The 219,968-nt window shown below is 39.3% G+C and overlaps 13 protein-coding genes across 21 annotated transcripts; 7 read left to right on the forward strand and 6 right to left on the reverse strand.

Moving 5' to 3' along the window:
* The first annotated feature begins 12,017 nt into the window (after positions 1-12,017).
* oxtrb (oxytocin receptor b) lies at positions 12,018-16,904 on the forward strand. The gene is made up of 2 exons (XM_068593996.1): positions 12,018-12,939; positions 16,536-16,904. The coding sequence occupies exons 1-2, from the start codon at positions 12,018-12,020 to the stop codon at positions 16,796-16,798; spliced, it is 1,185 nt and encodes a 394-aa protein (XP_068450097.1). The 3' UTR covers positions 16,799-16,904.
* Positions 16,905-18,557: 1,653 nt separating this feature from the next.
* On the reverse strand, positions 18,558-22,124 carry cav4a (caveolin 4a). Its single transcript, XM_068594560.1, has 3 exons — positions 21,804-22,124; positions 21,375-21,562; positions 18,558-20,419 (listed from the first exon to the last, which is right to left on the reverse strand). Exons 1-3 carry the CDS (start codon positions 22,029-22,031, stop codon positions 20,269-20,271), a joined length of 567 nt encoding a protein of 188 aa, XP_068450661.1. The 5' UTR covers positions 22,032-22,124; the 3' UTR covers positions 18,558-20,268.
* Positions 22,125-27,318: 5,194 nt separating this feature from the next.
* si:ch211-213o11.11 (probable G-protein coupled receptor) lies at positions 27,319-29,222 on the reverse strand. The gene has a single exon (XM_068594885.1). It carries the CDS (start codon positions 29,218-29,220, stop codon positions 27,940-27,942), a length of 1,281 nt encoding a protein of 426 aa, XP_068450986.1. The 5' UTR covers positions 29,221-29,222; the 3' UTR covers positions 27,319-27,939.
* Positions 29,223-32,309: 3,087 nt separating this feature from the next.
* LOC137795989 (uncharacterized) lies at positions 32,310-40,363 on the reverse strand. Of its 3 annotated transcripts, none has more exons than XM_068593611.1 (6): positions 40,193-40,363; positions 34,774-34,947; positions 34,518-34,674; positions 33,570-33,745; positions 33,163-33,391; positions 32,310-33,056 (listed from the first exon to the last, which is right to left on the reverse strand). In XM_068593611.1, exons 2-6 carry the CDS (start codon positions 34,930-34,932, stop codon positions 32,854-32,856), a joined length of 924 nt encoding a protein of 307 aa, XP_068449712.1. In that variant the 5' UTR covers positions 34,933-34,947; positions 40,193-40,363; the 3' UTR covers positions 32,310-32,853. The 3 variants fall into 3 exon arrangements, with proteins under 3 accessions (XP_068449712.1, XP_068449710.1, XP_068449711.1); XM_068593609.1 differs by lacking the exon at positions 40,193-40,363 and adding an exon at positions 35,240-35,460; XM_068593610.1 differs by lacking the exon at positions 40,193-40,363 and adding an exon at positions 35,029-35,108.
* rrp9 (ribosomal RNA processing 9, U3 small nucleolar RNA binding protein) lies at positions 35,724-41,793 on the forward strand. Of its 2 annotated transcripts, none has more exons than XM_068593607.1 (15): positions 35,724-35,909; positions 36,037-36,131; positions 36,252-36,364; positions 36,466-36,533; positions 37,282-37,323; positions 37,414-37,540; positions 37,671-37,795; positions 37,890-37,982; positions 38,108-38,208; positions 38,297-38,431; positions 40,220-40,282; positions 40,383-40,540; positions 40,779-40,858; positions 41,001-41,074; positions 41,606-41,793. In XM_068593607.1, the coding sequence occupies exons 1-15, from the start codon at positions 35,826-35,828 to the stop codon at positions 41,706-41,708; spliced, it is 1,461 nt and encodes a 486-aa protein (XP_068449708.1). In that variant the 5' UTR covers positions 35,724-35,825; the 3' UTR covers positions 41,709-41,793. The 2 variants fall into 2 exon arrangements, with proteins under 2 accessions (XP_068449708.1, XP_068449709.1); XM_068593608.1 differs by having other exon boundaries at positions 40,383-40,528; positions 41,606-41,792.
* A 1,099-nt stretch (positions 41,794-42,892) lies between these two features.
* Positions 42,893-66,136, reverse strand: grm2b (glutamate receptor, metabotropic 2b). Of its 3 annotated transcripts, XM_068593604.1 has the most exons (7): positions 65,715-66,136; positions 63,788-63,917; positions 61,343-61,970; positions 49,381-50,218; positions 47,786-48,849; positions 44,862-45,054; positions 42,893-43,711 (listed from the first exon to the last, which is right to left on the reverse strand). In XM_068593604.1, the coding sequence occupies exons 3-7, from the start codon at positions 61,850-61,852 to the stop codon at positions 43,638-43,640; spliced, it is 2,679 nt and encodes an 892-aa protein (XP_068449705.1). In that variant the 5' UTR covers positions 61,853-61,970; positions 63,788-63,917; positions 65,715-66,136; the 3' UTR covers positions 42,893-43,637. The 3 variants fall into 3 exon arrangements, with proteins under 3 accessions (XP_068449705.1, XP_068449706.1, XP_068449707.1); XM_068593605.1 differs by lacking the exon at positions 63,788-63,917; XM_068593606.1 differs by lacking the exons at positions 61,343-61,970; positions 63,788-63,917; positions 65,715-66,136 and having other exon boundaries at positions 49,381-49,853; positions 49,949-50,112.
* Positions 66,137-69,159: 3,023 nt separating this feature from the next.
* Positions 69,160-103,860, reverse strand: LOC137796455 (testis-expressed protein 264 homolog). Of its 2 annotated transcripts, none has more exons than XM_068594392.1 (4): positions 103,454-103,860; positions 97,001-97,222; positions 79,224-79,386; positions 69,160-71,593 (listed from the first exon to the last, which is right to left on the reverse strand). In XM_068594392.1, exons 1-4 carry the CDS (start codon positions 103,703-103,705, stop codon positions 71,319-71,321), a joined length of 912 nt encoding a protein of 303 aa, XP_068450493.1. In that variant the 5' UTR covers positions 103,706-103,860; the 3' UTR covers positions 69,160-71,318. The 2 variants fall into 2 exon arrangements, with proteins under 2 accessions (XP_068450493.1, XP_068450492.1); XM_068594391.1 differs by having other exon boundaries at positions 69,160-71,599.
* Positions 103,861-106,717: 2,857 nt separating this feature from the next.
* Positions 106,718-108,217, forward strand: brk1 (BRICK1 subunit of SCAR/WAVE actin nucleating complex). The gene is made up of 3 exons (XM_068594393.1): positions 106,718-106,973; positions 107,528-107,610; positions 107,700-108,217. The coding sequence occupies exons 1-3, from the start codon at positions 106,856-106,858 to the stop codon at positions 107,724-107,726; spliced, it is 228 nt and encodes a 75-aa protein (XP_068450494.1). The 5' UTR covers positions 106,718-106,855; the 3' UTR covers positions 107,727-108,217.
* Positions 108,218-109,091: 874 nt separating this feature from the next.
* rbm5 (RNA binding motif protein 5) lies at positions 109,092-118,179 on the forward strand. Its single transcript, XM_068594061.1, has 25 exons — positions 109,092-109,220; positions 109,417-109,471; positions 110,411-110,588; positions 110,707-110,865; positions 111,019-111,088; positions 111,512-111,585; positions 112,312-112,395; positions 112,686-112,746; positions 113,080-113,145; positions 113,241-113,401; positions 113,619-113,716; positions 113,835-113,922; positions 114,010-114,078; positions 114,247-114,313; positions 114,940-115,034; positions 115,139-115,280; positions 115,759-115,847; positions 115,946-116,131; positions 116,306-116,446; positions 116,535-116,621; positions 116,723-116,908; positions 117,021-117,095; positions 117,188-117,297; positions 117,431-117,560; positions 117,680-118,179. Exons 2-25 carry the CDS (start codon positions 109,455-109,457, stop codon positions 117,803-117,805), a joined length of 2,559 nt encoding a protein of 852 aa, XP_068450162.1. The 5' UTR covers positions 109,092-109,220; positions 109,417-109,454; the 3' UTR covers positions 117,806-118,179.
* Positions 118,180-122,280: 4,101 nt separating this feature from the next.
* On the forward strand, positions 122,281-146,202 carry slc38a3b (solute carrier family 38 member 3b). Of its 2 annotated transcripts, XM_068594119.1 has the most exons (17): positions 122,281-122,481; positions 132,078-132,250; positions 132,591-132,611; positions 132,775-132,856; positions 132,954-133,069; positions 135,152-135,225; positions 135,673-135,765; positions 136,619-136,700; positions 139,382-139,464; positions 140,265-140,323; positions 140,649-140,822; positions 140,956-141,035; positions 141,122-141,222; positions 142,164-142,288; positions 142,385-142,529; positions 143,677-143,780; positions 143,926-146,202. In XM_068594119.1, exons 2-17 carry the CDS (start codon positions 132,147-132,149, stop codon positions 144,028-144,030), a joined length of 1,548 nt encoding a protein of 515 aa, XP_068450220.1. In that variant the 5' UTR covers positions 122,281-122,481; positions 132,078-132,146; the 3' UTR covers positions 144,031-146,202. The 2 variants fall into 2 exon arrangements, with proteins under 2 accessions (XP_068450220.1, XP_068450221.1); XM_068594120.1 differs by lacking the exon at positions 132,591-132,611.
* Positions 146,203-147,838: 1,636 nt separating this feature from the next.
* LOC137796231 (guanine nucleotide-binding protein G(i) subunit alpha-2) lies at positions 147,839-182,794 on the forward strand. The gene is made up of 9 exons (XM_068594033.1): positions 147,839-148,586; positions 172,047-172,089; positions 174,014-174,155; positions 177,551-177,711; positions 179,513-179,641; positions 181,220-181,349; positions 181,778-181,931; positions 182,070-182,262; positions 182,524-182,794. The coding sequence occupies exons 1-8, from the start codon at positions 148,469-148,471 to the stop codon at positions 182,258-182,260; spliced, it is 1,068 nt and encodes a 355-aa protein (XP_068450134.1). The 5' UTR covers positions 147,839-148,468; the 3' UTR covers positions 182,261-182,262; positions 182,524-182,794.
* Positions 182,795-185,491: 2,697 nt separating this feature from the next.
* On the forward strand, positions 185,492-187,873 carry LOC137796444 (PAK4-inhibitor inka2-like). Of its 2 annotated transcripts, XM_068594378.1 has the most exons (3): positions 185,492-185,579; positions 185,680-185,732; positions 186,853-187,873. In XM_068594378.1, exons 2-3 carry the CDS (start codon positions 185,730-185,732, stop codon positions 187,780-187,782), a joined length of 933 nt encoding a protein of 310 aa, XP_068450479.1. In that variant the 5' UTR covers positions 185,492-185,579; positions 185,680-185,729; the 3' UTR covers positions 187,783-187,873. The 2 variants fall into 2 exon arrangements, with proteins under 2 accessions (XP_068450479.1, XP_068450478.1); XM_068594377.1 differs by having other exon boundaries at positions 185,492-185,732.
* Positions 187,874-188,331: 458 nt separating this feature from the next.
* Positions 188,332-219,303, reverse strand: uba7 (ubiquitin-like modifier activating enzyme 7). Its single transcript, XM_068594191.1, has 24 exons — positions 219,257-219,303; positions 219,003-219,171; positions 218,259-218,393; positions 217,568-217,674; positions 217,385-217,475; positions 216,925-217,057; positions 216,729-216,826; positions 216,490-216,639; positions 216,137-216,301; positions 215,880-215,984; positions 215,311-215,391; positions 214,675-214,830; positions 213,778-213,943; positions 213,443-213,639; positions 212,991-213,055; positions 211,406-211,616; positions 209,404-209,478; positions 207,983-208,181; positions 207,808-207,899; positions 205,698-205,790; positions 204,461-204,652; positions 192,201-192,302; positions 190,820-190,902; positions 188,332-189,340 (listed from the first exon to the last, which is right to left on the reverse strand). Exons 1-24 carry the CDS (start codon positions 219,301-219,303, stop codon positions 189,208-189,210), a joined length of 3,045 nt encoding a protein of 1,014 aa, XP_068450292.1. The 3' UTR covers positions 188,332-189,207.
* Between the last annotated feature and the right edge of the window lie 665 nt (positions 219,304-219,968).

Raw genomic sequence — 219,968 nt, forward strand, 5'->3', positions numbered from 1 at the left:
AAAAGGAGAATATGAGTGAGAATGACTTTAACCTTATAGCACCAAGCCCTGTTTTTTGAAACTTCGAATGCTTAATATACCCATATTAAATGCCGATTACCTCCTCAACCACATCGCCTATTTGCATAATTTTAAAAAAGGTGTAATATACAAAAAAACCTCTGGGAACATAGATGAGTTAATATATCTGTTACTTGTATATCGGTTTATGAAGGTGCACAGAAAAGGAAAAGGATATATATATTTTGCACCAAAAAAAATCATAAAAAAGTTGTATTTTCCTATTGTAACTATTTGATTTAATATATAAAATAGCTCTATATGTTAAGACTATATGCGAAGTTTGGCTTTGAGTGAAGTTAATAATTTTGAATAATTAAGTTGGAATGCAAACTGTAAGAGCCATAACAGCCTTCATTAAGATGTGTTTTAGTGATTCATAAAAATGTTTGTAAATGCTCCTTCAATTACGTTGCTGACTACGTCATTGCCTGTAGTCTGTAGATCAAGACAGTTTTTTGACCGTTGAGCCAAGTAGAGCATTTTGAATGACCTTTATGATTTTGTTTTTGTCAAGTAAACGTTTTGAAAAGGAGTTCCTTAGTCGGGGTAATATTTACCCTTTTTTCAGTAAATTAACCTGACTTGTTTTAAGTATTTTTGGGACAGTATAAATGTCTAAAACATTATTTACATATTATGCTACAACTGAGGAATGTGAAAAAGTCCAGTGCAGCAGCCATCATATCTCCTTGTCAGTATTAGCTTGTAACCAGTCCAGTTTAGATTGAGAAATATACTTATTCACTTTCTTTCCGAGAGTAATTTGCTAAGATCTAAATAATATCATCTTGTATGGAGCTAGAGTCTGAAGCCGGGTAGCCGAGCTTAGCCTAATGAAGTGAAACAGTCTGCCTCCGCCTGACAACACTTCTAAAGCTCATGAAGCTCGGTATCTCATTTGTTTCCATGGACTTATGTACTTAAGTACTTATGTACTTATGAAATATTTCTTGACAAACAACATTTCATGCCAATATGTAGTATGTCTGTGTTGACCAACAACCTCACAGTGAAGGCAAAGCTCTGAGACTTTACTATGACCTGCTCTTCTGAGGAAATAGTTCCAACACATACAGTAACTCCCCATAAATCCATGTTGTTTTTACATTTCTGTTTATGTACTGATGAAACAGAGTATTCCTGAATTAATGAGCTTTAAAATGTGTTGATATTGTAGCTAAAATGTTCTCAAAAAAAGAATGGTGTATTACACAAAATGTAAAAAAAAAGAAATTAAATACAAATCGTTTGTGTTTCCATTTCACCACGTCAGTCATTTGCTATAAAAGGTCAAGGTTTTGTGACAAATGGTGAAAGAAAAGTGCTTTTTTTTTCTTGTTTCATAACGACCTGAGAGTGTTTAAGTGGTGCTATGACTTCAAATTATAGCTGCAGCAGAGGCGTACACTTTGTGAAAGCAAAATGATCAGATTATAGAGCAGACGCACTGTCTTCTGAACATTAAGACTTGTGCTAACAGCTTGGGAGATGGAAGCACTTGGCTTACTTACCAAAGGTGATTTTAAAAGGAAATGAAGGGTTAATAAAAGTTCGTTGAGCGCGCGTGCGTGCGTGCGTGAATAGATTGTGTCAATAACAAGTTGTAAGTTAAATGTAAATTAAATCAGCCCTGCCATGGTCCCTCCAGCCCCTGTGTTGTGAGAAGTGCAAAACATTCAGGTGTCTGTTTCCAATCAGAGGGACATGATGTGGTGATTCATTCCTCTCCAATCTGCTCTCTTATGTAATATTACCAGCAACAACTGTAAGGTGCTGAGGTCACTGTCATGAAATGTAGAGGTCTAAAGCTCTCAGAAAACAAGGATTTTGACCCAAGAAGAAGAAGGAGGAGAGAAATAATAATGAATGACCAGAGGCAGGCGTTAAAGTGCCAAAATACCCCTGGCAGGTCCCAGAAATTAATAACTCATTCAGTGAGTCTCAGGTTTCATCACTGGTGAAACTAATGTACTTATGAAAAAAAAAACAGGATATATGTATCCTGGAGGTGAGAGGGAGATAGATTTAGTTATAAAAAGAAAAGTCTCCTCTGTGTCAAACTTAAAAAATGTTTGAGCTATTTTTGAACTGAATATTCTTGCCTCATGCTTAAGAAACAGATTATGTGATAGGCCACTCTACTCTTGCAGAGTGCGCAGTCCCCTGTTTTTTATGTACCAAAAAATATATGGTACTGCACTTATCAATATTTTTATACTAAACCTGCAACAGCTGATTTATTGTCGACAGTGGAAGTTGTAAAGACAACATGAACATATTAAAGTTGATAGTGAACTTGTGAGCAAACAGTTACTTACAGATCCGGCAGTTTCAAACCAAGATTGTCATTGATCAACCTGGCAAATGTAAGTTTTCACACTTTTTTTTTAGCTCTGTTGTTTGTCTCTATACCATCTAATTGCCCTTATCATTTTCAGACACAATAGGCTGTTTTTAGTAGAAAAGCCCTGATGAATCTACTGTGTGCAACCACATGCTGTGAGGCAAAGGTCATGTGTCTCTTAAAAAGGACTTAATGTGATACTTCCTTTTTTGATGTGTTTAGGGACGAGCGGTTTTCTCTGAAGACAACATGGTGCTAGGGGTAGGAATCAGTCTTCATTTCAACATGTATGTAAACATATTCACTGGGAGCATACACAGGGTTTTTAATTCACATTTAGCAACTTGTATTTTCTTACTGCTCTCCCTTGACTTTCATCTCATCTGTTAAACATGTAAGTGGAATTTCTGTTCTTCAAGTATAATGTCCAGAGGATCTGTTGTGCAAAAGACTAGGAGTAGAACAAATTAAGACTTTGATGTTGATAATTTATTAAATAAAAAAATAGCTTGAAGCCTTGTTCTTATACACATTGAACGCTTCTCCAGTATCAATTTCATGGATCTCATCTGTCACTGTCTAATATGAGCTACAGATGTGGGATCTCTTTCCCACATTTGATATGCGTTATACATGAAACACTGCAGCAGGGGATTGTTTATTTGCTTAGCCTTTTCTCTTCCTGTGGGCAAGAAGCGGGCAGCCACAGTGGACAGTTAAAAAAAGATTGACGGTTAACAATCGCTGGGGATGATGGAATGTTTTTAGACATGCACACACGCAACCACTGTTTACTTTGTTTTCCTGACCTCGTCTAAGGATAACACTCAGCTGTTGATTACATGTTGCATGTTTGAATAACTAGCTTCTTAAATCAACTTCAATTTGCTGTGCACACTATTTGCTGGGCATTGTCAGTCCAACATTTTGGTCTTCACTGAATTATCTCAACAACTACTAAATGGATTGCTGTGGCATTTGGTTGCGTCTCTACAGGTGCTCTCGTGCACCGGCAAGTCTTTGGGTGTGCTCAAATGGCTGATGGCTGATATACAATGTTCAGACAGAAAGCAGTTGTCTGTCTGTTATTATAGTTCCTTTCACTTATTGTAGAATTGTAATTCTCACCCAAGGCTACTATAACACCGTCCCTGCAGACGCCTCAGTGAAACAAATCAAATGTTGCATAATTGTGGGCCAGCTAGTGAGCCTTTTGGCATGTGCAGACCAGATTATATTGTGCATGACTCGTGACCACTCTTCTTTCAACTCTCCTTGGTGCTAATTAGCAAATATATTAGCATGCTAACACACTAAACTAGGAGGATGAACATTTTAGACAATATACCTGCTAAACATCAGCATTGTGAGCATGTTAGCATGCTGTCGTTAGTGAACATGACTGTAGACTCATATATGTCTTTGTGTTGGAAAGGTTGACCGTCCAGACAGAAAATATGTGGATAACTCAAAAAGGTGCAGTGCAATGTAAAGCCATTCACTTTACGTAGTTTCAGAAATAAACATCAAATTACAGCATTACAACAAACAACACTTCATCCTACCTGGCACTAAAATATTTAGAATCCGTTACCTGGAATTGAAGTTTTCCTTATTATATGCATCCATATATTAACTTCTGTGCTGTTTAGTGCAACTGGGAAGCCATGATTGACTCACATAAGACCAACAGTCACATGACTAAAACTCTGTGAAACTTCAACTGAACTAAAGCTGGCTGCTGAACACATTGCATTGAGGAGAGGACAGGAGAGATTGTAAGAGGTTGTAAAAAATGTAAATAGTTTGATATGTATAGCACGTGTAGCCTTGCATGTGTAACATTGGTAACATGTGTGGGTACTTGAAACACTGTTTCCATCGTTTTACAATTTGTGTAAACATTTTTTTTTTTTTTGTATTTATGGAATTGTAACTGTTTTACTGCAAAAAAACAACATTTGAGTTCTCACCACTTTTTGCTATGATTGTGCCGTTTCCATAAATGTGGCAGGACACCCAGAAGCTGCTTGGGGTTCAGAGGGTTTGCGTTTGATGGGGGAGTAAAGTTTTTACTCTCTTCATTTAAGAGCAGATCAAATGAGGAATATTTATCTTAACTCTTGTGGTTGTGATGCGCCTGAGAGCTTTGGGGTGCTGTTTAGTGTCTACATTTGTTTGCGCAGATCTAAAGAGACAGAACCGTAGAAACTGATTATATTTGTTTATTTATCGAGATGATCACCAGTCAACAGCAATCTGCTGGGAAGAGACCAAGTGAAAAATACGACACAAGGAACTAAAAATATCTTGCGAATGTTCTTTTCGGTAAAAGGAGAGCATGCTAACTGAAGAATGTTGTGTAAATCACATAAGTCAGTTGATTTGATATGCTTAACTCTTCAATCCAGTATTGTTACCCTCAGGCAAACCTTGAGTTAATAACTGGGCGCCTTAAGAAAGACAACATCTTAAGCAATATGTTCACTTTAAATATGTATATCTATTGTTTCCATTGAATGTCTGTGACGAACCTCAACCTGTGTAATCTTGGGGGAATATTTGACTTATCCTTGTCGTTTCACCCCCATGTTAAGCAGCTGTGTAGAACTTGTTTCTTCCACCTAAGAAACATCAGCAAACTGAGATCTGTATTATTAACAGCTGAAGTTGAGATGATTATACACACGTTATCTCTTATTGATTATTGTAATGCATTTTTCTCTTCATTGAGTAAATCTGTGATTAACCGTTTGCAGGTAATCCTCCAGAATACTGCTGCCAGAATACTGCTGCCAGAATACTGACGAGGACAAAGACTGTCTCACATCCCCCCCATACTCAGATATCATCACTGGCTCCATGTACACAACAGGATCCATTTTAAAAATCCTCATTCTGTGAGTCTGCAGGAGTCTGACTGTATATTCACAGTCAGACTCCTGTGGCTGAACTAGTTGGTCTTTATCTATCAACATGCAATCTCAGGTCCAACCAGTTAAATTTTCTGTCCGTCCCACACACTCTCCTTAAGACACATGATGACCGAGCATTTGAGGCAGTAGTACCAAATCTATGGAAAGGTCTGTCTGCTCCCCTGTTCGCTTATTCTGTGACGTTATTTAGAAACCAACTAAAGACATACCAGTTCTGGCCAGCCAGTCATGGGGGCAAACCATGTCTCTTCAGGTGTTTCTCTTTATAGCAACCACCAGCTCAAGTGTGGCTCATCAGCTGATGAACAGCCTGAAAGACCAAACACAAAGCAAACAGGACCCAGACCCCTAGTGGGAGGGAGGGGCCGTCACACTATACTTTGGATTCACTACAATCCTAATATTCGCTATTGCAAATACAGTTACCCCTCCCCCCAAATTCACCATCGGGTCTAATTGAGGTGAATATAAGTATTCGATGCTCCTGTAAAGTTTCCAATTAACTGTGAATCAGGTGATATATGGTACAAACCAATAACACGTATTAACCTGTTATGTACAATACATATTCCCTGTCATCTCAAGTAAAGTGGTTTATCTTACTGAGGTTTTGGTTTGAGATGAATCATTACATAAAACTACAATACTAGTTTCTACAGCTACTGGATGGGTTGGATAACATTTGGTTCATGTTTTTATGGATAAAGATTATCTTGCAGACCCGAGATCCCTCATTCAAATTCCTGGGCAGCTCAGTCAATAGCTCATAGATCTCCATTGCAAAAGGAAAATCCTCCTCTAACACGTATTGCCTGGGGATTTCTTTAAGAATTCAAATGCAGTCTCCATCTTGTTTCCATTTTACATGCTCCCAGTGTGATCTGTAAACACAGTATCCTCTTTCCTTAGTACAATACACAGATGTGACTGAAACAAGTGAGCAGCCAAGAAATGTCTCAATGATGTGCACTGCTGAATGTGACAGTACTAAAGTATGCCCCCGCTAAACTGAATAATCCGGTTTGAATTATTTTATAATGAAATGCGCTAAATATGAAGCCAAATTCCAGAAGTTTTGTTGTAATACAAAATCTGATGAAAAGCACAATCTTGCTCTCTTGTTATGAAGGACTTTAAATAAAATCCTAATACATGTTCTGCTTTTATTTTTCAGCAAAATCTGGGTTCAACCTTCAACTATTAGGTAGATGCAGCAGTACATACAATTGACTAAATAAACTATTATGCCACCCCACATTACAACACAAAGAACATTACAAACAATACAAATTCATTATTTTATAGCAGGGCTCTCAAGTGTCACGCATTGAGCGTGACTGTCATGCATTTTGGTCTTAAATCACGCCCTCCCGCCTCACATCGTATTTCTCACGCTGAAAAAAACTCCAGACTATTTAATGTGCCGCAGCGCGCAGACATGAGCTGGTCGCGCGCTGCCCTCACCACGGAGGAATCAAGAGCGCAGTTTAATTTGGTGATTCAACCCCACTCTTGCAGTTGGCTGCCCAAGGCTATTCACATGCACTGTGCTTACCACATTTCATGGAAGAGGGTACAGCAACCTATTCCTTTCTGCACCTGCAACACATCTTACCCTGGCTCAGCCCCATCTGGTATAGATTAAAGGGTGTAAATTAGGCCGTGTCTTCATACTGGATACTGTTTCCCTCTGCCCTTCTCTTATGGTGATGTCACTGCTTTATACAATCTGCAACCATCAATATCTAACTAATAGGGTCACATGAAGTAGCACACCTTGGTGAGTGAAGGAAATAGTGAGAAGTTGCTGTGATAAATTACTTTCCTAAGCAGGTAACAAGTCAGGCCTGCGTAAGAACATGTGGCTTTAAGTAATGGTGAGACATGACATACAATTAAATACAAGTACACTTATGAACCACTTTATGCTCGAACATGGTGTTCGTTATGGCCAAACCGTGGCTAGCACAGAAGTCCAACAACAGAACACCGTTCGGGTTTAGATCGGGCAAGCCGTTCCTCCCAATCACCCCCCGCCAGGTTTCTCTGTCATTACCCACGTGACCGTTGAAGTCTCCCAGGAGAACTATGGAGTCGGCAGGAGCCGCCCTCTCCAGGACCCCTCCAACCAACCGAATACAAGAAGGCCGGATACTCCGAGCTGCTGTTAAGTGCATAAGCACAAACAACAGTCAGAGCCTTACTCCCCGCAACCCGGAGGCACAGGGAGGCGACCCTCTCGCTCACAAGAAAAAACTCCAACGTAGCGGCGCTCAGACGGGGCTCGTGAGTATCACCACTCCGGGAGGGTGCCCCGGTTTCCCTTGTCCGGGCAAGGTGGCTAAAGTCCTTGTGCTGCACTCCATCAAGGTTTTTTGAACCACTCTTAGTCTGTTTGCCTTGGGAGACTCTACTAGGGGCTGACGCCCCGGACAACATAGCTCCCAGGATCACTGAGCCACTCAAACTCCTCCACCACGTTAAGGTGGCGATTCACGTAGGAGAAAAAAAAATGGGATCATTAAAAGTCTAAATTAAAAATTATGATTTTTTTTTCCCACCACATACGTGACACATGTTCATCAAATCGAGCAATGGCGAGTTGATTCTCCCTCCAAACCCTTTTCTTGCTTGTCAATGCTTTTCCATTACTTGAGCTTAGCTGCAGATGTCACACACGCCGTGTATCCTCTAAGAATAAAGCACAAGCCTCGTGGCTTACACTGGTATATTATACATTATCTTTAAATCATGTCCATATGACCACTGCACCTTAAAGAGATTCTGTACAAGATGAAACCGGCCCTCTCATGAATAGTCATTTGATTACAGTGTGTTAAAACCAACACTAAAAATATGAAAATATTGACATTTCATAGCATGAATAACATTAACATTTAGATGGCAGTTCCTTGGCCTTGGTAGCCTGCTGTGCATGATGCCTCACTAGGGAGCTGCATCATTAGAAAATACAAACCATCAAGGATGAAGTATTCCTTAATAGGCTACTATTATTGTTCTTATTGTCTATTGTAACAATAAAAAAGGTCATCATGATCATGATTTATGTAGAGAGTATAGTAGTTTTGTCACAGTTGCCTGCATGGCAGATGGACCAAAATACAGAAGCATCAGGAAGACAAACAGGAACTGAAAATATGATCCTGTGATGTTGTGGATATTTACTACATTATTGCTACTCAGCAATAGCAATTAGATAATGTATAAATAAAGTGGTTTAATTAATCTTGTCAGCTCAGTTTGCTTTGGCTCTTCATTGTTGAATTTCTGACAGAGTAGCTGCACAGTGCATGTTCACCCACTTCAGTGGGCAATACAGGGGTCATTTCAAATAGAAATCAGCATCCCGTATTATCAAAAGTCTTACCAGGTGTAGCCAAATCACCAAAGACTAAAATCCCAAGAAGTATACCTTGAAAGAGAGTGTAATTATATTGTGTTTACTTTGTGGACTACAACTTTTTTAATTATCATTTACAGGTATATTGTATAATGGAAAAAAAAAACATACACCAGAGAGAAAATGTACCAACTGTATAACCATCCTTAAATATTTCATAAAGGCACATTTAAGTGAAAAGGGATTGTTTTCAGAGAAGTTTGTTTTGGTTTGCAGCATTCAGATAAACCCAGTCTTAGTCACGCGAACATGATTTAGTTCTGCATGATTTCTAACCCTTCCACCACCACGCACATGCTTTAGGTTATGGATAAGAGAGTGACTGCTGGTTTATACCTGTGTGTGAGTGCACAGAAAGCACAGGGCAGCTGTACCAACACATCGTCTGTTATCTTTGTAGTGCACTGACCCTCATGCGCTCAGGCATTCCCACAGCAGGAGACCTCTACACTTACATCATTGAGTCAAACTACTGTCACAACACGCCAACTTGATCTTAAAATATACTCATGAACAGTTTAAGTGGAGATGCCAAGTGCACTTGAATAGATGTCATACAGAGTGTATGTGTAGCCGGGGTCCTTTCTCTGTTTATTTACATGCCAGTCTCAACGCTGAAGAGCCTTCATTGTGTCACTCATCTGTTTTATGTCAAGGTATTTGTATAAAAAACAGATATTATAGACCATATATTTTCCAGTTCTATGTCACAGATTATATGTCTTAGTCTGCTCGTGTAATGTCGCTGTGCTGCTAGTGTTGGAGTTACGGTAAAATAACCAAGAGTGCATGGCCAAATAACAACCTACAAAGTCAGTAAATTATTACCCTTCATTCTGATCTTGAAACATTTCTGTAGCTGACTCTCTTTTACTAACCGCTTCTCTTCAACACATACACACACATTCTTTGCACTTAACGTTGCACAAACTCATTTTATTACACACTTAAACAATGTACGTCGTCGTGCGCCCTCTCACGCTGGGTCATGTCCACCATTAATTAAGACTCTCACGGTGTTCCTCTCTCTATATGTCACTAGATGAGGGAGATGAGGGAGAATTAGCAACAGGTGACAGCAATTAACCTGTTCCCCCCTAAACCACTCCCACAAATCTGAGCACAGACCACGCCCCCTACTACAGTTTCACTGGTGGCTTTTCTAAAAGATCTTTGTATCAGTAAAAGACGGTCAACATGTCTGCAGTACTCCTTTTTTCACTTTTCGATCACTTAGTGAATCTTTAGTTCCACATGTCCTGGGCAAGTCCCACAGATAAAGACTTCCTCATTGGTGCCCAAGCCATCTCAACTCCATCTTGACTTCAGCGGGTCGATTTTCTTTTATTCTTAGGGAACATATTGAAATTGATACAGTGCCACTTAATTGAAAAATACAGTAATGACCAATATTTGTCACAAGACACTTTTCAGTGATCACTTTTGCATAGTAAAAAAAAAAAAAAAAAGATTTAATCTGGCATTAAAATGCTTTCACTCATGGTATGAGTGTTGCATAGGCAAAGTAAAACTATTTAAATCGAGCAAATAGTTTCACTTGAGAACCAGGGCTGAGAATACAGTCCATCACTTGCAGGGTCATGTGGTATGAATTACAAGGTGTTACTGTAGTTATATTATCTAAGCCACAGATGGATAGCTGATGGCAAGATCCCAGGATATCTGCGGGTTATGCACTCAATTATTCACTGTGGACATCAAGACGTTTTAGCCTTTAGTCTTTCCACTGGGATCTTTGAAAAAAAGAACGATTATTCAACGAGAACAAACCCCTCTTAATGCACAAACTCTTGTATTACTTAAATAATGTCTTCTTGGTCATGTAGTCAGGACTGTGTGTATGTGCTTCACATCAGGGCACAAAGCCGGAGACCGCTGGATGATATTCAATAAAAGAGTTCTCGTTGTCCGCCATTGGGTTCATTTAGATCATATCGAGCACAAATTCAACAAGGCATCCGTTCTTAACAAGGACTATTCAGCTGAACAAATAGCATCGGCACATGTTCAACTAAGTGTGGATAATCCCAAAGGAACAAACATTTTTACTGCACATGTGATGTTCACATGTTCATGTTATGGTTGAGAACAATAATCCATCTTAAGCAAAGGTCACCTGGCTCTATGTTGATGAGCATAACAATAAACATGTTTCCATTTAATAAGGAGGTATTTTCATAATTATGATGTATTTACATTATCTCCATTTCAGAACATATGCAAGGAAGGTTTTTCTGTTCAGAAGACGTTATTGTGAAAATGTTATGATAAACAATGACAATATTACTTTAGATAGAGCAAATAAATGAAGGATTTCATTAAAAAACAAACATATATCTGACATTTAAACAAAAAATAATATTGTGGATAACTATTTTGAATTAGTATAAAACTTTCTGTGAGATTCTCTTCTTCATGACTTTCAGGGAGCTTTTTTGATTTCACCTGTAATGGTCCCCTGATTAATCCGTTTACAGCACAGCATCACAGTCTTATATTCATCCAAAGCACACTGTTCCAGATAACATCATTTCCATTGGGGGAATGGGGCAAAGAAAGCTCTTTGGAAAACAAGAGACGCTTTTATATAGTTCAGAGTGGAGTGTTCCTTTCTTTTGATTCACTTCAAATAATGTAAATGCAAACATATTAACTCACTGCGCAAAACAAGATAGCATTACCCTATATGCTGTTAAGTACAGGGAGAGAGAGACTCGGGTGGGTGGAGGGGAAGAGAGAGAGAGTTGCGGTGTGCTCAGACTCAAGCCCGGACAGTTTCCTTTAGAAGATAATAAGATGAGGGGAGGGAGTTGCTGACATTTGGTATAAGGTATCCTTTCGAGCTTCTGCAAACCATATCAATGTGTCCGCAGCGAGTGGTGAGGAGTGCGGTGCTCCAGGATCCCCAAATCACAGCAAGGATCTTTAGAAAGGTAGGCTTCGTGTTTAACACAATCATGTGTGTGTGGCTATGAGGTCAGATCTTCTTCTTTTTTTATTGTAATAGTTAAGGGGTTTAAGTTTTCAATTAAAGTGTTCCAATATGTTCCTCTGCAGAGAGAGCGCTACCCTTTGGATTACACCGCAATTTACCCTGAGGGCAACTCACAAAAGCAACCTTAACCGAGTGGGCTGGCAGTAAACTGTAAGGGGAAACTACACCAGCGGACAGCGGTCCTGTTCTGGTTGTGATGTGATCACTGGCTGCGCTAAAGTGGCGCTTTTGCGCACGATGGAGGCCTTTTTACGCGAGCAGAAAAGTTGTGAGCTGAATGTTTCGTGGAGCAACGCAATGACAAATGACAGCCATTTAGGAAACACCACAGTGAATCCTCTGAAACGAAATGAAGAAGTGGCCAAAGTTGAAGTTACCGTCCTAGCCCTGGTGCTGCTGCTCGCTCTGACCGGCAACCTCTGCGTCATGTGGGCCATCCCCACCTCGAAGCACAGCCAATCCAGGATGTATTACTTCATGAAGCACCTGAGCATCGCGGACCTGGTCGTTGCAATCTTTCAGATCTTGCCGCAACTCATTTGGGATATCACATTTCGCTTCTACGGGCCGGATTTTCTGTGCAGGCTGGTCAAATACCTCCAGGTCGTGGGTATGTTTGCTTCTACCTACATGCTGGTATTGATGTCCATCGACAGGTGCTTGGCAATCTGCCAGCCACTTCGTTCCTTGCACAAGAGAAAGGATCGTTTCTATGTGGTCGCCTCGTGGACGCTCAGTCTAGTATTCAGCATCCCTCAAGTGTACATATTTTCTCTGAGGGATGTCGGTAACGGCGTGTATGACTGCTGGGGGGACTTCATACAGCCGTGGGGAGCCAAAGCATACATCACATGGATGAGTCTCAGCATTTACATTTTCCCAGTGGCAATTTTAAGTATATGCTATGGTTTGATTTGTTTTAAAATATGGCAGAATTTCAATTTAAAAACCAGAAAGGACCAATTCCTGGCTGTGACTCAAAGGCCCTCCAAAGACGCGCAGCATCTCTGTCGTGTGAGCAGCGTGAGGCTCATTTCAAGAGCAAAGATTCGCACTGTGAAAATGACATTTGTAGTGGTCCTTGCCTACATTGTGTGCTGGACACCCTTCTTCTTTGTCCAGATGTGGTCTGCATGGGATCCCGCGGCACCAAGAGAAGGTAAAGGCATACTCATTGTTCTTTACCAATACTCAACAGATGCTGTTCATGATTTAATGAAAATATTACCCACACACAACAATGTGCCATGTACTCAGTAACACAAGGAGTTCATATGTGTTTATATTGATACATGTATTGTCTATTAACTCAGTTTTTAAAATTGCATGCAAAGATTATTCTTCTATATGTCAGACAATATCTCTGGGAAATGCAGAAGCAACCCATTTCACTTTCAAGGCAGCACAATGGCACGACGCCACTAGAGTGGGCACAGATGAATGGGAGTGTCATTTACAGCGGTTATCAGTTCGGAGCCAGTCCTCAGAGCCACTGGGAGAGTAAATGTACCAGGACATCAAAGAGTTGCTCCCTCTGTTCCCAATGGTGGTTTATATGATTTCCACTTACAGTAACTGCGTTCTGATTTACCCCTCATATCTTTTGAGTTTGCCTTTAAAGGGGACAAGAGCAGCGGAGCTGAACTACTCCATAACCGTTCAAGTGGTGTTATCTGAGCCAAATAGCACAAGGATTCATTTAGAGCAGACAGAGATTTAGATATCTCTTAAATAGGACAGACTTAGTCTAGGCAATCGACCGTCAGCTTCCTCAAAACACATTGAAGTCAATAATGCCCTCATAGTGTTTGGATGGATGACTCAATGCTGTTTCTTATCATCATTTAATATTAGGCTGTGTGGGACTATTAAACATGCTATTTTTCAAAGCCTTCAAAAGCCAAGTCCTTGAAATACAAATTTGTGTTAATTTCCCATTCATACTGAAATAAATAGATTGCTCTTTGAAATAGTGACTTCCTTGGAGGTGTTTTGTGAAAACCTTGTATTTCCCAAAGGTAAAACTGCTCTTCATCATAATTTTTAGCAATGTCAAAACCTTTATAACCCACTGTTTGTTTGTTGTTTTGAGGTTTATTCCGTTTAAGAAGAAGGAAGATCCTCAGATCAACTGATAAAGGAAATTATTTTAGTTTAAAACTTAGAAATCACCAAATTTGGACACAAGTCATTTTCATTAGACTGTAATAAATTGGTTTCTGTATTATTGTTCCTTTTATTACTGACAGTCAATACGATGTTGCTGAATTTTAAAGCATTGCACAATTTAAAACTATCAATGATAAGAACAAATCATTGAAGTAAACAAGAAGCAACAAATGGGATAAAAAAAAATAAGAGAGGGAAGAAGGAAAGACGGTATCAATTTGAGATATCTCAATATGATTTAAGGATTTGGAGCAGTTTCATGTAAAGTGAATAATAATGAAATAAAAGTGTCAAAGAGTGGTTCAAAGAAAACTTTTTAGAGAAAAGTTTGTGTCCCTACATGGTAACTAATATTAAAATGTTGCTGGCTTTCTGCTTATCTTTATTTTATTGCTTTCTCTTTGGAGTAATGCCCTCAGGTTAGGACTCTGTAGGTGACTCTGCTGAGGACGGCTCAAACAAGAAACTACATTTTGCACACATGGAATGTTTGTTTAACTTATTATACTCTTGAGTTCTCTTTGTGTGTATTATTCATCAGACAAATAATGGCAATATCACCAAAGTCCTCATTTTGAAAGCAACAGTACCTCGTTCTCATTTTTCCAACATCAATCTGAAAATAACTGCATATCATGATATTACAGAAAAGCGGCCAATATTAATGTTTTTCTTTAATTTTTGGCAGCACAATAAAGTGGCGTCAGAGTATGGTATCAGAGCAAAAAGAAATAAGTTTAAATGCTCATTTTGTGGTATTTAGAGAACTGTGCTCCCCATTGCACCAACTATATATATATATATATATATATATATATATATATATATATATATATATATATATATATATATATATATATATATATATATTCACAAATCTGAACAGGGTGTTTAACTTATCTGTTGAACACTTTTTGACTTGTCATTTGGTTGAAAGGTTGCTCAGCACACCTCTCAATCTCCTCGCAAAGGACTTAGAGTCAGAGGACCATGAAATGTAACAGGTCTGCAGTTTCACTTGAGGAGAGGACAAGACACTAAATCTCTCATCCTATTAAGGATTGGAGAAAAATAGAAAGACATGTAAGTCTTCAATTTTCCACTGTTCTAATAGCGTGCTCCATCAATGTGTTCTGTGCCTTTAAAGATAGGACATTTAATCACATGAATGGACAAGAAGAATCTGCTATATTTTTCCATCCAGGAGAGGCCTCTTCTAATTGAAGCCATCCATCATGTTCGTTTCAGGCATCTTAAAATCCCTCAATCCTCCATATTTTTCCAGGGAAAATCCCAAATGTTTTTGGTGTTGTCTGAAAGGCTTGTCAGTTCATATTTTTCTTTGTAAATAATGTGCTATATAGAGTAGCTGTCGTGAACAAGGACTGGTATTTAGTAAAAATGTAATCCAGAGTCCATAGCTGTCCAGTGGAGGTGTTTGTCTTGTTACATCTTATTGAGGTGTAATGTAGTTACGTTAATACATTTTTAACAAGAGCTTAAAGCCGTGCTAGTGGATTTGCCTGTTAGCACGCTAACACATGTTAATTGACACTAAACATTAAATGCAGCGATGGCTGGGGTTATAAACCAAAATATTGGACAAATTAAAATATTGGCGTGATAATGCTGCTAGATGAAAGGTTAGGGGGTCAAAGTTATTGTTATTCATCTTCAGGTGGGACCATAAAGGTAAAATCAAATATTTGTTAAGACCATTTCCATGGCCAAAATGCTAAAACTCTAAAAAGTACAAACATATATGTACACAGGCACACACACACACACACACACACACACACACACACACACACACACACACACACACACACACACTAAATTTGGACGTAAGCCCACAACCAGGTGATTATATCTTACTGGAATGCAGAAAAAGTGTTACTTTAGGGGCTTTTTCAAGATACTCTTATTCATTTATCTTCTAAATTGCTCATCCTGTTCATGGTAGCAGGGAGTTGGAGCTATCCCAGCATGCACTGGTTGAGAGGTAGAGTACACCCTGGCCATGTTGTCATAGACAAGGTTTATTTAAAGGATAAGACTGTAAGTATGATATATTCTTCTCCTTGCATGAAAGGACCAAAAGCAACGTCAGGGTTTTCTAACTTTTCTACCCTGCCTGTCCCACCACAGCCCAAACCCCAAGAATGACTTCTTTTTTTTTTAAATGACTCAGTTTTTTTGTTTATTCATGAGGAATTTTAAGAATATGTATATTTGCTGCACGGTGGTGGAGTGACTCGCACTGTCGCCTCACAGCAAGATTGGCCCGAGCCCAGGCGGTCTTTGCACGTTCTCCCTGTGGTAGCGTGGGTTCCCTCTGGGTTCTCCGGCTTCCTCCCACAGTCCAAAGACATGCAGTTTAGGTTAATTGGAGGCTCTAAATTGCCTGTAGGTGTGGTTGTCTGTCTTTATATGTGCCCTGAGATAAACTGGCGACATGTCCAGGGTGAACCCTGCCTTCACCAAATGTCTGCTGGGACCCTAAATAGGATAAGCGGTTTGGATAATGGAATGGAATATGTATATTCACCAAAAAAATAATTTGTTCTTCCTCTCTGTCCTTAGACGTTGCATTCATTATCGCCATGTTGCTGGCCAGTCTCAACAGCTGTTGTAACCCCTGGATCTACATGTTTTTTGCTGGTCACTTGTTTCTTGACCTGAAGCAGTGCTTCTTCTGCTGCTGTAGACGGTACCTTCCAGCCTCCCCGTGCAGCTGTGATCAACAGTGCAGGCACAAGAGCAAGTCTTCTACTTGTGTTATCAACAACACCAGCAGCCAGAGGAGCCTCACACACACGTCCAGCACAGGGGGACTTGGACTCTGAAGGGCCAGCTGAAAGCCATCCAGGTTTCCTCTCGTCGTGCAATCATGCAAGTCTCCCATTTCAGGCATTTAATCATCTGCAGCGGCTCTGCAGTGGCCCATAGCTACTATTCTTTTCTTCTTGTATTAGATAGATAATAAAAAAAACTCCCTTGGATTTTACAATATACCACTTACATTTTGGACTCCCTACAGCTGCAAATCATTTATCTGGCTTTATCATTTCAAGATGTATTCTGTCAGTGAGCATTTTAAAAGTTGTTTGTTAGACTTCCTAATTTGACCTGAAAAGACAAGTCACTATCACAATAAGTATATCAATGCTGTACAAGGACATTCTTTTGAAAAAATAGGTCCATTTTATTGCCTTTTAGGAGAGGTAGGGTTACACAACTATATATGCTCTGTGAAAATGGCTATTAATTGAGTTACTATAATGCTTGTTTACCCCTTGAAAACAAAATTAGTATGGGTTAAAAGCTTCTTTTTTAATTTAAATGTATAGACGGTTTGGAAAGTGGAAAGGAACATCATATGGGTGGTTTGATCAAAATGTTGATATACATGAATGATGTTAAGGTCATTTATACAATACCCCTCTTTTCAGCAGATATAACTTTGTTTGTCCTTTATGATGTAATATAACATCACTCTGTATATGGTTTACACTGCTCCCTGTGTGTGTCCACATGTTTTATTAACTCCATCTCTTCTAGCTGGTTGGTGTTTTAGGGTAATCATTGCGTCTGGCTTTTAGGCAATTTGAAGCTTACTTAATCGTGGTGGGATAAACCTTGAATAATGGTTCCCCCTTGTGGTTACTTTTTAATCAGTCCAACAATTGGGTTTGTTTCTCTGTCCAGTTTATTTTGATGTACATTTAAAGCGATATGTCAACTGTTTATACTCACCACATGGAGAACATCAGTGTCTAAATCAGATAATGTGCATTTTGGGGCTCATTAAGTGTGTTTAAATTATTCTTTAACTGTAGATATGCTGGAAGGCTGTCAACAAAACACTGTGGTTTAAGAAAACATCCAAAGGGAGCAGCTTAAAGGTGAAAGATGGGAACTCATTTTCACATACAGTTTTAATAAGTGTCACTAGAATCCAACATTTGGCACAACCACAAAATGTACTGATGTTGAAATCTGTTTGTAACTATTATTAAGTACAAGGAAACATTCTTATTGTACTTAAAACTATATTTATTTAAAGTTGAGCTTTAATGAATGGTTAGATCATTTTTAGATTTGTTTCATTGTGGAAAAATTAACATCATCATTGTAATTCACCGTATTAGATACCTAATCAGGAAAAATACATTACAAAAATTGAGACAACAATTACAACAATTATTGTTATACCTTTGCTGCCTTTCATGGATCTTCAAGTTGTCAGTGAAATGCCCATAAACTGGCCTTCATACCCAATAAAGCAGCTGTACAACACTTATGTTACATCTTCTTCATGCTGCTGTATATCTTCAGACTGTGCATGCCAGCAGACTCTGAAACACATCTTACAAGCTGACCTAAGCTGAGCATACAGAGCAGGTACTTACTTTCTTTATTTGCTGTTTGGTTACACAGACTTAAAGGTGCAGTTCTCACAAATCAGTCAACATGTTTTCCCTTTTACTCCAGGCAGTAGCTGTAATTGTAGTACACATGCTGTGTGTGTATAGGTGCTAGACATCATTGTGAGAAGTGCATTACACAATAAATATTTAAATTATATTGAACACTGCTCATCGGATGACTGTGGATTATTATAACAGACATTGTTTCTGGAATTAGATATAAAAGCTTGGTGTTTCCTAATGCTTTGAGTTTCATTACAAAATCCCATGTATGTCTGTTGTATAAGGGTGGTGCAAGATGTCTAAGCAACAGGGAGCTTAAACCCTCTGCAAATAAAACAAAAGTAAAAAAAAACTGACCGGTTAGATGTTGTCTTAAAGCACAAAAATCCCAGTAACTATCAAAACACTTAAACGATCCCGCAGCCTTTAGGTGCAATATGTAAGATTTGGCCAAATAGAAATAAAGGTCAGCGATTCACCTCAATAATGGATCCATACGATCTAAATTTGTATTGGTTATGAAAAATGCAACCAACAGCAGGGCAAAAATACACTAAATTCATCCAAACTATTGACGCTGATCCTATCAAAATAACACAAAATGTCTCCGGCAGAGACATATTAGTGTCTATTTTGCATCTTCATAGACCAGCTTTCATTCATCTGAAATATTACATCACAATTGTATTTCAATTAATGCACTTCTATGGTTTTAAGGTAAGCAGATCATTTGCACGTTGACCACTTCCTCATTCATTTGCTTGGGCTCCCTGTTGGAGGGGTCGATCCCTGTTGGTGAGGTTGATCTCCGTAGCTCTCCTGTTGCAGCTGAGATATTGAAGCAAGAGAAACCACGATGACAGGTCGGGTGTGCAGCTGCAGTCAGAGCCACGGAGGGGAGAGGAGTGGCAGTTTATAAACTGAAATGCCACTCAGGATCCAGGAATGCCAGCAAACAGCTGCCATCAATGATACCTCGAACTGCTAAAGATATAGAAGGCACTGCGGGTAGTAGAGGGACCCACTCATACACACTATAGCATTGTATATTTGTTTGTACAAGTATGACTTAAACTGCGACTTAAAGCTTACTTCTAAAAAAGGGAAGCAGCTTCCTTTTGCACACTGCCCTATGTAAATAAGTGCATGATTTATACTGTTATCATCCAGGATGTTTAATTTCCATCCACATCCACGAAGTGACAAAGTCCTAAATACTCAAAAATGTTGCCAATATGAAGTTATACATTCAGAAAGTGTGTTTGCTTTCAAGCTTAAATAAGTAACTTTCTTTAATTCATATGTGATTCTCGTAGTTTTAAACTAGCTTGAACTCTAAACTGCAGTTTAATAAATATAAACCCAGCTCAGTAGGCCCAGTAGGCCATACAGATGATACAACAATTAATTTGTATGACAAACTATTGTGAAATTATTTAAAATTAAAGAAATTTTACAAAGTTGTAACCCCACTATCAGGTATAAGTGTGAGAACAACACTGGTCACATTTTAGTTGTCTTTAAGTCAATCATTGTAACAGAAGTTTAAGGGACTCTGTTTTCCTACGCTGGTCTCAGATATCAAAAACTCTGATCCTTTTTGTTTCACAGACCTGATATTATGAGGATAAAGCATAGAATAACATCACCTTCCTTTACTGTGTCCAAGTTATGGTTTGAACATATCACAAGCTATAGTCATTCAAAAGGACCATCAGATGCTGTTGGACTTTGACCAAAGGCACCTTAACTGTGGAAAACATGTAATTATAAAAATGTTGTTTTGAATTAAATATTAAAGAACAAAATATCAATGCCCACTTTGGCTCAGTCCACTAACACCAGTGCACATAATGAACAGTCCCAGTCTGGAGGTGCCGGTCTCATTCTTTGGCCAGGTGAACGCTGAAGCCTCCATAGCATCTCCCAGCACTCGTGAGGAAAGGCCGCACAATGATATCCAGCACAATGTTCCATAGGCTCTGCAGCCAGCGTGCCCCGATGAGGACAAACTGGCTACAAGGACCAACAATCCTGTCATAGAAAGAAACACAACAATTATTAAGATTAAAGTATTCAACTTCCCCCAAAACCCCAGGTGGCTTTATACTAATAACTTGATTATTTCTAAACTTCTAGGTTTAATCAATATAAAACCTTCTTTGTTATTTCTAGCCAATTCACAGTTCCTCTTTTTCCACGGCAGAGCATCCTACCATCATGTCCTTTATACTTTGTTGTCATATATATTTTTTATAATATGATCTGAATTTCATTACCAATCGTTAAATGAACATTACACTTTATTTATGATATTCTAATGTTTTCCCAAACTACTCAGTTACTCAACTTTGTATTGTTTCATTACTGTTTTGTTTGTATCTAACCAGTTAGTATTGCTGATTTTAAAACACACGTTAAAGCACACTTAAGAATTACTACTTTACCATAGTTTTTCCAAATGAATCTTCTTAAATCAATAATTCCTTTACCCTCCTTGCATGCTGATGTGTCCCCCTGTTGCTCGCTCAGATTTCTCTTTATCAATCACATACTTGAAACTAATCAAGGGTGTTTTTTCCCCACAATTTAGTTTTGCCCTGCCATAAAGCTGGACGACTCACAAGAGACAGATTCAGAACGGTTAAGTTTAGAGCAGCTGGGAGACATCCTGTCTTAACTTGAGGGTCAAGCTAAACAAATACTGGATCCTGCAAATATCGCCAATATCGTCTCTTGCTAAACTAAGATGGTGAACATGGTAAGCCTTATGCCTTCTTAACATCAGCACATTAGCTTGCTGTTAGAGAGTGTGAGGGCCGTAGCACAACTGCATATAGCCCCTTGACTTGTTTACAGACGTGAGTGCAACAAATACACTTTGATAAACCTTCAAGTTATTAGATGAAGGCACCCGATAAGATGGAGAAGGTGAGAATATGTTGGTCCTTTATATGTGTGGAAGCAACCAGGCAATAGCTAAACCTACCAGATGTGGAAGCAGCTGAGGATGGCAAAGAGGAGACCAGAGATAATTGAAACGGGAATGGCCAGAAGCACGGTCACTACTCTGTAGATCCAAACCCTAGACACCTCAAACAGGGCATGACTCCAGATCCACACTCTGTCCCCACTGCGCAATGACACCGGCTCGGCAATCACATCCTCAAACGTCACCTGGAGATACAAAGACAAAGTGGTGCTGATGCTACAGAGGTGAAATAACAATTTGTGTTGCTGTTGGACTTGATTCACCATCCAAAAATGTATTTCATCCACCGGAGGGCAGTGCAATCACCCAAACAGTCTCTTGATTCTACACTGTAATGATTTAGTCAGCTAATTCACTGCATGTGACAAAAGCACAAATGATCCATGAAACAAAGTTGGTTAGAGCTCCTGCATGAGAATGCAATACCTTGAGACAGTCGTTGATACTGCGAGGGTCCCGGACATTTATCAGAGGCTTGGTATCGCTGATTTCGACCATTGTGGACGTGTGAATGTCTTCCTCTTCTTCCAGAGAAGGATGGGCCCTCCAGAGAGTTTCCGGTTCCTCACCATTATCAAAATCATCAGGGTCACTAGAGTCCTCCAAGTCAATCTCTACTTCCTCTGAATCTTTCCCTTGTATCATGGTGTTCATCCAAAGACGTGAAGAAAACACAATCCAGAGAGCAGAGTGCCTGTCACCAGCGTACAGCTCAGACTGAGGCCGCTGACCGGACCCCTCGGCTGGGACGTGTGGTTATATTGGGAACATTACAGTGCCCTGGATGGTATTTGCAGATGGTCTTTCGAGATCATTTTCCTGTGCTGTGGGAGGGATAGGAAGGATAGGGTGGGATATAAATACAGTACACATGGAGATAGCTTTGTATACACCGATACACCCTAGTGGGAATGGCATCACACAGACACATGCACGGGCAACATGAGACAAATCTGCTTGCATGAGAGTAAAGATCGAGTAAAAGTTTAGATATTTAGTTATATAGGGATACTCGCATTACAATCCGATGCTTACCAAGAAGTCACAGCAAAGAGGAAATGAATTATCTTCTTTAGAGTAACTACAACGATGCAAGGCGATCAATTTTCTCAAGAAACAGAAGGCACTGAACTTTATATTGTTTGCTTTTTTTTAAAATACTGACCCATTGGAGTTTTTTATATTTTCTTTGGACCCTTCCCTTGACTAAGAAAAAAATATCAACACCGTCCTCTGATAATCTCAATATGACACTGCTAAATTATCACAGAAAGCATTTCAAGTGATAGGTCCTGATTTCTAAATATTACAGAAATTCTAAATGTTTACGCTAATATTTGTCACTGTCACTTATATATTGTATATCTAACTTTCTTTTTTTGTTTAGACATTTAACTTTAAATGGTGTTGCTTTTCTGTAGAGATGCAGAATAAAGTGAAGGTATGAGCCACTGAAGGCTTGTGAAAAATAACATGCTCTCTGTAGATGAACATTACATAAAACATTGGTAACAATTTATAATAACTGCACGCTATGAAGCATTAGTTATTACCTAATTTACAAACGGTGAGTCCATCCTTTATAAAGTGTGGAACAATACTTTATAAATGATTAATGAAGTGTTTACTCATACTCAACTAATGCTTCATAGCGTGCAGTTATTATAAAATGTTACCAAAACGTTCAATCACTAACAACTAAAATCCATCTCTTAACTGTTTCTCAAGACTGACATCTGATCCTATTGATTTTAAAAAGAAAGATCAAATCATTTTAAAGCTAGATTCCTAGTTTTCCTAGACTTCCTAGACTTTTCATCCTGTCCCCTATTAAACAGTTCAGTGATCAACATTGAGGATCCTTTATTGCTTTTTGCCCGTTCAAGTTCACCAACAGCATTAATCAGATGTATTGCATGTTATCATCCTCCTCTAGACCAAGTATGAAGAGCATTCTCAGGTCGTTGCACTCTGTCTGGTGTAAAGCATGTTTCGCAACATGCTTTTAAGAAGAAAAAAATAACTTTCACCTCTCACAACCTTTGGACCCATTAACCAGTCATCCTCTGTGCTATTAATAGCTCAGCTATGAATCCTCAGAGTTAGACCTTATCGCTCAGCGACCCACCAGACCTTCATCACAAGGCCATCTCACACTGCTTTTCTCATCATCTTCTTCACCACACAATGACCCAGTACAGCAGCTGGCAATGGGACAACCTGATAAAATAATGTAAACATACAAAGTAACTATCCATCTGCAAAACTCAAGTATCCTTCAAAACTTAAATGATGTTGATTGATTATATGCTACATTCATTTTAAAATGTATGGCTCCAAGAGTTTTACCTATACTACTAAGAGAGGCAAAAACATGGAAATATTGAATATGTTAAAAAGAGAACAATTACTGTGCATCACACAAGACACACAAATACGTCACGGACATCTGTTCAGACTTGAGCATAAGTGAGCTACTACGCTCCTCGGTCTATAGCTACGATGAGCACAATCTCCATGGTAATGACAATGTCTGCCTGCTGGAGAAAGACAGAGAGAGAACACAATGTATTGATGACAGAGAGTTTCCTGAGTCTGAGCCGGAGACGATGGTATGCTAATGGACTGCACACCTCACCAGATGGGGTTTGTTTGTGGTCGTGGCTGCACAGGTGAGGTGAGCGGAGAGAGAGTGTGTGTATCGGAGTGAATTATTATATGAGTCCCAATGTGTGTGTGTGTGTGTGTGTGTGTGTGTGTGTGTGTGTGTGTGTGTGTGTGTGTGTGTAAGTAGAAAGAGAGGTGAATAAAAAATAATAATTTTCTAGCTCATACCCTGTGGTTCAGGATTATTCCAAAATGTCCAATTTATTGGGATTAATATATTTATCCAGATAAGGACAGTCTGAAAAAATCTTCAGATCAACTACGATTACATTTTTTATGAAATATATTAACACTTGTGTTTTTTTGTCTTTCATAATAATAATAATGTTGCAGCCCCTGAAGAAGCCTATAAATAGTTGAAACAAGCAACAGTAAGAAATAAAACCTTATTGAATTTTGGAAGAATACGTTCTTCATGCAGCACCCCATTTCTCATATTATGAAGATGATTTAGAAGACAGCTTTTTCATCAACATGTGTGGGCAGTGACCCTCACGTGACCTCAACACATATTGTGACAATTAATCAAAATGACTATGAGGGCACTTCATTTAAGATAAAATACGCATGCAATGTTTATTAATTTTATTATTAATTGTATAGTATATGACAGGTATAGATATTCATATGATTACATTATTACATTATATATGATGACATGAATTTAACTCCAACCACAGATCAAGCCCTCTGTTCAGACAGAAGCAGCTTATTTGGGGCATGAAGGAGGTCAGACAGCGTTCCTGCTCAGCACCTGTCAGTCCAGCTGCTTACAGTACAATAGGTCAGACTGATTATTTGTCATGTCTATTTAACAACGCAATCGCCTATTCAGTGCTTCCCATCTAACGCCACAAAAGAGAAGAAAAAAAACTGTGAGGAAAAATATTTTTTACAGTGCTTTATCTGCACAAAATACCCCTCAAATGAGCTTCTTATCTAACTAAGAACTCTTGCTGTAAGGAGTTTTTTTTCACAGGGCCTTTAATATGCACACACGTCTCATCGTGGCTGTGGGCCCTTAATTGGTTTGTGGGACCTGAGTACACTGAGTACACAGAGTACATGGAGTACACTGCGTACACTGCACTGCATGAAGCTCTATGAAGACGGCTGTAAGCTGTCATGTTATATGTGTGTGTGCCGTTTTGAGGGAAGTCGTGCTGCGACTGTTTAAAGGACGGTCTGATGAAATAATGTGCTTCCCTCGGTTCGACAGCACCATCAATCACACCTCGTCCCTTTGATTCTTCAGGAGTGTTCGCTCTTAATCACTGTCAAACAGACAGAGTACAGCACACAGAAGAACATTGGGTCTTTTCAGATTCACCATTAAGGACAGTTAACTAACGAACTACACTCGGCTTAGCCCAAGTCATGAATTTTCATTTTCTATAGAGTGGCCTCGTGTTTGATCTACAATGAATCTGCTTTGCAAAAGAGGTGTACGGCTGATTTGATTGTCTTGATTTAATGAAAGCATCCAGTGAGATAGGAGGTCCTTCACTTGAATTTGTAATTTGTGAAGACGGCTCAGGCTTGAGACATGAAACAGTATGTATCTTTAATATCACTGAATACATCATATTCAAAAGATTAGTAACTTAAGCGTCAGAGTTTTTAAGTACAGTGTTTGTTTCTCTTTCTGATAAAAGAAAGGACCAAAACTTCATTAATGTGATTGAGTATGTCTTGGCAGCTTTTTGAGTTTATGGATTTTTTTACGGTTTAAAACTGTTATTTGTATTTTTGCACCACTTAACCCACTTAAATGCCCCATAGTGTCTTTAATGGTGCAAAAGTAATCCACACTGTCTCATTGAAGCTGGAATATTTGCACTGAATACAATATTTAAAACCAAAAATGATGTTTAATGGCTGCACCACTCCATTAAATAAAAATAGTCTACATGTTGTTCGTATCCTTTGAGACAAAATTAAATTACCTTGGTTTTATCAAACATAAGGTTTTAGTAAGTAATACACACCAATCCCAGAAAAAGACATTGGTACAACTGTCTCTTTTTTAGGCATGGTAAGTTTTATTGTGCTTTTGTAATATGATTGATATATATATATATATATATATATATATATATATATATATATATATATATATATATATATATATATATATATATATATATATATATGCAAGATATATTTGGTATTTTTGCAAAGTTTTGGAACTCCTTAAAACAATTAAAAATGAAGCTCTGTGTGTGTGTGTTTGTTTGTTTGTGTGTTTGTTTGTGTGTGTGTTTTTGTTTGTGTGTGTGTGTGTGCGCATGTGTGCATGCATGCGTGCATGATGTATTTTTTGCAAGCCCTTCAGTGTAGTCTTATATAGTTGACACTGTCGTTGGTTTTCCCCTCTTTACTGACATCAAAGCAGGGTTATTCATACATGTTTCCTGATTTATGTTTATATCTTTTGATGATGTTTACAGGGTTGATTACAATTTAGCTCAGCATGCACTCTTTAGTGTCCATCCGATGATATCCCTTAAATCTAATCTGTGAAAAGCTGCAAAATATTTATCACAGATTCATCAACACTTCGTCATCTTGAAGAATATTAATGATCAAATATAGTTTAACAAAAAAAAAACACACCATTATTTAATGTTCACAGTGTTTGACAGGTTGTCTTCAAATATGTATATTTAGAAATGTAAATAGTGGTTGATGTGAGAGGGTATTGGAGCCAACCCCTTCACCTGTTATGAAATGAAATCTTAGTCACAGGCTTTTCATAAATGGACACACAGACCCAGAGAGTCTGCACAGTAACAAAATGTCAAATACACACAGAGGTTTTGGATTGCTCATGCAAATGTCTTCTTTTCGTGATTTTTTTTGTGAACAGAGAGAGATAAGAGCTTGAGAAAACTTTGAAATATTGACAGGACACGTGAGTTTTAATGTGAAGGCTGACTGTTGAACTCATGGCTACGGGACAGTCAGATCACAAGGCTGCCCACGCAAGAGTAATGATTATAAATGAACAACGTGTAGTGAATCATTTTCTGCTGTTGGATAATACAAAGTTATTGATGAAAATAACCACATTCATGAGACGGACTGGCTAGTCAACTTCCTTGCCCACACTTCATTTGTTTAGATGACCTGTTCTATGCACAATTATTATGTACTGTCTTATAAAATGCTTACTTGCTAAGATCTGCATACATGATGAAAGTAACCAGTATTTATTTGCACATTTAAAGCAAAAAGAAACAATACATGATTGAACAAAACGGGATGTGTCTCTTCTGAAAGTACAATAAATAAATTTCACACAAATTCCTCCAACATAAACACAACATAACAACACATAAAACGTTGTACAAAGAATATTGCTGCTTTGTTGATAACTCATATAAAAACAGGTAGTCTTAAGAACTTAATTGCAAAATGAATGATAGTTAACTCCCATCCTCATTATAAATCCTTCATTTCTGAGAAAGCATTTACCTGTAGATCTATATATATATTGTCATGAATTACTTTTCAAGTATTATCTGAAATTGATGTTCATTACTTTTCATTAAAAAAAAAGATGAATAATGGTGTTTTAAAAAACTTGGTTTTAGTAGCTAGTAATAACAAAGTGTTCCTCATATGATTAGTAACTTACCTGTTCTAGTTTAACCACAAATACAATTAAAAAAAGAATGAAAGAAACAGTGTCCATAGCTTTCAATGTTGTTTCTGAGTGTAATCTCTATAAAAGGAAAAAAGCGTGTCAAGTTTCATAAACAATTAATTTCTTAACACTGTATCAAATACAGTTACAGACATACTGCAGTCATTGAGTACTGGATCACTGTTTATTGTGTAGCTGTGATAGTCCTGCAGGCTACTGATGCTGTGGCACAACAGTGAGGTATATCTAACTGAACTCTTCAGGGATCTGTCCTGGTAACTTGAAACCAGTCTGCCCAGTTTGATCCAGAGTGCTTCGAGGACTGGATGTGGCAAAGCTTGCACGTGTCTCAACTGTGCAGCTGGTCCGATGGAGGAACTGCAGGAAGTTCTCATTGCCTGAGCCTTCATGGCTGGAGACAGCCAGCTCCACTGAGCGAGCTGAGTAGCAACGCCTGAGCTTACAAAGTTCCTCCCTGATCTGCCGGTTAAGAAGCCCATAAAAAAATGGGTTGATAGCAAAGGAGGAGTATGCCAGCCAGATGACTGTTTCCTCCAGGTCATCAGGAGCTTTGGATGTCGCATCTAGCAACAGATATAGGTGAAAGGCAAAGTAAGGCATCCAGCAGATCAGAAACTGGCCAACAATAACCACCAGCGTGAGAGCTGCTTTACCTCCCCCAAAAGGCCGGTCACGCATGATCCTACGTGGGGCGTTGCGGGTTGTGATGATGGTAGTCTGGCTGTTGATGGAGTCAGAGCGGTGCTTAACTTGACTGTTTGTCCACAAGGGCAGGGGTCCATGCTGGCGGGCTGCCACGCGGGCCACCTTGTACACATTACAGTAGACGGCAAAAATCACAACAGCAGGTAGGCAAAAACAAGAAACACTAAAAAACACAGAGAAGACTCGTCTGTGGCCACTTTGGCTCCAGTACAGCGAGCAGTCTGCGGCACTGATGGAGCTCAGGCTGCCGTAGGGCGGCCACCCAAACACGGTGGACATCCCTAGCACGGCAGAGGCCACCCACACCACCACAATCACGGCTGCAGTCAGTTTCAGTGTCATCTTGACCTCATAGCGCATGGGGTGGACAATGTAGTAGTAGCGCTCCACACTGATGGCTGTGATGGTGAAGATGGAGGCAGCCATGAGGATTACATTGAGGAAGACGTAGACCTGGCACTCCAGTACCGTGAACACCACACCAGCAAAGTACTGCGAGCTGGACACAATCCCAAGAGGCATGAGCAAGATGGCAGACAGCAGGTCCACTGCACACAGGTGGCACACAAAGGCAAATTTCCTGAGATGGGGGGCTTTTATGACAACAACCAGAACAGCCGTGTTGGCTAGAAGTGCCAGAATATTCAGGGTCACCATGAAAAATATCCCTGCCAGGTCCTTGAAGTGTGTCTGCGGGTTGGGAAGGGTGCCAAGCTGTCTGCTGGGAGCTGAAGGCATCGGAGCCCAAACAGCAATGCTGTCATTGTACTGAGGGTTCAGAAATGAACTGTTTTCCTCCATGATTCATAGTGAAGGTTTTAGAGTAAAAATACACGTCTGTATTCCAGACTCCCCCATTGTTCAGCAATAAGACAGAAGAATCCTTTCTGCATCAATTGAAATACTCTTTACTCCTGTGTTGGGGAAAATAAAGTCCATTAAAACATTAACAGTAATGGCCAATCATGTTCAATAAAGACTACATTGAATCTTTAAACCTGCAGTAATTCGAGGAAACCAGCAGTTAACGCAACGCTAATATATTACCTTTTGAGTTTATGTGGTTAACATGTAAAAGGAACAGGTGTACATAATTGAATACAGTTAAGAAATATTACAGGCAGCACTGAGTCCCCATTTTATTCCTAAAAATGTATCCAACAAAAAGCGCTTGGGGAAATGATTGGTAAATATAAACTTCCAGAAATCCTCACTGCAGCCTCATAACCTTCAAGAGAACACGCACGCGCACACACACACACACACACACACACACACACACACACACACACACACACACACACACACACACACACACACACCATCAACTTATTGTAAAGTTAATCAATGACTATTTGGGAGACTATTTAAGAAGGGATGCTTTCTAATGAGGGAAGGACATAATCAATCGGAATAATTCATGGAGGACACCCTGTCTCTCCTCCACCCGTCCCCATCCCTTTGAAATGAAAGATAATGAGTGTGCTTGTTTTATCCCAGCTGCGGGGAAGTGGCTGCATTGATTAGTATGAGTTCAGTGTCACCCTGCACCGCACCATCAAAGAGAAAACCCCTTACCAAGGCAGGTTTGACCCATGGTCACTGCAGTTTAGAAAGAAACAACCAGAAAGCATTGCATAAATATATAGTATGTGTTTACTGCACATTTTAGTCAAACAAAATGCAGAATGCAGAAACTGAATTTCAAACATGATCTCCAAATTGTTGATTTTGCAGCTGTTCTTCCCTCTGTAGCATCTTTAATGTACCTCTTCATATGTGTATCTACCATCCTGTGCTTCTGATCCTCATCAAGTTTCAAACGTATGACTGTGGAGGAAGCTGTGTCCTAAATACATGTTCTCACTCCCTGCCAGTGATCCACTGATGCTGTAATCTTCTCTGGTGGAAAGCTATTGGCATGCAACGTTTGCAGTGAGATTCATCCCCAGGAAGCACGAGTACATGTACATTCTCGTGCATATTATGTAAGGGTGCCCTCATTTTTCATCATATTGAACCACCAGTTGCACAACTGCTTTCAACCCACGTTTTGCTCCTGAAGAGGATGATCACTTAGCCACTCGTCATTTTCAGTTTATTTAGTTCCCTAAAACCTTTTCTAATAATTAATTCAACGGAGAAACATGCTTTGGATTTAGTCTAGGCTGCAGTTCTTCTCTGGTACTATATACATTATAATGAGGATGAGGGAATTATGCAGTCTTTTAATCCCTCATAAATCCATGTTACAGAGTGCAGAGAAACCCCATAATCCCACCCGTTGTTAATAATGTCAATAACCAATTGTAATGCAACATAATTATACATTCAAAATAATGACCTTTTTTTAAAAATAAAAACCTATATTATGTATTGAATATCTAAACATTTTTTATGACAACAAACATTAACCAAATTAGTTTCAGATGTAATTTAAATTAAAGATATTGAAATGTGTATTGTATTTACTGTCTGACAGAGACATACACAAAAATCATATTTGTGAATTGCAGTAGATTTCCATTACTGTATTCAGCATTATGTTGATTTGATGGTGATATTGTGATAGTAGAGTCCATCATATTAAACGATATTTAGCAATAGACCACATGCAAACACAATGTGAGAAATGATTTAAGGCTTGTCTGCAAAAACATGCAGCTCCATCCGTATGTGACGACTTTGTTTGTCCGTTTTGTCATTTGTAATGCTATGAATTCAAGTTCAAAACCAGCAGAAATCATTTCATATATTTTTGGATACTACTGATATATGTTATAAATTACCCCAGAGGGTACCAAAGATCTCAGGGCTCTTGAATTAACCTAATAGATTACATTTTCACAATTTTGTAAAACTCATTAGTCTAAATTTCACCAGACTGTAATTTGTCAGGACAAATCAATTTGTAACATTTACCTTAAATTTGGTTGACTCTTAAAAAACTTCTGTCTTTTCCATTACAGAAAAACATGCAAACAAGAGCCTATACTGTATTTTTTACTTGATCATCAAATGCACTATTTGTATTAGCATTTGTATTCCTTGCAACGCCATAACTATTGAATGGCAAAAGAACAACTCTTACATTTTGAAAACTGGCTGTAGTTCCTCCAACAAGTTTTCTGAGTTTTGTAAAGTTAAAGTACTTCCAAATCATGGCGATGACTCTTCCCTGAATCCTTTAAAAGCATCAAACTCAGCATTCAGGTGTCGTCTTTAGGTGTACAAAAGGAGACGTTGGAAAACTGTGAAAAAAAATGGTAGCTTTCCCCAAAGAGACCAACATACAAGCCATAATGGACCCCAGGGAGTCTCACACTGACAGAGGTGATGTGCTGCGTCCACTGAGACAACACAGCTGGTTGAGCAAAAGGAGGGGGGAGGAGCCAGCTATTGGTGATTGTTCAAATCACATTTTTCAAGACAACATGACTCTATAAAACTGAGCCTGCTAACATTAAGCATCTCTCACACACACCCACACACACACACCCTTTCATCAGTCAGTATGTGGCAGTGTCTGTCACACACTGTCCACTATGCGTCCGTCTTTACAGATGTTCCTCTATTCTCCCCTTTAGGGTTTGAGAGAATACATATAGTATTGGACGAACTTGTTCCGTCTATTCACACATTTACAACTATTGTATTATCTTCTTGAAATTTAGTTAATTTCATTCGTTGATATTCTTTTTGTAAAGAAACAGAAACCTTTCATTCTTAACAGCTGTAGTCTTTTGAGTTGATCGTTGCTCGCAGAGAAGCCTAAACGGGGCTCAGTGCTGACATCTCTTGGTTGCTGAGAAAACAAAATTCCAAACGAGAACAGAGCACACCTCACTGAGCTGATGCTGGAAAGGGTCTAAGTTAAGATAACGGAAAAATAGCGGTTCCAAAAGTTTATTGTCCCTTATGTAGTTCATTACAAACAGACAAGTGACAGAATTTCGGAAACAAGATAAAATATCACTTACAGCAAAAAACTATTCTAGAAGCACAGGTTAGCTTAGAGTACAGTTTGGTATGAACAGCACCCTTGTTATTTTTAAAATGTCCTACTTTTAAAAACACACAAAGGCCAGCTGACTGAAAAGTTGAACCAGTACAAATGTTTGACAAAGGCCAACATCACGGAAGATTTAGACACAGCCACTTACTACCTTGAAATAAATAAAAACACTCGGTAGTTTTGACCCACAAACGATTACACGCAACATATTATAGTGCTGTCCAGAGTATTGTTTGTCACCAGATTCAACTTTACAGCTGGAACAAATAAAAATAACTCTGAAAAGTGTTAAAATAGCTACCTTCAAGCACTAGATTTCCATACTGAATAAACTACAGGTGGATTAAAAAGGCAACCTGTCACATTTCTATCAGAGAATGAAAAACCGGTGACCAACAGATGAAGGCAGACTCAAAAGATTATAACTGAGAATCATTTTCCATTGCTCCATTTTCATTCAGGAGTGAAGCTTCTTGGCAAAAGCTTTGATCAAGCAAAGCTTTGTTTTCAGCTTTACCCATACCCAGTCTCTTCTTTAATAGCTTGTCCTCATTATTCAACTTTGTACGGATTGCAATTTTTATTTGGCTGCTTTCAACGCCGAACTTGACCGCCACGTGAGCTGGAAAAAGAAGCATAAAAAAAATGTGATTTCCCATATTCAAATTCATAAACAACACAACATCTACCAAGAAGGTGTGTGTGATACTAAATGTTCTTTATCTCACCAATTAAACTTCTCAAGATCTCGGGTGGGAGTTGAGGCTTGTGGCAATCTTCTCCAGTGAAGGTGTTCCTTCGGCCCTGCAGAGAGTGTGTGGCCAACGTTTCTCTGTCAAAAAGTATCATCAGCAAAGCCGACGTGTACTTTTTGTAGTCTGCAATCTCGGCGATGCGCATGTAAAGGTTTCTTGGCACTCGAAGATGCTCCGAGAGATACAAGAAATTGTGATCGTCCTGCGAGAAAAATCAAAATGAGAATGTTAGCTTTAAATACACTTGTGAAATTGTCAAATCCTATTAGCAAAAAATGCTTGAAGCAAGAGCTATGAAATATTGTATCATTAGCTACTCCTATGAGAACAAAATTTGAGCAATTATTTTTTGTTAGAAGACATAGAATAGGAGCACTGACCTCTGGCATATTGAGTTCTTCTCTCATCTCTTCCCCGGCCTCACCCAGGAAAGAGACGGCTTCATCGTGAGAGGTCTGTGGCACTGCTGCGGCCTCGCCTCCTTGGAGGACATGATCCAGAGTGACTCGCAGTTCATGTGCTGTGTGCCTCATCTGCATCATGAGAGTGTTCATCTCTGTAGAAAGTGCAAACAGGGCAAGTTTATCCATAAAAACAGTATGAGATGGCATGTTTACAGGGCAATAGCTAGGATGTTAACAGACACCACGAGTCCCAACTAAGAAACTTTTGACATGCCAACAGCCAAACACATTAAAGTATCTAAGAAGAATCAAAATAGTTTTACTTTAGCTTTTTAATTCAACTGCTTATTACGCAGATTGTTTAATTTCTCTACATTGTGGGCCTGATGCTTCCTCAACACTGATTTACAGGTATATAAAAATTAACCATTTACCTTTTTTTTTTAACAGATCTGTAATTTTCTAATAATTTCCTAGGAGGTTTTCTGAAAGAAATTATGCTATTTGCTACAAATGTAAATGGCCTTGGAAGAAACATTCAATTTAAAAACACAGATAGTCATATTTCTACTGGAGATTGAATTCTCAAAATTTGCTGATTTACTCGCCTGTCGACAGATTTGTTTTCATGATTTACCTTGCACAAACTCAAAACTCTGAAAGCAATTCCATTACAAGTTAACTATTTAAATTTAGTACCAAAGTCATTTGTTCTTTTCTTGAAAATTATTCAGAAATTTCAAATGTGACAATTACAGCATTACCTGTAATGTCTTATTCTATCTAAAACACATCAGAATCCAACTTAAAGAGCTAACATGTGTGACATGTCCTGCCGAGTCACATACAGTAGTCGGACTGTGTTGTTTTGGTAGGCGTTTCCTTTTTAGCATATGAATTAATAAGTCATCTTCTTCCACCCACCTTTCATCTCCCTCAGTTCTCTCTCGGCCAGAATCCTACATCTGCGTTCATACTTGAGTTGTGCCTGCAGCTGCTCAATTTTCATGAGGAGACTGATAGTGTCTGTTCTAATGTCTGGGCTTGTAATATTTTCTTCATCAAAGTCAATGTTTTCATGCTGCCAAATGAGAAGAAATCACAGAAACAACTCTTAATGTGTAGAAAATAAAACAGTTGTGTTCATGCACATTTGCATAAATCAAATAGCATATATCACCTCGTTGTTGGGAAAAGGGGAGTAGCTGGACTCCTCAGCCAACCTGTACTTATCCTCCACTGGATCGCTGCCAAACTCCTGTGCCTCTGTGCCGATTTTTATCATCTTGACTGGTGGTGGTGTTGTTGGAGTCGCCCCTGCGTCTCTCTTGGGTGGCATGGGGGTGAGAAGAATCTGTGGAGTAGAGATTTGATCAGTTGACACACCGCGCACAAGCCCTTTCAGCACAAGATGGAGTCAAACTTTGAGACAAACTTTTTCATTCGATCGGCGTGGTTTTTCCGTCCATTTTGAAGACAAAAATGAAAAGTTAGTTCACATCGCATCCCCCTCCCCCTTCCTCCTCAACCCCTCCTACTAGCTTCTAGATTGCCTCCAGCTGGAAATACTAAGTGATATCGTCAATACATTATCAAATACCTAATACACGTGATATTGTACGCGAGACGGTTGAGATGGGGCTCACCTGGCCGGTCAGCTCTACTTCACGGATAAACTGTAGCCACAAACACAGAGGACAGAGACAGCGCAGTAAATGCAAATACTGCGTAGTAGAGGAAGTAGTAGTACTACTGCAGTAGTACAGTACATAGATCCCGATACATTTACGGCTATTTTTCCACAGCCGCGCTAAAGTTTCCCGGTTAAATATGTGTGAAATGCTGCACCTTTATTTATGTTTTACTGTGTGTGGTACACAGGCGTGCAATATTATCGCGTTGTGAAATTTATATTTTTACAATTATATGCGGAACAAAGGTGCGAAAACGCACTCCCCGAGGGAAGTATTTTACCACTGAACAGTTTCCTGCTCATCGTAAATTCGAGATTTACCCAATGGGAATCGAGGGTTTCCACAGGAGGCGGGACATTCAGAACGAACTGTGAAAATCAGCCAATCAGCGTCCGTCTTCAACATGACTCCAGCTCCATAGTTTGGTTGCAGTGAATCCATGTGGGTCCAATGTTGACTTGCTCACTGAGAAAGTTGAGCAGTTGAACTATCTACAGTTAGCGTTTACGTCGAAACACCACGCGTGCTTATTTCAACAATGTCTTCGACTTTCTTTATTAAAAAAAAAGAAAACCCCAAATTTGCCCAAAAGGGAAAAAACACAGCGCCGCTCAAACGAAAGGTAAGTAAACTTAGCAAGTAAGCTAAGTCATGTACTGTTAGCTAACATGTGACGCTACCTGTTCCTATCTGCTGCTTTAACTAGCCAGTTTCATTACAACCTTTCCATTTGCTTTCTCCTTCTGCAGGGCGATGGGGACTCGGGCGCAAAGAGTAAGGTACGAGCCAAGAAACCCAACCCGAGACACAACGAAGAGATCTCCAGCGACTCAGAAACAGAGAGGTAATGAAATTTCTCATGTGCTCACTTTGGCATGATGATCACTTATATAGTCCCCCTTTGAAAGTGCGTAACTAACACAGCAAGTCGTAAATATGTGTGACTTTGTTTGTTGTTGTTCAGTCCTGTAGTGCCGAGGAAAAGACAGTCAAAAGAAGAGCCTGATTATGACGAAACGCCACAGGAGAAGAAACTCAGATTAGCCAAACGCTACCTCGAACAACTAAAGGCACAAGGTACACTTGTATTACCAAACACTATATCTAAGTAATTTAACATACTGTCTTTGCCTGTATGTATGTATGTATGTATTTATTGTGTGGTCTGATTTCATCAGAGGAAGATAAAGCAGAAGATGACAACTTTGAGACTGATCTGATTGCTGGAAGACTTCAAGAAGAAGTGGTGAGATCCTATTCTGTATTAAAGCAGACAGGAGTTTGATTACTGGTGAAATGGCCCTGATGATCCCAACCAACCAAATGTCGGGCAAATAATGTCTGTGTGTGTGGCATGATGTGGGAAGTGTTTACAAGGCTGTGGGTTAGTCTAATGTTTCATTAAAAAATAGCTAAAAACTGTTTGACAATCACTTATGACTGGCTTCTCTCAGTTATAAGAATGATCCAGTCTTTGTTGTACCTTGTCTTTCTGATGGTTTCCATCATATTTTGCCAAAATCAGCATGCTTTGTGACTCAAAACGTTCCTTGTTAGTCGCAGTGTATCGCCTGTGTGAAGTAGCATCGAACACGGCCCTGAGATGACGGCCTTCCCTTCTTTCAACCCTTGAATAAAATCCAGATTTTAGCGTTTGTCCCGCAGTGATTCTGCGTTTGACAACGCAAGCCAATCAAAATACATGACATTGTCCTAATATGTGGTACACGCGACAAGGAATAATATGATGGGCAGTCCTGCATAAAACTGTACCTATGGTCACCCCAGACATTACTCCCTCTCAGTAATTTCAGTTTGATCATAAATCACCCTTTTCAGTTTCCTCAACTGAATCCGAACTAAACTTGTGTCTTTGATCTGCAATTATGATTATTAATATGCTTAAATACGTTAGATCAATTGCCATACACTAGTATTACCTCATACTATTGATCTTATTGTATGTGAGATGTTTTTGTTCTTCTTCCCCTCAGCTTGAACAAAAAGGAAAGCTTCAGCGGCTTATTGCCAAAGATGTAAGTATGGACATTTACATTCCTTTAATCGTCACGGCATGTCTTTTTACGTGAACATGACTGCTATTTTCTTTGTCTTTTTTGTTTTAGATCATGCCACCGGATGCTTCAGAGATTCGAGTGTTAAGAGGACACAAACTTCCAATTACCTGTCTGGTCATTAGCTCTGATGACAAGTACATATATTCTGCTGCCAAAGACTGCTCCATCATTAAATGTTAGTAGACATCAAAATTCTTTCTTTTGATACTTCAGTGAAGTATGTCTAAAACTGAAGATAAATGAAGTTGTCTTGTTTCTGAGGATAATATGGCGGACTCAATTCAGTATTTTTCTTATTTATTCAGGGGATGTTGCAACTGGGAAGAAACTACACACAATACCTGGTGGAAGGAAAGGTACAGACAATCGGCATGTTGGACACACAGCCCACATCCTGTGTATGGCCATTTCCTCAGATGGAAAATACCTAGTGAGTAGTACTCTCTCAACATATCCTGCTCCGCCAGCAGTTTGCCGAAGTGCAACTTAATGTTTTAAGAATCCTCTTTCTCAACATCTTTCAGGCCACTGGAGATGTGAACAGACTGATCATGATCTGGGAGGCAGAAACGCTTAAACATCTCTATAAGTTCACAGGACACAAAGGCCCTGTGTCGGTATGTTCTGCCTCTTGCTCTTTGTTACATGGAATACAAAATGTTATTCTCATCTTATCAGTCATGAAGATCCTGTCCTCCGAGTTTCCTCCTATAAAACACATTAAATGTTGTTTTCTTCTCAGGGTCTTTCTTTCAGAAAGGGAACTCATGATCTGTACAGCGCCTCTCACGATCGCTCGGTAAAGGTATGGAATGTGGACGAGAACGCATATGTGGAAACTCTGTGAGTAACTAATCAGACAATAGTTTTATCTCGCTGCCAAACACTAGAATTTGTTTTTGAACTTAACTGTTATTGTGCTTCGCTACAGCTTTGGGCATCAGGATGCTATAACAGGACTGGACAGCCTGAGCCGCGAGCTCTGTGTGACGGCCGGCGGAAGGGACCGCTCGGTGAGGGTGTGGAAGATAGCCGAGGAATCTCAGCTGGTGTTCCACGGTCACGAGTGAGTCCGTCCGTCTTTCCTCGGTTTTCTCAGTTTGCGTTAATCTATGATCAGAAGCCTATAAAAAAAGTTTTACTTTCCCTTAATGAAAACTAGCAGCGCACACAGCTCCACATCTAATGGTATATCAGATACAAAATAGTGGCAAGGATTAAATGGAACTGGATGAAGCCGTTATTTGCCCGAGGGGGATTTGCTTTGCACAAAGAGCATAAACGAATAAAGAGATGTATGTCAAGGGCAAGTTCAATAAAGATCAGAGGATAACTATATTACAAATCAAAAATATATACCACAACCAAGACTTTGAACAATAGCATTGTAAAATTAGTTTTGTATAAGAGCTTATATCACAATAAACGGTAAACAGGTAGAATTTGAATTTACCGCAATAATCAACAATTGATTTACGGTAAACTGAGCACAGAAAAATTACAGCAACAACACTCACTAAGCACTCTCAGACAATCTATTGAGTCTGTTATATAGAGCAGGCGTTCTCAACCTTTTATAACTGATTGTACCCCATGTGAACTAGTTTTCATTAAGTACCCCCTAACCAGCGCAAAGGTTGAAAGACTGTGACTTCAGTCTTTGATATAATATTTAAAATTCAGTTTTTGAACTTACACTTGTATTTCATTATATATTTATTAGGGCTGTGAAATGATTAAAATTTTTAATCAGATTAATCACAGGTTTCTGTGGATTAATCATGATTAATCGCATATTACCGATATTCTCGGTATATTTTTGTAAAAACATAAAGATTTATGATAAAAGACGAATATATACATTGTCATTTATACATTGGGGTGCTGTTGTAAACAATGCAACTATAGGCCGTAACGTGAACCGCGTTATCGTTTCATCCCGCTCCACCGTCGTGCATCTACACGATCTTTAGCTCATAAAAAAAGTTGTTTTGGAATCACTGCCAGATGCATTTTTAAGTCTCGAAAAGAGGACATGTCCGGGAAAAAGAGGCCGTCTGCTCACCCAGGTAATTCTCATTACTCACAGAAGTCCAGTGATCCCCTGTCAGCGCCACATGATCCGTAGCAGCCAAGTCACTTTCCGTTTTGTTCTTTTCAGCTTTATACAGTTGGTGGATTTGTGTAATGATTGTGTGTCTTTGCGGTGCTTTGATGCTTAGGTCCCCCGTTGCCACTCGCAAAACTTTGGTGAACCCCTCATCCTCAACAATATTCATTCCGCAACTGTGCTGCTCACCTTGTCACAGGCAGACTTAGTGAGGGGTCTTTGTTGTTCAGTGAGGCTGGTTTGACGCATTCCACCTGAACGCCCCTCGCCGACCAACATGCTGCGCGTTGAGATGTTAAGGCTGGTTGTGATGGTGAAACAACAACGTCTTCCCAAGTCAACATCTGACATCTGACTGCATGAGAGTGGAAATAGTTCAATGGGTATATTAGAAGCTCTTTCTGCGCATGCGTTAAAAAAATTAACGCATTAATCCTGTAATTTAATCATAACGCGTTATCTTTCACGACTCTAATATTTATTAAATATTTCAAAGGATTTTTTAATGGATGCATATTTTTATTTATCTATTTATTTTTCGATCTCGCGTACCCCCTGGAGTGCCTTCACGTGTACACCATTTGAGAACCACTGATATGAAGGGAAGTGAATGAGTTGACGGTGAAGATGAAACTGGTTTCAGTTACCTGTGATAATAGTAGTTGCTACTAGCAACAGGACACTCCACGGAGCCCTCAGGAAGAAGAGTCCCCTCACCTGTCACTATATTCTGTCGTCCTAAAGGGGTTCAATCGATTGCATCCAGCTCATCAACGAGGAGCACATGATCACGGGAGCCGATGACGGGTAAGACGGACGTCGCTCTTTACAGTCACCTTGTCTCGGTTTCACAGTGTTGTTCCACATTTATTCATGGTTCTCCTCTGTGTTCTCCGTGCGACCTCAGCTCCGTGTCTCTGTGGAGCGTCAACAAGAAGAGGCCTCTCAGCACGGTGAAAAAGGCTCACGGTTGCCATGGTGACGCGGGTCTGGAGCAGCCTCACTGGGTCTCTTCAGTAGCAGCGCTGCACAACTCGGATACCGTCGCCTCAGGTGCCTTTGGCTGTGAGAGTCCAGCTTTTTATTGTCACACATACATTTTGTGCACAGGACACATTAAATGTGTCTTTTTTTTCTCGTTTATCTTTTATGAATGCAAATGTAATCGTTAACATAAAATGCCATGTTCTGAAGTGCCCAAGACACTTATGATGACAGTTGATGCATTTGTGTTCATCTCAACTGCTCTTTAGATGTTCTGTTGTCTGCAGGGATGTAAAGTTACGTCTGTTCTTCTCTACAGGTTCACACAACTCGCATGTGCAGCTGTGGAAGTGTGGCCAGTATTACCGTGGACTGGAGCCTCTGTTCAGCGTACCGGTGGTGAGCTCTTTCGTTGTCCTCTTTTGGAAATAATCACGGTTAAATAAGATGTGTTTTTGGAGAGTAAACATCATGTACATTGCATTCCTGTCGACTACAATGGCCGTCTCAAAACGTAGCGTCTCTGCTCTTTCTCTCTCAGGCTGGTTTCGTCAACAGTCTGAAGTTTTCAAACTCTGGTCTGTTCTTGGTTGCAGGAGTTGGACAGGAGCACAGGTACATGAAATGTCCACTAGATGGGAGTGTTCATCCCTCTCTCATCCTCTGTCCCAATGACGGTAGCTTTAGATGACGTTAGCTGATTAAAAGGAGCTCAACAGTTGGTCGCATTGGGAAATGCATTTTTAGATGTCCAGAAAAATATGTTTAATATTTATGATGCAAAGTGGATAATTAGAAAAACTAGCAAATACCGTAAATGTGGTTTGACTCTAATTTGCTGGGTTTTAAAAAAGAACTTTCATCACAACCAAAGCTGACGATCTGAACTTAACCTGAAGGCTAAAATGTCTCCAGTCATAACTAGCCTCATTAGCCAGAGTTGATGCTTCATCGAAACTCGACACTTCAAATCAATGTCTGTGATCAAATCTGAGTTTAAAATGATCCCACACAAACATTTTTAAATATCATGTGGCATTTGTTCTGATTTCAAGGTCTGACACTGATTCACTTGTTTCACAAAGGTTTGAGGTGCTGCTACCTGGATGATGTTATCGGTTACTTAAGTATTTTTTTTTTCTGCAGGTTGGGACGATGGTGGAGATTAAAAGAGGCCAAGAATGCAATCTATATTATTCCTCTTAAAAGGAAACTTCCAGATCCAGAGGAAGTCCAGATACCTGAATAGTGAACTGTTAAGTGTCTTATTTTGTAAATTAAAGGTTTATAAATTGCCTTTGTGTCATGTTATTGTTTTTCTTTTGAGAAAAAAAATTGAAAAGCCCAAGAGTGATTTGTTTTAGGTTGTGTAAAAGCTGTAACTGCTTTAGTGAAGGAGTTTGCAGTGTGGGCAAGGTGAGCTGAATGACACGGGCCACCCAGGAGAAAAGGCTGTATTGTAGGCGTCGTCCTGTCGGCCTCACCAAGACTCACCTCTTCCCATCGCGTGATCCAAACTTGTGTTTGTTTTATTTTTTTATTCATAGAATTCTGCTGAAAGTTCCTTTTGTCAAGTCATCTGCTGGTAAAAGTTAACATCACTTAAATAAATTTAAAAAAGTGTACAGCAATGGGTTAACATTGTCATGGTAACTGCTTCTGTATAGGATTGTCAGCTTGTCACAGCCAACCATTAAATTACAAATAACTACAGGAGAATATTTTCTCTGGTAACCTGCAGAACAATTTAAATCTTGCAAAGTGTTATTGACAAATTAATCGTCACATTTGCAATTCAAAGCAATGTGACGAGCAGTACAGCTGGACTGAAAATGGTCTCTTACATTTGACTAAAACTTAAATCCTGTTATTGGAAGTAATGAATCACTAGCATAACCCAGCTAACAATGTTTTATTCGAGGTCATGATTAACATACAGCAGATTTAGTTTCGCACTTCCTCATTCCAGCAGGTGTCGGCTTTTGGAGAAGTGCTACTGTCCTTTTCACTGGTTCATCATTGTGTCCTGTTACTGTACATGTATATATTCAATTGTACATGTTTGGAGGGAATGACATGATTCTACCTTAGCCACCTTTACGGTTAAACATTTTGACAATTAGCTTTCATTTGGTAATTAAAGTTCTCCTGGATGAGCTGCAGGTTTACTTAAATTGAGGTACATTTAACCCGTAAAAACAGTCCGAGGGTTGTTTACAGGTGGTTATTTAGTATCAGGAAACCAATTGGAATAAAAGATGAAAATGTGGGTGAATACATCTTATCGGCATAGCACATATTCAACTCGCGGCGACAGCAATAGTTGTCGCTTTGAGGTCTGAGCACCAAATACAAGTCTGTTATAGACTTAAATGTCATGCTGCACCCATTGAAGAAAAACAATAACTCAAACTTAACATCTTCAGCTGTTTTATTTATATATTTTTATTTTACCCATTGGATGCAACACTATAAGCTGATTCAACTGAATACATTTAAAGGGTTAATTTGGTTTTGAAAGGGAGAGAAAATCAAAAGCTGGTATTTAGTTGGATAATAGTGTCAAGAATTGCATGAGTGAACCCAAACAAAAGGTGTTTAATCTTTTAATATATATAAAAAACTTTATTTCCATAAACAACAGGAAAGCACACACAGTTATACCAGTCTACAATAATACACCTTTATATTGTCTATTTGCCTACTTTTCATCACGTTCACAAAGGTTAGTCACATATTTTGTAGAACAGAAGGGCTACATTTAATTCACAGCTTTTTTTTTAATAAATGTCTACAACATTTGGATATATTCACAGCACTTTAAGGACAAGATAAGAACAGCCTTTTGTTTTAACACTAATGCTTTACAACCAACCATTTGACAACAAGACTCTTTAGGACAAGGCACAGTGCATTTAATCACATCTACATCTGTAAACCAAGGAGATCACAGATTAATAAATCTATACAAAAAGGCTTTACAATTGATACATACTGCTCGCTGTAGAAACATCATTTAGCTTTCACAGTTAAGAATGACCCTTGCCGCTCTCAGTCAGTCAACCAGACAGAGTTATCTCTGCAGCATGTGGGATAGCATGGGGGCTCTGTTTGATGGACGGGTGAGTAATGATGGGATGGTCTCTTGTGCTTGGAGAAGAAGAGCTTTTTTTTTTTTTCACAAAGAGGACGTTGTAGAGTCCACCACCTCACGACCATTGCAGACTGCTGGCACGTAGTTAGAGGCTGACCCTGGGAGAGGAAACAGGGATGTATGCCAGGAAGAATTATTTCAGGGTTGGCGAAAGTATGGAAATGATCAACAAATGTCTTGTTAGGGTACAAAAATGTCAGCTTGCATGCTCTCAGTTAAAGTGACTAGTAACTACACGTATCGTTTTGTGCTTTAGTACAATTTTGAGTGCTTCTCATTTTATGTTACTTTATACCAGTCTTTATGTTACTTCATACGAGTCCTCTCATCACTACACATACACTGTATTTGACAGCTGCTTTGCTGGTTAAGACTTACAAGGCATACAATTAGCTGATAAGATATGACACCGTGTAACAAAATATTCTTCTCGCCAGTGGGTTGGACTGATCTGCTACAATTAGGATGAGCGGTAAGAAAGTCGCCCTCTCTATTGAAACTTTATATGGGACAACAGTAAAATGATGCATACACATGAATGCATCAGTAACAATAATTCAGTATATTATATAACAATCACAGAGGCACTTTGTCTGCATAACACATACTTTTGTACTTTTACATTGTTGTATTTCTACTTTTACTAAAGAAAAATGTCTGAATCCATCCTAAAATCGTTACATCAAAACATTTTCAGATGTCTAAGATGTCTTTATCCAAGGTTAAGCAACAACAGTTAAACAAGCAATTACCCTTTTAGTGCAAAGTTGTAGTTTGAACTAAAAACAATTTGAGCCTTCATAGCTCCAAAAAAGGTACACTCAGTACACTGTCAACTTTTTGTGTCTTTGCTTATCCATAAATATTTGACTGAATTAGTCATTAGTTTAATAAGGAGCTTTAGATAAGACTTATCCAACATGAATATAAATCTAAATTACTGAATTTGAATTGCTAAGCCACACTGATGGATGAAAAAAAGCGCATTTCATATTTTCTGCTTTACATTTTTTTAAGTTTGAGGTACAAAAAAAGTGTATTTCAAGTTGCAATTCTTTGTTGATTGCCTTGTAATTACTTGTATCATATTTTAGAAACGTAAACTGTATTACAGAGCAGCTAAAGTCCCTACCCCCGAAATGATATCACATAGTCAACATTTGTTATAAAATTTCAGAAACATTCATCAACACAGATAGCTTCATGCTTGTGTTCAGACTTCTTGCTTGGTATAGAGGATACTAGTACCTTTAGAATAGCTGGAGCTCGGAGCAGAGGCAGAAGCAGACACGGTGGCACTGAAGCGGTTGGCTGTGACTCTCAGCGAGGCCACGTTCTTCTGGGGCTGAAACAGGATGATATGAACTTTGGGGGCAAAGAGGCAGCCGAGAACCACCGAACCACTCAGACTGACGGAGATGCACATGGTGGTGGTCTGCACCTGTGAGGAGACGGGAAAGTGATGACGAGGAATTCATCAGCCTGCACTTGGATTTCAACCTTTGTCTTCAAAAGGACTAATGAAGTTTGTTCAAAGGCCACCTGGCCTTGGTACACACAAACACACACTCACACGCACGCACGCACGCACACACACTCACACCTGTTACTTCACGACAGCTTTTGATCCAATCAGTTCACTCTCAGTTTCATTCGTTTCTGGCGATCCTCAAATATTGAATCCAATAAGTAGAATTCCCTCTTGCTGCTATGTTGAAATCATACAACCAATCACTACCAACCAATCATGACCTCCATATCAAATATACACTGCACACCTGACGCTGTCATCATCGTTTTATGTCAGCTCATGTGCTTGAACGGTACTTGGTCGCTTTTAAATTAGCTAAATTTAGAGGACTTGTGCTTTGAATTTGTACGAATCCGTCGCATTATAAACAAAAACATGAACCAATTGCGCCTGTTTCAGACATAATAATATTCTAGTATCATTAGCCACACTACTATTTTCAGGTGTGTGTGTGTGTGTGCGTGCGTGGAGTTTTCAATTATGAATGTTATCTATATGCACTAATATATGAGGGCATGAAGAAGAACGTAGAGTATGCACAGCTGGCTGTCCTGGAAAGTCAGGGCCTTGTTAGTCATATTTCAGCTGCTAATGTGAGCTGACTGCTGGGGTCATCTTCCAGAGCAGCCTCTCTTCCCACCCCACTGGTTACCCCTGCAGTCCAGGAACTTCTATTTGCAGAACCACAGCATGAAGTGAATCCCTTCTAAACATACCGCCCAACAACAACACTGCAGAAATATGCAAACTCCTCATCAATTTAAACTCTAGCCTCAAAAAAATAGATGGTGAAAACACTGCCAAGACTGTGAGTAATATTACTACACTTGTCTTTTGCCTGCAGCTCCTTATCTCTATCAGCCATGAAGCTGTTTCCATTTAATAGTTATTTATACAAATAATTATCACCAGTAGGACGAACTGCAGTGTTCTTACTTTAAAACTGACAGCAAAGAGAAGGACGTTACACAATTAACTGTATTCAATTCTCAGTGCCTTTTAAAATATTGTATTGTATTGATATTATTTGTTTTATGTCTTTATTTTATATATATATATCTTCATTGTTTTGAAAAGATAGTTTCATTTTAATTTGGGTATAACTGCATATAAGCAAATATTTTCACACTTTCCTTGTCTTTTATGATTCAGTATTTTAATTTACTGCAATTTTTCTTTTGAGAATCTATGTAAAAATTAATAATATATGAATAAGTGTAGAACTAATCAAAATATGGTGCATATACATGAGGAATAAACTATTTCTACAGTGATAATGTTCACCATTGATCAAATAAGAAAATGAAATGGGTTTAGGTGAAGGAACATAAGGTAATATCTGTATCCATCTGTTAAACCTTGAGTTCATCATGATTCACTGGGCAACGAGGCTAGTTTCTCATGAGAATATTTATGTGCTATCCAAACCTAATTTGAAATGTGATGACAGCCATTATTATTGGTGTCACACAGAAGCAAAGCATCAGAGTTTCTGTTGCAGTTGCAAACCTCTCATTCTTTCAATCACTGCTGCTTCTTCATTACGACCTGTATATTTTACGACGCGAAGCCGATGTCATGAATCCCACTGAGGATCGGGAAAGGTAAAGGTTTTCGGTTCATGGTTTGGTTGTCGGGAAAGCTGATCACGACAGACATGAAAAGCCTGAGGTATCCCATGATGATACACCGCTTGTGTGATCTAGACTCCCCCCCCATCTGTTTGCAAAACAGAGACCTTGTTGCACACCATGACCAAATGCTGTGGCAGTATCCGCGAGTCTGCCGAAGGCACCGGCACCCATAACTTACATGGTCCATCAGCCTTGTGGCTGTTGTTTTGTCTTATTTGTCTTTATCCAGCATGAATAAATAGATTAATTTGTCCTCGCAGCTATACATTTTATACTTGGGGAAAATAAAATGTATATTCAAATTTTTGGCCTGTCAGGGCATTTCAAACATGTTCAGTAATAGTTATGCATATTCAGCCCATTTATTAAATGAGATGCAGGGTAAATGCACCCATTAGCTTTTGTATTAAAGCTGAAGGGTGCAAAACTTTATTTTCTTGTCACAACTCTGCAGCAGTTATGTCATATTTCCCCAAACTGTTACAGGAGGTAGTGCCACTAAATGAGCCAGCACTCCATGTCCCTGCTGACAATTATTTTTACTACAGGCCAAAACACTTCTTGGTGAGTTCACCATGGCGTCAGTTGGGATTGTATCATATTATAACAACAACTTTAATAAATCTCCACAATTTCTTGTTTACACTTGAAATGTGTCATTAAACATTTAGTAATGCCATGGTTCTATGACTCAGTTTGACTGTCATCAATTATTTCTATCTGTATATTTGAGCCTGATCTGTCTCCAATGTCTTTGTTCTTGTCTTGAAAGATCCTTCAGCACACATGAAATGAAAGCTCGCTCTTTCATGAGTCTGGGTGACGGTGATCAAATGGAATGTGAAAGTGACACCTTCTTCTTTAGGAATGATAAACACACTGGGGATAGTCATTTATAGACGTCGTGTACATTATTCCATAACAGTGGCTTTAAGAAGACACAAGAAATATGAATCATAATGATACTCTTACTCAGATGACACAAAAACATGTTCAGAGATAGTTACCCTGTAGTCACTGGCAGTGACATAGAAGATGGGCTGAAAAGCGAGCCAGATGATGCAGGTGGTGTACATTGTGAACCCGATGAATTTGGCTTCGTTGAAGTTTTCTGGGCACTTTCGCGTCTTGAATGCGTAGACGGTGCAGAGGATGATGAGGATGCAGTTGTAGGTGAGTGACAAGAGCATGCTGGAATCCCTGCTGCTGCACTTGAGGGTGACCACGTCTCTCCTCTCTGGGCCCACCTCTTTTCGAACCCCCGGCACCTCCACCAGCAGCCATATAACAGCCACCAGCAGCTGGCAGGAGATAAGAGCGCCGCATATCGCTACCTGGGAGGCAGGACTGATGAAGCGCGGCCGTTGGGCTCCATCCTTCACCCCGCTGAAGATTCGAGCGATACGGTTGGTCTTGGTGAGAAGAGCCGAGTAACACACTGCGAAGGAGGTGCCCAGGCCGAGTCTACGCAGGGTGCAAACAGCAGTGGATGGTTTGGCGATGTAGATGAAAGTCATGAGGTAGCACATCAGCACTCCCAACAAGAGGATGTAAGAGAGTTCACGTCCACTTGCTTTAACCACAGGCGTCTCATTGTGCTTGAAGAACAGGCCCACTACCGACAGAGTACACATTATACCAAGGCAGGAGATGGTGACCGGCCCAATGGCCCACGCATCCTCCCACCGGATATATTCTTCAGGCAGATCATAGCAGCCAGTTAAGTTTGCCAGGGGCCACTGACCGAAGCTACAGTCCGCACAGGTGAATGCATCCTGCAGGTACTGGTAGGGCTGACAGGGGATGCAGATCCAGCAGCACACATCTCCAGGCTGCATGCTCTTCACCTCGTTCTTCCTGCAGGGGTCACTGCACTGGGAGGTGGGTGGTATGAGGTCCGGCCACGGTACCAGGCTGGTGTTCAGGGTCAGGTTTTGGTCCCAGTAGCCGACCTTTCTGTACACAAACTTTCCCTCTTCTTTGTGGTAATGAAAAATGTTGTAGCGACTGATGCTGTCACCGAAAGAGTCAAAGCGCACCATGTTCTGTGTGTCTACAGGTCTGAATGGAGCTGGTAGGAAAAAATACATAAAAGAGGATGACAGAAAACAAAAAGAGGATACCATTTATGTTGTTACAAGATTGTGCTGGAAATTAATCAGAGTTTGGAGTTTTGTATATATTTACAGAGATATGTATGCTAAAAACATCCACATGTCAATGTTCTGAAATGAAATACACTGCATGGCTGTGAATACTCAACATACTGGTCTCCTGCCATTTAAGCTTAATGTGAGTATTATTTTATCCAGTCAATATCCACTATTCTCAGAATAATATGTTCCCCTCACAATGAGTCATCCACGCTAAGCCATTAATTATATTTGCTCATTGATTACTTAACAGGCCCTGTTCGGTGCTGCAGAGGGAATCATTTAATGTCTTAATCAAGTGACATGAACATTTGCAACCCCCCATTTGCCAATGAATTTAAATAAATGTTCAGCTATTTACAAACTATTTCTCAAGAAAGGGGCATATAAAACACAAGCATTCTCTTGATAGTAAAATGTTTGTATGAGTTTTCTTTCTTTATGTTTACCTTCAAATTTGGTCTTCAAGATGAACTCCTTGTAGAACCGTTTGCCGTTACCTGGTTTCATGGCATCACAGACCTTGGATATGTTGGAGCATACAGCTTGTCTCATGTTGTGCAAAGCGTAAGCCATGGCATAGACTGCATTGACCACAAACATGATCTTGGACTCCTGCTCAAAAGTTCCGTCTCGGAGGCTGTGTTCACTACAGCCTGGTTCCTGAAGGCTGCAGCCAAAGCGATGCTCCCAGAACTCTTTGAACCACGGGTTCCTCGTGTTGGTGTACGGGTTCAGCTTGGTGAAGTAGTCTTCAAACTCTCTAATCGGGTAAGAGGCCAGCTCGATGGTAAAAGCCATGTCTGCTGCCGTCTCGCTGCCCCTCACCACACTCTCCTGCGCTCCCCATCCATCGCTGGCCACCCAGATGAAGGTGGCGTTCATGCGAGCAGCAGACACCAGAAGCTCACGGGCGTCTTCACTGCGAGTAAACAGGATGACCACCTTGGCGTTGGACTTCTGCTGCAGAGCGCGGATCACATTATCATAGCCCTGGCGGTTCATGGTGCGGCTTACCTTGGCTGAAGTGGCGATGCAGACTTGGCGAGTGCGGGCCTCCTGCTGGAAGGCGTCAATGCCAGTCTCACCATAGTCGCCCTCTGATGCTACTGTCGACACGTAAGTCCAGTTGAAGTAACGCAGGATCTCTGCCATGGCCTTGGCCTGGTAGAAGTCAGGGGGTACAGTGCGGGCAAAGTAATCATAGCGGGTCTTGTCGCTGAGCTTTGAACTGGTGGAGGCATAGCTGATCTGAGGGATCTGGAACAATCTCAGGAGGTTAGCCACCTGGTGAAAGAGAGGAAAAATATTGCATGAAGTCACCAACAATCGGATACAGTGTCATAGTAAGGTTGAACATAAACCATGGCCAAGAATCAAGAATCAATTGAAGGATTTTGTTGCTTCATGGTAATAATTACATAACACACATTATTATTATATTTACAATTTATATATATATATATATATATATATATATATACATATATATATATATATATACATACATACATACATACATACATACATACACACACACATATATATATATACATATATATATATATATATATATATATATATATATATATATATATATATATACATACATACATACATATACATATACATATATACACATATACACACATATATACACACATATACACAGTAGCAGATTATTGTGCAGCTGGCAAGTATAATAATTGATAATTGAATGTTAAAACATTCATGTGGTGTAAATGGCATGACAATAGCCAACAATTGTGAGTGCAGTAAGGCCATATTTTAATAATAATCTCAGAATGTACTGTGATTGTGATAAACGCCTTAAAGATTGACTTCTTCAACAAAATGCCGCAATGCTACATTTCAAATCCCTCAAGTCTTGTTAAACCTTTTTGCTCCTCAGCTTGTAGATATCCATCTGCTTGTAGGTGAAGTGGAGCCATGAAAGGGCAGAACTGCTGTCTGATGTGCTTCAGCTCTGTGGCGTAGACTCGCGGTGGAAACAGCGACAATTCAATGTTCCTCAATCTCAAACTGTTCACTCTGTCAGGGATCCACATCACAAGGAGCTCATACAACAAATCCCCTCTCAGAGACTGTCAGATAACAATAGCAACAATGGCACAGAGATAAGAATTTTATCAGCGTGTTTCTCCTGTTTCTTCGGGTTAAAGCCATTCTGTCAAGTCATTAAAGTCTCATGACAGATTCTGCCAGAAGTTATGAGGCCCACCTACAGCCACCCAGACATCCATATTGATTTCATTCTGGAGATGATACTTGGTGGTGCTGAGTTCAACAGGGTTGGATGATAATCTTTGACTGAAAACTCAGCGAGGCATCCGTGTTAGACACGGACCTGCAGAAATGATAGTGTTAGAGTAACATAAATTCATGGCAATTATTTTCCCACACGGCATTGCAGAGCTAACTATAACAGAGAGCTGGTGAAAAATGTCATTTTTCAGGATTCCTCATGAGACGCCGTGATGATTAGTGAATACCCATGAGCTTCACTATGACTACCTCCTCCCTCGGGGATCATTGTTTGCCTGGAGGCTTCCCAAACAATGGCATCCCCATGGATGTAATTGGAACCTTCCACAGTCACACTAAGTCGCATTAAAAGTATCATTCTTGGTAACAGCTTTTTCGAAAAATAAGTATTTTCTGTGATATTATTGGAGCTCAATTTTCTGCATGTAGTGCCCTGAACATGTAACTTAACAATATTGTTTAGTCACTCTAGTGACAATGTCTCTGTTGGTCCATAATTATGGTCAAGATTTATCTGAAAATAACATTTTGGACAGATGTGGTACATTCATGTCCCCCCAAAGGTGAATTGTAATAATTTGGGAGTTCCCATGAATTTTCATCTAGCGCTACCTACAGGTACATTATTGATTCTTTTTAGTCTAATGACCAAACCAATGATTTCTTTCAGCTTCATATGTATTCTCTAAATTAGTTAGCTAGCTAAAATGCTAAACTTTCAAATATTCATCTTATCAAAGTTTAATATATAGTATAATATGATACATAAGGTATGACATATTGTATAGTTAAATAATTAGAAAAAAAAACAAAGGTACACTATTATATTCAACCGTAATTACAAAAGCTGGTCATTGCAATGGCCAGCCTTATTATAAAGTGAAGCATATTTAAGCATGTATTACTGAACTGAGGCAAACAGAGGAGACTACTTGGCGTTGACTATGCAACGCAAACACACTCAGAAATTACTGACATTAACCCTGATCTGTGAGCGGCCATGTGTTTACCCTCCTTCAGCTAAAACACCCTACAGACGAGAGCCAGCAGGAAACACAGGCGCACTACAAGTTCTTGAGGGGATGAATGAAGTAAATATGATGTATTTAGACAAGCACACTGCACCCGGCAGTAGTCCTATCCACTGTTCATAGTACAAATATAGGGCAGAGGTCTCGTCAAATTACCCACTGAGAGATAGATTTCCCTTGTACATGTACGGGGAGCAGGACTAGAGCCCTGCATTTACTGATTAATTTATGTTGCCTGGGATATATATAGTATTTTGTATACAGCAGAGTACGAGCAGCCACAGCAAGTCAGTCAGTCACACTTGCATAGTAATAAGGTAGTTTCTTTCTACAGGATTTTTAGACAGGCTTTTGGCCTTCATCAGTAGATCCTTTCAGGACGTTACTGGAGTGTGTGACAGTAACCGTCTGTTTGTCGTCATTTGGTATTTCCCTCTTTCCATCGACAAGTGAGATAAGTGCACAACACACAGTATGGGCTCAGGCGTATCATACTGGACAACGCCAAAAACTCCAAACTTGCATTTTATCTCTTAATTAGTCCCTCCATTGCAGATGGTACGGTGTGCAAGCTTTGCAGACATGTTGACTGACACTAATTCATTCAAGACACCCATTAAGCTAAATCAAAGCCAATACAACGCTAGAACAGTAGACTTGACTGGAACCTGAACACATCAAGGCACAGCCCTCTTTAGCTTGTTTGGATCACAACTGCAGGATGTGGAGGCACCAATTAGGTGCTCTTCATGGTCCACTGGTTTAAAATCCAAAAGAGGTTCCCAAATATAGCATGCTGTATCTTCGACCACAGTATCTACCATAATTCATGCCACAGTTTCCCTGTATAATAAGGTCTGATTGGATTTTAAGGCACCCTTCTTGCATATATTTCCATATTAACTACATAAAGTAATATGTTTTATATCATTACTCCAAATAATGTGTGTTGGTAATTTCCAGTGACTCTGTGAGATAAAGTATTTACAATTACATATAAGGAATGGCACAATATGCAAATCATTGCATTAATTTGATGAATTATCTCATTAGCATTACAGGTTATCGATAATATCCCAACGATATGAAAGATGTGAAGTTTCCTTATAAAGTAGAAGTTATGAATGCCTCCTTTCCTCCAGGGTTCCTTTGTAGTGTCATGAGCCAGTTTGCTAAGGTTTCCCCACACAGACAATACAAAACATGTCTTTATTTTATTAAATTATATTTAGGAATATGTATGCAAAGATCACACTGCATTGTAACTCTTGATCAGTTATATTCTATCATATATTTAATTGTATTGTATGTGTCTTTTAAAATGTGTATTCTGTGCTCATCTTAAATCTCATTTTGAGACATGTGACATGTGTATTGTGCGAGCAATATTGATGGCATCCCTAAGTTTAGAAACCAATTTTAGTCCAGTTTGCAACTGCTGAACATTCAGCGATGAGACATACTAAGTGAAGTAGCCTTTTATAAATGAAGGAAATTAGCATATTCACATATTCAGGACGAGGGAGAAGTAATGTAGTTTTAAGAATTTTCACATTTTCTCGCATACCAGACACAAATTATGATTCAAAGCAGCATTTTCTTCAATATCTTAAACATGACTGGAGGGGATCTTTAAGTAAAAAGATGCATTTATTCGTGCTACCAAGAAAACATTCATGAGGATCCCATTTATAGTTCCCTGAGCTTTCTTCCTCATTTTTAGCACCGGATTTACACTTCTCTATGTCCCCTCTGTGACACAATCCTCCAAGAGATGTTTTACATGAAGAACAGCCCCTGCATGAACAATATATACTGTGTGCTTCATGCTTACAGGGTGCCGTGTTTCAGTCTAGTCACATATGAGGTTGCACTTTCCAGTGAATCTTTACAGCAATATCTAAACATGTCAAAGAAGGTGGACTGCATTGCACTCTGCTATTCCAATTTCAAAGTGAATGACATAGGACCGTGATAATCGTGATATTTGTGTCAATATCTCTTCAGTCAGTATTGTTGTAATATAAGAAATATACTACATGCAAATACACTTCCCCGTCTTTAGATCTTAAAACGTATGAATCCAAAAGCTGAAGCTGAGTCTGAAGGTATAATGAGTACAAGAAGCACCACAAAGAGCAATATTGTAGGATTCCAGCCATGAAGGAAAGATATGAGACAGCTGGAACATGGGCAATCTCTTACTCATGTGTCTGTCATGATCTTTTCAACATGGAAAGTCCATCTGTATGTCCCTGAGGCCCCTGTCAAGCTGAGCCCTCCAGTAGATACAGTATATGGCATGCCGAGTGAAAGTTCAGGATGTACGCTGCACCAGTCCTGCCACTTACCAAAGCTTCAGAAATGCAAGTTATGCATAATGGATATGACACACATTGCTACTAAGTTTGGTATACTGTATTTTAATTGTATGACTGAAATTTGATTGCTAAAAATGAACAGCAAAAACTGAATTACAAAAATAAATGCCCTGTGTGAATAATATTGCATAATTACTTCCTATGCTGTTCATATGCAACGACAATGCAAACAAATAGTAAATCAACCTGTACTTGCACAGCACTCTTCTAGACTTTCAACCACTCAAACCGCTTGGGGTTAAGTATCTTGCCCAAGGACACGTGGACTAGCAGAGCCGGGGATCGAACCGCCAATCCTCTGATTGAAGGACGACCCTGTTCTACCACTGAACAGTTGCTCCTGTACAACGTACATTGACCAAAGCTGGACCACAACACGCCTTTATTGATGACTACCGAAGACAAATTCATTGAAGTCGACTGCAGTTGAAATGGAGTTTCACAATCTCAATGTTTGTTCTCAGTGTAGCTTTTTCAAAATGCCATTTCATTCCAAAAATAAACACAGATGTTGGACAAACAGCAGCCCAAATTATCTGTGCCAAGCTTGTGTTAGGTCCAATTTAGGAACAATCTAGTTCAATTTCTGAAGATGAGATATTATTTCTGTAGAAGGGAAATCACACAAAAATGCAGTCAGGAGGGAAATAATTTATATGATTCTTGTAAAAACTGAATTATAAAAAAGTATAATAATATGAAAATACATCTTGATCTTAAAAGTGAAAAAATGATCTTGAGAGAAGAAATATTTCTATGAAACATAGTTGATCCAAGGATGGACATTTTTGTCCTAATTTTGAAACTGTAATATCATCTGAGCTATTGTTTGATGAAAGCGAGGGATAGCACATTTCTTTATTTAAGTAAACTCGACATGTGCTGCCTTTGCAGACACTCCCCCACCCCCATCCTCCACACACACACACACACACACACACACACACACACACACACACACACCAAACGTCTGAACAAATAACATGATCTTCAAATGCACAAGTACAAACAGATATGTTTCATACATAAGCTCATACTGCATATATTCATGCTTGTGTGTCAGAGCTGGTACTTAATATTATAGCCTATATAGCTGGGATTGCAGCAGCAAGAAGAAATGTGTTGAGCTGCGTGCATTTGCTGTTTGAGGAGAAGACAATTCTTCGCATTAAACTTACATCTATTATTTCCTCCCACCAGGGAAACAATGCTCGGCACAAGAGCGACCTTTCAAACAACTCGCAAGTACAAGGATACATCTTGAGAAAAGTGTTCCACTTTATCATCTGCTTAGCTTGAAACATTAAAATATCACACCTAGCCTCTAGCTAGCTATGAAATAAACTTGATAAATGCAATAATTTGTCATTCTTATTGAGACTGGACTGCAGTGCTTCTGTCACACACCGTTCTAAAAAGCAGCCACACGTTCAGAGGAACTGATCATTTATGTCTGTGATACCGTGTGAAAAAAAAACAACAGCTTTAAGACAATCAAGATGAAGGGAAGTGCTTCGAGAAATCGATAGGCTCACAATATTATTGACCATGTGGGTCCTGACTCTAACCAACCTTCAAGTCATTATAAGGTTTCCGTTCACTTTGAATGACATTCTGGTGTGCTTATTAGGGAGCTGTTTTTACTGAATGTGCTAACATTTTCTGTTAAAAAACAACAATCTATAAGTGAAGAAGAAGAAGGAGGAGGAGGAGGAGGAGAAGAAGAACAACAACAACAAAAAGAAAGAAAAAAGAAGGGGATTCAGCTATAATATCACATGATAAACAAGACCCTTTTGAAGTTAACACCAAAGCAGGACTTTTTTTTTTCAGCCGATGCAATCTGTGAAGACGGAAACAAAATAAAGATAGAGCCCTCTCCGGTTTTCTGTAAGACACATAAACAGACTTAATAAACCGCAGCAAACCAAAAATATTAAACATCAATATATTGCAGGACAGATATGAACTCTTATAACCTCACATTGTAAAGGGCCTTCCCAGCAACCTCAGCAGTCATTTGACAGTTTGTCTAATGGTCTCAAAGGATTTAGTGATTTTGGAGTGTATGTTTTAGAATATTATATTTTGTGGATACTAGGACCTCAATAACTATCATCTGAAGGCAGAAAGGCTCATACAGTATGTATAGAGATAGGCAGTCCTGCAACGATTTCATAGTTCTTTGGTGATTATAAGCACAAATACTATACTTGATTTGTCCTTTTTGTGTGCGTGCGTGTTGAATAATTTAAGGATGTGTGCAATAGTTTCAGTGTTGCTCTGAGCTTAAAGTTATTTGCATAAAGTCCACGTTGAATATAAAGTTGTAATTATGCCTCGAAGCAGATTTCAGCTTTTTTTTTTTTACCATGTGAGTGTGAAAGTATAATGGCTTGTGAATTTGAAAACAATGTTATTTTTGCAGAAGTGTGGGTATAGTTCAGAATGTTTTTATTGTTCTTTTTTTTCAGTATGGCTACGTGGCTAGGTTAAATTCATAACGGTACAACGTGTAGGCTGTTAGGACTGAGTCATCTTTCATCATCGTCCATTCTATATAGCTAACATCCCAGATGGCAATGAAGACTGTTTTTTTTATTTTTTAAATGACAGTGAGAAGACCACAGGGACGACAATACACACCAGAATGAGTAAGAAGATGATGAAAGCCTACAAATATTGCCAGGCTAATTATAAAAGAATCCTTTTGTGGCTGAGGAGAAACTGGCTGTTCTCCCACCATCTTTCCCACATCTCGTCCTTGGCCCCAGTCGCAGGCAGCGTCCGCCTCCTCTCCACACGCAGGTGGACACGTCCTCGCCAGCCAATGGAGATGCACCCCACAGATGGGAAAAGCAGCTACTCTCAAAGTCACATCCCTGGCACTTGTCTTGCTCAGTTTTAAAACGCTCCTCCATCCCCACAAAGTGCTTCTCTGGGATAAATAGGGACTGTGTAAATCAGTGACCTCTCAAAAAAATCCCACCACGGGCTTCTCGACGCTCTCACGGCTCGATTAATTAAAGAGCCCAGAAAGTGAAGGGCGCCAACAAAGAGGCTGTTGAGCAAAGTGACAGTAGAGGTATGTATTCAAATTCATACAAAAACACTTAAAAGCAGTGCCTGTAAGACTCATTCAGAGTGAGACACACACACACACACAGACACACACACAGTCCTTTTCATGCCTCTTAAATACATGCTGTTCTTTTCTCAAAGCCTTGGAACTAACGTTACAGCTGGAAAAGCTCTGTATTATCCACTTCTTTCAAAGTGAAGAAGCCCTGTGTTAACAGGCTTTAAATGATTCCGGCATGGTAAGGTGGGCATCCTCTGTCCAGTCTGACCGACTGTTTTGTCTACGAACGTGATCTCCATTCAGCTTCAGCACGCTGACGTGAAGCACTCATTACTGCAGATTCCTGGCAAACTTCTCAAAGGTTGGCTCCTATTTTGATGTTGTTTTAGCAGACGTTAACAAGGAAACTACTGTCAAAGAGGCTGCAGCATTTACCTTATTCAAACAATCAGGGCTTCCCCTATATATATATATATAACTTACTGTGTGGTATTAGATATCAAATACAAATATAATTTGCATACTTTAAAAGGATAATGATGATTTTTTTTTTTAAAGAAAATTTAATTTGAGACTGAGAAAAAAAAGCCCATTTGCTTTCTTTCCAAAGGTTGTTGGGGAGAATATACTGTTATATCTGTATATTAATGTCTATGGGACAGCTAGAGCTGTAAGATAGCTAGCTTAGCTAGTTCAGTACATAACCCCCTACAACAACAATACATTTTTTTCCTGAGGCTTTTGTATGAATTAAACACACTTTAACATGTATGAAATATTGTTATTTTTATTAATTGTCTTGCTAAGCTAGGCTAACAGTCCTCTGGCTGTAGTTTAATTTAACTGACAAACATGAGTTTGGCATCTATCTTCTCATCTAACTCCATTTGGAAAACAATGGTTTTCCTAAAGTATTCTTTCAAAATGAGAGCTATCTATATGATTTGAAGGTAACGTGAATTCATATGCTCACATTCATATACATTATGCTAAAAAAAGAAAGTGTATTTGAGTTACAGGAAATAGGGGAACAATTTTACAGTGAGTGATACAAAATAATTGTATTACACAGCCACAAAAAAAATCAAGTATAAACTGTCTGATAAATAACTAGTATTTCAGCATTAGTGTGACACAAGGACAAACTGCCTGAAAGCTTGTAAGAAGTGTATAGAAATAATGAGCTGTGGCTTCAGCCTCTCCGTCTATGGTTTTTGAACATTTGTCATATTGTTTTCCATTTGGATTAATTGGGATCAACTGCTCGTTATCGCTCTTTTATCATATATTATTTTTGAACTAAAATACATTGCGTCTGCCAAAACTCTCAGCCAAGCCCCCCCACCCCCCACCCCCTTCCTCCCGCCTCTCTCTGTTATGCTAAGTTTATCATTAAATCAATCTCCACTCTTTCGGGAAACACTGGAATCCATTTGTCAGCGTCATTATATCTTTATAATGATGACCAAACATGAGTGTTTGATATGTATCCATTAACTGAACATGTTTAACATCTATCACAATGCCATCTTCATACAGTGTCATTTACCATGAATGTAAGCAGTGACTTAGTCAGCAGGAGTTCCAGGTGTAATATAAAATATTCATGTATGCTTAATGTATGTCATGTGTGAAAATTTCCAACATTAGTCATGCCGTGTGTGTAATTGTTGCACGCAGCACATGTTTGAATCAGCTCTGACCTTTTCAATGGATGCAAATCAGGGAAGTGTTTCCCATGATGTATGTTGCCAAAACAAACATGATATCCTTTGTGTTCTTATAAGTGTTATTGGGGAGGAGAAGGATTGTCTAGATCTGTCGTGAATTTTTCCTTTTGGGCAGTATTTGGGAGTTATTTAAACATAATCCTCACTCTTTAACAAACTTTTTAACGTGATGAAATTGTAACATTTGAACGAGCCACTCTGAAGTGTCCCTCAGTGTGACGTCATATTAAATAAGGGAGCAGGGTCATTGTCATTACCAGTCAACCTCACAAGTAGATTTACCAGAGATGGGTGTGGAGCACTAGAAACCAAGTGTTGTTTTTTTTGTGGAATTGAAAAATCTTTGGTGGAAAAGATGTCCATTATAGACTAAACAATTTAAACCAAATCATGAACTTTGAGTAGTGACCAAAAGACTGAGATTGCAATGAGCCCTTGTAAGGTGTCTGGGCTTAGTTTAGAGATAAACTGAGGACCCTTGACATTCAGGGAGAGCTCACAGTAGAGGGGCCAGTTGAGGTAGTTCAAGCATCGGCTCAGGATGCATTCTGGACGCCTTTCTTTGAAGGTTTTTCGAGCACGTCAAACCCAGAAGGAGGATTGTACATCTAATCTGGCTGTGGAATGCCTCGGAGTCCCCCAGGAAGAGTTGGAAAACGTTGCTGGGGAGAGGGATGTCTGGAATACTCTGCTATGTCTGCTGCCCCCATGACCCAACTCTGACTAAGCGGAAGTCAATGGATGGAACATCTGTGTTTTTGCAAGATCTAAATCAGCATTAGCCTCCCGTCTTTTCAGTTAAGATGTAATAATGTTTTGCATACCATTAATTTCCATTCGCTATAATAATAAACAACTCAATCAATTGCTACAAGCATGAAAATAATACGAGGTCATCACAGTAATGTGCACTGCCGCTACATGAACGCAAATGAAGTCTGTGTGAATAAAGCATTAAGTACGGCCACGCACCCTGCTAACACAAATTATCTTTACATGCGTACTGTTCCAAAGTTTTGCTACATTTTAAAAGATAGAGCTTAATCTATGTGTTTCTGAATAATACCTACATACTTTGTCTCAACAACAGTCAGTGCATCATGTTAATTATGGCGTGTGAGTGCAATCAGAATAAATTAATTATGCTCAGATGCATCGCTTTTGGCAACCCTTTATACGCATGTGTTGTGTGCGTGTGCGTGTGGGTGCATGTGTGCGTGTGTGTGTGTGTGCGTGTGTGTGTTAAAGGTCAGTTTTGTTTACCAGGCGTAAATGAAGTCACTGACAAAGTGATGGACGTCGCATGTAAATTTTGATGCTTCAAACAGAATCATCCCGGGTGGGATTTTATTTTAGCCAAAATTCAAACCGCTGGCTCGGTAAAATCAGAGATGCAAGGCAAGTTCAGTAATAATCTGTTCTAGTGGAAGTGTGATGTGCGAGTAAGTGAGATTGCTAATCAAGTTTGTATGTCCATCCCAAAGTATCAGAACTAAACTATGGATCAATTAAGAGTCAGAAAAAGTTATTCCAGTTGCAAAATACCTCAAATTGAAAACTTATTGAAATATTTGCATTGACAAAAAAGCAGTTTAAAAGTACAAGTAAATATATTAACCATTGAGACTTTGGTTTGGTGAGTTTATAAAGAAAACAGCAATGTGACACCTACCTATTAAGCTCAAATCAAAACAAAGACAATCCAACCCTACTGACCAGGCTGGTCTCACCAAATGGTGAAATTACAGATAAGTTGGAAGTAATTTAGCGTGCTACATGGATCCTGCAAATGCCAACGTTTTTTAAAAGTATTTCTTTACGCATAACCTCTGCATTGCAACTACAATTATTGCAAGGGAAAAGGTTGTGTATATTTCTCTTAAGATAATTTGATAATTTACCTGAATGGAAACGTCACTGTATGATCCTCCGATGACGCCAGAGATGGCCAGTGGAACCTCATTTTGAACGGGTCTGGAGCCATCAGGGCAGATGAAGCCTGGGTCGTGTACCTTGGTGAGGGATGCCCTGACAAAATCAAGGGACTGCTCCAGTGCATATGTGTCCTTCGAGCAAGTGTCTAGAATGTGGGCCCCCAGCTGGAGTCCTGGAAGGATGCGGTCACTGGAGTTAATCTCATCAAGTGCCAGCAGCATGGCTTCCAGTCTCTGAATCCCTCTCTCCTTGTTGATCTTACCACAGTCCTCCATCCCCTCACCTTTATGGTGTACCGGGAACAAGCCCCCAATCACCAAGTCCCCGTCCATGATGATCTCACGTTTGGTCGCGGCTGGTAATCTGGAGATGTTGGGCAGGACTCCCGGTATCAGCAGCTCCAGCAGGAGCACGAGCAGAGGCCAGCGATGGGCATAATTAGCCAACAACCTGGGGCAGAGCAGTACCCCCAGCATGGCAGGATCAGGTAGCAGGGTTCAGCTGGCGGATGGCGAGAGGAGTAGAGGTTCACAGAGTCTGCAGGCCGATTGCTGTCAAGTCTTCTCTCAGTGGGTGCAGCATGTTTGATATTTCCTGAGTGAATGCAAGGAAACACTAATTACCCAGTTAATCAAGCATGAAGTGCATTTGACAAATATATCTCTCTCTCTCTCTCTATCTTTTCAGGGTTAACAGTATCCATGAGCAAAACATAAATACATGTAAATGAATAAAGAATAAAACAGAGCTACAAAACAGAATAACATGACTGTATGTCTTAAAGTGTCCATGACTGACGCTCACTAACAGCAACCTTCTTTTTGCCTTTTTGTCTCAAATTTTCATTAGTGCCGTTACCCTTTCAGAGTTTCGCCCGGAGGTTTATTCAAACACATGAAACACAGTCACCCCAAGGCATAAAACAGTACAAAAGCAGCCAGTTTATATTGAAACTTTCTTTGCAAGCGGTTTATTACTGCTTTCTTATCGATTTTTGCCATTTTTTCCTCAGCCTAATGCGATCTATAGAAATGTTACAGACAGATAATGCTATCACAGTATAGAAGTGTATAAACCCGGGACTCATACTGTGTAGTCAGGAGGCTGAAATTGGGCTTATGAGTTTACGTGAAACTGCTCTACTCAGACAGGCGCTCTGTGCAGTGTGAAATATAATCACTGCAGTTTTATCTGAAAGACAAAGACTGCCTGGTGACCACATCAAACATTTATAAATATTTAAGGCACTTCTCAAGTGAAACGTAATTTCTAAGCTCACAACCGAGATATCACATAGATGGCGGTTCTCCTCAATGGCTGGGGTTGCCATGGAAACATGGTGGGTAAAAAAAAAAAAAAAAAAGGGTTGTACTGCAGCGAAGTGGGCAGCGAGACGTGTATGCTAATAAAGATTCCTATCATGTGGAGGTTACAGGTCCAGGCCTCACCAGGAGCTGTTATGATGTCTGATTAGGGAGGTGGGCAGCTTCAATCACAGCGCTCTCAGAGAGGGGAAACCAGTCCTGTTTCTTTCAAACTCAATCGTTCATCACATTCGTCAAACACACAAGTTCAGAAAACAGACCGATTTAAACTGTCTTTTACACACAATAGACTTTTAATGACTCATCACTGAAAGCATGTTCGGGACTATCATTGACGTCGCCTTCTCGCAGAATATATAAGTTACACTATTTCACAAGGATGGAAAAAAGGGCATGAAATTCAACTTTTTAACATCCAAGTTCAGATTTCATGCTGGTAACTGAGCTCGGCTGTAGTTTATAGTCTATATTAATCCCATATTAATAAGTGAACAGCATCTATCTTCTATCTTATTAGTGACTTATTATATTGGGACGCAGTGTTGCCACTGACATTGCAACATTACATAAAAATGTGTCACTTGTAAACCCCCCCACCCTCCTCTTCATAAATATTACATCAGTTTGTGGGCGGGAAACCTTATGGTGCAATGATGGATCCACTACGCTCCATCCAGCGGAGAGGATTACATGCCGTAATGTGTGAACTCATAATGTAAAATTCGTCTCAGACCCGATGTGTGTCTTGGACAGTACAGGTGCAGGTGTTTGATCGTGCTACCCCACATTTTGCCCTATTATTAGAACCAAGGTGAGGAAGTAACTTGAAGAGTTCAATATTAAGAGTCTAATTGTTCCTCCGTACTGTCTGCTGGAGCAGATGGGGGCTTATGGTCGCAAAGACTCGGTCACAGTTTGAGTTAATGGTGCAATAAGGAACAGCCAATTAGGCAAGGAAGTGCAAACGAGTGAAGCTGGAGGTACAGGAGAACCTCTCAGTACCGTTAAGGTCTGAAGTGGACCAATATTTGAAAAACACTTATTAAACAGGAGCAGTGATATCTGCTCACATCAGGCTCTGCTTACTTGCAAAGTAGCTCGTATCGGGCCTCGATCACATCATTAAAACCATCTTGATGTAGAAACGGCTGTCACGCTCACACTCAGCCACTGAGAGAGCCACTCGCTCCCCAGATGTCTGAGCACAATATTCCCACTGAAAAACAAGTTCAAAAAGAAAAAGCAGTCAGCTTTGAACCGTCAGCTAATGCATTGCAGCTTCCGCACGGGACAGAGAGGATTTCGCCAACAAGATGGTTTGAGAATACCTTTCCTTATCGTCTTATCCAAATATAGCTAACGTGTGGCTTTCAATAATGGGGATTTCCACATACAACTGTGTTATGTTTACAATGCTATTTGTGTTTAGGAAATGATACACTGATAGTGTGGAAATCCATCTATTTGGTGTATTATTTATTAGTATGATTTATAATATTGTTATTTATGATCCTTTTAGTAACATCACCTTAAGCATTTAGGCTTTTCCCTCAGGTTTGTTTGGCACAATGTGGAATACTTGATTGTACATGGCATTCAATTTAGTGTCCAATCCGCCACACGTGAATCATGAAGCCTGTTATAATAACAGCTTAAACACAGCACTCGTCCCATGAGATGTATCGAAAATGTTGTTTTCCAATATTTATTTCACTAACATTGATGGGATAGTAATTTATGGCTGTAGTAATTTTTGTGCTCATTAGGGCAAACTCCACAAGATGGATTATGGACAAAGTCTTATCTTTTCCCCCATGATTTTCTTTTTGTGGAATATGACAACACATTTCCACATTATCCAGCTAGGCAGTCAGAAGAACCCGGACAACATTGAACATTAATGATCCTCTGAAGGAGTGGAACTAGCTGTTCAAAGCAAAATAACCTATATTACTGCTGATGAATCACAAAAGAAGAGAAAAACAGCAGTCACCATAATCTCACTAATGATTGTCATCACTTTATCATCTCCAGTGGGGACACAGTTTATCCCTCCACCTGGACTTGTCAGCTGAAGGAATTAGGATCCCTCTGTGGGGGCCAGCAGACGGTTAGATTGTAAATTTGAACATAGATCAAGTGCATCATTTCATCAAAATAGCACAGGGGAAATCAGTCAGCCTTTATATCTCTCTGAAACTACACAGGATTTTATATGATAATATCTCAACTGGATGTTTATGAGGACACCTAATGTGTCTAAATCTCATACTGAGACAAAGTGCAGATGTGAGATTGAGCCTGGTTACAACAGGTTGCCTGACTGTTGGTGGCACCATCCAATAATACGATGATAATCACATGGATGCGGACATGGTTGTGGTGTTACAGTCGCTCATAATCAATACATTACTGTTCTCTTGCAAGAGAGAGAAATCCAGCGGCTGCACCACATCCTGTCTGATTCATTGATAACTATTTGATTCCTGCAATCAAATTTGTCAAATACCCAAAATCAGTGTTTAGGAAATACTTCCATGACTCTGAAAACAACCCAGTTACTTTCACAGCAGGGCACAGTCACGCTGTTTAGGAAGCAGTCTAAAAACAAAAGCTCTGGTTAGTTTGAGAACAGCAAGTGTGATATAAGACAATGAAATACATTTTTTGTGATTCTGCTGAATAGTCTGTCATATCGAGAGGGAGACAACTTTGCATATTTATCCCTACGCAGACACACTCAGGTGTTTGGAGGTCTAATTATAAAGTGTGATGCTCCACACTATGAGAGCAAGTTATAGCAGGTGTTGAGCCCTGGAGAAAATGTCATGAACTGATCTGGATTGAATGGCAGTTAAGACTGTTGCAGGATACCTGATAAAATAAAAAATACAAGCGCACCTCGGACAGTAAAATGCAAAGACAAGTTCTTTCCATGACAGAATATATAAGCCAGGTGGAGGAACACACACCACTGTGTTAAAATCAAAGATATCAGGGGCTCGTTTCTTACCTGGTTGTAGCACTAGATGTTTTTTTTTGCCAGATCTATCTGCAGGTCTCTTTTTCACGAGCCGCGCGACAGCGTGCAGAGCTTCATGAGACGAGCGCAGTCCAGATGTGCTGCACTTTGAGCATGTTTGCCAGGCGGGCGGCTTGGATCTGTCCTTGGTTCTGAAGTGTTGTTCACATCGGCAAGTCGGACAAACTCCACTCGGTGCTCTCCAACTTGTGTCTGCCGGTCACCGTGCGTACAGCAAGCCTACACACCGGAGCAAGCACAGCCCACCGCCCATGTGCGCGTGTGTCCACTCGCATCGACGGTTATGATGCGCTACGGATTTTTGCCCGCTGGACTCACAGTCAAGCGAATCTCAACGAATCTGTGATCACACTTACAATATATATATAATTATTAATCGTTTCTCTTCGGTAAGTGAATTAAATCAACTTCAAAACAATAAGTGTTGAGGGATCCTCGCGCAGTCTCTCTCTCTCTCTCTCTCTCTCTCTCTCTCTCTCTCTCTCTCTCTCTCTCTCTCTCTCTCTCTCTCTCTCTCTCTCTCTCTCATGAGTCGACGCTGCGCTCTCGCGTCTCCTCTCTGTGCTTCAAGCGTTTGTTTGCAAGACGAAATAAAGAAATGCATTTGTGCTGTTGGGTAGGGTTTATGCAGGAGCAAAGTATAAAAACAATGATGAAAATTAAATGATCAAAGTCACAAATCCTGTTTCCAGCTTCTCACGTGGTCTTGTTTTAAATTACCTGTTAATTGTATTGTGGGACAAAGCCTGTGTGTAACTTTTCATGATATGTCCCCCTCATGTACAAACCGTCCCAGATAGACAAAGCAAGGCGCTGCAGCTCTCCAGCTATATTTAAAAAGAGGAGAAAAGAGAAATAGGCAACTTGTCCCCCCCTCTGTGAAGGCTGGCCAGCTCTTCATTCACCTCCATCTCATTAAAACTGAATCTCACTCCAGATGAGTGGCACAGCACTTCACAAACTAAAGGGGGGCCTTGCACGGTTTGTTTTCCACTGAAAAGGCTACAGCACCCCCCACAAACAGAAAACTCCCAAAAGCAAACGAGGTCACATTGAATCATGCTGTTCGGTTCATATGATGAAGGCATGCTTGAGCTCAAGGTCGAATCAACACAGAAAAGGGATCCGTAATAACATGTGGTCGCAAACAACCCTGAGCTAATGCAAACACAATACACATCAGGTGTTTCATCTTCCAAAATAAATGAGGGTTACTGTATTGATTTAGATATTAACTATTTAAAACAATGCCAGCAGTGGAGAACTTCAATGTCGTTGGTAATTAAGATGAACTTTGCTCCTCTGTCGCAAAGCGTTCTGCAAAGACACCCTTTCATGCAACAAACTGTGCACTTTTTTCCCCCTCATCCCCCAAACAATATTACATCAGCAACATTCCTTTTGCATAATTAGTGAGGAGTGCAGAAAAGGTCTGCTGCACCAGTTTGAGTTGTTGAGTCCAGCTCAGCACACTGCGCTCAACCAGTCACAATTAAATCTGGAAATATTCAGAACTTATTCAACTTCAACGCTCACTTGTTTCTGTCATCTTCACAGCTTTTCCCCACCACGCCGCCACACCCTCCTCTCACCTACACATACATAACACATCTCATCCTTGTCAAATGTTTTATTTCTGCACGAACAATAGATACTTTGCAGTTAGGGGTTGGGAAAAGAAGAACTTTTTCTGTGTACAGTGGCAATTAAAATGACGAGTGGGTCCTGCTTGTTGCATAATTCTCTCAGCTAACACAAAGGGACCAATTTCCTCCTGAAATAGAATTGCAGTTTATATTACAATAGTTGAGGGCATGTGGGTGGGATGTAGGGTTTAGATAGCAACATGCCAATTAATGTCGAGTGAGATTATAGAGGACAGAAGCAAAGCTTTTTTTTTAGCCAGTGGTCAAACTGCTGCTCTCTTTGTGGGTTTCTGAAGATGCAATGTTAATGAACAATGTCAAACAAATCAGTTTAAAATCATCAATTTAGTTGATCTTTTTTTGTTGGTATTCACCAATATGGAAACATACAGAAAACAATAAAAAAATTCAAACTAAAAATACGGCTTTGCCAAGTAAATAATCTCTGTTTAGCTTCAACTTCCCTAAAAACTATGCACTAGTCTAGTAAATTTATATTCCGTATTTATATATTACAGTTCCACTTGGATCATTAACTTATTTTCTGTATTGGTACCTTGTACTATCGCACTTCCGGTTACATGCTAAACTGCATTTCGTTGCTCTGTACTTGTACATATGTAATGACAATAAAATTGAAAATAATCTACTCTAATCTAAAACTTCCCACCCCAAAGGTTCATCCTTCAAGGATAAATCTATTTGTTTTTTTATACATAATTTGATTCTTATTTTTATACATTGTTACAAAAACACTGCACTGATTAAAGTAATTGCAGGGAACACGGCAAAATGGCTAAAACAAAGTGGCAAGAACCTCGAGCAGTCAGACTACAGATACAAGCCAAACCTTGTAACCAAGCCAAACGTTTGGTCAGATCCCTGAAACTACTCTTTTTGGAGTACAAACACAGAGTGGCTGCACTTTTAATATTGTAAATAATCGGCTACTTCATTACAGCAGGATAACCGTGTCCACAAATAGAATGTGTACAGTAAGTCAAAGTTAAACCCTTCAATGTCACTGCAGCCCCAGATGTCAACTACTTGTGTAATAGTTGACATCTGATCACAGAGAGTGATTATTGTCAACAGGAACACTGATCCTAAACTATGGCAAGTTGCAATAAAGCAGAATTACTTTTTAACAGTATAAAACAGTGTCACACCAGCGACTGTCACATCGATGATATTTAAGTCGAGCTATGTTGAGATTCCTTGGAGCCAACAAATAATTCACAGATCAACATGGCAACATGTGTAGACATAAAGAGAGGAGTACACACACTGCTCCCAGAAGGTGCTGTAATTATACAAACAGGCAGCGTCTCAGGGCCTAACTCTGCTATTTAAGCACATTCATCATGTTTAACTTTATCCTCTGGCAATTTAACCCTCTTTAGAGCTATCAGCATTTAGATTAAAAATGTAAACACCCACTATACATCATCTTATTTGTAGAACATTAGTCAGGTAACAGCTCAGCATTCTGACTTTTAAGCTGCAACTCCAATCAATGACTGAATGACGCTGTAACAGGCTTTTCTCCATATTTCCATGCAGAATAAGAATATACAGTATCTTAACAAGAGATTGTCAAGAAAAATGACTCAAATGAGAAGTCAGGCAGCACAAGATCTCCAGTATTGGAATATCCTTTTCCTTAGAGACTCAATCTGGCTGTATACATTTAATGTCAATCATTACTTAAAACTGAATAGCAATGTAATTCCATAGTTATAGTGAAGTAAAACCTCATTAGTGTGGTTAGTTATATCAAGCACACAACAGTAAAGTCACGGTCAGACATAAGCCTTTGTCTCCATGTAACACTCATTTCTGTCCTAGGGAAAATCTGTAGAATCTTGAAAGAGCACATTTTAACTCAAAATATAACAGCTATTTACTTGAAACTGGCATATAAGCATTTTCTCACACTCGATAGCACAAGCACATCCCTTTGAGCCGCGTGCACCCTCAAAGTGAGCGCTGCTCTCTGCGACAAGCTCAGTGTGATCTCTTGTTTGTTGTAAAATAAAGGATATGGATATGACTGGACACATATTAAAGCCTGTGTGGGTCATTAGGTGGTATTTCAGGCTTCAGCTGCCATATTTATTTCAGAGGGAAAGAGAGAAAATAATGAAAAGAGAAAAACAAACAGAAACTAGAGACCGTCCTGCAATGGGATCAAACACCAGCCGAGATGCCAAATGGGTCCAGAGGCATGAAGTGAAAGGCCCTTTTCCCACTTCCTTCTGTTTTTCTTGGATCATTGGATCACACCCATCTACACATTTGACTACATTCCAGTGAAGTTTTGTAATTGGATCTTGCAAAGTTGTGACAAAATCTGTCCACAAATAGACAGACTGCTAGGCAAATTTGAACACCTGGCAAAGGCCTCTGTGGTAGTTCCCACTACAGTCGGCGTCTCCAGGACCACATTTTGCCATGGCACACACATACTCACAAGGTGAAAACCATACCAGCATCGCTGTTGCAGCTGGTAATTAGCTTGTGCAAAGAGACAGCAGATGGGAGAAAGGCTGAGAAACTAAAATAACAATATGACGGCTGCACTGAAAATGAAGACGCTAGGAATGGATGTGTGAGGAAAATTTGAGGAAGTAAAAGGCCAGATGTAAATGAGAGGTAGAGTAACAGAGCTATGTTTTCACTAACAGTGAAATAAATGTTAGTTGTCACTTGCATTGTCTTGTTTCTCCTTGATGATCATGGCAGCAGCCTGATCACTCACAATGTGCAAGTCCTCAATCTCAAGAGTACTTGTGAGTACTACACAAAGAAGGTTATTTCATTCACGCCTTCCTCTTTGGAAATAAAGTACATTTTATATCAAAATGTGTGCATTAGCAACAGAGCTATGTCAACACGTAGCCTTGTAGAAATACACTTAAAATTTCTTTCAAAGCACACACACTTTCAGTCAAACACAATATTAAAGACAACAGTCTAGATCATTTTGTGAATTCTATGTGCTCATAGTAATGTAAACGGGTTAACGAATGAAACTAAGACCCTTTGTAAAAAAGTTAAAAACTAAAAACAGAATTCAATCTTTTTGTCAAACAATCCTCGAGTACAGCAAATTAAAGACATGTCAAGTAAAACACTTCTTTCATAACATTTACTCTGTTCAGTCATCTTGTATTCAACATTTTTGACAAACATCATCACTTCTGTAAAAATGTTTCAAAAAACTCAGGTTACCTGAATAAGTTCTGAAGATTTAAAGTGGTTTGTTTTCTGTCAGCACAAACTAGCACTTTTGAATAGTTTCACTTTAAAAATGTGATTAAAAGATTAAACAATAAGTCTGGTTATAATATATATTCCTGTCTTATTACCAACAGCTCAAATGGAAAGACCGAAATTGTGTGCATGAGTAGCCCGATACCACATATTCACCATGGACCTCCTGTGTTGCTCAATAACCTGTAGAAACACGTCAGTGAGACACTGTTGCACTGGCTAACATGTTCCTTCTCTACAATGCACGATAGTTTTTTCGGAGTTGGCCCTTCATACATCGCCGTGCTCCTTACTAAAGTACCAAATGCAGAATAATCCACTATTTAATCTTCTTTGTATAACATTTGCTAAAAAAGCTACAGTGATCAGCTGTTTTAGAAAGCTTTTTTTTTAAGAATGACTCCTTCGATCCATGAGCGATTCTTCTATACGGTAAAATGGGCTCTCAAGTCAGAACGTATTGAGAACCACAGCGTTATTTTTGGTCTTTTCATTAAAATTGTTCACAATGACAGCAATATAGAACATTACCTTCCCTTTAACATTTCCTCATTTGGACGTGAACCCATCCTGAAACTAACTATAACAATTTTAACTTCTCACTTTCAATCCTTTAATCTATTTTTCCCACTTATTGTCTCTCACTGAAGTGCTACTCCTCTCCTCCAACAGCACCACACCACTCCTGAAACTCCGGGCCCTTCTTGTTGGAGTCTCTGGGAAGCCGCTCTTCTCTCTCTGCCTGCTGTCCACCAGTCTGCTCCCAGTCCAGCTCTTTAAGCGAGGTTCCCCTGGAGCTTCTCCCTCTGTACTTCCTATCCCCTTGATCCTGGATAGCCACAGAGCGGACAGAGGACCCCGCCAGGGACGTCTCTCTGCTGTCCGACAGGAGAACCCCGCTTCCCGAGCTGCATTCACTGTTTGAGTCTGCACCTAGAGCGGTGATAAAACAAAAGGGAGGGATGGACAGATGGTGAGAGGAGTTCTATAAACAAACACCACATGAGAAACTCTAGGCTGCCCAAAAATACAGTGCTGGGATTCAACCAAAATTTCCATGACGGCAGTTGAGCTGCACTATGACTTCAGCTCAAGAAAACTATCACCTCTTCCACAATTTGTGCCTCATTTTAAAATAGACTCATCAATTATTTGGAAATCATATGCCTGGAGGAAAATGTATTCATACATGTATGAATATATCTTCCAATTAATTGTCAGTATCTCAACTTGTTCCAAATATGCGTTAGAGAGGTTGTTCAAATAGTTTGAGGACGTACAAAGTGTGGAGTCTACAGCCACGATTGTGACTAACATGCTTACAAAGACAATGTTAAGATACTTAAATCATGTTCATGTTTTGTTAAGCAGTTAAACTTGCACACGTTTGCTGATTGGCTTCTAACCGTACAGTTGAGACCGCATGGGATGTCATCATTTATGCACAGGTTACGTAAAGAGCTGAATAAGTTAAAGCTTTGACTTGATGATGGCACGAGATGAAAAGTCAGGGGCCCACCAACGTTATTACAAGTCATTTGAAAGAAGACAAAGAGGTCTGTCCCAACACTTATTTAAAATCATCAATTCATGGCAATTCGACCCAGAGTTGATGCGACGTTTCACTAAAATACAATTTGTAAAGCCATGACTAAAGAGAGCACTGGTTCAGCCCAAATGAACTGGTGTTTGCACACACTGTACAAGGTCCCTTAGCTGCATTGTCTGGTGACTGGAAAGAAGCAGAACCTCCTAAAAACTTGATTGAGTACAGTGCAGGCTTTACACAGCTGGAGAACTGGCTGGGGAGAATGTGGGCTTGGCTCAAGTCAAAAGGAAACATTTGTATGAGCATCGCATTTTCAGTCCTGGAGACCAAGTGCCCGCCTTGCTCCTTATGGTTAGTTCACCTTTTCAGGCAAAGTTCACAGGTCCGCTTACAGCGTTAAAACAAATCTCAAAGCAGAATTACATAATTTTAACGCCTCAGCGTAGGAATTCTAAATCAGCTTTGTTATGTAAACCTAAGCCGTGTAATGTGCGCACCTCTGAGCCACTTTCCTTCTCTGTGCGGCCAGAAGGTGGTCAGGTTCATGCAGCTTGTGTTGCTGGCCGAGTGCACCAAAGCTGTTGGCTCGTGAGGAAGACTCATTGGGTACTCCCTGCTGCACGGCCGGCTGAGCAATTGGGAGACTTTCCTTAATCTAGATAAGCTGTAGTGGTGCCGTGCAGAGCTGGTTCAGTTGATATAGAGGAGTCAGTGCTCATTTAGTGACGTGTCTCACTTCAATGAGCACGATATTGATGTGGAGATGTCAGGGATTTCTGGGTGGACCTGCGTAGTTTCTTTATAGCTGCGTTGTTTTTGTGTTAGGGGTGTTGTCAATATCAACCACAACCAACTTACATTCCATTATTTGCATTATTGTTTTGTCCACCCATGTAACATCTTGTATTTCTCACACCGCACACAGCGCTCATGCAGACACCCACATACACCCTAGTTGTTTTGGGGTTTATTGCCACCTGCGTTATTTACAATATATTACTTTATTGTTTGCGTTGAATCTGCGTCTCCTCTCTTTTGTCATGGCTCCAGAGCCAGGTCGTGACAGTCAACCTCATGGGGTCAGAGGATCCCCAAAATCTGTTGAAATTATACTCTGTATACACATCCAATAGTTATGTTGAGATCTTTGTATATATTCTGATCAGTCTAAGATTAACAGAAAGATAACATATGTCCAGAAGATATTTTGAACTTTTGCAGTGACACTTAGGTCTTCACTTCTATCAGTTTTGTTGCATAACGTATGTTTACTGGATTATAGTTTTTAAATGTAAATCAAATAAATAAAAAATACCAAACACAAAGATCATAAAGATATTATGTCTTTACATGTTTTTATTTGCAAATCTTTACTTGCATGTTTCTTAAACATTTTTCCTCACGCTGCACTCCATTGTTATATTTTCTTCAATGTCGTTTGTATTGAAATAAGAGATACACGTTGTGTAGAATCTTTGCATCTTGGACATTTTATTCAGTTTTCGATAAGTAAATGAGGAACTAGAAAATTAGTCTGAAGTTCAACTCCAAAAATGTGGTAGATAGGAACTACTTCATTATTATTTCACAGGAAATAGTTAAAGAACTATGGCATGAGCAGCAACACCTTTTGCTGCATCCCGAAGTCGGAACTCAAAATAGGTTACGGTGTTAATTAGAAACCCCTGTACACTAAAAGTCTTCTGCTCTCTAATTGGAGGGATTCAACGAGGCAGCTCGACCACTTGACTCCTATGTTTTTAAGTTTTTACCTTGTAGGTTAATAATAAGATTAATAATAGGATTAATTTCATCCCTGTGCCATGTGTTACCCTCTTTGTCTTTGTGTGGCTGTAAGTGTTTCTACATAACACTGCTCTCAAATCAATATCTCCTAACACTAAGCCAGACTGTCATGAAGTGCAGACCTGGTGATGACTCACATAAGAACTAACCCTTCATATGAAAGAGGTGACAGATGCCAGAAGGTGGTTAATCGTCATGTCAGGGGTATAATACATGGTCAGGTGACGTATGGTACAGGTAGCGGTTGGAGATCCGTGCAGTGAACAGACAGGTCGACAAACTAAATCTTCTTGTCGCTGAACATGAAAGCACAAAGCTTTAATTTAAAATCTGCAGTATATAGTAACAAGTTATCACTGTTCTAAATCAACACCTATCAATCATCAAACACATTTCCTCTGAAATCAACATTTAACCATGGGCATTTGAACACTGGCTGTGACGTAAACGAGGTGAAGAAAAACAGAACAAATGCAGCAAAAGCTGCCGACTTGGTCAGCGTGAGAAATTCTTGACTCAAAACAGCAAAGCAAAACATTTATTTTATTCCTCATTAAACAAAACCTAAAGGTAGTTAACATGTTAAATGGCACACTTCTGAGCTCAAGTTAAGGGACTTCCGACACGCAAAATACAAAAACAGGGAATTGCGTTACGGAGCAAAATGCAAATATTACAGAACATTAATTAGTCTGACATTTTAATCAGGAGCAACTCTAATCATTTATGAGGAAACACTATATGTTTAAGCCTGCTGCTGTAATTCACTTAGTCAAAACAGAGAAGACCTAAAGGCTCATGTTGTCGCAAAAGATGAGAGATATTGCAGTGGCAATCAGTTCATGTTGACAGAATATGAGACTGATGTTGGTATGGAGCACACATGCGCGTGAACAAGAAATAATTTAATTTAATTGCATGTTAACTGCAAAGCTTATTGAAAGATGCATTATTTATTTCAGACTCAACCATTACAGGGGACGATGACATTTTCCACCTTGTGCGAAGAGAAGTTGCAGACATGAGAAAAAAGACAAACCATATAAGTCAGCGCGTCACAAATTGTAGAATTAACTCCGAAATATCTTTATATAATGCATTTTACATTAAAATGGGATCTTTGACTGAAGCCACAACTTCTCGTTGGTAGTTCTACACCCACTCCATGAGCTTTTAATTGATGGAGCCAAGAGATAAATGAAGTAAAATATTTCAAAATATGTATACTGAGATCCGATAGAGCACTGAGTTTAGTCTCGTGTTGGTTTTCCCCTGCTGGTTGAACGCCTCATGCAAGTAGCAAGATTTAATCAGTCAGTGGGGAAGAAAAATACCATTTGGATTGGAAGAGACACATTAGGAATAACAGCTTCATTTTCAGAGGCAAGAACTGTCGCTGCATTTGAGGAGTTGAGCGGTGCCTTCAGGCATCGCCCTCTACACGCATCTGAGTGACAATTTATTCTTCACTGGAATGAGACTGAGAAAGATGCTGCAAACTCAAACTTATTTTACAGAAAGACAATTAGCATATTCAGGCTTAAATCATCCATTACAACTAAGACAACTTTTGAGGAATAGTTTGGCATTTTGGTAAGTAGGAAGCTTAAAGCATAAAGATTTTAAGATTTAAAAAAGTTTAAAAAAATCTGCCTCGCAGCACTTTCAAAGCGCACTAATTGCCATGTTATCATCAATCGGTCAGTTTCTGCCTGTTGCCTGGCAACCTCACGGTAAGTACAACACTAGTCACTGCACCAGAAAAAAATAATAACGCTGTCATTTCGTCAACGTTAGTAATAGATAATATGTTAATATTGCACATATTATCAGTGTGCAAATTTTAAAAAAAAGTAAAACATATTTTGCCAAATAGTGAGCTGTAGAGGAACAGGCAGGCAGATGTTTGAGTATGAACAGTTATGCTCAAATAAGATTATGGCTATTGGCTCTATCTTGATACTCAACAGACAGATAAGAATGATAATCCCACGAACAAGCGCATTTCTCAAAATGTCGATGTTTAAATACGGTGTCATTTAAATGGTCAACATTCAGAGATCTAAAATACTTGTGTGTTATTATCAGGAAGATTTGTGACATGCCTTAGAGTTCTGATTTCACTCAGCGAAGGCTTTGACAAAACTTGACATTTTACATTGACCTTCCCCGTGAAGCAAAAGAGAAACCTTTAAGAAAAACATAACTAAAAACTAAATATTGCACTTCATCTACTCAAAGACTTGTGCGGTTCCCCAGAGTGAACCATGTGAGAGAATGACTGCTTGTCTGACAGAGAGACGAGGCGGGGGTTGATCCGGTCACTGAGACGGGGTCGGATGGGTGGGTTGAGGGAAACTGGACCAAAGACGCCTCCAGTGTCCTGAATGCTCCACTGATGTGGTTGAGTTGATCCCAGTGTGACAGGAGCATGGCTGCCTCTCCTATTATCATTCACAGTCATGGACCCGCATGTCATTCCCACTCTGCACTGCACCAATGACACATGAAAAGCAGTGGAATATTGTCAACAACTCTCTGTTACAATCTGTTTTGTAGCTAAAAGTGAAGATCCAAATATACTTTTAGGGTACTGTTTGTGTGACGCGAGGCGTGAAGTGTCAGACAAATATATTGAAAGTAAGTAATTCTTGTAACACCTGTTGAGGTAACTGAGTGGCTTTTTGTGTTTTGTCAGTGCAAAAATCATTTACTTTGTGCGAATACATCCATCACGGTGCTCCTCAGTGCAAACGCCAAACAGTGGAGGTTCACCCACGCTTCACTGCATTATCTCCAACTGTTTATTCATACTCTGAACATAGAGACAGTTTTTTTTTACAACCTTTTCAAAAGCAAAGTACTAGTAATATAATCCGCAGTAGCAAAATAATCAGATGCAACCTTTTAAGATCCATTAATAATTTAGTTCAGAAAATGAAATAAATTAACTTGCAGAGCTACAGGATGTCGAAGATCTGCAATACTAGCTAATATTTGGCCTTTCTACTTGATAAATTAGATATAAACATGATTGATTTATTAAAATGGTCACCAATTCATTTTCTGTTTATTAGATATAATATGGCCTCTACCAAAAAGCTGGAGTAATTTAGTACTATGAGGCTGTTATCATCAATGAAGCCTATTTTCACACTGCATGTCAACCCCTTAGCCGCGCTTCATCTCCCATCAGCCAGGATTGTCTCTTGAAAACATTTGTTCACAAGCTTTTATGTCTCGCTCTTATCCTCCTCTGTGAGGATACATTAGTGTCAAGTTGATTGTGCATCTTCAACATTGAACATACGTTTCCATGTCCGTATAGCGGTGGCCAGCCACTTTCACTAGAAGCTGTTGTGTCCAATGCTTTTCATTAACACCTAGGAAGGTGTCAATCACAGTTTGCTTCTGCAGGGCTGCTCATAAACAAAACAGCATGCAAACGAGGTCCAACTCCTCTGGGTCCCACCCAAGCGGCAACTCCCACAGCCAAACGCTGAGCCCAAACACAGGAGCCGTAACATGGCAATCAAAAACAATAATACGTCAAAAGCTTTTCTTGTTTTTAATAACAGATTTCACTTATCTGTTTGCTAATCTTGTGGCTATTAAAAGGCTTGAAGCAGCACTAATCATTATTTAGCGTGTGTAATCACTATCTGCACCACAAGAGAACGGGTTAATGATGACAACGCAAAGACACCCATCAAAATTTGCAGCTTTTTTTTTGCAACTGGTTGCAATTATCCATGTCACAAAGTATACAAGCACTTGTATCCTCGATGTCAATGTGTCGGTTGGGAGAGGTAAGACTCAGCCTGAGCCAAAGGGTTTTATAGGAGGGTCCTGCCAGAGATTCCGGTTGAGATAGAGAAAAGTAAAATATGAGGGAAGAAATTGTTTGTTTATCAGTTTATACAAAACATAATTTTTCGTTAATCTTTTTCTTGTTTTTCTGTCTCTTATATTTTCAAAAATGACATGTCGGGGAGCTGTATTCATTTATTTTTCATGTCACAACTGTCATTGCTTACTGTCACTGCGTCTCAAAATAAATGAGTTTGTGCAGACACCTCTTATGAATGTGCTTCAGTTACCACCAACTCTCTGCAGATGTTAATAGTTCCACTGTGACTGAGTGTGGCTAATAGCCCAGATCTTTGTGAATCAGACTGTTTTTGCAGAGAAACAGACACATTTTTGCACCGGATGGGAGGCATATTCTCTAATCAATAGCACAGTAGCGCCAAGACGCTATTTGCTAGACAGCCCATTTAGAGGAACATTTCCAAATTACATGGTTTCTTTTTGTGGTATCTGTGCAGGTTTAGTGGCCGCAAAAGCCACGCATCCTTTTTGTGAATTTGACCATAGGTGTAATGTTAAAGCGGTCACTCATTGAGACAAATTCACAGAAAATAATCACCTGACTGTAGTTGCGATTTGCTCTACTGAGAGTTTTAGTGTTCATCAACCCATTGTACACTACCAGCTCAGCACTGCAGGCAGATACAGTTAATAGCTGGGAAACATAGTGGAGCGTTAGATGCTAAAGACACAGATATTTCACTCAACTCACTCCATTGCTGCCCCCTCACTCTGGAACTCCCTCCTCAGCACCTCAGACGATATCCATTACTCACCACTTTCAAAACAGCATTTAAAACTCATTTATTTAAATCTGCTTTTAACTTGTGATGCTAATTCAGTTTTTGTTTTTTTTACCGTTATATCATCTCTCTTTTTCAAATTGTTGTCAATTCTATTGTTTGTTTTTACTTTGTAAAGTCCCCTGAGAACCTTGTAAAGCACTAGACAATTTATTTTAATTCTTATTATTATAAGACTGTAAACGTAAACTATTGTCATTCATGCTTTTTTACATTGCTCTTCAGTTTCTGACCCTTGATTGTAGAAGGAAAATAGGATTGTATTGTACCAGGATATCCGAGGCTGAATGTGAAAGGAAATCTAATAATCATGAATGTGGCACTGCAGATATCTTTTTAAACATGTTTTATGTGGATGGAGAACATAAACAAAGAGACATCAAGACTAAGCTTAATTTGCAATCATCAAGTTATAATAATGGTTATGTAAGGAAACTAAATGTCCCCCATTTACCATCAGGATGCAAACTTATCTTAACAGGGCTTTGAAACCCACAAGGTTCAAGTACAAAATAATGTCTGTTCTCACCTGAGGCTTCAGAGTCACTGTGCATTTCCTCTTGTTCTAGCCTCCTTTCTGCCGGCCGGACTTCAGGCACATAGAAATCTCCCTGGCGGGCCAAGGGGACCATGAACTGGATCAGACCCTCTCTGTAGATCTCAAGGAACGGGTGAGCACACAGCCGTCTTTCCTACAAGAGACAATTTAAGTTGGCGAGAATAAAAAGCAAGTTTATGAATCACAACAAATGTAGCACACAACATTGACGTTCACTTTTTCTTCGATGTGTGAGTGTTTAGTAACATGACCAGCCAGATGGTTTGCTACACAGAAGCATCTGCGTCAGCCAGTTGAGAGGAGAGCAAAAACACATTTTCCATCAAGGAAAGCCTTCAGTGTCGTTTTTCTTTAAATAAAAAAATACTTTGCAGCTCTGATAAAACGGATGCTTTTGCTGCATCTACGTTAACCTCTTTCGGAGCCACCATTATTGCTGAAAACAAACTTGTCCCATTGTTGTCAGCGGCTCCTCACAGGACGCTGCTGGTCTGGACACAAACGCATTAAATTGAAGCCTGACGGGATGGATTTTTGTGTGATCTCATAATCCGGCATTTCTTTTGTGATCTTATAACATTGCAACGATCCCACTGCCGTGCAACGTCAAGGGTTGATAAGTAATTTAACAGCACAATTTAGTCAAATTAAAACATGTTCGTTCTCATCTAACTCTGAAGGTGCATCGCCATCACTGTAAAGTAAAAAAAAAAAGAAAAAGTGGGCAATATGCTCTATGCATTTGAATACACACACACACACACACACACACACACACACACACACACACAGTGGAGAGAGAAAGAGAGAAAACACCATAGTCAGATACAAGCACAGACTCGTCAATAATCCCACAAGTGTGTTTCCTTTCAACGAGTGAAAATTACTTGATTTCTTTCATATGTGGGAACCTCAGCGCTCCACCCGCTGAACTACCATCAATCTCCTTCTCCTGTCTTCACATCATCACACATGTGATGCAAGACATCTGTCTTCATGAATGTTCAAGCCTCCACGCGCTATGCTGCCTCTGTTTAAAATGCTGCTCTTCTTCCGTTACTTGCCTCACTCTTCAAGAAGTGGGAAGTCTCACATGACAGACACCAATCCACTTCTCCAACTCATTAACCTTTCATACACTGTGCTTTGTTATTCCGGTCATGCACATCCGATGTCTGTTACTTTCACCCTTTTGGCTTATACTAAATGTCAAGCAATACTGGAAACACATAGCAGCATCTCAATGTTATCAATGAGGTAAATTGTTTATGTTTGTCAGTTTTCATGAGTACTTATGCAACACATTTATTGTGATTTAATGCAATTCAACAAATAAATAAACTACATGTTAGACTAAACCACAAGCAATAGTATTTTCTTATAGAGAAAAGGACAAAGGATTCAGAATGAGTCATGACAAAGAACACAGCAGTTGATCTCGTTTAAACTAATGCTAGTGCTTTAACTCTATAGATGGAAAAACATATTGTGTACATTACTCTCATCCAGGTCCGCTTTAAACTTGTACGTTTGGATTTATTAGGCGTATGCTAGTCTTGTTACTATTCCTTTTCTGAAAGCTTTTACGATCAATTACTTAAAATATAGGCTATAAATGCTGTTGAGTCCAAAAGCTTTTTGGAGAAATTCCACCCTCGGATTAAAGTTATGTAAGTCATATCAACATTCAATAACATCACAAACTTCCCCGCTGAAAAGTTTTTGACAAATAGTTTTAATGGCATCTAATAGTTGAAATGGAAGTAAAAATTAAGAGGTTCTTGGAAAACATTCTCACCTATAAAAGGGGGCCCTGGCTCTAAAAGGTTTAAGAACCATTTTCTATTTTTTTTTAACAGGGTATGGCACGTGTAAATTAAATTGAGGCTTGGTATGAAAACCTCTGTATTCACACATTGCACTATTCCTTCATCTCCGAACCCCGTTTCATCGCCGGCTTGAACCAGCCTAAGTACAAAGACCATAAATCATTTCTTACACTATGTCAAATTCATGTCATCTCTCCTGGAGTTGAAACTGCTCAGATTATGTTCGTTTCTAGTCAGACCCCGGGAGTACGGAGTCCCTGTGCCCCTCACTGACGTTCCAGTGGAAGTGGTGACAGGTAGGTTACCGTTTAGAGGAACAACAGGAACGCTGCACACAAAGGAGCTCTTAATCAGGCTTGCAGAGTGAACAGACACACATAAGGTACATTCTTTATAGGCGACAGCTGACTTCTTTTTAAACTCCAGCCTATCATTTCGCTCACCATCTGTCTCTTAGCCCAATTATGACAGCACCGACGTTCCTCTCGCTGTCGTCTGCAACATTGTCAGTTTCAGTGATTTCAGCAGCATCAATTATTGGTGCACTTTTCCTACAGGAACATCTGTGTAGCCTCATTGGGTTGCTTCATCATCTATTGCTACACATTGCATATTGATGCACACACATGCATACCGACAAACACACACACACACACACACACACACACACACAAGTTTCATTTTGCAGTTCAGACCATTAATAAATGATCAAATGTGAAAATGAAGCCTCGTGCAGACACACTGTCGGTACAACAACTATAGAGGGGTTCCACATTAATATTTAACTGGCAAATTCTGATTTGTCCGAATGCTTTTTGCTTTAATTTACTTCATAGAATGGATAGAAAATACATGTTATTTAGTTAGTTGGTTATTAAAGTTGCACAACCAAGGATTGGAAAGTAACTAAGAAAAACAATAGGCCTACTGTAGAATAAGATGTGTGATGTTTGGTCGACTCAACAGTCTAATGACACGATTAAAAGATTCAAGAACAAAAGCATTACTCAAAGGGTGGGCTTTAAAAGCACTAAACTGGAATTCATAACAAAAACTGTTGCTTTGCCTTGGAGTGTTTTTGAGTTCCTGGCTCAAGGTCTAATGTCATCAGGACATTATTATTTACATTGTGGTAAATGGAAACATTGTGACAAAATTGTGTTTAAAATGGAAATGAACATCAGGTTGTTCAAAAAGTCAACATGAACCTCAGCAATTATGTGACAGAGCAGTGCAATGATGGGACTTAATGTAAATGGCAAAACTCAAAATGTAAATAAAACTTGTCGTAAGCCAAAACAACTCATCCGGGCCTACTGCTCAGCCACCACTGTCTTGTTCAAGTTAATTCAATTTATTTGAATAGCCCAATATCACAAAACACAAATCTGTCTAAGATGATTTAACAATCTGTACAGCATAAGACATCCGATTCGAGGGTCCAAGGACAAAGGATGATGGATACCCTGCTTGTAGTTTGGATATATGCCATTTGTTTGCCCTATCATTGCCTTTGATGCTCTTCTTTTGTTAAAACTAAAAAAAGGTCCCGATTCAATTTGTACAATCTACATTTGTAAATGTGTTAATTTAGTTCAGCTTACATTACTTTCCTGTCCACACAAACTTGTTTTTGGATTTGTGACTCATGCACTTATACTTTTAGTTTTCTTCACTTATGAAAACAGATGTGTTCTTTCAGAAAACCCTTCAGGCTTCTACTCAAAGCTGAATGAATCATCAACCTTGGATCTGATTTTGTAATTTCAAGGTTTTATTGTTTTTTACCCAACAATTGAACAGCCACTCAAATGAATCACGCCTCAAATGAAGTCCTTGTAAAAACAGAAATGAAAGTTTTGAATATTCTTTTCATGACAATATACGAGTGCATTCTGAATGTCCGTCAACGGCTCTCAACCCAGTGGAGAGGAGCCAGCGGCTCACAGCTAACGGTGCTAACACAGCTAAGAGTGCTAACAATGTTTTAGTGCGAGCTACTCTTCCATGACAAAACATAGGACAGCTGTACAGAGTGACAGCAGTGAGCTAGCTCGTGGGGGCATGCTCACACACACTAACATGCATTAAAATCATGTACACCAAGCAAAGCAACAAACAAAGTAAGGAGAAAATCGGATAACAACACACAGAGGTAGAGCGACTTCATTCTCTTGTCAGGCAGACTTAACAGCTATTCTCTAGTAAAGCAGACATTACTTAAAGCAAATAGTTGTTTGCTGCTATAATGATGTTCACAATGTTAAATAAAGAACCCTTAATGATTAAGAAAAACTGTGTTATTGCACTTATTCAGACCAAAAGTGATGGCCAGACAAGTGAACGAAGAATAAAGGATTGCTAAATGCTAATTGCTTATGAATGGATTCATATTCAGTGAAAGGTTTCACTCTCCTAGAGGTTGCTCTTAGCATTACATGTTCTTAGAGCTTTAGAGAAGTTAATAAAAATGAAATTGTTTTATAAGAAGACACTTTTATTTATCATTAAATATGAATCAAGAACATAACCAACAGATAGTTATTTGGCATTCAACAACCACAACTTGACTGCTGCAGCTATCCAATAACTAAAACACTCAAAGTCAAGACTATTTGCAGTCCTGGCTCCTAAATCGTGGAATAAGCTTCCCATTGACATCGAACAGCAGGAAGTCTCTACATCTTCTGCCGCAAACTAAAAACACATCTTTTCCGACTATACTTTTAAATAAAGAAAGTAGCCCTTGGTAGCACTTACTTATAGCACTTTGTAGTTTTGCTTTCTTAAATAAATTGTACTTGCTTGATTCTTGTTGTTCTGAGTTTGTACTCATGGTTGAATGCACTTATTGTAAGTCGCTTTGGATAAAAGCGTCAGCTAAATGAAATGTTGATGATGTTCTTGAGTTGGTCTGAGAGATCAAGAGTTTGGGAGTTGCGTTAGGCTTTAGGAAATTGTGATGGTTAAAACAAAACTAAATATTTTCTGACATTTCATACACCAAACATTCAATTGATTAATTCAATGATTAACAGATTAATAGATACATTTACGTTTTGTACACCCACACATGGAGTCTTTGCCACTAAATATCTGATGTCCTTTATCACTTAGCATCACTGCGAGGGGAATTGAACAACAACCGAACCCAGTGAGCCTTGCTATACGCTGAGGTCAGTTTCTCTGTGTCTTATAGACAGAAATCCTCAGACAGAGGGCAGACAAATAATTAGACCCACAGTGGAATCGCTGAGACAAACTGTGCACAGTGGACTTTTGTAATTGGGTATGGGGATTGAGGACAGTGTTGTTATAGATTTTTGTTTGATTTTCTCCGTATTTTCCTCCTGCAGTATCAGGGCCTTGGAAGACCAGGGGAGCACTTAAGGCAGTCCAGAGCATTGTAAGGTCATTTCTGTCTTCACATCCTCCACGGCATAGAAATGGCAATATATTTGGAACGAAAAATATTATCATGTTTCTCAGGTATAAAAACATTATTACATTGTAGCATTATTGCGGGAATAGACATGGGAAATTACAGGGGACAACAGAACATGATCTCACCTTACCTACATTGTTCAAAATGTGAAGAAATAAAAAGGAGGCCAGATTGAATTCTTTGCTTCATGTTGCCTTTTGCTTGTGACCGAGTGACAGACATCTTGTATCACTGAAGTCAACTGTTACAAACCGTGACTGGAAAAGCATCAATTACAAGCAGGCAAATAAGACAAATCTGCCCATCAACTTCAATGCGTTTCAAAATATGGAGGAGAACAGCAGTAACCTATCCCATTAGTCTCCAGAAGGATATTCAGGAGTTGATAATTCCCTTTTCAAGCTTTACAAACACACATCAATCTGTGCCGAAGCCGTTCCATTGGGAACCATTCAAAGGTACCATGGACGCTCAGTTAATGGGTTATAGAAAGCTTAGCCATTGAGCTAATTCACATGTTACAATTTAATGCACTTTGTTGTTATGGTGCTTTCTTTATAAAGGAAATTCTGAATCAACAAAGGATTCAAAATTAATGACATTTATAGGGGATTACCAAAAACATCACGCAAATAGGTGCACATACTTACACCTCTTTAAAACACCTCATGCTGTGTATTTGTGGCCCCTCTGCAGAAGGTCCCGAGGGAACTGGTGAAGGATGTCAACATGAAGAAGAGGATGTGGAGGATGCGTTAGTGGCCTCTCGTTGCAGGTTCCTCACCCGGGAAAAAACATCTGCAAGGGACCCTTGTGCAAATGTATTTTGGATATTTTAGCGCTCTAAAACTGTATTTCTTTGTTGATCTAGCTTGTAATTCTAATCAAATTAATCAAATCAAGTTAGGTAATCAGAGTAAATAGTATTATGGCCACAGTGATTTGTAATATAAGTCTGTTGATTGGAGTCTGCTTCCTGTGGTTTTGATTGTAATTACAGGCAAGTAACAATTAATGTGGTAACAGGTGCAATAATGGGTATTATTGCATTATTAGAGTCCATTGAAACAGCTAAATGCAGAATTGTACAGTCAATTCATATGATTTCCTAAAATAATAAATATCCCCTTTTTTTATATCACTCTTTTTTTTAAACATTTTTGTATTTAATTTTTCAAGTTCCATATCTTATTGAGAATTAATTTCAAGAAAATATAAGACTAAGTGTAGATTTTTTTATATGTTTCACTGTAATTTCCCCAATGAGCAGCAATTACCGTAAAAGTCCCGCTCGCTCTCCGCGCTTCTGCTAGCTTTCCGCGCTGCTGCTAACTCTCCGCTAGCTCCCTGGCAACCACCAAAGGTAGCGCGAGCAGCCCCGGCTCAACAGCGGGGACGCGGGCAGGCGCAGCAGTAGGGAGCTAGCAGCCGTAGGGAGCTAGCAGCCGTAGGGAGCTAGCAGCCGTAGGGAGCTAGCAGCCGTAGGGAGTTAGCAGCAGTGCTAGCTTGCCACAGCGGGGATACCCACCATAGGTAGGACCGGCTTGTAACCCGACTTTTACGGTATACGAGACAGAAGAAGAGTAATTTCCTCTCTCGTAAGGAGTTGAAAGTGGTGGGGAAAGTAATAGTGTATCAGTGTATAAAGAGGTATTCTGGGACGACGTGACAAATATAGTGAATACATCTGTGCACCGGAGGAGTAATTTCAACAAGGAAAAGAGTTCTGGCACTGCAGAGGGTCACGTCTGCCTACGGTATGCACACACTAGCAATGGTGGCTTGGTAGAGGAGCCAATAACTCTAAACAGACACAAAAATAAATTGCTTTTCTTAGGTGGCTATGGAAGAATCATATCTATGATTGTTCATGAATCTTCCTTCCTTTGGTGGCTTGGTTTAGGATCACCCACAAATGCATGCCATATTATTCATGAGACCAAATAACAGGTTCTTATGAGCACAAAATCATACCTTTAATGATCAGAAGTTGTATAATCATTATCAATAGCAGTATGCCGGCCTGGGCCCCTGTGTGTAATAAAAGGTGTTTTGTTTCAATCAGTTCATCTTCATTATCAATCTGTTGACTATGTTTTATAATTAATCAAATTGATAGTTTAATCTGTGTCAAATGTCGGACAATAATTAAATAAATGCCCAACACCTTCTCAAAAATACATATTCAACTTTCTTGCTTTGTCCGAGCAACAGTCTAAAACCTCACAAACGGTGTGAAACAAAGAAAAGCAAAACTGCGACGTGCCCGTGTGGAAACCACCTCTCCCTGCAGCAGTCTGTCAAACGGGCCTCAGTTGCCACACGAGTTTGCCCTTTTACAGATGATGGTGAAAACACCTCAACGGCCATGTTAATTAGGGTAGACGGTTTGTGCAGCAGTAACACAGGAATGAAGTAGGTGGAGGAAATACTACGTATGCAGAATAACAAAGCAACAAAAGCGTCATATAAAAAAAGTTAAAGTAATCTCAATGGAGTTTTTTCTAGTTATAATATTTCATCACGTTTTAAATATATTTTAGTTCATGTTCTAAAAACATTATGCTCAAACCCCTAATTTTAGCCATATGTGTAATGAACAATACTCATATTCATTTTCAGGTGCTTTAGCTGTGCAGACCAAGGCTGAGTTATCTGCTGTAGCATATGGTGAAATAATGTGACAGAGATTACTTCAGTAATAAATCAAAACTATTAACATTTTCCAGCACTTGACGATGTCTAAAAGAAGCTAAGTTTGGAGTGACACCACATCCCAGGGGGCATTGCACCTTCTGTATCTTGGAGAGAAAGAGTCAGACGAGATGAGATAAAGACAGTGAAAAATTGAGCAGATCTGGTGCCCAAGGGGAGATAAATGAAACACAGAGGTGTTTTTTATTTCAGAGGAAAAAAAGCTGACAAATGATCCTTCTGCAGTCCAGAGCAGATACAAACAACCACCTCCGCCTCAACAAAGGCCCCTTGTCTCCTGAGGAGAAAGGCAAAAGGAACTGAACACCATGCTGTCAGCAGTGAAGAGGACAGCTGGAGGGACAAAGTGGCACATAAGTGCTCCCAACCATTGTACTGGATTCACATCATTTGGAAATGGGGCTGTTTTTTTTTTTAGGTACATTAAGTACAATTTACCATTTCCTTGTGAGCAAGAAAAATAGAAACTCTACACCCACCACTCAAGCAATTTCTATTCAACCATCAGCATGACAAAACACGACATAAATAAGCAAAACACATCAGTGACAGATAACACGCCTCCAAATTTTACGGAAAAAAATAAAACCAAAGATGAAAATATATTGATAAAAAAGGCATACAAAAACAATACAGTAACCCTTCCATCAATAGGTCATTTTCACAGCAATAATTTTGACATATCACTGTGGGGTAAACACAAGCGTGAATAATAACATTCATTATGGCCCAGTTCCATTTAGCGGGACTGTGTTCCTGGTATTGTGGATGCTGGCTGACTAGAATTATTATGACACTCAACAGAAGGGGACCATAACTCATTTGATGACTTTGACCTGTGTTTACCCCAATATGGCATGTCAGAAAAGCTTCTGTGAAAAGGGCCTATTGATTTAAAAATTGATCTGACACAGATCAGTGTGATATTTGCAACCTACTAGGCAGTGAAAGCAAATAATAAATTGCATGAAAAAAGTAATTTAAATCACATTCATTATTATTGATAACAATAGAAGGGTAATATTATGGAAAAACTCATCCTAAAATAAAAGTAGATTACAAGTTTAAGTTGCCTATGTGGCTTGTTTGAAGAGATCTGTTATCTGAGAGTGTGACGACACTACGACCACATGTCCCCATGTCCCCATGATAATGTGAGTATTAAGATACACAGGTCCAGTGTATTCAAGCATATGCATACAAGTCTAGAGTCTGCCTTCTGAGCTGCAGGATAATGTCAGTTACAGTATAGTGCTGTTGTGAGACATGTGTGACATTTGTCAGGGGCACATTTATGACTGGGAGAAAACATGTGTCCTCATTTAAAGTTCTCTGTAACGTTTTTGACCTTGAGTAGTGTTATGGAGCTGTCCCCAACTTCTTTTAATCATATATGTCATCATATAAGGACACATGAGACACAAAACACATTCCTTTAAATGTTTGACTATTTCACAGCTGAAGACTGCTGTCAGATGAACAGGGATGCACACAATGCTAGATCCAAAATACTGCTTTGAAAAAGTTTTATGAAAGAAAGAAACATTTAAGCATATGTTCGACCTCAAGGGACACAACATGTGTTTTGTTAAACACTAATTGTAAATACACTTTTTTTATATAAGAAAAGTCCACAGGGGACCTTTAAGTATTACGCATTTGTTTAAGTCCTTTAGTGTGTTTCCTCTTTCAGCTAAATTTCCACAAAATAGTCTAAATGAATCCTGCGGAAACCACGGCATATGTTTAAGGCAACTAATTTCCCTTTTAATTGTTACCATACAGATTGTAGTATATCTTATGACTTTTGCATCTGAAAAGCAATCTGGGAATTTAGAATATTTTTAAAGTTGTTTCATCTTCACAAAACTATATTGCTGCTGGAACTTAAGCAAGTTTGTTTTAACGAAAAGGCAGAAAATCTTGACGTTTTCACAAGACAAGAAGAAGAAGCCAGAGTCAAATATACTGCATAAAAGATGGCATCAGCAGGCTCCCAGTATTAAATGCACAAGGCTTATTCCTTTTAGAATACTGCACTCTTCTCAATTCTCAACGGCGATCTGAATTCATTTCAAGGCTTTTCCTCATTCCAGTGTCGGTGAAGCTTGAGGTTGATGGTTTCATAGAATACTAACCATGGTCAAAAGGCTTGAGGCGTTCACTGCACACACACCGCAAATGACACACAATGTTTTCAACATTTACAACTGTGTGTGATTAACAATACCAAACTAGGCCAATGCCTGGTTAGCCGTTCAGTAGATTGTTTATTATTAATAATAAATGCTAATAGAAATACAAGAGTTTATAGAAGTGTCCGTGTCTCAGTTGTCATTTCAGGTTCATTCTGGTCATATTTGCTAAAGCATGTTTGAGTTATAATTGCAGTCTGGATGATTAAATAATATGAGGAAGACTTCCAGCAAATACATCCTGCATAATACTTGTTACAGAGGAAAAAAAAAGTAGTCCAAAAAAACAAAACAATCAAAGCTTGAGTATTCACACAGGCTTTTTAAAATTGAAAACCAAGACATATGTTGATGCTAAATGCTGCAGGGACACTACCAACTACAAACTGCAGTATATTAAAATGACTTCAAAAGGTAATAGTCACCTGATTGTTGATAATAACGGCAAGCTTTCAGTGGCTGCGGGGAACATAGACAGTCTCTCTTACAGATAACATGACCATAAGACCAAACCTTCCATCTCATCCCACAGGGCATTGATGTTTTTCTGAACACAGAGAAAAACAGAAACTAGAAAATGGAATTGACCCGTCGCCAAAACTTGAACTCCCACTGGTACTAACGGAGTACTCCACTAACAGAAATTCAGCTTTTATAACATTTGAGTAAAAATGTAGAGTTAAGAAGAAGAATCAACAGCTACGATTTATCGCGATATTGTCCAAGATAGGACAATTTATCTGATTTTGTGCGTCTTCCCTTATGCATCAGTACTCCCCTAAACAAGTAAATACAAATGTGTAAAATTGATGGAGCACAACAGTGACCTTTGGATCAAAATTACCATTTGCTGACACTGTATTAGCGCTTTTCTTAGCTACTTAAACATTGGAATCAAGCAGTGCTGCAAAGGCAACACTAGCAGTCAGTGGCAACAAAGAACGTGTAATTCAGGGTGACATGTGACCGCTTCCTGCAGTATGTTAATGACAGTAATTTATAAGATTATGGAGGATACCACTCCATTAGCCGGATATCTTCTCCCCAGCAATTTACTCTCCCTTCACTTCTCTCACCATATCCAATCAAACCCTCATATTAATGTTGTGTTTCTTTTTGTTTCTGCTTTGCTTTATCACATGATTATTTAGTAGCACAATAGTGTTTCCTCAACAGTACTACACTCTTTTCTGACAGTCCTAATGTTTTACATAGAGGAGGGGGTAATGGAACATAGTATATCTGCAGCCCCTTATAGTCTACATTTCATGTCAAAGCCCTGATGGGGGAAAAAGTGGTTCAAAGGGGCTGAAGGCACAATGAATGACAGTAGTCGCTGCTAGTAAGAACAATCCAGGTGTCACTCAAGCAACAACACTCTTTACACAGATTAACTCAGCCCTGACAAATGAACAAGGACTGTTTGAAAGTCACTGAGCTGAATAAAGCAGTTAAGTCTTAAGCCTCTTTTTTATCTTTCCATTTTCTTTAGTTAGCTCAGTGAGGTCCCAACCCTCTGCACCTTGGTTAGGTGCCCCCACCCTGCGGTTCGACTCATACTTGAATGGTTCAAAATTGGCTCTCGGATTGCTTTTCAGAAAATCCCTCTTGAGGACACTGGAGCAAATTCATTTAATTTGCATGACTGTCTCAACAAAAGACACGATCAAATTGTTGGCAGGTTTTAGCTGACATAAGAGAATGATAACAAAGCCCAGGTGTTGAAAAGAGCTTTACGAATGCAATATGTAGACCTAATAGAGCTAAAACTACAATTTGTGAAAGACTTTTAGACTTTACTTTGGTAAATCATCCAATCACAAAAATGTCAGCAGCAGGTTTAAAAATTATGGAGTGTTTTTAAAGTATGTCCAGTTTGTTTTTGAATGCAGAAAATACATTTCTATTTTATTCCACCCAGTTTTTAACATTTAAAAAAAATTCTGAACATTTTACTTAAGGATTTGGGTAGTCCTAATGCAGCGAGCATTTAATAGGATGGAAGGACTGGAGTCAAAAGACTACAATAGTTGTTATTTACAGGTCTTTACTGGTCACTTTATTTGGCATATGTTCACTGTCTCTGCAGGGAGAACATTTAACAACACAATCCCAGACTGACAACATCAAAGTAGCCCGCATGCATCTACTACGCATTTGCTCGATCTTCACATCCTAAGTGATTGATAAAATGGCCGTGAGCACAAAACAATTTGTCCCATATCTAAAAATAACTAGCCTTCTTAAACTGTAATGCCACCCTGCCTAATCTTGATTCAGAGTGACAGTGCAACAGAGGATAAAGTTTGGATCAGATCAATCATATGTAGATGTGACATTTAACACCAACAGTAGATTCCCAGCTGCTGGAGGATTAAAGCCATGTTTGAACATTTGATGGGCAAACTCCACAGAGCGTCCCGTGGGAAGAGTTGGCTCGCAGGATCGTGATGCCACATACTTGATGAAAGAGGCCCAAGTGTTTTGTACATTATTATAATTATTCGGTTAAAATTATAACCACATACCAGAAGTATCGATTCTATTTCCGCTAATGTTTTCTCATTGTCGGAAGAAGTAACATCTGCTAATCGAATGTCCGAGGTCTTAAACTTAACCCTTTTTTATTTTGCACACAAAGTAATTACGCAATTATTTTCATTATAGAAAACTTCTTAGTAATTTCACATAGTTTTAAATCCAACCAATGCCTGCCGTTTGTGATTACAAGACAATAGGAGGGAATTAGACAAACGGCTTAGGATATTTAACAGGTGTGATATACACAAACATTTATAGAAATTATAGATAGAGTGAGGGGCTCATGCGTTTTAACGTTTTGGAGTAAACTAGCTCATACCTTTAATAGTAACAGTACTGACTCTTGCTAGATGAATCTTAATGATTTTTATGATATTGTAAATATGTCAAATTTAACTGACAGAAAACAAAAAAGCTAATTAGGTAAATTCTACAATGGCGCATGGTACTTTTAAAAACTTAAAAAGAGGTTCAATTCAATATCACATTTTAATAGAAGTAATTGATTTTGCAGATGGAAATGTATACATTCATACAAATTAATAGTTTTCGAACCTTAACCACATGGCTTGGACCCTGCACCTCATTAAGGCTGATTTATACTCGGGTTTTACGCAGAGATGCAAGCACGCAAGACACGCAAGGGCCCTGTTACGTAGTCCCATCAGCCATTTTGCGTGCGTCACCCAAAATTTCTGACTATCCATCAAAACTACGCAAGCCGTTCGCAGCCCGCAAGATTGTGATTGGTCTGCTAACCACATCCTTTCTGAGTCTCGCATTTCCGGTTTCATAGCATAATACCGCTATTTTTAAAAGCCATAGCAGAAACACAAACAATGGATCCCGTTGAAGAACGTTTGGCTGAAGAGGTCCGAAAATATGATTATAAGGACACGCAGATGGCGGTAAATTCTTTATGGGAGATATCGGTGATCGCCGGTGTGCAGGTCGACTCTAAACGGTCGTTGCGCCACCTAGTGTTCTGGCGTATGGAAAACGCACGGGAAATATAAACCAAAACGAGTCTGACGATGCAACTGCGTGGCCAGCCGCAGTTGTAGTTGCAAGAGTATATATCGCCCTTCAATGTCATGAGTTACAGCTGAAACAAACACAAGACATGTACAACTTCTGAATACTCAGATACAAGGTTCTACATGCAAAGCATCCTTATCGACTTTGGATTTTACTTCAATTTCTCCCCATAATAGCCATTTTTTACTGCTGAGAATAAATTGTTTTATGTTCTTTTTTCTTCCTGATAAGAATATTTTCAAGACACTCCCAGAATTACAATTAGATATAAACCAGACCCTAAATCTTTCACCATATGCTGCTGCCCCCATTTTACTTTGCCCAGCACATAACCTTTTCTGACCTTTCTGAATACACATCACCTTTTGCTCAAAGTCTGCATGTTTAACAGGCCCTGCGGACTAGCATCTGTGCACTGCTTTGCATCACTCTCGCCCCATGTGGACAACACTAATAAGAATTGAGAGAGGCAGCCCCTTGTGTCCCAAAAGTGAGGCTTTAATCTCCATTGTGCTGAGGAAGACTTGGTGATCACTGTCACACCATGTGTGTCAGTTACTAAAAACGGTCATTTTTTAGGGAACAAAGAAAATCGTACTTTATATTCAGCCCATAACCTCGGTGCTGGCAAGAAACTTCAGTGCCCTGAAGCGAACAAATGTTCCATCGTCTGTCTTTCACAAACCTTCAGATCTCAGTGAATGTCAGCAATATTATTTTCCCACTCCAGTCCCCAATCCAGTCTGAAGACCTGGCCACCATGCTTAAATCAAATCTCAAGATGCCAAGGCGTCTGTGATGTAGCCCACCAATAAAGAGCCAAGGCACAGAAGAAAAACACAGGGGCCAATCGATGGTCCGACTTGGCAAATATCAGGCCCAACTGTGGGCCAGCAACTCAAAGTGTCTGACAGACAGAAATTATTCTTCCATGACAAGCCAGGCATGCTAAATGCTGATGAGCTTGTTTGAAAAGGTCTCACCACTTGGGATATTCAAAGTGTCAACAACATCAACAAGCATGCTTTATTCACAGAAATGAATCCATTTAGAGCCGTTTATGCCGCTTCTGTTAAAGGTGAGCCATGTTTTAGTTTCAATACTGTTTTTGAATTTGAGACAGGAATGAACTACTCATAATAAAGTTAAATGTTGTAGTGTTTCATAATGTATTTTGAATGTTTACTGGGCGTTTGCTGCACATATGCATTTCAAATATGATACAATAGGTTGTAAAATTTATAAAGGAGCATGACAATACAGGTAATTAATGTAGCACCTTTAAATGCTCTAACAATTTCTGAATGGAAAGTTGGTTTAGTTAGTTTGATGACAGAGAAACGCCTGGATTTGCATGACAAAATACACTGCCTGGCCAAAAAAGTCATCACCTGGATTTAACTACTACTGTACAAGCCTGTGGGGGCAATGCTATGATCTGGGGTTGCTGCAGTTGCTCAGGTCTAGGTTCAGCAACAACCAGGTTCAGCAATGACCAGGTTATTCTGTCAATGGATTTTTTCTTCCCTGATGGCACGGGCATATTCCAAGATGACAATGCCAGGATTCATCGACCTCAAATTGTGAAAGAGTGGTTCAGGGAGCATGAGACCTCATGTTCACACATGGAGTCCAGACCTATACCCCATTGAGAATCTTTGGGATGTGCTGGACAAGGCTTTGCACAGCGGTCAGACTCTACCATCATCAATACAAGATCTTGGTGAGAAATTAATACAACACTTGATGGAAAAAATCTTGTGACATTGCCCATTTGACCTTTTTTTTGGGGGCGACTTTTTGGCCAGGCAGTGTATATGTCTGTCCCTCTCTGACTATTGTTCTGAGTGTGTTCAGTAACATAAGGATTCAATTAGACTTCATCCGGCAATGCCGGCTCTCACAGAAGACCAGGTTATCTGTGTGCAGGTGCACTCCGGGTGAATACTGTAATATAAGAGAGTCTCCAGGAGTTTGAATATTACAAGAAGTAAGACTGACTTCATTTCACCGTGACATCTTTCTTGAACTCACTCTCAAGATTGTATTATTCAAATAACCACATGGCTCTATTTTAATAACACAATATGACAAATGTACTATAGAGCCAGAAAAGAAAGATTAAAGTTGTAACTGCCCAACCTACGATTTACACCAATAGATGTCATGTTACATACATTTTAAGTGAAACAGATTTCCTGAGCCTCTAAACATGATATGTGCTGTCTAATGAATTCACATAATATCCAGCTATCCAGACAGACAGATCACTTGTCATATGTTGTTCCATATTATTGTACCTTCTTTCGTAACAGGTCAATATGAAAGTTGCACATCAATAACAGATGGAGGGGCGATACAAAGAAACAGCAATCCACAGTATATGTGTTTACTGCAGTTAACACATATACTGTACGCTTAATTCATAGTTTGCAACATCTAGCTTAAACTAAGGCAGTCTAACAAACAGCCTGCAACCAATTCTTCCCTCATGAAGGTTATAGAGTTCAGTTTTGTTGAGAGTATTTAAGTTAAGAGTCGAGTGAAGAGTTCAGTTTTAAGGCTTTTCGTGGCGCCGTTGCATATTTTATCCACCCCAACTACACCAGCAGGATTTCTAAGAAACATTTTCAACAAAACCAATGTGATTTTTTTAAACTAATATATAAACTAATATATATATATATATATATATATATATATATATATATATATATATATATATATATATATATATATATATATATATATATATATATATTATTTCTATTGGACTGTATTATTTTAGCTGTACTGAATAAACTGGCAAATTAATATATTTGAAGAAAACCAATATAATTTCATGGAAGTTGAGTAAGTGGCCATCATACTGTAGTAGCTGTTATTCTTCTGTCTGATTCCATAAGTATCAATTTATGTCACAGATTTAATGGGAGGACTCATTAATTATAAAATGCAATAGTACCTCCAATGATATGGAGCTAAACAACTACAAATGACTACAGCCAGTGAGTGTTGATAAAACACAGTAAATGATATGTAGCAATATAATAGAGCTAATAAAGGAGACCAGTTACCACTTTAATGGCTGTGAAGCTGACCCCTTTGACAGGCTAAGAGTCAGTGGAGCAGAGCCGGATTTAAACAGCGTCCAAACAGATGGTAGAGGCAGCCAGTCAGGACGCACAGACACATTCCTCCAGCAGCAGCAGCAGCAGTAGCAGCAGCAGAGTGATTGAGGCAACCTGTGGTGTTGCCACCTGCTTCAGCACACTGCATAATTAAACCACATCCACTAAACTCCTGGCTCAACACAATGACTCACTTTCCCAGCATCCCTCAAGCGGCCCTCAGCGAGATCATTCATCAAAAAGTGCTGAAAAGGAGCTCAAATTGTTCTCCTTCTCTCTCTTGCTCTGTCTTAAAGTTCTCTCCACGCCTCCGTCTCCTCTCCGAACATACATCTCTTCCTGCTGCACTACCTGACACCTCCCGACACTTCAGGCGATGTGAAAAAAAAGCATTCGACATGTTCAGCTTTCAACGAAACACAGCTGCCTGAAAACACACAGTATGACTCAGATGTACACGTGCCGATCACTGGGTTAGATACTGATCATTTCTTTCACGTAAGCTCACCGTTGTTAGCAATGATTCATCCTATCATAAACACACACATCTCACGTTTCCTTTCCGGTTGTCCGATTCCTAAAATTAGCATACAGGCATTGAATGGCTCATAATGGTTTTCTATGCAGCTAGCTGCTTTGCACATTTTTTTTTTTTTAAATCGTCCTTACTCAGTCAAAATAGAAACACTTACAGCATGTTCATGTAAATTTCCTTTTTTTTTTTTTTTTTTTACAGTTATCATATTTTCCTAAATGGAGCACTTGCCTTTTCTTATAAACACATTAGGTGATGGAAAACAAAAATCAAGTGATAGGGATGAGTAGAAAAGAGCCAAAAGCCCCTGCACAATACCTTGATGTAGTACTCAAGCTGTGGGTAAACTCTTCTTATTCCCAGGAGCACAGAGAAAATCGTCCTGTGGGGGAACGAGGTGGTGACCACGTGTGTGACTTCAGGAAAGGAACAGACTTTGAAGCCAGACTTCTCATAGCTCTTTAAAAGTTCCTCATCTGCCTTGTTTTCTCCCTCGCTGAGAATACTGCCGAGAGCACAGCGACACTGTGGACCCGGCACCTAGAAACAAGAAAAAAATGAAAACATATATAAAAAGTTGATCAAAATGAGAATATACAAACAAAATAAACTGAAAGACTTGGATAGCTATATATTAACAGAAAAAGTAAAACTGCTGTAGTCTTATCGGGATTTTACCTATTCTCCTCAATATTGTGATTCTTCCTGCATTAATTACACAGAGCCTCCAATATGACAACAGCAGCACTGGCAGATTATTGTTTTCAGAACAATTCTTAATGTTTGCTAATGTTGTTGTGGATAACCTAATTGCACCAGTGCATCTCCCTGAGAAAAAGGGGGACACTTTGAAGGGTCATTTTACCCGCAGTAATGTCAACATTTCCAAAGTTTCTGAAGACTAGCGAGTCGTGATGCAAGATAGTCGTGTGAGCAGTGCACATCGCATGTAAAACATACAATGTGATGTGGATATATTTTTTGATATCAGCCAGGTACTAAATTTAAGGAGAATTTATTCTCATTAATCTGAGTGCTAATTGGACCATTTGGCAGTGCAGCAATTATTGCTCATTGCTCCATTCCGAGCACCCTGGTGCCCATTAAAAAAAAAGAAGAAAAGGGAGACACTCTTTACAAATGAATGCTCCTGGGACATCCAAGACTTTCTCCCCACTGTGCTGAGCTGAGATCCGCCAAAGGCTCATGTAATAAATAAGATGGAATTGTCCAATTTGTCCATAAACCTATCAATGCTACGCTTCTAGCACAGCCACTGTGTCTGAGAATGTCTATTTTTCTCCTCTATTCCTCCACACGCAAGGCCAGTCAAGGGTGGAAGTGTGGAATTCCCTGTGCAATGCGGACCAGGCTAATCACGCACACACTACAGCACATTCAAAGTTTAAAACACACGCACACACACAGAAATACTGCAAGATGCGAGAGATATGCATGCATCCGATCCAAGATGTGTTTGGTATCCGCAGATGAACAGAGTAACTTATTGTGAGTATTGTTCATAATATGGTGTAGGAGCAAACTTAGCTACTAGACTGATTTTGTGAATTTAAATAATTCTGCGGTTAATTCTGCGAAAACATTATCCATTTTGAATCTATACTACAATCATAATGGATAAATAATCCATTAGCCGGGTTATTCTACTAAAAGTATTTCACTGAAATTTTACTACTGATTGATTGAATTGGTTTGAGTTATTTTTAAGTAACAAATACCCAAACACTCTTTTTCATTTTGCAGCTCTACTAGCAGAAAAATAATCTTTAGTTCCAGTCAAATTGTCAGGGAAATAAACACATTCAGTCCGTGGCCAGTTCCTAAGCATTGCTTTCTCTTGCCATTGGTGTAAATTATAGATTTATACTTCCATGAGTCATGAGTTGGTATTGTTGTCATGCATGAAGCAACAAACACACGTCCTCATGAATGATACTCAAGGATGAAACTTCATCAAAAGCACAATATGGCTTTGTGCCATATTGTGCTTTCAATGGTCAGTGGAGATATGAAGGACATATTCAATAAAGACACACAGAAAAAGATATGAGCTTCATCAAATGTCCATAATCCCTAAATAAATCTAGTCACCACTCTAAATTAATAGTTCCTCAAGTCAAAAGAAGAATCAGGTTCTCAGTAGAGCAGGCCAAATAAAAATCTAATGCATCAACATGAGTTCATGTCTTAGCTGACACACTAAAATAAATAAATAAATAAATATATATATATATATATATATATATATATATATATATATATATATATATATATATATATATATATATATATGTGTGTGTGTGTGTAAGTAAAAGTGCATTTGGGAAACTTTACACATGAGGATATTTTTGACACTTTGGATGTTTTGGGGACTAACAGTGGGGAATCGGCGCCAAGTGGATCCATTAATCATCACAGGGCTCGTCCAGATCAAAGAAGCAGCGCAAGAAGCACAAGCCTCCGTCCCCAATCTTTGTTTTGCTACTCTGCACTCATCAAGACACAAGTGTGCTGTCTTTTGAGGTTTCTTCAATACCCTGACAGCACATCTGAAGCAAAAAGTTTCCGAAATTCAACTAAAGGAACAACGGCTGTGTCTCAGTTGAGCATTGGCTGACTTGACTTTGGTATTTTTTACAAAGTGAGAAAGGAAAACCATCTGCACCAACATACAAAGTACCACACTCGCATTTAGAGAGGCTTACATTTCACTTTCTGAACATTATCAAAAGAGATTTTCCACCATTTCATCATTCACCGCAAAGTCTAACGTTCGGACAGATACATATTTCCTGACCGGGCCCTGCTTTAAGCAGCCAAACCCATAGCTGTCATGGTATTGTGACCCAAAACATGGGTCGGGCAGACACACATATCATTCCACCACCATGCCACTTGTCACACAGCTTTTTATTTAGACACTATGTCTCAAGGACTGCAAACCCTGACCCGATCGCTTACTTGGAATATAAAGTTTGACAGAAAACTCCACGATCCACCCACGATGTCGCCCTCTGATGCTTGTCACAGTTGAACGCAAAAGGGGGGGAAGAGAGCTCTCGGGTAGAGGTGAAGTGGGAGCACTGGGTCAGAAACCCCCCCGGCTTTGAAACTGTGAAGAGGCTGGCAGTGGAGAGGTGTTTAGTGAGCGGGGCCCAGAATATCTGTTCGCCGTTTGAAGGCACAGACAGAGCTGCTCCAGCCCCGTATCCATGGCAACCATCTGAAGACCAACTACAGTCCTTGTTGAGGTCTTTTTGTTTCTCCGGTGGAAGTGATTAAAGGAGGTAAAAGTGAGGAGAACTGAGAACAGAGGATGAGACTAGCCACGCTGACACTTATGCTCTGTCAGCTGCACTTTTAGAAAAATCTTTCTCACTTCAAATATCAATGGACAGTATCTCACTATTTAGACTCCAAATACCAGTCCTCCGATCTGAGAGCACTCTCTGGGACGCCGGCACTGAATGGCATCGTGAGGCTCCGACGCTAATGAGCTGAGATCATTACGCCAATTACTTTAACTTAGATCAGGACTTGGCTGTGACTGCAGAGGAACTAGGACCCATTGCTAGCTTAATTGCCAGCTTGGGAAAAAAAAAAGAGGATGAGCATAACAAAAGTGTTTTTGAAGCAGAGCGGAGGAGCAGAGTCCTGAACTCTGTTTGCATACCATCAGGTTGTTGTGCATCACGCTACAGCAAGGAGCGCCACTTAAGTCAATACTGTTGAAAGATGCAGTGCAGATATCAGCATATTTCAGAGACAGACAATACATACACATGTTAGTTAGACTGAGCAATTTTTTGTAGTAATTTTTCCAGAGTAACTATTATTTGCCTCTAAAAGTAGTAATATTTCATCATTTTGGAGTGCAATTACAAGCTGTAGCCAAGGAGAGTAAGAGCAAATATTCAGAATAAAATCTATCGGAGTAAAATAGCGCGACCACGCCCATTACGGTTCCTTAAGCCCTGTTTTCATGACAGTTAATGGATGGAAGAGAGTTGAAAACCATCCTATATAGAATGATATTTATAGTTCAATTTAAGTCTATATAGAATTGAATCTATTTCTATATAGATTTCAATCTGATTCTAGTAACTATATCATCGTGTAGAGTTAAATATGAACACTAACGAAAACATACTCTGAATTATTAAGTCTGACGCAGACTATTTTGACTGGGATCAAATGTTATTTTTGTACATATGTACTTTTTTTTCAATTTGAGTCAAATTTATTCTGACAAATTCACTGTGAGATACAACAGCATAGTCAACAATGTTTTGGTCCTGACTATTAGCTCTTCCTTCTGCAATATTTCTACTAAAATACAAGTATGTAACATGGGAAGAAAGAAGCACTAATAGTGGCCAACCACCACGCTGATTCATCCTTCCACTCAGCTAGAGCTGCCAATTTGTAACTGTAAAAACTAGTCAAACTTTATTATCCCACTGAGAGGAGTGTGGTTGCAGCAAGGTATACAAACACAGTCTTTATAAAAACATAATCACATAACACAACTGGACAAATCACAGGGACAAACGGTACAGAGACGAGATAACACATACAAATGCAGGCACCTAACTACTGTGCAAACAAAATATACTTTGCATAGTTTTGTCCTCTGAACAGGAACTCTTTATCTACGGCCTGAAGGTAGTAACTCACACTCCCTCTGCAGAGAATCATCAGGACAGTCCAATGTGGTCTGGCCCTTTCTGAGGACCTGCCGATAGTAGAGGTCAAAAAGCTACAGCTGACTCACCCCAATAACTTTTTTTGTTAATTTGTAACTCTGGTTGTTGTTGCCACAACCACATTTTCCTTGGAATGAAACAAATATATATCCATCCTATCCTAACTCTGCTGGCCACTTTGACAAGCCGGTGAAGTCTTTTCTTGTTGGTCAGATTTAGCCTCCCAAACCAAGTGCACAATACAGTAGGATAGAACAGATGCAGAGAAATTTATATAGAACCGAGTCCTAATTGCAGTGCACATTCAAAGAGTAACATTTTCTTAAGAAGTATACGTTGTTGGACCTGATTTGACATGTGTATGTCCATTTGGTTGAAAGCTTAGCTTGTTGTCAAACACAGTAAAATACTTTTCCCACCAGGTCAATTTAATTCAGGATCCAATGTTTAATACTACAACAAGACAATAAATCCTAGCTTCCTGAAGGTTTTAACGCTCAGTTTTTGTTGAAACTAATTTAGAGAGGAGTCAGTTCAACTTTAGGGTCATATTGGAGGCTGCATTCTGTGGTGCATTAAGTGGTATTGTACTGTACTGATGTTTCTATTTTTTTGTCCAGACAATTTACATCAATAATAGTAGGATCAATAGCAGAAGCAAGGCTTTATATAATTATCTATGAAAACTATTATTGTATGATTATTAATTAAATTATTGTTTAGTTTGCTTTAATAACAGATTATCCAATACATCTTGAAGATATCTGATCTCATCTATGGCTCTGCTTTCTATCGCATTCTCTCACGGAGGTCATAAAGAGTTCTGCAGTTCGCTGCGGGTGTGACCGCCAGCTCACCCACAGTGTTTTACATTCGGATATAGTATTTTCTACAGATCCCCGTCTGTTACCTGAACCTCCAGACCCTCCACAGCGCATCAAACTGTTTAAGTACTTCAAGTTACTCCTCGTCTCATTCCTTCTCGTTCTGTTTGGGCAGTGCCTTTTGAAAATACAACTCAAGCTGGCTTCTCTTCAGAAAGTGGGAGCTAGCACTGCATGATTTTGGAGACCCCAGGGAGTAAGCAAGATTCATGCATTGGGAAAACAGATCCAGCAGATAATATTTCCTGCTGCTTATAGACACTGAGATTTTGGGATGGATGGAGTTCACACAGGTTCAGAATGTAGGAAAACATCTCACAAAGAGACCTGACGTATTATCTATCGATCGATCGATCGATAGATAGATAGATATAGTAAATCAAATACAACCCACACGGGAAGTTGTTTCATGGAATACGTTTGATGATTAATAAATACACTATAACACTTCACAGCTGTAGTAGACTCCCTAGTGGCTGATTTGCGTTGTGAACCTTCATCATACAACACGTCACAAACCGTACACCAGTCAAAACACATACATCACATCAGCAGGAATTTGACTGAAACTACTGATGACTAATTAGCACAAGGATATTTCTGAAAGAAGCCCAGCAGATAAACTCAACAGATCTCATTCTGACTGTGAAATTAGCTAAAAGACTTTAGGATGCATTTCAGCACCTTGACAAATGTAATTAAACAACCATTTGTTGATTGCATGAATAATGTTATTAATAATGCTAGTAGTGTTTATATATATATATATATATATATATATATATATATATATATATATATATATATATATATATATATATATATAAAATTTGGATTATATTTCATGGCATTGATTATGATAGTGTTCGAGAAAACACAAATATCAGTCAATGCTAAAAGTCTAAAAAAGACTGACAGGATGTCTAAATATGACTAAACTGACTATTTATTTCACTGGATAAATTAAATTATGTTAAACACCAGCTGTCACCTCACTGGTTTTAGGAGAATGGAGTTATCGCCATCTAGCGGTCGACTTAACAACTTACTTTACGTCGTAAAATCAGCCTTATTTTTAAGATAAAATATTGAGTGAATGAAGTAAACCACTGGGGGAAAGAAACATATGTTCCAGTAAATGGTGTGGAATGAATATTTACCTTCTTAGGGTCATCATAAAACACTCCGACACATGCAAGCTTTGGTCCAATACTGAGAGACTCCTTGAAAAGTTGCCAGCAGTTTTGGTATGGCCCTTTTTTGAATTTGTAGACGAACGTAATCTTCTTCAAGGGAGGAGAACCAGTCAGGACGGTTACGTCTGAGAGCAGACCCGAGTACAACACGTAGCCAGCTGCGGTTAGAAGACTAATCAACAGGCTAACGGCACACAGACCGAACCAGTCCAGCATGATCGGCGGGATAGCTAGCGGCTCAGCGGGAACCGGTATTTAACTTCTTCTGGGCCCTTAACACAGTCGTTACAGTTGACTGAAGCGTTATCAGTCTAACATTTTTTTTGCACGTGTTTGGTTGTTCTTAGTTGTCCTTGAATGAACAAAAAAAAAGATACCAAATATTACACATTGCACGGTACTTCCTGGAAGGTACCATCCAGGCCGATTTAGTGGGGTGGACTCTGGCACAGACACACTCCTAAAAGTAAACATGCCCATGTCGAAAACATTTTCAAAATCCCAATTGGTACCCTGAGTGACTGAGGGTGCGGTGTTTACATGGTGATGAATCCTTGACAAGTGCAAACGTTTGCAACCCACATTAGTGTGATGCCCATTATTGACACTTTTATTCATGTTTGTCATTTTGAATGGAAGCTCGAGCCAGTGATCTGTAGATGTACAAACCAAGGGTCTGCAAAATGATTGAACCTATGTAGTGGTCTGGACACTGGGATTAACTCATTTACCTCGTGCATCTAACAATTAACATACATCATGGCAACCTACTACATGAAATGGTCCATTGGGCCAGAGACGAATTGCAATAGTAACACAGGTAAACATGTATTTAGTGATTTTTAATATGATGGACATTCATCAATACATCAATTTGAAATAATCAAGCCTTGAGAGTTGGGTGACATCTGTCACGCCCCATATGAAGGTAGGGTTGGATTTACATCAAACTTGCCTACCTTAAACGCTAGCTTAAGCTACCATAGTCCCTTTGTATTTTTACGACACAAAATAAAATGTGCAATATCACCAAAACCCTAATCATACCAACCAAGGACTACAGACTGGAAATTAACTGCAAGAAACAACCATAATAGCAACATGTCAACATATGTCTTCATCAACATTTGTTTTGTAATTTATGTTATCTGAAAAAAAAGATTATTTCAGGAAAAGTACAGTTGATTTGTATATTGTGTAAAACCAAAATACACATATCACATGAGATTTACTGTCAACTGAATCTGTTTTCCCATTTATAAATGGGTGACAGAGTGACCCGAGCGCAGGGGTGTCAAACTCGTTTTAGTGAAGGGGCCACTTGCTGCCCATTTTGATCTCAAGTGGGCCGGACCAGTAAAATCACAGCATAATAATGTATAATTAACAACAATGTTTCTCTATGTTTAAATCATTGGTGAAGGCTTTTAGATGATAAACTCTATTTTAAGGTCTTTCAACAATTACCTAGAAACATAAAGACCAAAAATTCAGACATCAGCCCTCGGTTTATCTGCCTGGGCTCTCTTCTGCAGATTCCTTCGCTCCATGACGTGATCCATGTTTAACGACTTCTAACACAATAATATCAGTGCTCACATAAATTGTGACTGTGGATCAATGGTTTGCATGTCCGTCTTATAAGCAGAGGATCAGAGGTTTGAATTCCAGCTCTGCTAATTTTGTTCTTAAAAATATATATATATATATATATATATATATATATATATATATATATATATATATATATATATATATATATATATATATGAAGAACAAAATTAGCAGAGCCGTATGTCTGACACCCCTGCCCTAGCCTGTCAATAGTGTGTGATTCTTTACAATAAGACGAGGTATAGATTTCATTTATATATTCTATTTATTACAGTCATGACATTTAGAATGATGATAAAGCAGCAGTGAGATACGTCAAAAGCAGTATCAGCAAATTATACTTAAATTATCAAAACTAAAACTCACATACAGCAGAATGTATGTGCATTGATGAAAGGCCTAATAGCATTATAGTCTACTTATAGAGGTAGAGCTAGGATTATTTTAGGCTGATCAGTAGTGCATTGTGTCCCAGATTTTAAAACTTGATCATAGACATTGTATGTAAAAATCAGACTCTGCAAAATTACCAATATCTGCAGCTGTCAGATAAACAGTAAAAAGCACATTACTTCCTTCTGAAATGCAGTAGTGGACTAGTTTAAACTGGAAACATCTAATTGCATACTGCCCATCTGTATTGTATTTTATGTTTCTGTTTTATAAGAGGTGAACTGCACGAATGATGAAATCCGGGTCTCTGAAGTATGTCCGTCAAGGGAATGCCTTTTAACCAAAGTTCTAGCGCCTTCAGAAGGTGAATGGAGGATGCCCACCACTTGTTTGTGTATCTGAAAGAAAAGCTTCCTTTCCCCTTATGACGCCATGGCTCGCATGACTGATCCAAAGTTCATCATTTGGAGTTCCTTCAGTAGGAATGACATCTCCTGAAACTTTGGGAAGATCCTGGTCGGTCCTGTTGGGGAGCCTTACAAGCGCTGCAGCAGAAATGTCGTCGCCATTGATATTGAGGCAGATATTAAAGAATTATTGAAGAGCTACTGAAATAAAGTGTACAACACACACAGATATCCGTTATGACCAGCCCGGACAACAAGTTGAATCAGTGGAACTACTACTTGATCAGGTTGTTTTTTCCTTCACATGTCAATTGCAACAGTGTATCCAGTGCACTGTCTCTTGTGGTTGTTCAGCTTATTTACTCATGAAGACAGTCTTTAAAACCTTTTTGTGGGGAGTTTCTGTTTAGCATGTAAAAGACTCTGCCTGTATAACTCATACATTGGATAGACTTAAAGAGCATAAATTAGCATATGATGTGATATAAAATGCTACTATAATTTTAATAGACTGCATACATACATAGAAACACAATTCCAGTATAAAGTGAAGTTACTTATCTTGATGTAGTCTTTTAAAGTACTACTACATTATACAGAAATACTCTACATAATAAATAGTTTTGACAGTTATATTTCTTTTGCCGGTTTAATATTATACATTTTAAATGTTACCTGGCGAGAGTATAGGGGCAAACAATTAAGTATGTTGGACCACGTCCATCCACCTTGGTTAAATAGTTAACTTACCTAACGCTGGCGTACTATCGTTATGCATGTGACGTCACCTTAAAGTGCAGAAATGCAATAAAACACATTGTTTTCTGTGATTGTCTGTGATTATAACTAAAATATTTAAAACGACCACAGTGGCACTTTGCCCGTCTCTGCTGCGCTTCCTGGTTGGGGCTATCCTCGATTGAACGTTACGCTGAACTGCGACTCGTCCAACATGGCTGGCCAGGAAGATCCAGTGCAAAGGGAGATTCACCAAGATTGGGCGAATCGAGAGTACATCGAAGTCATTACGAGCAGCATTAAAAAAATCGCAGACTTTCTCAACTCATTTGGTAAGCTTCATCGCGGCTCGCAGAAAGAAACGATCACGTTTGCGGGTGGCGTTGTCTTCTCTTGATGGCGAGCCGAGAGCTAGTTAGCTAGTTTAGCTTAGCCGTTAGCTAGCTAGCTTAGCCATTAGCTAGCATCCAAACTGATGCTTTCAGCTGCCACTCCCAGTTAGCATTTAGCCGTGAGCTTGTTATTGTTTCCTTGGGGAGAGATTGCAGTTCGGTGCCTCACATTTAGCTTCGCTTGTTATCTCTTGTCAGTTGCCTAACAAGTATTAAAACGATAATCGACGACTGGATTCAAGTGACCGTTTGATTGTCTGGCCACAGCCAACCTTCTACTCTGTTGGCAGCAACATATACCAACACCAGCAAAACTCCTGACATTAAACGATGCTCTTTGAGAAAGGGTCACAGCAAACATTGCTGTGTGGGTCAATATTGTCGAGTGGATCTGGATGTTCTCGTCATAATCGACAGAGCTGCGCCTGTTAAAATGAAACGTCGTGATCAGTGATGGTTAGCGTGACATGTTCGACACTATTTATCCTCCTCAGATATGTCGTGTCGATCCCGCTTGGCCACCCTCAACGAAAAGCTGACGGCTTTGGAGAGGAGGATTGAATATATTGAGGCCAGAGTAAGTAAACTGCATTGTATTACAGACAAACCAATGGCTATTTGAATATAAAGATGTATAACATTCCATAATTATTTGTCTCATTACAGGTGACGAAAGGAGAGACTTTGACCTAGAAATCATGATGGGAATTCATAAGATCCCAGAGCTACCTATCCATCCCCCAGGAATAAGTGTGATGGATTCCACCCTCCTTTTTTATGGGACCATTTGGACCATTTTTATATTTTATGGCTGAGTTTTGTGTCGTTTTTGTCGCATGACACTTTTGTATAGAAGATGTGGGTCTGTCTTGCGTGTCAGTGACTCAAGAATCATCAATGTGAGAAAAAGAAGAGAAAAATTGCTCAAAGTATAGGTTTAAACATAAATAAATGTAGAGATCAATTATGGATTGGTATCAGTGCAACTTTTGACCATCCTGTGTTGTATGCATTGTCATTACCACCTTAGAGATTAATGAAATTGAATTATTGAAAGGGGATCCTCCTTGTGTGCCAAGTTGAACAATTAATTGTGTAGTCATCTTTCTTGAAGACCTGCTTGTACAGTGAACTGTTTGGTGATGTTTCAGGATTTAAATACTGTAATAAATACTGAACAATTACATTGTTGTATGTTGTATCTTATCTTAGTCAAAATCAACTTCAGTGACTTGGTTTGTTGACACATTCAAGGAATTTAATGCTCAGTAGCTCTCAATTTGCTCAAACGGACTCTAAAAATGTACAAGAAGATACAAATATTGACAAAATAAACAAACATGTACAATAGGTATTTTGCTATTATACAGGTCACCCAACAGTAAGATATTTGACAGTTCAAATTGTTATTGAATTTACAGGATTGTGGGACACAGTGAGAGTCCAACGCACTGGCATAAATGCTGGACTGAAAATTAAATATAATTAGTTTAGTAATAGTTTTGTCGTGAGATGTAATACGACTTCCGAACGAGATTAGAAACAAATTAAATTGCCCTGAAAAGGGCTACACATTTAAAAGTAAAGTCACAAAGCAGTCACATAGGTCATGTAGCTTAATGCAATTTGCCATACAAAGCAACTTACTAAAAGCCAAATGTTAAAATTACAATTTAAAGTACTAAATTATAACACAGTTGAGTGTAAATATGACAAGCTGAAAGGCCACATAACTCATTAAAATTACTGAAATGTTAGTTATTAGACTGTTTCTCTTAAACTTTAAGGCAGCACAACAAAAACACCAGCACAAAAAAACACCATACAGATGTATGCCCCGGTAGCAGCATAACTCCTTTAACATTGGCAGGCAGATGGTGATAACACATTGTAACCCCAACTTTATTCCCTGTAATTTCAGTCCCTAACATAACGTTAATTGTCAAAACCTGTTGGAGGTTGATGAAAATCCTAGGACCAAATGCGAATGTGTGAGGCGAATAGGGTGCAAAATATTCTTAGTTCCCATAATGCACTGCGTTATACACCAATGCATCTTGGGACAAAGAAGGGACCGTAGTTGTGTTGGGGTAGTCCTTGAACGTGAGATGAATCGTCTTTCTCACGGTTATTCAAATAATTTAAAAACTACTAGTGGGTGATACAATTTTTTGACAAACTATACAGGTGAGTTATTGTAGATTGAGATGTGAAACGGAAACAATGTACGGCATCTCTCGCTTCTGTTTGTTAACATTAGACCGGCTCCATGTTGCAGCAACTAGCTGTGCGCATTGTAATCCAGTTAACGTGTATTCGTAGGGAACATGTTGTGTGCTGTTAGGCAATTAACACATCGCCGTGTCGCATTTGTATTTTCTAGAGTCGTGACTCGGGTGTGTGAGTGCGCAGTTGGGAGAAATGGGACCTGATAAAAGGTGAGTAACCTAGCTAGTAGCTGGCGCTGTTCGCCATGGTAGGCGTGGCTTATTAAAATGGCAGCGTTCGTTTTATTTTTTGCTCCGCTAATGTTGAACTAGCATTATAATGCTATTTTATATTACGCCCACCTGTGATTTGGTATAGATTAACGTTATCTTTCCAACGACAGGAACTAGTTAACGTTTAGATGAGTTGTTATCGCCGAAGATGGGGTCATTTCAGTCAACGCAAATGGATGTTTAACATGCCGTTAACCATTGTGGCAATATCCATCTTAAAAGGAAAAAATGTAAAGAACAGTCTACAGAAAACGTGGCAAAATCTTTTCTTCATGGCCCTAAAATGTCCTCCCATGTGGCGTATTAAAGGAACATATTTCCTTATTAATAGCTAATTGAATTATGATAGTAACATTTTTACTTATTGAATGATCTTGATGTAAAACAATATAACGTATACCTAACTGATAGAGCTAGACATTGTGGTCTCCAAATTGAGAGTAAATTGCCAGGTATGTCAGGGCTGGAAATGGTCATCACTGAATTATTTTGTGGTTACTTTGCACATTTGGTTTCTTTCAGCCCACATTGATTGTTAGTTGTATGGGTAAAATCCATTCGTGGGTTCATTTTCTTGAATACCAAAAACAAGGTTTCAGTTCTTATAAAATTGTAAATGTGGTGGAAACAAGTGTATTAGGTACTGCAACAACCAATGTAAATGTTTAGTGTTAGTCTTCGACTAGATTTAAGACAGTGCCCCTAGAACAGAGGAAATGCAGTTTTAGGCTTTTGGTGTACTGTCAATCAAGGAATTATGTTGCGAGTTTGTTGATGCAATAGTATCTGATTCAGTCATATTATAAGGAATATTGTGCAATTGCAGACTAGTTGTAGTAATGTGTGGCTTTGCCTTTTCAATGTCTTCCTAAATAGGATTAGTCGGACAGAACGTAGCGGTAGATATGGTTCTGAGCAATCACGTGATGAATCAGATTGGCGCGACAGAAGAGAGAGGGACCAGGAGCGGGATCACAACATGCGCCGCTGGGGCGAAGAGCGACGCAGTGATCGTTTTGAAGGAGATCGCAGAGGACCTAGAGACAGTCCAGAGGTAGTTTCTTAATTCTAATATCACTGAGTTACAATGGGAGTATGATATACAAGTAAGCATACTCGTTGTTTAATGACATCCACACTTCGCTGATGCACTGATCTATTTTTATTTCAAGCAAAGAGAAAGGAAACGACGTAATAGTGATAGATCAGAAGATGGTTATCACTCCGATGGCGACTATCCAGAGCAGGATTGCAGAAGAGAGCCTTGGGACGAGAAGAAAAGCAAGACCATCATGCTCTGGGGTCTGTCTCCTCATGTCACTGAAGACCATGTAAGTCCTAAGGTTTATTTCTCCAGATATGCAACCTACTTAGTATTGAGTTTGGTGCAATGTTTTTTTTCACCATTCATTCTTTAAGATTAAATGTCCTAATATTGGGGGGTTGGAATTAGAATATTAACGCCCCATCTGCACATTATTCAGGTTTGTTTTGCCATAGACCAGCTGGAAGGACCGCAGCCAGTGGATGTCAGACTGATGAAAAAGAAAACAGGTGAGAACTAGATACATGACGGAACTTTACCTCCCCCCAGTCTTTGACCATAGGGCAAACCTGCTTCCATTCAGACCCATTTTCCCATAGCAGCTAGGAGAGAATATTATCACAATACTTGAAAAAAGTTTTAAAATGTTGATTAAAGACATATCATTTCAGTTCACTGTGGATCTTTTTAAGGTAAGTAAGCAGCCATAACAGTTTAAACAAAAATTTAATTGGCAAACACACTTTGTTGTTGAGTGTTTAAAAACAGTGGTATTCAGCAGGAATGCATGCTATGGTAAAACTCCTAAGGAGTGGCCTACTGTGTACCAAACAGGGCCTGGGTCGTGAAGCAGTTTGTGGAAGAGTTTGAATAATATGCCCATGGACTCTTAACTAACACGCCTCCCGTCTATATTTGAATGCTGTCTCTAGGTATAAGCCGTGGTTTCGCCTTCGTGGACTTTTATCACTTGCAAGATGCTACCCGATGGATGGAGACCAATCAGGTTGCTTCACAATCGCCAAGTCTAGTTTTAATCTTGGGGATCTGGAAAAATAACTCAAAAGGCAACCATTGTTTAAGTAGAGTGGAATCAAAAAGAAAAACTCATGGATTGTATGCCACAGAGCAAAAGATTTGACTTGTATATTTATATAAATTATAATATACATGATTTACAACTTAATGTTGTAACAAATATTGTTGTTTAGGTAACTGTATTGGCAGTATCATAAAAGCTGCAGGTCAGACTCATATTGTGAGGTTATCTTTTTGAGTAATCTGCATTTAAGACAATGAAAACATTATCATTACCTTTGCTATTAGTTGATGCATCTTCAATGATAATTCAGAGTTGAATCTAAGCTCATCCTATTTTTTTTTTTTTTTTTTTTTTTTTTTTAAACCTACACCCCAGTAGAAGAGGAATTCTTTTCTTTTTTTTCTTTTTAATCTTCCTTTTTTTCTTTTTTTTTCTTTAAACTGTCAAATGTCTGTTAGGGTCACATTGTACACTCTGCTCCAGCTCAGCCTGGACACTCGGGTCCCAAACACTTTAAAACTTTCTATACGTCATGCTCACACATACATCATGTGCCTGTCTTGTCTTTAACACAAAGGCTGTCTGTTGGGGGTCCCTCTCCCCCTCCTCTCCCTTCCAACACTGCTTGCTCTATTGATGAGATTGATACATGCCAGGAATGCTTGAGTGACTTTTGTCGTCCTCTTTCAGAAACGTCTGACCATCCAAGGCAAAAGCGTGGACATGCACTACAGCCATCCCAGAAACAAGTATGAAGACTGGCTCTGCAACACTGTAAGTTAATCATCTGTCTTGGTTTCATGGCCTCCATATCCACAGAATGCTACAACAGAACATTGCAAACACACACAGGCCTAAAAGTACATATTTTCGGCCCACAAGTTACGATTGTTACGGTCAGTTTATTTTGTGGTGCATCTACATTTAATTACGCGTTAAAGTTTAGGTTATGTCTCAGGTAAGTATGGTATGCTGCACCAATATCGCTTGCCTGTTTTCTGAGGCAGCACTGTTCAGGGCTTCAGTAGGTGTATAATAAAAATGATGTGAACGGTTACTTGCAGTGTGGCCTGTACAATTTCCGGAGGAGGCTGAAGTGCTTCAGGTGTGGAGCAACCAAAGCCGGTAAGTAGTTAAATCAACCAGAGGCCGCTGACTGCAGATATCTGAGCAGCTTGAGTCAACAGTGCTGGGTTGCAAAGTTTGTCTTTTTGCTGTTGTAGAGGCCCAGTGTGATTGGAAACGACATGCTTTTTTTTTCTTTGCTACCTGCCAGTAATGCAAAATGGGGACAAAACACAATGCAGTTTATGAAATAGGCTGGTACTGTAAATACTCAATTTTGCACATTGACCTGATTTGAAAATTTTCACCGTATACCCCATTTTCAATTATTTTGATAACACGGTTCTGAACGTTATGTTAATGCAGCTCTTACTTCTGTCATTCTCTCAACAGAAAGTGAAAACTGCAATAATACTGGAGTCTCCGAAACTCAACCCAACGGAGATTTCTACGGTGACAGTAAGGGCTTCTCTTACAGATCCAACGTCCTACTTAGTTTGGACTGTCCCTATCATGGTAGGATATTATTAATGATAAACTTTTGAACTGCACAGCGATCATCCTGAGAAATGTTGCTCCTCTGGCCACCGTGGAAGCCATCTTGACATCACTAGCACCATATGCTAATCTTTCATCAAACAACATTCGCCTCATTAAAGACAAGCAGACAGGCCAGAACCGCGGCTTTGCCTTTGTACAGCTGTCCTCTCCTCTGGTAAGACATTCTCTGACATGTAAAAAAAGATCATTTTCTGCATGTACCGTTAATTAGTGTCATAATTTACTGTTAAAACTACCAATTACTTTATTAGGGTCCTTTTATTTGGCTTTCTATTGGTAGTTCTTGGTTTTCTTAAGTTTTCTTCTTGATCAACTTCCTGTCTCAATAATGCCTGCATATCAGTTAAAATTGTATATCCTTCTTTTTACAGGAAGCCTCTCAGCTGTTAACCATCTTACAAGGACTGCAGCCGCCCCTGAAACTGGATGGAAAAACAATTGGTGTGGATTTTGCTAAAAGTGCTAGAAAGTAAGTATAATGTGCATTGATTTTGTGATGGATGAAAAGATTTACCTGGCATATTGTCTGCAATACAGCAACAGTTAAATGAACCTGTTTGCATTTTTCTGCCCTTTGCCGGTTTTAGAGACCTTTTACTACCTGACGGGAATCGTGTCAGTGCCTTCTCTGTGGCCAGCACAGCCATTGCTGCAGCCCAGTGGTCTTCAAGTCAGGTAGGTCAAGTTTCTGTCAATATCCTGTTTTTTATGATATTCCAGTGTCAATGTAATGGGTTCATAACATATGCTTCACCCTTTCAGCCACAGCAGAACTCAGAGGGAATGTCCGAGTTCAGCTACCTACAAGAAGGCTATCTGCCAATGTCACAGGTTAGTAGAACAAATGAAGCAAACATTGTAACTGATCAATATAGGAGCAGATACGTTCTAATGTCTTTCAATTTGTTTGGTTTAAAGATAGTGACGGCTATAGCAGACTACATTTTGATTTTGTACCACTGAAGTTTCTAAATTCACTCTTACTACTTACTTTAATAGGATTACCAGGCATACTACCAGCAAGGAGCAGGAGCCAGCACCTCCCAGGGAAATGGCATATTGGGAGGTATGACATGCTTTCAGCTCTTGTGCCCAAGTGACACTGTCGGGGTGAATGATAAGGGCCGGCTGCCTCGCTGAACTACTGCGTCTCTAACACGAGAAGTGTCCACACGGATTGTGTTGCTGCTGCCAGCCTTTATTTCTACATACTTAGCCGTTTCATGATTGTCAGAATGTTACATTTCATTATACATGATAGAAAGAAAAAAAAGAAGCTTGTACACATTTGTAAATAATAGTAGCAATTTATCTTTTATACATTTTGACTTTTGGGTTGAGAGACGAGGACACACAGCAACCTGACAAACGCCTACCATTGTGAACAATCAATTTTGTTAGGACTCGACAGACTAGTTCAAAGCCTCATTTATGTGAGATTAGTGACATGCAAATGAAGAAGAAGAAGAAGAGGAAGAAGAGACATTATGTGCAATGGTCCACCCACTCACTTTTAGACACCACGAGTGACGCAGCACTCAGTTTCTGTGTAATTGTCCTCAGTCTGGTAAGATAATTGCCGATCCCAAGCACAGACAGACTCCATCAAAGTAAAACATTGTCTCTGTTTGTCTAGGGATGGTAATTGTTGGGTAAAATTGTCAAAGAGCACTTTGTGTTTTTCAATTTTAGCTGCCCCAGGTGTAAAGATTGTTCCACCCGGAGTAGTCATCGCACAGGGTGCACAAGTCTACCAACCCCATATAATTGGTCAGCCTGCCGTTCAGGTAAGATGCACATTTTATTTGTTATTTCTGTAATTATGCTATAGTGCTTTTGTATTAAAATGCATGCTGTAACAATCTCTAAATAACCATTGCATTAATTGCAGGCATTGTCACTTGCCCAGCAGTTTGAAGCAAGAGCGCACCCAGGACAACTTTCAAGCCTTACCGCTGCATCTGTGCCTGTTAGCCTAGGAGCTGCCACTAGTACACTAGCAGCCTCAGGACAGACAGCTGACACCAGTACTGGTATGAGCACACTAGATCCTCTAACACCTGCCCTGTTGAAGTGTGAAGTGCATGAAGAGATTATCCTCTTGAGGTCACTGTAATGCACATCTATTATATTATGGTGTTTTCCCGGCAACAGCTTGAAACGCAGAGAAATTAAAATGTGCTTCTGCCTGTTGTATAATATTCCATTTCATACAAGACTGCACTGGCTAGTCTTATGACCTAAATATGAGGCCCATGTAGCGGTACTTGTGCAGAGCAGTACTTACTGCTTGAGCCGAGTTGCAAGAGCTCAAAGGACTAAAAGGCGCCTGCCTTCAGAATGCTTCAATGGGAAAGATTAATAAGAAGTAGGGCTGGGACCATTTATTGATTTATTAATGATTATCTAATATTTCAAGCTAAAATATTAGTTTTTTTGACTGCAGGGAAATGTATTAAGAAAACTCAGTTTTCTCTAGTAGTTAGTAATGCTATGTATTATATTCAACAGCTCCTGACACTTCCTCCTATCAGTATGATGAGTCCTCTGGCTTCTACTATGATCCTCAAACTGGCCTTTACTATGACCCAAACACTCATGTAAGTAGTGCACAGCCACCATGTGAGAGTCATGTTGGTGAGAGTCACAAGAGTTCATTTTGTTTTGATTATTTGCATTGGTGTTTATCGCTTTTCAGTATTACTACAACTCTCAGACCCAGCAGTATCTGTACTGGGACACTGAGAAACAGACATACGTACCTGCCTCAACCGACGCAAATGCTGTACTAAATGATAATGCAGCAGAAAGCAAAGAAGCCAGCAAAGAATCAAAAGAGGGAAAGGAAAAAAAGGAAAAGCCCAAAAGCAAGACCGCTCAACAGGTATTGTGATATGAAGTCTACAACATATTCACCATTGTCATGCTTACTGAATACATACAGCACCTCAGATATTACATTTTTAAAGTGTGTGACTTTGTCTACTTCAACTTCTGTGTGTCTTTTTTTTTTTTCCGGTTTTAGCTTTATTATTAAAAATCGGTTTGATTCTTTCAGATTGCTAAAGACATGGAACGGTGGGCTAAAAGTCTCAACAAGCACAAAGACAACTTCAGGGGTGGCTTTCAGCCTATTAGTCAAGAAGAGAGGAAGGAGGCAGCAGCTGCTGATGCTGGCTTCATACTGTTTGAAAAGAAGGTAATCCATTGGGATAAAGTCGAAGAATACACGTGGAAGCTTTCAACCTTATTATCCATCAATAACATTTTTTTATTTATTTTTTTAGCAGGCAGGCAGTCTAGAGAGACTCATGCCAGAGGTGCCAAGAGGCCTCGAGGAGGAGCCACAAACCAGCTCAGTCAACACTTCCAAGGTGCGCTATTTTATTGGATTGTAAATGCATGTACTCGCCGACTATTTATGCTATTTATCTTAACCGTTACGCTTTCCCTTGTCCTTCCATGATGTGGTTAGTGTGGCCTTGTGGCAGCCTACAGTGGAGACAGTGACCCTGAGGAAGGGGTAGCAGATTCTGATGCTGGTGATGGAGGTCAGGACAAGATGACAGACTGGTCAAAGTTGGCCTGCTTGTTGTGTAGGAGACAGTTTCCCAACAAAGAAAGTCTAATTCGACATCAGCAACTCTCTGACCTTCACAAGGTATGTTCACACATATTGTCTTTAGGCCTAAAATTCATTTTTTTAGTCCGTGTCAGTCAAGAAAACATAAAAGATCAATAATTAATTAAGATAATCATCTCGTCTTTCCAAGAAAAACATGGAGGTTTTCCACAGATCCAAACTGACCGAAGCAGAACTAGAAGAGCTGGAGAGAAAAGAAACTGAGGTTTGTCTTAATACAGAATTAACCGGCTTATAGCATTGAATTGTTCCCACTATCAATGTTGTGATGAAACGTTATATCCTGCTCTTAAATAGCTAAAATACAGAGACCGTGCGGCTGAGAGGAGAGAAAAGTATGGCATTCCTGAACCCCCAGCACCAGCACCCAAAAAGAAGAAGTTTAACCAACCAGCACCTGTCGTCATGTAAGGAACCTTTTGTTAAATTCCTATTTTGAGTTAAACATTTTTTTGTCCGTCCCTGTGGCGTTCTAGTTGTTCGTTTTTTTTTGTTTTGTTTGTAATATTTAAAGCATTAAAATGTGCTTTTTGTGCGCAGTAACTATGAACAGCCCACTAAAGACGGCCTTAACAGCGACAATATTGGGAACAAAATGCTGCAGGCCATGGGATGGAAGGAGGGTAAAGGTCTTGGTCGCAACCAGCAAGGAATCACAACACCAATTGAGGTATTCACAACAATTACCTGGTGTTGTCGTTGTGTAACCAGTACTATCAGCATCAATAACTGAATAATTCTGATAGGTATTTTTAGTTGATTTGTGAAGTTTGTGCTTTTCCTCCTCAGGCACAGTTGAGAACAAAAGGAGCGGGACTTGGTACTAAAGGCACCAACTACTCCCTCTCCGCTTCGGACACGTACAAAGATGCAGTCCGCAAAGCCATGTTTGCTCGCTTCACTGAATTGGAATGAGTTAGAAGTCTCGAGCTCAAGTGATTTATCATCATGGCCTGAAGATCGGGTTGTTTTTGAAGTGGATCTCCACCATGTCTGCATCAACTATGATGAGTGAAATGACATGGACGCAAAAGAGACGTTCTCCCTTACCGATTTCACTCTCTTTAGGATGCTTTTTGTCAAAACAGACGACAGAACAAATGTGATAAAGGCATAAGATGGAGGATAATATATAATTTATAAATTGTACATAGACAAAGTAAATTTACTTTCCTTGTTTACATTTTTTTTTTCTGTCTTAATGCCATTTTTTTGTCTCAGCATGTTAAACTGAAATGTACAGTTTTTACAAAAGTATTGTCTGTTTGTACAGGAAATAAAGGAAAGAAAGTGGTTTAAAATGGTCTTCATCATGTTATCACCCTTGGCAGAAATTGTTGAACAAATTATCAAAGTATTATTAATGATAGTCTTCATAAATAAATCACAAAATGTAGACTACAGAGTTTAGTTTGTAATTAATATAATAAAAGTAGGAAGATGACATCAAAATGTACATACTGTATTGTAGAGAATAGTATTGTGTACCTTATGCAAAACTTCATATTTATATATCCTCCTTAATACTCATTCTCTGTCGGGAAAACCTCCCTTTCAATTCACTAGACTGCTGTAGTCTATTTAATTTATGTAGGCATGAGAGATGGAGTGAATCACTCAATTTTAGTCTTAATTCAAAAGCAGTGGTGGAAAGACACCAAGTTTACTCAATACTTATAACTACTAATGTAGATACTTTACTCATTTTCTTTTTATCCTACATTTACCTACTACCACTACATTTCAGAAAAAAAAATATTGTAATTTAAACTTTGACAAATAAAACATGGTCAGTTTATAGAATATTTGTTACAAATTAAACCAGAAGTATATGAAGCTAACCGTGCCCAATGAATCACTGCTTAGAAATTAATACCCTAAAAATGATACTATGATAGTATAACACTTTGCATTACGGCTACTTTTACTTTCTGTAGTTTCTGTTGGAGGAATTCCATACAATATTCAAATTAATACAATTATTAGTGTGCAGAATTGTAAACTAAATGTGGACTATAACCAGATACCTCATCTCACTGCTGTAGCAGCATCCACACACATTTTAGAAACGTTCCTGCTGCTCAAAAGCGGCCAGTCAGCTGGTGCAAATGTTGTGCCATACTTCCTTTTACTGCAACACAACAGTGACTGAGGAGAGGCAAAGAAAAAATATGAGACAGACAAATCAAGTCATTTTGATGTTATTTAATTTTGTGACCTCCAGATGGCCTTCTGGAGGTCAACATATAACTCATCCTGGGTGTTCATGGCTTCACAGGCCACTGCCGAGCCCATAGTAAGAATGATCATCAGTGAAGACGATCAGCACATGAAGACGAATGTTAACTATGTGAGACACCGAGATAGAATCAGAGACATAAAGAGGAACAATAACGCAAAGCCAGATTCAATGACTACAATGTTAAGCAGTCATTATAGGGAAATAAATTGTCCACTTCTGCAGGTCTGAGCACACATTATGTCAGGATGTTGACTGGCCTGCTTCCTGCTCAACTTCATTGAATCCACTGATAGCACCAGATTACTCTCAGTGCTCTCTGTCTATTCCTTTGAGGTACATTTCTGCAATAACGTAAGCAATCCACATGGGGCTTTTGCTGTTTATTTATACTGATGACTAGTGCAAGATAAGTATGTTGGGATCTGTGGATAAAGATCCATTCTTTTTGAGTTTCTCAGGCTCAGTTAAGGCATCACACCAAAAAAACACAACATGCATAAACCTGTAGAACTCATACTTAATGAGTATTTTTTAACTCACCTTCTTATGTCTTTCAACACTTGTATCAGCCTGTAATGTATCTTTAGTACATGGTGTCTTTCAATGCATTACTACTTTATTTTCATTACATAACAAAAACTATTTTGTTGCTACCAGTGTCTTTTCTTTAAAGAGAGCATTGCCCTCTGAGTTCAAGGTCTCTGTTTGTGCATTTGTTTGTTAGTGGAAAGAGATGAAGAGAAAACCCTTATAAATGGAGAATGAAAGGCTGTTATTTATTGGATACTGCATACACTTTCCATTGTGAAGATGATCTGTAAAAGGTGCTTTCACCTGGGCCGGTGCATTATGTTGCAATGATTTTGTTCATCCACAGAGAGGTGGTCAGTTTGCGCGTCCTTATTCAAACAAAGTGTGTTACACAATGGAACATGATACAATACAACCAGTGGGGGCTTACTTTCACCTCTCGGGGAGAAATGTTCTGAACCTCCTCTGTTACATAAATATATTGAAGCAATACAGCCTAACTCCTGCAGTCTGAGTTGGAAACTCAGGATGGTTATTTTCCCATCCTGCTTTCTCAGAAATACCCAAAAAATCTGCAGCTTGAGAAAGATGAGCCATATCCCTCTCTCTATGACGGGGCTTACGTAATTATTTCAAATAAACTGTGATATTGAAAAAAGAACGTGGCGACTTCTGCACATTTTTTTAAAGCAGTTTTGGGTTGAGTTGTGTAAAGTGGATGTAATTTATAATGCGCAGTATATTATTTACAGCAACATGAAAGTCAGACAGAATTGATCACATTTTCTCTTTTTTCTGTTAGCGCTCTGCATCTGTGTGTGTACATTCTGCCACACAGTAAAACAAAAAGTCCAGCTGTGCAATACAATAAGAAACAATACATAGTATGTGGTGCTGTGCTGTCTCAGGCCACAATTTGTGTCTCTCTTGATCAACGTTTGTGTTAAATTCACAGAGTTACTGTCAGTATCCATTTTTGTGAAAAATAAATAACCAGCGCTGGTTGAATTTGACAAAAGTGAAATGCATTTAGCTGTTCTGAAAAGTCTTGTAACCACCTGGAAGAAGAAAATATTGACATATACGTCAATGGACTTTTTGTTGGACTAAAAATGTTTCCCTAAAATAATAAAAAGTAAATATCATTATAAAAGTGTTACTACTTTCAGTATTATGGCACAATCTGAGCTTCTACTGCCTCTTCCAAGAGCGACATGCGTAAATGCATTTTTAACATGCAATAATGTATTTTACACTATATATTTTTGCACTGTTACATTCATAAATGATGGTGTGTGGAGTGTGTGATGTTTATAATGTGTTATAGTCTTGGTCAAGCCTGGGTACAGGTGAGCTGTCCTGGATGCTTGGTTATTCTTTAGGTTGTATGTGGATTATGTGCCCTTCTGGTTTGATAGTAATGTCCGCTACCTGCTCAAGTTGTGCAGCTGCTGCACAGCTAGTTACATTAGTCTTACAATACCCACTAACTAGCAATCAGAAACCTACACTTTGATCATGTTCATAGAAAGAACATGTTTCAATAAGCGTGTGCGAGTGCAACAGCGTGTTAGTTAATATTCATATCCATGCACTGATTTTGCCCCATAATGTCAATCCATCAAGGACATCTCTGTCTGTCCATCATGAGTCAATCAATCTGAAAGGTCAGAAGAAAAGTGTCACTGCTGAAGATCACCCCTCATTAAGCACTTTCTGCATTACTCTGCAGAGAGGATCCAGTTCATGGAGGTAAAAACATTAGTATCAAACCTCATGACGCCACAGTGGCCTCTAGAGGGCGCTAGAAGAGTCACTTAGCCATTCTCATGACTTTAGACTGTGTTTGGTGGCTTGTTGGGGAACTTGTGCTGGACACTTCTGGATATTTATGTATTTGGATACTCACATATGCCCTATTCCCCAACCTTTATTGTTTAATGGACTTTGGTTGAGCATGCTGTGCAAATATGCAATTAAAATCAAATCTGTGAGTTCATCTATTACATGGTATTTGCGTGCCAGGGGCCAAGGGTGACCTCCTCACCTTAGTATTAAGTGTCCAGGCAGCTTTTGTTCTCTGATGAGTGAGCAGGGAGAAGCTCTCCACATTCCACCCTCTTAACAGGTGCCAAATCTCAGGCTGCACCGTGCTGAGAGCTGCTGGATCAGATGCACCAGGCAGAGAGAGGGAAGTAAGAGTCCAAAGTGAACTACATGGCGCCGTTGCAGGGAACTGTACTGAATCATTACATTGCCTGAGTAAATGTGTAGAACGGGGAATTAATACCATTATTATCCCAATGCCCTCTCCAAATGTTTATTTACTTCCCAATAGTAATCATATGACAAACATATTGACTATAATTATCTCCATTATGATGCCTCTTTGTTTTACGCACTGCATTCACGTCGTGCGCGTCGTGCGCTTTAATACCACATATGTTTGTTTTATGTTTATGCAAAGGCAAAAGAAGTCACTCTGGTTTTCCTTGTATCTCACTCACCTACGGCTAAAGTGTTGAACCCACGAGCGCAACTCTCGAGGGGTAGGGGGGGCGGTGGAGAAGGAGGCGGGTCTTGTGCGACCCCCACAGTTGCGCTTCAGAGGGTTTTACGATGCCTTCCATTTCCCAAAGCGCATTTTGTGCCCGCTGCTTTAAAGAGCTAATGTGAGTATAACAAACAGCTATTGTAGATACTACATTCACGGAGAAAAGGAAAGAGAAGACACGCAAGGATAAATAGATCCTCACCACCAAATTGATCCGCACTCATCACAGGAATTAACTTGGAAGCTTCGTGACAAGAACCGTTGGTAAGACTGACTGCATTGGGTTTTTTGAACAGAAAAAAAAAACATATGTTTTGGATGCTGCTGCTGTGTTTGACACCATGTCTGTATTCAATATTTAACCGGTTGTATTGCAAGGTTGAGGCGAAGTAGTATTTTAAAACATTGAATGTAATCTGATTTCCCCCAATCACACGAAGATGTACTGGTAGTATAATGAAAACAAACAGAGTACTTGTGAATATTGTAGTCTGTGATCACATAGCACACTGTTGGCATACTGGAGCATATGGTTTCCTCTTGAGTAGTGATCAATGAAGAAAGGATATGTTTGGTCCACCCGCAGTGAGCGCCAATTCCAGATGTGAGGACCATGTGCCTCAAGGACCCAGAAACACATCCTCTATTGTCTGAGCACACGTGTTGCATTTTTTAATCGTTCTCTAATACATGTCGGATCAGCTTGCACGTTAATGTCGCCTTGCGACAGCTCAAAGAAACAGCTGGTTGAATGGGATTAGTCTCCTGAGCCAATGTGGGACTCACACGCAGACATTACCTTTGTTTGATGAAAGTTGACATGTGTGGTCGTTTTTTTTTTTTTCACAAGCAGCTTTCGGCGCTGAATGAAATTAATCGATATTTTTATGGAGACTATTTCAAGGTAGCTTGTGTTTTTTAAAAAGCATTCCCTTTCCGGAAGTGTATCCACTTTAGAGCCCGTACCGTGTTGGGTGTGAAGCCACATGGCATCGAGGAAACGCAAAACTGTTTCCTTTTCCTCCTACCACTAAAACCATATTCCCCACATCACAGTCTGCGCCAGGGCAGCATATTGTAGACAACAATAAGTAGCTTCAACAACCAGTAGCCGTCTTTTAAAGGGCTTTGCCCTTTTTGTTTTATTGTGAAAAGGCTAAATATACAGAATAGCTGCTGTGGGGAACATCCTGCTGCAACACTCGGTGCTGGCTGAGCCTGTTGCATGGGTCATTGTGTTACTACTGTGTGCCAGATCATAATAGCTTGGAGAAAATGTTATTTTCCTTCCCTTGTATTCTTCTATATGAGTATGTGAAAGATTTTGTGAAATTAGTCAACTATTTTGAGTCCATTAGGCTAATTTTAATGTTTTATTTAAACATGTTAAAGATATTTTATAGACCCTTTTATTGACCCAAAGATCAACCGATTAATGAAACTTTATTACACTGTATTGGTAATATTGATATTATCTCTGCTAGGATGATCATGCCATCGGTTGTGTGTGGCTGACGGTGTCTCTGAGCGAGTGTGCAGCTCTCTGTCTGTCCGCAGCCGATCTCACATTCTGCTGCAGCAAATGGCTTAATATTTTTGTGTGGTCAGTTATAGCTGCATGTTCAAGGGCCTTTCGTGGTTGCGGTGATCTGATTTATGGGTTGTATTCATTAAATCACACAATACAGTAGTAGTCACTGCAGAGCTGCACTCTTCTAAGTGTTTATCGGGAAGCAACCCTTTAAAGTCTATTCGAGACTGTTAGTCTTCTGAAAGAGTATCTACTCCTACTCCAGGTTTCCACAGTGATAATAATATTTATGATTTAGATATTTAGAATTGCGTATAACTCTCAGACTTCTGAGCAGGTGGTGTCACGATGCTGCAATTTATTGGGGGGAGATTGGCATCATGCGCGTTGTTGACATGCTCAATGTTGGAGCAGCTTACAACTCGGTTGCACGTTGCCAGTTGATTGGAAAACGATGTGTGTGGAAATGGGTACATTCCAGAGGAACAACAGTTGTACTGATAGTGTGAAATAAGACACCGATCACCCAATTGCTTATGTGGGTGTTAAATTGTCACCATGAAAAACTGTGGTTGTACTGATGAAAACGGGTTACTTTCCAAGCGTAAGGGACTTATTTTGAAATACCAACCAGATTATGACTGAAAACCTCACCGATTCTGGGATACAGATCGACTGTCCAGATAACTTCTGTGTGTGTACTTAAGGTGGTGTGGCTAAGGGGACATGCTTTTGACTTTGGCCCCTCTATAAACACCAACACCCTATATGGGTGGTCATGCTGGGTTCGTCACAGTGGAGAATGAGCAGATAAACTCAACTGCGGCCAGTGACCCCAGTATGTGCAGTGATCAAAATGGCTGAGAGTTTGTGGAGGAGCTGGACAGGTGTGTGCGGCATGTGGAGGCCGATGTTTTAACCATGTGGGAAGCAGCCAGCTGTTCTCCTCTGTCACACCGAAGAGACCTGAGAATATCTGCTTTTGACTCAGCTCAAGTGTTATGTGTCAGACACTCCAGAGGTTATTATTGTCCTTGGTTTGGGGCTCATAATCTGTTGGACTGAATGTGACCATATCATGTGCCGTTGTCTATATTTAAGTCACTGTTCCGTGATTTGTTGAAGTCCTGTATGGAAACGGCGAAATTGCATTCATCATGCTCCCATGTGGGTCTTTTTTGTCCCAACAAATAATATTATGGTCACCATTTTAAGAGAAAGTTCAAACTGGACTTGCATTCAGTCCGTTCAGTTTTTGTGCTTTGTGTTGTTCTGTAGCTTAATGGATAGAACGTGGCACAAACACTCCAATTCATTTGTTCTCTCTTGAGCGATTAATGCCAAAATATGGTCTCAAGTCAACACAATTCTATGGATAGCCATATGTTGTTGGATTTGAAGACTTTCAGGAAATACATCACCATAGACCAAGCAAGAAACAACCTGTGCATATGCTGAATGTCAACAGTTAACTGATATACATATATAATTTGAAACCAAAAATAGTCAAGTCTCCAGTTACAATATTTAAAAATAAGACAGCAACAAGCTGTTAGACATACATCACCTCTTCTTTTCATATGGCAAACATGTTGCCTATTTACACATCCAAAATATACAGAGAAACAATAGCATTGATTTGGAGTTGTGTAATGTTGACCTATTCACTCGCCTTGTAGCTCCGTTTTGGTCTCCACCTTCTCATCAGGTAAATATCTGGTTATTTAGCTGCTTTTTGTTAACTTGGTTGGTCTGCTTCAACAGCTTTTTCACTGAAAACAGGTGCTTCCTGCTTTTAAAAACAATGCTACGAGAGAGAACCCAAACAGTGGCTGTCAAAACAAAGATGCTGTAAAACAACATAGCATTGAAATTATTTTCAAAAACGTGGTCTGAACATGACAGAAATTAGAGTATAATTGGAAACTGGCGTGGTCTGCAGAGACAGTAGATGCAAACCGGTCTCAGATCCTTTTGTAAATACGTAGTGTGCTACAAGTGCTCATTGACAACAAACAACCCAACAGTACACAATCTAGACAATTTTTTAGATGTGATCTACAACATACATAGTTGTCCATTTATTAACTATAGAAACAAATCAAAATAGAAATGTATGTCTATAAATATAGCAGTTGGGATTGTGCTGTCAAATAAAGATGTTCCTGTGCTCTTTCTCTGAACCTTCTGTCAGCTGTTGTTTGTCCAGCCATTTCTTAGAAACCTACTTGCTCTTTCGCTTGTCAACACGTACTTGTAATTAATGGAAGTCAATAGATTCATTATAGTCACTGGCAAGGGTCATGTTTTAGAAAACTAAACTGCATCCCCCCCCCCAAATATTTGTATGCCTTTCCATTTAGTTTAATTTAAAATAAATGGACCAAGATGATATTTGCAAAGTTACCATTGTTATACTGAAACACATTTTTGTGTGCCATTCTTCCCATCAGCTATAATATATTATCCGTCATCTTAATTTTAGAAACTGCAGACATCAGCACGTAATAGCAATTAGCAACTGTCTTCTCCACGTCTTCTCTACTCCTTGAACACCTTTCACAATAATGCAGTCAGTTGCAGATTCGTTTAGTTTGCAGAAGTGTCATAAAACATATATGACATGGTCCACAAAGGGTTTATTGCAGGGTCACTGCATTAAATCACACTGCATTGTAAAGGTGTTCTGTGTTATATATGATGCAGGATGTGTCAGTTGTCACCCTTATACCATCCATTCATAGTGTTTATGGTTGCCTGAGCTTAAAGGAATGGCGAAGTGGATATGTGCCAATTTTTAACTTGATGGAGTCATGCAGCTGACAATGTCTAGAGGTCTGAAATCTCCCACGTCATTCCTTCCTAAAATGTGTTTTACGCGTTTGTCGTTCCCTAAATTGAAACATTTCATGCACTTGCTTCTGTTAGTTTTATGTAGATTTATGCAGATTTTAGAGGTCTACCCGCCACTGTGGTACATGGTATCTGGATTAACATAAGTACAAAGGATTGTTGGCTGTTTGATGTTTTTGTGCAAATCATCATTTAAATTACTCAGCATAATAGTATTTGTTTGAACTGCTAATGTCTTGGCTCCCTGTTTTCAGTAGTGCTGCTATTATGATCTTTAACGATTCGTGTCTGTGTGTGAAAAAGAGTCAGAAGAATCATGAAGACCTTAGTGGGCTGGGAGAATATATTATGAAACTTTCTCTTGACTTTCAGTATATGGGATTCACAAGTCCTGTTTGTGTTGTTCCCTCTTCTCTTTCCAATATAACATTCATTCTTTGCCGCTGCATAAAGGACTTAAAGTGCAGTCAGGGATTAGTCTTCAACATGAGAGACCGGACAAATTAGGGGATTTTTTGGCACTATTTTAAAGACACAATGTGTATTTAAGAAAAAAGGTCCATTCACTTCAATCATACTTAATAAAGGCAAAAATATAGTCAAAACTGAAATGGCAGCACAGCCTTTCCTCTTTTTGTTCCTGTCGCTATCAGAACATCGTGTGACATACCAACCTACTCTATTCCAACAAACCGGTATCTTAAATATGATGGAAGTTACATTAGACTTTGGTTTCTGATGAAAGCTTGTGTTATAAATGTTGAAAAGTTTGGAAAAACGTTGCTCACCTGAAAAGCATCAGTAACTTGACAAGAGCTAACTTGTGATGCAGTTTAATCTCCAGTGTGTGTGTTCTGTCGAGCATCACGTTGCTTTTATACCACTGTAAATAGGCCGTGACGCAGAAAGCTAAAGTCATCGGTGGCATGAACGTGAAGATGATTGCATAATGTTGCTGTCCCGGAAACATGTACAATTTGCTATGTAACACATTCCTAAATGTAAAGGCTCAGTCTGTTAGAATTTATTTTTTGGGAATATCATAATATATCTTCAAATTGTACTTTGTTGACCGCATAGGATGTGAAGAACCTGCTTCTTCTCCTGAATGTTTGGGGAATGCTGACTATCGAGGTGTATGGAGACGAGGGTTCAGGGTGAAATAGGAACTTATCATCTATTTTGATGTGATGCAGAATCAAAGCTATAGAAGTTGATACATAGAAAACATGTATTTTTTGTTTATTGGTGTATTAATTATCTTTCTCTAATAATTCTTTTAAATGTCATAATCAATAGCATATATAATTATACAACAATTCTCGTCCTACTCATGTTTCTTTGAATGAAAATACATTCTTCAACTGGGAACATACAAATAGCTATTGTTCATTCCCCCCCAAAATCCTTTCTTATTACAGATTGAATATCCACTGGCAACACAAACATATCACAGCTCCAGACTGTTGTTCATTTGACATAAAGAGTTGTTTTGGAAGCATTTAAAAGGGTTGTCGTTTATGACGAATTTTCGGTCTAAAAACTATCCCTTCAGCCGGCTCGGCCACTGAGCAGAATATGTGATTCAGGTGCTGGCCGACATCACGCAGGACTCGAGCATGTGCTCCTCTGTCCTCAGCAGCACGTGGCTGAGACGAACTGGTGCTGCCAGGCACCGTTGGCTGAACCTCGTGCCTGTTCCTGCGTCACTGTCTCCCCGCTTGTCCCGTGCCTGCCCTGCTTCATGTCCAACTGACACAAGAAGAGATAGGAAATAAATGTGGGAGCAAAGTGTTTTCAAAAAAGCCATTCTGTCACACTAATGTCTAACAGACGGTCACATCTAATAGCTAATCAGCATTCACCCTCCCACCTGTTCAAACATTTCAAATGTCACCTAAGTCCAGTCCCTCAGAATGGGGGCCTCTCACTCGTATGCTCCTTTAGGGCTGGTTTATTATATAACATACTTGGCTGACTCATATGGACACAGATCATATTCAGAAATAGTTTGCCGTTGTATTTGCCCAGAGGACTTGATTTCATATGTTTTATTGAGATAGAAACACTGTACTACTCATCCCAAAAAAAAAGTACAGTTTTAATTTAGTTTGTCACGAGGTTGATGCAGATGTTGTGGAATCGAAGATGCAAACTTGTTGAAGGCTTGGTAGATTTTCCTTGCAAGATACAGAGAGCAACCATTTTTGCATTTGATCTTAGTTATTTGAAGTCAGCAGGAAACAAAGATTTGGACAGAGAGGTAGATCAAAAGGATGAGTTTGATTTGCAGCTATTGCCAGTTCCACAAAACAACCAATTGGTGTCATGTGTAACCATAACCATTGATGTTTGTAAAACTGAATTATAAAAATAGGATGTTCTCAACATGACCCAAACAGCTAGGAAGATCTTTATTATTATATTATTATTTTCAGTAGCACGCTGACAGCAGCAACAGTCTCTTCAGAAACCACATATGTTGCGTCTCTAACAAGATGTCTTTAATCGTGTTGAGGGACAAGTTTTTATAGACACACATATGGCTAAACGTTCCAGTCTGCCTTTTGCCAGATACAATTTCACAGCAGAAATAATACCAGCCATGTGTCTTTTAAAGAACTAATTTTGCATACAGTTACCTGATCTCGGTCTGTACATGATGGAGGTTTCCAAAGAGTGTCTTGTATTGATGCTGCGGTTGCACTGTGACTTCTTGTTGTTGCACCTGAACAGCAGCAGATTGATTTGGTTCTCAGGGTCTTTATCACACTTCATAAATGCCCAGAGAACAATGCTAATGCTTTATGTTATGGTTGTGTGATTTCCCTAATAGTTTTAAATGGAAAATACTCCCTGGCTTATGCTAGAAATTAATTAGAATTATTTAATTGGAGCGTCTAATGTCGATTTTATAATGGTGTTTGTGAGCTGTACTGTTATCAGCTGTATGTTGCCTTGCACTACTCAGAAAGCCTTTTCTAACTTTCACATTTTTTTATTTGAAATATACAAACTACATTTGACCTGTTCTGACCGAGGGTAGCAAACTAATCAGCCAAATATAAATAAGCAGTTGCAAAGGAATTTGCATAAATAAAGTTTTATTTGAAAAAAGAATACGGTTTTGAGTGAGATTTTGCTTGTCATACAGTTTGTAGGCAAGTGTGTGATGTATATTTGTGGTTTTTCTTTGATTTCCTGTGCTAAATACATATCCATCACAGTCCAGCTTCCATGTTTTCAATGCCTCGGTATAACTCTGAATATTAAAAGTATAAAATAAAAACACCTAAAAACATTAACCCCACTGACACCACCGAATGAAAAAAAGGCTTACAGTTTAGCTGGTGTTATCCTTACTACTCAACCATTGACTGGACAATTTTAACTATCTCAGTTTCGACACATTATCCCAGGGTGTGTTATTAGGTTAAAAAAGTAAACAGTGATTATGTGGGCGGCAACATCGTGATACTTCATATTGAGCCTCCCTGTGTATTTACTGTAAATGTTGTAACCAAATGTTTTTGGAGGCCACAACAAGAACATCTTTTAAAATGTATCGTGGGGAAGACTGGTGCAATTCCTCAAAGTGATGCTTAAAATGCCTGTTTATCACTGATGATGTGTGACGTAAAACATACTGGACTTCATTTTAAAATGACTTACGCGTCACATTTTCCCCCTCGCAGTCTCTCTGGGAAATTATCTTTATCAATATATGGTGTTGTAACAGAAAGTATTGACATTGGGGCGTTTACATTTGTGACTTTTTTACGGGGCATGTTCACTTAGGGCAAATAAAACGACATTGAAGTTAGACATTTTTTTCGTTTCGATTGGAGGAATTTATTCATTCTGCCCATCTTTGTCTGATTATTGTGTTTATTGTTGTGTAGTTTGACTTTTTGACTATTTTTGTAGTAATACAAGGTTATCTTCTGGCTGACAGGACTCCGGGAACACAATTAAGCTACTGTACAATCGTGACAGAGGAAACAGCAGACAACACAAGGAAAACGTTTCACTTCTCTCTGAAGTGAAAAGTTTTCTTTGTGTCATTTGGGTCATAGTCTGAGGTAGTCACATATAATAATAGTTCTTAATTATTGATAGCTTGATTGAATGTGAGTGATGTCTTGATAGTTTTGTAGTAATTAATCAGTTAACAAATTTTCCTTCTTTCTCCTCAAACTTTTGTTCAAGAAAATCCTATGCTCACTAAGGAAACATACTGTTGAAATGTATGATTATAGTAGTACAGTAATATCAGTTTTGCAAAGTTTTGCAAGTAATTTGAGGCCTGCTGTTGTGAGTGATTTAGCATTTTGTGTGATGTTTATATTCGTCGTAAAGACCAGCACATCATTAGGTGGGAAGTGAATGGTAGCACTGAGAATCTGCAGGTTTGTGACATTAACTACAGGACAACAGCAAACAAAAGTACAAAAAAAAAAAAGAAACAACCTCAAACAGACTTTGACCTTTGACCAGGTGGTCTGTACTTGTTTGCTTCGCTCGTTACTGAAGTTCTGGGCAGCACAGAAAACGTGCCATACTGTCAAAAATTTGACCCCATCCTTTGATCATTTATCGCTATGTATCGTTCATGTGTGTTTATGTATTGCAAAAGCTTCAGTGAACAATTTGGATGATGAGAGAATGACGTCAGACCTCAAGTGTTGGAAGTCACTGTGTCAACAGTAGACCTGAGCAATTGTTACCTGGATGTTGTAATGACACATGTCAAATATAAGGATTTATGACGTCTGTCCTTGAGAGCAGAATTTACAGAAGTGTAGCTACATTAACACAATAACTGTTACCTGAGCTATTAGACGAGAACAATTATTGTAGCCCTTCATAGCTGCATAGGTCCATGATGATTTAAGAGTAGCATATTAGACAAACTAAACCATTGCTTTGGGGAGAGCCTATGACGATTTTGCATGACCTGAAGTCCACCGTAGATGTCACGACAAAGTATCTTAACACAATGAAAACACAAAACAGCATTGAATATTCACCACCAAACACACAATTTAAAGGTTAAAGAGGTTATCATGCAAAAAGTCTATTTTTCTGCTTCATCAAAACAGTCACTGTGCAATTTGATCAGATTTGACAGAGATGTGAAAATCAGAGGTGAAAAAATCTGATTGACTCTTGGAAATATGTGACATCATTTCTTCCCACTTCATGGAAGTTGGTGGAGCAGACAGAGAGAAACAAATATAACTAAAATCTTTACTGTGTAAAAAGTTGTTGAGTTTTGGCAGCAAACTTTATGTTCATTTAGGACCCTATGGACCATAGTGGGAAGCTGATTGAACGATGATTTCAGGTCCTTTAAATATGCAAAGCGTCTGCACATTTTAAATGCTGTGTACAGTTAGGACATGGAATAATGAATCCTAAACAAAGAAACTCTTGCACCTGTATGTGATTCCTGTCCTTTCTCTCTCTGTCCCAGATATTAAAGAAAGGAGCATCTTTAGTGTATATACATACAAACCAAAAAGAATCAGTTCCTGCTTGGACTATGGAACCAACTCAGTCAGAGATGAGCATCTTACCCAACGGGAAAAGTCACGACCTCGAGGGTGACTTGGGGATGCCAATGAAGACATTGCCAGAAGAGGATCAGTGAGTATTCTGCCTTTATTTTAAACACAAACTGCATTTTGTCTCTTATATAATTATTAGAATAATATCCCAGCATGTGTATATCACTTTTGATACCTTTTGTCTTTCTGTATCGGTATTTGAAACCAAATCCTAGATTATTTAAACAATTGTTGTTTAAATTACCACTTTGAATGCATAACTGTGTCCTTGTGAAGAGAGTTTCTAATTTAACACTGAGCAGGATAATGAACGTGCTGAGCAACATACAGTATGACTTACTTCCTACATGATCTTGAATTTTTTTAAATGCATGTTCACCTGGTTTTCTGCTTACCTCATCGGGTGGATCCTTATTCAGAAATGGCACTCAAACAGTCAGGTATGTCTGCAGATTTGTGCCAAGGCTTTTAAACTGCATACTTGTTTCCACGCATATGATAATACAACCAAAATAATCAAGTTTACAGCAGACGTGTGCACAGTTTGAAGGGATGGATCGAGAGACCATAAATTGACATCTTCGTCATAACTTTGCCCCTTAGATTTGATGATAATGATGGAGGACTGGAGAATGAGGAATTTTTGCCTAGTGCGGATAGAGAGAAACACATACGCTTCAAAGATGTAAGTCAAGTGTACAGACGACAAAGAACAACAGAAAGCACATCATGCTTTTTAACATTGGACATTTATTGTATGCGCTTGGTTCTTCTCCCCTCAGTTTGAAGGAAAGACGTCTTTCGGCATGTCTGTCTTCAACCTGGGTAATGCTATTATGGGCAGTGGAATCCTGGGACTAGCGTATGCCATGGCCAACACGGGCATACTCCTCTTCTTGTAAGTAATGTTTATCAACTCGTGGCAAAACATGAGCTACAACATGCATACAGGCAAAGTCAGTTATATTAATGTCTCCAATGTTGAATTGTTGTTAGTTTAGTAACATAACAATGTGTTTCTGTGTACCTGCTTTACTACGCCTCTGAAGGATGGAGTGTTAAAAGGTTTAACCGTGTTGTAGTCCTGGATATCGGTCAACAATCTCAACTTTTTGAAGGTGTCAGTCTCATGCAAAGAGGACTCTGGATTGAGAAATTCACGACTTCAATGCCTTTTGATTATTTTATCAAGACATTTCAGAGTTCATGCAGTGTGGGATTCACACTAGTCTGGTCTTGGCGCCTTCTTGCCCCCTTGAAATCTTGGTCTTGTCTCAGACTTGATACATTCTGGTCTTGCTCATGACTCGGTCTCGTTTTTTTGTGGTCACGACTACAACACTATTAGTTTAATTTACTGAAGAGTGTAAAAATGATCAAAACAATTGCCAAAAGCACTCTGGAGTCCTGATATTCTTGAATGTTACACTTCAGGAGTGAGCTGCTTTGGTGGTGTGATTGAGGGCCAGAGTGGTGCTGGTTACTTACAGGAGTGAATTACTATCTGCCATGACATCTTAGAACATATCATGTACCGTGATATGCATACCTCTAGTCATACCTTTTTTCAAGCTCCCATCCCTGCTCCCACACACAGAAAGGCCACAGCCCAGAATAACCAAACCTGTGTTAAGTCTGTTTTTTTAATGCATTAGACAGCACAGCTTTTTCTTAAAGTTTGTTTAATCTCTAATGCGATTAAAGTTTAATTCATAGAGAGCAAAAAAGGAGCTTTCCAGGTACATGGGCCAATTTTTTTATGCATGATTTTCAAGAGAAACACTCTTGGAGGAGTCATTTTTCGACAAGCACTTCATTCAAAATCAAGCATTGATACACACCTCCTAGTTGACTGCATTGCTCATTTTGACATTTCTGAGCACATGTGTTAAGAACATCTGCATTATTTGACCCGTTAGTAATTTTTGTCTTTTTGATTTAAATAATTGTTCATAGATGTTTACTCCAGATGTTCGATTCTTACAGCCTCAGTGGCTCTTTGTGCTACCAAATTTGTTTCCCTTATTGTGGCTCTCTGGTGGAGATTATAGCCGATAGTGTCAAGAGAGCCCTTGATCCACCAACAGAGATACAAATAGACATTCTCCCTCCTTGGCAGCTTCTTTCCAGTGAGACACAGAAATAGAGCAGTCATGAAGGCGTCGGGATCCTGAGAAGGCTATTTTTTCATTAACACAAGGCACGCAATGTCCTAAAAAGCAGATCAAATAAATGCTGTTTTTTGAGTTGAGGGAGGTTGGAAAGTCGCTCATGACTGTTCAGAGGAGTCTGAGGACACGACCTCCATCCCACCGCCTCAGTGGTGTTCTCACGATAGTTGTGGCTACAACAAAATGCACAGTGTGCAGAAATGCTGGGAACAAGTCTGAGAAAGGTGATGAATTTGGGGTCAACCTTTGACCCATAATGCTGACTTGACAAGCCCACTGATTTGACTCTGTAGTAGGACCACTGCAACTTGTAGAGCTAAAAGGCTTGTGGGAAATATTGTTTTCATCCATGTGTAGGACGGTTGAGTTCCTTTTATCAAGATAATTTATATTCTATTAAAAAAAGTATTGTTACAAGAATGCCTCGTATTGTTTCATGCAGAATTTTTTCCGCAATCTTTGGTAAAGTCTCACAATAATACTGTACAATTAGGATTTATAGGCAATGAACACCATTACCTGTAAAATGTCATGTAAAGGCAGTACAGTGACATTAAATATCAGCTGCTCCTGCAGTTCAATTTCCCAGACTTAACATCAGATCAAACAATAAATTGTGTATTTAAGTTATGTCACAATGACGGTAGCGTTTAAGAACATGTGCAATACATGACAACTGTTTGATTGTAATGTATATGGCAATGGACAGTAAATAAGGCCAGGGTTATAATCCCAGAAGGAATGTATAATTTGGTAAAACAAACAGTTGACATGTATAAACCTTAAGACTCTTCTGTCTTGTGTCACAGGTTTCTTCTGACTGCAGTAGCATGCTTGTCATCTTACTCCATTCATCTGCTGCTGAAATCCTCTGGCATTGTGGGTAAGATTTGTGTCATGTCTGCCTTTTGTAAATATATAGTGTAGCTATAAATTGTGATGTTCAGTTATAATCGAAGGTATATGCACTTGAAAATCCAACAGTTCTGCAACATCTGATCCAGTTGAACTGGTTACAATTAGAACCCATGCCTGACTAGAAAAGTGAGCAGATTATACATGGGAAGGGATTTTTGATCTCTTTTCTTTTAACACTCACACTATAGCAGAACATTTGCTAATCACATCAAATACATGCCACATTGATTAAAGGGATTTGGTTTCCAGTCATCTTAACTTCTCTTCGATACCTTAGACTATTTATAAGAAGGAAAATGAATGAATCAGTTTATTCTATAATCCAAAATGCAGTAAACCTTTTAAATTATTTTTTGTGTTGCACAGAAGGACATCTCAGCCAACATAACTGAGTGAATATTAATGTTTACAGGAATTCGAGGGTATGAAGAGCTGGGGTACAGGGCCTTTGGCGTTCCTGGAAAAATGGCTGCTGGAATAGCAATTACCCTGCAGAATATTGGAGGTGAGCAGCCCATGTGACTTAGTGATTCATGTGTTCGTACGTATGTTGACTGTTTTTGGACGAGTTATGATATCCGCCACTCAACCGTAGACTACTCAACTACATTGCATAAACCGTTATTAATGTGATTTTTCTTCTTGGCTGTACACGCTGGAATATGAGGATGTACTAAGAGCAAAGATCAGGAGAAGTGTTGGTAAATCGCTGCTGGCTATCACAAAAGTTCCTCCCACGCTTTGAAGAGCATGTATGGCTGGTTGTTTCTGACCAAAGCTTTTTGGATACATTAGAGGCAGGATTAGCATGATTAAAATTGGTTGAATTTATAATGCTTAAAGACTAAATGCAAGGGGTTTAATAAAGGGTTTTTCCCTGAGTAGGTGCAATAATGTGTATTGAGGATAATTGTTGTTATGATTGCCTCACAGAAGTCTGTCACTCACTTTCCAGGGCCAGAGCCAGGAGTTAAAAAATACTGAGGTCAAAATATATAATCTAACAATATAGTGAAAATGGCAATAAAACAAAGAGGAAAAACAACTACATTCTGGAGAAGCTTCATAATGTTTGGTATTTTTTCTTGAAAAATGACTGAAACAGTGTTTTTATGTTCCACAAATGTCTTACTGCTGTATTAAAGAAAAACAATTCTGGCCATTCTGTGTTAAGTAACCTCCCCCATGTTGCTCAAACACAAGTACATGACCTCCGCGTCCTCAGTAGTAGCTCCTGCTCTGTCACTTACACAAACATAATGTGACATGGCTTAGCGAATGTCTGTTTGCTCGGTGTGCCAGCATATTTGCCATGAGTCCACACATTTTCACCTTTTCTCTTGTCTCATCTGTTCCAGCTATGTCTAGCTACCTGTATATTGTTAAATCTGAGTTACCGCTGGTCATCCAAGCGTTCCTGAAGGCAGATCCCAGCTCTGAGTGAGTATTATCACCTGAGTGCTTTTCAACATCAACATATCTGTGCTGCAAGTGAATGGCACTCAACTTCTGCCTTGCTGTCCAACTTAGACACTGTGTGCAAGGTCAAGGACCCTGGCAGAGTATGTGGGCAGTGAATATATTCAGTTTGCGCCATTCATTGATTCAGTGAGTGTGGGGGTGTGATGAGAATGGCAGCCTGTAATTGGCTGTGCTGCAGGGGGCCCACAGTTGGGTACTATCTGTCTGTTTTGTCTACACACAACATACACCCTCAGTGCTGTCAGCTTGTGGAGACAAGCAGTGTTCTCGTCAGAGTCAAGCCACAGATAGAGACGCTCTGCATAAGGCCACCGCACACTAAAGTGATTTCCAGCTGTACCAATCTAAAAACAAACCTTGTCCTCAAAAGGTATTCTAGCGACTGCAGTAGTTCCTTTAAAAACATCTCAGGTCTCAAAGATTAAAACATTTAGTTTGACATATTAGAGCTAAACATCTGGACAATCCTTGAATGTCTCCAATGCAATACACAATACTCAGCAGTGTCTTCTTCCATTTTTATGCCATGCTATAAAAAAATTCTAACGTCTAAGCCTTCTGAAGGGCACGCTACCCTTTATCATTGAGTAATTTTAGAGTGGGATGAAGTGAGACATATACCTACATCTGTGTGTATTCATTTCAGGGGCTTAGCTACAATCGAAAATGACGTATGGAGTATTGTGACTGATGATCTCACTGTGTCTCACACACACACACACACACACACACACACACACACACACACGCACACACACACACTTACAAATGACAGCAGCAGGTGGTTTAACATGGTTGCCATATTCCACGGTCAGCTGAGGGCTGGCACCAAGCAACTAAGACACACTGTTCATTTCTACTCCATGTGCCTCTTGCTGTTATATCTATTTGGAAGTAGAAGTAATTCATTCAGAGCTGTAGTCTTGAGACCAAGTAACACACATTTGAAACTTGAGACTTGAACTTGGACTTACTGTGCTGTGAGACTTGACTCCATGAAGGCTGTAGCCTGGTTGATACTAAATTTGTTTATGCAGATACAATTTACTTATACCAATATTTGAGAGCTGAAATAAATTCGTAAATTATTATTAGTATTATTATTAACTATGTATTGGCCAACATCTATTTATTTTTATACAAACACATCCTCTATATTTGTTATTTTCAAACTGCAACCTAAACATGTGCTATACATTTTACAGTTTCAGAATAAAAACAGAGTCCGTCCGTGATCTGTCCATGATCACAGTGTTTTTGTCATTCATCACATATTATTTCTTCATCACAAATATATCTTTTATAACTTTATATCACAAAGCAATATCATTGACACTGTAAAATCCTGACCAATAAAAGAATAATAATAATCAGCCATACTTAACCACTCAGCTTGCATTTTTTTTTAGCTATGTATGAACATATCCTCTAGCAAAATTTTCAAGTGCCAAACTTGCAATTTGCTGATGAAGACTAATGTCACCTGACTTTCACGTGACATGGATTGGTCTCGTTGAGACTTTCCCTAAGCAGCTATGGATTCACATCACAGCAGATACATTTCTTCTCACATGTGAAAGCTAATCGTCTCAAATGAACTGCTGACCAAATGTCCTAAGAGGACATGACCTGTGATTATGATGATTAAAGAGACAGCTACTAATGGATTTTCTATCTGTGCCACGATTATATTTGTTTTCCTGAGAAACGCACAAGGAGCGCTTGTCTTTTCTATTCCTTTAAGTAAACTGGTGGTTTCCCACCTTAAGGACATACACATGTGTTAAGAATGCACACATTTATGCTGTGGTGTTTCTTTTAGGTTATATGAGGGTGTTGTGTTTTATGAAGGGCATTCACAGGATGTTGTTTAATGTGACTAAGTGTGTGGGGCACATTTATAGCCAAGGATGAAACAGCAGCAGGAGCCCCCTAGCGGTTTGAAGCATAGGCGCAAGCAACTGCAGAGAAGGATCCAGATGAGGACCCATGTCGGTCACAATGCGTCGGCCATTTTTAACAAATATTGCTATGTAATGTAAAGACATTTACATTTTCTTACTATCCCTACTTGTATAGTTTTTCGAGGAGACTTCCACTTTATACTTTCTTGAGACCGTATTCGACCCTCTCAATTAACCCGTCACGAGATTTATTAGGTTTTTTGTTTGTTATGTATGGGGTGAGTAATGTTTTTTGGGTGGTTGGTATGAAAGAACTAAAGAGACATAAGTGGCAATGGTGTGATGGAATAAGCTGGTAATGTGTACCGACGTCTCCGGTGCTGTGTTAATAAGGCTCCACAATGTCTCCCAATTCTAAAACTGTGAACAGTTTGCGTAAATCAACAGAGTTACATACAGTCTACTCCAGTATTGCTGTCAGGAGCAACATAAGCAGACACATTTTTTCAGACAGAGTTTTGAGGCCAAGGACGTTCTTAGTTGTTGTTGGTCAGGCAAAATGTGCCACATTAACTATTTAGACCAGTAGATTTGTATTAATTTAAAAAAAAAATAGTACCAAAGTTTCACTTAGAGTGTAAAAGCATACATGTTGTCGCCATCTCTCTATTTCTGTCTGTGCCAGTGTTGGAAATATTGAGCTCTCCCAAGTAAACTATATTTCTCTCCAAACAGTCTGTGGTACTTGAATGGAAACTACCTGGTCATCATGGTCTCTGCCAGTATCATCCTGCCCCTGGCTTTAATGAAACAGCTCGGTGAGTTCAACTAGTGGACGCTGCAAGCAAGGAAACTAACTATTTGTGGTTCTTTTCACCACATGAATTTTTCCAGGGACATTGTTAAGAACTCCCGTACAGTTTGACCACTGGGGTCTAGTTCAAAAGGAAGCCCGAACCTGCTAAGAAAAATAAACATGAAACGTTTAGCATGATAAACAATAAAAATACAAAAGGATCTGACAGCAAAATTATGAGAAACAAAGCCTGCCATGCACATCATGTTTCTAAAGTTCTAGTTAAAAGACTGTAAGATAATGACACATTTGCACTTCTTTCTGTTTTACACAAGCTTTGTTGTGAAGCTGAAGTCAATTCATTTGTAGTTTAGCTCTTTCCAAAGTACATTGCATTTAATAAACTTACCACACACATATTATACATTTACCAAATTATAACACATTTTTTATCCTTAGAATTTGTTCATTAAAGTTATGTTCATCTTAGATGTGGACATTTTAAAGCTGCAGTTACCTCATAGTGAAGCAATTAGTGTGTCTTAATCCGACCTCTCGCAGAGGAAACAGTCGGGGCCCAATTAGACATCAATCCCCAGAGTTGATCCTTCTCTCTGACCTATTCATTAATATGAAATAAACATGCTATTTCTGATCCCGTGGTGCTGTGAGGTGATTTATAGAACAGTAGCAAACCTTCTGACTCTAAACTTTGTGAAGTTATTGTGTAACTATTCCAGCGTAGAGTAGTCCCAAACAACACGTAACGTTGAAATGCACCAGGAGCTCGAACATTAACTGTCTTTTTATGCATATTTTCAGGTTACCTCGGCTATACGAGTGGATTTTCTCTCAGCTGTATGGTGTTTTTTCTCTCCGCGGTAAGTTGATAGTCGTACATTATCATGGTGACTCTTCACAGAGAGACTCGATTTGTTCTGGCATGTCATCTTGGCAAACATATGTTACTCACTTTCTTTCCCCCATCATCTCTAATTTTGGTGGTATGTTGTTTGATAAGGCGCATATGAGCTGCTTAATGCACATCAAATTTAAAGTACAACATAAGTATTTAGCAGCTGAATCACACTAATCTGATGTTGGCAGTGACTGTTGAGGGACTGTTTATTGCATCCCTTCATGCTTACGTCTTTTCTTAGTTTCTACCTGTTCTTTTCCTCACTTTTTTTTTGCACCCTTCCACAGGTTATCTTTAAAAAGTTTCAGATCCCTTGCCCGTTCGAAGAGTTCACAGCCAACACCACTGCTGCCCACCTCAGCCTGAATGTCTCAAGCCACGGCCATGAGTACAACAACGGTCTGGTTCATGAGGACGATGACTCCCACTGCGCCCCACGCATGATCAACATTAACTCCCAGGTAAGCAGCTGAGCTGAAAACACAGTGTGCTTCTCTGGATAGCTTTTCAAAAGTAAAGCCACAAACGTTCCCACATTTATTTTGAGAGTCACTTCTAATCATAGAGAGTCACGTGTTAATGTGTTCTTAATAGACAGCATACACCATCCCCATCTTGGCTTTCGCCTTTGTTTGCCACCCAGAGGTGCTCCCCATCTACACCGAGCTCCGCGAGTGAGTCACCGCTCGCCTGCATATATTTTTACGACATGTCTTTGCGTAATGGGGCATTCAAATAACTTTCAACTTTCTAATTTTAGCCCAACCCAGAAGAAGATGCAGAGGGTGTCCAACATCTCCATCTTGGTTATGTACAGCATGTACTTTCTGGCTGCTCTCTTTGGCTACTTGACCTTTTACGGTGAGTTGTCACAGTTGTCCAACTTTCTTTAGAGTTTGCCTTTTACAAAATCAGTGGAAAAATACTTTTCAAGAAAAATATCAGATAGTCAGGGCAGCGATACACAGTGTGCCGCTTTAATACAGCAGTTTACCTGCTTCCACACATAGAGGCAGTTAAACTGAGAGATGTTTTTTTTGTAAAAAAAACAACAAAAAAACAAAAAAATACATTCATGGCTTTGCAATTGTATACGTTCACCAAACAGTCATGTTGCAGTTTACATCCAGGGCAGTCCAAAATGTCATAATGTTATTCCTCTTGGACATTTGTGTGAAATTGTCCTAAAAAACATAGATATTTATGCCAAATTTAAAGAAATCTGCTTTAGGTGTTCTTGAGATATTGCGTTCATAAGAATAGGGTGGACATCAGGTCACAGTAATATGAAATACTTTGTTTTGCTGCTGTCTTTAGAATAAAAAAGATAATAATTTTGTCCAAATTGAGGAATCAACTGAGTCTGAACTCATGAGGGGATTCTGCTTGATATACCATACTAAAATACAAAAAAATAAAATCTGGCCATAATGAAGCTTTTCAAAATACTGCAATAAATGTCATGCCACAATGTTAATATAATATTTAATATTTAATCATTTTCAGAAGAGACCGTCACCTTGGATATTTTTTGGAAACGAATGTTCTAATCTATGGTTTTAATTTACTGCATGCTAGTTAGTCATAAATATGCGGTATTGATGGTTAGTGTTTTTTCTGTGTTGAAGAAAAGCAGAGCCGAGTACAGTATTCTCGTCTCCCACGTAGAGCACAAGCTCCACCTTGTGGGGATGAGCTAGAGCGTGTAGCGCTCCAGTGCTAGATTATATTATTACTCAGTGAAGTTCACATGAGACTTGATAATTTTCTATATATATATATATATGTTTATATTTCTTCAGGCAATGTGGAGCCTGAGCTGCTGCACACATATAGCCGGATTGATCCGTACGACACTTTGATCCTGTGTGTGAGAGTTGCCGTCCTCACGGCTGTGACGCTGACTGTCCCTATTGTGTTGTTCCCTGTAAGTTTGTTGTTGATTTGTTCCCCCCGTATGTCAATAAATATGATATTGTGGTATTATTTTGTCATTGAGTCCTCTGCCTGTTTCTGTCCACAGGTACGTAGAGCCATCCAGTGTATGGTGTTCCCAACAAAGTCTTTCAACTGGTTCCGTCACACTGCCATTGCTGTCCTTCTGCTCACCATCATCAATTTGCTGGTGATATTTGCTCCCAACATTCTGGGCATCTTCGGCATCATTGGTTAGTATTGCAATGTACAAAAAGATGAAATTGTATCAAAAGTATCATAGAGAAACATGAAAACATTGTTACCGTAGCAAACATTAGAAAACACATTTAAATATCCTTATTTATCCACTTGTCTGAATTTATTTGACTAGATATTCTACACATGATGTGATTATTATGGGTTACTTATGATTTCTTTGTGTACCACCATCCTGTTTGACATGGCCGTGTTTCAAGCTTTCAAGTTTCTAATAACAAAAACATTAGAGCAAAAAAAAAAAAAATGCAAACAGAGCATGTGTCTGCATGGACAAACCAAGTCAATATTATTGTCACGCTTTGTCCTCGTGTTTCAAGAGTTGGAGGTCAAAGTAAAAAAAAAAAGAAGTCAAAAGACCATCTTCAAAGCCACAGATTCCGCTTGATAAATATGTGCATGCAGATGACGCAATATATGGACTGTTTGCAAAAGCTTTTGGTTAGGGGTCACAACCCTGTTTGTGTCAATTTTCAGAATAGATCAGAATAAAATCATTAATTTAAATTTCTGAATGAAAATATAATTTGCACTGCAATCCTTCTGGAATGTTCTTGATTTTGTTTTTACTCACAGGGAATGTGTCGTCTCTGTATGACTGTACCTCTCCCTGTAAACTATATCATACAACATGCTCTGTGTTCTCTTCACAACATGTTTTGGGTAATACACTAAATATTTGCACAAAGTTATGAAAGACAGTAAGAAAAAATATGCAGAAACAATTTACAAAAGGAGGGCAACACGTGTTGCTCGGTGAAAAAACAATAACAAATGATCCATCAAGCACCCTCACAAATACTATTATTTCAACAAAACTTGGTAGGATTGATAAAATGTTAAATCAACTAAAACTCACCCTGTTAATCTCTAAAAAAAACTCTTTGAAAATGTCAGACGATGACACATCGGACCTCACCATTATAATCCTAGATCTCAATATACTTGTGTGTGAGGTTCAACTGAAATGGATACTGGATTTTTTGACTTATATTTATCATTGCCATACTGTTGAAAACCAATACAATCTTATTATAATTAGACTTTCAAATGTTTCATCTTCATGTCATTGCAGTCCTATTTGCTTTGGGTTTCACCGGCTCTTCCTCTTTCACCTTACAGGTGCAACCTCGGCTCCCTGCCTCATTTTCATTTTTCCGGCTGTCTTTTACATCCGCATTGTTCCCAAAGAAGATGAACCCATGAACTCTATTCCTAAGATTGTGGTGAGGCCTTCAAATACCCTCCTCTTCAGTTATTCATTATGCTTATTTGGCGATCATCCCTCGTGCTAAAGGCTATTGTCGTGGAATAGAGTTCTTGATAATTAAGCGTCAATGCTATCGATATGCTCTTTTCCCCCTTTCTTAGGCGGCCTGTTTTGCAGCTTTGGGTGTCTCTTTCATGGTAATGAGTCTTAGCTTCATAATCATCGACTGGACTTCAGGGAAGAGCCACGCTGCCGGAGGCCACTAGATGCTGCTTTGGTGTTTGTGAGCTCTGGAAAGGGGGGAAATAACTGGTGAAGGTAAAGAGAGCAATGTCCCCCTTCAGTGGGATCATACAGAGCTGCACAGCACAGAGCAGCAGGGATGTCTAACAAAATATACAGTATAGTACGCTGGATGGAATCAAGCTGTAATTGATGAAGTTAAACTGGCTTTTTGCAAACAAAATCCGTGCATAACAACATATTAATTTAACATAATGCAATAGTAATGCAATTTTTTTGATTAATCAGGACTAAACAGGGTCTTCTTTATCACCATCTTTTGGTGTCATCACGACGGGGAAATGGTCCTTTCTTGTTGCTTCCTTTTTATTGATGCACAAACAACTGCAGCTGGTACTGTACAGAAAAAGAGGGCACGGTCATCTGTTACGCTGAAGATGGAAATGCATCAAGATGTACACAATGAATAACTTTGTTTTACACACATTACAATTTTTTTCCACAAGACACAAAAGAGAATAGTCAGATGACCTCATTCTGACGAGCTGCCCGCTGAACTGTTCACCGTGATGTAATATAAAATCAAAAAACAAGCTTTAAGGCCTAAGAGTGCAAGCGGCATTTGATGAAATGATCTGTAGAGTTGTTATGTAATGCATCACACTAAACTTTTGCTCCAGATCAGCTAAAACCCTTGTGCCTTATAGCATTTGGAACAGCACATAGCAAAAACAGGTTTGTATATTTATTTCGCTACTATATTTGTTATTAATTTTAAATGGACTATATTTAACTACTGATACATTTGTTTTAGCTTAGAGTATATAAATGACGGAAGGAGTTTTGACTGAAGATATTTTGATTTTTTTTATAAAATACAAATACTATATCTTAAGTCCCTTATGCAACAAAAACAAAACAAAGAAAACATGACTAGACACCACTTTGGGTCAGTCAGAAAATGTGATTAATATTTTTTATGATTTGGTTCAAACAATGTTCGTCCAGACCACATGAGTTGGAAGGGTTAAACTGCTGGTGGGAGTTAATTTTTTCATTTGAAGATGTATTACGCTTTTTTGATTCTTACTGATTTGTAGTATTTTGATCTGCTTTCACCCTGGTTGACTATTTAGACCGGCCGTTAATGTTTTGCTTGTTGCAATGTCCAGTCCGTCCTGTAGTTGGTATTGTGAACACAGAGATTAACCTTCTGACATGCCATGCATTGATGGTATTGTGAAACAGTACATTTGGCATCTTACATTGAAGTGTATTGAAGTCCTATTCCTATGATTAATATTAGTATTATGAAACCCTTCTTAAAAGACCCTTCATGAAATAATGTTTCAAACATTACTGTTGTGATGATCTGTCAGTGATGACACATTCATGGATACTTTCAGTAATTAATTCTTCAGGTGATTTTTGAGACTCATAATAGCACGACAACATGCATATAAGTTATTTTTTTACAAATAAAATGTAATTATATACAAATAACCCATTTACAAGTTTAAAAAACGCACAAAACATTTGAACTTTTAATAAAAACTCAGAGAAATGTTATATTAAATATTCACTGCTGTTATCCAAAGGTGGTCTTATATTGTATCGCAAATCTAAGGCTTCAGAAAAGTCTTGCGGAAATCATTACTTATCCAGATGTATTTATATAGTAACTATTCCTTTAGCCATATGCATTTTTTTAAATTATGAATAACAGCTTAGGAAATACTTATGCACATATGAACCTCCGTCCCTTGCTTTTCCACATGTACTTACAGTGGTTGTAGTGGTGTGAAAGAAAGTTTAGCTTTGTCATGTTTAGTGAGTTTTTCTTCACTTTAAGATACCATGCCAAAACAAAAACTGACTACCTAATGCTTTAAAAATGCCTTTAACTTTTGAAAAGGTACCACCGTTTTAATACAAGATGCAGTATATTGAATATGCATTTGTCATGTACCTAAACAAATCTGTGTGATATTTTATTATAGCCGTTGTTCAATACATTGACTGATGGAAATGACACGACTATAATATAATATGGTATATTAATTTTGGTGAATAAGATGTGGCTTTATATAAATAATGTATATAAATGTAAACCTTTTATATTTGTGATGCATATTTACAATAGCTTGTAAAGTGTAAATAGCAGGGACAGTTTTAGTTTGCCAATAAAATAATTGTAGAGGTTTTTACATTGTCTCTGTTGTCATCATTTTCCCTTCACTGAAACTAATTCTTATTTAAGCAGCACATTTGTCTGCTTGTTGTATATGAGTGCAAATGAACAAATCAGCTTAACTTCAATCATTTCATTTTTCTGTTTGCTATTTATTTGTATACAATTTGACATATTTTTATAAATTGAATAGACATGTCCAGATTAGATCCCTTCAGGAATAAACCAGTCATCCCCAAACATATTTGCACAGTTGGTTTAAAAGTAGAGCTCATCTACCTGGTTGGTGTTCTTATCGAATGAATCTGTCAAGTCTAAGCTGTATTTCCGTAACAAATACTACTTTAGGTGATCAGGATCCTTCATTGCTGCTGACCTTGTTATGTCAACATTCATAAAGTTTTTACTGGAACACATCATTAATTCCTTTAAAATTGCATTTGGTCAAAATAACGGAACAAAACATGCACTTGTGTATTTCTGACACCACAGATACATTTACTTTGTATGGTAACATTTATGGTAACACTTTTACTTTATATATTAGCATTGTCTTTTACAAATGGAAAGTCTTAACCAAGAATATATTACTCTAAGACTAAAACATATTAACTAAATTAACTTGTAGCTGAATGAATTGGGGTGATGGAAGACATTTCTGATACATTTCTGGTTTTTATTAGTTTAATTTAATTAGTTAATTTTATCTTTATTATTTTACTTTCTTTTTTCAGTTATGTTTCAACATTAACTGTTGTTCTAATGGGCTGTTTTTTCCTCTGTTTTGTTTTTGGAAATGCTTTGAGTTGCGTTTTTTTGCTTCATAAATATATATTATTCATTATTATTTTAATATGGAATCCCAAAATTTTAATATGGAATCCCAAAAATTAGGACCAAAAAATAAAAGTAAAAAATGAGGACAATAAAAAAATTATAAAAAATTACGACCCAAAAAAAATAAAAAAGATAGCTTGGCAAGGTTAACTACCCGTTTTGATGAGTTATTTTAAAGTAAATAATTAATTTAATATATGTGTGGACTTTGCATTTTACTCAGAAACACTTAAAAATGGTCAATAGAAGGACAACAATGTACGTTTTGTGTACATATATTAGCTACAATTATTTTTAGGCTGTAACTGTAATTTTGACAATTGAAGTCAGTAGTCAAGTTCTCATTTCTCTCCTGGAATGAAACAGGAAACTTTTTTTTGTGTGACTTTTTTCAAGTCAACAAAAAAAAGGCAATGAAAAAAAGGCGAATATTATTATTTTTTAATCATATATATATATATATATATATATAGGGTCATATTTTTATTCATTTTTTGGTCATATTTTTTTATATATATTTTTGCGAAATTTCTATGCGAAAAATGGGCTTCCATATGTTTTCACTTCAAGGCTTTCCAGAAAACTTGGCCCAGTCTGCCGATGGATAAAATGTCTATTTATGACCATACGGCGGCGCTGTCCCCCAACTCTTTGATCAGCTTGACTATGTGGTAGTGTTGGCTATAACATGTGACACAAATACCTCTCAGCCACATTTACAGTTCGTCCTGCATCCTCATGGACAAACCTGCTCCTGCGCAGTGGACTCCATTACTGGGAGAGCAGCTCAGACCGATGCATGCGTTTTGTTCTTTTCGTCGTCCATGTGGAGATGCGGAGGAGTGAAAGTTGGCACAGCGCCCACTGCAGTCCACGCGCCACACTGCTAAAATCGCCCCCCTCCCCCCTTACAGTTCACCTGTTTTAATTGGACTATCGCGACAAGTTGTGCAAGTGACGTCGATGCGACTGGTCGACCAATTTCAATCGTCAGAGGGATATCTGTGGGCGATAACGGAGGAGCGCCGAAAAGCACTGCAGTAGTCGCGCGACCAAGGAACGAGCTCCTCTCTCCAGGCCGGTAAGACAAGTGTTTTAGTCCGCAGCGGAGCAACGAGCACAAGCATCCTGTGAATGGTTGCGGGACAGCGGGCTGTGAGCGGGTGCGGCACGGCCAAGTGGTGGTTCAAAAGCCTGGGGTAATACACCAAATCATTGGGTGCATCGGCTTCATCTTTGATCTCCCACTTAAACAGGAGGCGGGCTCTTTGACTTTACGCGCGGGTAAAAACTCTGAACTGAAGGCGGCACTGGACGCAGGAGCTGCTCGGTTCCTGACATCGGCTGCTACGCTGAGGCCATCAGCACTGAAGTCATCAGCACTGAAGCCTTTTCTTTGCGCGAGTGGTCGGTGCGCCCCTGCGTTTGGAGCCATGGGCTGCACGGTGAGCGCCGAGGATAAGGCTGCTGCGGAGAGGTCAAAGATGATTGACAAAAACCTGCGAGAGGACGGAGAGAAGGCGGCGAGAGAGGTGAAACTGCTTCTGTTAGGTAGGTGGCAGCCGGTGGCTCAAATTATTAAGTAACTAAAAGGATTTCTTGTTGCTGCCAATAAAAAACATCTCCACAGTTTCAGCGTAAAATCCAGTCATTCCAATTGATTAAATATAGCACAATCTGATAAGCAACCAAGCAGCTCAATATTATGCTTTCGTGAGCATATTCTAAAAGGGGGAAAATATACTGTACTTGTAAGTAGAAATAAAGTTTAGACTTGATAAAGCATCAGGTCTAACAGGGCCGCGAAAAGAAGCCATTTCAATGCTCATATCTTCCTGCAGTCCAAACTCAGCATGTGATTGTGTTATTAATTAGCCAACACATGTATCCATATACTTAGAGACAAGTCAGATATTATGATGTCAACATGCTGCAGAGCTTTGAGCTGGCATTTTGCCCAGGAGGCTTAATTCAATATATCAAACTTGAGAACATGACCAAACATGAACAGGGTTACACATTGGTCAGTTCCATTAAAGGACAGTCCCTGTTTATCCCCTGACAACAGTGGACGGCGAAAGCAGTGTTTTATTAAATAAATTCTGGAGCTGGAACAACACACACCCCCTCCCACTCCTTATCACATTGTGTCTTTGCCTCTTATCCAATTCAGTGATCTGTGTTTGACATCATCTCGTTCATGAGTTCATATTTGTCTTATCCTTTTAAATGTGCACACAACTCAGCTGACACCTGACCAGGAATACTCATGTGTTGGTGTGGTTAGGGTTGCGAGCTGTTAATAGAGGAACGCGTCCAGATAGCTGCATCATTGCTAGTTGTAATCATACTCGTCCATTAATTATCCGCCTTCAACCAAACTGTTTGTGAAAGAAGATGATTTTCATAAAAGTGGAGAGGGGGGGGGGGATCTACTTGACTATCTCCAGACGGAAAGCTCCTTGTGTAGTTTCTTTTTCCGTCATACACTTTCTTTAGATTCAGAACTTATTTATTCATTTTCTAAGGCATCTGTTAGTTGAACTTGTCCTCCCTTTTTCACTCCACTGTAAGCTGATGAATATTTTCATCCTTCTTTCTCATGACAGCCACTCTCAATCTGCTCTTCTTCACACAGCAACACACACCTTTTTTTAAGCTGCAACATACAGTATTCATGTGCATTAGTAGGTCAACAACTATTTGCTATGTTAAGATAAAGCAGACTGGAGCTTCTCTGCGCTTTGTTGACATAGCCTGGCCATGTGTGCTTTTAGTGCGTATATGGGTAGCCGACAACCGCTGCTCTGCACTGCTCTCATGGGGCTGATAACATCGCCCGATAGACGGCGTCGTCTGGAGGCGTACCACCCACCTTTCAGGTTCCCTCAGATAAACGCGGTGGGATCTGTCAGCACTTTTGCCGCTGTTTGCGCAGTTAGCTGTGAGCTGCCGGCTCAGCGGCTTCCAATTTCGCATGAAGCACGTTTTGAATGCACTGTTTATCTTTGAAACTTTGTGTTTAAAGCCATCATGGTGGATTGAAGTGATATTTTAAGGATTTGGGCTGATCGTCCAGACGGATCAGACAGTAAGGATTAAAGAGTCACATTGATGTATTTCAGAGCGTTAACGGCACACACGCTGTGATGCTTTTTAACAACAAAAATATTTGAGGTGTCCCGAAGAATACAGATTTTGACTAATGTGGGTGGTAGTATGCAAAACTATATTTTGGGGCAGGCAGAGTTACTTCATGGAGCTCTGGCATTGCGTTTTACTTTAAAGTGCAAACGAACATTTCAACTTTCTCCTCTCGCATTTCTTCCAGTTTTGGTTGACCCACTTGCTTTTTTGATGTAAACCAAGTCTTAATGTTCATGCAAGATCTTATGGTTTCACTTAACAACTCTAAAGTGAAAACAGGATTGAAGGGACCCAATTAAAACACAGATGGTGTCGTTCATTTACTTCATAAAGATAAGTTAAAGCTAAAACCTTATTGCTAAAACGTATTGGCACTTTACGGTTGAGCTATGGCCTTGCCTTATTTGGATTTGTCTGTCTTGTTTCTGTTTGAGAAGAGACCAAGTTGTTCTGGCAAAGAGGAGATGAGTCACTTGATGGTAGCCACCGAAGCACGAAAGATGCTTTTAAGGGCTATACGGTGGTCGGCCAAGTCGCTTTATTTTTTCATCATTAGTTCTTGAAGGGGCTGAAAAGCCGGTGCTTGCACAATGAGTATGTTCTGTCTTTGCTAACGATGATGTTCAGTTCGCAAAGTGCAGAACTGATTTCTTCCGAGGTGTCTGATTTGTATAAGCACTCATGGTAAGTGTCAGCGAGGTCTGGGCACCTCAGGATCAAATTATGTGGAGGAGAATAAAGTTCATGAACATTTAGTAGTTGTTTCCAGAAATAAAGAGCTTTCACATGTACTCTAACTGGCTGGGATGATACTTAAAGCCAGGCCTAAGAAGAAAACTTGACAGCTTCAGAAGAAACTCTTCTCTCACCACATTGGTGTGTAAGAAAACACTGATTTCACCATGTTGAGCAACACTCGAAAGCTGTCTGTGAAACCGAATGACGACGCATCTTTATCAGACCTGGCAGCTGGAACAAAAACTCACGACGATAAATCTATGATGCAACATCCCAGGAAGTGAGGCTCATCAGCACTTGATGTCAGTATACACTCATTTACAGTAAATCTGCTTTTTTGCGCTCTGGGGTGGGTGTGCGTTTGCAGTCAGTGTGAACATTCGTAAGTGGGGCCTGATGACCATGGCCCCTATAAGCGTCCCTTGGGTTGGGTTGGTTTTAATGGTTCAACGGTGTACACATCGTTCTAAACAGGCACTGATATTGTTCTTATGTTAACGTTGCAACAGTAGTGATAACTCGTGTGGATTATTTAACGGTACAATTCAGCACTTTACCACTGGAAACGTTTGGGAACCACATTTGCCAGTTGACTTAATTATACCATATCTAAGAAGGAAAAGATGGGAAAGGAAAACTTGGGTAACTGCTAAAAAGATAATATTTTTGGGGAGGAAACTTCCTGGACAGCAAGTGAATTTAAAGACTTGAATTATCTTTCAGAAGTCTTGTAAAACATAAGAGTTGTGCATTGCATTCGGATAAGGCCATCAGGTAAGGCGTTCTGAAAACAATGCCTTTCATCTTCATAGTGCGTAACATGGCATTGAACAACACAAAGTCAGACTGAAGAAAAACAGGTTTGTTGTTGGCAGAATTATAACCTGTATATACAACTTTGTGAAAAGTGCACCATTGCCTTGCGTGGACATGACAAGTTTGTCAGTTTGTGGTATTTTTAGATGCATATTTGAGACTCCAGGCTAAGTAACCATTTCGATGCTCAACTCCATTTTAAGGGCACATCAGCCATTATTCATGATTAACTTTTGGATTGCATGTACAATGTTTACAAGGAAGAGCTTGCTCAATAGACGACAAATACTCCTTTTGTTGGTAGTCATGAGTAGGCAATTTGATGCAGGGAGATCTTTAACTCGCTTTTGGTGGTCTGTGTTGTTATGGTAAGATATGTCTGTCAGATCTTCACTGTGATTTCTATTTGGCATTAAACAGCTGGAATTCTGTCATCTCTGCTGCCACAGTGTCTCTTCTTTTTTTACTCGCGTGTAGTTTATTATGCTTCAATGTGATATATCTATGGTATAGTTGGATAGCATCATCTAATTTTCTTGTATGAATATTGTGTTCCCCCACCAAAAAAGTCATCCCAAAATCGCCACTGTGTGTACACATTTGTTTTGAGGAATGATTTTTAAACACATTAATACAAAACAACAGTGCAGTATCATGAATTCAGTTATCAAGGTTTTCTAACAAATATGGCTATGTATATGCTATTTAGAAATAATTATTGCTAAAGACTTGTTATTTATGCACTGAGGCTATTGTCCGTCTAATAAGTCACATCTAGTTACTGTCATCTATTCATGTAATCAGAGGGAAAATTCACTTTTTAAAAGATATCTTAACATTTTCACCGAGAAATTCAAGTTAGGATACACTTTCCTTTTTTCCCAACTTCCTTCCTTGCTGCTGTAAATGAGCCTCAAATGCAGCTTATCTCTAATTCCCACCCCAGGCAGATGACGATAATAATAGTGCTTCTCAGACATGACTCACTTCTCCTGACAGAGAGGAGGGCTCAGGGTGAGACGTCCACGCAGAGATGACAACTTCACAACTACCCACAAACTGAAAGAATATATGTGTGCACAGTTTGTCATGTCTGTGCTGATACCACTAATTCCTCAATAAATGCACAGGTATTTATTTGCTGAACTAGCAAAACATTGACCATCGCTGCAGCCTGACTTATGGTGTGTTCACACCAAATGTGTCAAGATTTTGACTGACTACCAGATTACATGCAAAGTCAATCCACAGCTGCATAGAAGCTGCGTAGACGCGTAATTTCCAGCGGGCAGCACAACAGACGCGTTTGAGGCAGCACGAACAGCACGTTTGCAACGGGGAGAACACAGCGTTGGACGCAGCTTGTTGTCGCCCAAGTTAAAATTTGTTTTTTTTGTGACTTCCACAACAAGTATAAAGCAGAACTAGTGGTTATTTCTTCCGTAGTTGATAGTGGAAAAGATCGCTCTTTTCCCGGAGAGAAGGGCGGAGATGAGCCACGCTCCCTTTGTGGCGGTGCGAATAGTCATGTTGCGTTTGGTGTGAATACCCTTTTTTTTTGTGGGGAGACACAACTGACGCGGTAGACGCTATGCGAAAAATCTTGACGCGTTTGGTGTGAACACACCATTGGGATGCAAGTTCTTCATTTTCATTCACTTCTTTCATTTATTATAGTTTACACAAATAAGAGTTATTGGTGAGTGTAAAGAATCAACGTCCCTGATGCAGATTATTTCTGGTACGAGTAAAGAATGACCTCTACTCAGGATATCAGAGGACTTTTCTTAATAAGGCGGCTTGGCTCAGGGTCACAACGGTCTAAGAAGCGGAGGGACAGCACTTTCAACAGTCATGACCTGTTAACCCATAACCTATTTCTAAATGATATAGCGGGGAATGCAATCTTCATACATTGACTGGCCAGAAAAAAAGTCGCCACCTGGATTTAACTACTACTGCCTACTGTACAAGCCTGTTGGGACAGTGCTAGTTTCAGCAACGACCAAGTTCAGCAATGACCAGGTTATTCCATTAATGGATTTTTTTCTTCCCTGATGGCACCAGCATGTTTCAAGATGACAATGCCAGGATTCATCGACCTCAAATTGTGAAAGAGTGGTTGAGGGAGCATGAGACATCATGTTCACACATGGAGTCCAGACCTTAACCCCATTGAGAATCTTTGGGATGTGCTGGACAAGGCTTTGCACAGTGGTCAGACTCTACCATCATCAACACAAGATTTTGGGGAGAAATTGATGCAACACTGGATGGAAATAAATCTTGTGACATTGCAGAAGCTTATCGAAACAATGCCACAGCGAATGCATGACGTAATCAAAGCTAAAGGCCGTCCAACCAAATATTAGTGTGTGTGTGTAACCTTTTTTTTTGGTGGCAATTTTTTTTTTGGCCAGGCAGTCTATATCCGTAGTGGATAGCTTTACAGATTATAACCTTTTTCTATTCTAATGCAGGGTTTTTACTGCTAATGTTAGCTTTGCCATCGATCCCCCAAACTATATTGAATGTTTTGTTTATAGTTCAGTGTCCTTTCATATGCTTTGATACAGAAAATGTCTGTCTGTGAAATAGATGGGTAAAGAGAAGCAAGTTCCTCCATGAGCTGAGTCTCCAACTGCTGATAGGTTTGGTAAGTGGGCCAATTATCCAACCCCAATGACTATTCCTGTTTTTAGAATATTGGCATGCACCGGTCACTTTCACTTCTTGCCTCATCTCTGCCCAGTTTTATACATGCTGATAAAGAAGGTCACTTTTCGTTAACTGATTTTGAACAGTTTCTTATGATAGTTTATTCTCATAGTGATAGATTGGTGTACAGAAGATTGGATTGTGTGTGTGTGAAAGAGTAAATTAAGGCCTCAGGCGTGATTTTGAAGTAATTTAAAAATACGCCTGCATATTCTTTTGCTGCATCACAAGAACATTTGTCTGTTGACATACCTGCGGTTATTATCTAGCAGTTATTCTCAGCCTTTGAAGTTGTAATGGAAGTTTTAGATGAGCACAATGTTTAATTTAATTACATTTATCACAGTTTACAAATGCAGCATATATTTTCAAATAAAAACCATCCATTTTCAATCCTGTTTGGTGCAGATGGCAAACTTGATCCTTCCCCATTCTTCATCTTTCAAACACATTTCCATTATAAGCCCCCCATTTATAATTTAGGATGCTTCTTTCATCTCTTTTCCTTCTTGTCTTTTCCAATTTCACTCAGCCATAAGGTAGGTGAATAGTGCAAGAGTTCCTCAGCAAGCACAAAATCTGGTTAGGACCAAGAAGTTACCTCTGTCAACATCAATCCTCTCACATTAGATACACTTGACACCAAAGACTGTTGACATCGGGGTACTGGATGTAACTTGGTATGACCATGACCTCTTAATTGGTTTGCCAAAAATATAGGAGGGTTGAGAGCAGGATAAGAGGTGGAGATGATGGATGATAGAGGCAGAGAAAAAGGAAGGCTTTACACAAGAATAATCCTTGCAATTACCTGGGAAAGAAAATTAAGCCGACTTGAATTTAAATGTTGGATATTTTCTTTAAAATGTTGATGCAGAAAATACATTTTGTCAGCTCGGATGAAGAAATCAATATCAAACATTCAGGAAGTTAATATTAAAACTAAAAGTGACAAGTACATGATGTGTGTACCAACAGAAGCCAAGGGAACCATCACGTAATCATGCAATGAATATATAATAATCCTGGCTACATTCACAGTGCAAGCAAAAGCATTGAAGTACAAACTGTCTCAATCAGTTAAAGCCTAAACATATGCAACTAATAATGGATTTCTTCAACGATTTAATCTGTTATTTTTGTAACAAATCTATTGATTGGACTATAAACATAGTTAAAAAATGCACATCACAAAGTCTAAAATGATGTTTTCAAATTGTCTGACCGGTCAATTGTCAAAAATCCAAACGAGAGACGAGCAGCACATTCTCACAATTGGAGAGGCTGGAACCAGAGAATGTTAGACGTATTTGCTTCATCATTTAATATTTGTTTGGATCATTCATTGTTGTTCAATGAATCCCTTACTGTATACTATTAGTATACTATTTTACACAGTGTTTCCTAACTCAACACACTCTTACTTCTGCACTGTAAATAGGGCATGTATATTTTACCAACAAGATGCAACGAGAGTTTCCCCCCCACTCCCTTCTGCAGATGACTTTCTCTCGCTCTGAAAATAGGCGCGAGTAAGTAATTGCATTAGGAAAAGACGTGGAAACATTTTAAAGGGCAGTGGCCAAATGAAATGTCAGTGTGATCAGATTTGATTTATGTATTGCTCCACAAACATCCCTGTATTCATTGTTACCTGAATTTGTTCAGTGGAACAATCAAAACCTCCTGAAAAGCAAAACAAAAATGTCCCCTCACACTTCCTTTGGCTGTCTGTGCTTTCTACCAGCCAATTTTACCCAGAGGGAGACAGGTGACTGGGAGAGTATATTACATAATCTTTCTGGCACACACTCCTAAATGTGCCAGATGATATAATTAAGATGGAGCTGTTAGATATGAAATTCCAATATTCTGCAGAAGTGGTAGACTCAAATGAAATGCTGTTGGTGGCAAGCTGGTGCATACACATACAGTACATGCACATAAAAGAACACTCCTCTTCAGTAACAGGGAAAACACAGATGAGACTAATGATGTGGGTGTTTGTTTGGGAGCCGTTGGTCTTGCGTTAACTTTTCCATATTATTATATTTGATCAAATATTGTATCAAATATTTTGTTATTTACTTTCAAGGGGGGTTGGAGGGGAGCGGGCCAACATTTGAATTGGGGGGCAGCTACAATTCAGTGGTAGGAAAAACACATCCCTGGATCTGTGCATTGGTGAATGAACAATTTATTCCCTCAATAGAAGCAGTCTAAAAGTTAACTGTGTTCACATAAACAGTTTTCTATAGATTGCTAATACAGATTTTGTGGCAGTGGTGAGGACTGTGGAAAAGTTGAGGGCTGCCACCTCATCACAGAGCACCTGCTGCTTGTTGAAGGTCATCTCTCCTGTCATCGCTCCTGCTTGCATCACGAGCATCACCAGCTGCTGAAAGGTTTAAAAATCTACCCAGTGGACCTATTTCCTGTGTGTCTGCTCTGCCACAATGTACATTCAGTACATTTATAAACATGACATTCATGATCAGTGGCCCAGATTGCATTAAGTTTAAGCTCCACATGCCAACATCCAAAGTTTTACATGGACTTTGCTCCCAGTGGATTCCCTGCATTGCTATAAACGTATTCCCTCCATGCACACATTTATAGCACTGGCCAATTGATACAACACGACCTTATTGTATTACAAGTCATAAGCAGGAGTACAATAATTACGTTTTGATATCTAATCATTAAGTGAGGGTCTTTTTCACAGTTCTGTGGTTTCATATGTCCATGCTACATAGTAACTGGACTTGTATAGCACTTTTCTAGTCTTTCGCTTTAGCACTACATGTCATCATTTACATACATTCATAGACTGATGGCAGAGGCTACCATGCAAGGTGGCAATTGCCCATCAGGACTCTAACTAATCAGTCATACCCATGCACACACGCTGTAGCAATTTGTTATTAAGGGTCTTACCCGATTCTCTGATTTGAAGGACGACCCTCTACCACTAGGTCACAGTCGCCACATTTCAAGTGTGTAAGTCCGGAAACTCTCAAAACCCCCTTTAGTGGTTTAAACTTGGAACAAAGATCTGGATTGGATCACAGGAAACCCCGTTCCAGGGTTAATACAATCAATACATGATTGGATCATGTATCAATACATGATACAGTGACACAATTGCAGTGCGAGGTCGTGTGTGGAAAAAAATAGGTAAGATAAAACTGAATAGGGCAAAGTAACTCCGGAGTCTGCACTGTAGCCTGTACATTAATCTCCTGGCTGGTGACACTAATATGAGGCACAAGCCAACAGTGGATGTGATTTATGTTAAGGGAATAATTGCACGGCCAGAAGGAGCACTCTGTGGGCTTCAGTTGGTGTCATCTGCAAAAACAAGGGCAGCACCTGCATCGCAGAGGTACCGCGTTGATATTCTTTTAGGGAAAAGATGCTACAAATAATCTGTTAACACAACACATGTTATTCTGTAGAGGTCTAATTTCTTTGCCATGTAGCTAAATCCTTTCAAATCTGAGGTTTCAAAAGGTTTTCAGCCATGTGTGTCTGCATTCGGAAAGTTCTCAGACAGGAAAAGTGTCATTGAGCATATTGAAATTTGGAGCCAGAAAGACAAACCAGTCTTCATTCCTCTCTGCCTGGTTGCCATGGTTACAGTCATACTGAATGAGACCCTTGCCTTAATAGATTTTTTTTTTTTGTTCTTCATTCTGCAAAAACAGCAGGCGCTAAAGTGGTTTCAGTTAAATATATTTGAATCTCAATACTTACCGCTTGTTGAGATATTTCAGAGACATATATATATATATATATATATATATATATATATATATATATATATATATATATATATATATATATATATATACACACACACAAATTGACATGGAGGTAAGAGATGGGGATGTTTTGCCAAGAAAGGTTTGAGTAGTAGTCGTCATTTAATTTATGAAGATAACAATCTGTAAGCACCACCTGATTGTGACCTGAATATTACTTGCCACCGCAGTGAATCATTGGTTTTCTTTTTTTTTTATCTTAAATTTATTCATCAAAGATTTGAGGTTCATTTGAAAACATATTTTTTGTATTCAATTATCAAGGCTAAAATTCTGAAAGTTTTCTAAAGTTGATCAAACTAGTCTTCTGGCAAAAGCCTGAATTATTTTTGTGTCAAAGACAGCATTCCTAACAGTCATAAATTTAGTATCAAATGCTGGTGAACATGAATGACGGCCGCTATCAGCGCTACTTCAGGTGAACTGGCAGAAGTTTGATTCAGCAACGGCAGTTACGAGCGGAACATCTCAACGCTGATTGGCTGACGCAAGTGTGACTCACGCAATTTTGCTGCCGGAGTTGGGAAATTTCAATTTGCGTGACAACAAGCTACGTCCACTGTGACTTTTCATATAATCTGGTAGTCCGTCAAAATCTTGACGCGTTTGGTGTGAACACACCACAAGGCATTAGATATACTCAGAATTCAGAACTTTTTTTTGAAGGCCAGATAAACAAGGAACTTGAAAAAAGAGAATAGAAAATGGTTGACATCACGCTAAATTATAAGGGAAAAGGATGTAAAACAGTGCAAAGTCGATGAGAAACACAGTATTGAGGCTTTTTTTAATGACATTTCTGTTTCTCAGATAATGGTGAGGGATAAAGTGACATCTGAGTTTATGCTTGTTGGTAATAACCAATTTCCATCTGATCCAAATTTATTACCTAATAATGATACAAATATATGAAAATTCAGCATTTTGGTATTGTACACTCACACATCAGCGTTGCCATTTTGAGCCAGATTGATGAAAGATCAATCTGGCTCTGTAAGTAAATGTTTTATTTCAGTGGAGTCCTAATTTCCTAATTGCTCTAGTTTGTTCTTGTGGAAGACCTAGTTTGGTTGGATCCAGCCTGACTTACTGTGCCATTAATTTGTCATTAATTAATAATTGTCCAGTGCAGGACTCAGGCCACAGAAGATTTGAATGTCATTTAAAAGACATTCGACCTCTAGTTTATGATCTACATTTGGTTTTTCGCGATAGAAATGTAGGTTCTAGAAATAGATATTATGTTAACACCAACGTTGTTTACCCATTTGTTCTGTGTTTCTATCTGTCATCTATGTCAACTTATAGATTCAGCTTCGTACTTAGGTTTAACCTCATTATATCTGCCTGTTTCTCTCACCACATTAAGCCATAACCAGTCATCAACACTTTGTATTTTTTCTGCTGTTGATTATGCCTAAGAGATGTTTTTATGGTCTTATTTGTAAGCTGTGTTTGTTGACATCGTCCCACCTGTATGACAGTTAACTGTTTTATCAAGTTCAACGGTTGCACACCTCCCATCATTTATATTGTAGCCTATGCCAGCAAATTACTAGCTGCAAAGGTTTTGACCTGTCTGGAGGTGTTACACTTTTCAGTGTTCTTCTTCTTCTGGATTAATGGCGGTTGGCGACCATATATTTGGTGCATTACCGCTACACTTTTCAGTGTTATTCTAGCACCTGTTTGAGTTTGGTCTTCATTCCGAAACACCACAAATATTCACATCCTGACTGCTTTTCTGGAGACCCTGATTGAAGAGGCACCCATTCTAGCTTTCCAATCAAGAGGATGCTATTTGGTAATACAAGCTTTCATCAATTGGAGCTGCTGTGAGCAGCTACAACACTGCGTCTCTCGATGCATCTACATATGCGAAGTGTTAATACACTGGAAAGAAGACTCATTTTATGTGAAAATAAGGCACTAGCTTATTACCTCATTGTGAGACACAAGAGGTAGAGATGCTGCTTCCAATGTTTTTTTGGTTTTGAACAGGACGGGTAACATTTAAGGCCCTTTTCCTAAATTGTGGTTTGCCTTTTTTAAATTCTCTTAATATAAATTATGTCAGACTGATCCATGCAATTCATAACTTTATATTACCAAATCCACTTGATGTCCCTTTCCTTTCCCCATAGAGCTGGGTCACAGTGCAAATGGCTGTAGATGCATGGATAGAGAACATTAACTGTATATGACTAAATGGGATTCATTATCAGATGAGTTGAGTAAAGGTTTTAGCTGTAAAACATGTTTTTGCTCTTATGTAATTTAAGTTGTGCGGCATGTTGGTGACTTTTCATTATCTCTTGTTTTGCTGGGAATGAAGTGACTTTTAGTGCTCCGCTTCAGAGTTCATTGATCTTGTATCCCTCGATGCAATTCAGTTGAGATTTGATCCACAGAAGCCCAGCTCCCCAGATGAATAGGTAGGTTAAGCGTTTAAGTCAAAGTAGTAAAGCTCTAGTACAGCACAATGCATTTTCATTTCATTGCCTGTCAACTTTGTAATTGAACTGTTACAGTATCAAGAGATCATTAGAGATATTTTACCAGTGTGACAGTGAATAAGAAGTCGTTGTAAATGATTTGATAATTTAATAAAAGGCAAGGCTGTGACCCTGTTTTGCATTTAACATCATGTAAATTACTGTTTCAATTAAAACTGACAACAGTAAATGACTATGAATACAATTAAAGGGAATTCTTAATTACCTCAAGTTCCAACAAAACACAATAACAAGTTTTTGGCAACGGCACAGTAAAAGCTGTTTCTAAATGAGTCTGAACTTTAAGACTTCTATATTTTTTTCTGCTGTCTGCTCACCCAAACACATACACGTGTTGCTGTGCCTAATTTAGTTTTGACGAGACAATGTGATGGTATAACCATGGCAACATATCTAGGGTCACTCGTCATTTCACTCCCAGCTTTGAGTGGTCCGTACTTCACACAACAACATATTAAAATGTTTTTCAGGTGGAGGTGCCGGAATATCCTATTTTCTCTTTGAGAATATCAGTCATAAGGTCATCACTAATAAACATGCTGCTATAATGTACATCAAGCTGCTAATGGCCTCGAGGGAATTTCATGAAACATGTTGTGTAAAGTTAACAGATCAGGCGCATCAGTTATCGGGTGTTTTTTCCCACCCGACACAAATACACATATGCACATATGTATGCATACGAAGGTGAGTTCCTGAATTACACTACATTTTCTTTTCGGTGCTTCTCTTTTATACTGTTCAATTTGAAATGGCTTCTTGTTTTAGTTTTTTTTTTTAAAGAAACAAATCACAATTACATTTTGTATTACAAGATTTGGTGTTAACTGTTCAACCAAATTTATCAAAATGTTTCTGAGCACATATACACATAAACACAACTGCACTTTGTCAGGAAATGTCGGGATTTGTTTAACACATGACAATCTGGTTTGCCAACAGACTGCAGGATGGTTTTCAAGGGATCTGCTTGTAATACTGCAGCAGCTGCCTGACTCTCCTGATGCCTCATCTGTTTGCTGGCATGTGTGTGAGTGCATAGATTATAACCTGATTTGACAGTATGTAGAAACATAGGGAGATGGGAGAGTAAAAGCAGTATGACCGCCAGGCACACTAGCTGTGATTGTCCTCTAATTAATCTGTGCCTTCTGAACGATTCTGAACATAACCAACAGAGTAGGAAAGTTATGAATTTTACACTCTTTAGCATAAAGTCTGTATTTCATGCATGTTTCAGTGTCCTATGAGCACAATACATGCTGTAGGCTGTCTTTCCACATGGTCTCGGTTTAAGATAAACCTGCCAAATTAAAGAGGAAATTGTTTTCATTAGAAGACGTCAGTGTTTATGAAGTTGACTTGTCTGTCACAGTATGCAGAAGCATGCATCTTCTTTACATGCTGAAACTCTAAAATAAAAAGAACCTTGCTATCATATGGGCAGCTCTGGGAGACCTTCAGTAACCCCAATATTACAGAACCACAAATTCAGCCAGTGCAAACCAAGAGCCAGGGTTCTGATCGTGGGGGTCTGTCCCAACTCTAGCGTTCAAGTGCTAGGACTGGCCAGGCGTCACTGCTCGCCAGGGAAGATTTTTTTCAGGTCTTTTTGCGGTGAGCAACAGGCTCTCCTGACCCAACTAGCCGAGGTCAAAACCATTCATCTCTGCCTCACCCAACAATGTTCAACAGGTCTTGCCAAACAATGCAGTCTCTCCATCGGCTTTGTCTATGATGATTGAGCTAAACGCTTAACAAAGTCACAACTGTTTGCTGTCTTGGCCCCTGGATGGTGGAATGAGCTCCCCGTTGACATCAGAACAGCAGAAAGTGTCTACATCTTCTGTCGCAAACTAAAAACACATGTTTTTCGACTACATCTTTTAAATAAGGAAGGTAGCACAGTAGTAGCTTGTACTCATGGTTGAATGCACTTATTGTAAGTCGCTTTGGATAAAAGCATCAGTTAAATGAAATGTAATGATCTAACTCGGCATGTTTATATTTTACCAGATCTAACTAACTTTTTATACCAAAAAAACACTGAAGCCAACATCTTTCTTTTTCTTTTTAAAGGTTTTTGGTTTCTACATGTCAGTGTTCTTATCGGTGATCAATATGCATTCACTTGATTATTGTGATGAATTGGTACTCAAGGCTGTGTAAATATTGATTTAGTTCTAACCTGTAATCTTTATCATACCTGATACTTATAACATCCAATCACATACTGCAGGACTGAAGTGGAATCAGCTCCACTAGGATTATGTCATCAAACATTTTGATATGGATAATATTCTCTAAAAAATTGCAAGATGAAAACGTTTTCGACCTTAGTTTTGACATAATGTTCTTTTCTTTGAAACTCTTCAGCACCAAAGACAGTATCTGCTGTATGGTTTGTAACTGGCTGTTAATGGAGCTTCAAATGGATACTATGTGTACATCCCAAATCTCTAAATTGTTGTTTCCTCGATTGAACTGGACGTGTTTTCTTATTCATTATCTGGTTAAAATATTTTCATTGTAGGTCTGAACAACAGAAGGACCACAAACTACTACTTTCTTCTACTACTGTCGTGCCTTGCTTTCAAAGATCTGATCTGTTGTCTGCCTCAATAACTTTTATTATGTATGTAATTAAAATCAGAGAGCTGGAAAGAGGAAACTTTTTACAAAATGTTCACTGATAACTGTGTCTTTATACATATAAGTAGTAGTTTAAAACCATTAAATCAACTGAAAACATACAATCATTTTTATCAATAATTTAAGTGCATTTTTATTGGAATGTTCGCTAAAAACTGTCCGGACCAGAAAACAACTCTGTTACACTGATCATGTTTACAACAAACTCCGTCAGCTGTTGGAGTGACACACAGCTGATCAGCTGTCAGTCGGCTGCAGTCATCAGAAACAGACGTCGCTTGACGTGACGCTTCAAAGAAATGGACATCTCATGTCCTTTAAAACATATTTCCTTGTGTCCTCTCTCCTCGCATGGTTTCCTTCACTAAGATGCAAAGAAAAGACGCAAGCTAGGGAAACGGGGATGCAATTTAGTGACTTGGGATGCACCCTATGAATGATTCTGCAATGATTTGGGGTATAAAACATTTTTAAAAGGTTTCATTTGTTGGTACTGTTTCATGCTTTGTTCAATTTTCAATTTTCACCATAGAAATGCACTACATAACATCTGTTAGTTCTTTATACTAAGTATTATGTATTGTATGTGTTAACTGTATTGTAGTGTGTCTGATGACACAGCATATCATTTGCTGAGGAGTTAAAGAAGGAAGAGGAGTTGAGAATTGTGACCTAGAAGGTTGTATTGGAAAAGTATGAAGCAGTAAAGACATCCCTCTGCTCGTATGCAATAACACAGGATGATTGATAGTGGTGAAGGATGCACTGAGGTCTAAAAGGATTCAAATAAAGCCACGCTTGCTCCTCTTATTAAAGGACACAATGAAGTGTGTCTCGACTATAATCCTTATATAAGCTCTGTGCTCTTCCTCAGGCAGTAGTGATTAGTTGCATTGCATTGATATGTGGCTGTCATGTTACAGCTGCTCTAATGTTTGTTTGGTGCTCTTGTGAGCTTCCACTTGTCTCCCCGTTCTTTCTCCCTGATGCTTATTTTACCCAGACCGTATGAAATGGGAGTCTTTCAAATCTATACTTGTTTTTCATTTTCTTTACTGTAATTGGTAGCTGCAGAAGTAATGATGATTACGGCATATAAAAAGCTGTTTGTTTACAACTGCAGCTACGTTAAGACGTTTGTTAGCCATTTTGAATGTAGGATTGCATGATTTATATATGAAGCATCATGGGTAAATAAATCTATTGGTACTGCTTGTGAGCACAAACAAAACAGGATTAAATATTGTTAACGTTGGCTGTGTAGCAAACACCATACTCTGCAGAGCAAAGCAGGGAAGCTCCACTGCTTCCTGTGAGGCTGATGACCTACTTTTCCACTCAAGGCGAAAACATACTGTACTGAATCAAGCCATGTAAAATTCCTCCATCGTTTTTCATTGTGAAAAGGGTGGTGGAAGGAGGAAGGTGACTGTAACACCTGCGCTACTGGTGCTGGTTCGTAGGCAGTCACCCACTAGAACTGGCATGTTGTAACACAGTAAAGAAATCTAAGTCTTTGTTTCCTGTAGCAGCCTGATTCTGCGTGAACTCATGAAAGAAGTATAGAGAAAGATGTGATTTGAAAATAAGGAATATTGTTAATAGCCTGCAGACAGAAGGCAATGGACTAGAACCAAGTGTCCCACTTCTAAATGAGTCTTGCATACATACACACCAGTGGTGGGCCGTCAGGGCCTTCTAAGCCTTCTCTGAAGGCCTGAGCAGAATTACAAAGTTACAGCTATTTTATAATAAAATTAAAAATATATATATATTATTAAATTATTTTATTTGTTTAATAATTAAATGTTATAACTATTTTATAATGTAATTGTTTTTCAACAAATACACTACATGTATTTTTATTATTTTTGCATATTAGTTTATTTTCTCATTGCACAGCTGCCTTCATCTCTTCCTCTGCTCCTTCAGGCCTCTTGTATGGCTTCTTGGGACCTGGTTTAAAGTATTTATTTTTTTATCAAATCACATTTCACCCGTCTTCATCAATGTGAGATTAGCCTGGTAAAAAAAGCATGGAAGAGCCTTCTTGAGACCCAACACATGTAATTGGTCACAGGGCCCGTGTGACCATTAACATGTGTTGTGATTGGTCAGTGAAGCTACCATCCTAAACCTAGAAGCTAGAATATCAGGATTTACTGATGACCCCTTTCTCACTCCGGCGGGGAGCGGCTCTGCGGGTCGGGTGTCTGCTGCGGAGTGGGTCCACACATGGTGGACTGTATGAACGCGCCTCATATCGAGTGGTTTCGGTCTGTGACAGTACCTCCAGGGACACTTTTCCCTCCAGTCTCCCCATGATGTGGACTATACAAAAGAAACGACACTCATTGATGGCCTAGGTCTGAGACCCATGGTCCGCCACTCATACATACGTACATACATAGCCATCCACTTACACAGAGGCTGAGCCTGATCAACTAAATAAAAATGATGTACTAAAAGTGTTAACTCACGAAGTAAATCCACTTTTTTTGTCACGCATGCACAGTCCACAGTGAGAATAAGCATTTCACTCAGCAGAGACTTGTTCCGAATTAACAATGCATTTATTACATTTGATACAACCATGAATAGTGCAGAGTCTTTTTTGGCGATCGGACTCTATACTGAACCAGCATAACAGGGGGCAGTGACCTGGAGTTCTGACTCGGCAGAATCCCCCCTGGAGTCCGGACACTGGTGGTGGTGGTGGTGAAGAAGAGAGTTGCTGTCGTCCATCGATGACTGAAGATTAAGACTGGCTGCTGCCTGGTGGTGACAGGCATGTACGGAGCTCAGCAACTAGTCTGAGCTCCGTACATGGTCTGTGCGGGGACTCGACTTGGCAACTTTTCGGCTCCAAAGCCAAGTCTCACAATTAATCTATGTGCGCGTGTTGTGATTGCACATTATGCTTCTTTCTATGCACCGGCCGTGCATGTGAGTGTGCCCCACTGGCATGCTCATAGCCACCACTTATGCGGGGATTACAGCTGATAACACTGTCCCGACTGACGCCGTTAGCTGCGGGCCGCCTGCTTAGCAGTTGCAATGTTGTGAGCCATCGAAAAGCAATATATATGCTCCCATATCCCTAGAAAATTTATAGCACCTTTTAGATTGTAAGCTGAAATGAATGAACTTAGAAGTTTCTTTTAATATTTTTGTGTGGGTTCATCACTACGAGTGACACCTTTTTCAAATTACAATTAGACATTTGATCAATGTGTTGTATTGATTGATGATCAAGGAGCTGTACGTCCTGCTCAACTATGCCAGAAAGAGGACTTTGTGAAGAGCAAGATTAGATTAGCATAGATTTGGGGACAGAACACAAACACAACAATGTTTCTTGGTTACCTTTTTGTTTATTGGTTGTGAAGATCATCTCCACACATGACTGTGACCTATATTTATTTGTTGCATGAACATAATTCCAATGATCAGTTACATTTGGGTTTCATTGCTAATCTTGATTATTCTGCACTGTAAGGTATTACACTAAATACTGGATTCTGTTACGCTGAAATGCTATTGAACACCAACCCTTCAAACAGTATTAAGAAAATGTTTTTCTTCTACAACAGATTTCTATACATATAGTGTATGCCCAAACACACTTTACTATGGGTCAGGAGGATAACTTTGTGTCCGGAGGAAATGTATTCACTCAGTCGGCTCCCTCGGTACACATTGCAACAGGGCTTCAAATAACAAAAGCATCATTGTTGTGTAGTCTGCTCAGTGCCATCAACGCCCAGAAGAGGTTAACCTTTTAAATGGCTGTAAAACCTAGTTGGATGTGAACAGTTGTGACAACAACAGAGCGAAGGAGGAATTGTGTCACCGTCAGGCCAATAAGTCCTTCTCCCCTTGCAGTCATATAGACAATAGATGGCCTATGATGCTGGCATATGCTGAGAAGTGGTGTGTGTCTCCACAGAAGAAAAGCCACAGCAGTGGGCTGTGAGACACAGATATGCAGAATATGCCTCCAAAAGATGACGTGATATTGTTTTCAAATGGATTTATGACATTTCCTGTCTGTGTGAGCCGTTTCTCCACTTCAGCTGCAGTAAATTTCTTCAAATGGTTGAGATTTTATGTTTGACCTAAGTCAGTAACATGACGATAGGGATGCCATTGTTGGTCAGTTAGTCCACCTCTTGGGCTCGAAACACATGGTAGCACTACCAGAATGTATTGCACAGCTGCCTACGTAGAAAATGAAGGGGAAGAGGGAAAATAATGGATTATGGACATGTTTAAAACAAAAATAATTAATTTCAGGATCACAAGCCTGAATTACTGACATCAGACATTAACAGCCTGTAAAAGTGATACATTCATTTGTTTTTTAATGGCATAATAGGAAAAGGTTCTTGAGAAGTAAATATATCAATTGGGCCATGTAATGGCAACCTTTTTAAGAGCAGTCTGCAATGGGATGGGGAGATTTAGAGACCTTTATAAACAGTCTGTCATCCTTTTGACTTGATCTTATTTGCATTTGCGTGCAATGCGGTAAAGCAAACCAATCTGTTGGCAGCTAAGTGACGCAGACGGCAAGAACAAAAGCAGTGATTGACTGCTGCTGTTCACTGAATGCCTCTCCGCTTGAACTCCAATGTTACTCATGCAATCTCACTTTTCATTTTGCACATAGTCGCTGAACCTGCAGCTGAACTCTATTTATGTAAAAACAGATAACCTGTTATGAATTCATTTACATGGCACTCGCGTTAGTCCTCATCCCACCACTTTTTTCTCTTTCCAGTGCCTTTTATGCTCAACAGTCCGCTCACAGCCTTGCAGTTTCTCGGCATCGTTATCCTCCCATCCGTGTCTGGCTCATTTGTCCACCTTTTACCATCAATTCTTGCTACCTGTCTTCTTCTTTAACTGCCTTTTTATTTACAGTGTTTTATTTTCTCTTTGCGCCAGCATTCCTCAATATTTCCCTCCATGTCATTCTTATTAAAAAATCATTAAGCCATTAATACTTTCAGTGTTGGCTGGATGCAGGTTTGTCTCTGCACAGTATCTCTACACCAGGGTTACAGTACTACTGGGTCAGCTTCTTCGAAGGGAATCTGTGCCCTGTGAGCTACACCAGAGCAGGTTTACCTCTTAGCTGTCTCGGCAATTTTCTAATGTGAATTATCTTTCCTCAAGCTCATACAGCATATAGATCAAATACAGGTCATGGGTATACTGTGTCGCTGTAGCTTTATCCCATGCATTTCTTGAATTTGTTTGGGCCATAATTTTATAACTCGTACTAATGCAAATTTAACACAAAAAGGATAAAAGTATGACATGATGACATTTTGGGCAGCTATGAATGTAAACTGCAATTTGACTAGTTTCCAGAGGTATACAACAGCAAGGCAGTAATTAAATAGATCGGCATGCGTGGTGAACTGGTTGAAAGGTGATTGACCTTATCTTCTGGAAGATTCTTTGTGGTTGTTTGCCCATGAATAAAGGCTTTGTGTCATCACCAGTGGGTAACTTCCACTGTTGTCATTGATGTGAGTGGCCATGTGATAGTGCTGGATGCTTTTTCTTGTTGAACCCTAAATCATGTCGTTATCAATGCTGTGTGTTCTGGCGCTTACTGAAAACCAATTCAGGAGCTTGTGTAAATAGTTAGGATTGAAGAAGCACAAAGAAGGTATCATCTTGTTCTTGCCTGAAAGTGATTCTGGATTCCTGCAATGACGCTAAAAAGAAAGAGCTCGTCCCTCCTGCCAGCGCAGCATACAAAGAGGTCTTTGTAATACCAATCAATCCTCATTGCAGCTCCAACACTGTGGAGGTACAGCGCTTCATGTGCGGTGGAGACATTGAGTCACTTTGAATATTCTGCCGAATTATTCCGAATAACTGCTCCGAATGATTTTAGCAATATTGCTGGACACTCTCTGCTGGGTAGCTGTTCACTGATTCTATTTATTTGTAAAATCCCAAATTTGTCTGAGCATGTTAGCAAGTTGTCGTTAGCTTGAACTCAAAGCACCACTAGTGTCGAAGTCGGGCAGCAACCTCCAGTTTTGAAAAGTAAAGCCTTAATTAAGGCCTTAAACTTGAACATGAGTTTATGCTCTCAATTACTAGTTTCAAGTCTTCTTTAATACAGCTTGATGTTCATTTTGTATATTTTGGTCCGATTCAGAGCATGATAGACCATAGAGCAGGGTAAACTTTTGGGTGTGGCTTGACGTGTGATTAACAGGTCGCGACCGCTTCCAGATTGGCTTGTTTGGCTCGGAGGATCGAGGTTCAAGGAGGGAAATCGGAGGAGCCATGATCGAGGATCCCCGAGCGCAGGCTTCCAGGAAGTGTTTTAACGCTCGACACGCCCCCTCACTGTTCATCAGTCACTGCAGCTGAACGAATTGATCGCTGGAGTGATAAAAGTTGTACATTAGATATTTTCTGATTCTGGTTAAACCACTTTTTACAACATGTATCATCCTTTCATTCAGTCATGTGAGGCTGATCGTTCCTGAATGTCGGTTTGATAGGTTATTTAATTTAACCTGAAACATTGAACCTAATGATCATAATTGTGAATTATTTTAGAATGATGCGACAATCAGAACTTCAAATCATACAGACGTATATAATACAAAAAATAAGACGCATTCCGCCGGTATAAGCAGGACACAGAACACAGTATAAATACCACACACTGTGTATAAATACTCAATGCAGTTTGTTTAACAGCTAACAGACTACAGAGAACACATCTCCACTCTGACAGGGTGATAACTGTCTTTATTATTATTATTATTAGTAGTAGTAGTAGTAGTAGTAGTTTAACACTATTAAATCAACTGCAAACATTATACGACAATGTTTATCAATATTTTAAGTGGACTTTTATTATAATGTTCGCTTAAACTGTCCGGAGCAGAAAATAATTATGTTCCAATGATCATGTTTATAGACACAGACTTTGCCAGCTGTTAAAGCGACTGACAGCTGACCAGCTGTCAGTCAGCTGCAGTCATCAGAAACCGACATTGCTTCACGTGAGGCTTCAGAGGAAAGGATGTCTAATGTCTCTTAAAACATATTTCCTCGTGTCTTCTCTCCTCGCTTGGTTTCGTTGCGTCTCTCCGTGCATCTCTGGTGGGATGAACTAAGGCGCAAGGAAAGGACGCAAGTGAGGGAAACGGGGATGCAATTTAGAGACTTGGGATGCACCCCCGGTCTTGTTTAGCAATAAAATGTCCTATTAGGTACATATCTTGTTCACAACCCTTATCCTTAGTAATGATGTTTATATTATGTTTTTATATCAAAGATAGAAGATAAAAATGTATTAGCCTGATGTGTTTTTTATCTTGAGTCCCCAAAATGCATGTTGGTTAGGATCTACTACTTCATATTTTTGTTTTTCATTGTAACCCAGAAAAAAATGGAGTCAGTGAGATGATTCATATTGTTTATTTTTCTCCTGATTTATGATCAATACCACCCTGGAGATGAATTATTACAGTTTACTGCCCTCTGGCTGCTGCAACAAAATAACCAGATACTATGAAATCAAAAGTTTGTTCGGAAGTCCTCCCCAGAAGCAGAACAACAACACTGCCCGCTTCTCCTAAAACACCTTGAGCATGAAGAAAGAGGCACTCTGTTCTTTTTCACTACTGCTCACAAATGTCCGCCTCCCTTTTGGGCTTGAAATATTAATAGGTGTTTTTTATTCTAGAATCAGGAAGGTGACTTTTATACATTTGTCTGTCCGCAGAGAGGGCCTCTAAATCTGATGCAGTGTTGTTGTTTTTTTTTGCAAAATTGTTGATATAGTATATCTTTATAAAGTAAGCTTTGATGTTCCAGATGGCAGTCTCAAAGAATAGACTTGTGATAAAACATGCTGGTCCTAGAATTGGGATGGTGAATGAATAGAAGCAACAGCCTAGTTGCATCATTTAATCTTGAGTTTAAATGAAAAGTTTCTACCTCAGGAAATTAAATTATTAAAAGGCAAATTAAATTATTAAAAGGCAAATTAAAAGTAGAAAAAAGGGGAACATGAAGCAGAAACTTTTACCAGGAAAAAAATATAACCCTATATTTTTATGTTATTTGTGTTCAATTAAATCTTGTGTTGTGTGCGTGTGTCTGGTTGTTGTATACTTTCTTGTCATAGAGACAAATCTCTTAAAATGTAACTACCAGCTACCTCTCAGTAAATCATGAGTGGTTGGTCATATGATGGCAAATGCAACCCCAGACATTGCTTTTACAGCCCTCCCTTTCCCCTGTGTGAAAATGATGAGTGTTGACAGCACTGCTGGTCCCACTTGCTCCATCAGCCCCGGGCTGGGCTAACGTTTGTTGGCAGGGCTGGGTCAGGTGGCATCACGGGACGGTTGAATGGTGGCATGGTCCCAAAAGCAAAAGAGACGTGCCAAAAAATATTGAGCTAATTCATTTCAACAATATGTTTTTTAGGTATTAGTTTATTCGCAAGGAAACAAAATAAATGGTTTTGTGCATTGCTTTTCTACTATCTGGCACAGCCATTTTTTTCTTGTCTGTCTAAAGCTGTTAATCTTTTAATGTTCCAACAGGTGCTGGGGAATCTGGGAAGAGCACCATTGTAAAGCAGATGAAGTAAGTTACAAATGCAATCTTTATTTTACTTTATATTTAGGCCTTCTGTTAAACCTAGAGATGGATTACCTACTTTGTTTAGCTTTTTTTAAAATGAGTGTTTCCGTTGTGAAACCTGGCCAGTGTGATGGTGACCCACTGCTTGCCACATATTAGCTTTATGGTGTCTTGATAAGATAGCAATACTATTTGGAAAAACTGTTCTGTCAAGTTCTGTTTCTGTTCTGTTTTCCTTATCTGATGTAAGTAAATGTTAAATCGTGAAGTGTCCGCTGCTCAGCAGAGCTGCAAACAAGAGCATACTTTGCCACTCTTACACCTGATGAGTCTCTGCCATCTGTAAAGGTTGCAGTACCTCACTTGTCTTATCTCCTGCATTTGGCTTAGACGCTCAGGCACTGGCCATTTTAAATCAGAAGTTATAGCTCAATAATGTATTGTTGCCACAATGTCCTTGTTTGTTGCAATAAATAAGACTTCCCCCTTTGTGGTTTCTAGGGGGACAGCATTGCCTTTTATGTTTGTTGCTGTATTTCACTTCTCATAGCACAAACAGATTGTATGGAGAGTTTGTGAATACAGAGGATGTTGTAATGGGTGTGCACCAGTGGCGGTCCGTGGTTTTGGCCAGCTACCTAACCCCCACCCCACGAGCGCTAGTTAGCTCCATTGCTTACAGCGAGCTATACAGACCTGCTTTCCAGTTTTCATCGTACGTATCTCACAAGCAGGGTGAAATACGCTTGCCAGTAGGCCTAAGTGTTACACAGAGTCCACAGGGAATAGTCTCCGGCTACAGATTCTTCTTCTCTACAAGTTAAAGTAGCGCAACCAATTTTACAAGGTGCAAACAGCGCTTCCTAAAGTACCGGAGTGTGTGGTGCAGGGTGTTTCACTGTGTGTGAGACAGAACCAGCTAGCTGGCGTAACTGTGTTTAACCGACGGAGAAAGAGAAGATAGAGAGAAGAGAGGGACATAGAGAAAGACAGAGATGAGATGTGATTGGTCAAAAAGTGTTAAGGAGCAGTCGTCAAACTGGCCACCGAGCTGGCTACAGAAACAGAAAGCAAGGCAGCAGGAGCATAGACAGGACACAGGAGCTGCTTTATGAGACCATAAGCTAATAGGGAAAAATAATTATAATACATGTAGTGCAGAAGGAATAGTCTGTCGTTTTTTGAAGTCAGGTTATTAACACGTACCGATAAATCAGCCTGCCAGACAGGAACACTGGGCGACTATGTAACGTTACACTGATTGATGAATCCTGTGTCAACATGACATTACACCAGATAAATGCAACTGTTTTCATAAAGAAGCTTAAAAATGACTGCTGTTCATTATTATTTGCATCAACACACTGTTAAAAGCAGTAGGGAGTTTTACTTTAGAATCAGTGTGGCGTCATCTCATTATGCTCTCTGCACTTCCCTCTGCAGCCTGAGGCAGTCTGGATGCTTGCATCTCATGATGTCTGCATCAAAATGTGTCCCCTAGACACTCCAATGTTCAGTTATGACTGGCTTTATAACAGTGTATAATTTGTATGTTCCATCTAACGATTTATGTAATTCGTAATTTTCCTGAAATATACTCACTGTCGCTGATAATCAGTTAGTGACGGCTGTGAAATCTTAAATTGAATGTGGCAAAAACGGCGACCCACTTGTCAGCATACTGTTTTCCATTTAAAAACTGATTTATTCAAGGATTTTATTTTAGCAATGGATCAAATGACTACATGTATAAGAATGAGGTTGTTCTTGGTGATAAACCCACAGATGATTACTACGCTGCAGTTTCTCTTCGCATTACTGTTTGTTTCAGCGTGTTTACAATCAGACACAAGACAGCCTTCAAAAACTGAACTTATTCCTAAATGTACTCTTTTATAAATGTTGCATTTTTTTTTTTAATTCTCAGGATCATCCATGAAGATGGCTACTCAGAAGATGAGTGCAAGCAGTACCGAGCAGTGGTGTTTAGTAATACCATCCAGTCCATTATGGCCATTGTTAAAGCCATGGCCAGTTTGAAGATGGACTACAACAGCCCTGGCAGATTGGTAAGACACGCAAGCATACAAAGACTCAAAAAAAATCTCCCTCAGGCGCACCAAAACAAAGCCTGTTTTCTCAACAGCATCTTGTAGTTGAATCTGTTATACTTATGCTTGCCCGGAAGGGATTTCACAAGAGTTTGCCTTTGTTCCTACAAGCACACCGGGTTCACTTGTCTCTTTGTCTCTCTCATATAAGTGGAAAAAAACTCAGTTGCCCATTATCTCTGAAACAAACATTTTATTCCCTTATTTGCAGTATTGCAGTGAACAAAGAATATAACAAAGCTCTGATGCCTCTAGGAAAAGAGGTTTGTTCTCGTGGCTCTTCTCTACAATTCTTATTCACTCAATAACATTAGTAAACTGTGTCAAGCCAAATGTTGCATCACATGATTGCCAAAATTCACCTATTCATAACGGCTTCTTTTCATCTATCAATTTGCTGTTGATATTAAAAACTTAAAAACCGTACAATGATTCTCTGATCCGTCTTTGTAACCAGGGGGGAAGTGGTCCTTGTCTTCCAGGCCTAACCTCCTCCATCTTTGATCTGCTTTCTCCTTAAAGTTGAAATGGAGAAAGAAAGAAGAAGCAGTCCAAAGTGTACTTAATGCCAGCAGAGGCAGCGGCACTGAGGGCTGTATTGGGGATTAGATTTATTTGAAAGTGCTGGCATGAAACATTTTAACAACATATATAGTTCGCCAGGTGCTTCTCAGCCTCAGCAATGACTCAAATTAATTCCTCGTTTTCAAGGCTGCTGTCTGCCTGAAAAAGAAACACTTCACTAGTGGCCAACAATTGTCTTTTCATGTGACAGACATGTATGTGTTCTTTAAAACCACTGTGATTCATCATTGTATGTCCTCTTTGCATGTCTGTTTTATCCTTTTTGTCTGGATTAAGATTACATCCACAATCTCAAATCCCCCAGACAGTATTTGTCCAATCATAGTTTTGCAACTTTGACTAGGAAAACCAGGTCAGTCAAGCTTTTCTTCACATGTTGAAGCACTGTTTAGTGGGATGGTCTTATCAATCTTTCAAAGACAAAAAATTACAAGAGTAAAGGTTTATTTGCTAAAACATATTAGCAAATTTTGGCTACCTGTTACTGCTGACAGTAGTAACCAAGCGTTATGGCCTAGGTCTAATTGTTAAACCACTAGGCTGCATCAGTTTGTGTGTTCGCAGTTTAAATAGAAAAAGGCCTGTTACCACATGGCTGACCACATTGGTAAATCATTATCCTCAACCTTTTGTTTTTTAAAATTAAACAAAAAAACCATACGGTTTGACACCAACAATAGGTTGTGTTAATGTGGCAATCTGGAAGGTTTTCATTGAAATAAATAGCTGTTCAGTGACATTTCTGACACGCAAGGAGTTAACGCAATGGTGATTGATCATATGGCCTACTGATGAATTATTACAATATTTGTACATTAAAACTATTACAAACTGGGCAACATTCCCAGAAAAAAAAATGTTGTGTAAACATAAAAGATCGAGCTACGCACAAAATTCTGAAAAATTGAAGGTCATGTATCAACAAAAAGACTCCAGGGAGCTCGACTTTAAGCACACGCCTTTTGTTTTCACTTCAATAGAAATTATAAATCAATCAGGACTGAAATATTCTAATTGCCACTTAAAAGCATTGCCTTACATTTTTGCTTAAGAAAGTCCTTTTTAGCACCATATCATCTAGTGTTATGTAGCTATTAACTACATATTAAAGGCTGATTTTTACAGATTTCATGTAGTAAAACAAGCTGCATATGTGCAGAACGTCATCAGCAACTCTTATACAGAACACATGAAGACACACACCACAAGCAACAGTCTGCTCTACCCTGTGAACACTTATCAGCCTATGAACAAGCTGTCAGTGTAGTCTAGCAGTGAACTCTTCCTGAATAGGAGTGTGTTGGTGTGATTTTGCAGTGTGTACTGTAACTGGAGCTGCAATAAAAGGATTGAGAACTCTGCTGTGGTCATTGGAGCATTTTTTTTTCATCCGACAGATCTGTCGAATGGCTGTATGTACTTGATGATACTCTCTCAGACTCCCACACATGGCAATTAGTGCGATGGCCTGCCCATGCCTGCACACTGCAGCAAACTGTAGAAGTACACAACGACTATCACACACAGGTTGTGCGTGAGTAGACGCATGCATACAAATGCACACAAAAACATTATGTCAACAAAACCTAAACATAAAATGAACCACACTATTTGCTGTTTAGTTTATTTAAGGCAGCAGAAAGAGTTCTCGGCACAAAATTAAAAAGCTCAGTAGTCATAGTCACGAACAAAATACAGCTTGAATAACTGAATAAAGAGTAGTTAGTGGGGATTGATGTTCATCAAGAAAAATATAAATGATCACAAATAAGCAAATCAAGAAATACTGTAACAATGTGATTACCCACAAAAGGAGCATACATGTCTAGAGTGAAATATATTAATTGTGATTTTTTTTTAAATTTTTGAATGATAACTATATACATATTCAAGGAAACAGCCCTTCCTGCAGCCATAGACTGACCAACTCCTAGATAAGTGATTTTCATTCCAACAGGAAGATTTGAGAGAAACAAGCATGGAGGCCAACGGCAGGAAATCAAAAGCTTGATCTCTTATAACAGCCCATGCTGTCCCCTTGAGTCATACCAACATGTTTGACATGTGCTCAGCCCATAGCGGCTGGCATCAGTGTCTAGGTTTCAGTGATGCAACTCTCATAACCGTTGCTTTCTTGGCAGTAGTTCAGAGACCCAGCCCTCCATGACCACACATTATTTATTTAGCATGTATCCCAATACGAATGGTTGAGAATGTGTCGGCTTTTCTTTTGAGGAGCTGTATTTGCTTTGTCAATTTTCAGGTCTAGTGTAGTGTAACCGATTTGCTCTAATGTAGATCACAGATACTATCCACTTATTCTATGCTGACTGTTTTCTATTTACATCGTTCAAACTTTATTGTACCCTTAATGGATAGGTTCCCATTTTTTTACCTTAACATATTACTTACTACCCAATAAGTCCATTGAAACAGTAATTGGTCGCTGTAGTTGTTGGTTCAAGAAATTTCAGGGCCAAAATCATTGCTCACTCCAGAAAAGCATTTAAAGTAGAACCATAGCTCATATAAGGCTTCTGCAGTCTGTTAGACAAAAAAAGTGGATATTTTCCAAAGGCATCCAGTGTTTCATTAAGTTAGACTTGCTAAGAATTGTCGATCTATGCTTTTTAATGATCTATTGTTATTGTTTTAATCCACATCCAAATCTCTAGCATGGGTTCAGATGATGTAGGATATCATGCATGTCTTGGCAGTGATGGCTCCATTGTAACGGTCCTGTCTTGTGTCCTTGTCGCCTCCTGCAGGACGATGCCCAGCAGCTCTTCGCCCTGTCTGCAGCTGCTGAAGAGCAAGGCATCTTTCCTGATGATCTGTCCAACGTGATCAAGCGGTTGTGGGCTGACAGCGGCATACAGAGTTGCTTTGCACGGTCACGAGAATACCAACTTAATGACTCTGCAGCATAGTGAGTGTGAATATTTGTAGGTGTATACTACACTGCGATTCCACTTTGGAATCAAAAACACAATGTTTTTTTTTCTAATATTCCTTTGTAATACCTTCTCGACATGCGCCAGCCTGCTTAATTCTATCATTTTTAACATCACTTTCGTAACATTCAGGCTGTCATTAATGTTGTCCCTGCATATCCTTCACTACTTGTACATCAATCGTTAAGCAATCTGCTCCTGAATACACCGACTCTGTATTTCACCACTCTAAATGTAGATGTGGCCAAGTGAGAAATCCCACAACTAACTGAATGTGCTCCTTTTCTCACCCTGCTTACCTCTTCGTCATTTATATTCAACAATTGTTCTGCAACTGAAACACTGCACATGAATGTTATTTTAAAAGAAGTATAAACTGCTCAAGAAAGTGACAGTTTGTATTTGTTTCATTGTTGTGCTGATAAATTTGATGTTCCTGTCATATAAAGGGGGCTGTTTAATATTCCTGCCATTGGAGATCTTGTTCTCTTGGTGTTGTAATGGATCTAATGTTGCAAGCCTTTTAGCCTCTCATATTCACTGCAGTGAAAATAATGCTGAAGATTATTATGATTATTTCTACCTCTCTTTTTATTAGGTTACAATATGAGTGCAAAAATTCAGAGAACAAAATAGTTCTTCTTTAGAGATTAAAGATTTGCACTGACCTACATTAGCCTGTAAGAAAACTATGATAGTTATGATAATAAAACCCCTAAGTGACTTTTTTTTGGGAGCATATGTCTCTCTTCCTGTATCGGGCTGAAGCGAGGTTTGGCTAGGCCAACACAGCTCCCAGCTGGCCTTGGATGATGATGCAATGCTTGTGTAAGTGGAGCAGGTTGTGTTGAGCATGGCAAACATGCTTCCACCTTCCCCTACTGACCAACAGTCTGTCAGAAAAAGGGTGAAAACAGGAGAGTGAAACGAATTGGGAACGGAAACCTAAAAAAAAGAGAAAACATCCCGTCTTTTACCTCTGTTATCAATTGATTGGAAAAAATCTGTTAACATTATGCATGTTCGCCTCATCTTTCCACTTAGAATAGAATACAGTGCTAGTGGTCTCACAAAGACATCTCGGCTAACTATTTCACATGAGGTTTTATTGTTGCTATTTAGTATTATTATATGAATGCAGAGTTGACAGGCCTATTCGGCATTCACTCTCTTAATTCATCTCAGTCCCTGCAAGCATACACCACACAGAGATTTGAGTAATACAACACTATTAGATACAGAGCTTTACACCAGGTACTACCTACATCTATTGCAGGAGAAAATATTGTATATTGAGATAAATGAATTTCAATCCAGCAAACTGCTACTACAGTGAAATAATAATGTAAATGGGATGTTTAAAAGACGGCAGTCATGTTTACATCCCCAGAGCCATTATATGGCCAGAATTCGGAATAGACACAATTAAAACCTCTACAACAACAGTAACAACCAATATGGAAATGATACTCAAATGTTAGTATTTTACCTCTCTGTAAATCAACAGTGCGGCATGGCCGTAGGAGCATTGGAGCAACATCAGTACAAACATTTCCTTTACAAATCTGTCTTAAAGTGCCATAATTGGTTTGACTAGTGAGCAACGAGCGCTAGTGTTACACATGGAATGATGACAATTTCCATTTAGTTGCCAGATTAATGTATTATGTTGTTGCTGTTATAATTGCTAACCATGTCATCGTCTCTCTCGTTCTATTCCTCTCTCTCATTCGCTCTCTCTTCCTCTCTTTTTCTCTCTCGCTCTGTCTCTCACAGCTACCTGAACGACCTGGAGAGGATAGCTAAAGCAGATTACATTCCTTCCCAGCAAGATGTGCTGCGAACTCGAGTCAAGACCACTGGCATTGTGGAGACTCACTTCACTTTCAAGGAACTGCACTTCAAGTAAGGCCATAAAGCATTGACCTGATTTCAATGGATTTAATCGCCTTCAGATACTAACAAAATTAATCAATAAATGCCCTGAAATTACACAGCTATCTCCTCTCTCACACGGTCTCCCACTCCAACCACTGTGATAGTCCAGGCCAAGGAGCTCTTAGTGAGAGGGTGTATTTGGCACTAACACACCTCAGGGGTAGTATAAACCCCAGTGTCCACTCATCTCTGATCGTTGCCTGTCGTGGGATTTGATGATACAAAAAAAACTGCTAGTTGTCAGTTTGTCTTACTTGCAACACAAGAGCATATGAAACATGGCCGATACTGAATAAAATATAACTGCCCTTGGTGTTATTTTGGGAGACGGCAAGGCAAAAAACCTAACTTGGATATTTAGTGAATGCGGGTATGTCATCATGCTTATTTCTTTATTATTATTGAATAAGTTCTTTTCAGCAGTGACATCACCAGCCTCCTCCACACCTGCTTTAAAAGAATTGCTCGACTTTATTTTGCTGTCTACATTAATAGCATCAAAGGGCAACTGACCCTCCTGACTTGAATTGTGCAACTTAGACGCCAGACAATAACAGCAATAAAAGCCTAATAATGAACATGATTGAACTGAAGGCTGAGTGAATACATTAGATCCTTCCTATCGTGCTCTCGCTCAATGAAACCAAAGCTTTATCGTGCAAACATTTGAATATGCACTTTATGTTACAGCACTTTAGGTCTTACATAAAATATGCTCTGATGCAGCCCTAGCACTCATGTGTGGGATAATGATGTATGTATAGATATAGCTCTTAATAGAGGATGTGCAAGAGATATTGTAAGTGTTTCAATATTTTATAATAGAACCTAAGTCTGGGATAGTGTATAAGTTAAATATACAAACTGTCATGAAAATGTTTTTTTTTTTAAAGTGCAATATACCTAACTAACACTTTGTAAATCCGCTAAACACATCTGGATTATAAAAAGCAGTCACATGGTTCTGGTGTGACCTGTTTCTTGATAAATTCTGATATTTACCTTCTGTCCCAGGCTCAATATTTGGCCTGAATAATACATGAAGGCAATCAATGAGAAGAAAGTCACGTTTTTATAATTCTGTCCTGTTTGCCATATTAAGTATGGAACGGGAATCCTTACACAATGGCTCAATTTCAATTGTTCATTGCGTTTGCTAACCTAAACACTGCAGATGCCCTCTGAATCATTAAAATATGGCAGCGATGCTGCTCTTTGATCAGTTCTCAGCTTCCCCATTAGCCAGTGTGCTTTGCTCTGAATATAGAGGCCCGCCTGCCTCTCGTAGCCCAACATTGACGGCTGCAGTCTTTTATTAGATACTTGACAGACATCTCTTCACCTCCTCTCAAAGAAGTCTCATCAAAACGTGGACAGCCCGGGATAGTGTCACTCTAACTTTCTATTTCCTTCTCTCTTCACCGTCTTCCTTTCTTAACGGTTGTCTTCAGTACCTCCTTGCCTTCCAGCTTCACCTTACTGTCTTTCATTGTGACCTCCTACCTCCACACACACTGCATCTGCTCTGCTTCATCCCCCTTGCAGAATGTTTGATGTTGGAGGCCAACGCTCGGAGAGAAAGAAGTGGATCCACTGTTTTGAAGGAGTTACAGCCATTATTTTTTGTGTTGCGTTGAGTGCTTATGACCTGGTGCTGGCTGAGGATGAGGAGATGGTAAGCAAAAAGTCCACCTTGTAGCATGTGTGTCTTCATTTGCATTAATTAGATAACATTACAAGCTTTATAAATCTGCTATTTGGCTAATTTGCAGCATTAGATACTTCAAACTGTTAGCCATAACAAGGCAGTTAAAATCACCCATCCCCTTTATTATACCTCAACAACAATTGTGAGGTTCAGGTGGTGATATTGTCTCAATGGTTTACAGTTGAACCAATGGCGTGTAATTATGTTATAAAAGCAATTTTCTTTTGCTGCTTACGAATTTAACGTAAGTGCTCAGAAGAGACCTGCATGGCCAACAGAAGCTCTGCACTGGTTATTTCTCTCATTTTAAAATGTAAACAACAGTGTCCCCTGGTGGCAGCTCTGATATCTTGTATTTCAGCCATGACCAACTTTTGTCCATTTCTTTTTTTTAGAACCGAATGCACGAGAGCATGAAGCTGTTTGACTCCATCTGTAACAACAAGTGGTTCACTGAGACCTCCATCATCCTCTTCCTCAACAAGAAGGATCTCTTTGAGGAGAAGATTACTCGCAGTCCCCTTAACATCTGCTATCCAGAATACACAGGTACACAGTGTTTTAATAGTTACATATATTCAGTCCAACCACAGGCAAGTTGATGGCTCACGACCAAATCACAACACAAGAGAAATTACATCGTAATAACAAATCCCTTCCTCGTCCTTCCAAACGGTTGCTTCCTAGGAGCCAACAAGTTTGATGAAGCAGCAAGTTACATTCAGACCAAGTTTGAGGACCTGAACAAGAAAAAGGACACAAAGGAGATCTACACCCACTTCACCTGTGCCACTGACACAAAGAACGTGCAGTTTGTCTTTGACGCCGTCACTGACGTCATCATTAAGAACAACCTAAAAGACTGTGGTCTTTTCTAAAGGTATGTGTATGATGGAATACAAGTGTGTGTGTGTGTGTGGTGGGGAAGGAGGGGGGGGCGTGTGCGCGTGCGTGTATTATGGACCAGCTTTGGACGTTAGGTCATGAATGGAACATGACATCTCAAAACCTCAGCAAGTCCAACCAGAAGTTAGTAAACATAAATATAGGTCCCAGTGCTTTAAAAAGTGAAATTAAAAACTCTTCTCATTTCTTTTGATTGTATTTGTGTAATACTTTTGTTGTTTTTCTCTTTACACAGGGCGATGCCAGATGCACACAGACTGCATGAGAGACTGCAACAGCCATGTGATGATTACTGCTTTTCATAATGAAAACCATAACAGACTTGATTCCTGAAAGGGAAACCTGAAAGAAGAACAATCACTGATTTGCAGCCATCACATTATCAGTTGTGGTCATGTTTTTTTCATATATATTTCTTACTGGTTTTGTTGTTCTCATACTATTCATACTCAGTGCCTGTAAGTAAGTGTGTGTGTGTGTGTGTGTGTGTGTGTGTGTGTGTGTGTGTGTGTATATATATATAGATATAGATATATATAGATATAGAGATATATATATATAAACATATATATATATATATATATATATCTATATAGATATCTATATAGATATAGATATCTATATATCTATATAGATATCTATATAGATATCTATATAGATATAGATATCTATATATCTAGATCTAGATATATATATCTATATATCTAGATCTAGATATATATATTTATATATCTAGATCTAGATATATATATATATCTAGATCTAGATATATATATATATATATATATATATATATCTAGATCTAGATCTAGATATATATCTAGATCTAGATATATATTGATCATGGACCCCTTACTGGTTTTTGAATTGGATTTGTAACCTAAATGATAATCAAGTGGCTCAAGTGAAAGATGATTGCTTAAAGAGGAAATGGTTTGATTATAATAAGCCATGTTCTTATCATGCAACATGGCAGAGAGAAATACAGTAAAATATAAATATTTTCCATCCTTAAAAGGCTTCCAAGAACCAGTTTACACTGTATTTATCTTTACAGATCTCTCTGGGTTTTTTTAGGTTTTCATTTTACTGTCCTTGTTTGCTTTCATCTGTTAAGGTAAAAAATACAGTTAAAAAAGAAATCAACTTTTTAGAAAAATCACATTAACTTATGTTTACTAATGTTAGCATTTTATTAACCTTTTGACCGCACAGAGCTTATTTTTAGAAGAAAAACAAGCATGATAATTCAAATGGATAAAGGGAAAGTGTTATTTTGTACAATGTTTACACAATCGACATTCACAGTTGTATTATAGTGCGTTGTCCTGCATGACTGTCCATAGATTAGCTTGTACCCGCCACACACTGAATAACATTCCTTAAGTACCTTCTTTGAAGAAATAAAACAGAACCGCTTATGTGTCACATTAAGATATCTGCAAGATGTTTCACTGCTTATGTCTGTTCCTAAATGATTAGTTTTGTGCCATTTGTTCCACTCCAAGTCTTCTTACATATGTTTGTGCCTTGATATCTGTTTACACTTGTTCTTTAGAGACATGCTATCTCCATAGTGTGAATTAGGGCTATTTATACTCCACTTCGGTTCACATAACTCATGATTTAAGCTTATGCCTCACCACATGGAGACAAATGGATGATAGTTGGTCACTAATATTAAGATGATAGTACTTTACTTGTTAAATGTAAATAAAGGTTTACTCACATGATCTTTTTATTCTACAATGTAATGTGTCAAATGGAAATGCACAAAACCCATATTCTGATCTGCTATGTTTGGATCAAACGTCTACTAAAAATAAAGTCAAAATTAATATAGAAAGAGGACTATAGTATACATTGTTTATTCTTTGAGGTAAATATGTGATGGATAAATAATGTGTTGTGTGCCATTGGGGGGAAAGTAACTGTATAATATAATGAAGTATTGTAAATATAATTTTAAAGATACGGGAGTACTTTCATTGTATCCTCCTTCTATTCCACTAGGGGGCAATACATTTTTACAACCCCGTTCTTATGTTTATATACAGTATGTAGTGGTTGGACGGTTGCAGCAAGTAAGCAAACAAGATAAAGAAAGTAACTTAATTAATGCACAGTTTATCACATTGATTCTGATTATTTTTTGTTTTGTGTTCAAAAACAATAAAGGTGGTTAAGTAAAGCAAAGTGTGTGAAGTGAGGGTTAAAATACATTCCTTATGTTAATATGTATGCAATAAAACCTCACTCTTACTTAATTAATCCTTTGGCACTTGACATTTCCAAAGGTCTCCTTTTAGAATGTTAAAAACTAGACTTAAAGATCCACTACTGTAATAGATTGTTAAAACTGTAAAAGACTTTATACACATTACCCCAGTGATATGACACATGACCTCTGTCCTTCACTCTTGAGGTACATCGTGCTGATAATACTTATACTTTGGTATGATTTTGAATGCAGGACTTTTGCTTGTAATTGACTGTTTTACAACGTTGCATTGGTACTTTTAAAGCAGTTTTCTTCCACTTTCTGAATTTCAAAACAGTGAAAGTGTTAACAACAGATGAAGTGAGGATGCGCAGTCATGATTGGTTTAATGGTGAAAGAATTTATGCATTGCTCATATTTAAAAAAAAAAGATAAAGGCTTACTTAAATACTATCTGATAAATGATAACTGTGAGATCCTGTCTGCAAAGATCCACTAGGGGGCAATATGTAGATTTTAATAAAGCCACACATGCAAACAAAGACTTCTCAGCCTTTTTTTTTAACTTTTTTTTAATTTTTTTATTTTTTTTACAAAAGTAGCGTTTCACTCTCCATTAACGTTGGCCTTCACAGCTTTGTGTAACTAAAATAAAGCGTGGTGATATAAATAAAGTATTGAATATACAATCAATGTCTGAGGTTTGGAACACAGAAAGGTATAAATGGTTGAATTATTTTTTTTTTAATGTTCTCTTTATTGTTAATGAAAAATGTTGTTTTTGTATCCAACTCTGGAGCGTCCTCACAGAGTAATACAACCCCACAAAGTTACAGTAGGAACCGCTGTAATTACACGGGGAGGTGTCTAGTTTCAGGCGACTTGCTATTGGCTGGTTGTGTGATGCGCTGCGCTGATTGGCTGCAGCAAAAAAGCTCAACATCGTCAAAGTCTGCTGACAGACCTTCATCTGGTTCAGATGAGGGAACACGCAGAGCAGCGCACCATCTCTACTGTAAGTGTGTGCAGCTGCGGATTGTGCTTTCATTAACTCCGAATCAAATGCAAAGGTGAGTGTTATTGGCCCACTAATACCTTGCTAAAGTAAAAGTGTAATATTTGTGAAAAACGCCCATCATTTATTCTAATGCATTGTTTTTTTTGTTGCAGAAACAATTAACAATATTTGGAACTTCACTAAAGATATTTACTCACAGAAAATGGTAAGTTTTATCCACTTTTTTTTTATTATACTTTGACAGTTTCGTGGATGCATGCATTGACTTAATTGTAAGCGTGCAAAGGTCGAGGCTCAAAACCTTGAGGAGAAGTTTTTTTTCAGCGCAAGCAGTGTACATTTTGTACATATTCTTAAAGTTTTTCCTGTAATGATTGTTGTTTTTAGAAAGCAAGAATGTTTCTCCATGTCACAGTTAATTCACACCACACTGTCCTTACTAAATGCATACAACTGGGTGAATCACTTCTCGTTGTGTGAAGGCAGCCAAGGAGAACAGGACATTTTAAGAGGTGCAGACTGACCACAGAGTCCCACTGAGGATGTGTCTGTATGTCAGATTAGTCTCCCCCGGGGGCCAAATGGTTCAGCACCCACAGCTGTGATAACATCAGAGCATTGTGGTGTCCGTACATTTCCTTGCCAAGACTGACAGGACAAGGTGGTTCAACAAACTAAATATTATAAGAACTTGGGTGACAACTAAAAAGTCGAGCTACTCATTTTTGGAGGATTTTTCAGAGTTTGCTTGTCACAGGAATGGTTTAGATGGAAGAGTATTGTGACATTTTGCATTGATTTCAGTTAGTCTGAAGACTGGAAAATGATTTGATTCACATATTAACTGTGTAATTCCAACATGGTGCCGTCATTTCCTGCATTATAATACAGTTCAGTCAACAAGCTGCGAGTTAGGGGAAATCCAGAAAAGACCTCCTCCACGGTTCAGCTCGACTTTGTTCAAACTTTCCCTCCCACTTTAGAAGGCAAACGTTTGTCCTTGTGTAAAATCTGCATCCTGTTCTACAGTTTTCATTTTCCGTCTCCATAAAGCTGCTCGGAGGTTTTTTAGGAATGCTTCACTTGTTATATGGTCATAGATCAGAGTGATCTCAGCTGGTAAAAATCTTATTGGCCCACTTATGAAAATAACAGCAACACCAACTGTGTTAGAGCTAGACCAGCCAGGGCATGATGGGATGTGTTGGAAGCCAGCCTGACTGCTCTGTCGGCTCCTGCAAAAGTCGATCAAAGTGTTTTGGTGAAAAGAGTTGACTTTATATGAATTCTGCCTGCACCACTGAGTCTCTGGATCTTTCTTTTAGCTGTGTTTAGGAGATTCTACTGACTGCCTCCGGGACCAGATGCACCAGATGATGAGATCCTTGCAGGACCTGAAACAGATAAGCAGACCGAGGCCACTGAGTGAACCATGTGCTCGGTCCTTCGCTGTGACTCGGCTCTGCAAACAGAGGGCACAGCAAGAGCGACTCACTCGTCTACGTGTTTCGGACGCCAGCGAAGCCAGCACGTATGACTCTGCCTGCTGCCTGGCCAGCCCCCTGGAGGAAGAGGAAGAGCATCAGCAGCATGAGCGCTTGGCACAAGGCTCCCCAAGTAGTGTAAAGAGTCTGGACTTTGACTCGGGCTACTCTGAGGCTTCTTGGCAAGATGAAGGTGTGGTACTAAGGAGGACCAGGAATGTGCGAGTCTCCTCTTCTGCCTGCCTCCGAACCAACAGAGGACCTTCTGGCCGGATCCGGCCCAAATCGACCTCGGACGCTTGCCTGGAGTGCTGGACCTCATTTGAGGCCAGTAACCCAGAGGACTGGACCACATCGCTGCTGAGCCGCAGCAGAAACAGACAGCCTCTGGTGCTTGGGGACAACAGCTTTGCTGACCTAATACAGAACTGGCTGGACCTACCAGAATGTCCTGAGCCAGCAGAACCAAAGCCCCATGCGGGCCGCCGCCTTGCCAAAGACATTTTGATCAACATGCGGCGGAGACTAGCAGGGATGTCTAAAGGTGTGGAGGTGAGGCCGAGGCCTGCAGACTCCACAAGGCTCATCCGGGCTACAGAGGCTCCCAAACGGATGTCCTGTCCAGTGGGACTCCAGGCTCTCAAACCCTTCTTCCACCAGTCCCACACAGGCCTCCATCAACCGGACACTGACTTCTACCAGTTCACTGCTCTGATGAAGACAGGCAGCCGGCAGCCCATCATATGCAATGACATTATTGGATACATTTAGGTGACGCTGTACCTTCCGGACTGATCTTAAACAGAAATTTGAATAAAATGGTTATGTTTTCAGAATTGTATTTTGTCCACAATGTTGATACACCTGGAATAAAAGTTTATTTTAGATTTAATGAAAGTTTTCTGTTCCTGCCTGAGTTTGAGCAGTGCCAACTCTTGAAATAGTATTATTGTAGCTATGACGCATTCAGTATTAAGCTTTTTCTCAATTCTTCATGTGCCGTATAATATTTAAGCACACAGTTAGTAGTTGTGGAGGGGGATCTTTTTTTTTCTTGAAGAAAATCGATAGAATAGATACCTGCTCACTTCTCCTATGCAAGGTACACTTTATTTTATCTTTTGGCCTGATGGACCTTCATCAAAGCTCAAAGCTTTTCATTCGTTTTAAATTTTTTTTTATACTTTCAGCACATTATTTAAGATCAAGCCAGGCGGAAAGGTCGTTGTCCTACATTTATTTAAGAAAAAATAACTATCAACATGTAAGCTTATTAACAACCGACACAGACTCTTAAGCTTTCTATATTCAACACCATCTTTTCCTGGTTAAAACAGGGGCTCGGGTGCAGTGTGATCATGGTAAAGTATGATTGTGAGGGAACTGAAGTCTCTCAGTGAAGTACACAGATGGTTCCTCATAGATATTTCTTAAATTATATGAATCACAAACACACAAACACACATGCAGTGAAAAATACCCCTTAAGTAGTAATAAAGCCATCAAATTACAGCCAACTGGAAAAGCAGATGAGAGCGGCTTCTCCACACTGACCAGCTCTGAGATTCTTCTGGGAAGGAGGGGGAAGGATGCTGGTGTGTTTGGAGTGAGATTTAAACAAGACAGCTGTGTCCAGATGGTTAGAGCACCCCGGGACCGTCAAAGCACTGTACCTCGTGTGCCAAGGGCCTGTTCGGACTGACCTGATTTAAACCTTGAAACCCAGCCAGCACTGCCCCAGCAGCTCCAGATCATCTAATCCAAATGCCGTGTCATCTTCACAACCTCTCAGCCCGACTGCTCCAAAGACACATTTTTCTTTTAAATGAAAACCAGAAGTCAGCGAATGGAATTTTTTGGTAACAATAAGGAAATTAAATGGTATGGTTTTGCTGTTAAATCAAAAAAGAGAAAAAGCATAATAATCTTAGGGCATGGTGATTCTTCATACATGATTCATAATAAAATGATCACAGTACACCAGAGAAATAATGAAAAACATATTTGTGGAAGAAAAAGGTAGAGAAAACGGTAGATGCTGGAACAAATCATTTGTAAACAACAGCTAGATCAACAAAATGAGTGTTTTTAGCTGATATGATGTCACAGGAATGTTAAGTTTGCTTTGTCCGATTGAAAGTGTTCCATGTGATGACTTTTCAATGGAAACTCTGTGGAAACTTTGTACTAGTGGCTTCACAAGAGCATGTATCTGATAGGTGGGACTGTCTCACAGTCCTCATCTTCAGTAAACGAGGGGATCAACTCCAGCATCTTCTTGTGTGGAGGAATCTCTTCCTTGGTGACCATCGTCACCAAAGCAGAAACACTGCAAAAACATACAGTATACGTAAGCTTCGACTTGGAAAAGAGTATGAATGATGGACATTTACAAATTCTAAAATAATATCATTATAAAGAGTCTTACATTTGCAATAATCTAGCTTTTAAAAAAGTGTCATCATCAACAAGGCCATACATATTGGTGTCTTCAGTAAGGAGATCAGCTAGTTCTTATTATCAACACATCCCATGAAAAGACTGAAAGCAATTCATTCATCCTAATATCAAGTATGTATGTATTGAAAAGTTTTATGAAGCGTAATCTTCTCTGAGACAGACCGCCACAATTGTTGTTAGTCCCACATACACCATTCTGCTGCTGGAAATACTCAACAGCCACACAAAAAAGTGTATTAACCAGTGGCTGAAAATAGTCCAACAAAAATACTTTTTACTATTCACTGCTGTTCACGTACGTTTTTTTAAATGTATTTTTACTACAGTGCCCAGCTGTTTGAAGAAACTATTTAATTGTTTTTTTTAAATGAACATATTTGTAACCTGTTTTTAATTTACACCTTCAGTTGGAAGGATTGATTTTTGCGACAAAGACCAGGTTAGAAACGTCAGGAAAGTATTGAGAAAAAACTGCTAGCTTTGGTCTTTTTATGTAAATTTTGACAGTAACAGAAACATGCAATACTAGACACTATACAAGTGAAATGATATTGAATAACTTTTTTTAGTTTTAAGTTCCCCCTCACAGGCCCAACACAGGAAGCTTGGAGCAGGGCGACAGCACAGGAAGTGACTACTGGAGAAAACATTTGTCATGTGTGGCCTGCTGTGCACATGGCCAACACTCTGCCCCTCTCCCACCACAGCCCAATCTAACCTCAACAGATCTAACCTCCTCAGAGACTTGAGCGTCATAAACGTCATGGACATACACACAGACTGGTTCAAGGTGAACACGAAGACCTTACAGCAAGAATCAGGAAAAGACTGATACCAGTCGAACTTTACATTTACACATGATTGCCTTTAAAACTTCTGTTAAACCAGATTTATTACAGTTTTCCTCCTCTTCCTTGGATTCAAACATCCCTGAGGGTGCATATTCTGCTGCGTTACAGTTGTTGATGTGGAGAGTTCACAACACAAGGCACCTCATACATTTCGAACACCCCAGGGCTTATAATGTGCTGCAACCCTGAACAGGCTCCGACTTAGTGACTGCTCACGTGCAGAATAAAAAGGTTTGCACTAATTTTACTCTTAAACTCTTCTCCTCAACAAACAGACGGAAACCCGATGCGGATCGGTCTCACTCGTCAGGGTTCAGTGATGCATGTGAGTGTGTCAACAGGCTCTCTGCTCGCAGGCTCAGAGGAAACACCTCATCCTGCCATTAGCCTCTAAACCAACAAAGGGAGGCTGCATGTTGTGATTGTTGATGTAGCAGGGTTGTGTGCAATGTGTGGCAATGCATATGGAAAATTGTCTTTGTCTTAGCTAGGCATACCTCTGCTGAAGCCTCTCTTCTTGCCCCCTGTATAAGATAGCTGGTCCATAGTAGAGCTCAAAGATGGTCAAACTGTATTGATCCTGCACAAAGAAAATATTTAATTAAATGCACAGTACAATATAACAAAGCAATGAAGTGTAAAAGAGGTAATTTCCACAAAAACAGCAGTCCACAGTGCTACAGGTCTGATGCTGACATGTGGCCTCAAACGTCTGCAGTTCAGGAAGCTCTTCAGTGTCTCCGCAAACCAACCAGGGGGAAACCGACCAGTCAAAGGTTAAATGAAACATGGAGCAAATAGGATCACTTGCCAATGTATTCTCCCTTTGCCTCCTTCGAACGAACTTCCACAGAATTAATAAATCAAAAGTCTGTTCAGGGCAAGACGTTACATGCATAAAAAAAACAAAAACACGGAGTCATGTGCATATGCATTTCTACTGCAAGGGGCCTATGTTATATTATAAAGACATACTGCATATGAAAGAGCATCAGAAGTGTACTTACTCCTTTTGGATATGCAGATGAGTATACTGGTTGCAATTGGGATGTGAGGTATCTTCTATAAATGTTCATTGTTTTCAGGGTTACTATGGTGTGCAATCACCGGATCAACCAGCTTATGATCAACTACTTGTTCCATGTTTTTAGTTAAAGAACAAACATTGTAATATTTAGGAAGTGATAGCTTGTCAATGTTGTGAAAACTTGTGTCACCTGTTCGGGATTGGATGGGATTGGTACAGTCCTGACATGTTTATCGTCTTATCTAATAGTTTTACTTTGGTGTGAACTTTGTGCAATGCAGTACTTGAATCATACAACCTAAGTTGTGTGAAAATAATAGAGGCCTTGAAGCAAAAGTTTGACATTTTAGGAAATGTAACTGCTTTCTTGCAGAGAGTTAGGTTCCAGGATTGGTGGAACAACTCTCATGTCTGTCTGCTAAATATGGAGCTGCCACGAGCAGCTGTCTAACTTAGCACAATAACTTGAAACAGAGGAAATTCGCTGCCTGGCTCCAGCCAAAGGTAACAAAAGTCACCTCCTAGCGCCTCCAAAACTCCCCATTATGTCACATCTCAAAAACCAACATGTAAAAACAATAAATCTGGTGTCAGTTGAGCATGTATGAATATTATACATATGAACTGAGAAAAAGGTTCCAAATGTTTGAAAGAAAGTTGATGAACCTTCCTCCAGGAGTCCTGAAGGTGTGAGTGGAAGGTGTAAAGTGGCCAGTAATCGAAACAATTGTGTGCACTGGAGGAAAGTGAAGGGGTTATGGGATAAAAGGAAAATAATATGCACTCAGTAGCACTGGGTGTGAGGAGAGTGCATGTTTACTTGCTAAAAAAAAAAGAGAAGACAGACGTACCGAGATATACTGGATCAGTTCTCTCAAGGTCATTTCCTGCTGACCGTTGTGTCTGCCCACAACACGGAAGTCATCCCACAGGGTGTATTCCCTTCCGTTGACCTGCCGATAGACACACACACACACACACACACACACACACGCACACACACGCACACACACACAGACAGTTGACAGATGAAGTACTACTTGCGTTGAGGGGTGTTCGGAAAATGTTGGGGTCAGGAGCACGAGTCCCGGACACTAAGAGGCAGCGGGACTGCAGTTTTCATCGCTGTGTTATGGAGCAGCTGAGAACAATCAGCAGCTCTCTGAGAGGCGCAGCAGCGACCCAAACAAGCCACAAAGAGGTCAAGATGGGGCTTTCTCGAATATGATGAAGTTACCCTCTTGCTTTTCTCAAGTTTCCGTCGACAACACTTCTCAGTCCTGCTCTACTGAAAAAAAACATGCAACCATGTCAGTGTAGTTTGGGCTTTTTTTTAGTTTGCTGCTTATAAAACATCTGTGAACACTGTTAGCTCCGGGCTAAGAAATAACAGCATTAGAATTTTTCCAGACACCTTGCCAGATTGCACTTCTTGTAGCTGCAGTCTAAGCTTTGAGAGGCCATTTTCAGTTTATTTGTCAACGGACAGATATTGGTTTTCACGTGCCACTCTGTATTTACCATATTCATCATAATCCACACGTGTAGGACATAAAGTGAAAACCTGACCTCACCTGACCTGAAATGAATTAGTCACATGCAAAAAATATGTCAAAATGTGAAATGCATTCAGACGACCCTGATGACACAGGCGCCGTCTGGTGAGAGAAGTTGTGAAGATCAAAACTTGGCTCAAGAAGTGAATACCAAAGCTCCGGCTAAACCTGGGTCCAATTATTTCTGCTCCAGCAGCCAAGGGGAACTTTTCGACGAGACCTCACAGCTCCCACCACTTACGGGGTTTGGGGTTATGGAGACTTGAACCTCTCCTCAAGTCTGACAGGGTGTCTCGGTTCTTTGTCCCCCTTTCAAACAAAGACCGTTTTGTTTGCAAGATGCACATTGTATCCCCTGGTCATGTCATTTTCTGCTTTAGTTTATGCAGAGTGAATTATCAGTACAACCTCAAACTTTCTATGGCAAAACAGAACTTAAGCCTGGAGTGAAATACACTTGTAGAACAAAAGACCATTATTTAAAATGATCTAGCAAATGCAAAGTCCTTGTCAGACTTTAAAAAAAAGTCCTCTTTTGTTCAGCAACTTTTTTATGAGCACTCTTGTGTGTAGATGCATATTTTACACAATGTTAAGCAGGCACAAAGGCTATTTTTACTTTTCCCCCTCCCTTCCTCTCGCTCATATTTGTTGCACAACTCTGGAAAGGACCTGAAGCTAATCAACTCCCCCATCAGTTCATGTGTAGAGCAACGTCAACTATTCAACACTATCGGGAAGAACAAAATAAGCAAGAACTCTGGAACTGATCTGGTAGCTGGAAACAATTACAAATGGTTCCCCATAAGCACAACTGCATCCATAAAAATAATAAAAAAAATCGGCACAAAGAAACCGTTATCTCTGGGTAAAGAGAAGGAATGTGAGGGAGAGAGTCAATGTTTTCTTCTTAAAGTAACATTGAACCAACTTAACTGTGTGGAAAATAACACAAAACAGCTTAATTGGGAGTTAAAATGCAATTATCTTGTCCTGTGTTATATACAGACACATGTGTATCCATTGTTATATTGTTAAACCAATAGTGCTCATGGTAGAAACTGCTGTTATAAAAAGACCAATCAAAAGTGAGAGATGAGGAGTTATATTACATAATATAACATAAGTTCATGGCAACACACATTAGAAACGGGTAGAGCTAAACTAAAGCGATAGAAGGACACAAATAGTCTCCTACTTGACACCTTTTTCAACCTCAGGAAAGTCTCATATATGTATTCAATATTGCTGTCCTATCTCATGGTGTGTCTCCAAATCCAGGTCTGTTTAGACACAAAGATGGTGGTCGGGATTCTGGGTTGTTAGACTTCAGAGAATGAGGATGATAAAACTTCACGGGCCTGAGTGGAATAACGCTGTGGTGTTTATTTAAGCATATACTCTGTTGTCTCTGTTGTTGCAGGGGGGCCAAATCTCTCATCTGTTGTTTACATGTTGTACTCTGTATTATAATTGGGGCTTTGGACTTCCCTTTAAAACATGATACAATTGGTCTTCACAAAATAAAGGAACACAATGACGTTTCAAATCTTTGACCGCTTCTCACTTCACTACTTTGCACGTCATAGTTTCACTGATGCAATGGACCATCACAGACACTGTTTGAATGTAAATTATCCTAAGCATGGTGGTCGTATCAACTTCAGTCACAATTTGGAAACACCATCATTTCCATTTACGGCAAGAGCAACACAAATCATCTGACTTCACTCTTTTTTACAGGATGTGTAAACATTTTTTTAAAGGTTAGGGTTAGACCAAATTTTATATATAATATTAGTGGCCTCTAAATTATCAAACATTATGCTCATTATAAATTCTCCGAAAAGCTCCCCTATATCTGACATGAACAGCCCAAACTTCCAGTTACTTCCTCTTGTTGACAGGAAGCCTGTCAAGCTCCCCTGCTCTTCCTGACAAATGTGACTATAGACAGAAACAGCTTCCAGGAAAATCTTGTCATTAAAAAAGCTGTATATCAAATACACACACATCCATTCATCTTTCCATTTGTCTGGTCCTAAAACCATGAAACTGCATATGAATAAAGAAGTAGATTACTTTAACACACAGTCGGTTGTGTACATAGAGAGAAAAATAAAAACAAATGCTTCTGTTCTTCATAAGGGGAGATGCCATAATGGCGTCATATCTATTTAAATACCCACGTCATTATTCTGTTTGCAACAGAATTCCATCCAGTCCAAATTTTAGCTTTACAGACTTACCTGATCAAAAGGTCAGAAGGTACTGGCTTGATCACAAAGTGTTATTTCCAATGTGTCACAGCACAGTCTAGGAATCTCTGAGAAGGCCTGAAAAAAAAGCCGGCCAAGTCTCCCAGTCACTCTCAGTCCCTCAATGAACCATATCAAAGGGTAGAGAATTAAAATCAGCATTACTGTGTAGTTCAAATTAATACTACAGCCTTTGTTAAATGTATTGGTTGTTGTCAAGGTGTAGTTTTTTATTGGACAAATTTTTTATTCCCATTTTAGAATCAGTTGAATGTATTTTCAATCTTAAGAGTGCTGTAAATAAACTTTATATGATTTGTGTTCTGCGCAAATCAAGAGACCCCCCAAAGACAGTTTACGAAAACAAATAAAGACCGGATACACAATTAAGTCACTGATGAAAACAACCCAAAATTAGACGCCTCTGAGATATATGTGGGGGCATGGGAATGCAGTGCAGCCAGAGGAAGTTCAGCCAAGTAAACCTGATAAAGAGGTAAAAATGAATCCCAGTCGGATTGCGATCCCTTCAGGGAACACAATTATGCTGGTCATTTTGCACAGGTCACTGCATGTGGAGTGTTATCATAACGTAAGTTCTTAATCTTGCCCTTTAAGACAATGGAGCTTTTTTTGGAGACAGGAAGCTGGGATCAGCAGGCAAAACTCGATAATACCTCCTCCTTGCAGTCTTCCACAAGAAACAGGCACGCTCCTGCGTTAGCTTCATTATCTGGACAGAATCCCAACAGTGGAAACGTTTTTTACAACCCAATGTGGCTAAAGGGCCTGTTCCTTCAAAGGCAACGCTTTTCCTTATGAGGCCTTCAACGAGAGGATCTGTGTGGTCATCTGTGTGGTCTTTTTGATCATATTTCCATTTTAAACGCGTTTAGATTCCCTTTCTAGACAATCTGGTAGTTTTTACCAAGACATTATATTCTATATTAGGTCTTAGCTGGGCCTTAAGTCAAGCTGTGTTTTCCTTCATATGAAGTGTTCATTGAACATATGGCAGTGATGCTGCTGACTCCTTTATATGCTGTGTATTGCAGAACAAGCAGGAATGCATCAAGGGTATTTCAGATATACAGTACTTGGGAAACAGTTTCATGTGGAGCGAGCAAAGCAAACCAAGACTTCCCAAATGAAGCATTTGAATCAACTTTTTACTCTATAGCCCGCTCCTTATTACTGCCTGAAGCTAGAGGCTCGAGGCAACTAGTATAATAACCCTGAAACACTGATAGCAGTGTTGGTGGTTAAGTCACATTGTGGGTAATGCAGGCATCTCTGATATTGTTAAAGAAGTCTAATGCTGAAATCGGCAGATGTAGACTACACCACTAAAGACCCTTGTAAAACCATATGTGAATCCTGTTTTGTGGTAGATGTATGTATGTTTCTATCTTGAGACATCTGGGGAAACTGTGTGTATATGTATTATATGTATAATTTTACAAAGGGACAAGAGTACTCTCATGAAAAGTGAACCTTTGTCTGATCAGGAGTGTCATCTGCTACCTGGTCACTATTGATCACCTCTGTATTTGGACTGCGATGAAGAAACAGATGGCTGAGACCTCCTACTGCTCCCACCAGACTGCAATTATTTGTCTTGAACACCCCAGAGAATTGACAGGATACCAGCCTTACACGCCTCCGATAGACATTGAAATACATTAAAACAATACATCAAACTAAAAGCATAAGATATGTATTGCAGAAACTTTGTATTTACGATCGTAAACTGTATATTTTGCAGGCTGACTATACTGGGGCAGGGTGAAGGAGGAGACACTTTTCAGGAGAGTGCTGAGTTTGACACACACTAAAAGCCATGAGTTAGCTTTGAAAGGCTTCCATTGACGTGTAAAACGGCAAACACAATCTCAATGTGATTGTCTTTTAAATGAGGATATAAGAGCACTACGCCTGACTGAAAATGACCTGGGGCAGAAGGACTGAGTCAATAAAATGCTCCTCCTACAAATGGGCCATTAGCATGCTGGAGCCTGCAGAGACACTCAAATAGCAAATGTCTGATTGGCAAAGTCCCAGTTATAAAGCAATGAATTCTCATCAAAATGCTTCAAAGTGATCTGATGACAGTCCCAACACATTACCACGGTTTATGCATTATACATTGAAATACATGCAAGTTTCTTATTCGGTACTTTTTTGTAAGAGGGTTGGACATATTTTAAGATGGAATGATGCACTGATAAAACAGAGGTCTTGTCAATTGAAATTTTGCATGAATGGACTTCAATTGACAGCTGTTTGATTATTCCATGTAAAAATGATTTATTGTTCACAAGTACACACTGTGACTCATATGATTACTGTAGCATTAGCTGTTTATTGGTATGAAATATGGAATTGGGACACACGTCAGAAAATGTGTCATTGACAAGGATACATTTGCCGCCCTGAATGTGATCATTGTGTCTCCTGTTGCAACATCCCAGTTTGTACCATTAATTAATGCTGATAGTCTGATAGTGATTAGTAATCAACATGCCCCACTCTTTGGTTACATGTTGTAATGCAATAGTCAATGATGCAACTCCTCCATGTATTGTTTATTGGAGTAAGTTATTGATATCTGTGGGTCAATGTCTGCAGTTAAAAAGCTGTAAGGTCATCTGATGTTGGACACAAACAAATAAGACACATGAGACTATCATTCTGCTCACAAGGCATTGCACACAAAATGAGGCCAATTAAAGCTGCATCTGCCCAGATCCAGCAGATGAAACATTGCTTACTGTAAGGAATGAATGCCAGGTGTATCACAATCTTAACAATACCTTAGCACAATTTGAAAAGGAGAGGATCAATTCTAATGACTTTATGATTTCCTCTCGTACCACCAGCAGCTGGACTTGTATGGTTTTACGATTGGATGGGTTTCCACACAATGTTATAAGGTCATTAATTTCCCTCTCAGTCTGAATTGTAATCACTTATCAGTTGCATGAGTCCAATGAAGGGTCTCTCGTAACTGTGAACATTGAACATTATTTTGGTTTCAATTGCCTTCACTGAGCTTTCACTGCTTGAGTTACTCTGCTTTCCCAAACAGACTGTCGCCAATTGGTGCAAGTTCCTGTCTCGATTGATGCAAAACAATGAATTTGCTCATTAAGCTTAACATTAGCACAAAATCCATGACAAACACTCATGAACTATCAATAACCCTAAAGCCACGGTCTATGGATGAACACAAACTGTTTCATTTTCTTTATGAGCACATTCATGTGGCTTGAAGTAGTAAAAAGTCACTTTATTTCTATTTCCATCACAAAACCTAGACATGTGTGTATTGTTAGTCTGTGCCTCGTGTGCACTGCACACATAAGGCAGAACATACAGTGTGCAGACAGACAGACTCTCTTGCAGGGTCTCACAGAGCTGACGACACAATAAGCCATATGTGACATTATCCTTACAGACAGTGATCCTAGCTGGGGGTTTTTGTGTATATGTATGAGGTAACGGTCCAGTGTGTGTTGGTAGAGGAAGGAAGGGGGAAAAAAGAAGAAAGACATGACAGAATGCCTTTAGAATTCAGAGTTAATGTATGTATTTGTAAATGCATGAGATCAGGACCGAGAAACTTAAAATGAATGTCACTAATGAGAAACCTGCAGCCAATCTCCCTCGAGCTATGGTGCTTTAATGAGAGAATAATGAAGCAGCAGGACAGAGACCACTAATAACGACCACATGCTTCCACTGAGTCCAACGGGCCAACATGGCTACATCACTGTTTCGAAAACTTTTTTCTTGTGAACTAACTAACTAATGTCAAACCATTGTGACCCAATTCACAATAGGCCATATTGTTCTTATTATGAGAAATCTCTTTATTTTAATTTCCTCTCATCAGTAAAACAAGAAGCATATTCACTTTGTCTTTTATATTAGATTCAATGTTATAAGTAGGTCGCAATTAGCAGATCAAGACAAACATTCAGTCTTGCTCATGTTGCTCAAAGCTGTAGATATAAATGTTTAATCAAAGACTATGGAAGAAATTATGCAAATGTATTATGAGATGCTTATCAAATCTGCTGTTACGGAGCGGTGGTTCCTGAACAAGCCTTTGGAAAGCATTGGGCCACATGATAGTGTGCTTGAAGACTCAATTTAGAGCTGCAGGGCCGAGGCAACCTCATCTGTAACCCGAGGTAACCTTGTCAGTTGCCATTTCTCATTGGTAGTGAGATGGCAAGTCGGACATGCAAACATCTGGAGCTTGGGTCACACTTTATCTCTTATTGTTTTGGTTTGTATAAGGCTCAAGCAAATAGACACCACCCTCTAAACATTGGATAGCCCACTTATTGCTGCTCGACCCCCGTGCACACCACGTAGTCAGATATGATTGCTATATTGGACAATCACTCTTTCATAAATTGTAAATACTTCATTACATTTTGTATGGACTCTCCTAGGAAGGGAAGAGGTCAGGGGCAACAGAGTGGGATGAGATTAACTGCCTTGCTGAAGGACACTTTCGACAACTGAATATGGCCTCAGTCTTGACACAAAGTTTCTAACCCTGATGCAGCTAGTTAAAGAACAGGCTGCCTAACCATAAAGGCATCCTGTTATTGTGAGACTCTGGTCTGTGGCTTCTATGACATGAAGGGAGGCTTAAAGATGATTTAGAAGAGCTGCCAACTATTTGCTTCTGGTTTTGTAATTTGGCTAAATTGGAAGCATGCACGCTGAGTTCATGAGCCGTACGACATATGCTATTAAATAAATGATCTGGATAGCTATCTTTAAGTGGACTTTTATCTAAATTTTTCTCGAGGTGACGTATGTCTTTGTCTGATGCTACATAAACAAACAACCAGGGTACGGACAGAATATTGTTTTCGATGACACAAACGAGAAGCGAATGATCTGTGGGGAACTAAAGAACAGCAGTGATGGAACAATGCAGCATGACTTAAAAACACAAGGCACAATGACACCAACAAAAAAAAGCTTGAAAGACAACAGAAGGCACAAGCCGTCAATGTTGATCACAGATTACTCATTATCCCGTGAGCACTATTTATGTCTAGGTCTTGAGTTACAGGCTGCACAATGCAGGTCCATGCCGGTGCTCCCAGAGGAGTACGGAGGGCCTTGGATCATGTTCACCTTGTTTCTTTACTGGCACAGTCCGAGGAGGCCAGCACAGATTTAACCACATGTGAGGTAGCCTAAATCTCCTTTTTGTTCTTCTCTTTCTCTCTTCAAGCCAATCCCTGTTATGTGTGTGACAGATGTGAGACCTTCAATTACATAAGTGCTCAAATCACAAATCAAGTAGCTGCAGGTTTTGCTTTCTACATGTACAACTACATACAACCACCCTGGATACTAAGCCAAAGTGCAAACATCCTTGTTTCTTTCAGAATGTTTTACAGCGCAAATTGTGACTGAGAAGGTAACAGAAACAGAAAATGAGGCAGATTAATCTCTGCCTCCTTCTGATGCTCTAAAGACCATGCAGCAAGGCTCACAGGGAAATCTGTTTTCAATACATTGCTTCCTGCGAAGGCAGGAAATAGCAGTCATTTCTGCAGGCAATTAACAAAGAACCAGTGTGAGCAGCATTGACCCTTAAGTGGCATCCTTGAGATCAGGAGCCTTGCCTCCAGCACTGCTAATTCAATTAGAGACCGAAAGGGCAAGCCAGGGAAGAGGGCACCATGGGAGTGGGAAAGGGCACTAAGTTAAGGCCAGGGAGTGGAGGATGTGTGCACAACCATTAAAGAGGGAGTATTTCCATGGAACGCAGGCAGCCTAGCAGACAAGTAAAGACAGCATACACTGGTACAGAGAGTTGGGCGAGCTGCTGGAGGGGTTGAGGACGGAGCTATTTAATACCTAGCTGAAACACGTCCTCCTCTGTCCCAGCCAAGGGTGATGTTTCTCTTCACATGTTTTACTGAGGCTGCAGCTCAGTTACAGCTGGAGGACTCATTAATATTTGTTGTACTTGAAATATTTTTCAGTGTCTTGTGAGGTTTTGTTTCCTGCAATAACAAGCACCGTCTGCCATTAATATGATCCTGAAGCTACATCGTATCACTATGTACTGTATTGTACAACAGGGAGTGCATTTTGAGCAGCAATCCTTTATCTTGTTTTGGCCCCTTGTGCCTGCAAAAAAAGCAACACTACCCAATGATTAAAAAATGTACTCTCTTATAAGCTCTGGCAGTCCTGAGAGAAATATCTGCTAAATGCTCCACTATCCTCACCAGCTATCAAAAACTTTGTATATGTGCCGTTTGGTGCATACAGATAGTTTGTCATTGAAAACAACTGCATGAAAAAGGTGAGAACTGGTAATTCAATCAAAATAATATCCCGAAAGACACTAAATGTGCTCTGAGAAGCTGAGTTGAAATGTGGTTTTCGGCTGATAATTCTCTGTGGGTGTATCCCCATATCCACCTACCTCATGTACAGAAAGCAGCAGATTCAGTACAAGGTAAGTAGGATACATTAACTTCTTAAAAACGGTAGTACCAGCTGACCCAAGTAACATCAAACTTTTCATGATAATTAGATAATGTCTCATGTGGATTTTGCACAAACATTTCTGGCTATTTTAGAGATATCTATCTCTGGGAACCTGCCAGACGTGCTACTCCTTTAGTGCTACGGCCTGTGCCTTGGCCCCAACTGACAAACATATACACGAGGAGGAAAACGATACTAAAGAATTGCAGTGTTGAGCAGACAAGGACAACCTCCCATTTGTTTACATATTTCGGCCTCCATTACAGCAGCAGGAGAAGGCCAGGGGGACTTCCTATTTTGGGAAACAGCTGCTTTAAAGCAACAGTTTCTGGAAAAGGCTTAGCATGCTGGGAGAATGAGCAATGACCTATTTTAGTTAAAGAGTCTGAGTAAAACAGTTATCTGTGGATAGAGTGGTATACAACCACATCAAAAACACATTTTCTAGAAGCTTTCAATCCCAACAACAAACATGTGTTTTCCTTTATAGAGTTGTGACAATGCCGGTTATATTACAATGAATGCCACACATCTGACAATGCTGTGATATGGTGGTTAAAATACACGCCACTTTGGTGGAACACCGGGTGGGCCACCAGTACTACCAGTGAGACGTGAGCGTTGTTACTTGATATTAATGGACTGAGACTGATCTCATAAGGGGAGAGGTCTAAGTCATTGCAAAAAGTAAGCTGAGCCCTTGATGCTGCATGTCAGATCAGTGATATTTAACAGCTGCACGTCTGAGGTTGCTTCAAAGACCGACTAATAAACCTCTAATCTTGGACAGATTTGAGAGATAAGAGAATATGAATAGCCATGTTGCTTTTGTTTCTGCTTTCATTACTGTGGCCTCATTTCTGCTATTTTAAATAATCTGCTTTCATCCATAGTTTCATTTACATTCTACATTGCAAGGTACAAAAATGTAATGAAGCATCACACGTAGTTATGTGATATTGTCATGACAGCATATCTTACTTTATTTTGGTATTTTTTTGTAACTGATTGGCCAATATATATACAGATAATTATATATTTGATAAGTTAATATCAATGGATAATATTGGCCAAGCATTTTTGGGTCATGCTCAACCGTGTAACTGATAATCAACATATGTACTGTGTTAACAACAGATGATTTGAGGGATCAAATAAAGTACTGATGACCTTTGATACTTAACTATTATTGCTACATGTATTCAGAATGAATGTGCAGTTTTGTAGATTACATGCTACATACAAAAAGGGAAATATGTTTCTCAAAAAGTAACAGACAAATTTCAACTAATTATGATGACAAAGTTTTCTTTGGCAGACATAAGAGCATCTCCCACTCAGATGACTTAAGATTTGGCAGCCAACCACCTTCTCTCTCTCTCCCTCCTTCCCTCTGTGAGCAAGTGTGTTTAGCACATGTGTGTTCCTCATTTACTTGTGCCAGATCTGTCCCCATCAGCTTAAATCAGAGGCTGCAACACTGCAAGCCCCACTGAAAAGGCCTGGGTCTGGAAAATATAATGTCTGCCCATCCCTCTTTCTAAATGATTCAACACTTGAGTATACAACCTTTGGCTAGGATGATGACTGCAATCATTTACTGAGTACATCCAACGTTCCATGCTGCTTCAGCAATGTTGTGCTTCCGCCAGCAAACTCTGGAAGTATGCGCAAACACTTTCACTGACTGAATTTAAAGACAACTGTGAGAACACCGGGGTCTTTGTAAGTAAGGAGTGCGTTATGCCTGGAACTTAAAAACAGCGCGGAAAGTCACAGCTGCCTCTGTCATCAGCTGCCTTTAATGCAGCTGCAGCATTTTTTTGCCTGTAACCAAAGCTGAAACCAGACCAACAGTGTCTCAGAGCTCCCTGCCACCGCACCCTCACGTCCCAGAGAACACAACTACCCCACTCGCTGACCCCCAGTGACCCCTGACGGTCAGGGGTTCAATGCTCGGAGTGAGAAAGCTGGCGCGGGCAGCTCCAATATCGGATTCCCGCCAAAGGTGAGATAGATATTCAGGGGAAAGCAGTTGGGCCTGTAAGGGGGGCAGCATGACCTGAAGAGCAGTAGTATGTGTTTTATTCAGTCAATCATTACAATGTCTAAGTAAAGCCACAATCTAATATACAAAACAGAAAGACTGAAAAGGTATAGGTATAAGCATAATGCTTATATAACTCCTATCCCTTAAATTAAATCAGATAATTCATTTGATATATATACATATATATATATATATATATATATATATATATATATATATATATATATATATATATATATATATATATATATATATATATATATATATAGACACACACATACACTTCATTCACACTTGTAACCCTTAAAAATTGCCTTAAATCCACTGCAAACACAGTGGCAGACATGGGTGTGTTTAAGTCTTACCTGCACTGAAATGCCCTGAGGATTATGAGCTAGCTAAAGACGTGGCTCATATGCAGGAGATTGACAGTTAGCGGGAGTCTCTTACTCTGAGAGCACACATTCATGACTTAATGCGCTCCAGCCAGTAAGGAAGGACGTAGATCTACAAAGGACCAAACTGATTTATCCCCAAAGTAAGCAGGCTTAAATTATAAATGTCCATACAGTACGAGTCTGTCAAGCTATATAGAGGCCCTTAGTCAGGTCCTATGTATGACCGACTGCTTTGTAAATATTGTCCCCCAGCCCACCACAATCGCCGACTCTAACTTAAAATGTCTGTGGGTGTAAAAAGCTGTTACTCACTTCAAAGATCTTGGCTGGGCTCGGTTGGGCAAACAGAATGTGCGTGACCGGTAGGTACATATAAGCTGTGCGGTAAGAGCTGATCTTCTGGTGACCCTGCACCAGTTTATACAGCTCCAGGCACATCAGGCCTGCCACTGCTGCCGTGGTTGTAGCGATTGCTGGGATGATGCGTCCAGCGATGCCCTTGCTCTGTGAAGGAGAGAGGAGACATCATATGTCTTACACAATCTTATGCAGCAAGGTAATTACTATGCCATGATACATTGAGGGATTTTGACAATATTAAGTAAAATACAGGTACCTCAAAACTGTACTACAGTAAGCCTACACTACTTGAGTGAATATATGTAACTACTTTGCACCGCTGATCACATTTCAGAGACAACCATTGCTCTTTTTTTACTGTATTGCTTATATTTCACAGCATCAGTTACTTTGAATTTCAAGGTTTCATAAACAAAATAAATGGGCATCTTGATATATGATGTATTGTGATGGATTAAGCTACTTAACAAAGTAGTAAAACAAAACTTTATTTCAGCCAGCTGAAACATAAATGCTGCATACACAGTAATGCATCAGTGTCCAACGCATACTGTGATGTATAATATAACACAGGGACATTCTGCTGAATAACGAGTACTTTTACTTTTCTTTGCCTTACATAATGCATAACAGCACAGCACATTTTCCTCATATATCAATACAGGAGCAATATCCTCATTATTATTGCGATATTGACTTTGACAAATTGCCCTGACCGTATGTATGTTTTGCAGTGTAGATATACAATGAACAGGGTGAAACGGTTTGTAATTGCAAAGTTATTTCCATGCACATTCAACATGTGGAAAACTCTGTGTGATTACACACGGGCAACCCTCTATTGTCTCCCCTCGCTCAGCAGTACCCATCCCCCCCAGCCTCCATCTGTCTCGGCTGTGTGTGTCTGCACACAAGTGGTACAAGGCCTGGCTCAGGTGTCACCTCCCAGGCGACAGGTAAAGTGCTGTGATTAGTTCTGCTCCAGGAACAATAGGTGAGGAGGCTGTTTCTGTGGCTTCAGGGCAGGTGTGCGCAGCACTGACTAAAAACATGACCCCAAGGGAGGGGGAGCATTTTGTCAAGCTTTTTCTAATCTATAGCGCCTCTCACTTCAGCTTCTTCCCTCTAATTTACATCTATATCCTTTCAGAGATTTTTTTTTAATAGATGCATCTGTGAAAATGCTAACCTTGTGCCGATCAGCTGCAGGGATGTCATAGTTCTCGGCCCTCAGGTTAGAAGCAGCAACGATGAAGTCCATGTGGAAGTTACTGTCGTCATCCTATGCCAGGTGGGATGTTAAGAATATGAGCCATTCATATAACACTCTCTAAAGCTTGATACACAAGAACAAAACATATCTATGTGTTCATGTTCATGCCAAGTGGCATCCCCAGAGGTGTGATGCTCAGTTTGGCTGTTTTGAGCTTTGAAGGCTTTGTTGTTGCGTCACTGACATCACTCTAATACATGACTTGGTCACCCCAACAGAATGCAGGGAAAATCTGATTTCTGTCGTGATCGACATGGCCAGTGAGGTCATGCCTCTGCTTCTGCGGCTCTACAAAGTCTAAGAAGGGGACTGTCACTCAGGGATAGCTGCAGGGGTTGTGAGGAAGCTCCGAGCTGGCAACCTGATGCATGTGAAACCCTCCTACACACATTCCATCTTTCCACAGTGTGACCTGGACATGAAGGGATGAAAATGAAGAGAAGGGGGAGCAAGGTAGTTTGGGGATTTTCTTCTTATTCAAGATGACATTTGATATGCACCTGAATTACCTCATACCCCTTCAGTCCTGCTTCTCCTGAGTCACTGAATGCTTTTCCAGAACCTCTCTCAGGCTGAGAGTCATATACCACAGCCTCTCTAAATCCCTCCAACACTCACATCTGCAGCCACAGCAACTGCACCATGTCTGGCCTTCTAACAGCTCTGTGTTGAGGTGTCGGGTCAGAAGTGAAGGTTTTGTCGCTGCGGCAAACCTTTCAACTCCACACTCCCAACCTCCATGAAGATAAAAAAAGGCTTGTCTAGGAAGTGCTCGTTTTAATTGTTCCAGTCCTTTCCGAGGTTTCCCAGGAAACACAGAAACTCACTGGAGGATCAAAAGGTAAACAGGTAAATAGGAAAGGTCATATTTCTCCCCACAGGGATTAATTAAGTATAATGACACTTCTATTTGGAGAGAGACATCCACAATTATTCAAGATGAAGACTAAGTGTTTTTTGATGCAGGTTTATTATTTTGCTGATTTGTTTTGCAAAGAACTTTTTTATTTTTATTTAATTCTTTTATATATCCCCTCTGCTGAAACGTAAATAGAAAAAAAAATGCTGAACGTCGGTTTGGAGACAGCTTTTTTCTCTCTGCTTACTTAGATGACTGTGCTGAAACAACTGGTTCATGTAATTTGTTGGGATCCCTCAGAACCTGCAAGATTTCAACCGAGCACCAAACCTGACTTTCTGTCCAGACAGTGAATGAGTATTTATTGAGCGGTGGCGTGAAAGAGTGTGAGGTGAGACTGTGACAAAGAAGTAAATCTACCTCAGTGTAACTTCAAAGACACAGTCGATGTGATTTGCGGACAGTAGTGTCTGTGCTGAGTTGTTAAATGTAATGCATTTAACCAAATGTCTTCTAATGAGGCTGTCACACAGGCCCGTAGGGACAGAGTGCAACATGTCATACTCTGAAAACAACACCCACTCAAGGAGAAAACAATTGGCACCACAATATCCAATCTGGGCTGAAATGCAAAATAAACAAGGCCTGTAGCAAGAGATCATGTAAAAATGTTTTTTTTAAAAGGTTAGCTTTAGCACCCAGTCCTGTATCATACCCTAGTGGTTGTGCATCAGCAGCTTTTAGGCATTTTCTGTTGTTTGCTAGCAGATAAAAGTGACAAGGATGCACCTTCACACAATACAAATCAATAGGGAGCAATAAATAGTTTTCCCCTGTGGTGTGGGCAGTAATTTGTTCAACGTGAACAGGCTGAATGAAGTGTTCTTTTCATCTATGATTTAAACTTCTGAGTATACAGTATATCTTCGCCCCAAGGAGTTATAACAGCGAACAAAGAGCACAAGCAAGCTCTGTTTCATGAATGTGTTGAGGAATAGCACAGATTTGGGTCACAGAGGACCCAAAAGAAGAGGAAAGGGGAGGAGGGGGGCATATTCTGAAAGCGCCCATAGATTTCAGTGCAGCTCCCTGCTAATACTCAGCCGCCAATCTGTCTGTGGCGTGTTCAGAGTGTGCAGCAGAGGTGTCACTGCACTCATGCCCTACCTTCTCAAAGTCAATGGGGTACATCTCCATGAATGAGCTTTTCAGAGATGGTGAGGCCAACTTTCCTTTCAACTCCTCAAGTCGTTCTTTCTCTGTATGCAAGGACACAGAGAGAGTTAGGGAAATATATTCTGGAGGAAATAACAAAAAATATTTAAAAATTTAAATCACTCACCGGCATCATCTCCATCCTGTTGTTTCTCCTCCTCCATCTCTTTGTCAGTGAGGTGAATCTTCACGGAGGATTTCGGAGTGAAAGATGGCACGTGGACTCTTTCTAAGATTTTCATGATAGAACTGTGGTCTCTTGTCCCGCTGATTCCGAAGATCTTCCCGTACAGATTAGCTGCTGCCACAATGTAGTCCATATGAGTCTACGAGACAGAATTTAATTACAAACTGCTGTAAAACTATTGTCATGTTTTAACAGAAAACACAATGTCTATATTGATACAAAATATACTAAAACGCTACCATGTCCGCGTGCATTTCTTTAAAACATAGCTTTGTCTAGAAAAGAAAAAGCTAATAATAAAATTTAATAGGTTATCTGAAGTTGACTCAGCAAATGTAATTGTAGTGTTAAACAATAGATGGGGCATTGTGTAAAAGGTATATTAAGGTTTTGCATTAAGTCAAAATGACTTCCATGAATGGAACAGGTTGCTGTAACAATAGGTCACTTTCTTTATCTTAACACATACATGTTAATTTGATCTTACTGCAGTCACAGCGGCTTACAGCACAATGGTAATTTACATTTCACGTGTCTACAACACTTTATTTAATTCACTAATAAGTAGATTTGCAGGTTGTTTAAATGCTGCATGCTCAAACTTACAACTCATGAATAAAACCAGATCAGAATTAAAAAATAGAAGAGCAATATAAACAATATCTACTGTAGAAATTACAAAAAAAAAGTGCAGAGATAATGGATATGACACCCAAAACCAATCAAATAGATTCAAACAAAGACGTTGCAAATAATAAACACAGATGTGATTGTGACATCATACCGTATCACATTGAAAAATGGCCCTGACCCTGACCTGCAGCATTGTCTGTCAAACATCTCACACAGGTGGAGGGACCAAAATAAAGGTCAGATGACAGGAGATGGAATACAAATGCTGACAGTAAAGAGACGGTAGAAAAAGGTGAGGTCAAATAACGGAGGTAGTGAAGCAACTCTTCTGTGTGAGACCATAATATGTTGCAAATTGTTAATGTTTTTCTGCCATCAATGCATCATTGCAACCTTTCACTTTAAAGATTTTTAAGCTTAATATCAGCACGTCTCTCTCGTAACTTGATGTGAGAGAGTATGTAGGAATCATCAGGGACGTGAACGTGTGTGGAGAGCAGATCATTATCTGCATCTCATTGTCCATTTGCAGGTTAAGAGGCATTCACAGCTCAGATAAGAATCACGTATATAGTCAAAGTGGGGAAGAGACTTTATCAGACCAAATAACGAAGGAATGTGAGCGGTCATCAATGAATACTGTGGCATCTTTCAGTCATTTCTGTCCACTGTTTAGGGTGCATTTCATGATTACCAATAAAGGAGGAATTGGACCAGACTTCACTCACACTGTTGGGGTCAAAGGTCAGTGGGTGGGGGCATCTCTTGGATCCGGTCCAGAAGGGTGGATCAGCAGCAGTCACCTAAAGGGAAGAAAATCTCTGCATCACAATGATCAAGAGCTAAAAAATAGTGTGTCTACATACAGTATATTATTTTTGCAAAGCTCTCCGTAGTTCTTCAAAATACAAAAGTGGCAGCCCCTCATTAAAAAGGAGTCCATTTCTTTATTCCAAATGCTTCATCTTTTAGAAGAATCTTTACACAGTGTACCTTTATCACATCCAACAAACCGTATCAACATGATACAACATCACTTAGTCCTTCAGTTCTCTGACACAGCAGGAGGATTACAACCTTCCAGTGGAACAGCCAGACTAATATTGTTATCAGTCATGTGTTGACAACACAATTCGTATGTCTGATAAAAGAACAAAGGAAGTGAGAGCTTTGATGTTTCCAAATGGTCCATATGCTGGGAAAGAGAGAGTCTCCTACTGGTGGGGCCAGTTTTCACTGCAGGGGAGCTTTCTATAGCGGCCAAAAGGCATCAACTGCATTCTCCTTTTCACAATCAGGATTCAGAGAGCTTAAGGGCGTCAGCAAGGATGGATCCTTGAAAAGGTAAAAACCTTTTAGTTTTATAATTTATATGGTGCTCTAATGGCCCACAAAGACTCATTTTAAAGATTACAATCTTAAGGTCCCATTCCTTTGTTAGTAAACCATTGGGGAATTTGTAAGTTTTCATATTATTATTTTAATACATAAATACAATGTACTTCTGCTTAACTGTATTTTGTCTAACCATTATATTTAAAAAAAACTCAGTTAACTGACTGTCCGTCAACTATAGTCAGCCCTCGTCGATGGTCTTTTAACTGCAGTACTTTCATTAGCGGGCAATAAGCCGCTCATAGTAAAGAATGGGATTGCATTAACAATATTAGGCCTTTAATCTTGGATGTCTTTCACTCTATCTTTATCTCTTGTAAATAGACTTGACCCTTGCATGGAAACTGATTATTGTAGGATTAAAGGTGCTTCCATAATGACTTTGGTTGAAATCCAACCATTGGTCCATGTGTATAAATGTAAACACGCATGGAAGATCACGCTCACTTCTACACGGAGGTTCACACCCAACAAAGTAGTCGTTATGTTCGTCAGTTGGTTTGTGAACGTTAACTGACGTTAGCTGTTTTATCATAGTTCCTCAGAAAGTTTGTGGTCGAGAGTGACTTTCCAAGTAGACAATGCAACCATAACTCTCATCACGGCTATAACGACAATGAGAGCAACGGTAGAAAAAAGAGAAGCAAAAAATGATTAGCATAACTGCCATAGTTTCTCTTTGGTGAGTAGGTTGAGAGTAGAAGGATAAACAAAAATGTTTTCTGGCTTGGTTAAAATGGCAATTGTAACAAATGATGGTTCAGCATGGTTTTCAGCATAAACCATCATATTAAAAGTTATGTTTTTTTCAAGGGAAATACAGGGAATCCAGAGCCTTATAAATATTTAAGCAGACACCAGTGGAATAAAATTTCACTTAGAAATTTGTATAACCCTTAAGGGACATCTAATAAAGCTACGGCCAGTGGCTGGACTGGGACTGGGGTTAGTGAGGGTCTGTTTGGGTTGATACTGATCCGTGCCCTCCCAGCTGTGACAGCAACATGTGACATCACTCTGTCTGCATGCTTCACCAGATTACAAACCCTCAGAGCCGCTCAGAGATATTTATCAGCGATGGCTTTCAGTGGTTCGGGTTACAGACAAGTCTCAAAGTGGAAATATGCTGCAGCACGCCATGAGGTGAAACATGAAAACTGAAAAACTGATTGGCGTTCCTTTTGTGCCAATGCCTCATTGCAGTGTTTCACTGATTGAAATGCAAAAAAACACACTTATAAGCACAACAGTGCCCCTCTGTGTCCATACAAATAAATCACAGCTTTATACAATACTTTGCTTTATGTGGTTATATTTCCTCTCGTGTGATTTTACCGCTTCAGGAGGGAAACAGTGCAGAAGCTGGCGGATATCGTTGTTATAGAGAGTCTCCCACTTGCAGCGTGCCCAGCTCACACAGTCTTCCCAGCTGGTTGGACGTTGCCCTCCAGCTCCCATGGCCTCCAGGCTGCTCCACAGACTCCCAAGAACCTCCAGTGCCTCAGCGTCTCCAAGGCCAAGCGTCCGCTCTACAAACCCGTCATCTCTCCAGGAAAGAGTGAAGCAATTAATTTTGGTCAAATAGCATACATACGGTATACAACAGGTAATAATGTGGGAAAAGTACAGACAAGTAGTCTAGGTTTAAAAAAAAAAAAAAGCGTATAAAAGCTTTAAAATGTATTTTTCTGGTATGACTTGTATTTTACAGTAGTCGAATTGAAGGAAGAACATTTGACCTGGAAAGCGAAAAAGTCCTCATGGAAAACATTTTGGTTCGAGGAAGTATGACGAAACAGATCTTTGTAAATTAGGGTGTAGTCTTGTTGACTCATAGAAAATTCTTTTGACACGGCTGAGGATTAATAGGAAGGCAAGGAAGTGATTAGTACGTTTGTAATGTGCTGGTCATCGCAACTTCATAGTACACACCATCATCATGTGCCAGTTCACCGTCCACATCCCTGTATTGCGTAAACAAAATGAAGCTACCTGCTACGCGTGCAGTTGCACCTCAACAGGTCTCAACAAGAACATTTAGCGTTACAGTCCTGCATTGAGCTGCATGGCTTGAAGGTTAACACAACAATATGTGACTGCTCTTTTCCATAACCTCATTAACCAGGTCTTAAAATCTACAGGACTACAACAACATGTAGCTAACCTGCCTGGTTTTCCATGACCGCACCACAAAGAGGCCTCTGAAGAAACACAGACTACATCACGTCTACACATTAGTGTAAGGTGAGAAACATTAACAGCAGTGTGGACCATGTCTGTTCTCGTCAAAAAAAAAATACCAATCTGTTTAAAGAAGTGTGCAAGTGCTCTACAATGAGGGGGTATTAGATCAAATCTCACCAAAACAAACAGACAGACAAAACACGGCTGGATTAGGACGGCTCAGAGGCTCAAAGCTGTCACTGACGTGCCGCTACATTATAATTAGGTCTATTTTATTTTTCTCCAATCACTGACGAAGACTTTTGACATAATATAGAACTCTCTTCTGGGTTGGGGTTAATCTAATCTCTTTTTAAACCAGAAAACTTCTAAATAATTGATAGACTTCATCAGTTATTTTGGGAAAATAGTGTTAGAGCTGCTGTGGAGGATACATTGCATAGTACACACTTGGCATGATGGAATGTTTATGTAGTTTTTACTAGAGGTTTACTGCCTAAAGACAACCACATGTTTCCCTGTTTATAAAACAAAATAATGAGTTTGAAGGACTTCATTAGAGTTTGTAGGTTTCCTGGAATGCTTTGTAGAAGAACAGAAAAGCTTTGTGAAATGAGCAGGAAGTGGTCATTAAGTGGCAGCAGACTGGCAGCAGTTTGAAAAATGTAATTGTTCACAATTGTTGGAGGCAACACTTGTTGTGGGAAAAGGTAAAACTCAAAGCATCAAATCTTACCTCCAGAACAGTCTCACATTTTCAGGTGTTTGTTTGAAAAGTCCCTCAAACTGGTCTCTGGCCCACTAAAAGAATTGTAATGCAACATTTTTGTCAAGAAAATCCCAAAATACACTGAGTGATCATAAAAACTCTTAATAAGATTCTATTGCTGTATTGCTCCGAATATTAAAAACATTTTTATAATCTGTCCCCTACCGTATATGTTAATGAGGGGGATTCAATCATTAGAAACATATTTCCATATAATACAGTTCAATGCAACACTGTCATACAGTACTATAGGATTATTCTATTCATCAGCAAAAACTATGTGTAAGTAGTAGTCTTTACTTGGACTCAACATTTTAAACACTCTAAGTAAGACATATTTTATGTTTCTGATCATTCAGTGTAGGTTTTGAAGTAAAAAAATCCATGTAACTCAAACACAAAGCTTAACTACATCGTACCTGCAGGGTGTGCTCGATGCGGTGAGGGAAGTTCTTGAGAGTGCACAGTGGGATGTCTCCACCAGAACTTGATGTGTCTTGGCCATACGGCTTTGTCAGGTGAGGAACCACCACCAAAGTATGACCCTGGCATCCTAAAGTTCCTCCCTCCAGCATTGGTTTCTGGTGTTGAACACAGCGTCCATCGAGATAGACCCCTGTGCAGCAAAAAGAGGGATTATGAATGTTTTTTTACAAGCATTCGTAGTCAAATGTGTACTGTAGGCTTTTATACTCCGGTGTAGTGACTGTGGTAACGAAAAGTTATCATAATACTAGTTAATAAGTGCCCTCACTGGCTTCCATATTATCAAGGGCTGCAGCCACTCCATCGAGACCCATGAAGAAGTCGTAATCGTACACTCCTTCACTGTCAGGGTCCAGACGGTTCTGGTGAGCGGTGACGTTCATCTTTGGGTTCATCTCGCGCACTGCTTTGGCTGCAACTTCGGATTTTGATTTCTGTTTGTGTACAAGGGAGTAATTGGGGGAGTGAGCAACGGAGGTAAAGTCAGACACAGATGACAACAGATGGAGGGAGAATGTAATAACATGTTAATGTACACAAAATCAATATCCAGATTTGTTTTAGGATCCTTGGATGAAACTTTTCCAAAAAAGGAGCAAAATATAGAAGACATTTGGTAATTCATCTTGTATTTAATACTGTCAAGACTCTCAGTGTTCTTCTATTATATAACAGTAGAATCAGCACATTTTATCTCCAGATTGTCAGAGCAGCCAAGGATTTCCTGTCAACATACACACCAACTGCATTAAACAATGTGTTGTGTAAGTTGTTTAGACAGTGGTAGTTGTTTCCTCAGACACATGTGATCAACTATCTGGTATAGTCCTAAAGCACACTGCGAAACAAAACTGCTGCAAATAATGGAACATGGACGTGTAATCTGACACAAGTTATTCTAGTCCCAATACCTTCTCCCACCCGGCGCCCCATTTCCACCGTTTATTATATATGATATTATATATATGTCTCTTGTGTGCACTTTACCCTGTTTGCTGCTGTAATCCTGCAAATTTCCCCACTGCAGGAGTAATAAATAAATATCTAATCTAATCAAATTAGTGACCCCTTTGAGCCTTTGACTTAAGCAGGTCAAACAAGAACCTGTGAGCAATTATGGTATTAGAGTTTCGTCCTTGCAGAGTAATGTTGTGCTTTTACTCACCCCAACATCCTGAGACCTGAACAGGAACTGTCGGTTCAAGTTGGATCTTTCTATGAAGTCCATGTCTGTTACGGTGATTTGGCCTTCTTCTCCGGCACCGAGCCCCATGAGGGCAAAGTTCTTAAAAAGCTCACATCCGATGGCACCAGCTCCAACCTTGAAAAAAAAAAACAGGAGAGACTGTGTCAAACTATATGTTTATATCAGCTGGTTCAACACAAGTGAATATCTTTAAATTAAAGATATGGTTTACATATTAAGAACAAAAAGAACATTGTTTTTTTTACAACATAGCAGAACATTATTTATCTACTGCAGCACATTACTTGTTTCACTTCCTGATACTTTCAGGTTTTACGGTGATAAAAGAAACTTTTGCATGAACCTTTGTTAAAAGGCATACACATACCGGCAGTTGACAACAGTAAGACCTTTAAAAGGAAACAGAGAAAGGGCTTGGCATTGTTAAAGGGCCCCTGCACACCAAGAGGTCAGCACTGGGCCTGGCAGGAAATGCTGGCTGTAGCAGCTATTTCCTGCATGTGCCATCATTAACACCACAGAAGATCAGATGGATCTCCTGCATTCCCGTGAAGAGTGTGCCCCCTGCTGGACAAATACCAGACCTGCCCTCACCAGGAAATATTTCTGCCTTTCCAGCTTCTCCTGGAACGCCGGCCCAAATACGGCAATCTGTCCATCGTATCTTGTGCCTTTCTGTCAGAGAAGAAAACAAAGAACGTTCAAATAAATACCAAAGTCAATTTTTCTTATTAGGAACATTGCTATTACTATTGCCAATACATTACTGCTTGTATTATCATTACATCCAATTCTGCTGTTATTTTTTGTTGTTGTAACTTTTACATCAGGCCTACTACTCTCATTATATGTCATTTCTGTCATGTACATTGAATGAGTTGTAACTCTGTTATGTTCTTGTTGTTATGTATCTATTGTACTTCTGTCTATCAGGGGGATGCCCTCCTTATGGTTTCTTCCGTTTTTTCTCCCTGTTAAAGGTTTTTTTTGAGGGGGTGGGGGGAGTTTTTCCTGTCGTACAGAGGATGTTAGATGTGTTAAGATTGTAAAGCCCTTTGGGGCAAATTTGTGATTTGTGAGCTATACAATATCAATTTAATTGAATTTGGATGTTTCTGATTGGTATGTGTGCTTTATTTAAACAGAAAAGTATGTGAACATACTGCTGAAAGGGTGTCCTCTGTCAGTTGGTCCTCTTCTTCAGGAAGGCACTCCAGTGAATCAAAATATAGCCACTGTTGAAGAGGCGTATATTTCCCACTACATGCCTTCAGGAATGTTTTAGAGTGCAAAGAGCAAATCACAGTGAGTAAGGGCAAAGTTATGTATAATTAATATACACCATGTAACAATCACAATGTTATACTCCATCAAAAACAGAGCTGAACCTAATGTCAGAAGCATCGGCCTTTGACCTTACCTTAATAACTTCTTGAGCTGCAAGGCCTCCAATGAAAGCATTGATAGGAGCCAAGTTACCCTGGGCTGTGTAGGAAAAGTTTCTCACTGACGCTTCATCCAGATGTTCAAGCTGTGCGACTGTATTCAGCTTTCCCACTAAGGCAAGCAGGGCTTCTGCATCTGACTGTATGAGATTAATCATGTCGAGAAATGAGTGGAAACAATCCTGTAAACTGCTTTAATACTATATTGTACCACTTTAACTTGTTTTACTTGTGCTATATGTGTTTTACTAGTCATATAACTAATCATCTAATAAAATATTTAATAAAATTAATCAAATACTGGCTATAATATGTGAACTTCACCGACCTGACACCGAGGACGAGGGAGTCGCTGTTCTTCCTTTACAAAGGAGTGGAGGGCTTGAAAGGCCAAGTGCAGGGTGTGGTGCCTCTGTGTTTTTCCATAGTCATTAATTTTCAGCAGCGTGTGGTCCAGCAGAGCTTCATCCAGTGTTTTCTGCAATTTATGTTGTAGTTAGTTCATTAAAAAAGAAAACACTTTCATAAAGGCAACTTTTTTTAAAGGTTGTGGATGTGGATACTTACAAATGTGAGCCTGCAGGGCTGTTTAACCTCAGTCACCACTCCACCCCGTTCATACTGGGAAAACGCTGAAGTATCACCAATGCAGAAGGAGTATTTGCCTGGATATACAGGTGACACATATACAGATAGTGAGAGAAAGATGAATTATCATCATGACAAGTGTTAACTATGGATGAGTGTCCTGTGTGACACTAACCACGGACTTTGATCTCCACAGGTTTCATGCTGTTGAGCTCCGTCATGCCTTGGACTTCAGAGAAGAACACTTTAGAACCATCTGAAAATTTATGCTGCTGGTCATCTGTGCACAACACCACTCCAGGATTCGCCTAAAAGAAAGTCAAATTCAAAACCTTTCAAATTTTAAAAGATATATTTAAGTCATTTAACGTGACCATATTGTTGACCCTTTGAGAAAACCTGTAAAAGGCATTTGGATTGTGACTTATTTACATTTGAACCACACAGGGCAGTGATTTGGATTTCCTTTCACAGTCCAAAGGCATGCGGGTTGGGTGAACTGCCAACTCCAAAATGCCCGTGGGAGTGAATGTTACCCAACACAACTCTTAGCCAGATAAGGTTTTAAAATGGATGGCTTGATAATATAAATGCTTTCAATATGCCAATATCATAAAACAAATGGAGGGAATTACCTGAGAGACACTTTGTATCATCGCTGATGCCGGCTTCTCCCCATCCTGGTCCAAGACCTCAAACTCCTCCCCAAAATCACAGAACAGCTGACTGCAAATTAACCACAGGGTTTCCACGACTTTCTTTCTTTGCATTATTAAGTATAATCTTCTTCTTTTGAACAGTTTGTCTCGCCCACTTACCCACAGAGGCCTTTGGTGTCTGCTACAATGAACTTGATTCCTTTCGAATGGCAGAACTCATTAAAACGCTTCTGATCACTCAGTGAGGAGTCAGTGAGGACCACCACCTGAAAAATGACAATTCCTCCACTCAGAAAAGTGTTTCTCTGGTTGTTACTGTCATTGTTTATCTGTGCTCACCTTAAATCAGAGTTTAAGGCGTGTAGGTACGCAGAAATTTGGGACATCACAACTAGTTAACTAGTAACTAGTAGCACTTTAGTAGCAATTAAATGGCACTTACTGATAGCACTTTGTAGTTGGACTTCATTAAAGAGATTGTACTTTCCTGATTGATTCTTTTTACTGATCTTGTTGTTCTGAGTTTGTACTCACGGTTGAATGCACTTATTGGAGGTCGCTTTGAACAAAAGTGTCAGCTAAATGAAATGTAATGTAATATAGTTAAGAGGCCAATTGTGGTCCAATATACAAATGATCAGAATAGAGAAACATTCAAAATGAGCCGCATTTGTATTTTCTGTTATAACGTTTGTAAAGATGCTGGAGACATGTTGTGTCCGGCAGCTAAACTTTTTAAATGGAAAATATTTTCATTATCATAAAGTTTTCAATGAGGGAGAAAAAGTAGATATAATTTTAAGGACCCCAATATAATCCCTAATATGCACCTAGTCTCGTCTTTGTGTACCTGAAACTGCAGAAGCAGCTCCTCATCCAGCGGTTCAGTGCAGGCCGACACCCGCACATGCCGGTTCAGAACAGTCAGCTGTTGTAGCGAACATGTGGCTCGATTTTGACCAAGATGGGATTCCTTCAGGAAAAACTGTTGAGAAAATAAAATTAAAAATTAATCTCAACTTGACTGTATCCGACCATATTCATCTGCAAAGTGTGTTTGCTCAGGTGTCACTGATCAACTTTTCATGATGATCATGATCACCTTTTGAATGCTTCGTCAACGGGCTTTTCCAAGATCAAGAGTTAACTATCAAACTCAATCTTACAAGTTTTTTGATCGCGTGTTTTAAATTAAATCCATGTCACGGCCTCGACAACTATTTATAATCCTTTTCTGGTAACATTTAGAGTATTAGATTGGGAAGGGAGTATATGTGCTTAATAAAGTAGAATTAATTAGACATGTTGCATTTAGAGAATTTTTGTATTACTACTAATGTGACATGTAAAAGTTAAACCATGCAGTGACGTTAAAATTCAAAAAGAAAAGTGAAAGTAAAAAAAATAGGCTTTATATAATACAAATAGCAGGACTGGTTTGGCAAGCTGTTGTTTGTCTAACAGGAAGTTTTTCACTTAAGTCGAAGCTAGACGAAGGCTTTATATCCTAAAGTTTAGGATACTACATAAATACATATATAATAAACGATTTACCTATGTATTTATTTACAGATAAACATCATGGATTTGGTACCTGCGAGGACAGGTCGGCCCACATCGCCTGGCCTTCATCCTGGACGGTGACAGACTTCACGCCGGACAGAATCACATTTTTGGCAATTTCTACGCCGAGACCACGCATGCCTGCAACGAGCACGTTGGCTGTGGCCATCCGGCGCATCGCCTCGTGACCCAGCACATACCTGTGCAGGTAAAAGAAGAAGTGAACCCAATGGGTCTTAAGTCTACGTGGTTAAACTATGATTAGTATGAGTCGGTAGGACTTACAGCTGTCTGGAGTAGAACCCTTCATCGATTTCACCTATTTCTGACATGTTTCACTCTCTGATATGAGGTGACCGACGTGACGCGAGGGATCAGCTGGAATAACAGCTCGCGACGATAAGAAGCAGGAGGGTCGGGTTAGCAAATGACAGTTTAAATTGAAGTATTTCACTTTCGTTTTAGAAGAATCACTAGGTTTGTTGTCGTGATAAGAAATTGTTTCTCGTCTGGCCACTAGAGGGCGACTCTAGGCTGTTAATTCAGTTGCAGCAACAAAAATCACGAGTTTACGATGAACTGGAATATTTGAGAGTGTAACCTACACTTCAGGTTTATATTGAGAAAGTTAGTACATTGATTTATTTGCTCATAGTGAAATGTTCTGAATGTCTATCTATACACAATAAAAAAAAGTCCAAACTTTTAAAACCCTTTTTTTTTTTTTTTTTTTTACATGTTTAAGATTTGGTCTGGTATAATACAAATACTCTGCCATTCATTGTATTCAATTACAGAAGCGTTGTGGAATACTGAGGAGGGACGTTTCAGTGAAGTAACATACATATTGTCTTCAGCGTTAAACTGTTGAAATGAGCACTATTTTCATTTGAATAGATTGGGTTTTCTTTTAATGAGGTAGAAGTATGTACTTAAAAAATAGATGCAGTCAAGACTTAAAAAATAAATAGCTGAAAAAAGAAGAAGACAGATATAA

Source organism: Clinocottus analis, unplaced genomic scaffold, assembly GCF_023055335.1.
Source record: "Clinocottus analis isolate CAN_PGR_092001 unplaced genomic scaffold, fCliAna1.0.p SCAF_3, whole genome shotgun sequence".
NCBI lineage: Eukaryota > Metazoa > Chordata > Actinopteri > Perciformes > Cottidae > Clinocottus > Clinocottus analis.

What these genes read in the sequence shown, in the direction of transcription:
- slc38a3b (XM_068594119.1), top strand. Translation starts at nt 132,147, where the DNA reads ATGGAACCAACTCAGTCAGAGATGAGCATCTTACCCAACGGGAAAAGT. An exon ending in GGCTTTAATGAAACAGCTCG is followed by an intron (nt 139,465 to 140,264) that starts GTGAGTTCAACT and finishes GCATATTTTCAG; the next exon opens with GTTACCTCGGCTATACGAGT. An exon ending in ATCTACACCGAGCTCCGCGA is followed by an intron (nt 141,036 to 141,121) that starts GTGAGTCACCGC and finishes TTCTAATTTTAG; the next exon opens with CCCAACCCAGAAGAAGATGC.
- LOC137795989 (XM_068593611.1), bottom strand. Translation starts at nt 34,932, where the DNA reads ATGCCACCCAAGAGAGACGCAGGGGCGACTCCAACAACACCACCACCA. An exon ending in AAGAACTCAATATGCCAGAG is followed by an intron (nt 33,392 to 33,569) that starts GTCAGTGCTCCT and finishes TTTTTCTCGCAG; the next exon opens with GACGATCACAATTTCTTGTA. An exon ending in GATCTTGAGAAGTTTAATTG is followed by an intron (nt 33,057 to 33,162) that starts GTGAGATAAAGA and finishes TTCTTTTTCCAG; the next exon opens with CTCACGTGGCGGTCAAGTTC.
- rbm5 (XM_068594061.1), top strand. An exon ending in CTCATGTCACTGAAGACCAT is followed by an intron (nt 110,866 to 111,018) that starts GTAAGTCCTAAG and finishes CACATTATTCAG; the next exon opens with GTTTGTTTTGCCATAGACCA. An exon ending in ACTGATGAAAAAGAAAACAG is followed by an intron (nt 111,089 to 111,511) that starts GTGAGAACTAGA and finishes TGCTGTCTCTAG; the next exon opens with GTATAAGCCGTGGTTTCGCC.
- brk1 (XM_068594393.1), top strand. Translation starts at nt 106,856, where the DNA reads ATGGCTGGCCAGGAAGATCCAGTGCAAAGGGAGATTCACCAAGATTGG. An exon ending in AGACTTTCTCAACTCATTTG is followed by an intron (nt 106,974 to 107,527) that starts GTAAGCTTCATC and finishes TATCCTCCTCAG; the next exon opens with ATATGTCGTGTCGATCCCGC. An exon ending in TTGAATATATTGAGGCCAGA is followed by an intron (nt 107,611 to 107,699) that starts GTAAGTAAACTG and finishes GTCTCATTACAG; the next exon opens with GTGACGAAAGGAGAGACTTT.
- cav4a (XM_068594560.1), bottom strand. Translation starts at nt 22,031, where the DNA reads ATGAACACCATGATACAAGGGAAAGATTCAGAGGAAGTAGAGATTGAC. An exon ending in GTATCAACGACTGTCTCAAG is followed by an intron (nt 21,563 to 21,803) that starts GTATTGCATTCT and finishes TTGTATCTCCAG; the next exon opens with GTGACGTTTGAGGATGTGAT. An exon ending in CTCAGCTGCTTCCACATCTG is followed by an intron (nt 20,420 to 21,374) that starts GTAGGTTTAGCT and finishes TTTCTATGACAG; the next exon opens with GATTGTTGGTCCTTGTAGCC.
- oxtrb (XM_068593996.1), top strand. Translation starts at nt 12,018, where the DNA reads ATGGAGGCCTTTTTACGCGAGCAGAAAAGTTGTGAGCTGAATGTTTCG. An exon ending in TCCCGCGGCACCAAGAGAAG is followed by an intron (nt 12,940 to 16,535) that starts GTAAAGGCATAC and finishes CTCTGTCCTTAG; the next exon opens with ACGTTGCATTCATTATCGCC.
- uba7 (XM_068594191.1), bottom strand. Translation starts at nt 219,303, where the DNA reads ATGTCAGAAATAGGTGAAATCGATGAAGGGTTCTACTCCAGACAGCT. An exon ending in TGATACAAAGTGTCTCTCAG is followed by an intron (nt 217,058 to 217,384) that starts GTAATTCCCTCC and finishes ACTTTCTTTTAG; the next exon opens with GCGAATCCTGGAGTGGTGTT. An exon ending in ACAGGATGGAGATGATGCCG is followed by an intron (nt 207,900 to 207,982) that starts GTGAGTGATTTA and finishes CCTTGCATACAG; the next exon opens with AGAAAGAACGACTTGAGGAG.
- si:ch211-213o11.11 (XM_068594885.1), bottom strand. Translation starts at nt 29,220, where the DNA reads ATGGAGGAAAACAGTTCATTTCTGAACCCTCAGTACAATGACAGCATT.
- grm2b (XM_068593605.1), bottom strand. Translation starts at nt 61,852, where the DNA reads ATGCTGGGGGTACTGCTCTGCCCCAGGTTGTTGGCTAATTATGCCCAT. An exon ending in ACAGTGACGTTTCCATTCAG is followed by an intron (nt 50,219 to 61,342) that starts GTAAATTATCAA and finishes CTCTTTCACCAG; the next exon opens with GTGGCTAACCTCCTGAGATT. An exon ending in CTTGAAGACCAAATTTGAAG is followed by an intron (nt 48,850 to 49,380) that starts GTAAACATAAAG and finishes TTTTCCTACCAG; the next exon opens with CTCCATTCAGACCTGTAGAC.
- LOC137796455 (XM_068594391.1), bottom strand. Translation starts at nt 103,705, where the DNA reads ATGCTGGACTGGTTCGGTCTGTGTGCCGTTAGCCTGTTGATTAGTCTT. An exon ending in TTTATGATGACCCTAAGAAG is followed by an intron (nt 97,223 to 103,453) that starts GTAAATATTCAT and finishes TCTTGTTTCTAG; the next exon opens with GTGCCGGGTCCACAGTGTCG. An exon ending in CAGTGACTCTGAAGCCTCAG is followed by an intron (nt 71,600 to 79,223) that starts GTGAGAACAGAC and finishes TCACCGCTCTAG; the next exon opens with GTGCAGACTCAAACAGTGAA.
- rrp9 (XM_068593607.1), top strand. Translation starts at nt 35,826, where the DNA reads ATGTCTTCGACTTTCTTTATTAAAAAAAAAGAAAACCCCAAATTTGCC. An exon ending in CGCCTCAGGTGCCTTTGGCT is followed by an intron (nt 40,541 to 40,778) that starts GTGAGAGTCCAG and finishes TCTTCTCTACAG; the next exon opens with GTTCACACAACTCGCATGTG. An exon ending in CTCTGTTCAGCGTACCGGTG is followed by an intron (nt 40,859 to 41,000) that starts GTGAGCTCTTTC and finishes TTTCTCTCTCAG; the next exon opens with GCTGGTTTCGTCAACAGTCT.
- LOC137796231 (XM_068594033.1), top strand. Translation starts at nt 148,469, where the DNA reads ATGGGCTGCACGGTGAGCGCCGAGGATAAGGCTGCTGCGGAGAGGTCA. An exon ending in ACAACAGCCCTGGCAGATTG is followed by an intron (nt 174,156 to 177,550) that starts GTAAGACACGCA and finishes CGCCTCCTGCAG; the next exon opens with GACGATGCCCAGCAGCTCTT. An exon ending in CTGCTATCCAGAATACACAG is followed by an intron (nt 181,932 to 182,069) that starts GTACACAGTGTT and finishes GTTGCTTCCTAG; the next exon opens with GAGCCAACAAGTTTGATGAA.